This window comes from Clinocottus analis, unplaced genomic scaffold, assembly GCF_023055335.1.
Source record: "Clinocottus analis isolate CAN_PGR_092001 unplaced genomic scaffold, fCliAna1.0.p SCAF_21, whole genome shotgun sequence".
In the NCBI taxonomy this organism is placed as follows: Eukaryota; Metazoa; Chordata; class Actinopteri; order Perciformes; family Cottidae; genus Clinocottus; species Clinocottus analis.
Window position 1 is genome coordinate 5,497,205 of NW_027175943.1, and position 246,830 is coordinate 5,744,034.

The 246,830-nt window shown below is 44.3% G+C and overlaps 18 protein-coding genes across 25 annotated transcripts; 9 read left to right on the forward strand and 9 right to left on the reverse strand.

The window, feature by feature from the left end:
* The first annotated feature begins 10,054 nt into the window (after positions 1–10,054).
* On the forward strand, positions 10,055–51,880 carry LOC137792640 (NACHT and WD repeat domain-containing protein 2). 3 transcript variants are annotated; one of them, XM_068588385.1, is made up of 8 exons: positions 10,055–10,156; positions 11,568–11,736; positions 20,982–21,070; positions 30,341–30,457; positions 39,352–39,555; positions 40,212–40,362; positions 42,103–42,692; positions 45,324–51,880. In XM_068588385.1, exons 2-8 carry the CDS (start codon positions 11,589–11,591, stop codon positions 49,218–49,220), a joined length of 5,196 nt encoding a protein of 1,731 aa, XP_068444486.1. In that variant the 5' UTR covers positions 10,055–10,156; positions 11,568–11,588; the 3' UTR covers positions 49,221–51,880. The 3 variants fall into 3 exon arrangements, with proteins under 3 accessions (XP_068444486.1, XP_068444484.1, XP_068444485.1); XM_068588383.1 differs by lacking the exon at positions 10,055–10,156 and adding an exon at positions 10,444–10,567; XM_068588384.1 differs by lacking the exon at positions 10,055–10,156 and adding an exon at positions 10,684–10,874.
* A 4,611-nt stretch (positions 51,881–56,491) lies between these two features.
* Positions 56,492–72,357, forward strand: zgc:194930 (uncharacterized protein LOC557813 homolog). Its single transcript, XM_068588310.1, has 3 exons — positions 56,492–56,728; positions 65,988–66,040; positions 70,488–72,357. Exons 2-3 carry the CDS (start codon positions 66,009–66,011, stop codon positions 71,281–71,283), a joined length of 828 nt encoding a protein of 275 aa, XP_068444411.1. The 5' UTR covers positions 56,492–56,728; positions 65,988–66,008; the 3' UTR covers positions 71,284–72,357.
* A 5,120-nt stretch (positions 72,358–77,477) lies between these two features.
* Positions 77,478–99,715, reverse strand: rell1 (RELT like 1). Of its 3 annotated transcripts, XR_011078127.1 has the most exons (9): positions 99,569–99,715; positions 92,962–93,153; positions 89,841–89,912; positions 86,526–86,580; positions 82,028–82,282; positions 80,327–80,459; positions 79,227–79,291; positions 79,030–79,134; positions 77,478–78,676 (listed from the first exon to the last, which is right to left on the reverse strand). XR_011078127.1 is itself a non-coding variant. In XM_068588455.1 (7 exons), exons 1-7 carry the CDS (start codon positions 99,591–99,593, stop codon positions 78,641–78,643), a joined length of 768 nt encoding a protein of 255 aa, XP_068444556.1. In that variant the 5' UTR covers positions 99,594–99,715; the 3' UTR covers positions 77,478–78,640. The 3 variants fall into 3 exon arrangements, 1 of the variants encoding a protein (XP_068444556.1); XR_011078126.1 differs by having other exon boundaries at positions 79,030–79,291; XM_068588455.1 differs by lacking the exons at positions 79,030–79,134; positions 79,227–79,291.
* A 6,146-nt stretch (positions 99,716–105,861) lies between these two features.
* Positions 105,862–119,532, forward strand: per1b (period circadian clock 1b). 2 transcript variants are annotated; one of them, XM_068587330.1, is made up of 20 exons: positions 105,862–106,036; positions 110,006–110,766; positions 110,891–111,144; positions 111,368–111,489; positions 111,850–112,051; positions 112,189–112,383; positions 112,773–112,851; positions 112,978–113,084; positions 113,209–113,362; positions 113,453–113,729; positions 113,813–113,921; positions 114,056–114,215; positions 114,302–114,411; positions 114,754–114,900; positions 115,610–115,951; positions 116,079–116,866; positions 116,969–117,155; positions 117,360–117,573; positions 117,707–117,857; positions 117,973–119,532. In XM_068587330.1, the coding sequence occupies exons 2-20, from the start codon at positions 110,357–110,359 to the stop codon at positions 118,228–118,230; spliced, it is 4,266 nt and encodes a 1,421-aa protein (XP_068443431.1). In that variant the 5' UTR covers positions 105,862–106,036; positions 110,006–110,356; the 3' UTR covers positions 118,231–119,532. The 2 variants fall into 2 exon arrangements, with proteins under 2 accessions (XP_068443431.1, XP_068443432.1); XM_068587331.1 differs by lacking the exon at positions 114,754–114,900.
* Positions 119,533–121,187: 1,655 nt separating this feature from the next.
* pcolceb (procollagen C-endopeptidase enhancer b) lies at positions 121,188–126,729 on the forward strand. The gene is made up of 9 exons (XM_068588004.1): positions 121,188–121,273; positions 122,465–122,573; positions 122,737–122,995; positions 123,325–123,449; positions 124,394–124,530; positions 124,666–125,315; positions 125,432–125,512; positions 125,644–125,814; positions 126,400–126,729. Exons 1-9 carry the CDS (start codon positions 121,188–121,190, stop codon positions 126,528–126,530), a joined length of 1,749 nt encoding a protein of 582 aa, XP_068444105.1. The 3' UTR covers positions 126,531–126,729.
* Positions 126,730–127,220: 491 nt separating this feature from the next.
* On the reverse strand, positions 127,221–128,543 carry LOC137792580 (transmembrane protein 272-like). Its single transcript, XM_068588313.1, has 5 exons — positions 128,473–128,543; positions 128,335–128,376; positions 128,039–128,218; positions 127,443–127,486; positions 127,221–127,376 (listed from the first exon to the last, which is right to left on the reverse strand). The coding sequence occupies exons 1-5, from the start codon at positions 128,528–128,530 to the stop codon at positions 127,221–127,223; spliced, it is 480 nt and encodes a 159-aa protein (XP_068444414.1). The 5' UTR covers positions 128,531–128,543.
* A 1,576-nt stretch (positions 128,544–130,119) lies between these two features.
* Positions 130,120–134,180, reverse strand: LOC137792379 (transmembrane protein 272). Its single transcript, XM_068588042.1, has 5 exons — positions 134,094–134,180; positions 132,149–132,234; positions 131,988–132,038; positions 131,662–131,868; positions 130,120–130,896 (listed from the first exon to the last, which is right to left on the reverse strand). Exons 2-5 carry the CDS (start codon positions 132,210–132,212, stop codon positions 130,688–130,690), a joined length of 531 nt encoding a protein of 176 aa, XP_068444143.1. The 5' UTR covers positions 132,213–132,234; positions 134,094–134,180; the 3' UTR covers positions 130,120–130,687.
* A 1,498-nt stretch (positions 134,181–135,678) lies between these two features.
* Positions 135,679–143,950, reverse strand: si:dkey-19b23.12 (calpain 5-like). Of its 2 annotated transcripts, XM_068588249.1 has the most exons (15): positions 143,776–143,950; positions 143,618–143,681; positions 143,174–143,374; positions 141,635–141,823; positions 139,747–139,878; positions 139,442–139,653; positions 139,050–139,242; positions 138,763–138,953; positions 138,312–138,389; positions 137,780–138,215; positions 137,582–137,704; positions 137,279–137,475; positions 136,556–136,674; positions 136,315–136,451; positions 135,679–136,237 (listed from the first exon to the last, which is right to left on the reverse strand). In XM_068588249.1, exons 4-15 carry the CDS (start codon positions 141,797–141,799, stop codon positions 136,061–136,063), a joined length of 2,160 nt encoding a protein of 719 aa, XP_068444350.1. In that variant the 5' UTR covers positions 141,800–141,823; positions 143,174–143,374; positions 143,618–143,681; positions 143,776–143,950; the 3' UTR covers positions 135,679–136,060. The 2 variants fall into 2 exon arrangements, with proteins under 2 accessions (XP_068444350.1, XP_068444351.1); XM_068588250.1 differs by lacking the exons at positions 138,763–138,953; positions 139,050–139,242.
* Positions 143,951–145,056: 1,106 nt separating this feature from the next.
* cnpy4 (canopy FGF signaling regulator 4) lies at positions 145,057–147,888 on the forward strand. Its single transcript, XM_068588067.1, has 6 exons — positions 145,057–145,209; positions 145,297–145,423; positions 146,104–146,200; positions 146,440–146,562; positions 147,061–147,178; positions 147,354–147,888. Exons 1-6 carry the CDS (start codon positions 145,122–145,124, stop codon positions 147,464–147,466), a joined length of 666 nt encoding a protein of 221 aa, XP_068444168.1. The 5' UTR covers positions 145,057–145,121; the 3' UTR covers positions 147,467–147,888.
* A 163-nt stretch (positions 147,889–148,051) lies between these two features.
* LOC137792511 (zona pellucida sperm-binding protein 3-like) lies at positions 148,052–151,032 on the forward strand. Its single transcript, XM_068588241.1, has 8 exons — positions 148,052–148,444; positions 148,619–148,734; positions 149,656–149,759; positions 150,001–150,175; positions 150,353–150,470; positions 150,556–150,638; positions 150,751–150,878; positions 150,986–151,032. The coding sequence occupies exons 1-8, from the start codon at positions 148,052–148,054 to the stop codon at positions 151,030–151,032; spliced, it is 1,164 nt and encodes a 387-aa protein (XP_068444342.1).
* A 5,142-nt stretch (positions 151,033–156,174) lies between these two features.
* ntn5 (netrin 5) lies at positions 156,175–170,814 on the forward strand. The gene is made up of 7 exons (XM_068588240.1): positions 156,175–156,272; positions 162,093–163,534; positions 164,110–164,298; positions 166,270–166,419; positions 168,998–169,048; positions 169,577–169,657; positions 169,792–170,814. The coding sequence occupies exons 2-7, from the start codon at positions 162,103–162,105 to the stop codon at positions 170,361–170,363; spliced, it is 2,475 nt and encodes an 824-aa protein (XP_068444341.1). The 5' UTR covers positions 156,175–156,272; positions 162,093–162,102; the 3' UTR covers positions 170,364–170,814.
* Positions 170,815–175,885: 5,071 nt separating this feature from the next.
* Positions 175,886–185,732, reverse strand: si:dkey-33c9.6 (active breakpoint cluster region-related protein). The gene is made up of 21 exons (XM_068587988.1): positions 185,631–185,732; positions 184,904–185,008; positions 183,114–183,332; positions 182,369–182,476; positions 182,224–182,278; positions 182,097–182,149; positions 181,779–181,916; positions 181,545–181,666; positions 181,309–181,465; positions 181,100–181,219; positions 180,929–181,004; positions 179,988–180,083; positions 179,756–179,830; positions 179,523–179,620; positions 179,094–179,192; positions 178,237–178,400; positions 177,873–178,012; positions 177,185–177,319; positions 176,847–176,952; positions 176,612–176,753; positions 175,886–176,026 (listed from the first exon to the last, which is right to left on the reverse strand). The coding sequence occupies exons 2-21, from the start codon at positions 184,985–184,987 to the stop codon at positions 175,931–175,933; spliced, it is 2,283 nt and encodes a 760-aa protein (XP_068444089.1). The 5' UTR covers positions 184,988–185,008; positions 185,631–185,732; the 3' UTR covers positions 175,886–175,930.
* Positions 185,733–189,676: 3,944 nt separating this feature from the next.
* On the reverse strand, positions 189,677–194,163 carry ponzr1 (plac8 onzin related protein 1). 2 transcript variants are annotated; one of them, XM_068588086.1, is made up of 4 exons: positions 194,032–194,163; positions 192,262–192,372; positions 191,630–191,775; positions 189,677–190,147 (listed from the first exon to the last, which is right to left on the reverse strand). In XM_068588086.1, exons 2-4 carry the CDS (start codon positions 192,368–192,370, stop codon positions 190,004–190,006), a joined length of 399 nt encoding a protein of 132 aa, XP_068444187.1. In that variant the 5' UTR covers positions 192,371–192,372; positions 194,032–194,163; the 3' UTR covers positions 189,677–190,003. The 2 variants fall into 2 exon arrangements, with proteins under 2 accessions (XP_068444187.1, XP_068444188.1); XM_068588087.1 differs by lacking the exon at positions 194,032–194,163 and adding an exon at positions 192,916–193,090.
* A 1,160-nt stretch (positions 194,164–195,323) lies between these two features.
* Positions 195,324–198,572, forward strand: zgc:194312 (uncharacterized protein LOC794943 homolog). Its single transcript, XM_068588090.1, has 2 exons — positions 195,324–196,539; positions 197,695–198,572. The coding sequence occupies exons 1-2, from the start codon at positions 195,590–195,592 to the stop codon at positions 197,828–197,830; spliced, it is 1,086 nt and encodes a 361-aa protein (XP_068444191.1). The 5' UTR covers positions 195,324–195,589; the 3' UTR covers positions 197,831–198,572.
* A 1,057-nt stretch (positions 198,573–199,629) lies between these two features.
* On the reverse strand, positions 199,630–211,077 carry acadvl (acyl-CoA dehydrogenase very long chain). Its single transcript, XM_068587955.1, has 21 exons — positions 210,961–211,077; positions 210,661–210,710; positions 210,460–210,526; positions 209,391–209,462; positions 209,064–209,136; positions 208,884–208,948; positions 208,634–208,768; positions 208,378–208,522; positions 207,915–208,044; positions 207,650–207,775; positions 207,321–207,519; positions 205,987–206,091; positions 205,577–205,663; positions 205,139–205,201; positions 203,749–203,850; positions 203,142–203,239; positions 202,401–202,473; positions 201,981–202,053; positions 201,737–201,809; positions 201,493–201,568; positions 199,630–200,949 (listed from the first exon to the last, which is right to left on the reverse strand). Exons 2-21 carry the CDS (start codon positions 210,702–210,704, stop codon positions 200,812–200,814), a joined length of 1,944 nt encoding a protein of 647 aa, XP_068444056.1. The 5' UTR covers positions 210,705–210,710; positions 210,961–211,077; the 3' UTR covers positions 199,630–200,811.
* Positions 211,078–212,668: 1,591 nt separating this feature from the next.
* dvl2 (dishevelled segment polarity protein 2) lies at positions 212,669–228,294 on the reverse strand. The gene is made up of 15 exons (XM_068588082.1): positions 227,762–228,294; positions 223,680–223,749; positions 221,475–221,629; positions 218,819–218,928; positions 218,502–218,631; positions 218,013–218,103; positions 217,806–217,875; positions 217,494–217,633; positions 216,918–216,994; positions 216,751–216,818; positions 216,524–216,658; positions 215,942–216,073; positions 214,913–215,089; positions 214,311–214,535; positions 212,669–213,449 (listed from the first exon to the last, which is right to left on the reverse strand). Exons 1-15 carry the CDS (start codon positions 227,920–227,922, stop codon positions 212,887–212,889), a joined length of 2,304 nt encoding a protein of 767 aa, XP_068444183.1. The 5' UTR covers positions 227,923–228,294; the 3' UTR covers positions 212,669–212,886.
* Positions 228,295–229,745: 1,451 nt separating this feature from the next.
* Positions 229,746–230,396, reverse strand: si:ch73-335l21.2 (RING finger domain-containing protein). Its single transcript, XM_068588314.1, has one exon. It carries the CDS (start codon positions 230,394–230,396, stop codon positions 229,746–229,748), a length of 651 nt encoding a protein of 216 aa, XP_068444415.1.
* Positions 230,397–234,286: 3,890 nt separating this feature from the next.
* Positions 234,287–235,984, forward strand: si:ch73-335l21.4 (E3 ubiquitin-protein ligase-like). Its single transcript, XM_068588197.1, has 2 exons — positions 234,287–234,840; positions 235,640–235,984. Exons 1-2 carry the CDS (start codon positions 234,363–234,365, stop codon positions 235,696–235,698), a joined length of 537 nt encoding a protein of 178 aa, XP_068444298.1. The 5' UTR covers positions 234,287–234,362; the 3' UTR covers positions 235,699–235,984.
* The last annotated feature ends 10,846 nt before the right edge of the window (positions 235,985–246,830 follow it).

Genomic DNA, 246,830 nt, shown 5'->3' on the forward strand with positions numbered 1-246,830 from the left:
AGTGTGCCGTTAAAAACCCTTAGAGCGCTAAGGGTTCGAGTCCAAATGGCGGGATCGCCGCGCGATTCACAGAACACTGCAGCGGCAAATACATCTGATGAGCAGAACCAGCCGGGATCAGCGGGGACGGACCGGAGATCAGAGCCCGATCCTCTCCGACGTGCTTCGCATGCATTTCTGCCATTTCGCCGAAGCTGTCAAATAGCTGCACACACCGGAGAAGGAAAAGAGAGAGAGAGAGAGAGAAAATCTCTGAGCTTTGCGGGGGTAAAAAAAAAAAAAGGCAGAGAAGAAGAGAACAGGCACACAAAAAAAAAAAAAGATGGGGGAAGTCTTCCCGTCAGTTTTGAGCACGAGCCGAGGTACAGTGGAGGGACACGCACCCGAGAGGCGAGGATGTCTTTGAAGTGCGCCTCCATCAAAGCGCACTCGCGTCCTCTCATTTTTAATCACTCCATATCCCCTCTAGTCATCCTTTCCTTGTGTTTACTGCTTCCTCTCAGTGTGATTGACACGCGCACTGAAGGCGTTGTCTACCTGGGGCAACCAGGAAGCGACACACACCTGAGGTTGACGCTTGGGGTACTGACACTGAAGCCCGGGGCGTTTCCACGCGTGGAGCCGCGGCGTGCGGCACTTTGTGGAGCAAAAAAAAGTCCCCCCAAAAAAAAGGGATGTCTAGCATGTGTTTGAAATGTGCAACTTGCTGCGGACTTTCAATCAGAATCCTGATGACCTCACCATGACCTCACGGCCAGGGTGTGCACCTTGTAAACCTACAGTGGGAGAGTCAAAAGGAAAAGAAAGTTCTGTGTTGGTTCCTGTGAGTTAACTCCTGAAAAAAAACAAGAATAAATGACTAATTGTGCGGTTTCTTTTTTATATTGTTGAATATTTCTGTTTTAGGTTATTATTAAACTTTAATGAAGTTTGTCCACAAGCCCAAAATCGCTGATTTTGCAACAATGCTTTTACACAATTATTATTTTTTCTTCCACATTTAATAGAAAAGACAATTGCTGCTAGTTTGAGGCCTTTTCAGTGACAATTGGTGTTTTTTTTCCCAATGAAGAACGTTATCAACGCACCCGCAAAGACACTAGAGTCAGCTAACAAGTAACCGTGAATGTAAGTAGACCCTATTGCAGGATGTGCACTTAAAAAAAGGGGGAAAGGATTTATGGAAAAGGTTTTCACGAGGAAGGAAATGGTTGAACCTCGAAGAAATATTCAATAACTTTTACTGAGAAAACCTGAATGAACACCAAACTTTTGTTGCTCATTTGGGCGTGTTTGTTGGATGAAAGCAATGTGTTTTGAAGCCAAAAAAAATGAGTTACACATGTTGTATAACCATCATAAATCCTAGATTTATACATTATCTGACTATTGAGTGCGAGAAAATGTAATGTATTAATATTCAGTGTTTGCCAGAGGTGCATTTTGAGTCAGCATGCTTTTAACTACAACACAGCCTGAGAATCAAACACAAATAAAATCTACATATATTCATTCAGAATGTGTCAGTCATTCCTATAAGGAGTATTTGCATGTGTTTCAGCAGGAGAATAATATACACTGTGACTATGATGTTATGATGACCCTTGACACTCATTTGAATTCCTGCAGGTTGCGTTTAATTTAGACGCTTCATCTGTTCGGGCTCTTCAACCAGCGGATCGTGGAGCAGGGATGCGTGCAGACGGGGAGCGAGGGGAATTAAACACACACACACACACACACACCAACGCACACACAACCACGTCTATCACCCCCATATGATTGGCCGTGAGTTGAATTCATATTATCCGGTTGCCTCTTGCAGCCATGTCGTAATTAATGAAGTCGCTCTCTTCCACCATAATCATGTAGTCATGCAAAAGAAATAAGCACTATTGTGCAAACTGGAATAGAACATTGGCTTTAAACATATAAAACAATGATTCAAAGCTATCCACCACTGTTCTCAAGAGTTGATTTATTTCCAACTGCGGCCCATTTTATTTAACCGTAACTCCCAAGTGGAGACTCCGACCCGGAGAAGGAACGAGCACCAACTTTACGGCTTTTGGAGTTGAACTAAAAGGCAGCGGGACTAGAAAGAGACGAACACAAACTGCGGATTCGTTTCAAACCCCGACTGCTGGTTTTCCTCTGTTGATTGGTGAAATGCTACAGCTACCTGTACACGCGTATGAACCACACACACAGAATAATTAAAGTAGGGAGGACGGGGGAGGGGGAGGGGGGGCGGAGGATCCTCTGAAAACGGTCGAATGTTGAAGGCTTCCGTCGACACATCCGTCACGCTAACAGGACAAACGCATGCCGGAGATGCCGCAGAAGTGCATCCCCCAGATGTCTTTGATGTGCGGCGCGTCGCAGTTTAAACGCCTCACTTTCTTTCAGCGACAACGCGTCCAAAGAGTCAGGAGAGACTTTGTTCTTTGGAGCGCAAGCAAATGATGGGCGCTTGAAGTGGAAACCACACTTAATGACACCATTGGATGCCGCGCGCACGCAGAGGAAGTGTCCGCGAGGAGCAGGGCGGGGTGCTCGGGTGGTGATGCGAGCCATTTTTAAAGCCGAACTAAAAATAGGCCGTTAAACCAACAACGGATTAAACTACAGTGTGAAATATGAAAGGGGGTCCCTGTCGCGACAAAGCAGCAGAGAATGAACACGCGCTTGGTTTTACGCCGCAAACAATAAGAAAGTTGACCATTTTGGTGTGACCATGTTGTGTAGATAATCAATAGGAATTTGTGTCGACCAGTACATATTTGATTTGATTTTCAGAATCGTTATAACTGTGATGAGGTCAAAAACATACATGTATTCTAGGTTCAACGTAAATATACGATGCCTACGTTTTTCACGGCGTAATTTCACTAAGTCAACCACAAAAAACAGGCACGTAATCGCCAGAAAAAAAGAGAAAGTTTACTGCGCTCCTGGTCTCTTCTTATTGGTCCAAAAAAAAAAAAAGGCAGGTGGTGTAACGTAGAGTGATCCTTGCTGATTGGCTGGGTGAAGACCATGTGTTTCTTGGATTTTCTGAGCCGCGGGACAGACGTCATATGTGCAGGGTGCACAGGTGACCATACATGGTTACTGGAACCATAAAGGGTTTTAAAGTCAGCTACCAATGTATTGTCTATTGAGCTATATGTCCAGGTCATATTTGGACAGTTTACCTAAAAGTATTGTTGCATTTAAATGCTTCATTCCTGATGCTAAAGTGTTTTTTGATACTTTGAGTCACAGTCAAAAAAAAAAAGGTCAAACGGGAGACAGACTTTTCTTTCTAAAGTCAGACTTCCAGCAGTTGACATGACTAATTATCACCAGACGGAGGGTCATATTTCCTGTCCCGACATCATATTAATCCCACGGGGCAAGAACGGAGAATTAGCAGGCTCCCTATCATCTTTAGATTAATGGGACAAGAGGTTAGAGCCATGCTGCTGCCACAGTTCTGCTCCGCGTGGTCTCCAGTGGACTGAATTAAGCCCGACCGAGGGCTGCAGACTGAACATTATTCCCATAGTTCCTCCTCTCAAGTCCGACAAGCTGTTTTCTCCATCCTGTTTTTGTCAGCAGGATGGCGGGGGGAAACATCAGGGGATCCGTTTCCACGAGATTAATTCTCTGAAACCACGAGGCATGTGACAGCAATGTGCTGAGTGAACATAACAGAAAAGTGGTTAAGATACGGATCCTTCTATATTATGGATGATTTGTCTTTCACCGTTTGAGTTGTCACTTTCCATGTGTCCCTTTTCCCTTTGTGTAATTTAATCCCGGATCCAAATGAGGCGTCTTTAATTCATGCCTCTCGACCCTAAGGCCGCTTTGCAAGGCATTGCTATTGCGTGACTCCATTTTCAGATGCAAAGACATGCAAGTCATCGCCCTTACGGAATATGACATGTGAAAGCAGCCGTATTGCTGCTCCTATTCAGCACACAAGTCATACGACACACAACAAAAGTACTTTCACTTCACCCTTGAGGGCTGCTTAAGGGGATGATGTGACAGGAAGGATGAAATTGCGGACATACATTTCTGTAGGTGGACAACAACGAAGCAAATACCAGATTTTTTTCAAAGCAGGTTAAATAAAGGCCGAGCGGAGAGCTTTATTTTTATGCACTAGCGGCTACGTGGCCGTTACAGCCTTCCCGACACTTGGCAGCCTGACAGTTTAAATTGTGGAGAGAGAAACCGTGACAACGTTATACATTATTTATGTTACATTTCCTGGTAGTCGCCTCGCACACTCGTAGGCAGTGTTTGAGTCGGTTTGCCACTTCCTTGCTAGTTTTGAACAAGAGCAGACACACACACACACACCTGAGCTTCGTCAGACTGGCCTGCGAAGCAGAAGAAGCCTGGCAGCCTGTCCACTCTGGGTAAAATCTCAGTAAAGTTTGATCTAATGAGGAAATGGAGTCGGTAGCTGGCCTCCTCGTCTCCCCCGTCGCTGCCACACTCTCACACAAACAAAACGGCTTCAATCAACTCGCTGGCGCACGAGCGAGAAGAACTACAGAGAACCAGGCCCAATTATTTCTGTCGTCGTGGATCCCGTGCAGTTTAAACTCCGGCGTCAACACTTGCTCCGCTTCACCGCGCAGCAGACAGAGTCTCGACGCCGAAATACGCGTCGCTCCAATGCCAAGTGCTCGGTTCTGTATCTCCACGGCGAGGCCGAGAGCGGTTGTCGAGCGCCAAGGCCGTCTCGGCAGCATTCTTACGTTTCGTCTTGGTGTGCGTCTCTGAATACTGGCACGGTTTACCCTTCCCCATTTACCCGACTGCAAGTCCATGCAGCGTCCTCGGGGATCGCGGTCTTATACTTTGAAAAGGGAGCGTTTCCTTGACATGTGGGCGCCAATTGCAGCGGCTACTGCACAACAGCGTACAATGTTTTAATTGGAAACACAGTATGGGTGTAGAGAGTGTACTGGTGCGGAGTCTTGGGAAAGATCTTTCAGAATAAAGTTGCAGGAAATAAAAACACGTAATGGTATAGTCATTCATTATATAATAGAATATATATGTTTTTGTTCCCCTTGTTGATTCTGCCTCGAGCTAGAGTACATGCACATCTGCCATTGCGTGTAGTCGTACACTTCAGCGACAGTGTCATCCAGATCAGGAGTACTACGACATCAGCATGTGAGTGGAAATAGACATTTAGCGATCAAATCATCCCACTTTTGAGTTGAGAGTTAACTGCAAAACTTGCTCCAGGAAGGTGACTTCAATTGTGTTTTGAACCCAAAAAGCGTCAACTAAAATTTGAAGTGTTGACTTTTACGTCAATTGTCCACAAGGGTTAAAAAAACAACAACATCAAATCGCCCACTTTACTCACTTGTGGGTGTTCTCATTTGTCCACGTCCACCCACACACGTCCGCTCTTGCCACTCGTGTGTATTTGACGCGTGCGCGCGAGCACAACAAGCACACGCGTGCTGACCGCTGTGCTAGCGTGGCTAAGTCTGTATCGCAATCACTTTTCACCCACTTGAGGAAGGAGGGAATACAGGGAACGTAGATTCTAATCAATTACGCGCTAAAGGTCACAGCGGGAGCGCAAGCACAACCGCTAATTGGTGAGCGGTGAAAAGAGCGACGGGTGACGCGGCCGCGTATAGCTGCAGACCTCACCCCGGCCTCGGTTTTGGCACGAAAAGGAAATGCGCAAGCTGCAATGCATTTCACACTCCAAGCGACCAAATATAACTGTGTCTCTTGGCTGATGCTCGTTGTGGTGCCAGATTCACACTCTGAGGGAAGTTAGCGAGAGGAGTAGGAGGAGATTTGCACATGTTGTGTACAAAGTCTCTTTGAATCTGGCTGGAATTCTTGAATTCATATACTTGGCCCATTATCCTGTCAGAGTGACTTCAGGTGAGTGAGCGGCGACAATTTAGTGTCAAGAGTGCGTCCACGGCATACATTGAGGCTAACTTTGTTGATGTTTGTGACCCCGGCCCAGCGCTTGAAAATTGCTTTGGAGGCGACAAAAATAGACAATACAGATTCATATTTTATCAGCGCCGCCTAGTTTGACAGTATGAACCGAATTCTTGAGCTTCGCGAGCAGTGATGGACATCTTCGCTCGAGACTCCTCGGCTCTTATTGGTGGTGTTTCTTCAAGCGCGGGGAAATGTTGCAAATGTCACCACTAAAAGGAAGCACAAAGAAATACCCCAAACATGTCCAATAGGTTGGTTTCCAACCAAACACCTGCACCGCTAACGACGCGTTAGCATTCTGACGTCAGCATTTAGCTCAAAGCACTGCTGAGTGTCAGCTCACGGAGGCTTGTTTTGCAATGGATGAACGCAAAGGTACACCCACAAATAGAATTGTGAAACTATGTTCACACACACACACACACACACACACACACACACACACACATGCAAAGTAAGTGATACCTTCCATACCGTCAGCCGACTGAATCAATATAATGAATTGCATCCCGCGGTAAAACATGCGTACGTGTGTTTACTTGGCGGGCGACTTTGCTGCTGACTTCATTTTGTCGATGACACCTGTTTTTGAAAACCTGGTTTGTGTTTGCGCCGATGCTGGATGGGAGATGTGCCATGTTTTGAGAGAGAGAGAAAGAGAGAGAGAGAGAGATAGAGAGAGGGAAACTGTTGCTGTGGCGCTCCGATTGGAATCCTGTCTTGGCTAATAGCGGGATTATGTTTGAGTCCTCCTAAGCCTGCTCTGCTGGGTTTTTTTTTCAGTTATAGCCGCGGTATCTCCTGGGTTTTGCGATGAGAGAGGAGTTACCGGATGTGTGAAGGTAAACATTGTCTGGAGGAAATGTGGAGGAGGACTATAACGCTCAAAGTGACCGGATCCTTTTTTTCTTCTCACACATCACAATCAAAGCGTTCTCGTTAATCGGTGTGCAGACTTTTCACTCATGAATAAACCCGGTGATTTGCAAGGTGCCAAAGTTAATCTGCTTTGCATAAATAAATTGGTAAGCAGCATCTGTTCCATCTACTAAGCTAAAAATGGAAGTCAGCTAATTATTCATACACTACTGACAAACCAGAACATGGAAATGAAATTAATAAAACGAAAAAAAAGGGCCCTTTTTATTTGAAAGGCAAATAAGATGAGGACGTGAAGCGGTAGTTGGGAGGGATCCGTGGTTGCAGAGGACGGCAGTGATGGTTTCGCCCGTACAAAAGTATCCAGTGCGATATGGAAATGAACGCCGGAGGGAAGGAATGAAGTGGGGTCAGAGTGCACGGTCACACCAGACTCGAGCGACGTCCCCCGAGCGCGATGGGACTCAAGGATGTGCTGAAGAAAGATCAGAAGGATCAGAAATATCTATAATATAAGAGTTTCTTCAAAAGGAATTAGGTTAAAATGATCTGCGATCACCACATGTTGAAGCACATTTGAGATGAAATGATATTTTGAGAAGATTAAATTGACTTTCTTCTTCGTGATGTAACGCCGAGCCTGAAAGGAATCCAGATCATTTCATGAGGAAACTCACTTTGGAATCAGTTCATTGAAGATATTAATTGGTGCAAAACTTAATTGAGTCAGATATAATTCTGTACACCTGATATGGGAGCAGAATATGCTGCATACACGCTGTGGATGTTTGGCTCTCTGTCCACCACTTTGGACTGAAATATCTCAACAACTATTGATTGTCATGATTCCTGGTCCCTTGAGGATGCAACCATAGTCATGGTGGCGATCCAGTGGCTTTTGATGTAGCGCCACCTTCAGCTCAAACTTTCAAGTTGGCCATTCGTTTGGTTTGTGACCTTCAACACAATGACTTCCTAGTCGGCTTCAGCTGAATTTTGTATTTAACGAATCACGTGATTTGGACTGTGCCCAAGTTTCCGATCAACGTTTCCAACCAATGACTTCAAACTCATCCCTTGATCTCTGAGTCGGCTAACTAAACATATCCCGTTGAGGTGATGGTGTGCTACTAATGGGTAGACATTCCCAACGAGCCTCCCCTGACTCCCAGTCCCTGCATTTCCTTTTCCAGCTAGAAACAAAAAACATCCGTCGCCACTTCGAGAAGTCAGTGCCTTTGCATGCATAACATGTGTGCACGTTCGCCAAGTAGAAAAGCCCATGTCTGTCCTTTGTGCCGGCGCGTCTCCCAGGTGACACGTCGCATCTTGTCACCGCGGTGACTCACACACTCGCTTGGAGTGGTCCAAGGTTCGGGGCGGCAGGAAAATGAGCACACGAAGCACGGGCGATATTCCCAACGACTCGCAAACGCTGTCAACATACTCCAACGCGCAAACACACACGCGCTCAGACACTCACCCAAAGGTGTTTACTCACACTTAGGTGCACCAGACTGGGGAGAAAGATGCTAAATGATTTAAGAAGCAGCACGGCCCCCCTGGAACATGCCAGAGCTGATACACTTTTACTGTTTTGAGGCCCCCTCCCTTCCGCTGAACACACACTTTTATTCCGCCTGCCACGTCACATGATGCCAACACTCTGTGAAAAGTGCATCCTTTGGTACGACCGCGGTGCAATAATCCAGCGCAGGTGCACTCATGATTAACTGACTGGGGATTACGAGAGCGGGCGGAACAATCAAGGAAGGAAAGGTCACGACACTGTTGGGAGCGAGGTCTGCTCGCTCCACTTGAGCTTTTCCGCAGTCTTGCATTTTGTTCTGGTGCGAGCGGTGGCCCTGCCGGCTGCCTGAAATGGGTCGGTGAGCCCGCATGCAGAGCCCTAGAATCGTCCTCGATGACCCGCAGCAGCGCATCAGTAAGTCGTCTCGCACCTTTCTTTTTGTCTTACGTATATAAATTTGGCATTTGCAGTCACGGCAATGTTTCCTCCAGGTTAAAATATGCCAGGAATAATCGTATATTTGAATGTTATTGCACATTAAGGTGCACTGTAGCTGCCCACGTGGTTCTGGTTGTAATGTGAAACGGCAGCGAGGGCGGTAGCTTCTTGCAATAGTCGGTGGCCATTTATGGTGTTAATAGATTTGGCACGATGAGAGGAAGTGTTGCTTACTTGCTCCCATTGTTTTCTATCATTAAAGATTGCACTGTTTGTTTGTGTTCATTATTTAAGCTCTGGATATGTTGAAACATGAGATGTGTGGATGCAACAATAAAAGTGAAGAAGTACCTAAAAGTGATGTCACAAAAGGTGTCATGATATTTTATACTCAAAGTCTTGCGTGAAATGCAAACCAAGGGTCTTTTTTTCCCCCTGTCTTTAGGCTCCGAGCATAACTTAAAAGCATTAGTGCAGAGGCTGAAGTTACGGTTCAGGCGACAGACTCACTCTTCATCAGTCAGAGAAATGCTTCCTGCTGCCCGCTCAACGCTGAGGAGGTGGAAGGGGGGGGAATATATGGTTCAGCGTTTCCCCCTCACGAGAACAGCACAGTAATCAATTCCGTTTAGTACAAATCCAATGCACTTAAACTTCCAGCGCGAATAACCAGAGGCTGTAGGTACATTTATCGATAAAGCAATTAATTCAAACTCCTCCCCCCCACCACCACCACCTCCTCTAGCCCCTCCCCTTCCGGAAAGCTGCTTCTCCCCCAACCGCGGTAAAAAATAAAAAAAAAGAAAGAAAGAAAGGGCACTCAGGTAACCAACAGGAACAATAACATTAAGATATCATAACAATGTATCATTTTAGTAACCTCAAGCGGCCATGAGAGGATAATGATTTGGATAATGTTAGTTTGAGTGGAAAATAAACCCCAAAACAAGACAGTGGAGAAAAAAAAGGGTTATTTAACTTTCGTGTGGATAACTTAGCTAAACTTTATTCGAAGGGGGGAGGGGCGACACCGCGACGTCTTTGTACCGGTAACGTTACTTTCCTTTTTTGTAAAGTAACGTGCTGCGACGTCATTTATTGACGACACCACACTGACGCTGACTCCGCGGTCCGGTGCAAAATGTTAACAGGGGGGTGAGCACCAGTCTGTCCGCCACAGAGAAGAGAGACAGGGAGGGAGATACGAGGAGCATCCAGAGCTCCTCCGTCAAGTGCCACCGAAAGAGGTACAGCACGACCGGAATTACCTTCAACGCCTTCAACGTAAAAGGGCAAATTCCGGCGATATAAAGCGAGGTGAGTAGACGGAGTCACGAGCACTGTCATTGTTTTGTGTTCGAAAAAAGAAAAGAAAATTAACGACAAGCATTTGTTGTTGTCGCTGTAAAGCTGTGTGAACATTCATAGCGAGGGGGGTGTAGCAAGCTGTGCGCTGGAAGTTGCGGTTTTATTTTGAAAATGCCAGCCGGCGGTCGCGCTTTGATTTTCTCCGGCTTCACGCGCTTTCTCCGGCTGTCAGACTCAGAGCTCGGTCGGGCTCGTAGAGACAGCAGGATGCCAAGGGGAGCACTCCGACCCACGGCGTCCCTTTCACCGTCTCCCGGCGTCGTCTCTCGGCCACAGAAACTCTAATGGGCGTTTTTATCCTCCCTTTACCGTCCTCGACGCTTGGATATTTTCGGAAGCCGCGAAATGAAGCGAATGAATGTGAGCAACAAGAAGTGTCCTGTTGTTGTGCCTCCTCTCTCTCTCTCTTCCTCTCTCTGTGGATGCTGTGCCTCTGGGTTTTTTTTTTTTTTTTAGTTGTCTATTTTCAGAGGATTCAATGTAGTGTTCTGTAGTGGACTACCCAACTTTCCGCTCGCTTTTTGTTGTCTCTTTTCGAGGTTTTCCCGTCTTTGAAACACAGATTTCAGGATAGACCAACTCCGGGAAAACCAGCGACTTGACATCTGCTCCTGGCGGAATAACCAATCGTTGCGGTTATTCGCCTTGACAAGCATCTCTTTCTGGGGTGGGAATGCGACTGATGCTTGCTCGTGTGTCCGAGTTGTGTGTGTGTGTGTGTGAATGTCGTGTCGTACTGGTTCTCTGTTTGTCCCACAGTGGCATGAATATCCACGAATGCGTCCAAGGACATGTATACAAATTACGCATGCACCGTGACGGTAGGAGGCTGTGCGTAATATCCTCGTACTGTATCTCCGTCACGACAACGCAAGTAGAACCACGTCCAATGTCACGCCTGTGGTTTGGAGAAGAGGCATAGCCACCTAAACTTACTTGTGTGTCGTGTGTGTGTGCGTGTGTGTCATGGGCGTTATGAGTATGGCAAGGTTTTGTCACGAGTAAAATATTCCCCAAAAAAATCCTTGTACATCTCACGTGAGATAACAAATCAAACTGACACTTCTTACAAAGTGCACTAATTAAAGAAAATGACCCTTTTTTTTGGGATCAAATAATGATATGCGTTTTGGTCCCAGAGGCGCATTTGTGCCCCCTGGAATTAAGTCAATGTCAGTAAACGTGTCCAAAGTTAGCAGCAAATTAAAAAGCTATTACATGCAGGGCCCACGCCTTTGCCATAATTAACGCGTCCCGTGTGTGTGTGGATGGATTGTGCGCGTGAAGCATGCACGTCTGGTCTGGCCATGTGCGCCCCTGGCCGCGCTAACGTGCCCTTTTTTTATGTGCGTGTGTGCAGCCACGCTGGAAGTCGCCCACCATGTGGCCGTCGGGAGTGGGGAGCAGGCAGCCCTGCCCGCGGGAGTCGGCGCTGCGCAAGGCGGCCATCAGCGGCAACATCAACGCCCTGCCGTACCACGTCCCCACCGGCCGCAGCGTCCGGGTCTTCATCTGTGCCAACCCCGACGGTAAGTCAGTGCTCCACCCCCCTCACACACACACACACACACACACACACACACACACACACACACACACACACACACACACCACCAGCTCCCCACCACACACACTCTTCTTCAAGCCTGCAGACCCTCACATTCCACAAGACACAGTTGTTGTGTGTTGTGACTCCTTTTTGAAATATGGTAAAAAAAAAAAATAAAAAAAAATAAATGACCCTTTGGGCTTTTTAGGACATGTTTGATTCTTTTATATTTGTATTATTTGAATTAATATTTTTAAGTATAGTGTTTTCGTAGCACACATATCATGAAGTCTTACTTGTTTTGACAGATTTTGAGAAATAATCCCAAAAAACAAATTGCAGCTATTAGGGCAAACAAATACAAAATGAAATAAGTCAAGCAAGTAGAAGGTCAATGCATCAGGATATGAAACATTTTCCAAGCATGTGATCTCGTGAGCCAGTATTGATTTAAGCCCATTTTGATGGGAAAAGCAGGGTTCTCCGATAAAGGTCTGACATACGATCCACTTAACCTTATGGAACAGCTGGAAAATATCTCAAATTAGGTTACGCTTGGCCATGTGACAACCTGGCAAAAAAATAAAATAAATTGGTGCATGATTTATTCCAATATGCCAAACGAAACAACGTATTGCTCGCGACAGAGAGTGCATGGTGTGAGCAGAGTGCAAGACAGTTGGGTTGTGAGGGAGACACCCAGTTGCAGCTCTGTATTTGAATATGCCCTCTGGGCAAGGGGGTAAAAATAGGCTCAGTAAAACTGGAGTAAACAAGGCAAGGGAAGTAGAGTAGGCTATGAGAGGGCATGAGAGCGAGAAGGAGGGCACGCCGGAATCAAAAAGAGAGGTCGCTTTTGTCGATAGATCACCGCCATTTGCTTGCCCTCACCGAGCAAATAATTGTAAACCTCAAAAAAGACTGAATTGACTCCGGGATTGTTGCGCTGTGACGGCGAGACGTCTGCCACCGTTTATCCACCTGTAGCTGACTCAGTCTTTCAGACCTTCCCCGACCGCAGCGCAAATTTAACGCTCCATTCAACGGTGTGGATGGAGAAGAAGAAAAAAAGGACGAGGGGAGGCTATTCCAAGTAGTTCTTTTCACACCGGCGGCACAAACGGAAAGAGACACAACACGGCCGGAGCTGCGAAAAGAGCTAATTTGGATGTGCTGTCTCCAGTGAAGCGAGTTGCTGGTATCCAGTGTCATTTTTTTTGCTTCGGCAAAAGGCGCAGAGCATCGCTGATCCCCCTCGCTTTGATCAAATCACATTTGCATGAAGGTATTCTTTGCATCTATTTGTTTTCTCTTCAGCTCTCAGGCGATTTTACTCCATTGCAGTGTTCCAGTTTGAACCGTAGTCGGTTTCTGAACGCATTGAAATGGCTTCCTAAAAAAAGTTTGTGGCCACCTTCAATGTGCTCATGAAGAAATACCGTTACTCACAACATGTGACCCAGGTCTGCCCTCAGTCCTGCTGCAAAACCACGTTGCTCCCTGTTCACTAGAGGGGGCTGTCCATGCACTTATTTAATAGCATTCACCTTACTGTACATGCAGAATGTGGTCAAATCAGACAGGCGACCAATCACATCGCTCCAATGGCTACCGATCCCGTTCTGATGGTATCCAGTAACAACGTGTGTGTGTGTGTGTGTGTGTGTGTGTGTGTGTGTGTGTGTGTGTGTGTGTGTGTGTGTGTGTGTGTGTGTGCGCAGCTGTGTGGCTCTCAAAGCACACAAATGAAAACGGTTTCAATTTGGCTGCGCCATCGGATTCGCTCCTCTGATCCGCTCTTTACAGAGACCTCCCTTTAAACAATACTTTAGTAAAAGCACATTGTCTTACCCAGAAGAGAGTAGTTTGAGTCATCAGCACCGCATGCAGACGCTATACATTAGGAGGCTCACTCCTCAATGTATTCCAGAGTGTTTGCCAAAAACGTAAGCTAAACAGCTCATTTGAGTGGATTTACATCCTCCTTCCATAACGTTAATGAAACACTCAAGTTCTTGGCTCAGGTGGATGAATCTGTTCGTGTGTGTGTGTGCTTGTGTGTGTGTGGCCACAGTCGATCAATTAAAAACCCAGATATCTGTTCTTGCCAGTAGCCAGACGGCAGCAACAAACCAGAGAAAAGCTTAAAGTGATTTATTTGTGTGTTTGTGTAAGCCTGTGTCCTCTGTCAATAGTGTATGTGTGTGTGTGTGTTTAGTCGTAGAGATCCATATAAGCATATCTGGACTCCATTACCTTGCTGTAGTCACCTCGGGGGCTTTGGTATCGGTTGTGTGCAATAGGCCGCTACATGTATGCAAGCTATCACTTAATAAGCCGTTTAAAGTTGATAAAAGCGCGAGGCCTTAGGGATGCGATGCATAAAATCCATCCGCCCGTCCAAAGCGCCATCATCAAGGCCAAAGCATGTCACCACGGACACCACTAATTACATCCTAAATCACCCCGCAATCATTCCCACTGTTTCAATTTACGCTATTTATCTTTTTCAGTTTGTGTTGTATGGGTTTCCAGCTCAGACGTCCGTAATCCAATGGTCTTTTTTTTTTTTTTTTTACTTTCCGAACATCTCCCTTTCTCTCCGTAATCATCCACTTTTTTGAATTGAGTCTGGTGAAAGAGAACAATGGAGAGAGTGGGAGAGGTGGAAAGGCGGACAGAGGGAGAGAGGACGGGTGGAAAATACTGTGTCAAGGGTGGCTTTTGTTTAATAAATTGCTTTTCAGGGGCTGGTGATTTTATTTTTTGGGGTGAGCACAGTCCCCGTTCTGCGCAATGTGAAGTTTATGACGTGTTTGTTAGCTTTATTTCGTCTCCCCTTGTGTTGTCCTGCACCCCCCCCCCCCCCCCTTTCCCTCTCTTCTCCTGAAGGGAGAGAGAAATTTCACTCTGACTAGTTTGGCAGCAGCTTTTAGTGACCTCTCAGAGTGCTGGGGAACAATCCTGCACCCTCAGGACATCGTTTTGACAATTTCAGCAGTTGCCCTCACACACTCGCCACACTCCCTGGGTGTTTGGACCATTTCGTGGAACATGCTGTAAAAAAATATCTCATCAGGGAATGATTGCAATGGTTGCAAGCTGCCCGCTGGATACACCTGAATAAAATTACACCGCGCTTATCCACTTATAACCAACATAATTAACCTCGAGAAAGCTAGTGTGGTTTATAACTAATGGGGGTTTTATGTGCACACCAAGAGCTCTTCTGGGGAGAGTCTGGAGGCTTAATGCTGATCATCGAGATTGAAAATGAACAAAATCTTCCCAGTAATTTATAATATGTTTCGTTCAATGTCTTCCTGGAGGGTATATTCATTTTTTTTGCTACTTTTAAAGTCTTGCCAAAGTGGGACACTCTTTAGTTTTGCTCATGAACATTTTGCTCCATCGAAGGTGTCATCCAGATCGCCATATGTTTTACTCCTCATTGTGCATATTCAGGGCTTCCAAACTGTAGTTTCCGGAGTTTTTCTTATGTGAAAAGAAAGAATATGTTGATGAATTTCACAAAACTGAGAAGTAACAACTTCCCTTCAAAAAATACAATGAATATTTAACACGTCTCTCACACTTTAATTCTCCTTGGAGTATAATTCTCCTCACTTCTCGAGATCCCGCCATATCAAGGACACTGACAGAAAAGTCTGAGTGCATGCAAAGATTTATCATCCTAAATAACACCATTTTTCAAGATTAAAAATGAATACTGAACTTGGAAAATATAATGTGATGATCTGACTACGAGGTTCCTCGTGAGGTATAAAATAAACGTGATAAACACTTTACCAAAGCTCCTTATGTTACAAAACGCAAACACCATCACAAGCTTATCACCTTCTCCTCAACACTTGATATATTTGCTTCTATTAATTGCTGGAAACAGAGGTGGTATAATGTTGATCGCTGTAAAGCAATATTGCACGTTTAATTGTATTACTGTAAATTTGACACGTGAATTAATATTTAAATAAATATACAGCGTTTCATTCTACTTCATTTGAATCAGCTTCGAACCAACAGAAACCTCAGCCGGATATAAGACCATGTCCGCCGTATTTCTTTCAGACTTCATTTCAAAACACATTTGGCAGGAAACAAACAGACCTGGCAACCCTGCGTTAACCTCGTCGGTCAATGATTTGTCTGAGGTTGTTACAAAATATCTGCATTCATGCCCTGACGTTGGTAAGAACATGTCAGTCCTAACGTCCATCCCCAATTCCATGTCTTCAGCCCGGTTTATGTATCAGCGTAGCATCGCATCATTGTCCAACCACAAGAATAGAACCGGCGAAATATTGGATTTTTGCCAATATCCAATACTTCCATACCCATTTTGTCTAATTCCGATGTACACGGGTATTTATTTCCACTAAACCGCAGAGACAATGAAGTCGCTCCTGTAGAGGAATTAGCATTCTGGTATTGTTATGCCACCGTTATCCTGATGAATGCAGACATGCAAACACAATGTTTCCACGATGTACACACTCACTGTGCAGGATATGAAAACGACTTCCAGCTCATGTAAAACACGGCGTAGTCACTTTGCTGTGACGCGTCCTGAGCAGAAACAGAAATGTTTACAGCAGCACAGCCCCGCGCTCCTCCCTCCCCTCTCCATGTACACTCACTGGCAACAAATGTCAAAAAAATAAAGGATAATACTGAGTGACGTTTAGAGAGAATGAAGAAGACACCAGTCGACATCAGTCCTACTTCCCATCCTCCTGCTTCCACTGGTGTGATTAGCTGCCTGGAGGTAGCGCTGATAGAGGGAGGAGGGGCTGTTTTCTCTCAGCCAGTAGTTAAATAGATGGTTAACGGGGGCCTGCGCTTGTATAGCGCCTTTCTAGTCAACCGACCACTCAAAGTGCTTTAACACCCCATGTCATCCGTCATCCGTTCCAACAATCCACTACGAGCCGAGGCCGGCGCTTGTTGTTGTAGCGGTTAGCAGCGGCGAGCATGCACAGGTGCCACCTGCCGCACTCACACACCGAGGGCTGAGGGTCTTCCCCTAGGACACGTCGGTACGGACTAGAGGGACCCCCCGGGGATCGAACCGCCGATCCTCTGATTGAAGGACGACACCGCTTTGTGTGCGTGTGTTTGTGTGTTTTTGTCGAGGAGCTCAGAGAGCAGAGCAGATGCTTCAGCGAGATAATGAATGACTTTTTTTTTGTACTGATAAAAAAAAAAAGACGCTACGTACTTTATAATTTAGCCCTAGTTGGATCTATAATACCGGGTTTCGGTTCCCGTCTTTACGTAGAAGTCATACAAAAGGAAATATTAAAGTCCGGCTCGTGCCGATCTTTCATTTTCAAACCGTTATCTGTCGATACCGATGATGTGCTGCTATCAATGCGCATCCCCGAGAACAAAATTTGACATAAAATCCGACGCGTTTGATAAAATCGCGGCTGATTGGACCATCTGGGGGTTATGTCAGGAGGCGAGAGATTTTAATCTTAAATCTACAAGATAACGCGAGGTGTCCATGGTTACAGACTCTTGACAATCAGTCATCGCGGCGAGGCTGTAATTGGGCTGTAAAACGTGTAGTGTGTTCCCGGCATGAAGACTGTTCCCAAGGCAACAGCTGCTAGCACAGATGTTACCCAATGAACTTGTTATAGTACATCTCTGTGTTGGGTAGAGTAACACCGGTTCTCCCTGCAACCACTCTATGGTTATTTAATCATGCACAATTTAGGTTACTGGCAGAGAAACAGGGAAGTCCCCATCACTGTTACATCCAGTCATCACCATGATTTACTGTGAAGGGTTTTTTTCCCCCCCCCCCAACATCAAGTGGTAGCACAAAAAGCTCCAGTGGATTTCCCTCCCCATGATTCAGTGGTACTCTGATCCAACGCGAGGGTCTCCCTGTGCTCGGGAAATGCAGGAACATCTGGCCTTTACGGATGGCCGATTTACACAGCAACAATTTGCCTTTAGCGTCTTCCAGGTCATTCGGTATCGATTTGCTCACTGACTGCGCGTTTGCATAATTGCCGTTCAGCCTCGGCTCTGCACACGAGAGAGAGAGAGAGAGTTTGTGCGGCCGCACCGAGCGACACGGACAAGTTTTTCGAGCAACGGCGCTGAATAAACTGAAATATGCAGCGATGAGATGCTGCGCTCGGCAAGACAAGTGAGAGGGAGAATGGCATGAATTTGAACGAAGGCTGCAACAAAAGATGCAAATTGATTCATCTGTTAATAATTGTTCAGTCTATAAAAAGCAACTAAATGCATTGTATAACCATAATATGTGCATATGTGTACACTTGACCTGCACAATAATTGAATATATATGCATCTGATTGGACGATCAGCTGACAACCAGCCGGTTTCGACAAGGGGGCGATCTGAACTAATGACACCACTGATCCATGAAAATATACTCAAGCGACCATCGAATTATGATTGCAAATATCTTGCAAAAGGATGTTGCGGATATCAGTAATGAATATCCAGTCGAGCTAACAGGCTAAACGCTTTATCCAACAGGGACGCCGTTTCTGGAGGCAGACATTTCAGAGTAGCATATTTCTGATTGTGATGAACCCTTTAAGCACCTCAGATACACACACACACACACATGCACACACACACTGTAGCGTGCGTGTCAATGTGGATGACCACCGTGTTACAGCGTCGGTCTATCTGCAGAGACACTTGTCTTGTTGACTTCTCCCTCTCTTTTAATCAGAGATCTCCAAGCTGCCGTGCATACCGAGAGCCTCTGGAGTGTCGTATCTTGAGGAGAGCAGAGTGATTGCTTTGTCAGAGCCTCGTTGATGATGACCGCTATCTAGAGGATTGAAGCACCAGCTGAAGCAATGTCAGCGTTTGGTTTAGCTGTTTGGCTTTGTTGACAATTGCTGCCTCTTTCAACAAAAAAAAAAAAAAGGGGCAAACAATCGCTAGCTTCAGTTTTTCAAATGTGAGGATTTGAGGATTCATTGCACTGGGAATTGGATATATTTGGGATTGGAATGTAGGTTAGATGAAGCAAACCTTATGAAGATGTAAGTCTTATGGCCTGTTTCACTTGAGTCGCCTTTTAAAAGACTAAACGACGATTGGAAAATGAAAAGGATTGACGGCAATCGCCCTTGTGTTGAGTATGAAGGGAAGACGGAAGCGACGTGAACCAACATTTCACTTTGTTTCCATGTTGAAGCTACAGCCTGTGTTCTTCGGAGGAGGGAGGAGGAGGAGAGGAAAGAAAAGGAAGTGTGAAAGACAAAACAAAGAGCTGACAGGATGAATCTGAAAAGGAGAGATAGATCGGCCGGCACTATTGAAATATGCAGATTGGAAAATTGGAGGGAGGGACACACACAGCGAGAAAGAGGGCGAATGCAACATCCAGTCTTTGTTCCTTTGCATGTGGGTGTGCACACAACAGACACACACATACGTCAGGCTGCCATAACTCATCATCGTCCCACAAAAAGAGAGAGGGGTGGGGCGGCGGGGAGGAAAAGAGAGGGGGGCGGGGGGGCGTCTTGCCGTTATCAGAACGACACAAACAAACAACACAGTTTAGTCCGTCAGGTGGAGACACCGACCTTCCTGCGCGTCACGTGCAAATCACATAAACCACGATGTCGCCCTCGTCCCTGTTAGACGTAACGAGTTCACTGCATGTGATGGGAGGAGATGAGCGCTCCACTGATGCCATTCATCCCATTTGCATACTATTACAGCTGTTGAGTTTTGATTTGACATTTGGCTCGTGTGGCCGTGGGCGTATGTGTGTACGGCCAGGCCCTAAAGCCTTCGCTAAAGATAGACGAGGGCGGGGGGGGGGGGGATTCGTCAGACTAAATTTGTGGGCTCTTCTGCTCACGCTGCGTATGACACGGTTAGCGGCGGAGGAGAGCGTTCGCGCGGCGTCCACCATGTGTGTTCGAGGCAGCTTCTTGGTCACACAGGGCTCTCTCGCTCTCTCTCTCTCTGTCGGGCATGTTCTGTTTTTAACTATCCGTCCACACCCTTCAGAAAACGAGAGGGAGGAAGAGACTGGGCCTGTCCAAATACATTACAGTAACCATTTGGAAGACAGTGAAAAAGAGACGACGGGAGGAAAGAAAGTGGGACACAACAAGAAGCCGTGGGCACTCACTCTGCGACTGTCCAATATGATCACTGCCTTTGTAATGCTGCATAATCCCACATTCTTCAACAGTGTGTGCCGGGTCGCTGCTGTCTGCAGCTCTTCCAGTGTTTGTTATGGGTGTAAAAAAAGGTGTTGCATGTTAAAGAAAAAGTATGTACATAAACGCTGCTGACGTTACTAGTGTTGTATTGGAGCTAAATAAAACGATAAATCCATTTTTTGATCGAGCAGAAATTTGAAAAAAGCATGTTTCAGATGTATAATAAAAGGCAGTTAATCTATTCAGTTTTATGTCAACTTCTTTTTTTTTAGCCTTTGTCCCAGCTGTCCAATTAAGATACCTGTTGAATGTCAATCTGGAGTCTTTATTTCTGCTTTCAGCCCCCGACAAAGATGTACAAAGAGATCTGGTCTGAGGATATCTTAGCAATTTTCGCAATTTTCCCAAACACAACTATTTGCTAACATTCAAACAACATCATATTCTGAGCAGAAATATAACCTGTAAAGATTTAGAGTAATGTCGATGGCATCACTTCGGAGCTTTGTTTACATGGTCCTGTGAAATACATCATCTTTATCTGCCAATATTCAGTAAAATATGTGATCAGGACATTGGCATTGTATTGATTTTTCCAGTCATCGATCTCCAATCATGTTAAATTGAACCGACCAATCCGTTTTGTCAAATTGAGGCGAGGAGAACGAAGCTTTTGCTCAGTTACATTATGATGCGTTCAGGCTCGAGCCAGTGAAAATGAGTATTGACTGAAAGTAAATCATCGCGTTATCATAATGTGTCCAAATGTAATCTCGTAAAATGTAGTTTTGGCGATTAACTTGAATAAACAAGAGCCGTTTCAAGATGTTTATCACCGTTAGCTGCGACCCGCCGGCTCGGCCGCTGCCATGTTGAGAGCCGTGTGGAGACAATAGATTTGCTCTGAATTAGGAATTCAGCACCTTTTTAAGAGACTCAGACGAGCTCTGCTTCTCGTCTCCATGTCATGCTTGTTTTTCTTGGTGCTTGTTTGTTAAACATGTCCTATTTCTTTGGTTTCCAGACACAGAGGCGGAGAGGAACGCGCTGAAAGAGCACGTCTACCCCAAACTACGAGACTTCTGCAGGGAGAACTATGGGATTGAATTCCAGGTAACTGACTGCATTTCCCCTTTTTCCACCGAGCTTCATCCTTCGATTTATTTTCTCTAGTTTTTTTCCAATACTGACTGTTAAGTGCCTCCAAATCTACTCCGTGGCTTACAACGGTGCCTGGAGGGGCCCCCCAAAGCAGCATGCCGGGATCCCCGTCCCTTTAAGCGAACAGAAGGCCAGCGAAGATAAGGCTTCCATCAGCGAAGGCTGGCACAAATCTAGCCGTGGATAAGGCGGCATGATGCGAGGGCCTACTTTATGTTGTTGTCAGAGAATTTGCAGCATACCCTCCCCGCGGTGTCCACTGATCGAGATCATTTGCATTGCAAATCAAGCGTCACTGTACACAGAGAGATTGCTATCAGAGGTTTGTTTGTTTAACAAATGCAGGGGAGCCCTCGAGTCAGGGAGAGATTTCTGCCACAGATTGTTCCTCGAAGGATCCGAGGAGATTTCCGTGCGATGAGGGGACCTCGGTGACCCCCCCGAATTGTTTTTGCAAAGCGGAAGTCAGCAGGGCGTCTGCGGCTCATTCTAATTTCATGCCAAGAATGTTTGGATGGTAAACAGCTGAGAGCACAAACCAAATCAAAAAGGTGTTGTAACAAGACTTCATACAATAGTGCTTAGATCCCCTCCCACATATGCACAGGGCTTAGCCACGCTTTGTGGAGTTTGGGGGTCTTTGCGTCGTCAAAAAACACAAATTGTACACAGAACCAGTACCGGTTGTACAGGAAATAGCAGTGTGCAAATATGTACGTGTGTTTGAACACTAGTTCCTAATGGCAGTCAGACTAAATCAGTTTTTGAATATATTAATCTGTAGACCGAGGGGTCTTATAATGGCGGCCTGATTGGAGGACTTGAGATGAGATGAGAGGGAGCAGTGAAGGCTCCTGTGTGATGAGGGTTGTTTTACGTCGAAAGGTTAAATTAAGAAATTCATCAATATTCCCTGGTTGAACGCTCACTGTATGAATCCGGTTTTCACTTGAGTTGGAGGCATTACAGCAGTAGCAACATGACTTCAACAGGAATTGCTTTGTCATGTTACATGTCTTTTTTTTAAGCTTATCCACAATGGTTTGGCGAGGAGACCAGCCAGTCAGTGAATGGGAGGAGTCATTTACCATTCAACGAATCGCCCCAACTGTATAAAGCCAAAAAGGGTCAAACGGCCAAAGACCAGACAGGACGACCTCACGACCAATGCCGACTCTCTCAAATGTCTGCGTGTGGCAGGGAAGTGCCAGATAATGCAAGAGGAGCCAGGCGGAGACGTTTTTGGCTCCGGTATCTGTGGCCACGTGTCTGTCTGGTGATTCATCTCGCTGTGACGAAGCGTGAGCTGAAATGATTATGCAGAGGGCCTGGGAGTTTATACTATGACTCACTTACTCTCCCTCCTCCTTCTCTTCCTCTATCCGACCCCCCCCCCACCCCCCTCCCCCTACTCCTCATCCCCACCCACGCTAAGTGAGAGTTGGCACCTTGGCTAAAACCACAGATCACTTTGGCTTCATAATATTTTATATATTTCCAAGTACGTGCGAGTTAACGTCTCGGTGACGCGTCACGTTACGCGTGAAGTCCCACGTGTCGTTCATGTACGTTGCGTTGTAGCCCGAGTATCATTTTCGCATTCATCTTTTGCTTTGATTTGTAATTTATGTGTGCGATTCCCGCCTCCCCTTTCACACACATACACTTCGCCTCTCACACGCACACACATCCGCTGGCACACACTGACACACATATGCCAAGCTGATAAAAACCCAATTCTCCCCGGTCCCTCATCACTTGGCTCAGTTTCCATCCAGAACGCTCCCTTAAGAGGATGGAGCGGCATCGCAGGGGAAGGAGTGAGGGATGGAAGGGGATGAAGAGGGCGAGGAAATCCAGCCCAGGGGCGGAGGGCCGCGTCCTCATTCAGTCAGCGCACAGCAGCTGGGATCAGGCGAGATCCCCATTTTTAACATTTGTGTTTGCAGACTTTTTTTTTTAAACAACACAGTAAAGCAAAACAGACACGTATAAAATCCGGGCCAGACAGCCCGTCTGTAAGCACACCAGAACACTGCTGGTGTGTGGACGCTGGCTCTAATACGGCTTCTCTCCGACCTTATACTCATCTTTAAGACGTCGATCGCTGGAGTTCACCTGAGCTCAAGTTGGTCATCAATCTCAGAACAGTAGTCTGATATTGGACCCAGCTAAGAGCTCCAGATTATATTTAATAGAACGAGGTATGTTGTATTGGCACTCATCTAGGGAGTAACACCTGAATGGAGACGATAGAGAGAGACGTATGCTGCATTATAATAATTTTAAGAGAAAATTGTGTGATCATGAAATGAATTACTGCTCTGTCGACCACATTTTGCATCGGATCTAATTATTTTCTGGTTTTCTTGGGATTGGTTTGGGTCTCTCGCTTTGAATATTAATTCATTTGTTTACAACCCAGTTTAGGTTTTCACTGTGTATGTATGATACGTACATTGTGTTACGGAACTGGCACCACGGGGAGCAGGACACAAAAGTAGACACAAAGCAAGGTAGTTGGTCTCAAAAACAATGTTTACTGCGACAAACACTCACAGACATCAAAAGACAAACTGGCACAGGACAAGGGAATGACACAGAATAAATACACAAGGGAACTAGACACAGGTGGAAACAATTAGGGCGGGGCTTGCAATCAAACAGGAGGACGGCACAAGAGGAGGAGGGAGGAGTCTGGATCGAGAGACAAGATGATTGACAGACAACAGAAACCGATAGAGCACACAAAACTACCCAGGAGGCTTGGGCGTAACACACTGTTTTAAATACATTTGTTTTTTCGTTATTTGGTGGCTTTGAAGGCTCCGGAGCAACATGAAATATGCATTTTGTGTTTCATAAGTGGTCTGTACCACCTGTACGACATATGACTCTTTTGCTGTTGTTTCGCTGTGCGCTGGAAACCAAACTCGTGTCCAATTTTTCAGATTGGTGAAGTTATTCATCCATTCTCTTGTTTTTTTTTAACTGTGAAGAGAGTTTTCTTCTCGACGTGGCCCGTTGGTTCCTTTCCAAATGTATTGGTGGATGATATCGGCTGACAGCTCATTAAAGCTGGTTTTGGTGACGTGCAGCTAAAAATACATCCAAGTAAAAATGTAAAGTTACATTTTGTCTCGGTCGGACGAGGGCGAGGCAATAAGTTCAAATTTTTGCAACCGAACACCGTCAATCCAACAACCGTTGATTGCCGATATCTCGGGCGAAGTGTGTGCCCAAAAGCTCTCTTTACTTTCCACCTCCATAGAAACAAAACACAACTCACCAAAAAACTTCTAGTTAGTCTTTCCCACTTTATTTCCGCTGACGTGCCGGTTTATGGACTTAATCCCCAGTCCAGTTGTTATTGCTCTGCACACGCTTGACTGTCACTTTCTCATCTAGATTTTAAATCCCAGTTCCCCTTATCTTAACCCATCTTCCACTTCTCCATCAATCATCTTGTTACAGCGCAATCACCTCCGCCCACATGCAGGAGATAAACTGGATCTCGGGGTTTCTGGGAGCATCGCCGTAAATAATGTGGTCGGACCACGGTTGCCAAACTCTCCCTCCGTCACACGCAGGGAGACAAGTGCAATTATAATAAAAGTTTCCCGGCCACGGCTGTGAGATTCTGTTCAACGGCTGCCACTCCGGCGTCTTTTACAAACGGCGAGACGGGAGGAGAAATGAGGGGCGAGGTGACATTTCACCACCATTTTTCGTAGTCCATAATGCTTGAACTTCAAAAAACCGGGAACACGTCTGTCAATTTAACTTCGTCAAAAAAGACACAATGCCCTTAGAATATGTCACCCACTTAAATATGTAATAGCTAATATACTGAATATCCTTTTACCGTCGAGCTGAAGTCCTATTAAAAGGAAACCTCAAGTCGAAGATGCACAGTAAAACTTCAGGAGAAACTGATAAAAGCATGACATATTCAATGCCCTTCCATCACTTTACCTGCTCAATGTGTCTCTCGCTCTTCTTTCAGTCTGCTCCTTTCACTCCTTGGCAGTCGGCCATCGTCTCCATTCACTTTCCACCTCGGAGACGGTTGTTTTTCTCCATTCAGTCTACGAAAAAAAAACACATCAACATGCCAACTGCCTCCACAGCAAAGATAATCAAAAATCAAACATGAAATGCCTCAAAGCCTTCAGTTACACTGTACTAGTAAAAACCCATGGGAGAGCTACTCATTCTTATTACTGTCACTATGATGATTATATTTTCACCCCTGTCAGTTTATCCGTCGTCAGCAGGACCTCTTAGAAAATAGGAGCATATTTATGTGACATTTGATGGACAAAGGCCTGGGTAAAAAAATGGGTTTCAATCAAAAACATGGAGACTTCTTGTCGTGAAACAGATTTCATAATAGTGTTAGTATATTGAGAGATGAGTCATGGTAAAATAGTTCTCATTTATTTCAAGTGGCCTCGAGCAACACACCTACATGTTTTCGCCCACACTTCTGGCCCTCGAGACGTCTTCGCTAAGTTCGACTTGTTTAACCCGGTGGCCACATTTACGGGTCTGCAGTTGCGTCATCGACTGGAAAAATAGTGATTTTACCCCAGTGATATACTGCAGGCGATGGATCAATGAAACCAATAAACTCAGATGAACTGCTTCCCCAGTACAGAACATGTCAGGAGTATGCAAGGTGTGTATAAAAAAAAAAGCCTGTTTCTTCAGTGATTTAAAAATGTCCGTCTTCAATTCACAGTGTTTTTGGTGACTGGAGAACGCTCCGCGATGCTCGATGTCAGGCATCTGTGAGATGAGAATAAGTAATCAAAGCTGTGTTGACACTTTAACTCTACTCATATTACACACTGAATACCATGAATTTTAAGAAACGTCTGGCGGGTTTTCTGACAGCAAAGTATAACGCCTGATTGATCAATATTAGTTGCAGAGGAAGCGGGAACAATTGAATTTAAAGTCTTTTCCTGAACTTTTCGACATTGTAATATCCATGAGGGCCGTTCTCCGAGTCTCCTTGAAGAGGAGCGTTCTTTATGAATGTTTTCAATTTGCAACCCAAAAGAAGCTAAATCATGCATTCCCACATTGGTTCACAGTGCTGTGATTAGTGTGGTTATTGTTTTGTGGAGCTTCCAAGTCGGGTCTGCTCCCATTTAACTCTCAAGCACCTCCATCTGGCGTGGAGATCTCAGCTAACTTTAAGGCCAACACCTCCTGAATCTGGAGCTGTGAGCATTGTTCTACTGTCGTGTTCTCAGCCCTGAAGCAGAAAAGGCATCAAAACCGACCTTTTTGGTGCCGACGTCATGATTACATCACAGTCTTGCACAGTCAGCTGGAGGCAAAACAAAGGAAAGACTGGAGGCAAACACGAATCCCCTCAGAGTAGTGGGCTCAAGTTAATTACACACAGAACATTTTCTCTTGCTGTGTTCTTGGGGGGGCAAAATCGTAGGAGTACAGCTCCAACAGCCCTTTTCAAATAGCAAAACAGGATTCGAGGCTCTGGCGAGCTACAATGTTGGCGACGCGCTTCACAGATGGAAAGAAAATGTTGCTGATAGTTTAGCTTCCCCTTTTGCTCACCTGCTACAGCGTGGAGCTCCCTGCTCACGCAGAAAGCTATACTATGAGAGAGATGGAGAGAAAATGTAAAACAAGCCCCACACTGTTAGCTTTGACGATTAGCATGGTTCCCCTTTAAGAATGCTGGTTTCTAAAGCTCCTTTCCTTGAAAAGGGCACCGTCAGCCGAAGAGTTAGGCATCGTCTGCAGTGAAAAATGCATCTCCCTGAGTAGTTTTATTAAAAAAGGTCTGCTCCCTCCTCCGCTGGTGCCTCATTAAGGCCACCTCAAGTCACGTGATCGCATTACCTCGTGTCTTTGACCGGCTCTTAACCTTAACTTGCTGTGGTCGAGCTGCAATGCCTGAAACACCGCACTGTAATTACCACAGTGTGTCACGGCGTGACAGATTTTCTCGAGGGCTTGCATGTGAAAATTTCCACTCAGCGCTCATCATTGGCAACCTCAATCAACTCCATGAGGTTCATGGAGGGAAACTTGACCTCTTATCAAAAGCAGGCAGACTATTGAAATTTGCAAAGTAAAATATAGCTTTAAAAGATCTAACATTGAAGTCTCAGATCCCCGCTTAACCGCCTTCCTGAGATGTCTGTGTCTGTTTTTATGTTCAAACTCAGTTTTCATATCACTGCAGAAATTGTATTTTTGGCCATGGATTTGCTGCTAAACCTCATATTTTCCTTGAGCACTATAAAGCTGTATTCATCAAACATTCTTAGAGATTTACTACATGTTCTTGATAAAAAAAAAAAATGCCTCTAGTAGAAAGCTTAAGATATATTTATGTTGGCACCGCATCTATTTTTACTGTTGTTGTTGGTTGGTTTTTTTTGCCTGAGTCTTTCTGTTGGTGGTTTGTTTTTTTCCCGCCTGAATTCATGCCCTTTCTTCCTCGGCATCTTGGGCATAATCCCAAAGTCTAATAGTCTAACATTCAATAAATAAAAAAGGTTTCTCCTGCACTTGACCCGCCACGGGCAAATGCCTTCTCCAAGGGCATTAGAAAGCTTCTTAGTCGAAGCTGCTTCGGCTCTTACGCAAGCGCCGCCGCCCCCACTACCATATAGTTTAGCGGAAGAGGGAGAGAAAGAGTGGGGGAGAGGGAACGTAATCAGAGAGAGAGGAGCAGCAAAGACAAAGGAGAAGTTGGCATCCAAGAGAAAGCGAGGAGGAGGGAGGAAACTGTGAAGCAGTTCCAGCCAAAGCCGATCCCACAGGAGTCCTCATCTAACAGTGCTTTGTTTTAAAATCCCGTCTATAACTTCAACTTAATTCATGTGCCCTTGCCCATTTAGGGTGTACCTTCTCCCCTTCATCCCTACATCCATACTCCAGGGAAGTGACGGGGCAAATTGAATCAGTGTGTCCTCCCTGCTCGCGTGCGCGCAGGTAATAGATGTTTTCATTTAGCTTTTAATTACCGCGCGTCCTCCCAATCACCGACTGAAACCCAGCAGAAACCGATCGTAATCGGGGGCGCTCCTCTCATTTTATCCCCCCCCCCCTTCCCCTCCCCCATCCCATACGCTGATTGTCAACACGGGGGCCGATCGCAGTCTCCCACGCGTGTGCGTTGGAAGTAGATTGGTGACACTGATACGCAATGACTGATGTGCCAAGCAATGAGTTTTCCACATCGGCGAGGCATGCTTATCGTGTGTGTGTGTGTGTGTGTGTGTGTGTGTGTGTGTGTGTGTGTGTGTGTGTGTGTGTGAGAGAGTGGGAGAGTTGTTTTCCAAAGTGAAAGCCTTCGGTGCTTCAGATAATAGAAAGGGGCTTGTAACTAGCAGTCCTGTTATAAAGTTTTCATCCCACGTCCATTTATCTCTCTCTTGGTAGGACTGTCAAAACAATTGGTCCGTCTGCAGATAATAATAAATCTCTGTGAAAATCAGTTCATCTTTTTCGTCATTCATTAAGCAAGACATGTCAAATACTGTCTGGTTCTGGCCTCTCGAGTGTGAGAATGTGTCTGTTTTAAACCGTCTGAACGATCTGAATAAACGGAAATAATAAAAAATGTAATATATTTGGTCCTTTTGGAACTTGCATTGGCTTTACAAACTTATTTAAATGTTTCTTTCAAAGTGTTTAGTCGACTAAATGATCATCGAAATCTATCTCAGACCATAAACTGTTCACAATGTTTTCTAAGGTAATGAATTAAGTGAGAAGTAGGGTCATACATGTACATATATTTTTACGACATGATGAGTGCCCCCCTGTTGGTCTGTAGAGAGAATGCATGTATTAAGACACTTTGCTCAGCAGAAACAGAGGTTGCCGCCTGGTTGCAACACAAATCTGAACGTAAATCCAACAAATATTTATTGTTGTGCATTCTAGTATTTGCTTGTTGTCTTCAATTGAAGTTTAATCACCCAATTAAATGTATACATAACTGTGCTTTGAGGCATTACAGGCAAAAAGGTTGGTTGTTACTGGAACAATTGCTAATGAAGATATCTGTTAGTTGCCGCCTGAGGCAGCGAGTTGAAGTCTTCTCTCACGGCAACACAGCTGCTCACAGATGCAGCAACGGAGCAGATGAGCCGAGGTGTAGCTCCGGCGCTCCTGCTGCTCCGCCAATAACCGGAGAGGACAATATCTCCCCCCTCGACTGTCAAGTCCCGCACTCTCAGTTTCAGTGCCATCCGGGGACACAGGGCTGCCAGTCACCGCTGTTCTCTGCCACACTGCGGATGTGTCGGTCATTGTGCCAGGCTAAACTCATTTGAGCCAGCTCGTCTGGTGAGCGGCCGAGCATGAAGGAGCAGGGCCGCTGAATAACTTTGGCTCCACCTCATCCTCATGCTACGTTTCTCGCCGCAAACCCCGCCATCGGGGGAGGCGAACGGGCAGAATCGATAAGAAGGAGAAGAAGAGAAGATTGCACGTTATTTATTTTAAAGCCTAATGCATCTCTTTGTAATCCGCATGTCAGTCGGCCGACTATCGCCCCCCCCCCCCGGGAGGCTTGCGGCAGCGTGGTGTGTTTCCTCACCTTTCTCTGTGTTTTTACAGTTGGAATCGTCTAAGCTGTCAAACCGCGTGACACAATGTGTTGAGGGCCCCCCCCCCCCCCCCTCCGCCGCCTGTGTGTATGTGTGTCACTCCTCCCTGTTGGCCTCAAACGCTCAAAGTGGCATATGCATGCATGTGTGTGTGTGTGTGTGTGTGTGTGTGTGTGTGTGTGTGTGTGTGTGTGTGTGTGTGTGTGTGTGTGTGTGTGTGTGCGTGTGTGTGTGTGTGTGTGTGTGAGTCAGTGAAGAACGAGTAAAGGCATTAGTTCAATGAAGATGGATGTAAACCTACTGACCCCCACTTGCACTTTTGTTTCATTATACTATTGCATCAATATTTCCTCCAATTCCCTTAAAAACGGCGCTTTCTCTGCTTAACTGTTTTTTATTTTTCAGAGTTGAGGATGCTGGTTGGGTCATTTTTAAATGAACCTCGTCTATCATAGAATTTTAAAAAAAAGCAAGAGAAGCTTTTCTATTCAGAAGTGTCGGGGGAAAATTCTGCAAGAAAAAGTGCCAGACTGAATACATTGAATTTGTATGTTTTTTTGTGTGTGCACATATTAGAAAGTATCGTAACTCTTGGCCCATGTTTGTGTGTCGTCAGGTGGTGGACCTGTACTGGGGCGCGGACCCAGAGGAGTGGGACAGTCCAGAACTACAGCGACTCAGGATGAAACTCCTGGAGGAATGTCTGAAGACCTCCTCGGGACCATGTTTTGTTGTAAGTATTGCAGCAGGTACACACAGGTTTCGGTTTTGAAACGGATTTCATTGAACGTGTTTGGGATGTTATCACACGCTGTGCTTCGGTCATCCCTCTCTATCGCACTACACGGCTCTGATGTGGCAGCACAGCTGGATTGTTCCCGGGTCGTCTGCCTTTGAGATCTAATAGCTGTGTGAAACGAGCTTAGAAGAGTGAAATCGACATTTTTCTTGCCGACTTGTCATTTTAGAAGTCGTTGCATGGTCGCATTTGAAGACTGACACTGGGAAAGTCAGCAGCTTTTGAAGCCTCTTTTCTGTTGACAGCGGATAAAGATATGAAGTAGAATCCTGCTTTATCTCGTTTTTATTTTTTATTTTTATGAAAGTTGATTATGCTAACTTCCTCACTTCAGTAAAATCATTTTACCTGATGGATTGCTGATAAAGAAAAGAAAATCGGCTGCGATATTGAAACAACTTCACAAACGACATCCTCTTCGCTGGAGTGCAAACCAGAAGAAAGTGTCTTGTCTTGAGCCGGCACATTGGAAAGCGCCGAAAGTCCATCGCAAAGCTAAAATTACACTTGTATGAATGAGTTATGTGAAGACCTGTGCAAGAGGGGGGAGGAGAGTGGCATGACGCATAATTACGGCTGACATTTGAGAGATCTTTTTCAGATAATTTTAGGCCACGTAAAAAAAAAAAAAGAGGAAAAAAGTCAGACGCATGGAAAGATAAGGACGGAGATAGGAGGGAGGAGAAGGGGAGGAACGACGGGAGGAGGAATTGATGGTGAATTATTCAAATGAAACAGATCAGTTTCCAGAGGTTGGAATTGAGGTGAGAGATCACACGGAGACGTAATGCATGATGGGTAGGACAGGATCCCAGTTCTCCAGAGGACCCAATCTCTTTCCACCAGTCTGGTGTTTTCTTTTTCTTCCTCTTACCCTGCATACACTGCTCCCCCTTCTTCCTCTCTCATTCACAAGTTGTTTCCTCTTTCTCGCTCACTCAAACGTGCACACAAACACACGTTTCACTGCAAAAACACATGCCGTTTAGTGATTCATTCCAGCTTATTTTCCAGGACTTAAAAAACATGTTTTGTTCTGTTTGACATGAAACAAAGTGCATGCAAAGTTGATGTTCATCGCTCCTCTCGAGCAAACCTCAACCTCGGTGCAGCAGAGTCTGTGGACGCTACTAAGTGCAGTTAGCTTTTAATAGCTCCAGAAAAGGCTAATGAGTGGACGTTGAGTTCAGCGTTTTGAAAGCTAGTGTTTTTCCAAGAGATATATCTAAACAGCAGGAACCATAACGCATGTGCCAACAACCCTCAAAATTCAACGCGTCAAAAATAATTCTCAATAAACTCCACATGATAGAGATTTTACCAGAAATTAAACTATTAAACTATTAATTACATCCGCCACATCCGGATCTGCAGAAAAGTAGTGAAGGAGCCAACTTGTGATGTCACAAAACAACAGAGCCAACGCACACGGAGGAAATGTAGGCGCTTACCTCGCCGAAGTGAGGCAGTTAGTCGCAGTGCCACCGAGCGACATCAAACGTAAAACAATACCACATTTGGGCTTAAAATGGAGTCTCCTCTGCGCCCGGAGCCCATTTGAACAAAAAGCTGAGCGTCCGGGGACACCGGTGGCAGCGTGGGCAGCTTTCCCTCCATCTCATCCACCGCACGTCCACGGGGTTTCCCTTCCCAGAGCCGCCTTACTGTTGCAACAAGATTGGAGGATTTCTTACAAATATTACTGCCTGCACTTTGAGAAGTTGGTCGCTGATAATATTGGCAGTCTCTGAGCTTTTCCTTGAGTACTTTTTTGTCCTTGTGGGCTCATTGAAATGTGATGTCACGGTCTCTGAAGCTCCTTGAGACATTGTGTGCGATATTAAGCCCGTACAATGTGAGCTCAATCACGCTAAACTGCACTGAAATTACCGGATCCGAGCTGAAAAGAAGTGACGCACTCTCTGCTTTTGTGCCGCTGGCGCGGTGTTTACCGCGTTGTTGTAGTTGCCGCGCGGATTTCATTCATTCCCCTCGGCCTCGGTCGCCCTCCGTCCCCGCTGCAATTTCACCATCTTAACCCCGGCCGACCCCCGAGCAATACCACACAACACAACCGAGGGGAAGCACACAGAAACTCAGGTACGCACACACACAGCTCTTTGTTCTGTGCCCCTCTGATCTGTCTTTCTTCCTGTCACCCACCCACACACACACACACACACCCACCCACACACACACACACACACACACATAGAAACATACAAAACAGAGCATCTCGACCCGAGGCATGTGCTCTGTCAGAAGATTGAGCACCATTTGGGTTGTGACTCTTGATGGTATAGACTCTTTACTCACCTAAAGAGACACACACACGCACACACACATATCCGTGGTGCGTGTCCTCCGCATCTGGCTGGTTAAATCTTTAATCACATGTTCTACTCGTCCGTCTCGGTGGGAAATGAAGGGGTTTTTATGCAGAGGAAGCCACATTAACTCCACAGAATGAAGCCCCTATTCACACTTGTCGGCGCCAGCTGCCTGCAGTCCCTGCGGACGCGGCGAGGCGGGCCGGCGGGCCCCGCCGTTTCCAGGACCGTGGGAGCGCCGAACGGCAGCCTCGGGTTCTTTGATCGGGGACTTGGATCCCCGTTTATGACAGTTCTGGGTTGTCTGGGCCGTCTCCGGAGAACCATTGTTTATTTTTACGGGGTGGTAGACCGATGTATATAAATATGTGAGGACAGGGAAAGCGTCAGCAGAATTTAGGTTCCTGTTATTCCTGCCAAAAACCGACGGTAGATCTCAAACCGTGCGTACACTGAGAATTGTTCTCTTCGTCGCTTCCTTTTCATTCCTTCTTCCTGCTCTATGTTTCTAACTCAGTGTGTTGACATGCAGCCGCTCACAGTTTCTACTCATCCACCATCATCAGCACCTTGACTCCCAAATGCGGCTGCCCAAGTGTCACCCCCAGCTAACACACACACACACACACACACACACACACACACACACACACACACACACACACACACACACACACACACACAATTTTAGCCACATGGCAGTATGAGGAGACTTCAAAGAGCAGCTGATCTCGGGGTCTCCAGCCTGGAACAACTGTCACAAAGCCCAGGATCAGAGTGTGGGAAAAAAAAAGGGATGAACAGAAAGGGAAGAAAACATTGCACATGTATTGATTATTCGTGTAAAATCCCAACACAGGACGTGGTGTGCGTTTCTATTGCAGAAAGAGACAGATAAAAAGAGTGAAGGGGAGGATGGGAGCTTGAAGTCGGCATTACATTACACAGGAAACAGGATTGGCATGCGTAGTGGAGGTGTGCTCCTTGCTGCCACAGAGGATCTGTGCAACAACTAGAAACCTCGTTATACTCCCTTTTGGCACTCGCGTCTCCCCTCGTTCACCTCTCGCTGAGAATTATTGAGTCACAATTTCAGATGGAAACTTGGATGACGTGGGAAAATTGCGCTTGAGGGAAATTACGACTGTAACGAAAACAAAACCAGAAACTTCTTTTCTTTCAGTGGGCATGTACGAACATCAATATTTAGAGTCGTCTGCGTTCATAAGAAGCAGCTTCGGATACGTCGGCCTTTCTTTATGAGTAGGAATCAATCGCAGCGAGTGTTTTTCAAAGGGCACGGCTGAACACAAGACAGGTGGCAGTGCAGGGTTGTTAGATACACACACACACACACACACACTCGCACACACCTGGGTGAGGGGGGCTTTTCTCTAACCTGTCGATGCAATAAAGCCGGTTTCCATGGTGATCACAGGGGTTGGCATGGTGACGGTGTCATTGACCCGGAGATTAAGCATGACAATGAGGCATGACTGTTTTTTTCTTCTTCTTCTTCTCCTTCTTCTTCTCCTTCTCCTCGTCCTCCTCTTCCTCCTCCTCCTTTTTCCTTTCTGCTCCTCTGCTCTCCAACAGTCTCAAATTCCCTCGTGTAAAAAAAAAAAAAAAAAAATACACTAAAACTTGATGGATGCTTCAAGGACGGGTGTCGGCTCAGCGGCACGCCCGCCGCTCGTCCAGTAGTGTCGGATGTTCACAGCAAATAGGCCGCGCCTCGCATCCAGCGACGATGCAAGAGTATAAAACTGGCTCATTTGAGTGAGGGGATGTTCTCAGCCTGTGTCTTTGTGCAAAGATGGCTCCAATTCAAATGTTGTAGCTCGGCCAGTCTGAAGCTTCGTGAATCCATAAAGCTCATCTGAACAAATAAAACAGAGAAGCTACTTCCAGCTGTTTGAACCCTAGAACGCTAATGCTACAAATAGCAACACTATCACTAACGTTGGGTATATTTTACCGATACATATATATATTTTACCTGATAAAATATACTTCTCATCAAAATATATTAAAAATACAACAAATTAAAGTTCTCATAAAACGATAAACAGGTATCAGCCTGAAAAAGGCTAAAAATTAGGTGAAAAATAGAAATAATGGAACTATGAACTTGTTACTTTTCATCAATACGTCTTGTGAAATGACAGAAACCATCCTCATCTTCATTCTTCAATACTTGTTTGACCTCCCGCGAGCCTCGCAGCCCCACTCCCATTTGTCCCCACTGAAGATGTAAATCTTTTAGAGCACGGAGTTTCAATTATGTAAAAAGCTCCATTATTATCCTCAAACAGCTGGGCGCTGTGGCGCTGGACTAAGACACATTTGCGGATCTTGTATTTACAGCAACAAGACGGAAAACAGTGCCGGTGCTCACCTTAACATGTCGCAAAGTGCAAAGATGCGCCTCAGCGATTTCTAACAGCTTTTTTGGACAACGACATCATCGTTCTATGGTTCAAAGTACATTAATGGTGACATAGCTAAGACTTGGATGGATGGATGGATGGATGGATATATTGTCTTATGCACAGTTAACAGAGTTACTTTGTACAATGAAAAGCTTATTTTGCTAGTTCCTCCTTTCGCACCAAATTACAATAACTTAGAACTTAAGGTAAAAAATGTCATTCAAATTAAGAATTAAGAATACAAAAAAGTGCTATAATGCTAATAGTACAAGACAATATAGAAAATAAGGCACAGAAATATGAGAACAGTATTGCACAATCAGTTTCAATGAGTGTATAAAGTGAACTATGCATTGTTGCAAATATTCAAGTACAGCAGTACTTGTTATGGACTGTTTCATGCAAGTACAAACCGGCATTGATTTATTGTATACTAACTCCCGAAGGAGTATAAATGAGAGCAAAACTACATGATATATCAGTTTGCAGTCTGCGTTTGGCTCACTGCTCCGAGAGGGAGCGTGGGTGTCACTAGAACTTAAATATTTCTCTGTTCGGTTCATCGGTTTCTTTTTTGGAGCCATTTCTGGCTCTGCGCTGCCAGAGCTTACGCGGCAAATATCAGAACAGTCGACTGTGTGGTTCCTTGATTGATCGACCCCGCGAGCGTTTGATTTGTTGATTCATGCTGTAGCTGTGTACAATATCTGAGACGCCTCCCCCAACTGGCTCATCAGATAAAGTGCACTTAGCCAGAGTATAAAACCCCTTCCGCGGATGAAAACCCCGGAGGAGGGAGCGAGGGAGCGAGGCAGAGGAGTGCGGATAAAACCGGAACAGCGTTTGGAGGCCGTCTGCTTCGCTATTGTCACTGTAGCCTCCTGTTTGTTGCACCTGTGGCTGATTAAGTGGAATAAGAACTACTCCAGCGTGGTCCCCTCTCAAAAGGACAGGACACACACACACACACACACACACACACACAGAGTGAAATTCTCGCTTGTCTGCTGCTGTGCTCTAATCCCCCTTTAGATGGCCTCATTCCAGCTCTGCTGTCTGCCGAACACGAAATGTTAAAACCAGCCGGCAAATATTTGGACATCTTTTACAGTTTGGCCTTGGTAAATTGGGCGGATGACAGAAGTGACAGTGGATTACATGGAAAAGTGGAGTGCCGTGTGTGTGTGTGTGTGTGTGTGTGTGTGGTTGTGTGTGTTTGGTCGCAATTGAACACTTTATTTTGTCATTTTGATAGGAAACACCAGTTGGTTTTATCCTGATCTCTCGCTCCACTCATTCGTCCTGCTGTACAACCTGACAGAGACTTTGTCAGCAACTTGGAGGGTGTCTCTCTCGCTCTTTCTCTCTCTCTTTCTCTCTCCCTCACACACACACACACACACACACACACACACACACACAATATGTCTCTCTCTCAGCGTTGCTGTACAGCACAGGGCCTCCGTCCTCTACTGACACATCACTGCAGCACAGTGAGTCATAGAGCATCCAAACAGGTCGGCTGAGGTGACATGCGGGCCAGCACGGGGGGTTCAAGAACCAGTCTCGTCACAGGTCACTCAGTCAAGTCTTGCCTGTATTCATTTATAGTATACTCGCAATAAATACAAGCCTCAAAAGCCGTTTGCGAAACCTCTCCCTAAAACAGGAACTGCATGCAGGCCCATTAGCATGTCTAGCTCACTAGCTTCCTACTAAAAGCAGCAACGTAACCGAAGAGGCTCGACGACAAAAATGGAGCTTTACAAGCCCTCTGGTATATTTCATACGCTGTTATATGTTGGTTTGACTTTTCTGGTGGGAAGAGCTGAAAGGAAACTTGTCTTTGTGTCAAAAGTATGCAGTAAAGTGTGTCCCTTTTTCCTTCTGAGCTAAGTGCTGCACCTGTCACTTGAAAGAGGTTCAGTTTGAATGTAGCTCATGACCGTTCCTGTCAATCACGGCTGAAGATAGCGAGCTGCTGGCCCTAATTATATATTAAGCTCTTTGTTTTGGCAGAAAGAGAACGCCGAGATTTACACACAAGAGGGAATCCCTTTTCTTTCTTCCTCTATTTTGTACGTTCCTGTCTGACAGATAGCTTGGCTCGTGTTCTGCACTTAAATTAGCACTATTTTCATGCTTTGTTGCCTGCACTTGAATACTCCAGTCACGGGTGGAGGGGAAGAGGTGTTATCTATCAGTATCCAGTGTTCTTTGCGAATACTTTCATTTGATTTGATTCAATATTTTCTACCATAATTTCCCGCCTTTCGGTGCAGGATACATACATTTAAAGTGTTGTTCCACTCCATAAGTGGGTCCGCTAAATGTTTATATCACGCAAATGATGGGTTTTGGATACAAAATGCACGAGCCAACCTTGAAAATGACACCTCCTCCTCCAAAACAACCGACACACCGCGCGTGGAAACTGTCTTCCGAATCCCCAAATAGCTGCAAAAAAATGAACCTTTGCTATCAAACGTGTGCAACATGGCCACAAAACTGCATGTAAAATGACTCCGCCTCGGGCATTTGTGGGGTTTTTTGAGAGTGGGCTCTCCTACAAACCGTGCCACATGCCATCCTCCGATTCTGCTTGTTCTCTGCATCTGTTCCCACTGCGAATGCCAAGGGAGCGAGGAGTCCAACATGGAATGGCTTTGAAGCGTCATTGCCCTGAGCGCACCAACGTAGTTTTCCTGCTCATCGGAGCTCACAGTCATTCGGCTTGTCCCTCTCTCTCCCTCTCTCTCTCTCTTCCTCGCTCGGCGTCTTCGCCCCCGAGACTTCGGCTGCATGTGAATTACGACACATGGAGTAAAGATCAGCTGGTCATGGAGCGGAGGATTTCCAGTGGGGTTTTTATTCATGTGTGTGTGTTCGTTTTCACCCTCATTCTTTTCGAACGTGACTGATGGAGCACATCAGGGATCGAGCCAAGAAATCCCCCCCCCCCCCCCCTCCACCTCCCAACCCTCCCGATCATATCCTAAGGTATTGAATCAGCTGACGCTCAGAAGCATGTGCGTAACATGCCAGAGGGGGAAGAATGGAGCCTCATTGGAGCTTACAGCAGATACGCCATGTGGAGTGGGAGATAAAAGTGGGATGAAAAGGCCACTATTTAATTTGATGATGTCTAATCATGCAGCGACTGCATTGAGTGTCGGAGAGCGATATGGAGAGCGATTGTCGGTATTGGCCCCGGTGAATAAGGCAGACGATGACGATGTCGCCGATCGTGACAAAAATAACATTAACTTCGAGCACAAAGGCGCAATTAAATGAAATTTCACGGTCTTTGATTCCCACAAATCTACATTCCTCCCTTTAATTAATGCATTCATTTCCTTTTCATTTGAAACAGCCCCGTCTGTTCTATATATATAAAGAAAATCTGCTCATTCCCTTAATGCTGCTGATTACTGAGCATTAGGAAATTTGGCCGCGGCTGTGTATTTTATGTAACGGCGTGTCATTCAAACATTTGCCGAGCAGCAGCAGAACAAATCAGCTTTTTCTTACTGAAAACAATTAATTATCAGCAGGGATTGGTATTGAACCTCCGTGCTTTAGAGGTAATTCCTAATTCAGGTGGCATTTTCTCTGAACAACCACAGTCTCTATCTCGCTTTAGCATGATGGTTATTTTCAACACTTGAACATGAACTGCTATGTGGGAAGAGGGGTGCGCTACCTTCAGATTTAAATTGCACACATGTGGCTGTGGTTTTAAAGCAATTTCCATCCAAGAGAGAGCTGTCAGTCGTCACCACAGTGCACACAGAGTGGAGGCAGTGACAACCCTGACGTCACAAATTGGCTGGTGGATGTCCAGGACGCACCACAGTTGCGCCTGTGGCTCCGAAATTGCCTTAAATAAGTCCCACAGTGTGCATCACTGACTCTGGTATTCACCCTGCGCCACTGGTCCCCCCCCCCCCCCCACCACCCTCCTAAAAAGAAAAACCCTAAAACAGTGTGCAGGAACATGATTATACACATTTTCTGTCTCCCTCTTCCTCACCTTCCCTCCCTCCTCCTCCTCCTCCTCCTTCAGGGTCTGGTGGGAGAAAAGTACGGCAGCATCCGCGTGCCGGGGGAGGTGGAGTCAGCAGAGTTTGAGATGATCTTGGATGCAGCAGTGGAGGCGGGGCTGGACACACACATCTTGGAAGAGTGGTACTGCAGGGATGAAAACTCTGTGCCACCCGCATACTACCTCAAACCCAAAGCCCAAATGCTCAAGAACTACCAGAACTCTGTGAGTCCGGCAAACACGACACCCACACGGATGTTACTGAATAGAGCTTCTTTGCAGGGTTCATAATGGATTCTTGTCCTTAAGAGCGGTGCTTTGTGAATATAATTATCCTTGAGGCACCAATTGTATATGCAGTTGCAGAAAACAAAAGCAACTTTTGTCTCCGGCAACTCTTGATCCCGTATAAAGACCTGAGCTTTGCTGATGGACAAAAAAAGTTCTGTTCATTTTATACAAAACTGTTTCAAGATTCATAGCGGTAATAGAATATATTGATGAGATTTGTTTGAAAAATAATGATTATGTTGCCTTGAGTTTCACTTTAGTCACACAGAGTGACAGCGTGGCACTTAAACACACTTTAGGATGCTAAAAACATTTAGATATGAAAGATTCATGCGTTGAAAATATCTCTAAATTCACTTTGAGGTATCAGAATCACTCAAAAAAAGCAATCACACAAGTTAAGACTTTCTCAAGCCCACATTACTCATTTTAAATGAGAGCCGCTCACATGAAGCGCAGGACAATATTCCCTTTGTTGCAGTGTTCTTCGGCACAGACCTTTTTAAGAAAACGTGAATAGCCGCATTCCCTCGGTTCATGTCTAAACTGTGAAGTCAGACTGTCCTCTCCCTGCTCTCCGTCCGGCCCAGATGGAGTCAAGCAGCGCAGCCAAGACCAAGAATGACAAGGCCTGGAGGAATGTGTCGGAGGAGATCAAGAGGATCTTCCGAACGGCGGTGCTGCAGCTTCAGGAGAAGGGGACCATGAAGAGCGCTCAGGCCAAGAAATTCCTCTGCTCCGGTTAGTTTCAGGTCGACTTCTTCTTTTCTTTTCTTTTCCATCTTCACACGTATTTTTATGTTGGTACAAGCCTCACTGTCCGATGGGAAGCTCACTTCTCTCTGGTTTGTGAAATTATTTATTTATTTTGATAGAACATGACACAAATGTCAAGCTCTGAATGAAAATTGATGACTTTTATCCAGCCAACCTTTTTTTCATGGTGGGTCGCAGACGCTGCTTTTGTCTATAGTTTTGAAACAATTCAATTTAAACTTTAAAAAATGAAATGGACGAAGCTATTAAATGGTTTATTTGATAAGGGGACAGTGCACATTAATAAAAGAAAATATTTAAATGCACCATAGTTAGACAAGAGGCTTTTTTTCATCCGTCGTTTTATGGGAAATATTTTCATAATTTTCGCACTTTTCTGACATGACAGTTAATCGGTAATCTGATAAATAAGTAGATCACAGATAATGAAAGTGGATAAAACAAGTGAAGGTGATTTACAGTAACTTAAATGTCTTTCAAAACCTTTTAACTAACCACGAGGCAAAACCATATAACTGTAAATAAAGGAAGCCTCCGCTGAGGAAAACAATTATGATTTTGTAAAAGTAGAACACTAATTTCACGGGGTCACAAACCGCTCAACAAAGGTCATACATTTACTGACTGAGGCCGCTGTGTAGATTGTCATCTTGTCACTAAATTGGTAACAAGAGATGAAACGCAATCAGGATCCGTCAGACTCCGCTCAGCAGATGACAGAGATTGATCGACCCGACAAAACACTGCTTTGCGCTGACGAATAAAAAACAGGAAAAAACGTTCTCATCCTTTTTTTATTCGTGTTTTTAATGTTATTACACAATAATCAGCCTCTACCGTTGTGTTGTGTCACAAAAACACAATTTGCCATTCATGAAAATACTAATTATTTCCTAACAAAGGGGCTAATATGAGCACTAAGATTCAGATCAAACATCAAAACAGAGAATCGACAAAGAACACAAAACAGTTTTTCTCAGATTGTCAAACCTCTGCTTGTGTAGAAGCTAAAAACTTTTTATTTTCACACATCACTGTGGTGGACGATCTCAGCAATATGTCCTCCGAGTCTGATGGCAAGTCTCTTGTTCTTCAGGCTCTGATACAGCAGGCCGCAGCAAGTCGCCTTTTTCATGGGGGAAATAAAGAGTAAGCTCATTAAGGAATTGCAAGATTTGTAATTTCACATGAAAAAGGAAGCCCGTCCTTTGTGTCAGGAAACTGCACTTTTTATACGCCGTAATTGGGCTTTAAGCGGTGCTTGAGGAAGTTGTGCCGTCTCTTGGAACTTTCTTTTTTGCACTTTTCTCGCTCCCACCTAATTAGCGAGCCGCCGTGTGAGCGGAACTACGCAAGGAGATGAGAGAAGAATTTGAGTCAGCCGACTTTTTGTTGTTGTTGGGGAGCGCTGCGATCCAGTTCAGTAGTGCTGGTTTCTGTGGTTTGATCAACTTTGTTGCCTCTAAAATAAGACTGAAGAGAAATCTTTCTCATCGGAGGCTAAAGGCTTCCAAGATCTGTTCCGCTTTGCTCCTGAAAGAAATCGAGGTCTTACATCTGTAAGACGTTTATCTTTTAAGTTGTACATAATAATCCAGAGGTGGTCCATGTCGGATATGAAGTCTTCGCAAAACATAATACTGAGTTTTCAAAAGTTACTGCAGTCGAGGAAGACTTCTAAGTGGTATTTTCCTCTCATTTCAGCCTTGGAGGATGAATTGGACTTTGCCCTTGGGAAACAAACTCCGGCCTTTCTCAAGAAATGCGTCTGCTACATCCGCAAGATCGCCAACTTCGACCGCTTCGCCAAAATCCCCGAGATGACCAAATACATGGACATCGTGGTCAGCGCCGATCGCGTCATGCGCAACCAGGAATCCTACGAGCGCCTCCTGAAGGTCCGGGACGAGTTCATCCCCACGATTGTCGCCGCCTCCAACCTCCGTGTCTATTCTTCAGTCACCCACTGCGACATGAAGTTAGGCTACTCCCAAGAAGTGGAGAGCCACTATGTCGAGGGTCTGTGTAAACAGTTCTACGAGGACATGGTGGATATCATTCAGGCCACGGTCCAGCAGAACTTAAGCACGGAGACGGACCCGTTGTACGATGAGATCCTGCAGCACCTGTCGCTGTGCAAAAGCTACGCGGACCTCTACCAGTTCAAGACCGAGTCGTTGGATTACGTACAAGAGTATCTTCTGCCCTCCAAGGGGAGCCGAATGAGCCCTCTGGTGGTGTACGGGGGGCCGTGCACTGGGAAGACACTGCTGCTGTCTGAGGTGGCCAAACAGGTGAGAAGTGATAGACAGAACATTTTAAAATGAGGGTGTTATCTTCCCCCCCCCCCGTCGGGTGATCCCGCGCCTTCTTTCTGTGCACGCTTGTGGCTCGTCTGTCTGTCTGTCTGATCTGAGCATGTGTCCATCTTTGTGCCGGGGAGGATGAGGGGGCGTGCAACTGTTCATCTCCTCTCATCAAACCCCCGCTTGACCATCTGCGCGTCTGCCAAAAGACAGAGCATCGCCATGCACACGCCTATGATTTCCCGTGTGTTGCGACCGTGTGTGTGTGCGCGCGCTCGCCGCACATCCACATACGACTTCCCGGCTTCGCTGAGTTTTTTTGGTGTGCGTGAGCATCTGTACAGACTTCAGCGAAGCGCGCATGTGCGCCTGTGTTTGTGCACACGCACCGTGTTCTCTGTTCAGTTTGTGTGTGCGCCATCTGGCCGCCCGGCTACATTAGGATCACACCGTGGCCAAGAAGATCACACGGCACACACCCACAGATTCACCGCTCGCGCACAACCTTAATGATGAACGTCACATTGATACAGACGTTTATTGTAAGCTCCATTCATATCTTTCAAGTTCAATAAACGTTACAAGGTACAATAAGAGTGACACAACAATGATCAAAGCCTTCCGGCGTTAAAGATTACTACGGGTCGTAAGATTGAAAGTAAAAGCTACCAGGGGTCGTAAGATTGAAAGTAAAAGCAACACACAATGTACAGACACTCTCATAAAGCCGAGCCCAGTGATGGAGGAGGATTAAGTAACAGGACCATGTGTTTAGTTTCTATTTATTTGGGGTTAAACCTCCCCTGAGGGCCTGTCCTAAATTTTTTGTGCCTTGAACTTCTTTGTCCTTTTGAGTTTTCAACACCAGGAAGATCTTTTAAAAGCATCCTTTTACCTTTTGGCAGTCACACTGTTTCCTCAAGTGCAAACGAGTCTTTGTGAACAGAAAAGTGAAAACTGATTCTCAAAATCATCAGAAAAGTTTTCAGAAATGCTCTAAAAGCAAGATATAAATTTAGTCTGTTATTTGTTTCTTACAATTCAAAATAAGTGGGCTGTTTTGACTCGAATAAATACAATTATGTGTGTGATTGTATCACATTATACTACTATTACATATATTACTGCCCACACAGATTAGCTTACTGATTAATCATACAACCTTATTACACTGTGTGACTGGGATACCTAATCTTACATGTGAATCTGCACTGACTAATCCAGTCAAAAGGAAAGAAAAAGACCCACACGTTGTTAAATGTTGATCACACAGCTTTATGATGAGAGTTTAGTTATCTGCTGAAGTTTCTTATCGTCCTGAGTATTCATCACCAGCCCGTTAGTACTTCTAGCAAGTTCAGACAAAAACATGAATAGTTTGAAATCCTATGTGGCCGTGGTGTTTAGAGGAGAGAGGGATGATATTAGGTTTAGGCGAGACTAAAAGAGGTGCCGCGCTGTCCAAACAATTCAAAGTTTGAAGTGGTCGGGGCCGCTGTGCCGCAGCTCTGTGCTTCAGTCCACAGAGCGTAATTCACACTTAACCTGTTTGGTTTGATTATTCTGACACCTGGAGCATTTCTGTTACACACCATCTTCTTCTGCGCCAACCACAGCATATGTGAAGCAGATATGTGGAAACTCAGAAATAAATATACAGTCATCCTTAATTAATCTTTTGCTACGTAATAGTACAGGTGATATTTTGTCCTGTCTTTGTTTCGAGTAGCCAGTTGTAATATAAACATATCGTGTAAAAAATAGCTTTTCAAATCATCATTCGAATCATACTCGGTTGCATTGAAGAGTTGCATTTATTTCACACAATCAAGTTAATTAATCATTAATCATTTTTGTCTGTTTGCAAATGTGTGTTTTAGTTGACGATAACTTTCTATGAACGGTATATATTTATGTAATGTAGCAAGTTATGAAAGTCAGGCGGGCTGACTAATTGACAGACATCTGTACAATATTTATCATAGTAAATAATATATTTACAGATTCTGTGTTGCTCTCTTTTTCCCCGTCTCTCACACATACACACAGCTAAATGTGGAGCAGGCATCACTATTGCCCTAAATGTGTCAAATAACATCTTAATGTCTCCCGAACTCTGAGCTGGGCCATTTAAGGAATTCATGAATGGAATTATAATATCAATGAAGCCTAAAAAAATTGGAGTAGTGATCATTCATAGAATGTTTCTCACGATTAAAGAAATTACAAATTAATGAATTCAATCAATGTAAAAAATACTTTGAGAACATCTGAAGCCATTCAATAGAAACATTACTAGGATTTGCATTTTTCAATGTCTAATAATAGTTAAAAATGGGTAAAATGTATAAAACCTCTCTTCCTTGCTGTGCTAATCAGCCCTGCCTCTGAATGTTAGAATAATAATGACTTAAGTCCCCCTAGCTTCACTTATTCTTGTTATTTGATTATTCGTGTTATTTGACCAAACCTAGCAGAATACAAGTACAGTTTACTCACATTAAATATTATTAAATGTCTGAAAATGGATTTTGTATTCCCAGTTATAGCCTTATGTACCTATTATACATGCTATTCCAAACATATTCAAAAAATAATATCTCAATGCTTTCTTTTCAGGCCTACACATGGCTGCAGAAAGAAATGGGCCCTGAAACCGACCCAGTGGTTATTGTCCGTTTTATTGGCTCCAGCCTGCTCTCCATGGACCTACGCACTCTCCTGCAGAGCATTTGTGAACAGATTGCAATAAACTACCGCTGCCTGATTCACTTTTTGCCTAACAAGATCCAGGAGATGAAAGAGCTTCTGATCAACCTTCTAGGGGAATCTTCATTCCACCGGCCTTTGGTCATTGTCCTGGATGCCCTGGAGCAGCTCTCAGATGCGGACGAAGTTCGCAAGCTGTGGTGGCTCCCCATACATCTGCCTCGGACCGTCCGCATTGTAGTCTCAACGTTGCCCAATAAGCATGGCATCCTGCAGAAGCTTCGACAGCTCATCCATGATGAGGGGTACTATGTGGAATTAATCCAGAGGGACCGCAAGGTCTGCAGCCAAACATTAAAACAGCAGCTGCTGGAGGTGAAGAGAAAGGTCACCTCAGGTCAACAGATCTATGTCAATGAGGCACTTGCCAAGTGTACATTGCCAATGTTTGTCAACCTCATCTACAGAGAAGTAGTTCATTGGAGGTCTCACAAAGATGTGGACGACAGGTCCCTGTGCTCCACAGTGCACGAAAGCATAGAACAGCTCTTTTACTCTGTGGAGAACAAGTTGGGCCAACGATTTGTTTTCCGAGCATTGGGGTACATCACCATGGCGAAAGCAGGGCTAACTGAGGTCGAGCTGGAAGATATTCTGTCCCTTGATAATATAGTTCTTGGTGACGTAATTGTGGCAACCTACCTCAAAAACCCTTTGAGGATCTCTTATGATTTGGTTGCACGGCTCAAAGAGGAGCTGGGGGGTTATCTGGTGGAACGTCAGGTACGTAACGTCACCTTGATGGTCTGGGCCAACAGACACCTGCATCTCATTGCCCAGAAGTTGTATCTTAGCAACGAGGAGGACGTCCATCAAATGCACAGCCTCCTAGCAGAGTACTTCCTCGGGGCATGGGCGGGAGGCAGGAAGAAGATCTTCACTTACGATAACAACCATTTCACTTCCCTGAATATATCTCATCACAAAAACCCCCATCAGCAGCAGTCCCATGAAAAAACATCCTCTGACAAGTACTCCTATGACAGACAGACTCCAGAGCAGCCTTGGGTGTTCCAGTGCAATCTTTTGGAGCCTGACATTTTCTTTGTCAACCATAGGAAGATGACAGAGTTGGTGTACCATCTTACAAGAAGTGGGCGCACTGATGACCTCATGTTTGGTGTTATCATGAACTTCAGCTGGCTGTACACAATGATCAAGATTGGCCAATTTGAAAAGGCTTTAACAGACATTGACCTGGCTTACAGCTACACCCAAGAGAAAGAGCTGAAGTTCCTGGCCACCACTCTCCGTTGCATCAAGGTAAAAGTGCTGAAGAACCCAGCATCACTGTCTGCAGAACTGCAGCAAAGGCTTCTGCCAGTTGTCACCTCCCTCCCCAAGCTCAGACACCTCCTCCTGGAGTGTGACAAAGATGGGCCAAAGTACTGCTCCATTGTGCCTCTCCACTCCTCTATGGACGTCACCTACAGTCCAGAGAGGCTTCCTCTGTGCTCTAGCTACATGCAGATTGTAGAGATCTTGCCCACTCTAGCCCCAAACATAGTCCTCGTAGCCCTCGAAGATGGGTCTGTCAGCACCTGGGACGTAGAGAGTAGACAACTTCAAAGACAGATCGACACAGCCAAATCCGTTGTGCTTGGAATCAGGCTAACCACTGATGAAAAGTATCTGGTGGTTGCCACAACCAAAAACACGTTGCTCATCTATGATAATCACAAGTCCTGCCTTTTATCTGAGGTTGAAATCAAGGGGTCCAAGCAAGGTGGTGTCACTGGTGGGGTGGCCTTCATCAATGGTTTTACTTTGTCTACCCACCATGCTTTGGCTTGGCTCGAGGCCAGTAAAGAAGTCAACGTTATTGACCTACTCTACGGTTGGCCTCTGTACCAGTTTCATTGCTGGTACGAGGTGACTTGTGTCCAGTGCTCTCCAGATGGAATGTACGCCTTCTGTGGCCAGTACCTCAACACTGCAACCATCTTTAATCTGGGAAACGGGGACAAGCTGTCCACTGTGACCTCTGAGTTTTCTGGGGGATTTGTAAAGTCCATTCTAGTTCTGGACACCCTTAACCAAATGGTGATGGTTGACAATGAAGGCAGTTTGTCAGTATGGAACACCAAAGAGATCATCAATCCACGTCTGATGGAGGATTACGATTGTAGAGGGGATGACAGTGAAGTGGTGGGGATTGAGTTATCTGAAGACCAGCGCTCCATTCTCATTTGCAAGGCCAGAAGTATCGAGGTTCTGGACACAAAAGTATGGAAAATGGTGGAGAAGTTCAAAGCCAAACGCACTGAACGCTTTGTGGCTGCTGTTCTCTCCAAGAATGGACAAAGCATTGTGGCCTCCATGGAGAACACCTCCTCCATCTTTGTCTGGAGGAGGGACAGTGGCCAGTGCATGGCTAGCCTGATTGAAATCTCAGGGGCTATCGTCAAACTCATTAAATCAACCCACCACAACCTGCTCCTTTCTGTTGCCAGCAGTGGCGTGCTGTCTGTTTGGGACATTGATATCATCACCGCAATGTCTAATATTGACAAAACAGGCAAGAAGATCCAGACCTTGCAGCTGTCCGGCAGAGAGGACTATGTGTTTACTATGGACGGTTCAGAAGCTGTTCACAAATGGAACTTCAGCACTGGCTTTATTGAGACAGTCTTTAAGCACGAGGGCATAGTGGAGAACTGTGTCCTAACCTCCTCAGGGGATCTCATGGTGACATCAGATGACAAGTCCAGTCAGTACATCTGGCAAACCACTACTGGAGAAAACATCTTTCGCATCAATGGACAGAAAATATCACAGCTGCTAATCACCCACAACGACCAATTTGTGGTGTCCCTCTGCGAGCAAAACGCCTCCAGAGTCTGGAGGCTCGGGACTGGGCACAAAGTGTGCAACATTTTGGTCACCCTCCAGAATGCACTGGTCACCACAGCAAACACTTTCCTTGTGGGAAGCTCCAAAAACAAGCTCCTCGCTGTCAGCCTGTGGTCAGGCAGCGTGTCCAAGAAGTTTGTCTGTGACGATGGCATTACTATTGTCAACTTCAAGCTCATTCCTGACTGCCCCGACTGTGTGGTGTTCATCACATCAACCGAGACCGTCATCATCTGGAGTGTGGCAGATGAGTCCGTTTGCAGACGAGTCCAGCTGCCAACCAATTTCCTCAAAAATCTAGAGGACTTCCAGATCTCGCCCAATGGGAAAGTAGGAATTGTCTCCAAAGGTGATGAGAACATCAACGTCCTGGATCTTCACAGCGGGAAGCTGAGGCTTGTCCATGCTGCTGGTATAATTTGGCGCCAGAAGTTATCAAGAGATGGACGATATCTAGTGTATGTCTGTTTCCGGAACTGTGAAGAAGACGATGACGCTGGTGTTGTGTCCAATCTGATCGTGATGCGCCTTGCTGACGGTAAGAGCATCGGCACATGCTCCCTATACAAGACGCCCACTTTCCTGTCTCTCTCTCAGCGAGCACTAAACATCATCATTGGCTTCGAGGACGGCAGCATCGGCACATACACAGTAGTGGACCGTGTGGATGCTGCCCTCAAGATAAAGATAGCCACCTCCAACAGCCGACAGATTGTCAACAATGCCTCGCAAAAGGTGCGGCCCAAATGCGGCAACCATTCCTTTAAGACCGTTGCCGACTGCGTTTGGAGGGAGTCAACCGAGGTCTTCTCCAGGGACAGCCCCATCAACGTGTCTGACTCCGGTGAGGGTGAGTCGACCACGCCTACGAAAAAGACTGAATTGCTGCAGTGATAGGGGGAGATCAGAGTAGCAGGTGGAGTTAGGACAGGCGGGTGGAGAGAGGTGACAAAGTTTTGAATCTCTGGGGTTGCAGTTGATTCTTGTTTACAGCCACGTGATTCAGCTGCAGATGTCAGCCCTCTGGGTAGTTAATGGGCCGACCGTTTAAACGCTGCACTCAAATTATGTATTACTTACTTCCAACTTATGATACAGTTTCTCTTTGTTTTACACACGAAGACTGTTAGAAATACTGTTTTTGAAAAGAAGAGAAATGTAAATTATGTGAGTATTAGTTTGCCATTATGTGTCCTTTTGCATTTGAAGAACAAAGTTATTATTCAAATGTCTTGGTCAAACATTTTCAAAGCCATTCCAGTGATCTTAGCCACTTTCATTGTACACTATCTTTATTTGCATTGTGCACATTAAGCCATAATGTCAAAGAGTAGATTTATGTTCGTATCAACATCAGTCGGTACTGTAGAAAAAAAAGAACTATGAACATATGTACATATCCCTTTATGGCTGCTGCAATTTGTGCAACTCCTTAAAAATGTTATGTTGTGCTTAATGCAATCAAAGTGAGTGCCTGGAATTTAAATGTTCTTTATGTGCAGATTACAAGATTTATGAAAATGCAGGGAATTTGTAAACACAGTATACACACAGTTACACAATACTTGCATTGATGTTAAATCTAAACAATCAGTGTACTGAAATCCAGTCAACAACACGAGAGATAGATGGCATTGCTCTTCGTAATGATAGTTGTAGAAATTTCTTGGAACAGTTTACGGAAATTTGGTGTGAATTTACCTGCAGTTCCATCAGTCTGTGTGCTGTTTGTTTTACGGGAAACACCACTATTGAGCATACAGTGTAGCATAGCACCATACACATTCACGCCTTAACCAGTGTAATTGCTTTAGGTTTCGTGGAGTTTGTTCAATTGTGTCAGTAGAAAAGGACAGCGTGATTAGCCCAAAGTTTCACTGAAACGACTTGGTCTTGTGAATACATGTAGAGGTTTAGACAATAGATGGAAGCACTTTATCAGTGGTTTGTGAGAAATTGTTAGATTTATTTATATGAAATGTTGTGTAAATTGTTAAAAGTGATCTAGAGTTGTCTTAAAATAGGTACTGGATATGCCTTCAAAAATACACACGGCCATCCTGGTACTTGCGGTCTACGGTTAACTCACTTGAAATGCTACAGTCTCTTTCTATATATATATATATATATATATATATATATATATATATATATATATATATATATATGCTTGGTATCTTACCATCTGACAGCAAAGACAGGACATTTGGAAATATATGGGATCAAATAAAGGCCAATAAGATTTTGTGCTTGTGAAATGATGTTTAGAAATTATTTCAAAACCTTTGGTTGTGTATCAGCTTTTTGTAAGCCTGTGGAAAAAAAAAACTTTGCATGGAAAATTTAAGATTGTGAATGTGTAGGGAAAAAAAGTAGTTAGAGAAATAATTTGAGACTGTCAAATTAAAATAAATAGGTATATAGTAATAATACATAGTAATATAATTAATACAAGCAAAATAACACAACCAACATTTACAATTTATATTTTATATTTTCTGCTTACAATCTGTACCCAGGTCACACACACAAAGTGTTCAATTTGAGTCTTATTATTTTTGCACAAATTTGATTTCAACATGATTATTATTTCTGCAAATAAAAATGTTTTCCTTACATATTCACAGTGGTTACAAGGGTGATATATCTCTCTTAATCGTTTTGACCCTTATGTGAGCCCATAGAAATGTGACTGTGGTGACATCATGACAGGCTGAAATAAAAGCTGTTCAGACAATCTGCTGACAAAGAGTTCATCTATGAAGTGATTTTGCTTTGAAGCATGTCTGTAATAACCCAAAACGCATTTTTGAGCTCCGATGAGACCAAACATCGGCCAGGCATGATTTAAAACCACACACTTACACTTTGACATATACTTTTTAAGGGCTATTCCATCTTATTGTATGTTTACTAGTTCTGAACAGTTGATAATGGCCCTTGGATAATTTCAAACCGGGTAGCAGCATCAAGCTTTAACATTTGATTTCCCTACAACTTAAAGAGTTTTTAAACAAATTAAAAAAAAAAGATATTATGTAATTGCCAAAGTCCCGATTAAAGTTTGTTTAATTTCTTTTGACTGTCTCATTTGTTTTTTGAGGCTTGTACTGTAATGATATTGTTAACAAATTGTTTCAGTGTTCAACTGTGATTATGTTTATGATAGAGACAATGTGCTATCTTTGCTAAAAAAAAAAGTTTAAAAATATATTGGAATGCCAGTTTAAGAGTATATTTGAATGTGTCCATATGGAAGCCAGTTAACGGTATTATTGTATGTTAAGTAACTTGAATGACTTTTAATAACTTACATGTTTGCAACTCATAGTTGACATACTGGTATAATGAATGTTTCTATTGTATTCTTTGTATTGTCAGGACTGACTTACCTGTTTAGAGATTTATATTTTCATAAATGTTGTACTTACATTTTGTTACAGAGTTGTTTAACTGGGATTCAAACAGAAAAGAAACTTATGTCTGAAGCAATATGAAACTAGTGTGTATGCATCGTTTGTATGAAACATTTAATGTAATAAAATGGTTCACTTTTTGCCTCCACTCCACCGCCTCAGGCTTTTCACTGTAATAAGGGACTGCGACGAGACGCTGCCATTATGTCTCTGCTTTTAGACACAAAAGCATTTTTACCGCTCTTGAGTTCAAAGAAGACAAAGAAGGATGAGAACAGACTCTGCTCTAATTGGCTGTAATTAGCCCAGTCCTGATGTACAGGTATAGCTCGACGTTAAGTTGCAGAGCATGCTGGGGGACGATGGGGCCGGGGGGGGGAGTTGTTTCCCCAGAATCAGAAAACACTGACAGTGCTGACAGCCTCACACACACACACACACACACACACACACAACAGATCTGTAAAGTGATTTGATAGGCCAGTAATTGCTCTTCTGCGCTTGATGCCGCATGCCAGACAGGCATGGTGAATATTTCTCCAACACTGGCTGACATTGTCATTATAATTAGGCGATGCATGTGCACTGCACCTGTACAGTGCCCTGTGCCAAACACACACACACACACACACGCACGCGCACACACACGCACGCAAACACACCAACTTGCAAGGCAAACACATCCAGGATCAAGCTGTGATTGGCCAATAAAATCCTGTTGCTTTGGGCTACCATTTTAATTTCCCAGTGGTGTCACTCTCAGCCAATCTGTGTGTGCGCGCAAGTGTGTTGGTGTATGTCCTGTCTCCACGGCAACGTCAGGGCCGTAGCGGTGACGGGGCTTGGTCACGCCTCTCATTGTAATGATGGTGAGCTCATGTCTGTTGGCTATTGGGGCTGCTTCCAGTCCTTATGACAACAAGGGCTCGACTATCGCTAGCACATTCCACCTGCAGCGCCGCGCAGGCATATAATTACACCACTTGTTTGTTGAACAGGAGGTCTCCACAGGTCATAGTGTGTGTGTGCGCGCGCGCGCGTGTGTGTGTGTGTCTGTGAGTGAGTGTGTCTGTGCGTGTCCTTCAGTGGTACAGTATGACATTGCCTCGTATTTACTCAGTCCTATTATAGCCTCTTCGTTGCCAGCTGCATTTACTCCATAAGCCATGCAGGGCCTTCCTTTTGTCATCCTGGCATTATTTTGATTGTAGTGTATTTTAATGTATTTTCAGCATTGGGGAAGCCGGTGAGTCACCCATATTTCTCCCCCCCCCCCCCCCCCACTCTCTGGCAGGCCAGATAAAACTGCCTCAACGTCACACTTTTCTACCTTAAAGGCAGCTGAAATTGAAGTCGAAGCCAAAAGCTCCAGAAATGACTCAAAATCCTCTGGTTGTTGGAGTACGAGCGGAGTGTGTTTGACAAACTGGAAGCCTTTCACTAAAAATGGGATGTTTGCACACGGGGGGGGGGGGACACACTCAAAGACAAAGCTTACATTTGAGAAAAGTACCATTCCTCGTGTGTGAGGTGAGTTACAACAAATCCAATCCCGGAGGAGCAACCGTCGCTCGTTTCCTCTCTTTTTACCTTGTATTCTTTCCCCACATTTCTCCCGTTGCCTCGACACTAGACCCCCGTTTGGAAAGATAACTCCCAACAAGCCGTGACCTCATTCTTCTGGATCATGCTGGGAGGAGAGACGCCCATATGCAAAGGCTTCCTTCCTCTATTTTGATTTCAGGTGAACAGCAGGAGCTGCTTGAAGAGATCATGGCGTCCACTCTTTTTCACGTGAACGCTCAAGACGGAGGAGGAAATTCACAAACGTTGTGAGGGCAACAGATAATGGAGACTAAAAGCTTGAGCGCAAAGGTTCAATCCACTGTGTTGTTCTTTGCTGATCAGACTTAAGTTTTTGTTGGAATGAATCATTCCAGCAAAGTGTTTTTCTTTCTCTTTAGACTTCAGACAGTGAGACTATTTTAAAAAGGCACAAGTCGAGGGATGACTCAGCACACGGCAAAGTCCATTTGTGTTTCTGCCGACTCACACGTCACTGAGCCAGACTATAAAGACATCCAGCAGTGTTTGACCACCAAGGAAAGTTAGCGCCTTCAAGTCGACGGATCCTTAAAATGACAAAGATGAAGAGTCATTAAGGATCAGTCTGAGGTCATTTTAAACCCGGGATAAATATTACAATTACTTGCTGTTCTTTTAGTTTGAAAAAAAAAAAATCGAAACAACAAAGTTAACCTTTCTCTCAAGCCCTTTCGTTGTTATTGTAATGATTGTTTAGCCACATCAAAGTGTGTCCTTCAAAAACTGTGAAACAAAGCCGTCTATTTAGGAGCTCTTCGGCTGTGATCATCAGCAGATGGAGGAACACTTTCAGCCAACGGAGACAAAATTCCACGACCACGTCAATTTACTTCATTCGCTTTCGTACCAACAGTTAGTATATTGATACCGCTCTCATGCACGGAGAACTTGAAGCTGCAGGGAACAGTTAGCATAGCTTAGCATAACAAACTGAAAGCGGCCAGGCTAGCGGTTTCCGACTGGAGGGCGCTCACGATATCAAATCTGCACTGCAAGGTTTTTATGGCCAAAAGTGTTCATGAAAACAATGTTATCACAGTTTCTTAATGCATGACAATCACGCTGCGAGGCAAATTCATCTTTTTACTTTGTTTATTGTGCGTTTTTGGAGAAAGGTTCTGTGTCCATAACTGTAAAATGATTTAAGAGGCACCAGATTATACTTCCACAATCATATGTGTATTGTTAACATGTCGATATGTATCAGCATTGTATCGGCAGTAGCGTTATGTCGTGACACCTCTGGTCCAAATGGGTTTTAAAATCTGACTTTTTAAGCTTGACTCGTCAAATCTCTTTGTTTTGTAAAAAAAAGAAAGAAAGAAAAACGTGGTTTTCGGGTCCAAATTCAACAGACAAATGAAAGACTGTCTCTTCTTATCTTCTTCGGCAACAAAGCGAGTAAGTGTATTTCCTAAAATATTCAACCATGCAATTAGTTTGTGTTATTTTTGTATTATTAGAACTTTTGCCAGCTCTCTTTCCTCTGTTTTATTCTTTCACGTGTCTAAAAGGAGGAAGCGGCGGAGTGAAAAAACTCTTTGAATAATGTCTAGAAGAGCTCCATTTTGCATCTGACGTGTCACATTGTTGTCATGTTTTGTGTCTCCACCAGAATGTTAGCCGCCATCCTGTCAAGCGCAGCCTGAGCGGGAAAACGTCTCTGTTGTTTTTCCAATGACATTCAGAGTATTTTCTTTTTCCAAAAAGCATCTGTTTGAAAAAAAAACAACAGTTTCATACCCTCAGACTGTTATCATGGAAAAGTGTTTATACATTAATAAAAAAAACAAGGTGACACACACGAACACACACATGCTCACATTTACACTTTCAGTCACATATTGAGATTAGTTTGCAATTCATTTATGTGGTTTCCAATGGAAAGCAGGATCCAAAACAAGATATCTCTTTAACCCATATCCTGCATCTGTTATCATTAGTGACATCGTCATGAGGCAGCACCAAATACAACCTGATGTCTGTGCATCTGTCAACACTCAAACCGGTTTTCCAGTTTTGTGTCATCCTCAGGGAAGCAATTGTGTATGAAGTCATAAACAATGTTTTGTAGTGATAATAATGCATTGTTCAGGAACCCTTTTAGTGGATAAATCAGCTTTAAAGTTGAGTTGCATTACATTATAGCATAGTGGTTCATAGAGTGGAGTTATTTCCTTCAAAGTGCCAGTCTCAGAGACTTTTCTTTTCTCTTTTTCTTTTCTTTTCTGGCCTGAAGCCACGTTGTGTTAGGAGGTAACCAGTGTTAAGGGGTGATTCCACTCTAATCGCATCCAAGTCATATGATCAACTGTGAAGAGGTTGGTCAGGTTAAGCTGAGTCAAGCTGGTTTTAATTTGACACGTCAGGACAGGAAGTCAAATATATTAAAAGCTCACGGAGTATTTCGCTTGTGTAAATATCCATGTGGGTAAATTATGACCCCTCAGATGATTGTGAGCATAAATTTAGACAGACTTTTATCATATAAAGTCAATTAAAGCTGTGCTGCTGGTTTAGAAACCTTATTTTTTATAAAATCTTCATTAGGTTGATACTTCGTCATCTTTACAGAGTTGTTCCCGACCCCTCTTCTCAGGTTATTGGACTTGTGTGTATGTGATTTATCAGTCAAACTAAAGTTAAACTTTTTTATACTACCGTTTCAAAATGACTGAAAATGTGATTATTTTTTTTTTATAAATGCTACACATGTTTATCAGATTCAAAAGAAATTGAACTTTTCTTGAATTTATTGTGTATTCATCTTTTTTTGTTTCTTGTTAAGCAGCTGATAAAGTTGGTTTATTCCAATTGCATCCATACATACTAATATATTAGTTTATTACATTCTGTTATAATAACCTACATTTGCAAGGTAACTAGTTATTCAAGTTATACATGTAGTGGAGTTAAAAACTTAAATAATATCTTCTAAAACATAGCAAATGTATTCTGAAAATGGAAATACTCCAGCACCTGCAGAGTGTAACGAGCTATACTCGCTACACATTGTGAATAAAGTGAGCTACTTGTCAGTTTTACTTTGAAACGTCCGACCGGAAGCGGTTGCCGCCCAGCGCGTGCGGCTTGACCCCCGCGTCCCAGTCTCGACTCACCATTGCACGCTGTTCAAACAGGAGACATGGGACCGAGGAGTCACCGAGGGGGGGAAGCTCTTCCCCACAACAACTCAACCCGAAGCGAGGGAGTCACCTCGAGCTGAAGATGTTTCTCGGAGCTTCTACTTTGTCTCCTTGTGTTTTTAATGTCTGCTCAGTGTCGAACCGGAAGCGAGACTTGAAGTTAAATGACAGCTGAAGTTGTCGGTGCATTTCTGATACCTGGGGCAGAGTGCCACACCTTCGCTTAGCGCAACAGGTAAGAAACGACAGTTTATATCTCCCTGGCTTGTTGACATGAAACGTGATGCTCTTAATTCACTTTAAAGTCTGTCACACGCACACAAATTAGTTGGTGCTTTTATGAAATGTTTTGTTTTTTTTAAACACAGCTTCGACTGTTCACAGCAACAGGTGGATGAGTAGTGATGTCATCCATATGCTGCTTGAAAAAGACCATATTTTACTCATAAAGGTCGTTATTATGAGGACTTGAAGTGGGTTTGAGATGCCACGGTACACAAACACACACACAGTGTTGTCGGTATTCCATCAGCAGCCTGATATGGCTACCTGTAGGTAACAATGGAGATGTGTCTGTACACCTGTTGTACACCTGTTGTACACCTGTTGCACTTAAAGGCATATAAAAAACACTTCAGTATATACTTTTGTGTAGTTAGGCATGTGATGTGTGGAAGTAACAACTCCCAGAAATGAACCACCATGTGCAAGTTATTCATTCTGATGGATTTCTTTATAGATCAAATATATTGAATTTACAAGAAAATAAACTTGAAACAATTCCTCACATTCATGACGCTGGTCGCAGCAAATGTTTGTCGTTCACGATGGGGAGAAAAAAAAAACACTTAAACAAATAAGCCATCTGCAGGATAGTTGTGTGCGGATCCTCTGGCGTGCGACGCGCACGTCTGCGTGAAAACAAGCGGGTGAAACTTTCCGTCCCACTGCCCACGCTGTGCAGGTGAAGTTAATGAGTGAACGGAGGCTGTGACAGGGGACATTTGTTCTTTGTCGGGATGGAGTGGAGAGGCGGAGGAGTGCGTGGTCTCCAATCAGTTCACCAGGGCTCCTGCACACGGCCTCGGGCTTTGTTTGCACAGCCAACAACGGAGCCCCGCTGCACTCTGGGTCACGCAAACAGGCGTGCAAACCTGACGCCGGACCCCGAACCGGTCCCGTCTGCGGTTCACCCCGCACGACACTCTTAAGTATACCTCTGCGATACATCAAGTGGCTCTTAAAATGGGCTTCTCACCTGAGTTTTTAAGCTCCAGACAAATTGGAGTTACAACTTCCTGACAATTGATTTATGCATTTTGCTCCGATCCATTTGCAGGCCTTTTCTTTTTCTTTTTTTTTCGTGGCGAACGTCACCCGTGTGACAACCTGTTAGACAAAACAAGTCATTAAAAGCGCACGCAAATCATATTTGCCCAAGGTCTAGTTTGCTCGGCTCGCTGCAGGATGACTCGACTGGAAACAGGATGTAAACACCGGGATAGAGCTCTGTGCTGGTTTTGTGGGAATAATCCAAAGCACACAGTAAAAAGAGAGAAAAAAATAACGTTAATATTGCATCCTGTATTGAGTCAAGACGCACGCCGTGTTTCGTCTTTTTAAAGCAAGTCTATCGATTCAAAGTGATTCACATAAAAGCATCAAAACAACACAGAAGAAAACCAGATTGAAAAACAATGAGGAACATTCATTAAAACATTAAAAAAAAGCAACAAAAAAATAGAATAAAAGTTGCAGTTTAAGAAATAAAATGCAGTAGTGAGAAGCAGAAATTGATCCAAAAAATCCCTGAAACTGGTTCAATTAAAGGCAACAGCGAACAGAAAAGTCTTCAATCTTATAGTACCTTTTAAATATTACAAATATCAAACCTGGACGAGACATCATAATTGCTTGAATGTTAAAAAATCAACTTGTAGATGTTTCCTACATCGCTGTCATTATTTAAAAGGTTGGCTGTTTGTCAGTTCAGGTCTGTTTGCAGTGTGAGCGAGGAGGAGGAGGGAGGGGGGGTATTGATAAGTGTGGGCTGCTGGGTAAGAGAGAGAAGGGATTGGACTTGTTTTCATCAAACTGCTGCCCAAGGCCATCCGACGAGTGTGTCTGGACCAGTAATGTTACACACCACAGACACATGAACCTCATGACATCATCATCTGCAATCAGGAGGTATTTTGACATTTCAGGCCAAATATTGGCCCGGCTGATCAATACCGTGTCACTCGACTGACGTCCCGAAACGTTCCTCGACTCGTTTGAATAAAAGAAATAAAACTAGTGGATGTGTGGACACATGAAACTTGACATCCAAAACGAAGGTTATAAAAAAAAACAGAAAAAAAGCTGTAGATCGATCGTTAACGACTTCATATAGATCGGTCACAGCTCAAGGTCAGCTCAAGGTCAGCTCAAGGTCAGCCCGTCATGCGCTCGTCTCCAACACGCGAACCAAGAGTCCGATCCTGAGTTGATTTCAATACGTTTCCTCACGGTTTGCAGTCAGAGTTTCTGTGCGCGAGCCGCTATCGTAAAAAGTTGCGCAACAACGTCACTGGCACGACGAGCTCTTTCCCGGGAAGCGTTATCGGGTGCGGGAGGTTATCTCGTCTACTGTACATGCAGCTCATTAAAAGCGGGATAAAGCAGCGGGTGAGACAGTGGCTTTTTTTTTTCTTTCTTTCTTTTTTTTGTCATCGCACATACTTTGAAACGGTGTATTGACATTTCAGCTGCATTTTAAAAGCCTTCGGAGCCGATAAGAGGCCTAAATTGACCAGCTTATCGAATGCTGCAGTTCTCTTTCAGCGGGAAAAAAAAAAATCTCCCACGGATGAGATAAGAGCCCGTTTGCAGCTCGCTCAGATGGAATTTGGTCGTTTGGGTTTATTTGTCGCACCGGGAGGAAAGGAAAGGTGAATCAGGAAAACAAGGCTACGTGCTGAGAATACATGAGGAACTATAACATTTGTAATTCAGATGAGATTAATTATTAATCCATGCGTCGCAGTAAACAAATATCTCATGAACCAACCAAGTAAAAGCATTTTAAGTATTGTTGGAGGCAGAAGCACCAGTCTGTTGGAAGGTGGTCATCATACAGATTGTTATTAATATAGAAAAAACACAATCAGGGCTTTAGAGGCAGATATTGATTATTGATTTGCTGTCATCAGAATTGACTCAGATAGTCAATTACTGTATTTAAACATTTTGTCATTTTCAAAGTTAGACTCACAGCTTCAAAATGTTTTAGTTTTTTTCTTTTCCTCCGTGCGACTGCTTTTTAAAACATGTCACTGTGGCTGCAACATAACATTGCTCTCATTATCTGTCAATATGTTGATTGTGGTTTTGATCAATCAATTTGGTTAATACCATGCCAAACTGTTTGTTTGGCAGTTTGCTATTTAGCAATAGCAAACTGCTATTTTTGCATAACACGTCTTTTTTTTTGTAATATGTTAAAATCATGAGCTGCCAGAAGTATTTCCCTCCTCTTGGCTTCCTCAGAAGAGTCCAGACTCACACTTAATTCATCCCGAGACCCGTCACGCTGTAAACTGGATGAGAATTGTGCTAAAATGCTGCGTTCAGGTACACGACTTGTTGCAGGTCACCTGCGTTTTGGCAGGAAACAGAAATAAACTCGAAAGCCTTGAAGCAGTCTGTGGCTAGACAACTGTATTGATTGAACACACGTGTTCTGTCCAACGAGCACGAGACGAACGCCGCGTAGCGTCCACAACCTCTGAGTCGTGACACGCTACCTTACCGTGGATTTTCTACCTGAGCCTTCAGTCGGAGTCTCGATCAGCTGTTTGGCGCGCGCCCGAGGATGGGCAATACGAAGTCGCGATCAAAATAACGTTTGGGGGCGTGGCCCCCCCCCCCCAAAGTTCCACTTTTTGAAAGTTACCACCATTTCTTCTTCCTCCAGCCGGTGACGAAACACACCGAAGATAAAGGACAATACACACAAAAACAACAACAGACAGTCAGGTGGATGTCAGACCGGTTAGCCCACTTTTCCATCGCCTCACCCCTCCCATGTCACCCACATGAACACGATCTCCCTTCTCACTGTCCACACACACACACACACACACACACACACACACACCGGCTCAGTGTGTCAGCATGTACATGAGGGCTTTAATGTAACACACAGCTTACAGAGGCAGGAGACAGCTATCAGGTGACCGAGCGATGTAATACCAGCGGGCTCATGTTTGCGAAAGACTCGTCTTCTTTGTTGAAAAGTGCAGCCGAAATATTCATATCGGCGCCTCGGGCCACAACTCCTCTCCAAAAGGGATCGGTTAGCGAGCGGCTAACGGTGCTTTAGCTCGGCCGTTGTCTCCGCGCCCCGTGGGCTTGTCACGGTTCCACAGCGTCGGTACGTGCAGTGTTGAGGCCAGCAGCTGAAGCCCGCAGTTACACAGACGTGGTTGTGGATGGATTTCAGTCGTCCGAGGGCACAACAAAAACAGCTGGTGTCAGATATGCGACACTGAAGATGTGGTTTGAGAAGCCGGAGATGAAGAAGCTCTTTAAGTGTATATTTTCTCCACATCTAAGAGTTTTTTTCTCTGTCTTGCAGTGCAGTATTTAGTTTATTGGGTTTTTTTTCCATTCATGTTCACTCGTAAAGGTGTGTGCTTTTCCCTCTCAAGGCATTTCCATATGACCCTCCGTATGTGGACTGGCATGCAATACGAAAACATACAGTTCAACATGACACTACTTCAATACAATACAGTATTAGTATGTTTCCCACACCAATATGACTGAATGCAGGTATGAAATACTATGAATGTGTGACATGCCCCACATTGTGAAACCAATATATATCCATCCATATATCCTATATATATATATATATATATATATATATATATATATATATATATATATATATATATATATATATATATATATATATATATATTAATGTAAACATGACTCCTCCCCCACACAATAACAGCTGCTTTCAAACAAAACTCTTCACAGGTAACATCAATTTCAACTGGACTCCATCCAGAGGAAGGATTATTTTAAGCCTTATCTTTCCGGATGAGATTCTTCACCTGCAGCCATCGTTAAAAAAAAAAAAAGAAGTCCCTGGCTGCCGGTGCCACTGGGTATCCCCGGGACTCCAATCCAGTCCACTTTTAGGGGACACTCTACAGCAATCTCGCTTTTTATTGCACCTGTTCCTCCAAGACGAAATGTTTCAATTTACTCTGGAGGAAAAAAATGGGAGCCCGGCCAACCTGCCAGGGCTGAAATATCTCTCCCCTTCAGTGATCGTCCTCCGATCTTTCCTCTCATAAAAAAACAGGAGCAATATATAATGTATTGAACGGCACAGGGAGCAGATAATGCGCTGTTATTGCCGGCCAACAATGGCCAATATCTGAGTGATTGATAGTCATTTGATGCACAGATTGAATCCTTGATCTCATCATGACTTTGGAAAGTCTCCAGGAAGAACCACACGAGTGGTCATTTGGATGTTCTGGCTGCCGGAGGGTTACCGGAGAGCATTGTGGGAAAAGAAAATGACTGACGTTGTGGGAGCGTGTTGCTTTTTTTTTTGGTCCTGTGTGACAACACGCTGAATGGGTTTAGATCATGACTGTTGCTCGGGCACAGACATCTTGGGCTTTATGAAATAGTTATAGGCAGTTTATACGAAGCCATTTATGGCCTATTTAGGGAAATAATCATGAAATTAATCGTTAAAAGTTCATTTGTACAGACATTTCTCAGGTGAAGTCTCAGATTGGGCAGAACCAGTTGCGTTCAGGTTGAAGGGTTTTTAAAAAGGTACGTGGCGAGTTCCTATAATCCTTAATACCAAAGATTAGCCTTAAAACACACCACACTGGTCTTTCTGTGTGTCTCCAGCTATTTACTCTGCAAACACAGCGTGGCGACGGCGACAGCTGCGAGCAGACGACCTGGAACCGGAGCGTCGACCTGTTAGTCACGTCGAAGTTTTGTCATTGACTTTTAATGCTAATGCGACTTAGTGACTAGCTAGTTACTCATGGGCCCCTTGTTGCCCCCCCCCCCCCCCCCCCTCGGAGGGTCGTTGAGCTACGATTAGCGCCGCAGGACGAGTGGCTGCTTCTGCCGACCTGCAGCAGAACGTTTGGCCCGAGGCCGGTCAGCGGCAGCACAGAGAGGCAACCCACAGACCGGATATTTGCATTGCAAATGTGCAACTCAACTCCACGCAGATGCAAAACCTGCTTTTTCCGTCCCGGCCGGCCGGCCTGTTCGTCAGCCCGTCTGACGGCGTGTGTCCTCACTTTTCAAGTCAACCCGTCCAGTTGCAAGTTGGACTTCTGAAAAGTTGGTTTTGAACAAGACATGGTCCACTATTCACAAATTGATTGCCAAGTTCAACCTTGTTTTCGAGGCGTTCAGCCTGAACAAAGCGTGTTGTATTCACATGATTTGACACATGAGAGGGAAAGTCATGAGTTTGACTGCAGGGGGGGAATATTCATAGAAAGATCATCTTGGGGCATCTATCGTTGGTTTATCTCTTAATATGTATTTTTAGTGGTCTTGACAGTGTAATAAATACACATTTATTCATGTTATGAGGCAGGTATGGCCAAAATAGCTCCAAAATCTCACTTTGCTCGGAGAAATAACACAAATACAAATCAATTATCTGCAGTTTTTAGGGAAATTCATGATTGTAAGTGGCAGATGTTAGTGCTTCTGTTTCGTCTTTTTTTTTCTCCTCGGTTTGTATTCTAAAATATTCAGCCTCCCTACCTGCAGCCAACGAAATAACAATTGGACAGCAACCACACATGCAGCATATACAGGCAGGCAGGAGGATGTGTTTTTATTTGTGTCTCTACCTTTCATGTGGCCGCATTTGATCATTTTATGAAGAAATATGTGACGCGAGTCATTCAACATGAAGCAAGTTGTTGCTTCATTTAATTGCTCGGCTCCCCGTCGCAACACATAATCCATGAGGCCGTCGCTGCGTTTGTCTGGGACGAAGTAAACTTATTCGCACTCGTAATTAATTCAAAAACAATTGAGCCGAAAGTAGTTATGTCACACGGTTAAGGACCATTTACTTCAACAAATAGATATGCAGTCGTACTCGGCAGGGCTCCGGGATGAAAATCCAAAGCATTAAAAACAACCCCGAGAGAATAGAGAGCAGAAAGCAGCAGAGGCATATCACCGAGATATGGGATATACATAATGCACAAGGCGGGAAATGCCGCCGCTCAACAAGAAACCAGAAGAGGAAGAGGAGGAGGAGGACGAGGAGGAGGGCGACATCAGCGCGAGCGATCAGAGGATTGAGAGCTGGAGCCTGTCAGCGGACCATTGGCCTGCTTGAATGTGACTAGCAATAGTAAAAGTCAGCAGATAGTGACCGCTTCCGGGGGGCTAATACGACGCTCCGTTAATGTTATGGCTCCCGGCGCCCCGATGGGAAATTACCTCCTCTCGTTGCCTGGAAGACGAGGGACACTTCAGCGGGGCGGGTGCTCGCCAGTGCAGCGGAGTGTAAAACAGGCTCCTCTATTTAAAGCTCTGAATTGCACTCGCCACAGTACACCCCCCCCCCCCCACCCCCCACCCCCACCCTCACACCTCCACCCTTGTCTTTTCTTTTTTTTTTTGCTGTGAATGTGTTGGCGGTCCCGGTGAAAGCGCAGCTCGGTTACAGTCGAGTTCACCTCAAATCACGAGAGATAGCGCCGGTGAAGGAGAGCGAGGGAACGGAGGACACTCAAAGACGAAAGGGGGGTCGCGCCCTCGACTTTGTTCTGGGACTCCGCTGCGTCACAGCCACCTCCGGCTACCGACGTTCTCGGGCCTGTCCCCGGTGTCGCTGGTCATATCATGTGCCGCAGCGGGCCCTTCCGTATATATTTTTCGCTGTGTCCCAACATGGAGTGGTGTGCATCGTGTGCATTTCTTGGTCTCGCGTGCATTTTTTATACCAGTCCCCCCCCGACCCCTCAAGACCTCTCAGCTCGTTCCCATGCAGGACTAAAGCCGGTTACGTCATCGTCGCCCCGGCCTTACTGAGGGCTAATGGATACAAATGCAGGAGATTACGAATGATTACAGGCGCTACGGCACGGTCCCTTTGGCTGGAGATGATTAATACTTTTCCTATTGTCAACAAATCCCACAAAAGCATCGCCCGATGCATCTTCATCAGATATGCAGACGTCACCGAGCTGGAGGCGGAGCATTCAGGGAGAAAGATGGCTCGGTCTCTGTTCTTTAAACCCGGAGAGGAAAATCAGAGATTCGATAGGGGTTGGGTTTTTTTTTTTTTTGCACGTCTCAGGTGCTTTTAAATTCAAATTCCCGCATCATCCTGCGAATCTTGCAAGAATGAAATGCCATTTGAAGATGAAATTGCACACGGTTCTATTAAAACATCTCGTTTGTTTAGTGTGCGGGTAACAAGGAGCAGCCACGTAATACCAGGAAGTGACCATTTCTTGGTCCAGAGTTAAACCATGACCCTGCGTGCCGATGAGTCGTTGTTCCTGATTTGCAAACGCTGCCTTGCCTTTTTTGTCATCAATGACCCAAAGTTCACGGTCTTCCTCGTCAGACTTATCCGTTTCACGAAATCTACTCTCCTCTCGGCGTTTTGCACCCGAAACGTATCGCCCTCGTCCCGCTCTCTTCACAGACCCAACTGAAAGGTAAAGCGAAGGCCTGCGGGGTCAGAGAGTTGAGGTTAAGAATAGAAAGCGCTTTGTCTCGTGGGCACACATCCTTGCTTTTTATTCCACAAAGAGATACGGTGTCCTCTATCTTTGTCGCGCTCTCTTTCTCCTTCCCCCTCGCAGACGAACCCATTCAAGACTCCGTGATTAATTATTTACCCGGGCAATGAAATGCCAAAGCCGAGAGAAACACACCAGCAGGAGAGAAAAGGTCACTCCCGTCCTGCGCGGAGATACACGCCCTAACGATACACACACAGACACACACACACACACACAACAGTGATGGATGACAATAACATCTTTATCGCTGCTGCAGGCAGACAGAGTTTTCATCCCGGTGTCCAAATGCCGTCAAGACCAAGGGCAAAAGCAAAAAGTTGACTGATGAGGAGAAGTCTTTGAGCGAGAGCGCGCGTTTAAAAAACACTCCCGTGTCAGAGGTGGTGAACTGTTCGATCAATAGCCGTCTCGGACTCCGTCAAAAAGTGTGTATGTGCGTGTGTGTGTGTGTGTGTGATTGTGACAGTGGCTGTGGCGCTGATCGTAACCTTTTACTTGATGAGCTTGACTCTGACATTGATGGGGAAATGACACCCGCTAAAAACAGTGCGTGTGTGTGTGTGTGTGTGTGTGTGCGTGGATTTGCCGCTCTTGATTTTGCCCGTGCGGTTCGGTGGAAGGGTGTCGGCGTGGTTGAAGTTTAATGTCTTTGTTAATGTTCCTCCACAGCTCCACGACACAGCTGGCCAAATGGGGTGCCAATGCTGCAGGATGATAAAGAGGTGAGTCATTACCTCTCCTTGTTCAGGGTTTTTTTTGTTGTTTTTTTTTCCGGGATCCTTCTCGTGAATACTGACCGTACGGTTCTGCACTGTTCTTTGTTTGTCTTGTGTTTTTTTTTCCCCTTCAGACGTGACGTTCAATAGGATTTCTTTTGTGGCGCTCACAATATTTAAATCCCATGAATGAAGTTACACTTAAAGATTCAACAGTGAGTCGATTTCATTGAACTCTGTCACTCTGGATGATGCACAGACCCGACTGTCAACAGTTCTTATTGATTTTTTTTTTCTTCTGAAGATATATTTTGGGGCTAATACGTCCTTCGCGGCCCTGAACCACGGCGTGGATCGTTAAATGCATGCCGTTTGCTGCGCGAAACAGCTCCTCGGCTCTTTTTCTCGAAGGTCAATTTTGGGATTTTGTAGAAAGGTAATCATTTCTGCGACGTCATCATTTCAGGCGACGTGGTCCACCTCCCACTTTAAGACATGGCAGGAAACCCCTTACATGAGAGAAAAGCCTTAAATGTCGACTCAAGAAGAAGGAAACACACGTCCATACTTTTTTTTTTCTTGGTTTTTTAATCTTGGGCCATCCGATAGTTCAAATAATAATTGGTCCAATCCTTTTGGTTTATGGCGAAATACCTGAAAAAACTAAAGATGCACCAATCTGACTTTTTCAGTCCCGATACCGATCTAGAGTACTGATCCTACATCAGTTTTTAATGGATACGCTGTATTCCTGGGCTCAATCTTTTATGTGTGACGCAACATCGTGCCTAACCTAAACAACGCTAAATTGTTATCAATTATCAAAAGTAACAAATCACGCACCGTGAAGCAAACCCCACACTGACTCCTTCGGCACGACGATCCTGAAGGTGCCCGATGACGTCGGCCTCGCTATATTTCGCGGCGCTACTTCCGCCATTGAACCGTCGGCGTCGCCGACGTTGCGCTGCTGCTTTTACGTTAGCATGCTGACGTCAGCACTTAGCCACCGTTCAGCTTAATCCACTCATATTTCAGGCGCTACTCCATCGTTCGCTGCTCCGGGGGGGGGAGCGCGGCGCGCTAACGGCCCCTCGCTGTAGACTCGAGCGTCTCCTCGGCCTCGTAGTGATTTCTTGTCTCGTTTCATGCAGATGCTGAGCGCTCCGTTTCGAATACGTATGTACCCGCCGCCTCTCGTGGTGCTCTTTGTGCAAACCGGGAGTCAATATGCCGATAGCCATCACCCTGGGTTACTGTATTCCCCCTGCAGGGCTGTCTATTCATTCGGGGCTACGAGACGTCGTAGCCAGGGCTCGACGTCTTTGTGCTCCTTGAGGTGAACGAGCGGACGAGATTTTGATTGCAGATTAATGAAAGGGCGCGCTGTAATGCGCATACCGGAGTCGTAATCCCCCCGTAATTCCCATGTCAGAGACATGTGAATGCATACGACACACACACACACACACACACACACACACACACATACCTCCCTAATTGTCTGCAGTGTCACATTTCTGGGTTAGTCGTGTTTGGGGTTTGGCCTGCAGGTTACTGGGTCAGCACAGCGGCCGACGACGCTCACACCTTCCACACAACTTCAGGCTCGTGTGTGTTTATTTTGAAAACTGGTAAATATATGTAGTGATATTTACAAGGGCCGCTGATCGGACGTTCATTTTAGCATTCTCGGAAATCTGCTTTCTAGGATTATTTAACAAACAAAAAAAATCTGTGAAATCACAAAAACAGTGACATTTCAGGGTTTGGTTTGCTTCAAATGATGGATTTTGAATCCTTCTCGGTGCAAAACTATTCTTAATATTGAAATTTGGAGCCCGGCGCTGCGGAGCTGCTGCTTTTCTCCAGCTCGGACTGATTTGAATCGGGTCTGACATCACTCAACACGCATTTCGGCTGCTTTTTTGTCTGTCTGTTTTGTGTCCATCCACTTCACCATATTAAAAACAAAAACAACTGGAAATGACAGAAACAAGTTGGAGTCTGTTCTTTGAGAATAGCTCGGGGGGGGGAAGAAAGCGCGACCTCCTGGCGTTGATAAAAATACAGTTTCATGTTCTCTCTTTTGTCCAGCTTTTCAAAATCAGTGGTCTTATTTTTCAGTGGTCTTATTTTTGTAAAACACCATGTGTGTGTGTGTGTGTGTGTGTGTGTGTGTGTGTGTGTGTGTGTGTGTGTGTGTGTGTGTGTGTGTCTGGCTCTTCAGAAAGTGAACCTCAAATTTCACCTTGGCACAGCGGCAGCGCTGCCCAGGAGCGAGAGAAATGAAAAACATTCATTTTCTCAGCTTTCCACTGTGAAGGGAGACGGAGAGAAGGATGCAGGGTGAGAGAGAGGTGCTTAAGTTGAAGGGTGTGCGTGTGCGTGTGCGTGTGTGTGTGTGTGTGTGTGTATATATAGCTGGAGACTATAAATGTGTAGGCGGTGGATGTTTCTGTGCCCGCTCGCCAGAGGTGGAGGGAAAACTCTTATTGAATAAATCAATTTATCTGAAAGTTTTAAATCTCTGGACTACTTGTTAAGTTCATGAATACCAGAACAGTGTGAAGTAAGAGCCAAAAGGGTAAAGGAGTAAAGAAGAGCGAACTTCAGACAGAAGGAGGCGGCGGCGGCGGCGGTGGCGGCGGCGGCGGCGGTGGCGGCGGCGGCGGCGGCGGCGGCGGCGGCGGCGGCGGCGGCGGCGTGTGAGGCGTTAGATGGAAAAAGCTCGAGGGACGGCGCTCAAATCAAGGAGAAGTCAAGTGCAAAAGGGATCGTAGATTAGTGAGCGGCAACTACATTACAGTGACGCTCAAAGAGAGACGAGGAGGAGGTGTGTGTGTGTGTGTGTGTGTGTGTGTGTGTGTGTGTGTGGAGGGCAGCTGGTGAAGTGGGAGATGGAGAGAGAGCTCTGCTGGGGACTCGGAGGGCGGAGGGGAAAAACAAATGAAACGACGCTGCGATGGGCGAGAAAAGCATGAGGCTCTCGCAGCAGGTGATGTCTGACAACCTGTTACACTATCCACAAAACACAGCCCACATGCCAACACTCCTAAAAGCTGTTGAGACGTGTGTGTGTGTGTGTGTGTGTGTGAGAGAGATCTGGTGCTTTTATCTTTGTGAAGCAAATCCTCCAAAATGGAGTCTCTGGCGGTCATTACATGGCTACGAGGGGCTATTTAAGGTGTCGGGGCTTAAATGAGCATTCATTAGTCTCAGACCTTTATCGACCTCGACCACCCGACGGGGGAACGGGACGACATCGACAGATCTCTGGCGGTGTGTAATTCACACAACAGAGGACTCAGCCGAGGAGTGAGCCCATCTAACGCTCCGAATAACACATCTGATTGCGGGTTTTTGTGCCGGTGGCGGGTCAAAAAGCCCCTTTTTGCTCTCAGCGTCTGTCACTCGTCCCGAGGAGCGGAACTGTGCGGCATGCAGGGTGTTCATTAGTTTGAAAAGTAACAAAAGGAAATGTGAATTTATTTGTGTTCGTTAGGATTCGTTGTTTTTTTTCGTACTCGGGCGCGGCACACAATCAGCTGCCCGTTTGGTTTTTGTCGGTTTTCACCACGAGAAGGCCTCGTTACGGGGACGTATGGCGATGAGCGGCGGCTCACAGCAGGAAACCGCTTCTTTCGCGAGGACGCACAAATCAGGAATGATCCAGTATCATTAGCTTCCTCACAAGAAACTAGCGTTATTATTATTATTATTATTATTATTATTATGCTGAATAATAGTCTCCTTTGTTAAGAAGTTCATTGTAGAAAATAAGAGTCGGCTGGATCAGAAGATTAATACCTCATTTGTTAATACACACACATGGACTATGCTTCAACAAAACTTTAAGTCGACCTCATTAACAGTTCATTGAAGATTACCTCATTGATCATAACAGCCGTCGCTTTTACGCCATTGTTGTATTTTTTATAGGTGCAGCCACTTATTCTCCTTTTATGACAGCCTCCGCCGTTGAAAATGAGGATTCTTCCTCTTTTACGAGCTTTTAAAACGAAATGAATGGCGCCTTTTGTGACAAGTGTGAAGCCGGGAGACGACGCGGCGAGCGCCGCGGGCAGAGTGGGAGCGAGAGTCGGCCTCCTCGTCTCCCCGTCGTCGCAACAGCCGCCTCAGGTAACATATCTGACACCCAGCGCCGCGGTCACGGCCAGATGCAGTCTGTGCAAACGCCCGGCGCTCGCCTGCCTCCGACGAAACGTCGGCATTCAGAACGCGGCGTCGACCGCGCCGCGAAGTGTCCTTGTTGCCGTCGGTGTGTACGGTATGCGAGGGAGCTCTTTATTGATCGTCATGGGAGCGCGTGACCGCCGGAGGACAGACACCGATCCAGGGAATCGGACAGACTTCCCTGGAAGTCCAAAAAAAAAAAAACCCCAAAAATATTGCAAAGTCATCTCAACCCTCTGCGTCTGTCTCTCCGCAGCTACATCTACGAGCCCTCTGAGGCGGCGGACGTGAGGAAGAGCGACTCGGCGGTCAGCTCGCTCTACCAGCCGCACCACCTCCCCGGCGGCGACCCGCTCGGCGGCCTCGGCAAGCAGAAGCAGGGCTTCAGCAACCTGGGCTACAGCCGGTCCAACGACAGCACGCTGAAGCTGGAGGTGGACAACAACCACGTCAACCAACGAATGCACGCCGCGCCGCCGCCGCCGCTCGCCAAGGAGCGGGACAGGCAGGGCGGCGCCCCGCTCGCGGACGGCGCCCTGTACATCATCCAGCCGGAGGCCATGGCGCCCAGGTGGCTGATGCAGGACAAAAGGCCCAGCCTGGTGCCGGTTTACCCCGAAACGCAGCAGTACGAGAACCAGAGGAGCTACGGCGAGCGCGGCGGCGGCGGCGGCACGCCGAACGAGTGGGACCGCCGCACCATCAACGAGTGCGGGATCGGCGGCGGGAGCCTGTCGGCGGACGAGATCGACGAGGGCGTGGGAGGGACGCCGGAGTACCCGTGCGACACGGGGGACGAGGGCAGCGTCCTGTCGGTGGAGATCCACACCAGCACCACCAGCCTGTCGTCGGCCGACACCAGGGACGAGCGCCGACTCCCGAAGGCCCCGTTTTCCCGCGCGGGGAGCGGCGGCGTCTCGGTGCCGAAGAGCGAGGGCGGCGCGGCGAGGAAGGGGGAGGAGGGGGAGGAGGCGCAGAGCGTCACCGAGTCGATGGTGGCGGAGGCCCTCGCCGCCTTGGAGGCCGCCACCGCCGGGGAGGACAGCGAGTGACGGACAACTGGCAGACTACGTGAGCTTTGCAGAAAGTTCGACGTGATTTTTGTCACACAAAAAACAAAAAAAAACTGCTGGAAGACACGGAAAGATTTATTTTTGAACTTCAAAATCTTGGATATTTTTTTTATTGCGCTCACTCTGACAGAAGACGACGTCAGCCGCTTGAAGGGGGCAACTTTTTCCCAATGCCACGAATGGGAGAAAAAAAAAAGTTGCGCCGACTGTGAATATCAGCAACATCAGCCGGTTGTGCGTCGAGCGTGTCTAACAGCACTCCACGGTCCTAATCAGCCTGCTTTGCCATGTCCTCACTGCCCGTGTACGGGCGTTTTAAATAGATGTTTTTTATCACGTTTGCCTCATTTTGGAGCGTCGTTACGCTCGTAGAGCGTCGGGTCATATCTCCTTTGGGAACTCAGTCCTTGCCATAGCTCGTTGTCTCTTCACCAAAAGGTCATCGCGTAATCTTCTTCTCTTTTTTCTTTTTTTTTTATACACGTGTTCTTGTCTCTATTGTGTCTGTTGTTATTTATAATATCGTCACCGGCGATAGAAGGAACCCGGACGTTTGATCGGAGCAGAAAAAGGCGGGAAGGGTTAGCGCGCGGCCCTTATTTATACCTTAACGTGTCGTGGGAATAAAACTAAATGAATATCGTATCTACTTTGACATTTTGAAAAACATATATAGTTTACACACACACACACCACCATCGTCAGGCTCATGAACACTGACGACGGCCGCCTGTACATTTCACTGACATCTTTGTTTCTCGTCCACAGCTGAACTTTGAGCTAAACGAGACCAGTTGAGGTGACATCGTGGGGGGGTCAAACCACAAAGGGGGTCGTGCGGTAGTTCAGGCGTAGTTTCCAGTGCGGCCCATGACATTAGTTCAGCCCGCAGCTTGCCCACGTGCCTTACACCGAACTAATCGAGGCTCGCCGGTGCAAGGGGAGTGTGCGTGAAGTGTGCGTGAATGCTAAATAAACCGCGACGCTCGACGAAGTTCTGAACGGGTTTGACTGCGACGCCCCTTTTCTCTCGTCATCGTTTGCCTGCCAAATCATTTCCAGATATTATATTTGTCATGTCAAATAAAGGAATGTACTTTTCAAAGGTGTGCGCTGTGAGGTGCTTTGTGTGCATGGTGTGCATTTACTTTCATTTGTCACGTCGGCTAACGTTCGCCGCGGAGGAAGACGCGCGACTTTGAAAGCCGGGGTGGGTGATGCGTTTCCTTTTGTGGTCAAAAACATTGAATTTGTTTGATGAGGCCCGGCCTAAGAGCTCTGCTGGGTTGATTTTGCGGCGTGAATAATATTGCTGGGGGCTTTCGACACAGTGTGCAGACTTGTGTCAGCGTGCTCCGGGGTCAACACTGCAGATCTGGAGGTCACGCTTCGCCAAAGTCGGTTATCTGCTATGCTGCCGGTGTGTCCTTCCATCGGATTTCGGGTCAATTGTTTGCTCTTGCTTCAAACCCAGAAGTGATTGTCCCACACGAGACACATTATTTTAATGCCTTTCGTGTAAATCTTCGAAGCGAATGGGTCGTCTCAGAGACTCTGCACCTTTTTAATTCATGTTGACGAGTTCTTCCCTCCCTCCCTCTTCATAATCGCTGAGGGACTTTGTTGTTTCTACCTCGGGGGGGGGCCCTCGGCTAATGAACACCTCGGGGCCCTGTGTCTGAACCGGGAACCTTGGAAACATCCACAGCAGCTACGACCCGAAAGCAAAAGAAAATCCTGATCTTCTGACTGACTTTGGGCCGCCGCAGCAGGAGAGGCCGTTAGTGCGTCTGTCTCCTTGTCAGGAGGTGGAACGGGAGCCCTGACGATACCCAAATTAGCCCTTTCTTTGGACATGTATCTATTCATCTCACCCACTCCTTTCTATCTTCATCCCTTCGCTCGTAATTGCTCGCCATGGGTCTCACAATTACAGTGTGCTCGTTTCCTGCCCTGAAACTTGTCCCTCTCTGCAGTCGGGGTTTGTTTTTCGGCGCGCCAAGGTCGAGTGACTTTCACAAGGACGTTTTAATCCATTGATTTCTAAAGAAATGCATGTGTTTTGACCAGATTGTGGCCAAATTTCGCTCCACTGGTTTTCATTAAATCGTCGTTAGTTTCAAACTCGAGAGATTTTCACGTCACGCACGGCCCGATATCTCTCAAAGCCATCGACCGCCGGCCTCCAGGCCCCACGGAGGCCCGTGCGCGTGCGAGTACATTCGAAACTCAGCTGAACATTTGATCCAAAATGACTCGTGGGAGCAGCGGCGTTGCTGCATCGTCAGCAGTCAAATCACAAGCTGGAGAACAAACAAGCTCATTCTTCGGGCTCTGACTTCTTCCTGCGGACGAGCGAGTGCATCTCCAACGGCGCAAACACTTTACTCTGAAGTTACCAAACCCGAGAGAATGAAATCACGCGATCGGCGACATTAGTTTCTGGTGAAAGAAACTCTTTCCCGGCTACGATTTCTCCTCCATGAGCTTCTGGATGCACACCCTACGTTAAGAAATAAGTCCCGCCTGCAACAAAGAGTGGGTGGGTGCTCGAGTCAGATTGTCTCAGGAAAATAACAAACATTTCCAAATATCCAGCGAGCGGGAAGACAACAGGATCTGCTGTGGAGTTCTGGTTTAATCAAACCGGTGACTCATCTCTTCATCAATGTTTCAGTGTGAAACAACAGAGCCGAGCTTGGCTTGTGCGTCACCAGATTACTTTGATCCTTCAGAGATACTCCGAAAAGGTAGATTATATATATATATATATATATATATATATATATATATATATATATATATATATATATATATATATATATATATATATATATATGATATAGATACATAACCGCTCGGGATGTATTTTTGGCACTTTAGGAGAAAGGTGTGAAGATTGAAAATATATGTGGAATAAGCATTAGGTCACATTAAACCACATGACCATGATAGTTTGTGGCTCCTTCAAAATAAGAGTCCCTATTTTAGGAAAGTTACTTCTAACACAACTTTGGTAAAGGTAGAAACCTTCTATCTTTACAATCATCACTGATTCAGGGTAAGATATGCCGGCTCGTGTTGTCAAAATGATTGAGATTCAGGATTTATCTGAAGGGCAGTGAGAGAGTAAAACGGTCTCGATGTCGCGAGATGGAGGCCGACAATCGTATAAAGACTATTTCATTCCACCAAAAACTAGGAAAGGATTCTAACAAAACACACACACACAGTCGCACGCACTCACGCCTGATCGGAAACCAGGCATACAGGGGCAGGAAGTGCCGAGACACAGACGACAAACTACAAAATAAAACAGGAAGGCGACACCGTGACGCTCGACAAGTCATACGACAAACACCAAAATGAAAAAAAGTGTCTCTGAATCGCAGGTTTTTCCAGATATTGAACGTCAAAACTAATCTTTGGTTCTGCAGGCCGTCATCAGAGCAAACGTTTGACAAAGCTCGAGGCTTTTAATGACGTCGAGCAGCGCGCACCTGTACCCGGGGCTCGCAAGTGCACAAGGGAAATGTTGTTCACGCTCACAGTTCCCAAAGGCATGAAACTAAAAATACATAAATACAGACAGCAGTGAAAAATTGTAACAACGGAAATAAATAACAGCGGAAAGTCATCTGCAGTGTGTGTGTGTGATATATCCGTGGAGCTTCCTTTGTATTAAAGTGCTTCGTTGGTTTTCTAAATATTGAATTGTGTGATATTTCACTCATTGTCGCTGTGGGATCTCAGATTTCCTTCTTTTTTTTTTAGCGGGATAACGAGTTGCATCAATGGTTTTTGGTCTTTTCGTGGGAATTCTTCAACATCAAATATTACCTGACATCCCCTTTTAGACACTTAAACTAATTTGAAAGCATGAAAATCACACCAGAAAGAAGAAAAAGGAGAGATTTGTGTGAATGCACCGTGACATCCCTGTATCAAAGCAGGAAATGGAGTCCACCTTTCCATCTGGTTTTCCTTTCTTTAAGTTGTACCTCTCGGTATCCTTCACTGCCGCTGTCACCCCGGTGACTCGCAGTAATCAATTCACCTCCAGATAACGCCACAAAAGTAGTTTGGCAGCGAGCTAAATTGTGCTTCAACCTGCAGTGCGTCGAATGTAAATGGAGGCAAATAAAGAGCACTTGTGTGTCAGATTTCTTGGTGTTGTCTTTATTAGGTCCATTAGGCAGCCGACTGGAGAGTCCCCGAGGTGTGTGCGCCTGCCATGTTTGTTTTTCTCAAGGCTTTGTTGGAGTTAATGATGTCACCATTAATTGTGACACACACACACACACACACACACACACACACGAGTCCTTGTCTCAGAGGGATTGTAAGACTGTATTTAAAGAAGAAATATCCACCTAAAACAGGATTATTCTACGGATTCTTGCTGCCCCGAAAACCTATTAATCAGTGTCAACGTTAAATAGTGTCTTTCAACATTTACATGTCTGAGAACGAGTTCAAAATAAACCACCGTGTTTGTGAATTAGCGCTGGAAAGGTGCTCACTCTGGTTAAATATTAGACCTGGGTACTCAACTAGATTCAGTGATGAATGCTGAAATAACAAAGCTTAAAGCCGGGGGAGACGGTATACTTTTGACGTCCCCAGGGTAAGAATTATCCAACTCAAGTGGTCTGAGAGAAATCTAGACTTCTGCACCTGGACTTTGACCAATCACAGGTCATTTCAGAGAGAGGGCCGCTTCACCAACGTCCACACGCCTTCGGGTGTATAGCAGCGACTTCAGTGAGTATATTGAATTGAGCAAAGGTGAGTTCCATTGTTACGAGTTCAACTTTTCATTCATGACGGCCTGAAAGTCCTCGTCGTGCTTTCAGTCGTCTTTAACTCTGGTTGGGAGATACTACGTGCGCCCAGTCTGCGCCGTCGTGTGTGAAAGCAGACGCTGTGCGAGGTAAAACGGGCAGTCGGCCGTTTCATGAGGTCACCGCGTTCACTCATGCGGTTCAAAAGGTGTTAAACATTGACTAGACTTCCACCCCTCATGCTACCAAATATTTCCCTGGAAAAAAAAAACATTCCCCACCTGAGCCAGAGCTCCATCCTCTTGGCTGATATCCAGGGACAAAGATAAGACGCGGGGCACTTAGCCTCGGCATTGGGAACCCCGTCGCCCGGAGGCCTGAATAATTCAGTGCCCGAGATAAATTTACTGCTTATGAAGTCACGCTAAAAGAGACGGAAGGGGGCTTTAATATTATCCACACGGCTTCTATATGCATACCTTGTATCCTTGTGGGATTTCTCCAGGCTCTAATGTAGTGTGAGAAACTTTTCATAACAGCGGTGACGCCTTCACCCACAGCGAGCTAAAGTAAACACACACGCATGCAACCGGAGTCAATATTTGCGCGAGTTTCTCGCGCCGCTTATTCATGTCCTGCACTGTCAACCGCATCTGCCTGACAGGTTTAACACCCCGAGCTATCCTGTGTTTATGAAAGGCAGGTTTGCTTTGAGCCTAAAGCCTTAAGGGTGGTGGGTGACGTCGCCTTGTGTGCTTCAGGGTTGTTGGGTTGTTTTTTTTTTCTTCACCGCATGTTAATGTTTCTTCCTCCCGGTCAACACTTTGAGAGTCAATCCTCCCTCCAGCGCTGTCAAGTGACACCAGCGGCCGTATGTCGCACAGAAAACTCATCTCATCAGGTTATTTTGCTGGTCAGAGGCGTTAATAATTTAGTGGAGAACCAGAAATTAACAGATTTTCATCCGTTTTTTTCCTGGTTTAAAAGGTCAGAAACATGCGGATGAGTGAACCTGATAAGAAGCAGGAAGGTCAAGAGGAGACAAAAGGAGTCAAGGAGTGTTAATGCTCAAAACCACCCTCTCCGTCTCCATCTCATCTCCATTAACTGGAACGAATATGATAGAGAGCCCGAGGTCGTCGGACTACCTGGTGGAGATGAATAAGACAAATCATCTTTTCATTACGCCGCAGAAGAGGAGAGGAGCGAGGAGGGTGAAGATATGAGAGGATGAGAAAGAATAGAGTATGAAGACGGATGGTTCACTCACATGAGGAGAGAGAAGAAGAGGCCACAATGATTCAATTACAACAATAAAGTTAATTTTTTATGGTTTGACAGGTTCGTCATCTTTATTTCTTTTATTATACAACGATAAAAACACAGCAAACTGTCCAAAAATATGAATAATAGGTATTTATTTGGTTTTAAAAAAGAAATTAGGCACAATTAAATGATATTCACATATATAAAGATGAGGAAAAAAAACATGGCTAAAAGGATATGTCTTGATGAAGAAACAGGGAAATGATATATTTGGATAATTAGCTTATGAGGGTTTTCTCCAGGGGTTTAGTATCACACTTCCATAAAGAACCGACATTAAACTCTTTAAAAAATAAAAAAAAAGGGGGTGATTATTAAAATCAAAGGCTGAGATATAATTTACATCTACTTTTTGGTCATCCATTTCCCGTAGTTCATCTTTCCATAAGACATTCTCTGCCGAAACAAAGCTAAAAGAAGAGCGCATGTTGCAGTTCACCAGCGCTAATGTTGCTCAATGTCTGCTGGGCGTTTTAATAAGGCGAATGTTTGCTAACACGTTAGCCGAAAACAACTTTACGAGCCGCTTAAAAAAACCAAACATGAATGCGGTTTGAAGACACACGATGAATCACAGATAGAAAATCTGCTACCTGGCCTTGGATGCAGGTTTAAGGTGCCACTAGAAGCCATGTTTTAATATTATAACTAATTATTTGTTCCACCTAGAACACCGCACTCTGAAGGGAACCGCCAAAGGCACTCTGTTGTTTTGCTCTCGTCACGTCCGCTGACGCTCTGATCTAATTCCTGGTTTTGTGACTGCTATGAAAACCAATGCGTGTCTCCGGGGTGTGTAGTGTGAATCCCCGGTTTACCTCCGCATATAAAAAAAACATATGTACACACATCATCGGCATATCGAGTAACAAGACCGTCGTCCGTCGGGGGAAAGCCCCAGCTTCGGGCTTCCTTGGACGTTACCCGCCGCCGCCGTGCCTAAACGCCACACGAGCAAGGCACTATTGTAAAACTATTTTAAGAAAAAAAAAAAAAAAAAAAAAAATGGGAGTGTGTCGCACATTCCTCATCACTGCTTGTAAAAGAAGCGGCTGGTGTGACTGGATGTCACTCTCGTCCTCGTCTGCAGCAGCGCCTTCGACTCCCCGCTGGAGCAGTAATGTGGAGGGACGGCTCCCTGGACCACCGCGCTCCTCCAGCGCCGATGTTTCAATGTTCCCGTTTGGTCCAGATGTTGTCTTCTCTCCTCTGGATCCGTCGGACTGCTACCGCTTCCCTTTGTCCGAGTCGTCCTTCCGTTCCTGGAGATGGAAAATAGTCTCGATTTAATGCAGAAATGAACGAGCGATGATCTTCAGATTGGGTGTTGTTCTCCCGTCAGGTTTGTTGACTTCTTTTGGGCTGAAGGGGTTTTTTTTCTTTCCTTTCTCCAACAGTCAATATGAGAGAGGAAAAGTCAATATGGGAGCTTATAGGATGGAATTAAACAAACACTGATGTTAATGCGTGTTTGTTTAAAGCTGGGCCATCGATTGAAATATGAACATAAAGCATATTTGGCTCCAGCAAAGGCTGCTGAGTCCAAACGGACTCCAACCCGCTCATATCATTTCAGACACTGTAGCAAACTATCTTAAACACAGACGGATTTCACCTGCACACATCAGTAGAAGATCTCACACGCCAACGACATCATCATCATCGCCATGTTGAACGTGTCTAACACGTCACACGCGCTTCTGTTTCTCCTTCTGTTGAGCTTTAGTCAAAGTGTCATGAATTCATATTTTTGAAACAACCTCAAGAAAATGTCTTAATATGGTTTGAGAAAAAAAATTGCGTCTTTTGTACCTTCAGCCAACTGCAGATATCCTTCTCAGTTTTGTTTCAGAATAAAGACCGTGGCATTGAAATGCCTTCATTTTGAAGCAAAGCAAACAAGCAGAAATCTATTAAACACAAAGATCTGATTAATAAGGATGATATCAGTCACATCCGATCGGTGCAATCCAACAAATCGTAATCCGTGAGAAACCAAAATATTGATCATCTTGCAGATGATGAGAGTGAAACGGTGCACGAACAGAACACGTTGTCGTCACGCGAGCGTCTAGAATCATTGAATTAGCAACGGGAGCCGTCTCCGGCTGCTCCGCTGCCGAGTGTTGAACGAGTCTCGAACCCGAAAAAAGGGAACCGGGGAGGACATTTCGTGTTGCACAGCAGCGTCGACGGGAAGAAGCAAGCCGGTGAGCAGTGAATGAAACTCGGAGGGGAGACGTGCGGAGGCTGTTTACGATCACCTGGAGCGTTGCAATTTCATCACCAGAGTTCCTGTGACGCAAACAGAAAGCAGCCGGCTGGAGGCTAATTATTGCTGCGGTCGGATATTTCAGTGTGTAAATATTTCAACACGTCTTTAGCTATAATCACATCCGCTTTACGTGATCTAACACGCAGCTGAATCTCCTGCATCACCGCCACCAATGTGACGTCTGTTTGTCACTCAATAGACTGTAAATGTAGAATTTTACCATTCATTCATAATTTAAGACATTTTTCGGGAAAATAAAAAACTTTTTTTTTTTTATTTACGGCTACAAATTTGCTGCTTTTCTTTCTTTTAGGTGATAATAAAGTGAACATCGTATTGTATTCTGAGGTTTAGAGCGTCGGTCGAGAGAAGATTCAACTATTCTCTGACATTTAGAGAAGATAGCTGTGAGCTACAACATGTACAACAATGCAAAGCGTGTGATATTAATTATCAATGTCGAAACATTGCCTTGTTAACAATCAGTCGACCGACGCATAAAAAGGCAGAGCGGCACCGGGAGCTGTGAGCATGCAGAGACGACTACTTTTGCATACATGATTAACATACATCTATACACAGGGCGTGTGTATGCGGTGACGCAGCACACGTGTGACGAGGTTTCCAGCGTACAGACCTCCTGGGACTTGAACGTCGTCTGGCTCTTGGGCTCCGTCGCTGTCGGAGACGCGGGAGCGCTCCTATTGGAGTCCGTTATAGGCAGCGACCGCCTCTCCCGGGTCGGCTTGTCACACTTTGTCACCCGGAACCTGAAGAGGTGACGTGGAATAAAACATTTAAAAACAACAACAACAACAACAACAAAAAAAAAGATTTTGGATGTTTTTCTGCACTCTGGCGAAAGTCTCGCACACGACAGAGTCGGCTCATTAAAACAAATCGCTGATTATGTGGGAACAACCGGTTGAAATGTGCAGCGTATACCACTTTGTAAATAGTACATTTACACCATAAGAAATATAAATAACCTGTCGAAAGAAGTCCTTTATTGAATAAACTCAGCGGGCGTCTGCCTCTGTCTCTCCTCACTGATAATACAAACAAACTTTACACCTCTCTTGTCCACACACCCACTCAAAAGGCACCTGTGCACACACACGCACACACACACACACACACACACACACACATACACACTCTCCAAAGCTTTAATTAAATCAGCAAATGAATATTCGCATCCAGGTCGTGCTGACCCTCTGCGTCCGCAGCCATTCATCTGGGCGTGCAAATGAAAAAGCAGCCTCTCTGCATCCCAATGAGCTCGGAGCAGGACATTATGGATGAGGGGAGCGCTCGCTGCCCCGGTGGGGACGGACGAGGCTGAGCGCGTTCACCGCCGGACTGAGAAATGCTCTCTTTGCTCGAAAAAAAACATCCTGAACACAGTTTTATAATGCGAGCGTACTGCCAGGGTGTTTCTGGCTTGAAACCCCTTTTTTTTTTTTCAAACACTGGAGATCAATGGGAAAAGGGTCCAAGGCCATCTTTAATACAAACAAATGACCCTGAGTTATTGTGCACAGAAGCAAACAAGCATGTTTTCTTGAATGTGCAATCCGTAAGGTCTTTTTCATCAAATCCAAACCTCATTTTGTCATGCTATTAATAGCATGCATCAATTTGGCCAGCAGCAGACATTCAATACCACTCTGTAATTGTCGCTCTCTATAGCGGCTTTCATCGTTTGTGGCGGAGTCCGCCGTTCCCATTTTATATTTCCAAAGATTGAGCTCTCCCACAGCCATCTAATGAAGAAAGCATTGCATGATGGGAGCAGCAGCAACTATTTGTGTTGGCAATAAGGCTACAGGACCGACTGAGGTGGTTCAACAAGAACCGTACGCCCACCGACGGTGAGATGTGGATTCACTTTTAGCAACCGGACACACAGAGCCGTTCTCGGTTTATTGAGGACCGCTCATGTGGTGTGTTTTTAAAAACCGGGCCTGTTGCCATGGAGCGGCGGGTTAACCACTGACAGGCTGAAACCCTGCAGCGTCTATTTTCCCAGGCTTCACCCGGACTGTTCACATGCGCATTTTCCAGATCACTGGCCTGGTGTCAGAGTGCACGGCAATCTCAGTCGGTTTAATTAAATCGTGGATTATTTGGGGGTTAATGTTTGATTAGTAGTGAGCAAACTAATTGCAAACTGTTTAAATGCATATCTGCTCATCAAAACACCTCATTTGGTATGATGCTGAGAACATTTTGGAGGTAACAAATTAATCGGAAAGCAGCAATGAAAACTATTTTTACTTCCTGCCTCCGAGACACACACACACACACACACACACACACACGCGCAAACACACACCTGCCCACAGCCAGCACCGTGACCTCTCCGCTGCGGCGATGGTCCGGCTTGCGGGTGGACAGCCTCCTCATCAGCGGCCATTTCTTGTGGCTGCAGCGGTTGCAGATGTTCTTCTGCTCGCTGAAACCGGCGATGGTGTGCAGGTGGCTGCAGGTGTGCTTGGCAGCACCCGGGGGTGCCCCCGGGGATATGGGAGTAATCGGACGGCTGCCTGGAGAGGTGGGGGTGACTGGAGAGGTGGGGGTGAGCGGAGGTCTGAAGACGAGGAAACCAGACGTTAGTGTCGGAGGTTTGGTGGACATTTTGTTTCTGTCGCGTTGCAGTTATTTAATAAATGATACATTACAGTAGTAGAGATAGCTGCTGATGACGACGGCCAAGTATTACTATGTAAATGTAAATCAGCCCCTGAACAATAATTATGCAATAAAGAGAGGAAATTACCCAAGAAATATTTTATAGGTCACCCGAATGTTTCAGCACCGTGCAACATCTCCAGATTAAATACAACAAGAAGCAGCAAAGGTTGTTTTTTTTTTTTTTTTTTTAAGATCAGCTCTCGCAAACATGTGGCTTCTGAGAAGGGGAGACCTTTCGCAGGCTAACAACTGACCTACATTCCTAAAAAAATAAATAAAAAAAAAACATTTTAATTTCATGGAGATGAATTCAAGCTGGTTGGATTCTGCAGGGCTTCGCCGCCGCTGCACAAATGACACATTAATATCTCATCTCGCAGCTTCAAACTAGCACTGGCGAGCTCTTTGGGAACGATCACCACGGAGGATGATGATTGCGTGTTAAAAAGCAATTATTGGAGGCACCAGGTGGAGTGTTGGTCAACTGATCAGCAGAGAATTAGCTGTTCAAAGAAGGCGAACCGATCCAACACACACACACACACACACACACACACACTGCTTCTCCACTTGCATGCGGTGTTTATCTTAGCGCTGCGCTAACAGGCGCTAATTGTCTGCTTTTTTTTTTTTTTGCCTCCTGAGAGGAACTGCGTGTGCATATTTCATGACCCTGGAGAGCAGCTCTTCGCATTGTTTACACACACAAAAGGCAGAACAAACAGCGTTTCTGCTCCATGACACACTCGTGGCGTCCAGTCGAACGATGCACACGCGCGTCGAGGGACGGCGAGCACAATGGAGGCGCGTCAATCTTTGATCGGTGTCCAGGAAAAAAAAAAAAAAAAAAAAGGGCCACGGTGAATGTGGACGGCCGACTGTGACACCCGAACGCGATTATTGAACGCTACTGAGAAAAAAAGTGGGTGTCGATGTCCTGCTAGAACAGCCTCCACTCTTTTAGGCATCTGCTCTCATTCAGCCGCAAGAGCAGTAGGCCAAAATCCAGACTGGCTTCAGCACTGTGGGAGGAAGTCAGGCCCCCTGATTCGTTTGAATGAGGTCACCCGCAGAGGGGGTTACAACACAGATGGATCCAGAAAAGACACCCGCCAGATCTTAATATAAAATGTGGACTACGCGTGCAAAAATGTCCTTATTTGTGAGAGTTTTACTCAACGATCATCCCTGCAAACACCACCTGAAGGCTGCTGAACCTTTAGAGAGCTCCAATAGGAGAGCAGGAGAGCAGGCGTCACTTTTTGACACCTGGAATTATAATGAACTACATTTAATTCCTGGTCCGTCCCGTTGAAACTCAGGGTCTCGTTCTCGAGTCTCTGCAAAAGGTTCTTGGAAGTTCCCGCAGTGGAACGGCCATGTCCGCACCACTAGTATACACAAGAGGATGTGTGTACACAGGGCGTGGCCGTACAGTTTAAACCGGTGGTTCTCGGATTTAAATGGGATTATAAACAGCATAGGAAAGAAAGCAGAATAATTCATGTTTATGCAATGTTTCCCTAATCTTAGCGTTATTTTCCCCCTTGAATAACTCAATAATATTCGTCATTTCAGGCCATTTACAAAAGTTTTCTAACAGAACAACGTGGGGATGTGTCTTCTTGCTAAATAAAAATGGGGGGGGCGAAGATTGGGAAGCACCAGCAGACATCACTTTGCTTTTCACAAGCCAGAAATATGTATGATGCTCATGTCCAGGTTGCTGATGAGCAGAGGTATGAACCGCGATTTTGATCCACAGGAGGGGGATGAAAAAAATGAAAAAAAGAAAAAGGGCGAGGTAAAAGGAAAGAGGAGATGATGTGAATCGAGAGCGTCTTGTGGAAAGTGGGCGGAGGGACGGTGAAGGAGGCCGGAGTACTGATGGGGAGAGAGCAGCGCGGAGGCGAAGGGGAAGTTAAGTACCAAATGTGGAGAGGCTGATAGCGAGGTCTGGCCGCGCTACAGTCACTCTCCTTCTTGCAGCCTTCTTTCCTCCCTCGCTGTGTCCGTCCGTCCGTCCCTTAAGTGTCCCATAAATTACCCCCGCCGATACCCCTCTTCCCCTCTTCCCCTCTATTCCACCATCTCTAAGTGATCCGCTGGCAGGCTGCCCAACCTGTCTGAGGGAAAGAGAGAGAGATACGAAGAGTAACACCAAGAGAAAAGGGGAGTACTACAGAGGGGAGATTTCTAGCAACAACAAAAAAGTGCCGGGAAACGAGAGGAAAGATGTGGGAAAAAAGAGGCTTGTGGAGTTAGAGAGAAGAGGCGAAACACATGAAAGTGACGCCCGGAGGGGCGGTGGGGGGGGATGTGTTGCAATTGCAGATTTCTGCTGATTTTTTCCAGGAGTCCCAATGTGACAGAGCAGAACACAGTTTCTTCTGAACAAAGGAGAACATCTCTCCTCTTGTTATCTCTCTCCTTTCCTCCGAGAACAATATGTAGCACGATGAGAAAGATGATGCAGGAAGGAGAGGAAAGGAGGAGGGGAGGGAGAGAATACCCCACGAACTTGATTTAACCACACTCCTCTTCTGTCACAGGCTTCTCCTCCTCCTCCAATCTGTCCATCAGCCCCCAACCCTCCCTCCCCCTTATCTCAGCGGCAAAGCAAAGTGAAGACGTCTAAATCGCCGCTCGTACCATCAGCTCCTGTTCTTATGATGCGGGGGTCGTCTCGGAGTGGCGAGCAGCCGGCGTTCGATTTGAGACGTGAATGTCACAATGGGAATGAAATCCATTTCGAGGTCAGCGGGTTTTTGGCGGGATTTAAAAAATGATCCGGGTCGTCCGATTCAGGCTCGGGATGCAACTATCAATTGAAACTACGCTCTTGACCCCCTGAGCTTAGCCGTGGTCGCGCCGCCTGACGAGCTTTCCGCTCTCGCATTGGCACACATTGACGTTGGGTCCTTGGTTTCAGAGGCGGACATGAATAGCTTCTAGATTCGAGACAATGATCGATCGTTAATAGTTTGAAAGTGTCTGAAATGGCGTCTTTTAATCCGCTGTGCTACTGGCCGGCTAATTATTGTTGTTATCCAAGAATTGTTTGAATCATAAACTCCACAAAAAGGGATTTCATTATGCACTCGTCAGCACAGGAAACTGTGCTTTAAGTCTAAAGAGGCTAAAGCTAACAGGTTTCAAGACAGCGGCATCTCCACCAGTCGATGATCCGTGTATAAGCCGTGGAAATAAAGAAGCAGCAGTGTTCCTGTGTTTGTCACTGTGTATATTAATAAGGAAACATGTAAGACCAGTCTGTCTGTGCTGCCGGCCTGCTGTGCTCCTTTCCAACAGCCTTCTACTTTTAACATAACATGTACCACCTAAACAAACAAAGCATAAACTGGAATTAGCTTAGTTACTAATGTAGTTAGTGTACTAATGTGAGCCAGTTAGCTAATGAACAAACGCACAGTTTAATGGTTTCCGACCACTTTTGCGCTTGTATTTTTGGTTTCGGAAAGGCTTATGGAAAAGACGACCCCAGCCGCTTTGTATGCAGAGCATCGCTCTCGCGAAAGCTCTGTGCGCGTCACGTCAACGTGTGACGAATGTGCCAGCTTGACAAGGCCTGTTTTTACAGTGATACAAAAACAGGGAAAAGCCTCAAGTTGTTACACATGAGGAGCTGGAACCGGCACACGTTGGTGAGATGTTTGCATGATAAATCAACCAATTGTTTCAGCGCTAATGTAAGCCGTGTACGTAAAAGCCTCAAGTACAAAGACGCCGGAAGCTTCTTTGCCCAATGCTCTCTTTTTCAAGCGGAGTCACACTCGCTGTGTTATATACAAGGGGGGAACACATGCCAACAACTGTGCTCAATACGCTTTGATAACCCCTCAATATAGCGATGTGGGACACAGCGGCATTTTGGGAAGAGTCCCCAGCTGCTCGCCCTCAATCAAAGCTTGCCAATCTGGAAAAGTATCAGAAGAAAAAAAGGTGGCCTGATTGCCTCGTGTGTTCATTTCCTGCTCCGGCTACTCTGGTTACACTTTCAGCCGCGACACAAACGGGCTTCCGAGGAGGCCGATGGTGCCACCTGGTGGTGGAGATCAGTCGACGCAGCCGGGAGGGGGGAGAAAAAAAACAAAACAAAAAAAGGAGAGGACACTCACCCGTCTGAGTCGATGCTGGTTTCATGAACCATGGCTTTCAGAGCGTCCGAGTTTGCTGGAAAGAAAGAGAGAGAGAGACAAAATGACACACTTGTACAGATGGAAGAGAGGAACGGAGGGAGAGAGGGAGGGGGCGGTGAGATAAAAGTAGTCCAGGGAATTAGCGAGGAGAACGCTCCAGTGACTTCAAAAGCAGAACGCTTATTGAAAGATGGCAACACCAGATTAACTCCTTAACGCAATTAAATGGCACACGGCGGGCGCTCACCGAGCACAATTACTGAGCACGACAACCTCAGGAGATAAGGAAAAGAACTTCATCGAAGCAAACAAACTCCAAAGCACGACTCTTGAAAAGGTGCAATTCATGTATAATAATTATATATAATAATTAACCTTCGGCCAAATGAATTACTCAACTATAACACTGTTACACTGTTTGTTTGGCTACATTGATGCAGTACTGTTATGTTTGCTTTCATAGTTAATTTAATAATATTATTATAGTTGTATTTTATAGAGGTGCATTTTTTTTAATATTGTATGGTTAACCTGTATAAATGCTGCTGTAGCAAAAAGAAATATTAATAAAGTATCCATCTATCTATCTATTATAGTCGGGAATTTGTCCCCAGGAAATACAGCGGTTTGGCTTCTCTTTTTTTTATAGCTTTTTTTTAGCTGCACACGAGCAACAACCCAGAGACAACAGCTCAGATATAGATTTACATAATTTGCTCCCAGAGACAGATTTCCCTAAGGCCTGGCTCTGGCGCATTCACTGACTTCCCCATGAACTGGTGGAGGAATGTGTGCATACATCTGGAAAAAGAGGCCGATGTACTGAGCGGCACAGAGACTCAGATTGTGGAGGTCTGGTGTTATGATTTCATCTAAAAAAAAAAAGGCACGTGGTCGTCTGACTCAGGCCGCTGTCCCCCCCGTCACCCTCGCACCATCCAGCCCCACGGGAGCATTTACAACAACGTCCTTGGTCGCTGCTTGACTTCTTTTCTTTTTTTTTTCCATCCAAAAGTATTTTTAACTTGCAACCGCTTCGGTCATTGTATTTGTGCAAGGCTCCCCTCTGAGTCACCACATGAACCACTGGGTTTCCGATTTGAGCCGTTAAAAGCCTTAAAAACAAATTTTCTATAACCAAAGATGACTTCCATGGACACACCCTTTTTTTATTTTCTGCAAAGGTATCATATATTGTTGGTTATTTCACATGACAGATGTGTTTTTGTCCTTGCTTTTCTCACATAGATGTTGCCAATGCGACTACAACACAACTTTCGTCGTAATGGGGGTTAACTGTCGCCTTTAAAAACACAATGCAGTGTGTTTTAAAAGACAAAATATTGAACTATAAAGTGTATTACAAGAGAATAGAAAAGTGAAGAGGGTACTGTATCCTCCAGGTGGGTTTTATTTTGAAGTTTATAGTGTATTGATGCTACGTGGACAACCAAAGAGAACAAGTATCTGCGAGGCTCTTATTTTGAAGTTATCTGTAGATGGCAGTCTTTGCTCAGCCATAAAGACTACGACTGTTCCCCACAGTGACTTCTCAGTGCTTGTGTTTATTTATACACTGCTGCTGGAAAAGTACCTCCTATGTTCCAGACAAAAATACCTGCGAGTAGATCGCCAGAGTGTCCAGTAAGGAAACGTCCAAACATCATTCAGCAGACATTTTTTCGTCTTACAATACGTAGCAGGAATCCTGAGCCGCGTCACGTCTCCAAAGTGACATTGTGAGGATGAGTCACAGTTCACGCATCCACAACTCTACAAACATTGTTTCGCCGAAAGCCGCGATGAGTCAGCTCAAAGCTTCCCTCTTGACGGTGGACAGAAACAACAGAGGACAATGGTGGCCAGACACCAGAACAGGACAGTGTGTCAAACAGTACGTTAGTCATTTGGAAGAGATATGAAGGAGGCTTTAGACGGCACTGTGGGAATCTGCTTCAGGGATCAATACGCACAGACAAGCTGAATCTGTTTGGTTCTTGTTTTTAGGAACATTTTAAGCAAACAATATAACTTCTGCTTTTCTAATCTGTTCAGTGAACTGATCCCTATGATGACTTTTCCAAATAAATCAATAAAAAGGGTAAACTCAAGCCGCAGGAATTCTTGACACTTTACTTTAACCCTTATTCATGATCAGTATATAACAATTAAATATAGAATACATAACAATAATCATGTTACGACACAGGGCCAGTCATATATTATCATATTTATGTTATTACAGTGTAGAAGAGTTTGTTATTGTGCAGTTTTTCTTGGCAAGTATAATCGCTCCCATGTCATATTTTATATTATTACAACTGTGTTATATCATATTGTCGTTCATTATACCAAGAAAAGCGAAACTTTTGGCAGCTAAGTGAAACTAGTTGAAACAATATTTTGCTCTTTAACCATAAAAATCCACAACCAGTGCGAGGTCTCCTTCCATCCAGACTCAAACTTCTCCCCTACTTGAGACTATTGTGTCCTCCATTATATTTAACACTTCACCCAACATGGACAGTAAATGAATTGCTGTTGTGCGATGAGAAAATGTCGTCAGTAAAACTGTAATGAAATATAATCTGACACCAGACTCAGTGCCAGTGACCTTTACCAAGTAAAACAGCGGTCTCTTTATTTCACTTGAAATTGCAAAGCACCCTTTCTACGTTTTAAAGCAAAGTTAGCTTGATTTCGACAGGACGTCACTGCCGCAGTCGTTTTTTGTGAGCACCGAAAGGAAATAGTGTAATTTAATCCGTCAGGAAAGGCCCGTGTGATCACACTATTCAAGCTGACACAATACATCGATCCTTATCTGTCCGGTTGCCACTTACAAACTCAGCCGAACAAAGGAGTGCAATTACTTGGTTAACGGAGAGTGCTTTGACTCTTAATGAATTCGACTTCATGCTCCGGCACGGGGAAATTATTTCAATTTACAGGAATAAAGCAATCTTTTAACTGCTGAGACGCTCCTGGCGCACACTGTGTTGTGTTAAATGTCCTCACACGTTTCACTTGGAATTCCTCTCCAGCCGCAAGATTGTCAACTGCCACGAAGATCCTCATTTTACACTGGAGTCCCACATCTCCAAACACACACTACTGCCACCGCTACACACACACACACACACACACACACGTCCTTCCTGAATAGTGTGCCGCAATGTCCTCGCCAAAATGTTATTGGAGCGCTTCTGCGATAGCGACTTTTCATGGAAGAGGTAGAAAACAGATGAAACGGAAAGAGAAGTACAATGTTTGTCGAGTGCGCTGGACCCATACCTTGATTTTTCATGATGCAGTGGACAATCTGCCCAACGGTGTCATTGTTTTCACTGAGGCTGTCATTCATTTCTGGAAAGAAGAAGCAGAAAAACACACACACACAATTAGAAATATCTGAAGTATTACATGTGTGATCGGTATTCAAAGTTATTATTTCCTCAAAGTGTTAAAAGCAGGACACAAACATTTAGGCAGGACAGTCAAATAAACTAGCTGAGAAGCGTGTGTGTAAAAAAAGAGAGGCAAACACTCCTCGGGCATGACCTAGGGGTACTTTTTTACATCATAAATGCTGAACATGACACCCATAAATCATACTTCAAGAGCACTTATTAATGTTACAACTTGAGGGTACTCCCATAGGTCTCACAGTTTAACCGGGTGCAATTAAGTATTTCGATTGGAAAGCCACACATAGACTAACGGCGCACTTTGTGTGCCTATTGCCTGAGGGACAAACTTGGCAATATATTGATTAACATCAATATTGTGCAAGCAATAAACACATTGTAACATATCTATCATACCAACAGGTGATATTTGTTAACACTGATCAACTCTGTCCTCATGACCTTATGCACATATCCCAGTGAACGCAATCAAGAACAGATTTCCTTCTGACTGGCCTCATCACAAACCCTGCACTCAGTGCACGTGCACGCACACGCACACGCACACACACACACTTCCTCGAGCTTCCTGTTGACTGCTTCCTGAGTGCCCTCCTCTCCTCCCCCTCATGTTCTGATAAACATAAAACTCTCGCAGCAATTTATGAGTCTTCCAGTGTGCCATGAATGATTTAAAACCACCGGCCCGATGTAAAAGGGAGCTGCTCGCAAGTCGTAGGTCACTGTGTGTGTGTGGTTGGGTGGAGAGAGAGAGACACAGAGAGACAGAGAGACAACCTGTTCAGTGTGCAACAAGAGGAGACTGACGATCGAGACTGACTGAGTGAGAACACACAAGCAGTGGGGGTTTCCCCTCCGAGTCTTTTGTTTCGACGCACAAGAGAGAAAAGGGTTGGGCCCGTCGCAGAAAGACAGACAGCAGGGGCTGCTGCCGGCAGGGAGCTCACATTTACGCCTTCCTCTTACTAAACCGACTCCACTGAACAAGTTTGATCGTATTTAACTCGATTCAAATGGAGCGGTTCGGGGCTTTTGGCCAACATGGGAAACAGCGGAGAAGCGCTATGCCAGGACGAGACCGGCGCAAGAGGTCCGTTGTATGTTTATAGACCAGCGAGAAAAGCAGTCGTATCTTGGCAGCGTGGCGTAAACCTTTCACTCTTTCCGGAACATTTCTCATGCCTGTGATATTCCCCAGAGCAATCCAGGAATGCCGGAGGTTTCACGTCCGCACACGACAACTACAAGAGGGAAAGGCAGTCAGTCTCCCTCTCTCTCATACAGTACCAGCTAAAAATAAATAAACAATCATGTGACGCAAGTACGTCTAAGTTCACAACGTCAGCTAACGTCCTCCAAGAGGCCGTCAAACTCACTGACGCGTACGCAACGCTAGCAATCGAGCATTCTCATTACGAGCAAAGGGAAATTAAACTGGCCCTGTGTCGAGAACTCCCTGCAACACACCCCGAGTTGAGTCAGAACACGAGTGGAGTGAATGCCAAACTTCTTCCTGGTTTCTATTGGCCTCCACTCCTTAAAAAAAATTTTTAAAAAAAAAGGAGAAAAAAAGACAGACGCAATCGGGGCTCGTGGCTGTAATAAGGCTGTTGATTAACATTATTAGCTATTAGCATAGCAGCCGCTATGCACTGGCGTCACGCGCCGGTTACGGCTGATGACGCCTGACGGGGGCCGTTGCCGAAGCGCAGCATCCGTCCGGTTCCCTCTCGAGTGAGCTTCGTCGCCGTTATATGTGAGCCGCCGAGAGGCAATCACAATATATATCACTGTAGAAACGCCGTAAAGAGGATTTGTGAGCCTACGATCATACGAGTCTATTCTCATCACGATCCGTCGGCACCTTCAGTACCTGGCAAACACCAAAGTCATTAGACTCAGGAATGTGGCGGGAGCCTGCGAGGACTGCGGGGCAGGTGGGAGCATCGAGAGATCTTACTGCATGACCTTGAAATTGTCACATGACAGGAAAATGAAAAACCTCAAGCGGTCCGATGACTAATTTGAAAATGTACTTTGCATGCACTTCTCCATCGACTGACTGCAGAGGTTATTTGCACAACATTGAAAAGCAGTTCATGTTAAACTTTTTTTTTTTTTGTTCATCGACCGCATTTGTGAAGCAAAGAGGGAGACGAGGTGAAAAGGGTTTTTAATCCTTCAAGGTTTTTATCAAATTAAAGACCATTTGTTGACTCAACTATGGTTGACTTTTTTTTTTGCAATAGCGCTCATTGTTCGTGGCAGCTGCCGCTATTTTTGCACAAGGAAAGGAACGAGGCAGCAATGCGATGGGCTGTGAATGGGTTGTGATTGTGTGTGTGTGTGTGTGTGTGTGTGTGTGTGTGTGTGTGTGTGTGTGTGTGTGTGTGTGTGTGTGTGTGTGTGTGTGTGTGTGTGTGTGTGTGTGTATGGCTGTTTAGATGCATAAAAACGACTCAAAAACATTAAGAAATGCCTCAAAAAACAGCTTTGGGTGCGAGCGAGTGACGCAATGTTGAGTAGAATGGCTTTTATTGTGAGGAAGCCTCGTGAAAACGCAATGTTCCTATTGGTCATCATTAAGAGTAAAGCATGGATCGTTCCTCAGAAAAGAGCTTCTTTTTTTTTTTTGACAGCAGATCAATTTTAAATATTGCCGAAGTAACAAGGCGGAGCGGCCGCAATTAGCGGCACACTTTACAATTTATAGCTTCTTTTTCTATCAAACTATCCTTCCCTTACCGCCTCGCTAATCTCTCCTCTGTCTACTCAGATTAATGAGAGTCTGTTTGAGCAATATTTTTGGGTGTGTACTGAATATAGATGATGATGGATGCCCTCGAACAATGACCACGCAGATGCAATAAACACATCAAGCTAATCGTAACGGCGTCTCAGACAACGACACATCGGTCTTGCAATGACTGCACGTTTTATGAAGAGTTTTCCCACCTCCCTCCTCCCTTTCATTCAGATTCCCTTACCTTCGCCCAGCTCAAGATCCTTTTCTTCCTCCTCAAACTCGTCATGGGCCCCAGTGGTGCACCGGTAGCCCTTCCTCTTCAACACGTGGCAGATCACCACCCCCAACAGGCCCAGAAGGAAGAAAACAGGCACCAGGATGAAAGCTATGTAGTCTGGCGGGTGTGTCCCTCCTGCAGCTGTAGTGTGACCATCTGGAGGAAGACGAGGGGCGAAGGGGAGCAAGAACGAGAGAGAACATTATTCCAAGTATTGTCGCAACAGGTCACAGTCATTACAACGCCCTTGGTGGCCACCTGGTACCCACACAGCGAGTCCGAGGGTACATTCGGGGGCCGAGCAGCTGAGGGGATTTAAATGCCATCAGCTCGGACGTGACAGAGATTTCCTGTCCCCTTCCAGGATCACCGCAGTCTGCCCTCTTAACTGCTCGCCCCCCCACTCCTCATTTCATGCAAGAGGCCGAGAGTAAAAAGGCAAAACCCAAATCTACATAACGCTCAATTGACATTGAGCAGGGTTGGTCATATCTTAGTGTTATTATAGTAACTGATTGCAGCAACAAACAAAAAAAAAGAAGCATCAACCATGAACTGCACCACTAAAGCTCAAGCTCCCCACTCCCATCCGCCCACCCACCTACACACCGGACTTTAGAGCCATCAGGGTGCCATAACTCTGGGAGATCAACAAACTTTACAGTTAACTTAAAGACACAGCTATTGGGCTGAGACCAACAATTGACTAATCCCGCCGATTAATTTACTCGACTGGCCAGTTTCTTCTATAACATCTGACAAGGAGATAAAACGGCAAATCACATCGTCGCAGAGTCATAAGTAACTAACTATATATATATATTATGTTCTAAATTGAGGACATAATGTCTTGACAGGGTTCAGGTCAGTGACCTGCAGTCAGCTGGAGGCGAAAGCTCCCCTGGCTCCTGCTGTTGGCGGACCACGTGAGGTGCAATGCACCACAGACAAGAGGGCTTTTGTCTGGTTTCCTGTTTCCATCCGTGTGTGTGTGTGTGTGTGTGTGTGTGTCCGTCTCTCTCTCTCTCTCTCTCTCTCTCTCACACACACACACACACACACACACGCACGGACAGTCAGACACTTTAGAGGTCAAAAGTTAGAACAGAATTTCAAATCATATCAGTGTCAAATCACATGTTCGTGCCATTTTTTTTTTTTCCAAACACGCCACAACATTGTGCCCATGGCCGTGTGTATCTACCTACCTAACTATGCGCCTCCTGATGAATACAGAGGCATTTGTGAGCTTTCCCCATTGTGGCAGTTCTGTGATGCATCAGACTGAACACACAGATAAAGACCATTGTCTGCTCACTGACCACCCTGTGACCGACTGGTGTGTGTGTGTGTGTGTCCATGTGCTTATGGACTAGTAGTTTGTTCTGGCACGCTCCCATGCCTCTCCAAATGACTCACAGGCCAATTTGAGAATTGTATCAAAAGCATTGAAATAAAAAATGGGGGCAAATGGGTTGAATGGAGTCCTTGAGGAGGATTTAGACTTAAGTCATCAAAATCTCCGAGCAAACACAGCTGGTGCCATGACGAGCGTCAAAAAATAGAAATATCTTGAGCACATGTGCACATCACAGGTGAGGATTCATATATAGAATGATGGTAATCATACACCACTTTCGGGCTTTGTTAAGCTTCGATTGGGTGGTTTGGTCGGGCTATAAATAGAGCTGGGTGCAGAACCTCGATGATTTGGGTACAGGGCACACAAAACGAGAACCGAAAAGTTGAATGCAGATAAAAGGCCTGAACAAAAGGGTCATTTTCATTATTGATTCAGCTGCTCATTGTTTCTTCAATTAATCATTGAGCCGATAAAAATGGGAGAAAACCAAACCTCCCAAGGTGACGGTGCTAAACATACAATGATTCAATATACACCTGTCCACACTACCACCTTTCCATTTGGAAACGCATATATCTTTTGTTACGTTTACACTGAGCGGCCACTGAGCACAGAAAACGTGACCCTTTTTCCAGAAGAGCCCAAACAAAAGCCTTGATTATAGATTATGTTATTGTAGCGATTAGCAAGCGGTGGTATCGGGCCTGCTGAGCGGACGTTGAAAGTCACAGTTTGCAGCTTTTGAGGAGGACGATGGACAGAAAACGGCAGACTTTGCTTTTTCTTCTTCATGCTTATTTTGTTCTGCACAACTATTGTGAAGTCCACACAGAAACTGTAAAGGAACAAAAGCATCAACTGCTCGCCAGTCTCCTTTAATTCGTAAGTAATCATTCTCAAATAAATTTGATATGTGCGTGTGCATGTGTGAGAGTGAAAAAGAGGAAACCTGTTTATTGTGCAACAAGAGGAGAGAAAAAAGTCCTTGTATGCGTTTATTTTGACTTTGATGAAAATATGAGAAGTGACTGAGTACAAGAACGTGTTTCATGACAACGTGATGTGGAAGTGACAAACAAGGTTGCCAGATCCAATGAGTCTCTGGATTTTGCGATCTATCAAACTGCCCCTTACTACGGGGAAAACATCAAATCCAACACTTGCATCACAAGAAAAGTGAAGCTCAAAAAGACAAGCGGTTACCTGACAAAGTCACTGACACAATCACTGACGAGAGGAATTCTCCTTTCAGTCTCCAGAAGCAGCAAAAGTATCTCTGTCTACGAGGTCAAAGCCTTCAATTGAAACATCCTCTGGCTGAATAGCAAAACATTGCTGTTCCTCCAGCTTCATTTCCTGGGGTTTCATGAGGATTTACTCCGCGAGAAGTTCCATCTGCCTAAAAGGTTATCGACGTCTCTGCTGCGAGCGCTCCTTTCACAACACGATGTAAAATCAATCACTGCAAAAACACACAAAAAGGAGAATGATTTGCGATTGGATTCTTGGCCTTTTCTTTCCCTTTCGGCACCTCTTCTCTCTTGGACATCAGACGCACTAATGGGGAACTATTTTAGCGATAAATAAAGACAAAGTCAATTTGAACACTGCGAGTGTGTACCGTGATGTTTTAATCTTGAACTTTTATACTTAGCTCTTGCCGGCGTCCATGCTTTTGTGAGCTTTCCCTATTGTGGCAGTTCCGTGATGCATCAGACTGAACACACAGATAAAGACCATTGTCTGCTCACTGACCACCCTGTGACCCACTAGTGTGTGTGTGTGTGTGTCCATGTGCTTATGGACTAGTACGCTCCCATGCCTCTCCAAATGACTCTGAAGTAATCGCAGGCCAATTTGAGAATTGTATCAAAAGCATTGAAATAAAAAATGGGGGCAAATGGGTTGAATGGAGTCCTTGAGGAGGATTTAGAAAAATCTCTGAGCAAACACAGCTGGTGGTATGACGAAAGCCAAAAATAGAAAAATCGGGAACACATGTGTGGATCCATATATAGAATTCTGATAATCATACGCCACTTTTGGGCTTTGGTAAGCTTTGATTGGATAGTTTTGTCGGGATATAAAAAGAGTTGGGTGCAGAACCTCAATGATTTGGGTACAGGTCAATACGTGTCCCCCATCATCTACAGTAGTCGTGGATGATGACCACACAACACTGCCAAAGGTCATCTCAGAAAAGAGGATGTCAATGTTCCTCACTGCTGAGATAAGCACCCCATGACACCAAGATGCACATTGTGTGCCAGCTGAAATGATATTTCCTGTTTTATTGTAGGCCATTTCCAATTTTTATGAGTCACTTCTTGGCAAATGTTACATAAAATAATGAGAAATCCGAGAATCTGGATTGGCTGAGAGGCGTTTACCCTTCTCCAGTCAGTAATGTGATCCTCAACTGCCAGATGTAACTGCATTATTATCCTCCATTTACTCATCTTGGGAAGGAGCGAGAAAGGAAATGGAAACTGTTGCATGTCTCCTCATTGATCACTGTTTGTTCGACTTGGTAATAACCTCTCCTTCCCGTTTTACAACGTATCTACGTCGAACTTTGGGGACAACGGCCACTAAGACTACTCTGGAGATTTTCTGCTTCAATCCATATTTGTAGGCGTTAAACTTTTAAAAAACAACAATTTCATTGCGGTCAAAAACGTGTTGCTCTCCCGCTTGCCACACAATAAAGGGAGGCACGCATCTGCATCTAACAGTCATGAACTAATTAATGCAACCACACAATAACATGCATTGCTTTTTTGTTTTGGTTGATAACGTCATAAAATATGATGACAGACATTTAAAGCGTCATTTGAAAACCTATAATATGAATACATTTACAGGAAAAGACTGCGCAGCTGTATAAAATGGCTGCCAATCATGTTTGACTGTTATAAATTGACATGCAGCAAAAGGTTTTCAGTTCACCATCATTTGTGGGCTTCAGCTCCGCACTAAATACGAGTTAAAAGGTCTGTAGTTCACACATTTCAGGAAATCATGTACAGCTAGGAAAGCAAATGTCAGACTCTTGGACTTCAACCAACCGCTGCTTATTTTAAGATTACATGCTCAAGCTAAGTGAGCAGAACATTTTTAATTCGAAGAATGACATGGTTACTGCATCCTTTTTAATGATTAAAGTAACACAGTAATTACCAAAAACAAACAAAAGCAGAGGATCTTTTTTTTTTTATTATGGCAACTTGAAAGATGCGTCTCCCCCAGAGGGCTTCAAACTGCTTCATTTATACGCGCACTGAATCTTAAAGGCAATATAAAACACAATGCTGCCAGTAGGCTCTGAAGAAGCAGAAGGCATTTTTCTTACAGTTAGTGTTAGCGAAACAAAACCTTGCACAGGTCTTACTCTTGTGTGCGGACAATTATCACTAGTATAATGTTCTTTGTATTATTCTTCAAAGGATTTTCACAGGCCTGAAGTCATGAAAGGATCGAGAACTTTAAGATAAATGCTTTTTTTAAATTATATTTTTTGCATCCCTTTATAATAATATTGTGACCCTTTTTTTCCCGGACCTTGTGGGGGGGTCCCGGACCATCGACCTACACTATAATAACTTCTACATCCTGGAAAAATGAGCATCAGCCTCAACTGGGAGTGCGTTCAGGAAGCGGTGAAGACAGCTGAATCAATCAAAGACGTACAGTATGCTTGTACTGTGTACACACACACACACAAACACACACACACACACACACACACACACACACACACACGTACTATTAATACTAAGCCAACGTACTGGATGACTTGGTCTAACTCAATTAGCGAGAAGGTTCAGGCTTGGCCGTTTGCAGGCCGAAGACTCCTGTAGACTCTCCATGGAAAATTGAAACCGACCCAGAATTTTGACGGTTATGAAGAAAACCAAAAGCGTGACATGGAACTTCAAGAGAATTCTGGCTTGAGTCTGTGGGTCGAGACAGGCGTACAGTACTCTTCTCTGAGCAGTATTTCAAAAATACCCACAGACTCAAAACAGCCTGTGTATCGTAAACATCAATAATTGCTTGAGAGACATTTATTCTGACAAGACGATAAAAGATTAAAGAAGACGATATCCCGACATCTAAATTGCCAACATATATACACTTAACTGTTACAGTCAGTAAAACCTCCCTCTCGTGAATTCCTTATCTTGAATGCGTCTTTAAAAAGGCAGTCATTAAGAAATGAAAAAAGCGCCTGGTTGTGTTATACTCGTGGGATTGTGGTGCACTTCTTGTGTTGCAAATGTTGCCGATTGCATTCTCGCTTCACAGGCCGCCAAAGTGGTGGTCGCTTGTGAAGATCATCTGGCTTGACAAAACATGCAAGCATCACAGCTTGTAAGTATTATACATGTGTGTTTGCCAATGCAATAATCCAAAATCCAGTGGGAACCAGCGTGATGCTCAAGTTAATGTGGTTTGAAAGGCAATTAAGGTCATTTACGTGTCTGTTCATCCTTTAAATGGTGTCATGAGATTTTCGAGTTACCTCTGACATGATTAGTACAGAAAAATAACTGTTATAAGGGGAGGAAAAGCTCTGGAGTCAGATGAAATAAAGTCTGCAGCAAACAACTCTTGGATAATTGATGAGTCTAAAATCTTGCCTAAGGAGTAATTAGCTTATAATATAAATCCATAAGTGCGTTTTAACCCCAGCAACACTTGCTTGTGACTTTCGACCTATGTTGGGACAGTAACAAAACATAATCAATTCACAATAAGTCTCCATAATTAGAGACACCATATAAAACATACCGAATAAACACCTTTTATAGTGTGTCTGCTGTTAAACACTGACTTTACATAGGCATTTAAAGGCAGTTTGTCAATATATTTTTTATTAACGTTCATATATCTTATTGTAAATGCTCAATATGCATTTCTTGTGCCGTCTCATGCATGACGTCTTGAAGTTGTGGCTGTCACGCAGTCTCTACAGTCTGTCAAAAACGTCTGCTGTCTTTGCGTTCGTGCTTCACGCCAGTGTTGTAGTTCATGAACGTTGGCATCAATACCCAAATACTTCATAACCTGAAGCCATTTTTTTTTTTTTAAATTGGACCAAACTTTTCTGAAGGAGGACGTGAGAGGGGAGATTTACGACTGTGCGGCGCTGCTTGACGTTACGACGTTTACGACGGGTGGAAAAAAAAAGCTTTTGGAACTCACGCGCATCGGAGGTTGAGTTCGCCATCGACCGACAGGAGCTCACCGGCGGGCCGCTGGGGATGTCTTGAACAGGCGGCTGTTGAACGCCGTGGTCGCCGGTAACTGTGGTCAAACTCAGCCAGAGGCGGGACTTCTTACGAACGTCAACGTATTTCCTGATTCACAGAGAGCGGATACGCCCTTATCTTAAAGCGGTACTCCTCAAAAAAAGTCCCCTGAATTTCAGACGATACCTGATACAGAGGAGAGAGTTCACCTGTTACTACTTCCATTTAAGTTGTTTTTTTCCATTGTATGCTACTTTATACTATACATTTATTTGATACCTTTAGTAATCAGATTCATATTAATAATACAAAATCTCACCCAACAAGTAAATGATGATGTGTCATGATGAAGACACGACTTTATTGACCCCTTGGGGAAATTCAGAAGCTACTATAATTTGTTTTTAATAGTCCTACTTGCAGTCACAATGAAGCAAAGTAATAATACCGGAATACTTTTGGTACTTTAGAATAGTTTGAAGTTAATACTTTGAACTATAACTCAAATAAAAGTACCAATATAGTATAGAAATCCAAGTAAAATCTATATTCATTTATGAAAGTAAAAGATACGCGTACTTCCTCTGCTACTTGGTTTTAGTAATTAATGGGTGTTTCCTGACTTGAAGAATCCTCTGTGTCAGAACAACAACAACATAATACTATATCTTGTACCTGTTGTTTTGCCTCCACTGTGACTAGACAAAACCAAGACTGAAGCTGGGGCGTGTGTGTTTTTATTGAAAATTAACGACCATTCAACAACTTGTTGTTAACAGGACAATAATATAGGCATGATCCATCATTTCAGACACAATAAAAGTGTGGAGAAAAAAAGCGATGTAAAGGTAAAAACTACGTGCATCCAGTGTTTTGAAGGAGTTTGCTTATCCTAAACCAGTCTATTGTGTATGGAGTTAATTTTGATAATTTTAGTTTATTTTATTTAACAGAAGGAAAATTTACAAAACATGAAAGGAAATTATCAAACAAAGATGAAGAATCGAGTACAATCAACAATAGTAGAAATTATGCTGCAAAAACATCAGACACAAACAGTACACTAGTTACATTATGTTGAAAATCAAAAATATTTCTAAGAATAAAACAAGCAACAAACAAATAAACAAAATAAGGAGAAACATCAGGTTAACAGACAAGGAGCACAAAAGACAAACGGCAGTTTCACTTAGGATATCTCCAAAAAAAACATTTAAATCCACAATTTGGGGCAAAGAATTGGGGGAAAAAAACACAACAACAGTCATACATAATTGACAGTCGAATAATATATATATATATATATATATATATATATATATATATATATATATATATATATATATATTCCCCTTTGTCACCAGCGTTAACACGTGTGGAGTCTCAGGAAGAAGAAGCTGGTGTCCCGAAGGCTTCACCCTCCCTCCCTCACTCCAGCTGCAACTGAGGACAAAGATGCCATCTTTTGCCACAGAAAAGAAAAGGAATAATTTCACTGTCTATTACATCTCAGTTATTTTTAAACCAATTTAGAATAGTGTAAAATGTCAGTCTGGAAATAATTACACGAAAAACAAGTCAGAGAGGTGGTACGCTGTGTTTTGAATTTACACCACAAAGTTCGTCGACCTGCAGGTGGCAGCAGTCGACACGCTTCAGGCACACCTGCCCCAGCGACGCACACGTTGCCTTGCAGACGCTGAGCACCAACAGCACCTGTGGGTGTGAATACACAGCCGCATTGTCCACGTGTTGACTGTGTGCAGTAGTTGTAGTAAACCTCCCCATCAAGATGTATTCAAATCTGTGGCTATATTTGAATTTACATTGTCCATTTGTTCTGCAGATGCCATGAAGGAGGAGGATCACGTGCACCTGGGCCTGGTGGCTGGTGGCTCAGCGAGCCAGTGTCTGCAGGAGCACCTCAAAGGAGAAGCGCCACATCTGCTCGTTCTACACACGGCGCTAAAAGCTAAAGCCCGCTTCTTACACCTGTTCCCCGCTGCCAGGAGAGCCAGCTGGAGTATCGGTGGGCGTGTGGTGATGAGGAGTCGGCACAGCAGGCGCCCCTCTTGACCCTGCCAAAACGAGTCATACACCCATCGCTGTGGTACAGTCAAGTGCCAGGCTGAGCAGTTTTACCTCCTTCTGTCTTCTTCTGTAAATCTGTGATCTGGCCCTTTTCCCTCCATGTCTTCCTCCTCTACCTCTGTCCTGTCCACAGTGTGTGATCCTCCAGCTCCTGTACTTTGAATGTAAATAGCTAAGGTGCCAGAGTGCATTAAAAAAAGAAGCATTAAATAGACTAATGGAGCTTGTTTATTTCAAAACTAAACTGCCTCGGGAGGATCCCTGAATACCTTTAAATCATATTACACTCCTGCGTACTAGACTTGGTACAACTAGATTGTTTATTAACTGGCCCCTGGCCTCTTGTTAATTTTTACTAAAGTGTCCCGCATGCAAAGCCATTTAAGTATTCTTTTAAATCAAAAGAATTACAACATTGCACATTGACCTTCTTTCTCATATGTCTGTTTCGCAAAGGACTATGGGTCAGAGTAGCTAAAAAAGCATGTATTTAACCATCATCTGTAAGCGCTTATCCTATTCAGGGTCGCCAATCCCAGCTGGCATTAAGTGAAGTCGGGACACACGCTGGACGGGTCACAAGACTGACACTTGGGGTGTTCAAGTAACCGAAGCCACATGTCTTTGGACTGTGAGAGGAAGCCGGGAGAACCCGGTGGAACTCGGCGAGAACCCACGCTGTCATGGGGAGAACATGCAAATTCCACACACATGAGCTGGCCAGCCCTGGATTAACCTCCTCCCTATTGCTGTGAGGATATATTACATTTTATACTGGCATACTAGATTGTAGAGCACAGCCAGATGAAGAAGAGGAAGTGGGATTGAATGAGATAAACACAACAATATGGAAGCCCAAAACCAATGTAAGCAGGCTTCAACATTGAACCCACAAGGGAAGAGAAAGTTACTGCAGGATTTATGTTTTATGGAGGTGTTGGGAGTTTTATGTTGTGATTTTAAGAAAGGCAATTTATCAATATAAAGTGCAGTAGATTTCACATTATGCCATACATTAGACCAGTGACCGGCCTTTGACCCTGACGGGAACTTACCATCTGTTTTGGTAACTATAAGTTGATCTAGATTCATCCATTGAAAGTGTACAGAATTACAGCAAAAATCAATTCAAAAATCTCTGTATCTGCTCACAATTACAATTATTCTTTGGGCACGCACGCGCACTCGGTGCACTAACAGGAAGTAGTTCATTTCAAGACGGTTTTGCCCTTCTTTCCACAACAGAGCCCTGTCACTCACTGCTTAGTGGAGCTAATGACGCACAGCTGCAATCACTTCACTATAATTAGCAGATGATCTGAGGCAATGCCGGAGTAAGCGTGAGCCCTTTGAAAGACCACACAAATTAAACTACTTTTAAACCCAGTAATGACGATTAGGAACAACCTGGACATCATTTTCATCTGCTATTGTAATTTAAAGTAAAGTTTTTAATTAATTGCAGTTTTTCAGCTGTGACTGCGTCACACTGGTTCAGTCCTTGCATGTATTCACTCATGTGACATTAATCTGGCGCAATGCTGCCCTCTCCTGGACACATTCAAGCTTACGTTTGGATCTGCTGATCAGCTTCACTCGTGCATGTGCACATTTCATCATGTAAATGCACTGTTCAATGTGCCCAACATACAAATAGACTGTAAGAAAAATGGTTGATTTACATCTCATTGTTTGGACATGAAATGTTCTTAAGTATATCAACCTTTAACAATGTGCTAGTTAATATTAATAACTAGCATATTGATATGAAAAACATATTAAATACAGAAAAATGTTTACCTCTATGCATGTCAGGTTTTGATTAAATCATACAGATGTCAAATACAAATACACATGTATAAGGGTTTTTACCAATGACATGATATACATTTAATATTGCACGTTGCTTGTGGCATGTAAAAAAGCCTCTGCATGTTTAATCACGTACATTTAAAATGGCAAACATGTGTGCAGTAAACTGGTTTGACGGTTTGCAAAAAGACAAGAAGCACCTGCCAGTAGCTGGTGCCAAACGTCAGACTATTGGCCAGATGGCTCTGTGCGGCTCAACCAATAAAATGCTGTAAATCCAAATTTATATCCAACCACATTTTAAAGCACCTGCAATGTGAATGTGTCTGAAAGATTCAGGCAGCAGAAGGGCAGAAAAGCAGCCAAGCCTGATTTAAAACAGTTGTAAATGTTTTGCCACTCCATTTGATTCCATGTCCATACACAAATACTCATCAGTGAAGGTTTAATAGAAGTAATTCTGCAGATTTATGCTGCTGAGTTACTGAATCGCACTACAGTTTCCAGCAAACAAGTTTAGACCAGCCAAGTGCTGGTAAACACCAAATGACCGAGAGTCCAAGTAAACCAGTGACTTCTGAAGAATGTGGCACATTTCGACACAGTCAATAATAATTTAAAAGTGGGGCCCAAATGGTTGCACTGTGACGGACCTTATGTTGGCTTACGTTTGTTTTTGACACCTTTAGTCAAAATATAATCAACGAATAAATCATGCTGTATCTTCATAGATTAAGCGACGCAGAAGTACATGGCATAATTATCTTCACCATGCAACATTGGTGGTGCATACATATCTGTGCATCAATAATTATAGACCAATAATAACATAGATTGTTTTGAAATGGACCATTTTGCAGTTTTACTGTTTGTACAATGCATTTTGAATGCTTGAAATTTAGCATATTAACACAGTAGTATTGCCACTATTACTAAAATAAACTGACAGAACACCAAACAAAGTTTACTGCCACCTATTGAAGACATGCAATAAATGTACTTTACACATTGTTCATTGTATTATAATTATCACCAAATAGTGAGTGTCAAGAACACAAGCTTGTGCTGATATATTAATTCTTTCCTTATTTCCTTATAGAGAGATTTTTGTAATAGATTTTAGATGTGTTTTGTTGTAGTACAACAAACACTATGTGCATAATGACACAGTCAATGTGTTCCTATTAAATACTACACTGTAATTGTTGTGATGGATATTAACACAGACACAGGGGCATGTGTCCTACATCTGCACTGTTTACAGCTTCTCACCAACCACACCGCCAGCCTCGTGCTTTCGGAGAGGGCAAGCGGTCCAACTGACGTCACCATCTGAGAGCACGTTGGATTGTGCATGTTGAGGCTTTGCCGCAGCCGTAGGTACAAAGCAAATGCGCAGCAGAAATAGCCCCCGTGTGTCCACTGGTAAAGACAAGATGAGGCAGATGTTTTTTTTCTACTTGACTTTATCTTTGAATAATTGTAGACTATGACTGGTTTCAAATGCAGTTGGCAATTTAAAAAAACAAAGATTTTAACTCAAGATCCAACCAGCTTTTTTTCCTGAAGCTTTCATACTGCACCTCACAGTCTAGTTCAGATCAGAGTTAGAAAATCTTGAGATTGATATTACGGACATTGAATATTGATAATAGTTTGAATAAACAAATATTTCTGCATCTCACTAATGCATTTCATTTCATAAACTGCACTGCAACTTGTATTCTATTTTTTGCTTTTTGACTTTTTTAAAAATGTTTTAATGATCTCGTTCTTAATTGTTTTAAAATATAGTTTTCTTCTGCATTATGCTTTGATGCTTTTAATGGTTTAATGTGAAGCACTTTGAATCGCCTTGTTGTTAAAATGTGCTATACAAATAAACGTGCCTTGCCTAATGTGTGTTTGATTCACTGAGAAAAAAACTACCAATAGGACCTTGAATGTATTTTACATTGTCATCAAATGCATGGTCAAGAATTACCTTTCATGACAATAATAAACAAAAACACTGCTACTGAAACTGTAGCATCTGCTGAGTGAGGACTCCATCAAAATTAGTTTGTTTACCTCTCAACACAAAATCTTGTTGCGATGCCATTAACCTTATTACGGCTCACCAAGTAGGCCACATCAAGCGTGAGCTTAGGCTACGCCCTCTCATGTATGTTAAGTGGGAAACTCAGGACCAGACACACTGCAACGTGATTTGAAAAGCCCCGTGCGGCTAGCCGTGCCCTTCAGCCAATCAGAGCGCGTCGGGGCGGGCTGAAGGCGGGGCCAATGCCTCCCGCTGTCCAATGACGGGGTAGATTCAACTTTACTTGCCCGACCAGGCACGTGTGCCCCTGCGTGTAAACTAGTGTTGGGGGGGCGAGGAAAAAAATCTTAGAGCAAATGCAGATCGACAAGCAAAGGTAGACGTCGCAACCAGGATTTGTACTTATTCATTTTGACTTCCGAGAACCTCACGGTGGAATATCAAAGCTGTATGCTGTCGTGTTTCAGCATAACTAAGGTAAGCTGGTCTTGTTTTGGCTTGTAACGTAAAACAGGAGCGCCTGTCGCGGTTGCTTTGTCGCTAAAATGCTAGCTGTCACGTCGGGCGCTAAGTGCACACAAACAGCAGGAATCGTTGTATTTGACTGCTCCATATGTCATCGTTCTGCTTTCAATCCGTTGGGACGTATTACAATTAACAGTGAAATCGGCTGCTTTGTGTCCGTGTATTCTCCTCTAAAGCACAGTACTGCTCTAGTTTAACCCTTCGGGTGCTGCTATATGTGGACGTGCACCGTCACGATAAAAAGTCAATTTGTCAACACCTATTTTTCATATGTGTCGTTAAATGACTTGTCGCTATTAGTTTCTGCGGATAGTACATGCATGTTGCCATTTCAACATAGTATCAGGAGGTGAAACGGGGCCGCGAAAAACAGACCACCTTGCACATATTCCATCCTGCATGCTATTTGCATATATTGCACCCTATTTAGTGCCTGGGTGCGCAAAGCAGGTGCACATGAAGACCCCAAAGGTTTACAAAAGGGCATGCCAGGCAGCGTTGTAAATGAAGTTGAGGGGTTGTGGGTGGACACCATAAAGATGTCCTTTTCAGTTTTATGCATAAACAAAAACAACTTCCCAGTTTTGCCACAAGTAACTGACTGGTCTATTGATACGGGACAAGTAAACAGCTTATAATTTTCAATCACTGTGACACGATTGATCACCAGCAGTACCTCGTCTGCGTAAAGCAGAAGAACACTGTGTTGTTTGTACCTTCACTAAACGAAATGGCCTTATAATGGGGGAAAACAAAGAGCCTAAGGCTGAAAAGGGACAGCGAGGGAAAGATATTGGGAGAAAAGGGTTTGGTGGCCGAGGGAGGGAGTGTGTGTGTGGTTGTGTGCGTCCTCAATATTGTCAGACAACATTGAAACACAAGGCCACCAATCTTATCACAGGCAGCCGTGTGGCTCTTGAACATGCCAGGGAAGGAAGGGGTGCTTCCTGTTATTCTTGTTAATGAGCGTTGTCTTTTGATTACTCACAGATCTGGTGGTGGCTGTTAATCTTTCTCTCATTTAAGTTTCAACACACATATTTTGTCGTCTATATTTACAGCTTTGTGAAGGATTTCTCAACAGTTATGACAAATGTGGAGTTTTGCTGGAAGTCTAATAATTCTTTCTTCCTCTAACTTGTCACCTTGGGTAGAAAATCTGAATTCTGTTGTTTATGTCAGATACTTGATATGTAGGTGAGGGACTTACAGCTGAATCTTTCCTGAGTTTCTTAATCCAAAACGATCAACAATTGCCATCTATTTCCCAGCAAATACCTTATGGTTGACCGAATGAACTACTAAACTTGTTTGATACAGTGACACAAAGAACTTTGGCGAATGAAACTCCACCCACTGCAGAGATTGTACCACGTTTTACAACACGCCTCTCCTTCAACAAGAGAGTAAGTGTTGAGAGTGATAGCATTTACTGACACAAAGTGAGGCTTAAATGCTTATTCTTATTTTAAAATGGCAGTTCTCTTGATTATTTTAACGGTATGGTAGGCACTATGCATATTAAGTGAAACAAGATCAAAGAAAATCCAACATTGACATATTTGACACCAACAAAAAACATATAAGATCTGTCATCCCTGTTCTTATATTTTATTTTATTTTGTGTGTTTATTCCAGTTGTAGGGCGCTACTCTGACAACAAATTTCCCCTTGGTGATTAATAAAGTATATATCTATCTATTTTCCAGTATACGTACGTACGTACGTACATTTGATCATAATTAGTTCATAGCTCAGCGTTTAGCAATGTGGTTTTACTACTTTAAGAAAGCATGAGGCACAACTCATGGATAGCCCGTGTCTCACAAATGTGCGTTGCCAATTTATTGCTCGTTTATCGGCTCGCCCAATCCGCGCCGCCTGCTTGCATATTCAGTAGCCAACTCGAGGCTCAGCCTCTGCAGGGTGCGCTTCTCTCATTGGTCCAGCCAGCCGACCAATCAGCAGCAAGCAGGGCTCGCGGAAAGCACGGCCGCGGACACGTGCCATGTGTTGTCGACAGAAAGGGAAAAAAGCAAAGCGGACGGAGCGCCGCAGGAGCGTAATTATGTGCAATTATGATACAGCCGATGACATTAAATGAAACTGTAGTATGTATCTCTTGATGTGATCGAGGGGTATTGAATGTCACGACGATGCAGCGGAAAGGGGCGGGTTCTCTCAGGCAGGCACACATGTTCAAGCACGGACGCTACGCCACGCCCCCCTGAAGCCTCCCTCTGTATGGCAGCAGGAAGCCAGTGCTCTTTGTATTAATAGGGAAAATGTATTTGTTTGAGACGTTTTCTGTAAATATGATGGATGCAATTACAGTACAATATACAAGGCATGATACCAGTTCAGGAACGTTTAACTGCAATTAATCTGGTAGTTATTTTCTCTACTTATTTTTGGTCCATAGTGAAACATACTATTTTCTAATCTACTAAGTGGTTAATTGAATAATCATTAACGGTGTCAGATCGTAAAACTAACATGCACCTTATTAATTAAGGATTTAACTAAGTATCAAAAGACTCAATACCTGAAGTTGTCCCATAATCACTTCATTAATTCATGCATGTCCGCCCCAATTCCCCATTTATTGTATCATACATTATCTAAATCCATGTTGTAATTGTTAGTCATGTTATTCAAATACCCTGGCATTGGATAACATTGATTATCACGTGTAGTTGCAAACATTGCAACGAGAACGCCTCTTTCTCTTCACTGTGAGACTGTCTGTCTGAAGCTTGACAGATACAGATACATTTTTTACATCAGATCATGCTTAATTCTCACCACCATCATAGTGAGCAGCTTGTGAATCACTGGCAATACAGTGATGCCTGTTGTTTTGCTAACCAGCTCAAGTGAATTATATTTTATTTTATTTTTTATATATATATATATATATATATATATATATATATATATATATATATATATATATATATATATATATATATATATATATATATATTATAACATGGTGTTTTCTTCATCTGCATCATCCATCTGACCGAACAGCATGCTAATTACCATTTCATGGTTGATTAAGAAAGGCAGCTTAGGTGCATTGAGGCGGCATCACATGAGTTAGTTGAACTCAAAACCTGCAGTTGTTCAACACTTCGCATTCCAAGTAGTTAAGCTTTTTGGAGTTACATTTGTCATTAGCTGTGCGTACTTGTGATCCTCTTGGCAGATCTAATGAGCAATCTCCTGCTGGGGGTGGCCGCTGTGAACCCGTCCCTTCATGCGTATTGGGGCTGGTGCGTCAGGACAGGTGTATTATGTCTGACCTACGCATGCAGGATTTAAAGGATTATGTCTACCTTGCTCAAGGAATAAATAGCGGTAGACTTTTACTTGCGTAGGTAGTGGCCTGGTATATGCTTTTTTGGAAATGACGTGTAATCCCTAATTTGTAACAACCCTCTGACGGAGAGCTTTGTTTCCAATCCAAGTTCAATTTGTTTTGACTGTCCTCTGGGTAAAAGTGGAGTAAACTATGACGACTAACAAATGCCCCGTGTCATTTCAGCATGAGGGCGTGTACACCTCTTCTATATCAAGATGCCTACGCACTTGCTGCATGCAAATAGGAGATTATTGTCATTCCGTACCCAAGATGGGGTGATTAATTAATCCAGATAATCTGGGTAAAAGTCTAACAGCTCGGTGCGACTACAACAACTGTAAACATTACTAACAAACTTTTCGTCTGCGCCACAAGGCCGGCAAGGATTTTCATGGCCATATTTTAAGCTTCCTTAGAGGCCAACGTGAAAAACTGATAAGCGTTCTTTTTTTGTCTTTTCTTATCTGTAGTCCATAGGAGATACTTATAAGACCATGACAAATGTTTTGTAATCCCGCAGCTAATGTTTTTCATTGCCTTTTTTGTCTTCTCAGGTGGCCTTTAGCACCTAGAGCATCACATCTCTGAAGAGGCGAGAAGACCAGATACAGAGTGTTACAGATACAGAGAGAAACAGTGAATATTTTATTTTTTGCTCCCACCAAGAGCTGTTTTTCTCACTCTCCCTCACAATCTCTCATCCCATCTGTTGGAGCGCTTGTGCCAAGGCGGTTTCACAAGAAGAAATTCATCTCTTGTCTTTCCGTGACACCATTTTGCAATTTAATTGCCGTCTCTTTAGAACGGCAGCCTTCGCTTTTTGAATGACTTTCTCTTCAAGTTAATCCTGTTTTCATCTTGGCTGACACCTTAATAAAGCTGGTACAGTCTCATCCTACTCAAGTATGAGTTACGATGACTCTAAATCAATGCCCAGCAGCAGCAATCGGGGGCGAGTGGCAAGGGCCGATGAGAAAGACAACGACCAGGAAGCAGAAGAGTTAATCTCTCTGAAAACCAACAGCGGTCAGCCCGGTGCCAATGTTACCGCTCAGGAGCAGGAAAGTGGAAATGGAGGCAGCTCCATCGGCGGCTCATCTCCTAGTGTGGGCTCAGGGTCCAGAGGTCGACTGGGTCACAACTCCGACGATATGGATGGACTCTCCAGCGGGAACGACTCTGGGGAGAGGGAAAGTGAAGGCGGGATGGAGAGAGACAACCGGTCGCACGGGCGCCAGTCCGTACGCAGCTCCCACAACTCGTCAAATGGCAAGGACTCTGGCATGATGCTGGAAACTACAGAGAGCAGCAAGAGGTAAGAGAAAAAGCATCCATATTTTCAGTCAAACAAGCATAGCAACTGTCCTCATCCTCACCTGCTAACACACGCTATGAGTGTAAAATGGTCATTCACCGTTCGACCGTCCCTTCTTTTCCAGCTCCAACTCCCAGAGTCTCTCACCGCCCAGCAGCTCCCTGGCCTACAGCCTGCTGTCAACCAGCTCGGAGCACGACCCCCCCTCCACCTCTGGCTGCAGCAGCAACCAGTCGGCGAGGGTCCAGACCCAGAAAGATCTGATGAAGGCCATCAAGGAGCTGAAGCTCCGCCTGCCAACGGAGCGCAAGGGCAAGGGCCACACCAGCACCCTGAATGCGCTCAAATACGCACTCCAGTGTGTCAAACAAGTCCGAGGTGAGTGGGTGTTTTCGTTTGTATCTTCTGAAACATGGCAGTGACAAATCTGACAATTTACGCTTCTCCGGCTAGGCATTAATTTTAAGCCCATGCATATTTCTTAAATAACTCTCCAGGCTTTAGTGCTTAAATTTGTCTCAATGCCTTGTGTTCACTGCGATATGTAATTGTCTCTTTATCTGTTTACACTCCCTGACTGATGTATGTTTACCATTTCCAGCCAACAAGGAGTACTATCATCAGTGGAGTGTAGAGGAGTGTCATGACTGCAGCCTGGACTTGTCTGCCTTCACAATTGAGGAGCTTGACAACATCACTTCAGAATACACCCTCAAAAACACAGTAGGTTTATACAGTTCTTACTGCTTCATAAAACAAATTAAAATGTTTTGGTGTTCAGTATTTTACTACTGTGGTTAGTGAGCGACGGACATTATCTTTTTATTACTCTAAGATAATAAATGTATCTGAAAGGAACGGTTTGCTCATTTGGCCTCAAATGACAAAGATTTCAGAGACACTCACCTCGCAGGTCAATAAGTGCTCTGTTATCTATCTGCAAGCTATACAATAAACTGTGATTTAACAACAAAATGTTGATCCATTAGATCAAGAAATAACTTAATTAGTCAAGTTTTACAAATAAAAACCACAGCACACTTGTTCTTGGTGAGTAAAAAAACTCTTTTTTTTCTTTTTCAGGACACTTTCTCCATGGGTGTGTCATTCTTGTCAGGAAAGGTTGTGTACGTATCACCCCAAGGCTCATCTCTGCTGCGCTGTAAGCCAGAGCGTCTCCAAGGGGCCATGTTTTCTGAGCTTCTGGCCCCGCAGGACGTCAGCACTTTCTATAGCGGCACGGCACCCTGCCGCCTCCCGAACTGGGCCTCCTGCATCGGGTCTGGTGAGTTGAGGCCAAGTGAAATTGGGAAAGGGTTAGAAAAAGGGAGATGGTATAGAAGAAATATCGAGAGCAAGGGATTTCTGACAGGAAATCGTGTTCTGCGTCTGACTCTTTTCTCCAACTCTCCTTCCTCTCAGCTTCTCCTCCAGCCGAATGCACGCAGGAGAAATCCATGTTCTGTCGAATCAGCGCCGACCAGGCGCATGGCAGCGAGATGCGCTACTACCCCTTCCGCCTCACGCCCTACCAGCTCACCATCAGAGACTCCGATGATGCCGAGCCACAGCCCTGCTGCTTGCTCATCGCAGAGAGGGTCCACTCTGGATACGAAGGTATTTACTACATCTGTTTGTACATGAGCGCAAGAGCTTTCTGGGCTAAAACACAACCAGTTATGTTTCTTATTGCAACTCAATAGAACGAAGACACAAGTAAAACGCTCAGGCACGGGAGCAAGAGCCTGAAAAGAGAGAGAATGTTATGTCAGAGTAACCCAGGCATCACAGCTACAGCAGACCTCTGATAACTGAGTTTCAGCTTCGCTGACACATTTGAGTATAAAGATAAGATCGATATGAATTATATCATAGATGTCCAAATGATTGAACAGATTTAAGAATTGCAAATGCACCTTTTACCATATGTACAGCCCATTTGAACTCATTAGTCTGTCCTCAAAATGGTCTTTTCATCAGTTGTATTCCTGTCCTCTGCCCCTCAGCTCCTCGTATCCCTGCAGACAAGAGGATCTTCACCACCAGTCACACTCCCAGCTGCCTCTTCCAGGAAGTTGATGAGAGGTCAGTTTTTTTTCAACTCTCTATGGTCATTTCCAGTTTGCTGCGCTAGGACAGTAAAATAAGAAATAAAAACATACTATTCCTGTCCGACATATATGTGTAAATATATATCTGTTGTGTTTGCAGGGCAGTGCCGTTGTTGGGCTACCTGCCTCAGGACTTGGTGGGAACCCCGGTCCTCCTCTACATCCACCCAGAAGACAGGCCCCTAATGGTGGCTATACATGAGAAGAGTGAGTATATCTAGCGCTGACATTTGAACAAACTGTAACTGCTGCTCACATGTCATATACTGACAAATGGGGCTTTTACTGTGTTGATTTCGATATGTTCTCACATGTCTGCACTGTTCTTCAGTCTTTCAGTTTGCTGGGCAGCCGGTCGACTACACAGCCTTGAGGATGTGTGCCCGCAATGGAGAATATCTGACCATCGACACCAGCTGGTCTTCCTTTGTCAATCCCTGGAGCCGGAAGGTGGCGTTCATCGTGGGGCGCCACAAAGTCAGAACGTAAGACAGGAAATATAGTGATTGCAACCTTTCCAGAGATTTATAATATTGTATTAAGTGGTGCTCTAACGCTACAATCTCCATCTCCAGGAGCCCTCTGAATGAAGACGTGTTCACGACACCGCTGGGCTGCGAGACTCGGACCACCACGCCCGACGTCGTCCAGCTGAGCGAGAAGATCCACCGACTCCTGGTGCAGCCGGTGCACAGCGGCAGCTCTCGGGGCTACAGCTCACTCGGGTCCAGCGGCTCGCGAGGCTCTCGGCGTTCGCACCAACAGCACCTCGGGGCCTCCGGCGCCTCATCCAGCGACAGCAACGGCCCCGTCATGGACAAAGTTGCTGCCGCGGTCGGTTTACACAAACCTGTGAGTCTGAGCAACCGGTGGTTTTTAAGTCTAGTGTATGTAATATTAACATAATAACGAGTTTGATGCTTTCATCTTTCCAGATGACTTTCCAGCAGATCTGTAAAGACGTCCACATGGTCAAGACTAGTGGACAACAGGTTTTCATCGAGTCCCGTAACCGCCCTCCGCCCAGGAAAATCCCAAGCGCAGGTAAAATAAAAGAACAGTTGCATGTATAGTAAAGTTTCTTAACTGGTAATGTCAAAAAGACTTCACTGAGCAAGATGAGAGCTGTGCATCTACATAATTAGTTAATTTCCTGTTCCTCTCTTGTCATCATCCAGGCACAACAAGCATCGGAGCCCTCACCAGTGACCCGATCAGAAGTTTGATAGCTGACATTGCAAAACCAGCCAAAGCTTTGGCCCCTGCTCCGCTTATACCGAAGGAGCCTTCTACTGGCTACTCGTACCAGCAGATCAACTGTCTGGACAGCATCATAAGGTGGGTGTGCAAGCCTGAAGCTATTCTATTTCCACATTTTGAGGGTTATTACTTCACTCATCCATCAATTCTCTGACTCTATGCAGGTACTTGGACAGCTGTAACATTCCTACCACTGTAAAAAGGAAGTGTGGCTCCTACACTGCCTCCTCCACGTCTGACGAGGACAAACAGCAGGAGGCCAGCAACAGCACAGGTAGTTATTTGATCATTAACTAGAGTTGGTTTGGTTCTTTTTGTCGGTAATTAGTTTGGTGTTTCTCGGAAGTTTGCATTACAAATATCTTATGCATTTATTTAAGTTTCCTTTGTTTTTGGTCAGTGTGTATTTACCAACAAAAATACTGATAGAAAAATCTTATTCTTGTTGTTGAATATGGATATATAAACATTTATTTTTTTAATGCTGCATCCTTAATTTGTGCCATGACCACTTTAACCAGACTACCAATAAGCATGCTTGTTCATGTGTCTTGTGTGTTTGTCCGGACGATGCGCAATCATTGACAGAAACTTGTTGGGCTTGTTTTCTCTGCAGGTGGTTCAGTTAACCTCGTAAGTGAACCACCTCCTCTGCCTCCCCTGACCATGGCCGCAAAGGCAGAGAGTGTAGCCTCAGTCACGTCGCAGTGTAGCTTCAGCAGCACCATCGTGCATGTGGGAGACAAGAAGCCTCCTGAGTCAGGTGGGAATCCTCAACACTCACACTCTCTGAACTCTCAGGTTGTTTCTATGAAATGACGAGACACGAGGTTGTTGCATGTCTTCAATTGAATTTAAAGGAGTTCAATATTATGTTTTGATCTTTTGGAGCCCTACGTGTCTGTGTTGACCAGTAACATACTCTGATACAGTTTTATTATTTCTCCTTCCTTGCTTGTTTGTTTTTGCAAATAAACTGACCAAAAAGTGTTTTTTTTTTATTACTTTCAAAGTCTTAAGAGTTATCTTGCAGAACCCTGTAGCCGCATGATAAAACTGCACATTGCAGGTAATCTGATTTACGCCTTCTGTTTCTCATCTTGGCTCATCCTGGAAATCTTCTCTTTCTGCGTGTCGCCTCTTTTGCCGTCTTCTTTTATCGCTTTGCCCTCACGTGTTGTACAGTGTCCATTGTCTTTTTATTTGTCCTTTTATTAAAGTGAGACGATGTAACTTTTGTGTTTTTTTTTTAAATAGAAACATGTAATGTAACAGTAGCGCTGTCTATGCACTGTCTATCTACCTCTGTTTATTATCCGCTAGATAGTGGCCATGATTGTATTGAAAAGAGTGCTTTTTTTGTAATTAACTTTTCGTTTGTCAGAAGAAGAACGTGCCATTTCGTCATTCAACAGTCACACAGTCTCACTTCACTGCTATAACAGACCTCTACGCTTTTTCATCAATCACAGACATCATCATGGAGGAGGCTCCTTCAACTCTAACTCTTGCTCCTCCTACAACTCCACCAACTCCTCCCACAGCAACACCTGCCGCCAACACGGCGATCGCCTCCGCCCCTTCCCCTCCCCCTCGAGCCGCTCAGCCAGAGAGGGACAGCCGGAGAAGTGGAAGTGTGGCAAGAGGCGGGGGCCGTATGGGTCTCACAAAGGAGGTGCTATCCACCCACACCCAGCAGGAGGAGCAGACATTCCTGGACCGCTTTAAGGACCTCAGCAAGCTGCGTGTTTTCGATCAGGCGGCATCTTTGGCGCTGCACTGTCAGAACCCAGCTGCCAACCCTCTGTCACGAGGTAGAGGCCCACGCACCCCACCCACTGTTATGTATACATTCACACGTTGCATGTTGATACACGTTACCAGTGGATTGTTAAAATAGCAGACACTTTGCTTAATTCAGCATCTCGTTCTCTTTCCCAGGAGCACGTTGTTCTCGGGATTACCCCGCTGCAGGAAGCAGCACCAGTCACAGACGTGGTCGTGGCGGTAAGAGGCTCAAGCACCAGGAGTCATCTGACCAGCACAGCTCTCTGCGGCTAAGCGGGAGCCCGCTTGACCCCAGGACCAGCACTGCTCCCATGCCCCTCAACATCCCCATCGGACCCCCAACAAACTCATCCTCCTGGCTGTCCGTGGGCTCTCAGGCCAGCATTCCAGCCGCCCCTTTTGCTCCTGGTATGCTTCCCATCTACCCCGTTTACCCACCGCTCGCCCAGCCCATCGCCGTCCCAGATCCATCGCGTTTCCCCGCGACCCAGCTGGTGCCTCCCATGGTGGCCCTCGTTCTTCCCAACTACATTTTCCCCCAGATGGCCGCGCCCATCTCTCAGCCGGGCCCCGTCCCCGGACACTTCTTCAATCCCAACTTCACGTACCCCGCCGCCGCCCAAGCGGCGATCCCCGCGGGGCTTTCAACCCCCTTACCGATTCCGGCCACCTGTGCCCCGGCGTCTCGTAGCAGCACCCCGCCGTCCTACAGCCAGACGCCTGCGTACCGCGAGGGCGCAGAGTCTCCCCTCTTCCAGTCCAGATGCTCGTCACCCCTCAACCTCTTGCAGCTGGAGGAATCACCAAGCAACCGCTTAGAGGTCACCACGGCCCTGGTGGCAGCACAGCAAGCCACGCTTTCTGTGCAGGGCGGTGCGACCGGGGGACCGCGCTCAGCCAATCAGAGGAGCACTGATGATGCCTCCAAGGAGAACGAGAACGTAAGGACACAGACTTTCTGGACAGGATGTTAACCTTTGAAAACCATTATATATGTCATTTATAATGTGTCTTAAAAAAACAATTTTTTGCCCCTCCATTAGGGTGAAGCTAATGAGTCCAACAACGATGCCATGTCCACGTCCAGCGACCTGCTAGATATGTTGCTGCAGGAAGACGCCCGCTCAGGCACCGGCTCAGCGGCCTCTGGTTCAGGGTCGTCGGGCACGAGGTCCTCTGGTTCAGGCTCCGGCTCAAACGGCTGCAGCTCCTTTGGCACCAGCGGCATGAGTAAGTAGTCCCTTTTTTAGTTTCAAGGAGTTATGGGTCCCCCCCGGCAATTTTCCGGGAGAGAGATCTTATGTATCTTCTCGTATTTCAAAACATTTCCTTGATAGAAAATGAAACATAATGGCGTTATTATTCTTATGTTTTTTTCCCCCCTTTGCTGTATTCTAAAATTAATTCTCAATTTTTACGTCCTCGTCCCTTCAGGCAGCAGCCAGGGCAGCCACACCAGCAAGTACTTTGGCAGCATCGACTCATCAGAGAACGATCATTCCCGCAAACGGGCAGCAGGGGGCAGCAGTAGCGCTGGCGGAGACGGCGGCGAGGAGCAGTTCATCAAGTGTGTCCTGCAGGACCCCATCTGGCTGCTGATGGCCAACACCGACGACAAGGTCATGATGACCTATCAGCTGCCCGTCAGGTACGACACTGGGCAGAAATGTGACTGCACAACACAACAGCCTATTTATTTAGTTCACTTTCAGGCTTGCTGGAACTTTACAGACTCAATGTCAGACTTTCAGTGACCCTTTCCCCCTTTGCCCGCACAACAGAGACATGGAGACTGTGCTGCGAGAAGACCGCGAGGCCTTGAGGAACATGCAGAAACTCCAGCCACGCTTCAGCGAGGACCAGAAGAGGGAGCTGAGTCAGGTGCACCCCTGGATCCGCACAGGACGCCTGCCCCGCGCCATCAACATCTCTGTAAGTACACTCAAGCTTTGACTGGTTAAGAGTATGAATGATTATTTAGATGCATCAAGTAACAACACATGGAGCTGAAAAGAAACTCATTTGTTTTGTTTCTGGTTTCTTTCAGGGCTGTACAGGCTGCAAGTCTACGCCCACTGCGCCTGCCACCGCGTCGTTCGATGCGGAGATCCACGAGATGGAGCTGTGCAGCGTGCTGAAAGCTCAGGAGGAGGGCGCCGGCGAGGGCAAGACAAATCTGTCTGAGACGGCCATGGAGGAAGCGCACGCAGAGGATGAAGAGGAGAAAGGAGCACAAGACATGCCGGCAGAGGAGCCGCAAGTGACCTCAGAAGATGTGAAAGAAAAGTCTGACATGATTCACTAAGCAGATGGCCAAAGATAAAGAACTCTATCACGACGTTTCTACGCTGATACGCAGAAAATGTGCACCTTCCGGCACTTCCTGTCCCCAAAACATTTTTACACGAGGTGTAAAGTGGTCGAAATGGGATTTGCTGCGAGCGAACGGTGCATTATTGATCGAGACAACTTCAATGTGTCGTTTGACAAGTCAGACAGGACTTCTTCAGGAAGTCTGACTTTGATGGCCGCACACCAGGCATGTTGTATAGTCATACAACTATACATCTTAAGCCCTGGGAACACTTCACTTTCCTCGTTCTTGTACCTCTCGGCATATGTGTTGAAGTTGTCAGATAATCAGCGTGGTCTAAGGGGAATGTGTTCGATAAAAGATGGATGTGCTTCACCACAGTGTCCTCATCACGTTTCCCCACCTGTTTAGGGTTTGACTCGCAAGAATAAGAAGGGAGATTATCTGGGGCATCTCGTTGTTGAATGTTTTCCAGGTTGTCTGGGATCCTTCTCCCAGTCACATCCTGTTTCTCTCAAAGACTACTTTCTGTTCCTTTTTTTTTCATCTCTTTTATGTACAAATGTGTGCCCTAATTATAGAAGAAGCGACTCACCTGATAGACAAAATGTACAGTGGAAACCAGGTTATTTTGTAAACGATGTGTATATTTTTCTACTTTCCTCCCCCTCAAATAGAGAGAGGATGTCAGCCCAAAAGAGTGTCGACTGTAAAAAAAGAAGAAAAAAAAAAGTGACATTCCAGAAGTGAGATTGTGTCTGCAATGAAAGAAGAAAACAAAACCAAGAAAGAAGCATTTCTGCCTTTTTTTTGAAACGGAGACGTTGCTGGTCGTGACCCTTGGACCCTCGGCACCGCGGAGCAGCGTGGCGACCGCCAGGAGATTAGTGTGGACTTGAGAGGTTTCTTCCTCGGCCGGGCATTAGTTTGTGCACTGGTGTGGTCTCCCCACAGTGTGACGTGACCAATGATTATCTCTCTCACACACACACAGACAGTATTTACCAAACTGCCAGCACCCTAAGGAGCTCTTGTGTTGCCAGTGTTTGCTCATGTTGGCGAGTGGATTTGAAAAAGGAGGAGAAAGTCGCTCTCTAAGAAGTCTGGAGAGTGTTTGTTTACTACCTTTCTTTCCCTCTGACCCTTCTACTCTCTCTCTTCCTCTCTGTGGCACTGCTCTGGTCATGTGATATCCTTTGCTTTATGGCGTCCGTGGTGTCTGCAACAGTTTCTAAATATTTTTGTGAAATTCTTTGTACAACAAAAATGACAAATAAAATGACATGAAAAGCATTGATGTGTGAATTCAGATTATTTTATTTCCCGCTCCTGCAGTTGGCTTTATGATTACATCTCTTTGCAATCTATTTTAGCCTTTTGGGTGTTTTGCGTTCTCGCCGTTGGCCTCGAGACTCAGAAGTGTCCCGAATGAACTGGAAGCAGCTGCTTCTCTTACCCAACCACAGTCTCCTTCTATTCAGCTGTGGTTTCCACCCAGAGTGGTCACCACAAGCCTAAAAAAAGACCAAAGGCGGGCCCTCGCTCAGACGAACGCAAAGCTGACCTCAATGCACAGCGTCCTTAAAACAATGACGACGATGATCATAATGCATGTGGGTCATTTTTGAATTTTGTGAGAGAGGCAGCTGATGTCAAAGTTTTATTTAAAGTCACATTACGAGTATTGAACCCAACTCTTTTCTCCAATAATGATGGTACTCTCCCTGCCAAAACCAAATACATTTTGCTGTAGAAGTGCACATATTTCCAGTCTTTCATATTTACTTTACTCACAAATAGGAGTTGTGTTGCACTCTCTGTATTTAAACTTCACTTTTAACCACCTACTTTCTTTCCACCGCCGTGAAATCCGTGGAAAGGAATTTTAATCCACGTAGTAATCTTCACTTGCAGTGTAAATTGTGCGTAACTGCCCGAAAAACTAGTCTGCAGCCATGATTGCAGTTCTGTGAGGCAAATGCTTTTAGGCGCTGCTCGAAGCTAAACGCTAACGCTAGCTAACATGCTCCCAATGACAAACCACTAATGTTCAGCAGCACAAAACACGAAGCACAACATGAGGCCTAGATTAGTGTTTGGTTTGTGTCTGCAGAAGTGTGAAGAGGACAAAGAACATAACTACAACACTTAGTTCACAGGGAGAAAGAAAAAACAGACGAGTGCAGCATTCAAGCTATAACACATTAGCATGCTATTGCAAACCTTTAAAACATGATGTGAAAGTCATTTACACTCATATCACCAACATATAAACCTTATATAAAATATTGAATGACTGACACGTGACATAAATAATAATGTCCTCTCATCCATGCACATATATAACATATAATATAAAATATTGAGATGAATTTGACCCGCTGTGGTGGCTCAAGAGGAAAACTCAGGGAATCCCTAAAATCCTGAGGGTTCATCCTCTGAGGACCGTGAATGTCTGCGCAACCAAACAACTGCAAACTTGCTGCGAGTGCATTCCATAGGTCATTACACACACACACACACACACACACACACACACGCAACAGTAGTACTCTGTTACTCTGTCCATGAGCAAATACACCTGCAGAAACACACACATTTTGTACTCCATTGCCCTACCTGTTCAACAACAACACAGAGCTGGAACACAACAAGCACACTGTACTTTGAACTGTGTACATTGCTTTTGGCCGTGAGTCAGCGTAGTTAATGTTCTCCCTGTTAACCTCTATCAAACAGCCCTTCTGTCCTCTCATTTTCACATTAATTTGCCTTTTTCCTTTCTTCTCCTTCCCTCAATAACACACCTTCTCCTCGCCCATCATGTCCACTTCCCTCCTCGCCCCTCCCCCTTTTGATACTTGCCTCTCTCCACGCCTCCACTCCGGCGTCTCCCTCCTTCCTCGTCTTCTCCTCTCCCGTCTTTTCCTAACACCAAGGACAGCAGGATGGAGGACAGGGTGTGGACTGTGTGCCTTCTTGTCATCCTGACACTGGGATGGACTGAAGCTCAGAGCCAGAGCAACTTCTCCAGGTCAGTGGCAGATTTTAGATATATCACGGGCATGTGTGCCAACTCCATGGCTATCAATGTCCCTCTTGTGCATTTGTTTTCCTGCTTGTGCACATGTGGCATGTCGTTTTCAGGCCCACATCTGTCGAGATTAAACACTATGTGTGATTTTTTTTCTTCTTCTCCCTCTCCTGGTTGCAGTATTATGATTATAGAAAGTGCAGTCGAAATAGAAGGTTGCAGGGTTCAGAAGATGTGGTTGGCGTCCCGTAAACACGCAAATTGACAGCATGCTGCGACAGATGCAGTGATTTGACTGGCCGAATGTGTAAAATCAGACTTTCATCTTCTAAACGCGGAGTTTTGGGCTCAGGAAATGTTGAATTTCATTTTTGGAAATGCTCGTCGAGCCTGTTATTTACACTGCTGTTGCTACGCTTGCACACACATATGGGGAGTAAATTGAACATGAGGGACAAACAAATGCCTGTGGGCTGTCCAGCTCCAGAGGGTCAGAAGGGAGGGACGCCACTGTTTATTTATTTTTGGCCAAATGTGGCCTTACAGTATCCCAAGACACACAACGTGGGCCTAAAGATTATGATAGAAAAAGAAAAAGTGACTGTTAACCAGTCGGTGTCCACAGCAATGTATAAACGATGATTCATTTTTGGCCTCTTTTTTTTTCCCAAGAAACAAGCACAAAACAACAAAAATTGAGCCACGGAGCCAAAGTTTGATGATCAAACGCGGCAGACTCTGCAGAGGAGACGGGCTGACAACAGCAGCCAACGACTAAATTAATGAGTCTGCTGCAAAATTAAAAGTCGCGGCTCGCCCTGCTTTGATCTGCGTTTTCACCAAACCTCCCGTGTTGAAAGTAAAGACCTGTTACGTCGACCGACGACTTTCTTGTGGGGCCGGTCGGCGTGTGGAGAGAGCTCACGTTACACATACGGTGCGTTGACGGTCTCCCTGGCTTGGTTTCACCAACGTTTTGGTCAAAACACAAATCAGGGGAGTTCATTGGGAACCTCCCAAGTCAGAGCACAGAGACAGACTGTGCCACTGTGGTTTTCAGCATGTGTGTAGTAGTGTGTGTGTGTGTGTGCGTTCTGCCTCAATACTCTTAGTAAAGCCGTGTTTTCTCCCAGTGCAGCGCGTGAAATATTAAATGTAGTCGATGGCGGTTGTGTGATTCTGATTTTTTAGGCCCGTCTTCCAATGCGGAGGCCACCTGGTCACAGACTCCGGCATCGTGGCCAGTGAAGGATTCCCCAGTCCCTACAAACCCAACAGCAAATGCACCTGGTACATCACTGTGAGTCACATTTTAGGAATCACTACACCGTGAAGCCAAAGGGAACGTGCGCCAACGTGGCTGCTGTCATTATCGACAGATTACGCATCGAACAGAAAAGACAATTCATTCATCTTTCGTCTGGCAGTCTTTCCTCAAAGCGTTCACCTGTCGCCCCCTACAGGTCCCAGAGGGTCACGTGGTGATGCTGTCTTTCCGCCTCTTCGACATGGAGGCCGACCCCACCTGCCGCTACGACTACCTGGACGTCTACAACGGTCACACCCGCTTGGTGCAGAAGATGGGTCGGTTCTGCGGGACGTTCCGGCCCGGCGCCGTCATCGCCACCTCCAACACCATGATGCTGGAGATGGTGTCAGACGAGGGCACCGGAGGACGAGGCTTCCTCGCCGCCTTCAGCGCAGGGAAACCCCACATGGAAGGTGGGGGGGCAAGTCATCTCACAAACACAGAAAGATCCACAAAGAACTAGATGAACTACGGGGTGAAATTCAGTGATTTTCTGGTGATCGAAGGCAGTATTCATGTTTGTTCATGCTCAGAAAGAGCGACACAAGCATCTCTGGAGTAATAAATCGCAAAAGAATCAGCCAGGTTTATGAAAACAATTCAGGTTACTAGCAAAAAAGAATCACAAATGACATAATTGAGCTAAAAATCAGTTTACAGATGCACCCGCAGCATAAATGCTTGAATACAGTATGAAAGGACAATCTGGGGATTTAGTATTTATTCTTTTTTATTCCCATAGAGCACCAGTTCTGTGGAGGACGTCTGACTAAAGCGCAGGGCTCTGTGAAGACGCCCAACTGGCCCAACTCTAATTACCCAGCAGGCATCAGCTGCTCCTGGCACATCTCTGTAGAACCAAACAATGTAAGCCTATTGTTCTGCACTTTGTGTTTCTCACCAGTTGTGGATAAAACGTTCACTTTAAAAGGGGGACATTTCAGAATGTCACAAATGAATCGAATTAATTTAAATCAGTTAATTTAGGTTTTTTTTAAATTGTACCAGCAAAAAGAAGACAATCAAATTGTATAAATTGTCCTGCAGTGATACTCTGACATTAGTGTGCTTTAGATGGCAGGATATTTTGGTGAGTAATGTGATGCGAGAATCAGCGCTAATGTTTGCACGCTAGGCTAAGTAGCTAGGCTAGTTCGCCTCTACTTTCCTCGTTGAATACAAACTCAACAGCACGACAACGGTTTCTCACCAATGCTGAATGTTGTAATTTAGATGATGGGTTCAAATGTTGAATGTTTGAAAGGGACAGAACATCGGGTAAATAGAAAAGAGGGTAGAAGGGTTTTTCTCCTCATTAGACAAGCAGAAAAATATCAAAACAGTGTCATTATATTTGAGATTGACTTAAAGCTAAGGTGTGTTACATAAGGCTAGTGGATGCAGGAGGAGAGGAGAAATGAAAATAGCAGTTAAGGGGCCCGTCACAAGGAAATGTTAAACCTCCGGTTCCTGATGTGGCGTAGGTGTGTGTGTGAGTGTGTGACAGCTTCCCTGTGACGAAGTTCAAATGAAAGGCTTCATTGAGTTGCCTGAAGGTGTGCTCTCGTGAGCCAAAAGATTGAAAGTAAGGAAAGAGGGAAGGAAGCGAGCGCGAGGGAGAGAGTAAATGCCCTTCTGTCTTTCAGAAGCCTGGCCCTTCTCCTCCACCAGCACCACCACCTACTGTACTGTGTGTCTGTACTGTGGTGGACTCATGAAAGCTCGTCGGGAATATACCGGCTCACATAATTCATTCCCAGTCATGAATGTCATAGTTTGTACTGGCGTGTTTCGTGTGTTCTCTTCCCCAGGTGATCGAGGTGAAGTTTGTGAAGCTGGACTTGGAGCCCGACACGTACTGTCGCTACGACTATGTGGCCTTGTTTAACGGGGGAGAGAGGGATAACTCACGGAGGATTGGGAAATTCTGCGGAGACAGGTCACCGGGGTGAGATTGCTGATCAGAAATGGGGAACGAAAAGGGCATTTTCAAAGACGTAGGCTTGCAGCTGCGTTCTGCCCTTTGCTAATCCTCCCCCTGTCCTTTTTTTCTTCCTCTCTGATTTCGTCATCCCTTGCACAGAACAATAGTGACAAACGGGAACGAGCTCCTTGTCCAGTTCGTCTCCGACCTCAGCGTGACCTCAGATGGCTTCATGGCCCACTACAACAGCGTGCCCCGCGGCTCTCGGGCGGCCACGACCGGAGGAGACTTCATCTACGGACCTCAGACGACCTCAATTCCACAAAGAGCAGTCGTGAAGCCAAGCAGACCGGCCAAACCGACCCCCAAACCCAGGCCTGGTCCGAAACCCACCACGAAACCGGCCAAAAAACCACTGGTGAAGATACCACTGAAACCTCCACCACGCAAACCAATCGTCAAGCCCACGGCTAAACCCAAAACGGCGAAACCCAAACCAGCTAAACCAGCTAAACCCACACCCAAAGCACCTGTTAAAAAACCCTCACGTAAACCTGGATTTACACCTAAAACTAAACCTACACCTAAACCTAAGATTATTAAGACACTCAAACCAAGCATCAAAGCTAAACCCACACGTAAGCCGGCACTGAAGACCAAACCCACCTTCAGACCTGGCGTCAAACCAGTGAAGCCAACTTCTAAGAGCGGAGTTAAACCAACAGCCAAACCGAAGATGAAGCCTAAAGTCACACTTAAGCCTGGAGTAAGCAAGACGGTCACAAAGAAGCCTTTTGTGAGCAAAAAACGTGAGTGGAAGTAACTGATTTTTAAGGTAACAATCTGCACTTTGCTTTAATGTGTGTACACGAGCAGCAGTTCAATGTGCTTAGCCCGTGTTTCTTGCCGTGTGCGTTTTCTTTAGCCTTACCGCTGAACCCGCTGTGTACAAAAGCCTGTAAGAGGACGGGAACGCTCCAGTCCAGCTTCTGCCCTCAGGACTTTGGTGAGTCACGTCGGCTACCCCCTGGTCTTCAGAACACGTCTGTGACTTCATGAATTCTTCACAATATTTGGTGCATCATTCGTAAGAAATACCATGTAAACCCTGTTCTTATAGTCCTCTCTCTCTTTCAGTGATTACGGGTAAGATTACGTCTTTGACCCCCGGTCCGAGGGGCTCAGCGACAGTTGAGGTTTCCCTAATCAAGGCCTATAAGGCGGGAAGACTGAACATCACCAAGTTAGGGCCCATCATGTCGGTCACACTGAACTCCACCTGCAAGAGATGCCCCGGGCTAATCAAAGGTACAATTTACAGCCTTTGTCTGTCTCTGGATATTACACACACACACACACACACACACACACACAGACAAACATTTGTACTGACTGAAATTAAATGTGTCCAACTGTGAAATACTTGATAGTTCACACGAATACCTGACTTCATGAATGCAATAGCTTACAATTTTAGTCATAACACTAAATGTTCAGATCAGAAATCAACCAATTACCAATTCCTGAAAATAATATATATGTTATATAATATATAATCTGTAGTATTATAAAAGGCAAGAATAAAATAAAATGGTGCTATATAAAATAGCAGCAGTACATCATTTTGGCTAATGCACTATGAAAAAGCACATTGTATGCAGACGATGTGATTCTTTATTTCACCAATATATCCCAGTCATTAAAAGCAGAACTAGAAGAATATAGTCAAGTATTTCATTACAAATTGATTTGGGACTTTGTTTGATTCCTCTATGAAGTAATCATTGCCATGCATAACTATTACATAAAGAGTATATTATTTCAGTCATGTCCATTCATTTAATCCATGACCCAGTATTTGACAAATTCGGACAACTTATTTTTCTTGTTCAGGCCGGAACTACGTGTTGATGGGAAAAGTCGACGCTCAGGGCAAAGGCCTGCTGAGCCCCTCCAGCTTCAGTCTTCTCTACAAGCCCGTCCACGCCAAAGCACTGGCCAACCTCCTGCGCAAGCCGTGCTGACGTTTAAGCCCCGCCCACCAACGCATGATGGACAAGCCGGACTATCTCTCTAAAAAACATGTACCTTAACAAAAAGAGTGAAACTATTATAAGTAATATCCAAGCCTAATTTCTTTTTTTTATACAATGCAATGCAATATTTTGTATGTAAATTATAACATTTCTGTGATAAAAGATTCAGGAGCAGGTGAGCAGGCGGGTATGGGGATCATAGGTGAAATGCTTTACTGTACTATTTGCAGATATTCAACTTAGGTGATGTGCATACATTTGGCACAAAGTTGCCGCATGGACAACTGCAATCGGATTAAGAAAAAGGGCAAATTGCTCTTACTTTATGGGCATGTTTGTGCTGTAATATCATTCGTGCGATATCCTTTGTGATTCTAACCTCTATATGGAGCACATCGTGGTTGCAAGTGATGTGCAATTAATGTTGTTGTTCACCTGTGATAGAGGCAGTGGATTGGACGTCATGCGGAAAGGAACACACGTTAAAGTGTAACCAGAATTCAGGCATTTCACATCGTTTGCGAACACAAAGTTTACAAAGTTATGAATTTTCGAGTAAACGTGACATATTAAGTGTTATACTGTGTTACCTACAATATTTCTGGGATGACAAAAGGCATTTCAAATAAACCCAGTGATGCTGCTGCTTAAGGGGATTTTGCGCACGATGACTTTCTATCATGTTTCCTGTCCATCTAACAGGAAGTATGTGCAGCAGTATGTGCAGCAGCTAATGAACATGGTGAAGCCCAGCAGGATGTAGGCCAGGTTGGTGCTCCAGAAAGCAAACATGTAGAGTGTCTTGTTGCAGTAGCTATCCATGCTGGATCCTGTCTTGTTGTAGTGGGGATCCATGCTGGATTCTGTCTTGTTGTAGTGGGGATCCGTGCTGGATCCTGCCTTGTTGTAGTTGGGTTCATAGATGGAGTAAATCCACACATTTCCTAGAGGAAAAAAAGCCAAAGAGAATCATTTCTTTCTACAGAAGTAAAAACATGCTCTGTCGTGTGGAGGCCACCTGGTTCACACTTCTTTCAGCTCTACTTTGGTCTCCACCAATTTTAGAGAGGAATACCTCGAACCTAAGCTAAATGCCCCACTATGTTCAGAAGCTAGTCGGCGGCCTTTTCGTTTGGCAGCAGGCAGGTAGCCTTTTGAGCTTTTTTGAAAATCTAAAGTTGCTTTCATTCATTTTTCAGTCACTCCTCAACACTTCATTATTTCTTTAGAAATTTGTATCATCTATCATGTCAGTGGACACTTCACAAACATTTTAGGCTAAAACACACACATTTATAGCAAATAGTTACACAGGTCGATCTTGCGGAAAAGATCACAAATCAATGAAAAAGAGCTATAAAAAAAAGCGAAAAAGCTGCAAGCAACACCTTTTCACATCATCGAGTCATTTGACTGATAGCGGAGTTTTAAACCAACCGTGTTAGTGCATTGATTGTGCGTTTACTAGACGGTACCACTCCATTCTTTCAGCTTACCAGCGATGAACCAGCAGAAGACGAAGAAATACACGAAGCAGATCCAGATCTTGCTGTAAATCTCGGGGCGGTCACAGCAGGGCAGGACGAAGACGGTCATCAGCAGGCAGACGACTCCCAAGACCAGCAGATAGATGGGGATGTAGGGCTGCCTCGGGCACTCATTTAGGTACACCGCGCCTGTATCACACAGGGCGTATCCCTTCACTGGCCTCGTCTACTTCATTGTATCGGCAGTTATCGCAATCCACCAAAAAAAAAAACATCCCTTCAAAATTTGCTTTCGATTCACTTACCTATTACGAGGTGTATGATGCTCGTAATAACCTGGCTACATTCTGAGGGAAGACAGGGCGGGATGGTTTATGCATGTGATGAAGTTAATCCAATAAGAAACACAAGGGTGCATGACTTCTACACACTTCCATTCTCACCTAATGTTGCTGCTGGAGGTTTCGTCGGTCGGAAGATGCGTCCGTCACTCCCTGACATTGTGTGTTGTGATAAAGCTAAGCGGCAGAGGGTCAAAGGGAAGACACACACATGAGCTGTGCTGTGCAACAGTCTGTATGCCCAAAGCTGTGAGGAAATTCAATCTATAGTGGTGGAATATATTTACTATGCTATACTAAACTATACTAGCCTAACAAACTCACTGTAACCTACTTTCCAAACAATAAATGGCAAGATTTATGATGCTGCAATTATTTTATCAGCAAGAAAAGTAACAGCAAGAATACAGTGGTTGGCATACAATCTAGTATAAAGACAAAAAAAAATAATTCCCCAGCTAAATATCAATGAAACACATCTATCAAAACTAGTATTTATGTTGATAAAACAATAAGGCAGGCCAATCAATCATGGAAACAGTGATACATTAATCAGTTATGTCGTTTCATACCTCTCCGTGAGGGCGAGTATCTCCTCGGTGTCTCTCCTCCCTGACGGCCAGACTGCTGTGACCTCTGAAGGTTAGAGGCGGTTCACTTGAGGTGTGGAAGACAGGAAGTTGCCCGTCTCAACTTCCTGCTTTAGCCTCTCTTTTTTTCTTGATGCCTGTAATCGGTTCCCGTTTGGTCCGTTAATTAGTAGCGAAAGTCATGCAGTAAACTCCAGTGCATCAGCATTAATCTTTTGATCATGTGACGCTTCACAAATCGGTCCTTTTGTTTTTGGTCTTGTCCAACAACCTAAATCTTTTTGGGGAAGGTATCTTAACAGACTTTTCAGCTTTCCATTTTTTTTTTATGTCTCCTTTAGCCATAAAAGTACAAATATAAAAGGGATTTGACTTGAATAACTTTCATCATAACTTTTTGAGTCAGAACCCACCATGGAGGTATGAGATATGAAGAAAATATATCACGTCATTCCTCTATGTCTCTTGGAAAATGATCCAAATATATAGTTTTTGTGTGAATCCAGACCTGATTGTCAAGGTGCAAATCAGTGCAAAGTAAACGACACCAAAAATAAAAAAAACACAGAAGGGCTCAGGTTTGTGCTCCATAATTGACAAATTAGAATAATCATATTTTTGGCAAGTATTGTATGAGCTGGTGACATCTGGATAAAGAAGTCCATTTGCACTCATCATACCGAGTAGAATAACCTGCTCATCAGCAGCTTTGAGAAGTTTTTTTCTTGTATTGGCATTTCCTTCTTCATGGTTCCCATAATTTCAAGCTAATAGACAATACATTAATACAACATAATGATTACTCCGTTGGATTGTTTGGTGGAAACAGCCATAAAAAAAAGCTACTTTCATTTTATGAAGAAACAACTTCTCCTTATTTCTCTCCATCTTAGTAAGCTCAGTGATCCTCGTCAGATGAAGCACGTCTTGTGGTTGAACAGCCTGAGGTCAGACATCACAGCTCAGGTTTCCTTAAAATACAGTTTCCATATTACACATGTCCAAGTTTCTTTCTCTTTTAATAGACTTTTCAGGTTACAAAATGCAATGTATCTCTGATTGCGTCACGTTAAATATACAGTATGTAATCTTAATTGTGTTATATACTTTGATTATATATATATATATATATATATATATATATAGTGATACAGTTGGATCAGTTGTGATTCAATGTTAAATGAAGGAGGCAAAAAAGAGAAGCATAACAAAATAATGGTTCCCCCTGTAAACGTACCACTGCATCAGGCGTCATAAAGTATCTTAAATTGGCTTCCGCTCCATTAGAAATCATTGACTATTAAAGTCCATGATGGGATAGATGTAGCATATAATGGTACACAGATTAGAAAGGAAAAATGAACTCACTTCGAACAGACATTTTCTCATATTATCCTGTATTAAGTTTAAGCCTGATTCTTGGATGAACAAGTCAACAATACATGTCTTGTATCTTAACTGGATGCGAGCGAGGGTTCCTCCAGACAGACTGCAGTGCAGTAGAAAAAGGCACTGCATCGATAAAAACCTCCAGACTTATTGGTGATCAGTATGAATCTCCAGCATATTGGAGATAAGTGTGTATCACAACGAGGCTGCCGCGACGAGAAGTGCCACCACGAGACATGGCAGGCGTCAAGATGAAACATATTAGTCCTGTGTCGCAATAAATCAACCATTGACGGCCTCGTCGGACGCTCCCCGTCTCCTCGTCGGCTCGTCGGTCTCTAGACGTCGTCGTCTGCGTCGGCTCGGCCGCACAGGTAAAAGCAGAAGAGGACGCAGCAGCCGCCGAACAGGAACAGACCCAGGATGATGTAGATCAAGGTGGTGGTCCAGAAGGCAAACAGGTAGAGGCTCCGGTCGCAGTAAGGATCCAAACTTGTTGCGTTCTTGATGTAGTTGGGCTTGTATATAGAGTATATCCACACATTACCTAGGCAGGAAAGAGAAGAGGATAAATATGCTGCTTCTATTCAATCCCATTCACATACATTATTACCCTGTATGTTAATATATAGGATACATGAGGATGACAGTCCTCTACGCCCAAATATGTTTATTTTATTGCAGATGTTTGAGCCAACTTTGAGCTTATTCAAGACAATTGTGTTGCGCAGTGTCAATACTTTTGGGGCTTCATTTGAAGAGATGAAAGTAGAGGGATGACATGACCTGAGGGAAGAATAAATAGCTCATGGCGCCACACAGTGCCACGTATTCATGAGGAGATCCGGGTGAAATTCAGCCCATAAAATCTTTCAAGAGTTGCATCATAAACGTTTTTTTCTTAAGATGTGCTTTTTTGAGAACTGAAGGACTGTGTCTCCTTTCAGCATCCTCATTTACAAGATATGGTTTTAATTCCCTTTACATGTACGCTTGCCCTGTCGATCCTCAAAAGGCAGGGGGATCTCTCGAAGGCGTAGATGGACATCTAGTGGCCAACACGTGGTACTACAACCGGTGCACTTAAATGAGTTGAATTGCAGCCTGGAGAGCCTCCAAATTGGAGGACATGGAAGTTATAAAGCCTGCTAAAACAAAGACAAAAACAAAATGGAGGCAAAGAGAAACAACCGGAAACAATCAGGCACAAGTATTTCTCCTGGCTCTGGGAAAACGTCAGATAGTCTGGATGTCACACCGTCTTTGGGTCACGCTCTCCTCCCCGCGAGCTCGTCGGTCGGTTTAAACTCACCGGCTATAAACCAGCAGAAGAGGAAGCAGGACGTCAACGAGTTCCAGGTCGCGCAGACCCGACTGAGCGGGGTTGAGGCGCCGTCTTCGGGCGTTTCGGCGCAGGGCAGGCAGGCGAGCGCCGACAGCGTCAGTCCGAAGACTCCCGCCACGATCAAATAGATGGGGATGTAGCGCTGCCGCGGACAGTCGTCCAGATGCACCGCACCTGAAGGACACGTGGTCGACGGCCGGAGATTAGTTGCCTTTTCATTTACTGCTGATCAATTCAGACTTTTGAAACAAAAACCAGAACTAAATGTCAGTGCACGTGACTCGCTGACTCACCCATGACAATCTGAGCAATGGGTATGACACATAATGCCAACTTTGAACACACTGCAGGAAGAAGGAAAACATTAAGATGAAGGTGTGGACACTTCCTTTATGTAGATAATGAAAACTAAATGAAACTACAACAGGAACGTGCGAGATTCAGTTGCTCTCACCGAGAATCGGGGTTGGGGGTTTCGGACGGCTGCGGATGTGTCGAATGAGGCGAGTGTTCGACATTATCAGTAGCGGGGTCGCTCACCTGCAGAGGAAGATAAAGAGATGAGATGGAGACTTCTGGACGCTGAAACCTGACATTTCATTCAAAGGGATCGTTATCAGCCAGAAGACAAGAAGAAGACAAAGGTTTTAAGAATGTTAACATAAGGTGACAAGATTATTCTTTCATTCTTTTTTTTTTTACTTTCCATCCTGATCTGACAATGTTACAGGAGCGCTTTTAATGAATTAGTCCCAAGTTGACGCAGTCAAAGACTCCTTTTTGGATTACACTCCATTTCCCATAATGAACTGGGAAGCGTCTCTCATTCGAGCCCTGCCGCCTGTTGAAAGCCCGCTCCTTTCAAACGCCACACCAAAATATGTAACCCTCAAGTCACCCCGGATAACCCCGATGACATCACTATGACATCATCAGGGTTATTTTTATTCATGTTTACGACTGCTCCCTTCCAGAGTCACATGAGACTCGTGATGTGTTTTCACAGAGTCGTACGCCTCACGATGAGTAAACTGAATTAGATGTGTAATAAAACATGGAGTTTCACTTTAAACCTTTACGGAAATTACTCAAAGAAGTGAGCGAGATATGATTGTATTTCTGTTCAGCTCATGTTTAAGACATTGTGAGTTTTTAAGGACACCTCACACGTACTCGTGGCTGCTCATGAGAGTGATCGCCTCATGGGTCAGTTCATTTACCCACAACTCAATTTACTTTTCATGCAACTTTTAATTATGAGTGTCCACCACTGGCTACACAAGATGTAGTGACGTGAATCTTTTAGGCTTTAGATAAAAAAATTACCTTAAACTTTGTGTCTCCAATTAATCTCTCTGACTGGTCAGCTACGCATTTATTATATAAACTCTATAACAAGAGTATTGACACGGTTCCAAGATTATAATGCTGTTTACACCAGATTCATACCCATGTGTTGTGTTACTTAGAAATATGTGTTACAGTTTCAGAATGATGAAGACGCTGTAGACGCTTAGAGTGTAATTATTTGTTTTTTTCAACTCGAGCCAAGAGGTTCCTGTTAATCCAAGTCATGTGACTTCTTCTTAAAGAACTATAAAAGCTTCCTTCAACTCCTGTGAAGATTAGATTATTAGTTTCATTTCAAATACACGTTGGAAAAAGAAAAACCCTTATCAGCTGCAGTCATTTCTGCAAACCACATCCTGTCAGGAAGTACGACAGTTCCTCCAGATCAGGGTCTTTTGTTGGCCTTAATTTGGATTGTGAGGGTGAGATGCAATGAGTTCCTCAAAAAAGTTTCTTGTCCTCTGGGAAGGTTCCTGCTTATCTTTATTTACCCAAATGATGAACACATGTTTAAGGCATTCTATAGTCTCAAAATATTAGACAAACAGTGCATAAAGCTGCTGTAAATGGGGATAAATCTCTCTGAGAGAGCCTTGCATTTGTATAACGTCAGTCTCTGCACACAGTTACGTTCACACATGACTTGCGTGCCAAAAGAACAAGAGGTCTGACTGCATTCCCACCAAAGCCAGTTCGACCAATAGTCACCACGAGACAGTTGTGTGGACGCACTGCCACACAAAAACACACAACAGACGGGACTTTAGTATCAGAATTACGACTCAAACTCTTTTTTAAAAAAAGCACATGCATAAAACTTTTGGTTCACGCGAGACAGAAAGCTGTCAAACCTGAAAAAAAGAAAAAAGAAAACGCCTTTTAACGTGAAATGTCCTCCACCCCGCACGGTTGAAGCACCGACAGCAAGTCCACTTGTGTGAGTCTGAGAGCGTTAAAAAGGCGAAAGTAACCGCGAAAAAAAGAGTGTGAGCAGCTGTGTAATGCGCGGGTAAGTCACGGTTTGTTGCTTTTAATCCTCCGACACTTACCTGTGACTGAGTTTCTTCACCTTCCTTCCCTCCGCTGGTGTGACAGCCGGACCGCGCCTCGTGAGATGCCAAGCCTCCACCTCTCGGGAGCGCGCGAGCCCGGAGCGCGCGGTCACGCGCTCAGCTCACGCGCTCTCACGCATAATGAGCTAAACAGTGTCGACTATTTTATTCGGTGGTCGTCGACAAAGACATATTAGATGAGGCTAAATAAAAGAAAAGGTTCTCGTCAGGCAGCAGACAGTTAATGGTATTTTTATGATATGTTATTGTTGAAGAGCAGGTAAAGCTCAGCCATCACAGTTCGTATTGTGAGAGTTAAACCCTAATAAATCACTTTCGCAATTCATTAGAGGTTTTATGTGTAAAACTTGAACTGAAAAGTCATTCAAAGCTGTCAGATAAATGTGGTGGAGAAACAAGGAGCTACAATATCCCCCTGTGAAATGTAGAGGATGTATAAAGTAAAGTGCACAAAATGTGTACTGAAGTATTGTTGTAAACACACTAATATACTTTCCAAAAACAGATATTTCGTTACAAACATCTGTCGACCACATGTAAGTTGTATTCTTTGTTATTATTTTTTTTAAGTGCATGTTTAAAGCAGTGATTCCTAAACTGAGGGCAAGAAAATTAAAGAAGACAGCATGAAAACACATACATGTCTGTTGTGCTTATTTAAGCTTATTTACACATCACGGCTATTCCCTGTGGTGAGTTGTCACACATGAACAATTACACGTGGAAGGTTGGGAACTACCAACGAAGCCAATAGATTTAAATTGGAAAAACAACAGGCCTCGAGTTGTCAGGGGCTGTTGGTGACAGGGACTTCTGGGAATGAAGAAAAGGCCGTGCATCGAATGCAGGTCGAATAGATGAATAAAACTAAGGTGTCACAGAGTATTTGGACAAAAGTACAAAACATGAGGACTCCTAAACACACATGCTGTACATCCGTTAACAACATAGAGCAGGTCGTGGTACTTTAAGCATACTTTCAAACGCGGCACTCAAACATAACTCCGGTAATCAAATACTGGCAAATGACAACAGATAGAGTTGAAAGGAGCTCTTTATCTTCACAGTTTGCATTCACAAAGGTGTGGTCACAGACAGAAGCTGATTGTTTTCAGCCGCAGTAATGTTGCAGTTTTATCTCCATATAACCAAAAAGTTCGAACGTATTTAAATATATATGTTGTCAATGTTGTATTTTTTGTCTTTGTGAGTCGATGTCATGAAATGAATAACTCAAAATATCTTAAGATGCAACATGTCTGTTGATTCTTTGGCTTTACCCAATGATAAGTAAACATAACAGTTGCATTGTCATGTATTTTAAGACACTTTAATAGTGCATGTTGTTTAATTGTGAAGAAATAAGAAGCCATGAGGTCAGCAAAATGTAATGAAGAGACGTGCAGGTATGCAAACCTGTTTTTTTTTTATCTGTGTTGAAGCAAATCTTCCGGCTGAATGCAAAAGTGAAATTGTTCCTTTAAATAGGTCAAATGTCATCTGTAACACGTCATACTTATTATGAATCACATTTATCCACATTAAAAATGACAAAACGTGCCCAATGTTGATTATTTAATCATTAGAAAATGTTTTCATAGCACAAACGCAACTGTGACATTTACGTTCAAGCACGTTAAGAAGATAAAATGTGTAACGACAGCAACAGCACGAAAACACATGACAAAAAACAACAGCAATAATCTCAAACATTTCCGCACTCAAACTTAATTTGGCAGCAGTTTCAAACTTCCTTTTGATAAACTGCTGAAGTCCTGAAGGATGCCCGCTTTCCCGTCTGACCAGCAGACCCCCATCAAACGCAGTAAATAGTGAAATACACAACACATATAAAAGCTCAGCGTCAACGCACCACAGCACCTTTGACTTTATCCCTAAAGGGTTTTTCATTAGTTCGTCCAACGACCAGACGACGCCGTTAGTCACAAGTCCGTGAGGCAGGCGCTGGACGACGTCTCGACGTAGACGCACCCTCGGCACCCTGAACGCGATTGGCCGCCTCGCAGATCCATCACGTGACTCCGACTCCTGTCAGACTCCGCCGTCTGGAGGCGAGCCTCGCCGAGCACGCGGTCCCACAGACGACCTCTGCTCCACAGCTGCACACAAGACAGGATTGACCTTGTGTGCGCGTGCGCGCGCGCGTGTGTGTTTGTGTGTCTTGTGAGTGTCAAACCTCAATAGAGATGGGTGTGTCGGGGTATCGCCTGTAGAACACAGCTCTGAGGTTGAACTCAGGGTTTCCCTCGGCCTCGAAAACGTGCGACCTGATGCTGTCGTTCTCACACTGCACTACGGCGTAAACATCTGGAGCTGTGGATCACAACACACGGCAGGAGGGGGGGGGGAGGGTGACTCAAAGCCCGCGAGCACAAACATGGCGCCCTCCCTCGATCTGGAGATGTGGTGTTGTGCACCTGTCTGTTTGGGAGAGCTGAGTCCTGAAGCCCTGCGGAGGTGGACTGTGGTCACCAGCGTGTGTTGAGGTAGAAAACACTGGAAGATGGAGGGAGACGGCAAATCCTCCCTCAATTCCCTACACGCACAAACGTATGAGGCAAAAGGAGGATGAGCATGAGGGGAGAAGAGGAACAAAAGGAAGTGAAATCTGAGAGCAAGAAACGTCCTGTGAAGGAAATTAACGCCAAAATGGTCATGTTTTGAGTTTTTCTGTGTCGTGATTGATTTTTTTATTGTCATTATTATTTGTTTCCACTTTATACACTCGTGCAAGAAGGTATACATATTGAAATAAATGCACTTTGCACACTTACATAACACCATCATGATTTCATCTTTAATAAAATGAATGTTTCAATTGTTGGTTGTTTCAAACATTTGGGATTAAATCGTTTGTAAAAGCACATGAAGCCGTTTTCATTTGTCAAAGTAGAAAAACAGTTGTGTTTGGAATACAAAATAAAAAATTTACCTTATGATGACGAAGCAATTTTCTGTTTTAAAGAGGTTCCTATAGCAGTTTACGTGTAACTTATTGTTTGATGATAGAACGCAGGAAAAAAACTTCCAAAAAGGATGTATTTTCTCTTTTAAAATATGCATATCATCACTAAATAGCACTATTTGCCATTATCAAACATGCACACACACACACACACACACACACATCTGTGACAGACCTGAGTCTGACACGGGCGTGGCAGAAGAGGCGTAGCAGGAAGCGTCCCGTGACGCCCGGCAGGAAGGTGGTGGGCAGCACGACGTAGCGCCCCGGGGCCAGGGCCCCCCTCAGCGTCACGCTGCGGGAGTCCATGTAGACGGAGCTGGCCGCCTGCTCCACCACACACTGCACCCGGCTGCAGCGGTTCGCCTCCACCTGTGCCGCGACGAGGCCACGCGAGGCGGAGGGAATCATTATCTCTGTGAGAGTTCAAAAAAAAAAAAAGCTCTTCGTCCACACTGTGGCCCCGTGAAGTGCTCACCTTCAGCACCTCGAAGCCGATTGGCAGGTTTTCTCCTCCTCCGTCCTTCCTCCGTATCCTCCGGTCCTCCTGCTGCAGACAGATCAGCACCTCCTGCTCTTTGCCGCTCACATCAAACATGAACTAGAGAAGAAGAAAAAAACATGCGAATACATTCATGCAGTCATCACGAACTCAACATTTCCACTTCAGTTTTACCTGAGGATTGTGCAGGAAAGTGTCTCTGTGGTTGATGCATCCTCCACATCGACTCCTCTTATCCATCTGGGCCTCCCATCCGCCCGGCTCTCCACCATCATCCTCATCCTTCTTTTTCACCTTTCTCACAGCCTTATCTCGCTTATACTTTCCTCCTTCCCCTCCCTTCTTCTGCTGACTCTCCCCGAGTCTGGCCTCCTTCCGGTTACCCCGCTGCTCGGTCACTCCGGGTCTGGTGTTGATCTTCCCCGGGCTCGGCGCGTGGTTGCCGTGCACGTCGGCGGTCGGGGGCGCTCCCGCGGCGACGGGAGCCTGAGCCCACTCGCCGTAGCGGCGCACTTCCATCCAGTGGGAGCGCGGCCACAGCAGAGACCTCTCCACCAGCCGGCACACCACCACGTCGGTGAAGTAGTGGCAGAAATCCTCGAAATCCATCCTGACGGGAACAGGAGAGGAGATACATTCATTTCATTTGACAGTCATTCTACCTTTGTTCGCGATCCAGACAAATAACGAAGCATGAAAAATCTACCAGAACTCCCCCACGTCTCGGACAATCAGGCCCGTCTTCTCCCTCTCCGCTCGACTCATCTGCTGCCACTGCTGCGACCTGCAGGGGGCGAGCGAGGACAGCGATGCCGAAGGCAGCGGGAAATAAAAGCAGAGAAAAGCTGCAAGGTTCATCACACTGGAAATGACATGTGAAAAGTACAAGTAGCTTTTCAACTTCTGGGAAAACCTTTTATAGGCCCACTTTGGCCATTTTGAGACTTTCTCAGACTTTCCTCAACGTAAATGGCAGATGTCTCTTGTAAAGCAATTCCAACACTATTGTAAAATGTCAGAAAGTGTCATTATGAAATGCTGTAAAAGCAGACCGACACTGTAAAACTCTCCCACCGCTCCAGCAAAGTGTGCGATGAACTCGGCAGCAGTCGGACATGTGGCGGTTGAAGCCGGTGCGGAGTTCAGAGCACCCTCACCCCTGACTCCAGGCGCCCGTCCAGTGCGTGGTCCCCCACGGGTTCCTCATGCGCACCATGAAGAGTCGGGACGTCCAACCCGCCGCCGCCGTCTCGCCCATCCTCACCTTCCTCACCGCCGTGACCCCGTAGGCGTGCCCTCGCACCAGGCCGCAGTCCATCACCGACTCCACCGCCTCCCCCTCTGCCGGCTGAGAGATAATCCACATACGTAACACATCTCGAGTCGCCGCGTCCCTGACATATCGTGCATCTCTTTCGTTTTTGAAGATGTAGAGGCTCTCTACCCGTATGGAGCAGGTGATGAGGGCTTTGCGCTCATGAGCCTTCGCTAGCGTCTGGAAGAAGGCCCTCCTCTGATCGCTGTGCAGGACGAGGGCCGCCCGGTCCAGGCTGAGGGGCTCCGAAACCCCGCCAGTGAAGTCGATTAGCGCCTCCGTCGTGTTCCCTCCCTCCAGGGCCTCGTAGCAACCATTTAGCCTGGAGAGTAACCAGATAGATTGACTGAATGATTCATAACTTTGCCGCTCTTCTCCCGTTCCCATCTCGCACAACAGCTGGGTGTGGTTGCGCTTCCGTGGTCGATGTGGCTCGTGGGGCTGCTGGGGCTTCAGTAGAGGACTGAGACTACACTGAGTCCTGAAGAAAGAGGAGGAACCGGCGGCTCTGGAGTCCTTACTTGGCGTAGGCCTTTTCCAACAGGGCGCTCCAAAACTCTCGCGGCGTGGCCGAGCGGCAGAAGAGCAGCACTCCGTCGGCGCTGACCGGCAGACGGTCGTCCACAACGACGTCCGTCCAGCGGCCGAGTCTCCAGAAGCGGAAGTGGAAGATGCCGGCGTACAGGTCCAGATGCTTTGGATTCCACTCCTGGTCCACGTGGTGCGGGATCACCTGGGGAGAGGGGAGGGGACGAGACGGAGCCGTGAAGGAAGGTGAAAGAGGAAGAAGGACGCAAGAGAGAAGAGGACGACACAAAGACTCAACCTTCTTCCACAGGGACGGCTCGGACGATAAGCAGGAGATGGCAGCCACCATCCAGCAGTTACCCAGACTGCCTTGGTGCAAGTCACGAGTGCTGATGCCGTCAACAAACAGACGGGGGTCCTTACATATCTCCTGTGGGGTGTTTAGAAGAAGGAGACCTCAAGCTTTAATCGGCTTATATTTTAAAAATCAAACAGGCATTAGGATTCATTTGAAGTCAACTGACAAATGGAAGGGTGACATTGTGTCTCCCTTTAGCTCAATTTTGCTTTTAAAACACGTTTATGGGTAGTAAACGCGACGGTTCGTTCGCTGTAGTCGCTTACTTGTGTTATTTGGTGCTGTAGAGTGTAAGATGGGTTTTAAACGCTGCCGTTTAACCTCACTCAAATGAGGTAAAGTTGCATTTCAGAAAGCCACAAAACTAAAGACACCGACATGCTCCGTATATCTGAGGGGAACTGCAGAGCCTGGTGATCATTCTGTGTGTTTTAATCCTTTCTCATGGCACATTTGATCCATCGTGGACATGTAAATATTGATGATATAGCAGCTTTGACCAAACTCTTGGTTCATGATCGCGGCGGTCAGCGCGAGTGTTTCTGGAGGCCTGTGGGTGTCAGAGCGCTGCCGAGGAGCCAGATCCTGTGTGTGTGTGGAACTGTTGATCTCAGTTTGGACAGAGTCAGGTGACAGTAGAGGTGCTGCTGGAAACAAATACACACTCGGCGGTCCGAACCCCATTACATGTAACATAAGATATGGACCTTCCTTGGGATGATATCCACTTCATTACACGTATGAGGTCATCTAGATTGGGAAGTTAATGGGAAGTTATGAGTGAGTCCATGCTGTGTGTGTGCGTGTGTGTGTCAGCAGAAGGAGGCGACAGATGTCACCCTATCATCCGACTCCCTGTTGATACACGCTTAAAATACCTGAGTGTAGCATTAGGAACACAATACCATTAACCCGTTCTCGTCTGCCGTGAATTAACACATTTATCACCAGCGTGGTTTCACATTCAGAGCCCCGGAGGTTTGGCCTGAATGAACTTCATGAACTTCTGAGACAAATACACGAGCAAATACAGGATGTGAGCTAAATTAGGATCAATTCAAAGCATCTGCAGGTCTTGAAAAGTCTTTTAAAGCGTTGCATTTCTATAAACAAACCAAAAGGTTCTTCGCAGGTTTATTTTTAGTATACTTGCAAATCTTTCTGTAACTTATTATTTTGAATCAGTTCATCCAGCGGTTAGTTTTCTGACTCTTATCTGTGTCTTTATTTTATATACATTAATGTGATATAAAATGTATATTTAAAACCAATTTAAAAGACAAAGGACTGAGAGTTTGTGACACACATGCTTGTTTTAACTCATTTTGTAGTCTCCATCACACGACTAATGCTTCATCCATTTCCTAACAAGGTGCACTATTGCGTTTGGGCTTTTGTTTTTTTGCCCATTGACACTGGACAATAAATAATTTAACCTTGGCTTTGCCCTCTAATTTCATTGCCTCCATTAAAAGCCGCTTTGCTTGCTGTAGCAACAATGAACACATGTACTTATTTATACATGCATATCACTGGGTTATTTAAATTGGTACTGCCTTTTATAAACTCAGCCGTACACACACACACACACACACACACCAATAGTGTCTCACTGTCTGACGCCTCTCCCATAATAGAAAGTACTTTAATTAACCCTAATCTGATGGAAACATGGCATGCTGATCCGGCCACTCGATTTAGATGAGGGAGGAGATGGGATATTTTTGTAAAATAGCTCGACTTGTTGTTGTGTCAACTGGCTTGAACTACGACCGCCGTGGCACATGCAGATGTGTCAAAGCGACGATCCAGATACTAGTCCCCTCACCCTCGGCCTCTTCCAGGTCAGGCCCGGCGGCGGCTCCCTCTTGTAGAAGAGGGACTGTGCGGTGGCGGGGAACAGCGGGTCCTTGAAGAGCGCGCCGCGCCGCAAGCAGGACCGCCTCAGCTCGTGGAAGCTTTGACCCTGGAAGTGGTGCACTCGTTCGGGCATCGTGGCCGGAGAGGAGAGGAGAGGCTTGGAGAGAAGACGAGAGACGGTGGAGGGATGATTAGTTTATGAGAAATGGACGCGAAGCCGCACAGAGTGACACTGTCTGCATATTCAGAGAACATCTTGTATGAATTTCAAATTTCAAACAGAAGTAAACTGTATATATATATATATATATATATATATATATATATATATATATATATATATATATATATATATATATATATATATATATATACATAGTGCTAATATGCTGGTGAGTAATATGCTTTATGGCTGAATGATAATATCACAACCATAACGCTCAGCAACATAGATATAGATATAAGTATATAGCCAGGGAAGCTGGAGGTCCTGCAGGGTCAGAGTGTGTGTGTGTGTGTGTGTGTGTGTGTGTGTGTGTGTGTGTGTGTGAGTGTGTGTGTGTGTGTGTGTGTGTGTGTGTGTGTGTGAGTAAGGTAATGCTGCCGTTTCAGTCATCAGTGATATGAACTGCTGGGGTCCCTGAGTCAGCAGAGCATGAAGCGTGTGTGTCCCAAAGAGTATGCCAGGTGTGTGTCTGTCCGTGTGTGTGTGTGTGTGTGTGTGTGTTGACGGTGGGGTCAACTCAGGGTCTCGCTGTGCAGGAGCTTGGGTTTGCAGATACCTCACAGGTCAGTGTCGTTAATTATCAGCAAGGTTTTGCTTTTCTTGTATCATATTTATGCAGAGAGACGCACGTACACGAGGAAAACACCTGAAGGGAACGTTCATGATGCATGAGCGATGAAAGAAACAAATTCATCACAGTCAAGTCACATATATTAATTAATATGTTATTTCCATTTTCGGTTTTCATTTTCTGTGTGATGGTTTGTTTATTTTCGCCGTGCTGCATTAAAGAATGAACTGAACGTGTAAATAGTTTTTACAAACACCCGGACAGCAGCTTCATAGTCTGTGTAAGAAGAGAAGACTCATTGTTTCACACAAAGCTCCATTATCAGAAGCTTCTGTCCACTTAACGCTAAATTGTTTATTAATGAATGATGCGAGTTAACAATTATAAATTGATGGCACTGTTCATTCACAACATTATTTTAAACATAAGTTTATAATACAAGTTTGATGTCACACAATATTGATGTACACATCCTCTGTACAATATACTATTAACATATAGAGACAGCTATATTATCGTCTGTGTATTAAAAGGGCTTTCATCACTTTGAGTGACAGACTGTCCGTCCTGTGGTTTGCTTCAGCTTAAACTTTGATTATTATTGACCTTTTATGAGTCATCATTTCTCGCATTAGACTGTGCCGTGTCACTGGTTGTATATTAGCGAGGTGCATATCATTTGTATAATATAAACTGCAGGTAAATATTACCTGAAAGTCAGAGTCAAAGTGTGTCCACTTGCGTTCCTGAGATGAAACCGAGCTCCTGGACCATGTCCTCCTTCGGTCACTGAGGGAATCCTTATTTGTCAGATGCGATCAAACGAGCTAATGCTGGGCCGAATCACCAGCACGCACCGTCTCATTCTGCTTGTTCTTCTTTGTCCCAGAGTCCGCTGTTCACAGCTGAGTCTGATTCAGAAAAGAAACGAAATCAGAAGAAGAAAGAAATGTGTTCATAATCATACTACAGAAATAAAATGACTCCATGAATGATGCTGCAGGGTAAAAGTAAAGCTTGATGTGAGCGCTGCAAGTTGCCTGACACCATCTGTTGTGTGTCTGCGTGTGTGTGTGTCCGTGTGTGTGTGTGTGTGTGTGTATGTGTAACAGCCTCTGAGTGTGTCTGTCCATGTGCAAGCAGCCTTAACTTACAGCGCAGGATGACACTGCAGTAACTTTATCCTCCTCCACACAGACAACAGACAGACCGTCACCTCTATGAGTGAAATATCACAATTATAGCCAGTAAAATACTGCAGTTACTCTTCAGTGTGTGTGTGTGTGTGTGTGTGTGTGTGTGTGTCACTCACGTCTGGTCGGTGACTGGGCTTTTTCTTTTCCCTCCCTCGTATCTCACAGCTTTTCTTTTCTCTCCTCTTATTAACATGGTCCACACTTCTCCTCTCTCGCTCTCCTTATCTTTTTTCTTCTCCTCCTCTCCTCCTTCCTCCTCTCCTCTCTTCTCCTGCACAGACTCCAGGGGTATCTGTTGCTGTCGAGTGTGTTTCCCCTGACACCTGAGAGACCAAGAGGCACGCGCCTTCTATTTTAACCACCTCGCTGCCAGATATCGAGCTAATTATCCTCCATTTCTGTGTGGTCGACTGCAACCCGGGGCTGATGAACGAGAAATCCTGTTTCGGCTGAATGCCTGAAGGAACAAAAGAAGCCGTGGATCCAATTCATCTTGATTGTAAAGCAGTAACATGTAATTGAAGGCAAATAGCACAATTAGTATAAAAACCTTAAAAATACATGTGTATTATTTTCCAGTGAGACTCTACTTTTAATGTTTCAAAATGATTTATTTTGCTGATGAATGAGGTTTTAATTTTTTTGGTATGTTCCATCTCAGGCGCTTCTACCTGTGAGGTGTCTGTTATCCTGAAATATTATACTTTTGCATACCCTAATTTATATTTAAATACTGCAGCTTCTTTTCCATCTTTGTGTAATAGGAAACACATGTTAGATAACATTAATACATGAATGTATTTACATCAACCTACTATCTATGTTCAGTAATGTATAGCCACATGTTTATTCTTATTAGGTAGAAACAATCAAATACATGTAATATTATAATGTTAATAACATAGAATAGGTTGCCAAGTACATTATATTGTTTTATATATAGTATCATTATATTCATTTCTAGAACAATACTAGATATGTACAAAACAATACGTATTCTACATGATGGCATATAGTGTTCATATTGTATATTATTAATATATTCGTTCATACTTGGCCATAAATCAAATTATTTATACGAGTTCTTCACAAATACCCCAACAAATATCTATGAACCCAGTAAATGTGTGTAAAATTACTCAAAACACAAAAGCAGTCATGATAAGTTACGCAAATGGGCCTAAAAGCTAACTAAAAAAATAAAATTGGAATAAATATGTGTCAACTAAAAAAGTAATATCAATGAAATAAGTGCAGGTTGGAGGTAAAAGTGCAACATAACAAAATAAATAGGCTTTATTTTTCTTCTTCTATCGACAACCTTCCCTGATTCTCCACCACCCGCCATCGACTAGTCGTGTCTGTTGCGCATGCGCGGTGCCAAGTTTCCAGAAAATGCCGATGTGGCCGCCGAGATATTCCACATTAGTTTCTCCTGAAAACTTAACAACAAACTGTTGCAATGCAACTCTCCATGCTGCTTTTACTGTGCGCCTGCTGGCCTGTTACCGCAGAAGAAGAAGACGAGAGACTGCCGAATAAATGCGAAGGTTTGGACGAAGAAGTGACGCCATGCCAGCTGACTTTCTAACTTTACATTGAAATAATTCAACGTGGGCTTTCTTCTGTCTTGTCAGTGTGCAAGTTTCTGACGGTGGAGCTGCAGGATGCGCTGGAGAAGAGCAGCCGCTCCAAAGAAGTCCTGGAGGTCGGAGAGGTGCTGGGCACAGGCAAGAGACGGAGAAAGATCCAGTACAACACCTCGTGAGTTGAAGCTGTGCGAAACACTTCAATAGGAAGTCAATGCTGCTTTGCTTAAAGTGCCAGAAAGCCTGACACTCAGCATGCAATCCTGCATATTAGACTATGTTATGAACCCCCTGCGGCTATAACACCGTTACACTGTTGTTTATTTGTTTACATCTGTGCACTATTTGTTAGTTAATTTAATACAGAATCAGTAACTTCTTTGAAATCACTTCTTAAATCCATTTTATAGAATTGCTTTTAAGTTATGTTGCCTTTTATGTCCTTTAATGCAGTTCTTTTGTTCCCCTGTTTTTGTTTGTTTATTTGTGTTCTATTGCATTTGCCCTTTTTGGTTATTTGTTTGTTTTTATGAATGGTCCTTTTTTGTTTACTGGTGTTGGTGGTATGCTATGACTATGCTTTGATTTTAAAGGTGATATATATATATATATATATATATATATATATATATATATATATATATATTAGTTGTTATTGTATTATAATTATTCTATTCTAATGTTTTTTACACACACATATATATATATATATATATATATATATATATATATATATATATATATATATATATATATAGTCCATTTCTATATTTAACATTGCTATACTTGTATGTAATGAAACAATGTCCACTTGTGGCATTAATAAAGTGATTTATCTCTGTCTTCTGATCCCAGAGAGACCCGGCTGACTGAGGCGGTGGACGACATCTGTGAGCGCATCCTTCAGTATAATGTTCATGCCGAGAGGCCTGGCAGCCTCCGATATGCCAAGGTGACTGACACCTGTCTGCTTTTTAAAATTACACACGTTGTCATGGCTCTGGTTCCATCTTGGAGTAAAACTTAACGCTCACAGGTGTCGCGTTTAACGTGCATGCAATGTAGTGTGTTCCACTCTAAAAGACAAATCTACCCCCAATACCGTTTGTGCTCTTGTCATTGGCAAATATTTGCATCGATTTGTGTATCAAACTGCCCTCCAGCTGGTGTGTGGTTGTGTGTGTCTGACAGGGTACCAGTCAGACCATGGCGACTCTGAAGAACCTGGTCCACAAGGGAGTTAAAGTGGATCTGGGTCTGCCGTTTGAGCTGTGGGACGAGCCCTCTGTCGAGGTGTCAGACATGAAAAAACAGGTGTGTGTGTGTGTGTGTGTGTGTGTGTGTGTGTGTGTGTGTGTGTGTGTGTGGCTGTTAATGTTGAAACACAATCAAACCTATCATTGTTTGAATTAAAAAATGTATTTTACAACCTTCAGTGTAACACAAATTAATCATTTATTTCAAGTAAAATCCCCAAAGAGTCAAAAACAGACGAATGCATTTTTTTTACTTGTTCAGTAATTGTAGAAAACTGAACAACAGCTCTACCGAAGAAACAAAATAAAAAATATATAATAATAATATTTTTAAAAATTAAAAAATTAAAAGCTGTATTAACCAGAATCAGCTATATTGGCCGTGTGTGTGTGTGTGTGTGTGTGTGTGTGTGTATAAACATGGAATTTGACTCTGGTTACGCTTTGCTCTCTTCGTAGAAACTAAGCATCAACATTGAACTAATGTGTACAATATAAATATATATATTAAATAACATACCTACTATTTGGCCAACTTAAACGTGTGTGTGTTCAGTGCGAGACGATGCTGGAGCAGTACGAGGACGTCGTGGAGGACTGGTACTTCCATCATCAGGACCAGAGGCTGGAGAACTTCCTCTGTCAGAACCACGTCCTCAAAGCATTAGAGCAAGGTAGGTCGAATAAAACCTACCAGTTTGTGTGTTATCAATACATTTAAAACTACTTTCTGTGAGACGAGTGATATGTAGACATGAGCTCGCGGCACATCAAAGGTAAACTCGGGTCAGAACATAAACTGTGGAGCTCAAACCTCTGATTTGTTTCGTCTTTCCATCGCTCCCTCAGAGTGTATGAAGGAGGCGTGGAAAGGAGACATGGGGACCAAAAAACTGGACAAGGAGCCAGAAAGTGACGGCGCAGGAGAGGCGAGGACGACGCATGACGCTGGGGAGCTATGAGGACAATGTTTCCACACAAAAGAGGGGAAAAGCAGACGGCAACAGAATGACCTCAATTTTGGCTGCAAACTGCGAAGAAAATATGTATTGTGACACTATTGTAGCATTTACAGTCAACCTACATGTGTATTATCATGCTGGTGCCAAATCTTGGTTCTAGAGTTTCTGTTTTTAAACTACATTTCCTCTGTTATGCTTTTATACGAACGATTGCACCTTTTTTAAACACTTTACGGATCAAGTTTGAAGCCTTTTCCATTAACATTTGCGTCCCTTACAGTATTATATTACATGTACACGCAGTTACAATCTCTCCTTATGCAAACGATATGGTACATGTAAACATGTTTACTACAAATTACAGCCTTTTAAAATGCAATATGTACAGTTTTTCAGTGTGAATAAAATGCTTGTTTTTCTGAATAACACTAAACAACACGAAAGCACATTTTTGACTGTGTGGTCGTTGACGCTGCAGGTGTCTAATCAGCGATGATGAGTTTCAGGTGTGTTCCTCCTGTCTCGTGTTGACAGGCACACGAGGACACTCAACCAGGAAGAAGTGTTTGACACACCGACACCACAATGCCTCTCACTCCTCTCGACTTTACACTTCCTCTCTACATTCTGTCCAGATTGGTGACGATTCAGTGCCACACTTACCAGACCAAACCTCTTTTTCTGTCTTTCTCCGACCTGGCCGCCCTCGACGCGGCCTCTTCGCGCGAGACAAACAAAGCTCGCGTCGGGGACCCTGTCGTCGCTCACAAGGTCAAGACATTTGCGGTGAAATGTCACGAGGACGCCGTGGAGATTGTGATGAAAGCGTATCTGTTTGACCCGGGTCTGCCCGTGCAGCCCACGCAATTGAGGCTCGGACCTTTCAGCCCTGTGCAAGATCACTGCACGGCCAAGATGTCTCCAACGGGGGATTACGTCATCAGAGCGCCTCTGGCTGAGTGTGGGAGCAAAGTGACGGTTGGTGAGCCTCCTAATAATCTAAATGCACTGTGGAGTTCAACAAATTCACAAGTAAAAAGAGCCAGAAAACCCCCACTTTCCTCTTGAGTCGTGAATGCAGCGAAACCCCAGCTGGATTGTTGCGCCATTGCTGCCATCTAGTGGTTTAATATTGATGGTGCTTTTGTGTAGTTCACCCAGAGTGCTGTGCTGTACAACAACCTCCTGCTGTACTCGCCCCCTCCATCTCCTGGAGGCATGTTGCAAGCAGAAGGAGCTGCTATTCCAGTCCAGTGTGAATATGGAAGGTGCGTTTACACACTGTGTACACACATTGTGTAGTTTGTAGACTAGCAAGCACACCATTCAAACCAAAGGGATGAAGTCTTTATTTAAAGGGAGAAATGCAGATAAGAGGCGGAGGGGCGTATGTTATGATGCCCCTGAATAATATCCCTCCTCAATGCAATGTCATTATAAGCACCGGTGGACAAAACAGACTCAACTCATTTCTATTTTCATATAAAACTGAGTGATGCAAACTGTCAACACACCATACTTGTCAAATAAAAGGTGGCCACACTTTTCCTTAAGCTTTAAAATGGCAATAAGTTAAAGTCATTCATTTGCCATCATTTCTACGATCAATTACTAGTTTCTGGGATAGATATGGAAGGAGTCCATGTTGAAGTCTGTGATGGAATATTTTTTTCTTGGAAAAGAGGAATAAAGTCTCAAGAATCAAAGTTGTCTTTAGTCTATTTTTATTTCTGGCAAAAAAAAAGAAAAGAAACATGTGACGGCTACATCAGGGAGTCTGCAGCAAGATTTCTTCGACACATAAAAAGTTGCCACTATATTTATGCATATGAGAAGTAACGCCCTCTTTTAGAGGAACACAGCAGCGCTGAACTAGTCTAAACCAGATATGGTTTCTGCTTACTAGGCATTTCTCTCACAATACAATCAACTCTTACGTTAGCTTTGCAAAAGATACAACATGCTTCTCCCGGCACATTGTGATACGTTGTTACCTCAGCTAGCTGGGAAAGCCATCATCTCAAGACAGGGGCCCATTGTCTTCTCTTGGCCTGTGAGCTTTCACATCACTCCAGCTGACATCAGCTTAGTACTTTTCATTGGACGCAAACAATTTCTCGATGTAACTTCTAAAACTTGTAACATACGCAATGCTATGTTTTAGCATTACAAGTCCCTCTACCTTGCAGGAGGTACACGGTGAGCAGCCAGGTCCTGAAACCAACCTGGAGTCCCCAGATCTCAGTCCAGTCTTCACATCTGGACCTGGACTTCCACCTCCGGCTCATGACAAGTGGGTTGGTTTCAGTCTGGTCGATAAACAATCTCCTAACTAAATCATAAACCTATTTTAAGAATGTGAAAGAAACGTCCACAAACAGGGCAATGGAGGAATGAGCTCACAATAAAGCAACACATTAAAAAAAGTGAAATCTGTTAAAAGAGGTGGATTTTTTATGCAGTAATAGGCAAATAAGTTATATTTCTGTGTCTGGACCATTAAGCGCACATATTTTTTTTTTTTCTTTCCTCAGATGACTGGGGCAGCGAGAGAAAGTCATCCGTTTACTTCCTGGGTGACGTGGTCAACATCGAGGCGTCTGTAGATCATCACCACCTTCCTCTGCGTCTGTATGCAGACAGCTGTGTGGCTACGCTGACCTCCGATGTGAATTCTGTCCCCCGGTATCCCTTCATAGACCACCACGGGTGAGTCCTTTACGTCGTTTAATGTCTGCAGAGGTTCCTGCAATTAATTTCCTTTTGAACGGGATTGGGTGGTCCACATTGCATGCATAAATGTGTCCAGTTCCTGTATCCTATTCTTATGAAAAATTAGCCCAAATTACTCGTTGAATCTGATAAGGACGCGCGTGCTCTCTGCAGATGTTTTACAGACTCGCAGCTGAACGGCTCGAGATCGCGTTTCCTGCCCAGAGTACAGGACGGACTCCTCCACATTCAGCTTGAACCTTTCCTCTTCCACCAGGACCACAGGCACACTGTCAGACCCAGCCTCACTTGTTTGAGTGTCTAATAATCTGCAGTTTGAAGACCAATGCCTCAGTGTGTCATTCTATCTCCTGTAGATACATTTAACATGTTACCTGGAAGCAGAGCCCAGTTCCAACAAGCAGGCAGTGAAGAAGGCCTGTTCGTTTAGGAGGGGGAGGTCTGGTCCACTACACCTGTTCTCGCCGTCCGCTGTTCAAAAACAATGCTGAACTTATTCCCAAAAAGAAGTAATGTAAAAAAAAGTATAATCAAGTGTGTTTGTCTGTCAGGTGGAGGTCAGCGGATGGGGAGGACCGTGTTTGTAAGAGCTGCAGAGGAGTTGAGACAAATCGCTCCAGTGATGCCAAGTCCAACCACAAGAGGGCGCTGAGGAGCACAGCAAAGCCCCGACAAACTGGTATTACATCTAGTACGTACTACTCTGCAGTAGTATTGAGTACTCCGTATATAAAATAGATTGAGTCATGAATTTATTCAATTAAGTCAGATTTTCTGTCCTTGCAGAGCTTCACCAAACCAACGCGGGTCCAATTATATTTCTGCCTTTTTAAAAACTCACTACAGTTGGAAAACACAAACATCTGTATTGAAATGTTGAGTTAAATAAACACGTTTAAGTACCTGTGAAATATGAGGAAAAAGTTATTTTCTCCATACTAGAGTCTGGGTTCCTGGAACAACTTGAACATTTACAATGTAGTGTTTAATAAAGTGTTGCTGGACAAGTTTATGTCTTTTAACTAGTGTAATGAAACTCAGATGGATGTAGGAATATTTGCACAATTAACAACAATCGCTGAATAAATAGTTTCCAGGTGTAAAGACAACAGACGATCAATAAAACAAAGACTGCTGTTTTCAGGCATTCATTTTCGGGTTATGTATTTTCTCTTTTTCCATCGATTTGGAGCTTTAACCGGTAATCGTGTGACACGACAGTCACCCATATTCGATCGTGCAGACCGATAATCACGCCACTGTTTGGACACATGTCGGCTGATTAACGTCTGCCGTCCGGTTGCTTTCATCATGGCAGCTTTCATCTTTTTAATTGTAACCGATTCTCGTGAAGTCAGACGAGCGAAGGCCTGAAATGTGCACCCATTAATTAAGTTGTTTTTTTTTGTTTCCTATCCAACATGACACAACTTTAAATATCAACATCTATCAACGCCACTCATGCATAGCATGCTTGACTTGTTTCAACAACTAAGCGCATGTTATACTGAACACAGAGTGCTGAATTCAAAGTGATTTTTAACAGTTTCATCTCTTTTAGTTGGACGAGCGGCATGGCCTCCAGTAAGTTTCTTTTTTTAACCGTAAAACAAAAGATGTGCACTTGTATCTATTTGTTAAAGGCTGATAATGACCCAAGACATCACATTATGTAAAGAGAGGTTTCTTTTGACTGTTAAAGGTCCACGTTCTGCATTTCAGACCCATCAGCGACCAGGATGCTCCACAATGACACGTGCTTGTTGGAATTTCTAGCTTGCTTCACTCTGATCTTTTCTCTTGACCTTTTGATCCTTAAAACGCTGTTAAATGCATTTTATTGGTGAGGTTTCCTTCTCCATCCAACACCTGCCGTGGCACAATGAGGGACACTTGGGGGGAAAAACACAAACATTTGGATTCATGGCAACCAGGATAATGTGCCTCTCAGCTCATTTTGCCAACCGGTGATGCAGAGCCAAAGCTTTCAGTCACGATTTCCTTATTACAGACATCTGTCTTGTTGCATTGAAGCCAGACCGTCTTAGTTACCGTCAAGAAAGCCGCTCTGTCCATGGAGCGCCGCCGCAGGTTCAGGACGGTTTGTGTCAAACGTCCGTCCATCATGTGCTTCCTCTCCAGACGGCGGCGCACATGGAGAAGGTCAGAGGGGCGGGAACACGATCTACTTGAAGATGTACTTCGATGACGGAGGGCGACCCCCTGAAAGGGACACGCGAGACGCATCGCCACGTTAATGGAGGATCTTCTTTCGGCCTCCATATCCCAAAAGTAAAGCACGCGGAGCATTTTCTATAATTTATTTACTGTAATTGTTAAATGTTTTTTAGAAGATGAGGCTCGGAGCAAACGTCAGCTTTTTTTTTTGTGATCTGATTTTTAAGAGGGAAATGAGCAAAATGACAATTTAAAATAAAACATTCATTTAAAGTAGATATAATAGTTTTTTAAATAATACAAAATAAACGCAAAATAGATCTCCACCTAATACATTGAGGGATGCATTCAACTAAGTTTAAACTATAAAGTTCCATAAATTATTGCCTCGAGGAAATTAAAGATGACTCAATGTAGTTATATGTTTTACCTCATTAACAGAAAATTAATTATAAATAAAAGAAACAAATGTTAAATTAAAGCTTATGTTCCTCCAGTATTGAGCGTTATCATTTTTGGCTTGTTTGCAGATGCAGCCATTGTCTTCATTAATATTTCCTTTGCTCTGAATTGAAAATTAGGGACCCTCTTTAAAAGATTAATCATATTTTGCTAGTACATTTATAGAATAATGTGTAATATATCCCTAACTGCACCTCAGAGTTTTATTAAACCAGATGAGATCATTCTTGCTCTCTGGTTTTTGTCTGTACCTTCATGATAAAACTTTCATTTATACAGTTAATTCTCCTTCAAAACAGGCCTATTTCCTTTCATCAGCAGCCCTGTTATGACTTTCAATGCGTGTTACCAAAACATGCATTTCAGATGCAGTGTTTCCATGGTGTGTCATTGCTCCAGTAATTACAAAATAAATATTCTTCCTGCGCGCATCATCGCATTCATATCCGATCATCAAAACCGCAGCACAATGCCATATTGTTTCACTCTCAACATCGAAGCGCATTAATCCATCAAACAGACGCCCCGTGTTGGGAAATCTGCTCCGATTCTGTCAAAGAGGCTTAAAGTTGACTTTCATAATTACACCTCGGTGGTATTTTTGTTTATTATGATATGACTCTCAGCACACGCGTTGCTGCAGGGTGCAAACGTTGGCACAGTGAGGCACCTGTCAGAGACCACCTGGAGCGCCTGTTTAAAACCTGCTAAATGTTTTCTCGTCTCATTCTTAGCAATCATTTCTGTTATTTTGTGTTGTTTAAATCATTCTCTAAATGGTCCCAATTGACTCCCGACCTCAGCGCTCCGAAATCTCCTGTGCATTTGTGTGTTTACGCTGCCAGAATGCAATATCCACGCATAAACGTGCTGCTACACCCCTCAATTTCCTTTATTGCGCTTGTCCTGCGTCCAAGGATAGCATTTCTTAACTGCACTGTAACTACTAGACACACACACACACACACGGCAAACACACACACACGGCACACCTGGGGAAACATTCCTCGAGGGAAGTCATCAATCAGTTTTATGGCTTTCTCTGGGAAAGTTTCCTCCTCTCCAATCAAGCGTCTTCCCTCCCTTTACCCCTCCTCCTCGATTCCCTTTCTTATATTTCCATCTGTATCAGTTTTGGTTCACATCTGAGAACGATCCAGCGCAGCCAATTAACTTCAACCATTTTTCTTATTCCACCGAGGGATAATTGGAGCACACTGGAGAGTGAGATCTTCGCCTGGACGATACGCAAGATAAGACGATTACAACTGGCGTCCCTCTGTGTACTTAATTCGCCCGCCTGTGGTGATAAACCTGAAGGTGGAAGATCTCTACAAGGTAAAAACAATTGTCTTCAAATTCTATCGGGGGGACGAGGAGGCGGGTGAGGGGGTTAAAGAGGGAAAAAACTGCCTTGAAAGTTTTAAAATAAAGCCACTTGTCTCTAAATAAGATCAACCTGTTTCAGTTTCCCCTCAAGTGTGTTGACGTTGGTGCACGTGTTTGGTTTTCTACGACGCTTGTCACGACAAATTCAGTAAAATTGGTTAATCTTCAGGTAAACGATGGTAGGAAGTGTGCCATCGAGTGACTTTAACCGGTTGTAAGTGATGGAAGAAGTATTCATTCATACTTAAAGGCCTGAAAAATGCCTTCGTACTCACTCCTAACCATCTATTTGCAAGATGTTATGACAGCTTGGAGACTTTTTTTTATATTTGTGTATTTGTTGGAATAAGCTTGTGTGTGTGTGTGTGTGTGTGTGTGTGTGTGTGTGTGTGTGTGTGTGTGTGTGTTCATGCACCTTTTAGGATTTAATGACATGAAATATGTTTTGTGAAATTGATAACAGTTGTTGCGTTGCTCTCCACATTCCTGATTACGTAGTTGTTAAATGCTCAATAAATTGTACAAGTGAGTTTTTTTTCCCTCCAAACTTTAACTCTCTTTGACTTTCTCTTATTTAGTCAAATATTGTGACGTTGTCGTGAAATACTACCAAAGTAACTCGTAAAAAAAGTTATCCAGAAGTATTATCAAAATGTATATAAGTAAAAATAATGCAAAGCGGTCCCTTTCAGAGTGATTCTTATTCGTATTATTAGTATTATTATTACTGATATTTATATAAAAGCAAAAGTTTAATGTCAGCTGGCTGAGGGTAACTTTATTTTGTTGGGTTGTTTAACTTATAATTTATAACTTGTGCATCAATTACCAAGCTGCATGGTGGTAAAAGTACATGTAAAACACAACATGAAAATACTCTATTGCAAAGAAAACTCTGGCATTGTTACTGAAGTACCAAAGTAAAATTACTCAATTCAGAAAAATGGCCCCTGTAATGTATTTGTTTACACAAGTGAAATGTTTTCAATCATAAAACACAAAGTAAATAAAATAAATATCCTTTCTTCCATCCTTTTAAATTAAAATGTAGATAAATAATTGCCTGTGCGAGTTAAACTAGACTGAAAGAGGCCTGGGTTCATACACAAGAGCGTGAAGCACCCGAGTGCTCCCTTGTCTAAATTGCATCGCCTTTTCCTTCACTTGCGTCCTTTCCTCGCCTCTGGATCCACTTCAAGTCCAACGAAGCAGCGCCAGAGGCTTTCAGATCCCCAATGTTACCTGATGGTCCGTAACATTCCCGCGTGTGACACACAAGCTTGTGCGTTTGCTATCTTTTAAAGTCGTCGAGTCTGTGCGTCACACAAAAAAAAATGCCCAGAGGGAACTTCTTCAAATTTGGCACAAGCGTCCACTTGGACTCGAGTTATGGCCAAGAAACGTGCTCTGTGAGGTTACAGTGACCTTTGACTACCAAATTATATATGCTATGACAAAAACACACACACACGTGATGCAGTGAGTGCATGTGCAAGGCGTGGTGTCGTGTATTGAGTAGGCCGCTCTGACAGTAACTCCAAGGACACTTTTTTCCCCCCACAATATATTTAAATGAACGAAACAAACTCAACATTCCAGTTAAAAAAAAACACGACACAAAACATGTTAAACCTTGAAATCCACACACAAATAAGCCAATTACTTTAACACAACAATAGCGGGCTTGTGTGAGTTTGATAAATAATGTTCCTCGTAAATTAGTTTGGCAGAAGTGCGCTGCGCGTAAAGCCGGATGTGAGCGGCTCCTCCTGAGGTGGGAGTTCTTGGCTCACTTCGCGCTATGGAGAGACGCACCTCCCAGCTGATCCCGTTCATCTATCTCCCCTCCTCCTCCCACTCCTCCTCCTTCTCTTCCTCCTCTTCCTCCTCCTCCAGTGTGTTGCCCCCTCTCGGTGGTGCTTGTCTTCTGCTCCTCTGGACGCGTCTGGATGTCCGGACACTTGCTGCTGCTGCTGCTGCTGCTGCTGCGCTTCTCTCAATGATCCGGAGGCGCGAGGAGAAGCGAAGCACCGGGACGCACATGGTGAGCTGATTTATTTCTTCCTCTCTCGGAGGCTTTATTGGCTCTGCACTCTGAGGCGTTTTGGGAAGTTTGATGTGACGTTGAAGTCGCGCGTAAAGAGAAGAAATGAGCGGCGGCATTTGGTTTTGTCGCTGAGGTCAAATACAAGTTTATGTGTCCACAAAAAGTTCAACGAAAAGCATCAACCACACGCAGCGTTGGTGTTCTGAAGACATAATCATTCATAATTAGAAATGATTGTATGTTTTACTAAGTAGCCTGATAATGTCGCTCACCTCGTCTTTAGTAATGCAGCCGATATGCGCGCATTTTATTTAATTGATGTATTTGTTATTGTATGTTTTTTTAAATTTATAAATATTTGTTTTAATTACGTTTGTTCCTCTATATTTTATTTTGGCACATAAACATGTGAGAACACGGGCCAAAGGAGCAGCTTTTCTGAAGTTGCATTAATGATTAAATGATTTCCATGTAACTCCACGCAATCCAAGTTGACCTTTTAACTTTAAAGTTGCATCATCTCCTTATTAAACCTTGATTTTAATAATTATTACAGCCTGTTGCCGGCGGGATGATCCCACTTTTACTTTGATATCATTGTGAGCAACTTGAATCATAGCTTGTTGTTGCGGTTGCAATAAAACATAACATATGAACAAAAACCACAATAACCGAATGGTTGGACTGGATTTAAAACACAAACAGGACCAATTCATAATTCAAACATCTGAATTACGTTGTTTGATCCACCTGGGATAACCCAACGCTGCTCATATTATTGTTCCTCTGTGAGATAAAAACTAATTGACTGCCGCCAATTTGTGCTTAACAAGAGCAATTAGTTGCTCCGAATGGAGGCAATTAGGCTCCGGGCTCCTCTGTGAGCTGCTGCCAAAGTGATCAGCCTAAATATGATCAACATTATTGTTTAATGAACCGTGAGCGGCTGAATCATTATTCTCGGGTCCATTAAATAAAACGCCCGCAAAGTGCGCGTGACTGCGGGCTATTTTCCTTTTCACGTCTGGAGTTGATTAGTTTTCCTAAAATCCCTTTGCAGCACTTGTATCCCAGAGAAAATATACCGTGTTTGCTTGAATAGATATTTAGGGATGATTACTCATGTTTTATTTATTTGTATGCATACATATGCACTATTACAGTCAGGGCCTTTAGTGTGCCTGTGAGATTTATTTAATATCACCTGATGTTTATTTGCCTTTTCTAATCATTTCAATAATAAATTAGCCAACAAAAATCATGCCTGTTTTTTTTTTTTTAATTTTATGAGTTATTTGTTGCAGCTCTGGAGCACTTTTTGTGTTTTCTTTTCCTCTCTTGTTTAAGCCCCTGTGGCACATTTTGTGGATTCAATTGCCACTATCGCCACAGGCCTCGCTCTTTTTCACCTCCATCGTGCCCCGAGCCCGTCGTTGGCGGCGTGAAACGCAACACGAAATCACAGTGATTTCATTTCCATCTGTCTTTCAATATCAACATGTGAAGCTCGGCGCTGCCGGAGAGCGTCTTGCCAACTTATAAGAGGCTGTAAAGCGGGGAGAGAGAGGGGGGGAGAGGGGGGGGGGCAGGAAACTCACTTTTAAATATCAAGTGGGTGACATGTGTTTTTAAATTCCCAAAAAATGAAGCAGAGCTTTATGGGTCAACGCCGAGGCCGAGACACCTTCCTCACTGGATTGGCAGTGTTGGACGGCGGTGCAGACGTGAAGGACAGAGGCTTTCAGCTAAAGACACAAGCCCTGATAATCCATTTTGTGCTGTCCGTTGCTTTCACCTCCCCGGGCTGCCCCACTAAAATTAGATTATTACACCTAAAGCAGAACTCGTGGAATCCGCTCCGTGTGGAATAACACACAGATGGGCTTCCACTGTGCAGGCAGGAATGCGGTTTGAGAATACAGAGCGCATACGTAGCCTTCCTCTTCTCACCCAGTGTTGTATTTCTGACCGACTGAGGACAATTGCAAATTAACAAAGGTGTCAGCGTGGGGGACATGCACCGACAGGTGCCTCGGTTCAGCTTCAAACACGTCGGCTATAAGAGAGAGAGAGAGAGCGCGAGCTTATATAATTGATCGTATTTATTTAAAGGCTCTGTGTCTTGGAGCTGCAATGTAGAACCCTGGGAAACTTTCCCAGCGACTGTGGTGTCAAACTGGGCCCGTGTTTATTTGTACAATCCACCGTTTAGTCTTTTTTTAAAAGTCATCACCAAGTAGCAAAGCAAATTTAGCATATTTTTTGCCTCCGTGTTGCTGGCCCGGGCCGCTTGCCCATGACGAGGAATGTTAAAACGTGTGAGACAAATCCAGCTCATCTGCTCACCATGAGCAGCTCCAGAGCCGGGCTGGCCCGCATGTTTCAAGAGTGTGAACAGGCCAAAGAGAGTTAACAGGTAGCGAGGGGAGAATACCACACGCACCAGAGGTTTCTTCACTTTGGCTTCAAAGCTTTGAGTCCTCGTATCCTGCTAAATCTCAGTAAATGAGTCGGTTGCAGCAGAGCAAAGCTCCAAAATGTGAATTTACTTTTCAATACCCATGTTGCTACTCCATATCTTGCTCATTCTTTCTTATGTTCCTTGTCCTTTTCCTCTTAGATTATCTCCCTTAAAGTCATTACAAAGGCAGCAGATGATATAGTTCATAACTGAGAATATAGGAACAGTTTTAATTTAATAAAAAAAACACATAGAAGTACGAGACAGCGGGGCAACAAGCGCAGACATTTAAAGATCTCCTTCACGCTTCCTCTCGCGTCTTCGCATCATTATTCCAGATGGAATCACATTTCCGTCTGATCAATGTGGGTTTCGGAGCGGGGATATGTTTCTAAGGGAGGTGCTGGTGCTATAACTATGTTACAGTTGTGCTTAACATTTTAAGCACCCCTAAATTTACAAGTGCCCCCCACCCCCATCGTTTGAAATGCTCTCGCACCGCCAGTACCTCGGATAACTCCACAATACTATTTATACTCGTCAATGGGCTCAATCACTGAAGGTTTGATGTCACTTTGAAGAAAAGTAAGACAGTAAGGTGTAAACCGCCAACAGGGAGGTGAATATGTATCATCAGCATTTATGCATGCTAAAAAAAAAATCTTGTCACTTCAGCTTTTCCCGATCCATAAAAGAATGCATTTGTTCCTCTTCCTGACATCCAGACACATGTCAGCGTGATGAAGAGTAGGAGTCGAAATGGCATCAGGAAATGGCGACTGCAGAGCGCGAGCGTCGCTCCGCTCTGATCGACCATGCTGTAAACATGCCCCCAGGTTGTCAGCAAGTATTTTTCCAGCCCCTTGCCAGCCGAGCATAGCTGCTTCTAAAGATCACCCGCCGGAGACGTTGATCTCATCTTACCACTATTTGGCTGAATAAGCTTCTTTTTTTTTTTTTTTTTTTTTTGAAAGACGGCGATTGCTGCCAAGTCACTTCAAAACGTTTCGAGGCGTATTTGTTTTCTTTTAGGGTTATGTTTAATAAGTTCGAACTCAATATGAGGTTTACTGGTGGGGAGAGGGGAAAAGGGGGCGATGGCCTCTCTCACACACGTGCTATTTGCAGTCGGTATGCATTAACAAAAGAACGGGTGTGAAACACTCGTGAACGGTGCTTTACGAGGAATGTCGCTCGTCTTCAACATGCTCCTCCGGCACCCCGGCTGTGTGAATTTATGGAAAGCAGCAGTGAGAAAAAAAAAAGGAAAAAGGTTGAAACCATATCCGGTGGGTTACGGTGGCGGTGCCAGACAGATGATCTGGTTTCGGGGGAAGAGGGAGTCTGGATTTGGCCTAGAGGGGCGCATTAAAGAACCTCAGGGGCCTCTCGCTTCAGATGAACGTCCATTTATCAAAGTGGTTGTAATGGGCCGATGTTTAATTAGTCATGTAACGTGACAAAGACAAGAGCAAGTGCGTGTCATGGGAATGTTAAACAACCGCCTCCTTTATCCTTTGTGTGTTTCACTCGTCCCGACCCTGAACCCCAAACCGCCTACGCTCACTGCAGTCCTCATCCAGAGCCAATCCTTCCCTGAATCCTCTCCTAACTTTTACCCTGCTCATAATCCCTTTGACACCACCTTCCCTCTTTCTTCAGCCGGTGCCTCGGCACCAAATGAGACCAATGACCTCATCGTCCGATCGACTTATCCTCAAGTCCTGAACTTTTTTATCAGTGCGTTCAGGTTCCCGTGGGACTCGTCCCGACTCGTCAGGAATGACCAGCCGAGGCATTCTGGACTCCAGGAATGTGGCCCGGTGGCATCGCGGGGTCACAGCCAGACCGCTCATTAGCCCTCTTAGCTCGTAGCGTTTCCTGTCGCGACGCCGCAAAACAAAACACGGTCGTCTGATACGCCTGATCTTGGCTTTTGTCCTCAACCGGGTTCGGTTGATCCACTTTGGAGCAGGTCTTTTCTTTTTTTTTTTTTTTTTGTTTTCGGCGGTCCAGGAGGCGGCAGAGTCAGTGCCACGGCCTCCTCGCGGGCCCCTCGGAGCTGTGTGGTCCCCCGAGGGGAGCCTCATGTTTCGGCGCTTGGCTAATTGAGCGGGATGACGAGGCCGGAGAGGCGTTCAGCCCCGTCCGCTCCTACGGGTTTGGTTTATGCAGCCCTGCTGACTTCGCTGTCAGTGTCAAACGCTTGTTAGGGCGCCATCAATCTCGCAGCAGTTAAGAATATTCCCGGACCAGAATGAAGGGGGCAGGTGATAGATGTGCAGGGAGACGGAAGAGCAGAGGGGGGAAAGCCGTTTGAAAATGTGGAAGGAAGGTGGTTATTGAGGGGGGGAAAATTACAAGGAAAGAAGCGAGAATGACATAAAAGTCAAAAGTGGCAGGTGTTGAACTTTCTTAGCATGAAACAAATTAAGGAAGTGCTTGTTGGGAATGTGCTTGGAGGCTTCATGTGAGCGGGAAAACAATAAATCTCTGCTTCCAGAGAGAAAGCGCACGCATTGTTCGTTTTGTCCACATGCCAAAATTAACGCTCTCGGGTATCGAATCCTGACAGATGGATAAATTACACTCATCAGCAGTCGTAAGAGACGGGAAGGGATTTGTTCTCGCAGCGGGCGTACACAAGTCCGTGTTTGTCTTCAATAACCACGGAAGTATCCATGTATAGGGGCTCAAGCCGAACACACATTTCGATCTATAAATCATTTCCCATACCATCCTCAGGATTAATCTCCAACAGCTTCCCTCCCCTCATTTCTTTCTGTCTTTTTTTTTTGTCTTCTTCTCAAACCTTCTTTTCTGCTCGGTAACGCTCCACACGGCTCATACTCAGGCCCCTCGCTCGCCTGCAGCACTGACCGCCGGTAAAGTGATTTGAAAAGGAGAGCCATAAACGTGATGGATGTGGTCCAGCTCGGGGTTTAGCGCCAGCTGTCGGGCATGTTTTTCGTCATCGCGGCGCGGCCTTCTCCACCCGCGCTCATCCACTCGTCTCGGGCTCGAGAGGAGTTTAAACACCGATGTGTTCTGAAAGGCTGTCGAGGTCACGGGTTCAAACCGGTGGCCGACGCTATACCGCGAAGATCGGGGATTACATTTTTATGGGATGAGATCTTTACTGGCATCTGCTGAGAGCCAATAAGGTGCAGTTGATGCGATGCGGCGAGCTGGCATTGTGTGTTTCCAATAAAGGCACAGGTGGTCTATCTTATATTTCCTTCTTTGGCTTCGAGCGCAAGTTGTATAAATCAATCAGTTCATATTTTCTTTTGTTTTATGATCCAGCGCCCATGGTTTTCTCTTAAAAATCATCTTTTTTTTTTTTGCTCCCACAGGCTCGATAACATGATGTTCCGGCCCTTTTCCCCTCCCCCCTCCACCTCTCTCTTCCCCGTCTTCCTTCTGCTCCTCCCTTTCCTCCCTCCGTCCCCCGTCTCGTCTTCCCTTTCTCACACCCCTCTGAGCTGGACTTCCCCTCACGACCCCTGCTACTACCTCGACGGCCGCCCGCGACACTGCCTATCGGAGTTCATCAACGCCGCATACGGCGTCCCGGCCAACGCCAGCCGTTCGCTGCAGGGGTCCGAGCATGACAGCAACATCACCACCTTGACGGACCTCCACAACCCGCACAACCTCACCTGCTGGATGGCCCGCGGAGGTCCCGACTCCGGAGAATGGGCCCTCACGCTTCCTCTGGGTCGACGCTTCGAGATCACCTACATAAGTTTGCAGTTTTGCCAACATGGGGAGCCGTCGGACCCCATCTCCATCTCCATACTCAAGTCCATGGACCACGGGCGCACCTGGAGGCCGATGCAGCACTACTCCAGCGACTGCCCGGGGAACTTCGGGCTGCCAGCCCAGACGGTGGCCCAGACGAGGCAGCAAGAGACGGAGCCCCTCTGCTCCGACCCTCGCCCCCTGCAGAAGCAGAGGGGCGGCAGGGTGCTGGCCTTCTCCACCCTCGACGGGCGGCCGTCCTCTCCCGATTTCGACCACAGCCACACCCTTCAGGACTGGGTGACGGCCACGGACATCCGGGTGGTCTTCCACCAGGTGTCCAAGGGCAACTCGGATAAGAGAGAGGAAGCGCGACGGCGCGACGGTGCAGAAGACGACCGAGGGACCGGGCTTCTGAGGTGGAGATCAGGCTCCAAGGGGCACGCCGGTGATCAGGTGGACAGGTTGAATACAGATAATACACTGGCATTTTTTGAGAGGGAGACACAGAAAAACAAAGGGGAGAAAGTGGACAAACATGGGAGGAGGGGTCACTATAAAAGCTCAGGTCAGGACGAAGATGGACACAATGTGACGAGCAAAGAAGGGGGTGACAGTTTGAGCGCAGACACGCACACTTCTTCAAAGAAAGGCGGGAAAGCCAGAGGGCAAGGACGCAAGAAGGAAAACAATCCTTGGCTGCCTTGTCCCAATGGTGGTTGTGTTTGGACGGTTGAGGGGCGGAGCCGGAACAGCAAGGGGCGGGAGCTGAGGAAGAGGAGGAACAATAATCTCAACGCCAGACAAAGCTCCAGGAACCTGCAGGCGGCCCCGCCCTCCGCTGCCCGAGCCCCTCTGGCCCTGTCGGACCTGCAAGTTGGCGGCAGGTGTAAATGTAACGGGCACGCCTCCAGGTGTCGCCGGGACGACGCGGGCCGGGCGGTGTGCGCGTGCGAGCATCACACGGCGGGGCAAGACTGTGACGTGTGTGAGGATTTCTACTGCGACAGGCCCTGGCATCGGGCCACGCCCACGCACCCGAACCCCTGTGTTGGTGAGTCCTGCAGCCTTTTGCTGAGTGAAGTTAGATCCTGTTACACATGCTCATACATACGTTTTGTACTTCCCTAGTGCTGGAGAGAAAAAAAAACAAACCCAAATTTCCCATAGTGCAACTAGATAGCTAAACATTTGTGTCTTTAAAACGCCACACTGACATTTTCTTAAGCAGGCTTTCTGTTATAAATTTGCCTCCAAGTCCAGGTCGACGTGACATCATCAGGGTAATATACTCCTCCAGAGAAGGAGTTATATATCTGTTTACACAGGCTGAGTAGTACTCCTTATGTGTGCATGTGACTTTAAATAACAATAGTTTGTAGTAACTCACGGGTGTGCCATTGTAAGTTGTTGAACAAACTTCTTCAAATATAAGCTCCATGTAGCGATAATAACGGACAAGCTAATTCAATGTGTCTGTGTGTAGCTGGCGGTGTCACCATGCACTTACATGAGCATTGCTCTTTGTTTCCCAACCACTGAACACTGAACCACACTGACACACCAGATGTGACATCTTGTGAAGAGCATTTCCTCGACCGCTGTTCATTATTTCCCTCCCTCGTCCAGCCTGCGAGTGTAACGGCCACTCAAACAAGTGCCGCTTCAGCATGGAGGTGTTTCAGCAGTCGGGCCGGCGGAGCGGAGGTGTGTGCCAGAAGTGTCGCCACCACACGGCCGGACGCCACTGCCAGTACTGCCAGAACGGATACACCCGCGACCACAGCAAGCTGTTAAACCACCGCAAGGCCTGCCAACGTTAGTCCTGACTTGATCGTGTGTGTCAACTGTTTGCATGTTCTGGACAGAGTTAATGGGACGAAAGGAAGTGCATTCTTGTGTGTGTGCGTCTGTGTGTGTGTGTGTGTGTGTGTGTGTGTGTGTGTGTGTGCACATGCATGCATGAATAACTTAAATAACCATCTGTGCATTCTTGGAGGATGAAAAGCAAATCAAAGTGTGAGAGACGGTGTTTGTGTCTGAATGCGTGGGTGTGTGTCTGTGTGTGTGCAGCTTCGCCTCCGTCTGAGTGTACAGAAGTGTTTATGGGCTGGTTGCATTGTGAGAGCGGACAAGTATTCCTGTTAGCGATATGCACACAAAAACACTCTCGAAACCCCACCGTTCGGCCACCTGTATCTCCATCGTTACCGCCGGATGGTATTTGCCGTGACCCCCCCCACCCCCCGACCTTTGACTGGTCACATGTCCTAAGTGACTGTGACACTCTGGTATGCTCATGTGGAAGCTTGACCGCGGGCCTAATATATCCAAAGTTAATGGGCTCTCTTTGAGCTTGACACATGTGCAGGGATGAAAAAGAACATGAGCTATGATTGAATACACTCATATTCTATCACTTTCTACGTATGAAACAATAGCAAACGGAAAATTCATGACCTCCACCACACAGTCTGACATCTCAGCATTCATTTATTGATGATATATATATATATATATATATATATATATATATATATATATATATATATATATATATATATATATATATATATATATATGCTAGTCACTCTTCAGAGCCCAATTACTCATTTGCTCCAGTCAGGTTGTTTGGACTTATTGTAAGGATTTGTGTAAATATAACTAGAGTGCTAACAGAGCTGCTGAAGTGTGTGTGTCTCTCGCTCTCTCTCTTTCTCTCTCTCTCTCTCTCTCTCTCTCTCTCTCTCCGTCTTCTCTCATCGGGTCTTATCCCGTGATAGTTGTGGTAAATTAAAAGCTTTGCAATGTAAGCCATGGCAGAGCCAGGCACTAACCATTATACAGCATCAAAAACAGACAATATTAAAGGACAACAGATACATACATTTAGATTTGGGACCGGTATCTGATGGGCTAAAAGTTACCTTAAAGTTCTATCCCTGTCAAATTTCATATTTTACAAATAACCAACCCAAATCACCGCCATCATGTGACTTTCAGTTCATAGCTCTACAGAGATATGTGTCTTTGTTTACCCGTCAAAAACGCTGCAAAATAGCCTTTGAGGTGTTAGAGGTCTTCCCTCAGAGGACATTCCCTCAGGACAGATGCTGTCAAGCAGGATTAAACCCGGGTCTCATCCCTGATGGATGGTCTCCTTAATCCTGTTTGCTGTCCTCTTTGCAGCAGTTTGACTTTGACACAAGTTTTTATATCTTTAACTTGCTTTCCTGTTGTCACGTATCAGTCAGGATGACACCTGCTTGTTTCCATATCATATCATGTGATATAGCTCAACAGTACAACCACAGTTAAAAACCTTCACTGGGTATCTCAAGACTTCCACGACTGAAAGGGAACCTCCTAACTTGGCATTTTAATGTCCTTAAACTCATCGTTATGGCCCTCATCAGTGTCGTTTTCAGCCGGCTGTTTTAAGCATTAACCACTGCACACTACCTGCAGCCAAATAAAGTCAGCAATTAGTTCATGAACACATTATAGCTAAAATATATTTCCCTCAGGAGCTGGTGGAGCCCAAAACAGAGATACAAGGAAGACAGATATTGGATAAACAGGTGTCAGCCGCAGAGAGACAAGACTGAAAATACATGTTGAGGTTTGCTGATGTGTAATTCCGCATCTGTTTGCTAACAAATCTGCACTAACTTCATGTGATGATAATGTGTGTGCGAGATTTTCACTTTGTTTTTGCTGCACAATTGTTGCTGCTTTTACCTCCAGGCTTCAGACAAGTAAGACATTGCTGTCTCCTCTCTTTTGAAGCGTGTCAGTGCCATCCCCTGGGCGCAGTGGGCCGCTGGTGTAACCAGACATCGGGTCAGTGTCTGTGTCGGGACGGGGTGACCGGCCTCCGGTGCAACCGCTGCGCCCCGCGATACAAACAGGGCAAGTCCCCTCTGCGGCCCTGCATACGTAAGTCCACTACCGGTGTGAACGTGTTGAGAATCAGGCGATTTAGTTTGAAACAGCAGAAGTTTGATCAGTTAAATGAGGAAGTAACCTCAATGCTGCCTTCTGATTGATTGATAGATAGATAGATAGATAGATAGATAGATAGATAGATAGATAGATAGATAGATAGATAGATAGATAGATAGATAGATAGATAGATAGATAGATAGATAGATGGATAGATAGATAGATACTTTATTCATACGTAAGGAAAAATTTGTTTGTGGCAACAGCAATCAAAGTTACGTAGAAACGCACAAAGATTTATGAAAAAATACTCAACATATACAACAAAACAAGTGCAAAAATGCTAAGTATGTAAAGTGTATATAAGTATATACAGTGACTAGCTAAACAAGTTATCATCTCTTGATGATGACCAGTCTTTTCCTGAAATATACTTAACTTTAGACTTAACTTTCCCATGAAGGAACCGATCAGACCCGTATCACAATGTGTGTCTCAGATCAGGTGAAGACTTGGATTAAAACTCTTAATTTATCTACAAAAGCAAAGTCCTCTCTGCTTTCTGCTCGAATATATACCACAGACGTTCAATAGTTTGTTGTCAGTCATGACAAAGTGACCTCTTTATGTTCTCCTTCAACTTAATTTGCTGCTGGCCTAACTGGATTAAACCTCCTATCAAGCTCCGTAAGCCTTTATCAAGTAGCAGCTCAATATAAAAGAGGCCGCCGCTGTCCGGACTAATTTGGCCCAATCCCCCCGCGTGTTCCCTTCTCATCATCCCTAGAGACGGTTTCCATAGCAGCGTTAACACGAGCCGGCCCGTACGGGGAAACCTCATCTCCGGCTGATGTGGGATCAGCGTCAGATCAAGTGGATCGTTGCTACTCGTATCTCTGCGCCGAACCTCAACCACGAGCGCTAATCCACGTGCGCTTCCACGGCTAATCGCGCGAGTGTCGACAACTCCACGCGCGCTGGCGCTGCTGCGTGAGCCCCAATCAGGTGACATAGGGAGCCAGCAGCTAGCTTCACACCTGTTGTGCAGCTCAAAGCACACACACACACACACACACACACACACACACACACACACACACACACACACCATCCCAGGGCCCAGACTCATAACTCTCCCAGAGAAAGGAGTGTGTGAAAGAAAACCTTGTTTGTTTTTACTGCCAGAGCATCTCGGGGCTATGTATAGCGTCTCTTCGCCCCCACCACCACCTCTCGCACGTCGCCTCTCATCAGGCAGGCCGAAAGGCACGCGGCCGCCAAGGCTAAACTTAACGCTAGCTCACGCTGGACCTTTTTGTCCACACCTTGAACCGCTCAGGAAGCTCGCAGAAGGTGCCCTAAATCTACGAAGGCAAAATGCAGTCAGTTCATTTGCTCTTGATTAAGAGAAACTATGACCAACCACATATAAAGCAGAAGAGCTGAATAAAGGCAGAGCTAGCTGGTGAGCTAGTCATGGTTCACATTCGCTGAAGCTAAAATATAATTAACTGTTTACTTGTAAATAAAAAAAGATATACTTTATAATAAAGCACCTCCTTCAATTGAATCAATAGCACCGCTTTTATCATTTAGTTGGTCACTGTACAAACTTCTATTTCACTTTATATATGTTTCATACACTTCATAAACACTATACTTTGCATTTTAGCACATTCTTCGTTTTCTTAAATTTAATACATTCTGCTATTGGATCATTTGGAAAAGAAAGCTGATTTAACACATTGTTACTGTATTTGTTCAAAAGATTATTTAAAGTCACTTTCAGTATTATTTATCATCATGTCATGTTGTCCTCGTGTACTTATTCTTTGATCGGATATTTTTTAGTTGAAGTCATAAATTATTATTTTTGTTTCCCATGCTAGACATTTCTTTCATTCTATTTATATTTGAAAACGCTTTGTTGAAACAATCCTCCCAGCTGGTCAAAATGTTTTATCTCACTTACGAGTAAGAAAACTGAGGTAATATCAAACCGCTCTCAGGGGTGAACTGCATTCATACTGCATGTACGTACAAGCACACAGCACCCTCCTGTCTTTTAGGGTGTAGGGTGTCACTGGCCCAGTTGTGTCAGAGACGACGGGACATGGACGGAGTGTGAACTTAAATATCGCAACGCTGTCACACAAACACACTTTTACAAGCGGCCCGGATAATATATATATACAGGCCACACACACACCTACACACACACACACACACAGATGTTTAATGTTCAAGACAAAACCATACAAGAAGTGACGGTTTGACCTTATTAAATTACCAAAAGTAAAGATTGCATCTGTTTGTGTTAAAGTGCGCGCCAGAAAGTGTGTTTCTCCCCCATAAAAAGGACCACACACACACACACACGCACGCACACACACAAGTTTTTGACACTTGCTTATCTTCTTCACAGACATGCCCCGCTCACCGAGAGGCGTTCAAGCTCCGCGTACATAACAAGCGCTCGGTTCGCGGCGGCCTGCGGGCTCAGGCGGGTTTGCTGAAGCTGCTCTGTGTTTCTGCTCCTGTCACCTGCCTGAAACTCTGTTTACGTTTGCAGGAATTCAAGAGGTTGCTCCGACCCCAGTCTACCAACCTCAGTACAGCATAGGTGAGCAGATTTACGGGGAGTTTATCTGCTTGTGTTTTGTGTTTTTATTCTGGCGGCCTGTTTTTCTTTTAGGCCAATTTATGCTCTTTATCTGCAGTGTGTCACTTCTGACCAGTTTAAAAACATGAAATACATTAAATCAAAGCTCTTAACAGGCAAACTGTCCCTTTTCACGCATCCGACATTATGCTTTTGCCATGATAACGTAACGATTCACTTTCTAAACCATCCCTTTGACCCCGTCGAAGTCACCTCATGTTCAACAAACACATGTTCCACCAATCAAAACCAAACATCTCTCGCTCTTGGCCGGCGGCTGAGCACTCCCTCCTAGTGGCGGCTGGAGGAATGTCCCACCTGCTGCAGTCGAGGTCATCTGTTAGTCACAGGATACTGTGATGACAAATAGAAGCAGCCATATTGTAATTAGGGGAAAAGACATGTGCTGATATGCTTGCTATGAAACGATAGCCTCTCATTTGATGCATACTCCCCCCCTCTCTCTCTCTCGTTCTCTCTCTCTTCCAGCGGAGGAGTGCGTTTCATACTGCCAGCCTTCTCAGGTTAAAGTCAGGATGAACTTGGAGACATATTGTCTCAAGGACTTCGGTTGGTGCCAAGTTTTCTTATCTATTGCAACGTCAAACTGTATTTCTTCATTTCATTTTTCCCTCTGAAATAAAACACAAAAAAAAGTATAATGATACAAAAATGTCTTTCTTCTCCGCCTTTTTTTTTTTTAGTGCTGAAGGTGCAGGTGAAGGGGATGGAGCGTTCAGGTCCCTGGTGGCAGTTCTCCATCTCAGTCCAAACGGTTTTCCGCACGGGGTCCACCTCTCGCGTTCGCAGGGGCGCCCAGTCTCTGTGGGTCCCGGACCGCGACCTGGGCTGCGGCTGCCCCGCCCTCCACGTGGGCCGGACCTTCCTCCTGATCGGCGCCGAGGAGGGGGAGCGGGGCTGGAGCCCCGAGGAGAGCCGCCTGGTGGCGGACCGCTCCACGCTGGCCCTCCAGTGGCGGGAACACTGGAGCCCCAAACTGAGGGGCTTCCGCGGGCAGGACAAGAGGGGCCGCTGCCCGCCGACACACCAGCGCCACCATCACAGGGAGCTCACGAAGCCCGGCTACATCCCGCCTCACCTGCTGACGGAGACAGAGCCGCTCGGTGCGGACACGCACTCCGTGAAGGCCGAGGACGCGCAAACCACAGCGGTGCCGCACACACACTCCCACACAGACGCAGAGACGAAACCCACAGAGGCGACGCCCTCGCCACAGACACACACTCTGGTGTGCTCCACTCAGGCGGCTGGCTGAAGAACACGACGCACACCAAAAAAAGACATTTTACAGGTTGTTTTTTTTTTTTCCTGGGAGCTTCAGAAGAAACAAGCTTGACTCCAAACACACACACACACACACACACACACACACACACACACACACACCCCTGTTGAATGGCGTTCAAATGCGTATCTTAAAATGTGAAGAAACATAAAAGTTTCCTCGTGTGAAACTCCACCAACACAAAAGTGCTATGTGAAATATATATATATTTTAATATTGTCTCCAAAAGAACATTTATAAAATGAAAGTCTGACTGAAATGCCACGCAGTATTTTAGTCCTATAAAGATTTGTTTTTATATTTAATCATATTTATACTTGATCACTTTATGTAGCACACATAAAAACAAGTGGGAACTAAATAATGAATTCATAAATAAATAACTAAAGATACAGAATGTGCATTAAAGCGTATTCAGAAATGTGATGTTTCCTTTTTTTTAATAAAAGAAAGAAAGAAAATGAAAGGAGACCTGCACATCATTGCTACATTATTTGGGGAAACTGACACTATCTGACAGCTGACACAGAGACCAAACATTTTCCAACCGTATCCTCAGAGAGACGGGAGCCCAGATATGGATCTAAAAAGCATCGGTCCGACCTGTCGTCATGACTTCTGTTTCAATCGGAGTAGATATGGCGTCATATTGCCCGGGGGGGAACCGGGGGTATATTAAGACAGATGGAAGAGCTCCTATTAGTTGAGCAGCCATGTTGTTTTGGTAGCGGCCGGGTCAGCGATTGGCTGCGCCATCGTGTTGAAGCCTGCGATTGAAAATAAAAAGAGAAAAATAGATTTGCTGACTGATGGACGCGCGGTGGAACTGAACATCCAGTACGCTGAGGGTCCGTGGGGGGTTTACACTCATGAGGTCCAAATATCTTCACAAACCTCTCCCAGCTCAGCCCACACGGCTCCTGGAGAAACTATACTCCAAATATAAGTGTTATCTTTGTTCATATGCAGTTCTGTTTCCTCAGGGCGCTCAAATCAGCTTCAAGTTTGCGAGTAAAGACGATCATCAGGGAAATCCTACAATATGGAGCGTCTTCTTTGGAGCTTTTTTAGCGTCTTTCATGTTTATGGTTCACTCCAAACGGTCTCATCATTGTTTTTTAAACAAGCAGACAGCGAAACAGATCTGATGAACTCACTGTGACGCGACAGCAGACACACACACACAGTTAGCGAGGCAACATAGTGGAGTTTAGCTGCTGATATAAGAGACAGATATTTAGTTGGTTAGTTAGTTGGTGGAGACCAAAACGGAGTTAAAAGAGTGAATCTTAGCCAGAATCATGACTCCAAATACATTTTAATGTCTTTCCTCAACGGTTTACCAGAACAACTTAAAAGGTGAATATGTCAGTGTTACCTACTTTTTAAAAATTGCCATCAAGACCCAAACAGGCGTTATCTACAAATCTATAAATAAAGAGGGAATTTGTGTGAAAATGAATGTTTTTTTGAGATCAAATACATAAATTTACGTCAAGGCTATTTTTTGCCGCTCATTAGTAAAACAGAGCATTTCATATTTGATTCAATGTTATAAGTCGGCCAACAATTCCAACATGGAGTCTCCCTCATGTGGCTCAAAGATGCACTGCAGAGAGAAATATTAAAAGATTATGGAAGAAATCTCCTGCGACGAAACGTCTTTGTGAGCGACTGCGATAAAGTGAATGTGGCATTTGAGGGACACATAAGTATAATGTTTCCTCAAGGTAAGGTTAGCATTAGCACTAGCGGAGATAAAGAAAACATCATGTGAGGAAACCTGAAATGGCAGTAGAAGAAATGGTGAAAGATCAACAAACTAAACTCAAAATGGTTCATTTGAAAGATGTATGTATTGAATATTTTATTCACAAACCAACACGGATCCCCTCACTTATGAATAGATCTATTAGAAATAGACTCCCATGAATACATGTACAGACTATACCACGCAAACATGAATAAAGTGTATTCAATAGACTCTGTCGCCCTCTCGTAAGCAGCCGATTGAGCCAACGCTGTGGCCTGTTCTTCATAAGGGGGCGGGTGCTTTTTCCTCCAATCTCTCGAACGTCAGTGGTTGAAACCAAACCAGTTATTAATTCTTCCACCAAGATGTACACGTGCGCAGTGTAGCCTCTGTTGGCATCAGCTTCCACTATGTGTATTTAGTGAGTTGCCCGACGCCGTCTGTGTATTATGTGCAGTTGGCCGACGCTTTCGGCGATGTCCGTGCACACTGTACGGATGCTAAACTCAAACCTGGTGTCCTTGAATTGTCATATTACTTCGATAAAAGGCTCGCACAAGTGTCCCTGCAGCGAGTAGTAGACGTTTGAAGCTCTTGCACGACAGCTAACAGGGCCTCCGAACCTTTCAGGCGAGGTACTTTACATTTCTTCATCTGAGACAAAGCAATTTAAGACGCACAAGAAAATAAAAGTATGACAACCGCAGCGACACAGCAGCTCCAACAGTGAGCGTTTACAGTAAGTACAGAGCGCAGGGTCACATCCCCACATGTATAATAATAATACAGTGTGTGTGTGAGTGTATAGAGGAGGGGGAGGGACAGAGAAAGTGTGTCAGTGCATGTGAAATCATGTCTTGGAGGCCTCCCTGTGTGTGTGTGTGTGTGTGTGTGTGTGTGTGTGTGTGTGTGTGTGTGTGTGTGTGTGTGTGTGTGTGTGTGTGTGTGTGTAGGGAAGCACCTGCTGCGTTGCTGCAGGAAGCACCTGTCAGCGGCCGTCTCCTCGTGCAGCCTCTGTCGACATGAGGGTTTGATCCCGAAACTCCCCGAACGCACACACTTACACAGACACTAACAGACAACTTAAGCCCGCGGCTCGTTCTGCTGCAGCGGGGGAGCGCATCACCTTTAAACCGACAACACACACACACACACACACACACACACGTCTCTACAGGCGCCCAGGACGAGGGAAGGCCCGGCGGTTTGGTGGCGCTCGGGGTGTCTGGCAGTGGAGGACGCAGTGTGTGTTTGTGAGTGTGTGGTATTATGTTTACAACCTGCTGAGGGTACGCTTTTACGAGAGGTGACTCCTCCCGCACTGCCGCCAGAGCCAAAGTTCAACTAGACCTCTTGCAATCAGACTCTCTTATTTTTATCCTCTCACTTCCTTTTTTTTTTTTACACACACACACACGCCTAATTTCAACTTACTCCTAAAGTTTGTTCATTTCTTCCTCAGAGACGAGAGCTCAAGTCTCAGTACAGCAGGTTTCAGAGTCACACGGTTTTCAGGACACACACACACACACACACAGACACACACACACACACACACAGGGCTTCTGTTAACCTGAGAGGCAGAGGGTCAATCCCTGTGATCCGCAGCCTGCATGCCTTCCATACAGACACGCCGCCGACACGGCAACCTGACTCCCAGCTAGATTAGGACTAATCAAGCATGGCACAGCTATGGCAGCAACACTGTGACACACACACACACACACATACACAGACGCATATATACACTGTACTACAAACATGTGCACACCAGCAGTACTTGCTGTTTTACATTCTCCACAAATTATTGCCCAAAGTCAGAAAGGCTTTTTTTTTCGAAGCAAAATCTCTGACACGTTTTTTTCTCTTTTCACTCATGTTTGTGTTTCTCTTCATTTCCTAAAAAAAAAGAGAAAACGTACAACTTGCAGAGTTAAAAAAACACGTGACATCGACGTTAGTCAGTAAGATCCAAAATAATTTGAGCCTGTGGATCTTAATGAAGGTCGTGATGCTCTTAAGATAAAAACAAGTCAAAAGTCTGTATTAACTGTGAATAAAATAGATGCTTAACAATGCGTTCACAGGATAATACCTGTTTGATCAACATGTAAAGAAGCTCGTATGAGAAGGAGAACATTGTCGCTTTCCATTTGTGGCAGTTAAAGAATGTGAGCTTTATGAACAACAACGTCACGGTCAATAAATGAAGAGTTTCATGCTAATTTGTGTTTATCTTCCAAACTGATGAATACAAACTACTCCCCCCACCTTGATGGCGAAGGCTTCCCTCACTTCTTCCCTCACAAAACTGCATGTGTGTGTGTGTGTGTGTGTGTGACTGTATGGAACAAGCGCTGTCACAAACGTTCCCACCGCCTCCAGGTGTCCGCCAGTCGTCTGGTCCGGTCTTTGGTCACGACCGTCTGGGACGTCTCAGGCCTTCTGCTCGGCTTTGTAGTCTGCAGCCTGAACCTCCGCCTGTCTTTGTAGTCGCCGAGCGGAGCTTTATTCTGGCAGCCCGCGTGTTCGAGGGGACGGGGTGATTTATGGCGCAGAGGGCAGCGCGGGTGAGCCTCCATTTTCTCTCAGTTGGTTTCTGGATGTTGTTATGGCGTCCACTCGGAGTCTATTAGTGCTGCGGAGTTGGAGTCGGGGTCCAGGATTAGCGATCAAAAGAGTGGGGGGAGGGGGGGGGGGGGGGGGGGGGGCAAGAGTTTAGGGGGGTAACACTAGCCCGGCCTGCCCAGGTGGTGCGGCTGAAAAGAGACTCCCCATCTGGGGTGTGGATGGGTCGAACATGGGCCGCATGTGTGTGTTGGCTCCCAACATGGTGTGTGTGTGTGTGTGTGTGTGTGACTGACTTTTATGAGGCATACACTTCGTGGTGAACTCCGTCTAGTTGGATTTGAACCGTAACCGATTGGTTTTCGGGCTCGGGGAGGCGACCCCCTGACCCGCTTTTACAACATCTGCAACCCGGACTTCTCCTCAACCACATGTTAACTTCACGTTCCTCCCTGTGCCACCCAGTTCATAAAAACCATGGGGGCTCTTTGAGATATATATATATCTATATATATATATATATATATATATATCTATATATATATATATATATATATCTATATATATATATCTATATATATATATATATATATATATATATATATATATATATATATATATATATATATATATCTATATATATATATATATATCTATATATATATATATATATATATATATATATCTATATATCTATATATATATATATATATATCTATATATATATATATATATATATATATATATATATATATATATCTATATCTATATATATATATATCTATATATATATATATATATATATATATATAGATAGATAGATAGATATATTTTAATACTGCCTTCTAGGATGTCCAGTGCAGTCTACTGGTCAGGTGTACTGGTGTCCAGATTTCAGTTTCATTCTTTTATTCTGAATAATGACGCATTTAATGAACATCGCGGGACTTTTAATCTCAACTTTTAAGCTGAGACGGACAAGAAGTCAACAAAGAGTTCACACAAATCTACGTTATCGCATGTTCAAGAGTCACTGGGTTTTAAACTGTGTTAAATTCTACACTAAATCAAATCTTTGAATGAATTAAAATGTTATCTGACAAAAAAAACCTACAAAATCACAGTATTTTTCTATCAATAAATACTTTTATTGTCTCGAAGTTGGGTCGTTTTTCTTTACATTACAGGGTTTCTGCTGCGTGACGCGGTGGCGGTCTCACATGTGGGTGGTCTCATCTTCCGTGTCGTGCGGCCGAGACGTCTGCGCTTCGGGGAGGTTGTTGCACTGCAGGTAGCAAAGAACCACTTGGACCTGAAACACACACACGCAGACGTCTGCTGAGTATCATCTGACCTCTACGCTGCGGATGAGCTTCTCCGGAAAGACTTTTCAATCCCTCGCTTTGACGAAAGAAAAACACAAGTTGAAGGGTTTCGTTTGAAAAAAAAAAAGAGGTTATTATCAGAAAATAGTTCATCTAGATTGTCTACCTTTGATGATCTTTATTCATGTACATTTAGAGAGTTTAGCAACCTGAAGGAGTTTATAATTAGAGACTAATTGTTAGATATTTATGAAACAAACTAGTATGTTTTTTTTATTGTATATATCTAATTTATAATACTTTTTGATCAACAAAAAAGGGTTGTGTATTTTCTTACAAAAGTTGTTTCCTTCCAGTGTGCAAAAGGCTTCCAAATGGCCTTTAAATGTGCAAGTGTAAAACAAACATCATGTTTGAACACAATAAAATTGAAACAACCAAAATTGGATTTGTTTTAAATAAAGAAAAAAAAGAAGTGCATGCTCACAAATGCAACTGTTTGGAAAGCAAAGACCGTATTGTTTGTTCTAATGTAAAGCCAGCCATCGGTCTTCCTCTCTGTTCATTCCCACCTGCACCACCACCTCCTGGGCGATGTCCATGGTGGGGCCGTCGTGCCCGAGTCCAACCACCGGGAGGCGTAAGAGGCTCGGCCCGAACACCGTGGCCAAGTTCATTGGAGACATCTTGTTGACGCCCTGCTTCTCTGAGACTCTGGAGAAAAATGACATGATAATAACCAAATGAAGGAAATATGAGGTTCAATGCAGGCAGCAAAGTATGTAGAAGTTCAGTGGGACGACAGACCGTTGGAGGTGGTGCAGCAGGTACAGGAAGGTGTGGCGGTTGGGCTCAGGACAGGACTGCAGCAGAGACAACATGGCCGCCAGCCGGCCGTTCATGTCCTGGATTTCTACAGGAGAGAAACACACAGTTCACTTGGCGGGGAAAAAAAAAGAAGGGGAGAGTTGTTTAACCTAAATTAAAAAAAAAGACATGAATGTGATGTTTGAGGTGATTGACAGGAAGCAGAGATGTGTGGAATATATGTTTCAATGAATTATCTGTCTATAAATGACAACAAATGGCCTCTGGACATAACGAACGCTTACAATGGAGGACATGTTTTCCGGTGCGTGTCTTACCCAGCGCCTGGGCCAGGCTGCGGAGGATCTTGGTGGGTACGAGGGGCTCGGGCAGCTCTCTGAAGTACAGTTTGAGAACGCCGGAGACGACGTTCACCTCAGCACTTCTCAGGCGAGTCACGGCTTCGCGCAGATCTGAGCGGGGAAGAACCACGAGGGTGATGGTGGACATCAAGACACACTTCCTTTCTAATCAGCACAAGAAAGAAAACGCCTTGTCATAGTTCTGTGAAGCAGCAGCCGGGGAAACGAGAAACTCTGCACGCACAACGAACACGAGGCTGTCAAAAATGGTGGCCATCTTTCAGCGGGAGCAGAATGTTATGATGCTACATGTGGCAACAATCGCTCTACGGATGGAAACATTGGTCATCCCGCCGCCTTAATCCAGAAGGAATTACATCTCAGCGACTGTTGGATGCCATGAAATTTAGTTCAGACATTTATTCATGGTCCCCAGAAGATGAATCCTAATGACTTTGATGATCCGCTGGCTTTTCCCGTAGAGCCACAACGAGCTTAACACTTCTGATGCTGAGTCGAGAGCGGTTAAATTTGAAGATGAAACTCTGATCCTTCATCCGGCGCCGTCACAAGTTCAACATTTCTGTTCGCTCGATACTTTGGTTTATGTCAAAATACCCGAAAAATATGCCGACGGGAAGCTTGCGCAGTGTTTCTCTCTTACTGCTGTTGAACGCGGCCTTCAGCGAGCCGATGTCGTTGGTGCTTCCTGAAACCCGGTAGATGCCCACCTCGTCCATGCCTCTCCTCTCCACCTCCTCCACACAGCAGCGCACCACATGTGGGACGAGCACTCCCTCCTGTCTGACAGAGGTATGAAGGTCAAATGTTTTTATTATTGTGTATATATATATATATAAATAGATTTATAGATTCCACTCTTGCCACACTTCTGCTTCCCGTTGGCGCGCTCTCACACGCGACAAACCGTCTCACTTCTTAAAAGCTGTGGCACAATTCAGGAGGGGAAATAAAACTCGAGAGTGAACGGCGGCTTTCGGTTTTCCAGCCGTCGGGCAGGGACTTACTGAGCCAGCGTCTCGAGGGGGACGCAGAAGACGGGTTTCTGTGGAGCTGCGGCACTCGGCGGGTCGAGCGGGTGGGGGCAGTACTTCAGGGAGAGAGTCACCTCCACCTGGCCGAGGTGGAGAGTCTGTCTCCTCCATCGCCTGGTCAGGGTTTTAGCGTCCAACTGATGAGATAAAATATTTAAAAAAACAGACAAGAGTGTTGAGAACAACAACACAATGATTTGTATTATGATTTTTTTTGTTTGTGTAAATAATTATCCAGGTGTTTCCGCCCCTTCTGACCTCTCCTTTGCAGTTAATACGCACACACCACAAGCTTAGATTGATGAATTATCATGGAGCCCGAGCAGCTAAAACAATCCAGGACACAACTAATTTACGCCAAACCCCCGCTGTACATTTTTATATCTTTAAAGCAGCATTAGCACACGTTTCGGCTAATTGCTAGCAGCAGAAACAGCTAAAAACACAACATGGACACGTAGCGGGACACACACACGTACGTCCAGCAGCAAGGGGGCAACATTGGTGTCTCTCCATTTTTTATTCCATGTTTTATTGCGTTCACTAGCTCGTCGCTAACTGTATGCGTTAGCTGTTTGGTGTGTCGCAGGCGGCATGAAGTCAGTTCATCAGGGGTTAGTGTTTTGTTGCTGAAAATAACTTGAAACATCCATCAGTGGTGGAAGTGAACCCCAAAAAAGAAAAGTGCATCACTGCAGCTTCGATAACGGTAGATTTCATTTACATTTCTCGTTCTGGGCTTCGTGTGTTTGATGCCTGGCTTTAAAAGCAACAAAAAAAAAAACCTCTTCAGAATGATCATGAAACTGAAGCTCAGTTGGTCTTCATACCGTGACAGACGCTTTCCCCAGGACGGCGTCTTGCCGTCCTGACTGGCTCACACACAGCAGCCTCAGCTCCCGGGCCCCGTCCACCTGGAAGCTCAGCTCCTGCTCGACACAAGAAACGGCCGGCGTTAACGGCGGCCACGACGGCGGCGTCCTGACGCTACAACAGGAGCGCTCACATCTTGTTTAAAGCCTTTTGATCCTGGCTACCAGATTTTTTACTGCCACTGATCATGTTTAAAGCGCAGCGCGGTCCGGTCACAGTGCCGACGTTTTAATCCTCCTGAAGCCTCACATCACGTCGGACGCTGTCTAGACACGACGAAGCCGTGGACTCCGGCTGACAAGTCATCTGCCTTTCATATCAGTTTCGCTGGTAGTTCACCTTCAGGGAGAATTTGCATTCAATCATTTCCTGAAAGAATAACTGACCTGGTCCCAGCGCGGGTTGAGGCTGTGCACGGAGGAGTGCGTTTGAGCCTGTTTATCGTAAAACTCGTAGCCGTCCACCTCCACACACACATACACGGCTGAAAAAAAAAAAAAGGAAAAGAGAAGTGAGCACCAATTCATTCATATCAACCGTTATCTTAATTTCTATTATTATGCTTTGTTGGACTGAGTCGTTATTTAGCGTCATAAAAAAAATCACATATTGAACATACAGGCCGGCTGCTGCAGGCCGCAGGCGGAGTGGACGGCCACACTCAGAGTCCCACACAAAGACTTCTCGTCCTCAACTGGTGAGAGACAAAGACATCCTGAGGCTCACTGGATTTAATCGTCCTGAACGAAAGTGAAACTGAGCATTGTGTATTGTGTTTCAGATACAGGATGTGACTCTGTGGTGAGGACAAGAGGAAAAAGAGGCGGTCGAGAGCGAGGTGGTGGTTGTACCGGCGTGTGTGCTGTGAAGTGGCGGCTGCTGGGTCATCCTGAGTTTCACACACGCGCCGGTGAGGGTGAGCAGGTCTGGAGGGACAGTTTCGATGTCTGAGAGACAACGCAGGACACAAACGGCACCAGTGAGCAACAAAAAAACACTTGTGTTGTCAAAAATAGACTTGTTAGTCATGACAGTGCTTCTATTTCCTTTTGACAATGAACAGACTAAAATCTAGTTGAGGCAGTCGGCGTAGCAGAAGGTTCCACTTTCATTGTTCCTTTCTTTTAAGGCAATTATATGTTCAGCTTGTTCTAGCTATCCTTTCAATGTAAATTATGACAAAGAAAAACATTTTGATTGTGTATATTTACCATAATTGTGTATCCCCTTTAATAATCCTATCCTAATATTCAAGATTCAAGATGTTTTTACTGTCATATGCACAGATAACAGACAGTTATTCTATACAATGGAAAGCTTATTTTTGCTCGGTCCTCCTCACAAAGAATTACAATAAACTTAAGGTGAAAAAATTAAAATAAATAAGATATATTATATATTTCTAATATTGAGGTGCCTCTGCAACACGCTTTTGGAGCTCAGGTTCACATTTTAGAAGAGATTACTGCAGCTTTACTGAAGTTAAATCCATCAAATCAAACACGTACCCATCAATGAACGCAAACACTTGAGTTGTTGTGTCTCAATGTTGTTGTTGTATTGTGAGTTTGTACTGTCTTCTCTTGTTTCCTTTTTTATTAAAAGTGTTCATTTCTTAACAGACAATTGTCTGGATCCTTCATTTCTCCTCAGTGTGTGAAGGGAAGACTCATATCGGAAGTGATGCATATGTGACCTCAGAGGAAAATGTTTGGGTCCACAATAATCTCGCACTTTAAGGACATCTAGTTTTGCTCTTGGCCACCAGATGGGTCCAAAGCTGTGAACTTACTGTCTTTGGTGAGCTTGTCGATGTCTTCTCTCCATTCTTCAAGCTCCGACAGGGAGGAGAGGACGAGGGTGTGACTCTGCAGTGAGGCCAAGCAGATGGTTTTCATTTGAGTCGTTCTTTATCGACAGTGGCAGCGTGTGTATACGTGTGTGTGTGTGTGTGTGTGTGTACCTTGCCACTGGGGCTGTGCAGCTCCAGTGTGTACACAGGAGAGTGTGTGAACAGCGTCAGCTCCATTTGCTCCAGTTTCTTCCTGCTACGAGCCGCCAAACTCACGCCCCTGGACCCGTTCTTTACGTAAAAAAAACAACAACACATTTTTCACATTTCGCTCGTCTGTATAAGAAAACACTCTCTCTGCTTTTGTCACACAAACATACTGCGTGTTGCCGGAGCTGCTGCCGGAGGAGGTGCATCTTGGTTCTCATGGCGTGCAAGCGAAGCTGTGCGTCTGGCGGGCGTTCCTGGTCCGCAACCCAGCGAAGCTTGAGACCGGCGAGAGGCAGATACCAGCAGAACCTGTACTGCTCCGGCTTCCTGGAAGGACACATGCGGTGTTTTCGCTGCTGCGCCGCTTTGAAATGCAGACCCTGCGGCTCTCCCTCGCTGCACTCACCCTTTGGTTGCGTGTTTGTTTCTTGTGCACAGCAGGAGGTCGGTGTAAAGGAAGAGGTGACGCAGGCCGCGCTCCCCGTCGCTCACATCCACCACGAAGCCGTCGCGCATCAGCTGGCGCCTCTGAGTGACACACAAACGCAGCATGTTCTGGTGTGTGTGTGTGTGTGATGCACAGGCAGCTCTTTCCATGTATACATCTTTGGTTTTGTGTTTTTTCTCTCGCGCGCCTCACCATGCCGCGGCTGAGCGTGACCTCTCGTTTGCATTGGGAACTCTCGTTGATGCCAGACAGGAAGCTGCGGGACAACCTCAGAACTTCGTGTAAGACGCTGTGATCCGTGTGCTCCTCTGGCGTCGTCTTCAGGAGATCCTACGAGATCACACACAGGTCGCTGAGACACAAGTCCCTCTACATCATGGGGCTGCGCTCCAATCACAGTCCACGAGAGGTCAATTTGTCATCAAATTGTTGATGCGAATGCAAAATAAAGATGATGAGAGAATAACAGGAGAAGCTATAGGAGGTTCAATAACTGATTAGTTATCTCACGTGCAGCACTAGTGTGGTCTTGGTTACTCTGTCCAAAGGCTTGTACAGGAGAGCTGCGAAAACGAAGACAACAATCAGACGCCGTCAGCCAACAAGTGCATCAAAAAGGAAAATTAAGATGATGTACCTTCGAATGTGTATTTGGTCCGAGTTTTGTTTGAGCCGTTACTCGGCATCATGCTCTGGAGGGATAAAGGGAGACCGGTTGGGTTAACCTTGTACGCGGCTCGTTACGCTCGGCGTTCCCTCTGGATGTGAAGGGTCAGTGGTACCTGAGCCAGGGTCCGGAAGAGAGGGTCCGAGAGTGTGCACTGGTGAACAACTTCAAGGGCTTCCTCGTAGTTTCTGATGAAGCCGCCGTACAGCCCGATCTGGTTCACCTGTAACGGCAGAAAAGCGGATGGATGGATGGAGGAGGAGAGGTGGGGGGGAGGGGGTATAGGGAACAGCATCCAAACGATGTCTGCCATGTAACAATTTCAACATCTATTAAAACAAATGCAATATATAAACCTGGGTTACCTGTGGTTTTTTCTTGTGTCACATAAAGGAAGTAAAGCGTGCACTTTATGGTGCAATCTTGTGTTGGAGAACAGTAAATGAAGCCTGAACTGGTTCATTTTCGTCACAGAGCTGCAAATAGGCACGTATGCCCGAGGGGGGGGGAGTGTCAAATAAGAGTAAACCTCAGTAAATCTTTTTCACAGCAGAAATGGTGACACACTGTTGTAACTTATGGCGTTGTTAATTGCTGGAACCAAACATGTGAATGTCATTAGTTCCACTTGTGCTTTTTCCCTGTTGAGACACGTCAAAAATGTCTGCTGTGAAAAGAGCTTACGAATATGATTCATTTGGGAAATAAACACGAGTGCTCTGCAACATGAGCAAGATTCATGTTCGCAAGAGTTTTCCAGAAAGGGACAGGGTAACAAAAACAAACCTGTGATGTTCCAAACACTTCAATATCCCTTCTCCTTGTTTGTCCACGTCTAGACAAACTACTAGAGAACTTACCATTTTCAGGAACAGGTCTCCCACCACCAGATCCAGGCCCGTGGAGTTCATGTCTCCGTCCTTCCCAGGACCGGGCTCAGTCAGCCGGGCCTTCAGGCCAGAATAGAAGCTGTGGTGCAGGTCTCGGATCTCAGGCACCTGGTAGAAAACAGTCTGGACCTGTCGGCTGGACAGGACTGGCTGGGAGGTCCCGGCTGAGGCGCGCAGGGCCTTCATGGGCTGCAGGGGAAAAGAAGTTTGAAGAACTTGAGCCGCACAAGCAGAGGAGGCTAAAGGCCAATTCACGTCGGCGAGAACAACCGAGGGTGTCGAAGATTAGAGAAAGAAGTGAGAATGTGTGAACAGACTGTTCACAACCCCCAGAGCTCAACCCGCTGCTGAATAACAGCAAGCATGGACAAACAATACGCACCCACACTGCTGAGCGGCGACAGTACAACAACAAGACATGGACTTTCTGAATCATTTCTCCTCTTGTGTGCGAGTGTGAAATGAATCAGTGTTTAAGAATGCAGAAACGGGAGGTTTCTGTTGTTGTAGATGGCCGAGAGAAAAGAGAAAGAAGACTCTTTATTGCACCGGCACGTCCTGCCTTGACTCTTGTGCTGCTCTTCAGATAGGATAAGGTCAAATAATCCTTTATTAGTCCCTCAGTGGGGAAATTACGGGATTACAGCAGCATTGCTCACAAGTACATGAAGATAAAAATCAAGTAATATAAATGAACAGTAGAACGGTAATAAAACTAAATTAAAAATGAACAGTGAGAAGAATATTAAATATACAGATGGAATAAAAAAAATGTGTATAAAAGTACTTAAAGGTATTGGATATTGCATGGATTAGGTGTATTGTAGGTATTTAAAGAATTTCTCCTTGGAGATTAATAAAGTACTTTTCATTCATTTCATTCTTTTCATTCATTATTGCACCAAATCTTTGTTCTCATAATTACTCCTTAATATCAAGGAGTAGTTTATGCTTATTCACGCTCTTGCAGAAGTTAATGAGATGATTGATACATCTCTCATATCTGTTCAGTTAATATGAAGCTACAGCAAGCGGTCATTTAGCTTAGCTTAGCTTAGTGTAAAGACTTGAAAATGTGCTAAGAATTTGGGAAAACAGCTAGCCTGGTGTGTAACAACCTCAAATGTAAAATGTCCGCCCCCCTAAAGCTCACTGTTTGTTTATTCTTAAGCTAGCATTAGCGGTATTCATTGATATTTATTGGTGACCTTGAGAGGTGCATGTAAGTGGATTTTATTAGCTTTGGACGTAGACAGGCTAGTTGTTTCCTCACTGTTTAGCCTTTATGCTAAGCTTAGCTAACCTGGTGCTAGCTGCATCAATCTGAGAAGAACAAGGGGAAACCTCGTCTATGATGGAGAACAAACCGTGTTTGGTCGAACAAGGAAGCTGAACAACAAAGACATTAAATGTTCTGCATAACCAAAAAGCACGCGACCGCTGCTCGTACTTAGATACAGTAAACGCAAACACACACAAACACACACAAACACACAGACCTCCTTTAGAAGTAGCGAAATAGCGTTACAAGTCTCAGATGCTGATCCTACAATAGGCCACGTGATTTAAAAGAGGGTTTAATTTACATGTGGCGACAACGGAGCACCAAAGAGGAAGTTTAACCAGCATAACAATGATATCAACGGGAGGTTTCCCTCCATTTTGCAATATGGAATAAATAGCCCGGAGAACAACGAGAGTTGAAGTTCTCGTGCTAAAATGAGGAAACTTGTTTTTCCTTTTCGTTGTGTGTGTGTTACCGTCAGCAGAGTCTCCAGCTCTCTGAGATAAACCTCCTCACTCTCCAGGATGCCCTTCAGGAGCACCAGCCTCCTCGCCAACATTTCCTTCGGGCTGCATAATGTCTGCAATCACAGGCATCCAGAAGCATTAACACAGCAAAGTCAGTCCCAAAAAGCAGGGTCCATTCAGGCCGTGGCGCTGCAGATGCTGCAATAGAGATTAACAGTCGAGACTCTAGACGATGTATTTTTCTGTGAAGAAACTTTTTGGCAAACAAAAAGGATTTTGCTCATGCACATAGCGTATAATATTTCCCACATACAACATTAAACTTCTGTATTTTGCCACCCTTGTCAAATGTGCACCGTTGGTGGAATACAGAAGGGTTACTTTTCAACATACTGGGGTCAGAAAAAAACAAGGAAGTCAAGTAAATGTCAACAGAACACAAGGGTTTCATTTTTGTATTCACTATTGTTTCCTGTCTTTTCTGATAGAATAAAGGTCCAGAATAAGATCAACATTGGAGTATCTATGAATGCATGTTTGTGTTTTTATGTGTTCTCAGTTGGATTCTTCAAAATTCACTCAAGTGTAGGCCCATGAACAACTGGAGGACCGGCTTGTAGCTTCTTATAAGAGTGCATCATATAGTTTCCCTCTATGTTCTACAGCCGGTATGCTTGTCATAAAAGTACAAGCACATCTGTAAACCTCTGTAAAAGTAAAGGAATGCAAACTCACAGGGGTGTCTGGCAAGTCTAGGCTCTCAGGGAGGAGAGGAGAGAGCAAACAGGACACCGCCTCCTCCTGGAACACGTCCTCCTCCAGGACTTCAGGCTCTGCTTCAACGACAATTGACACACAAACACACACAATGCGTAGCATTTAGCAGCAGCAGCAGCAGCAGCAGCAGCAGTAGTAGTAGTAGTAGTATGTGTTTCAGTATCTGCTTCCCCTTCAATATGAATATTCCTAAATGCAACAAAAAGTTAGCTCATCCTTGTAGATTAGGAAATATCACCACTTTAGAAAAGATCACGATGCATTTTCCACAAACAAAATGAATTAAAAAAAATGTTGTTTTTTTCCTCAGTTTTTTCCCCTCGAGAAGAGAACTTATAATGCTTTGACGATGAACCCCTTTTTCCACACACGACACACACGGCGTCTCCGTCACTCACCTGCGACGCGCCGTGACTCCAGGTAGCGCACAGCCTCCTGGTACACGTCCATGGGGACTCCGGCGTCCTGCTGTCGCGATGCCGGCTGAGCTCTGAGCACGAGAGCACGCCCAAGAACAAAAACTTCCTCTTTCTCCGACGAGCGCTCAAAAGGGGGGAAATTACAGCTTCCGTCCTCTGCCGGAGAAATGTCGATCGTGAGAACTGAACTGGCACCTGCCGTTTAAACCAGCGCCGCAGTTGCACTTCACTTCCTGTAAGCGAGCCGATGTCAGCATACTGGTGGTCGCAGAGTATTTGCTGTCAAATCTTCACAACATCCATAATTCCTCCATCGGTCATTTCAGTTACGGTTGTTGTTGTTTTTTTCGACTTTAACTCGTTGCTATATTAGTATACCATGTGTTTTATTCTGGCCTGCAGCCTGCAAGCATACATGACATATATAGTCTAACAGTAGAGTAACAATCAGTCTCAGTGATACAACTGGACAGGATCTACTGGATGTGAACAGTTAATGCAATTCACACAAAGAGAAGTGACTATAAGAAGTATAGAATTGCACGTAAGCCCAAAATAAAATCACCCAGTTATTTAAACAGAGATGCTTACTTGGGAAAGATAAATAGTATGTGGTGATATATTCCTGCATGAGTGTCCATGAAACATGAATGAGTTTCACGGTTTGGAGCCAAGAGCCTCTTTTTAAAGCCCAACGCTGCCCTCTGCAGGAACACAGACGTGAACACGGCTCCTCTTGTGCTTTAGTCTCATTAGTTGTTGACACAGTTAACACCATTTTCCTCTCTTGCTTTTTATTCTCTCAGGACTCGCGTGACAAATGCAGCAGCGGCCCTCAGGTGCTCATTAGTTTACTGTTTAAAGACAGAGCAGCTGCTGGCTGTGTGTGTGGGGTCATGACGCCACATCTCTTTTTTTTTTTAAGAGCAAAATGTTTTGAGTTCAGCCACGACCAATACATCATATGTCATCATTTCCTAAGAATAAAATCAAAGGGCTTGGAGCTGAGAACCACATAGACGAACTAACCCCTTGTTGTTTTTGTTTATTTGTTGGCATTGAAAAAAAATGAGTTCAAATATTGGCATCACAATTCTTAAAGTAATACTTTGCAGATATCCTTTGAGTTGAAATCACCGGCTGAACGGTCTTCTTTAGGTCTTTCCATGAAGTTGAGATTTATTAAAATGATGTTTTTAAGACAAATAAATAATCTGCATTTTGTGTCGACGTCAATTAAAATTCAAAATACTTAGTGTTGCTTGTGTTGACTGAAAATGCATCACGAAACATGGGTTGCTTTGATCATATTTGTGTCTGCTTTGTATTTAAAGATGAGTCTTTGGTTGTAGTTTTCATGGAGGTGGATGATGTTATAAACCTTGAACAGCATGTTTTAGCCACAAGGGGGCAGTAGAAACAAACACAACGCTGACGTCACCTTTTTAAGTGGATTTGTTGTTTACAAATAGTCTTCCTTATTTACACATCCAGCAGAGCGGGAGCAACATCAATATTTATTCATAGGTTTATGGATTTAAGTCTGTGAGTGACTGTTTTTGAAAACGGGAGAAACTTTAACTCAATTAAAAAACAACGTTTGCCTCTCTGTGTTTTCCAAAAAGGGAGTGTTTTTTTCCAAGGTAGAATGTTTCCAATCTCATATCTACTTGGACTCTCTTTATTAGGTCATGACACACTTTTTTATTACCAGTGTGCTGTAATTCAACAGATTCTTAACCCTATTTCTTTTCTTCTCTTTTTTTTTTTTTTTATATAGAAGAATCCAACGGATGTTTCCAAATAAGGACCAACAATCTGGGATGATCAGGCAACCGGAAATGCTTTGCCAGGAAGTGGTTTTAGTCCTGTTGATTGTAGGAACAGACACAACTCCCCTTTGAGTGGGAGTGTTCCCTCAGTTTTAGCTGCAACTTAGCGTTTAAACATGAGAAGCCTAACCGGGGATGAATATTGAATAAAAATGTCACAAACAATGAAAGACTGTACTAATTTTCCATGAGGATCAAAGAGGTGGATTTTCCATTAACGCTGATAAACAAGATACAGTAATACAGGAATGTATAAAGTCATAAAGAAGTTATTCATTAAAATTGTAAATTGCTCTGATTTGTCATTGTCACACTGTGCACATAAACATTGCAACCAGCCGTTGCCGCAGTGGGAAATGCAAAAAAAACTTGAACTTCGGCCCCAGTATACAAAAGGAGAACGTATCAATGCACACCCTGAAATGTTTTTCAAGGTGTGTATTCATGTATTCTCCACACACACACACACACACACATTCAGCCTTTTATTAGAGGGCGAGGAACCAGATTCATTTGTGGACGTTGTTGTTCAAAGTCAAGCTGGAAGAGACGCCCGCTTCTTTGCTTTTGGAGCAATATGAACGGCATCCTGATGTGAAGACACTTAAAGGCGCTCAACACACACAGGCCAGTCGACATTACTTTACTGTAACAATGCAAATAGTAGCTACTGCCCTATTAATGCTCCTGAACTTCAAATGTAGTAATGATAATAATATACAACTATGGAATTAAGCTATAAAAAAAACAAACAAATGGTTTGGACTTTTTGCGTAATGTTGTACTTTACAAAAAGAGACTTCTTTCACTTTGAGATGGATAAATCACTGCGAAGGTCTGTTACATTGCGAAACATTGAGAACCCACAACGTCCCGTTTGTTAGCTTCAACCTGAGTTCTCTTCTCATCACACGCCCTCGATGACAAATCACCTCGTGGAGTCCAGAAGCAAAGACTGTCGAGACTTGATCATCGCATATATCATCTATGAATAAGAAACAATTATCTTGTATTCTTATATCTTCATATCTTATCTGACTCTCCTGAATGAAATATAGTATTCTGTGTGTTTTAAAGTGTCTTTGTCTGCCTGACGGCAGGATTAGTGGAGCTCAATACCTTTACCTTTTAGTATGTTTGGGACTAAGTTATTGCATTATATAATAATCATGTAACAGCTGTGGATCATCACACCTCATTAGCAGCAATCTAAAGATTAATGTGCAGCAAATTAAATCAATGATCAATATATTTCTGGTGTCATTCCACTTCTGAAAGATGTGTTCGGTCATCAGATTTTGGATATTTTGAACAGAATCCTAACACTAACCCTATTTTCTTAATAAAGGATCCTAAAGGAGTCTCTATGTATGGATTAACAGACTACAACATGAATCTGAGATGGGACGGCTCACAGGCAACACAAAGTGTTTCCTTTTGTCCAAAGAGAAAATATAATGTTCCCTTTTCCCTTTATTTCCTTCCCTCAGTCACAACTGGAACTCTCCTTTGTGTTCATAAACATAAAAACTAAATCAGGGATGATCCCATAAACATCACTGATGAACCAATAAACGTGTGTACATTTCATGGCTACCCATCCATTTGTTGCTCAGAAAACTGAACCTGTTTTTGTCCTGATTTTGTGCGGTTAAAAGTAAATTAGTTTAAATATAGTAAGTTTTGCAGTGTAGGTTAGTTTCTTCGTTGTCTGTCGTGTGGTGCTAAAGCAGGTGTCAACACAAGACTCAACAACTTTTGACCATTTTTATAAACTTTCACAAGGTGAGAAAAGTGAGAAACAGCAAAACGTTTGTGATCAAGACTTCAATTCAATAAACTTGAGAGTTTTAGCTGCTTGATAGAATTCATAGAATGAGATTTAGTTAACCTTTAAGAGGCTCTAAGAGTGAATCGCTGGCTTTGAATAACAACATTAAGCCTGCATGCAAATCTATCAAAAATTGGCACATCACCACTCAACTAGTTGGAGGACATCAAATGCTCCTGTGCTCACGCGTACTGCTTTGTATCGGCATAAGAGCCTGAAAACATGTGTGGTGCCCTCCACAGGTGTGTGCTATCCATTGACGACCTGTGTGGTGACCACTGTGCTGTGTGTGTTTCCCTGCTGGTTGGCCCTGATCCTCCCCTCGCGATGCATCTGGCACCAGACACACGGGTAACACCAGTAGATCTTGCAGCAGTCGTCACAGCAAGAGCCCTGCAGGAGGAAGACGAGGAAGGAGAGACAGAGAGAGAGAGAGAGAGAGAGAGAGAGAGAGGGATAAATCCAAATGTTGGTAAAATGAAAGACATATTAGTCTCAAAACTATGATGTTCAGAGACTTATTTACAAAGAATATTTACAGAGCCACTGTTCCAACAGACAGATATGAAGCCACATGAGCATTAACACATCATCTTTGTGTCAAACTGGTAAATTATGTCTCCTTTTAGCTCCACCCTGGTTTCCAATCCCTGAGAAGAATATATTTTCTCTTTTTCTGCTAAAAACCTTTTTGCTGAAAACATAAACATGATTGATGAGCAGTGAATAACGAACCAGAAGGTTGTCTTGCTTTTGACTTCAATTAGTCGAAATACATTTGACGCTCAACTCGATATGAAAGCTACAGAAATTTAAAAATAAAAGTATCTGCATATTTTCTGCCCAACATATAATTAGTAATTTTCGACTAAAATAATTCATTTTCAGTCAAACTTTGTGAAATGTGTTGTATCGAACCAAATTGTGTGACGCATTCAGGAGTCGTGACACCAATAGCCCTGTTTGCTGAGAGGGAAGGCTTCATTTTAAAATATAACATAATATCAATACAACTGCTAATTTGAAGCACAAACAATCTCTCATAATGGCTGCAATTTCAGAGTGCAACAGGGCGAGACTATGAACTGTGAGTCGATGTTTGATAGATGTTTGGATCAAACCATGACTACTTCATTATTTGCATAGCGTTACCAGGGTTTGAATACACACAACGTCCTCACAACGTCCACCACCGCATTTCAGTGGTTTTGTGTTATTGTTGTACAGATGGCCTCTGACTGAGGCAAACAGAGTTTTCATGGTTTTGCATAAAGCAGCTCACGTGAACGCAGCCTTGGAAAATGGAGAATGAGCGCCGCGGTATTTAGTTTGCGAATGACGCCACAATTGTAGATGCCACCAAATCCTCCACACTGCCTCTTATGATTTTGTAGTATTTGGGGAGAGGAAATTGAGGAAGTGTTGCCTGTCACAGCTGCACACAGCTGCACCAGAGGTAACCACCTTGTGGTGGTTACCCCTGGTTACAATTCCTGTACAGGAACTTCCCCACTTTCAGTGACATGCTGCACTCTTACTACTGATATTAAACTACCCCACTCTTTACCTTTCTGTTTCTTGAATTAAAACTCTTCAATCTTTCCATGGAAAAAACGGAATTCACCTCCACGGTCAAAGGCAGATTTTCCAAAATCACAAACACCTAAATTATCAAAATGTTCACTCACATGTAGGGCTACCTATCAGTGGTTGGCTGACAGCCCTGGATGGCTACAAGAGAGTGAAACTGACCCTTCGCTAAGCCCCGCCCCCTGCTGTTAGTCCTTAATTATTTTCATGCATCACAGTCGACACTTTAAGCGTGCACCCACTCCCTGAATGTGTAGCCCCCCATCCTCCCTGAACCGGCCTTACAGGGATGTTGTGGCGCTCTCTAAAGGAGGAGCGGAGTAGGCAGGACACCACACAGCAGAAGTCCAGCAATGGCATGGCGCAGCACCAGCCGTGGTCACCGGCTGTCTGACACTGCAAGCAGGGGAAGCAAAAAAGACCGCAGCAGCCTTGAGGAGAGATAAGAATAAAAGGAACATAAGAGTTCTGACTTTTGTGTTATGCTATAGCTCACGCTTGTTTTGGGTGTCCTCTTAGATCACCAGTGTGCTGAATATTGTGGTGAAATCGTTTTACTTTTACAGCTGGAAGTTTGCTCATATTACATAAACAGGTTAGGTTGCTGCTCTCTCCTACCCCTCCCCATTGTCCTCTTACTGACCTCTCCCTCCCGTTTTCCCTTCATTCAAACCATTGATGATTTATACAAATAATAAGACAGCTGTGTTGTGTTAGAATTGTGATAATTCACATACATTTCCTCTTAGGAAGTTGTTTTGACTGGATCACTGACCAACGGTGTACGGTCTTTACAATGTCATCGCATTTCACACTCTGCCCCTAACTAGTTTTTATTGGAAAAGTTAAGTGCATACAGTCAGCTGACAACAGCATGTGATAAATTGGTGAGCACCATCATTGTTGGCATGACTTACAGCTGCCCATGTCACTGCAGCAATCGCAGAGGCCAGTGCTCCAAGACCCAGGGCTTTGGCCGCTGCTCATCACGGTCACCACCTGGGTCGGCTGCTGATGAACGGCCATGTCTGGAGGATACATAACAAAAAGGGAGAAAGAAAGGACGAAGGTGTGTTTATTGGTTCATGTCAGCGACAACAAAGACCTAGTATTGTTCACACACAACTAGCTATATCTATATGTCTGACCATGTCTTTTTGAGCAATCATTTCAATAGAAAAAACATTAAACGGGCTGTGCTGGTGGTAAAGCTACCACTGTGACTTCCCTGCATTTCAAGCTGTGCAGCCTGGGAAAGGTTGCAGCCCCTGTGCACTCATTCCACTATCAGTGATCCAAGTTAGTTTTGAAAAAGTTATATGGACGTAAACACAAAATGCTTATGTCAAAAAGTACGTTTACAGTCCTAACATCGACCCCGACCAAAACCTTTTCGAATGAACTGGAAAGCCGATGGGAAATATATAGTATTTCTGCCTCAAAGTGCTGACGTGACTTAATATGCTTGATATTTTCCTTGTTAGACATAGGTTAATGATTGATTATCTATCCATAAGCAATCTCTTTATTATTTCGTAATATATGGATCAATAGCGATAACAAATACATACAGCTAGAAGATGTTATCTTTATTGCCAAGGTGTAGTTCAGGTGTCCTTAAAATGTCTTAGTTCGTCAACAAGGAAGTGACTTGTATCTGATACCACAATCAATCAATGCAGTTAAGATAGCAGTCTGCTTTACACGTGCTTTAAGCTAGCACGGTTTGTGTAGCATTAACCTAGCTTAATGGTCATTTCTAGCTGATATTAGCTTTGTCAAGTGCGGCACTAAAGTTAGTTTGAAGTTTTAAAAACTACTTTTAAACGCTAAATGTCCTCGTGTACTTTATTTTCTGAATCATAGCGGTAATTTAAGCGTTGCGAAGTTCCTCTTTCTTTCATTCAGTCACAAATGAATCGAGGGCAGAATTTCAGAAAGTTTAAAACTAGCTAGAAATAAATAAAGACAATCATGCTGACTGTCTCCATGTGCTGACTATTTTGGACAATGCCACATGTAAGGTTCATCATTATAAATCCTTTTTTTTGAGTTTTTAATTTCCTCCAAAAAGAAACCTAATGAGATCTGTATCGCGTAGTTAGCTAACGTTACGTGAACTGGGATCAATAAGATAACCAAGCTATTCATTTGCTGTTTAGCTAACACTAATTAACTGTAATGTTTCGTTCCTTCAAGTTCAGCGTAAATTATTCACGATAACAACGCAGGGAAAGATGTGAAGTTGCCCATTGCTCGATTGAAATTGCAACATAAATGTAGCAGTCAAATCAAATATGGTGTTTTATACAAAACCATCAAATAGCACAGTCCAAACCTCACTTACAGTAATACATATAGTGTAGATTAGTTAGTTGCGTTAACCGACACCTCGTTTCCCCTTTTTTTTAAGGAACAGAAAGTAACGGGTGTCGTCCGTTAAGCGCTATTCAGATGAGTCATACACGGTCATAGCACCTTGTTCCTTATAAGCTCATGTACAAGGTCTTCAGATCCTCATTTGCCACTACAAATACGTTATATTACAATAAAATAAACCAAAGTCGCTGGCTGACATAAATTATACCTCCCATTCCACTATTACAACCTCACTACTGCCTGAGCATCAGTCAAAGACTGATAATTGTTCTATTTACGCACAAATAAAGATTTTTTTTTTTCTTGACCTGTTTTGATCCGGTTCCGTGAGCTGTGGAGATCTCGAAGGAGCGCGTGAGTGTGTGCGTGAAGTCCTGCGCGAGCTCTGGTGCTGGAGTTATGTTTCGTTTGCCAGTAATCCCTACCTCCTCCACTCCCACTCACAGGTGGAGCACGAATAAAATAATAATAGTTTAAAAAAAAAAAAAAAAAAATAGAAGTAAAGATACAGATTACTAATCTCTGTTGAACGAACAGGCAGGAGTTTGCATCTGAGGCGTTGGGGGAGATTATGTAAGCGCTTGAGGATGCAAACGAAGAATTTGCATGAGGACCAGAAACATCGCGTAGCAGACTGGCTTTGCTAAAGTACCCAACAGACCATTTAGTGCACGATCTTATTGTGTTTACAAGTGATGTTGACAATCAAACAGTTACATTTGGTAGATGCAATTTAAGTTACTTCACATTAAAAAAAAAAGGATTTAGGAATGGCTGCCATTTGATAAGTAGGATTTATATCGTCTCACTGGATCAAAGAATAAGACAAGGAAGAGGCAGTGGGTCATCTTGACATAGGAAATCATAACAATCCATCATGTGGATATTAAACCTCTCATCATTTGTTATTAACTTTTAACTTATAACTCTACTGCATAGTCATAACTCATAGTGCAACATCTAACTGGACTATCCATATGTATTAGTCGACTGGTGATGTATTATGATCAGTATAGGTGGATTATACAAAATGATAACATATTTAATCCTGCCTCTGCAATAACTCTTGTGGCTAAAAGATTTATATTCTTTCTTCTTTTTTTTTTTTGCATAGTCTTTTCAAACAGAATGATAAATGACTTAAACAAATGTGAAGCCGAGGGCATGCCTTTCTGTACACCACCTGCAGGTCTGTGGTTTGTCGAGAGGCAAAAGCAATATGTGAGTGACACGGAGGACTCAGCGCGTCCTGCTAGCGACCCTGTGAGGCTGCGGGGATCATTACACAGGAAAGGTGGGAGAAAAGTGAGAGACGAGAGCTACTCAAACATGGTTTGGTCGGACAATGGCGCCAGCTGAAAGGCCACGACATGGATACCAAACAGGTTCAGGCTCAGGGGTCCAAAAGGGTCCGGCTCCAGGAGTTGGATCCCCATTGGAAATCCCATACAGATGGTTTTAATTAATTTGCCTCCACAGGATGGTGCCGGTGTGCAAGACAACTCGACGATACTCTGAGCTGTTCTGCTCACACCATCAGGGGGCAGCACATATTTATACATAGCATACATCAGCTGTCTGTGGGTTAGTCTCTCTATCTGTGTGTGTGTGTGTGTGTGTGTGTGTGTGTGTGTGTGTGTGTGTGTGTGTGTGTGTGTGTGTGTGTGTGTGTGTGTGTGTGTATGTGTGTGTGTGAGAGGTAGTATTGAGTCAGTCTTCAGTGAGGCAGCAGTGGGAGAGGATCATGCGGCGGACAAACTCTGTTTCCCTACGACTCCCCTGGCTACTATCACCACCACCCCATCATCATCATCATCATCATCATCATCATCATCGTCGTCATCATCCGAGCCCAGTTGTGGAATAATGTCAGCGGACAACAGCACTGGATCAACGCAGGTGAGCGACTACACCTGCGTGCGCTTCTACGTGTCCACCGCGTCCTTCTCGGTGCTGCTCTTCTTCAACCTCATCATCAACTGGACCATACTGCGCGTGGAGCGGCTCCGGAGTCACGCGCGCTTCGTGCTGGTGTTCCACCTCCTGGTGTCCGCCCTGGTCCACCTGGGCATGAGCAGCGTCTTCCACTACCAGATCCACGTGGGCGCGCGGCCGGCGCGCTCCGCGTGCCTCGCCATGATCGCCGTTTTGATCAGCAGCGCCTCCAACATCCTGCTGACGCTCACGGTGATGGCTTTGGACCGCTACTTCGCAGTGTGCCACCCGATGCGCTACACCACCGCGTGCACCTCGGGCCGCTGGCCCTGGCTGCTGGGTGCGCTCACCTGGCTCGTGGCTTTGGTGATTCCCCTCAGTCTGCTCCTGCACCCGGACTCCGGGGCCCCGGAGACCGGCTATCACGGGGTGTGTGGCCGGGATCAGCTGAGGAAAGGCCGGCTGCAGAAGGTGCTGTTCATCGGTCTGTGCACGCTGCTCATACTGTACAGCTACGTGAGGATACTGGTGGAGGGCCGGCGGTTGGGGGTGGTGAATCGACGCAACCGGGCAGGGTGCAGGACGATCGCGCTGCACGGGAGCCAGCTGGCGGTTTACATCCTCCCCAACTTTGTGAACTTCGTGCTGACGGTGTTGATCGACCGGAGGCTCATCCAGCCAGAGACCAAAGAGCTGTCGGCCGTGGTTATCTTTGCTTTCTTTAGCTTGGCGCAGTGCGTTGCGCCAGTTGTTTACGGTTTGCGTAAAGAGGAACTTCTGGAGCAGTTGAGTCACAGGTTCCCCTGCTGCTCCCGATACTTGAAGAGCTTCCTCGGCTGGACTGTGCGCGCCAACTGGCCCCACACTCAACACATAACACGGTACGTGCGGCATCCATTAGAATGAGTCTTTACCTGAAACTAGGGTACCATCTTCTCTTTGGGCAAAGTGGGCATCTTTTGGGTTGCCAGGCTCTGTGCGAAATCACCCCTGCTGATAAATGATAAATCACTGATAAATGCTCATGAGTGTGAATCTCACTTTCTAGTTAGTCAACCCAAAATGAGTTACCTGGTTTAGAGTTATGAATGGAACAATAGTTAATTGTTTATGAACCATTGACTTGTCAGACAATTGTATCAAAGTGGGGTGAATGCTCCTTTGCATATTAATGAGGACGTTTGTATTATAGGGAAACATACTGTGTGTGGAAACAATGATCTATTAACTTAAATTTCCCCTTCCGCAGTTAACACTGTCACGTGAAGTGATATGAAATGACTGAACACAAATGTGGGGAATCCCTAAAATCCTAAATGAATATTTTTCTCTCTGTCTTGCACAATAAGCAATAACCGAAAGAAAAAAGATGATATGAGTGAATCTATCAGAGCCCACTTAACCTACACTGTTTTATAAACCTGGGTGTCTGTTGACTACACACACACACACACACACACACACACACACACACACACGCACTCATTCTTATGTTAAAATGCTGTTTGCACAGCTCTACATTTCGGGATATATTCTCTGTGGCACCTGTAATTGTAGCTGCTTCATAATGTGCAGACGTTACCAAACAAAGTAAATATGCACAGGCTGTTTCCTAAAATATCATAATGAATAGACAAAACAGGAAAGCCAGTAATGCTGCTGCATAACCTGCTTTGGAGATGTGATATGTTTCATCTGTGTTCATCTGAACTAAGACACTTTTCAACACTGAACATACAAAATACAATACACAAGTTAAGTCCAGACGCTAAATAAGTGTAAATTCAACGAGAAGAAAAAAGAAAACTCTTTGAAGAAGGGTGATTAATAACACGATAAGGTCACCTGATTGAAAGAACCTTGTGAAAGTTATTTGTTAAATATCACTTTGACTGCTGTTGGGCATCTGTTGCATGATATGAGGATGAAGCCAGTAATATGTTTCCATCGAAAGTGTTTTCACCACAACACCACAAAAGGGGCACATGAGCTCGTGTAATAATGCAGTTTTTTTTCTCACTCTCTTTTCCCCTTAGAGAGAGATCACTGACAGCACAGACCATCGTCTCCCTGCAGGTCTCGCAGGTCCCAGAGGAGGAAACGAGGCCGATGTCGCTCAGCAGTTCCTCACATGACTTAGACTCATTCCAAGGCGGTACGGACAATGCCTGATGGGAGGATGAGTTTCAGGATCCTGACCACAGATAAGTGGCTCAGCTCAAAGGAACCATCGGACACCACGTTCCCGGCATGGTCCTTCCTAACCGGAGAAGGCTTCGGGACCTGATGTTGCATCGTTGCCACGCCGCAAGACGTCAGCGCGTTGCTCATATTTCTGACCTTTCATCAGAGCAGCGCACATGCTGATTCCCAGTGGAGCTGCTCAGGGGCTAACAGCAGAAGATGGTTCCACCAGGAGAGGGTGGCTTTCTTATTGTACGTTTTCCTGGCTGGTCCAAGGAGTCAAGCGTCAGGTGGTCAGGTCTCTGACCTCAAGGCCACAAGGAGCCCTCCATCCTTTTGGATTGAAATGACTGGGGTGGAGGATGTATACCTCGACATATCGTCCGGTGCATGTTGTTTCCACGTGTTCTTAACCTCGTGGATATTCAAAAAATGGGAGTTCAAAGGCCACTCGAATATTTCCAGCCGCACCCTTAAAAATCAAGAGAGAGGCGGTGAAGCACGCTGGGCTTCCTCTCATTGGCTGAGAATTAGATGAGAAGACGGATCTGTGTGTGGGGACGGATGGACAACAAGGTTGTTGTTTCGAGTATCAATAAGAGCAAAATCAAAATGATCAATACCCAAACGAACGGATGTATCTTGTGGACGACAACGTTCTGGGCGCATGAACGCACAGCGGTCATCTGGTTCATTTTAGAAGAAAAAATAAATACGTTTGTTTTGACCATCAAAGGCGTTTTTCACATTTGAACTTGTGATTGAGTAATAAACAGAATAGTAAGACAAAATGCAAAATGTTTGGCGAATTCTTTGGTTGTAATTACATCTTTTCAGAGGTAAATGAATCAGGAGACACGACACATACCATCAGCTCTAAATAATAATAATATCTCGACCGAGAGAACCGAGTTAACATCTCCAAAATCTGTTGTACCTCCTGCATCCAGTGACGTCATTTGACTTGACGGCGATGGAGTTGGATGCGAGGAAGAACTACAGGCTATTTCCGCTCGCAGTCCCATAGATGTCTTCGCTTGTATCGCAAACTACGATTCCCCGCAGCGCAAAATGGCTTCCCAATGGTACGGACCACTGACCTTCATGTCTTCATGTCTACATTTGTGTTTGTGTGTCTGCGCGTGTTGCTAAACGGTTGCTGCTGACATCAACAGTTTGATTTTAGTCAGACGGGGTAACATGCCGGGGGAAGTTCTCAAGGCTGTAACCGCAGGGCACATGAGGCGCCCGCACAGCTCTCATCTTCATCTTCTCGTCTCGCACACAGCAGCAACGCTTATTAAGTCAGGTTGCATGAAGGAACAGGAGGGGGGGTTCCCGTTTTCATCTCGAGAAGCGGCACAGTCGCACCAGCAGCGATCTGGTGGCAAAGCATTTACTGGCTCTCCTCAAAGTGAGAATACTCTGGAAGAGAGAAGTGAAAGCAACGGGGCAAGTTGTTGTGTTTACAACTGAAACAGGAAGTGGTGTTTGGAAGGAAGGGGAGTAGAAATTCATTAGCAGGTCTTTTTCTCCGTTTTTGCTGAGCTTCGATGATTTATTGTTTTTAGAGGTTACTAAAAAACTTGAATGAGGAGTTTCTAGAAATGCAATCTGTGTCGTTTGGCCTGTTGAAGCCATATTCACGGTTCTGGGGACATATTGAAGAATCTTTAGAGGCAACAGTTGTATTGCGACTATATTTAAGCAGAAGTCTCACACACGGTCGGTGTAATGACAGCAGAAATAAATAAATCTTTCACTGAAGCAAGCAAGGACCAAAAAAATACACGGGTTAATAGATGCTTTATTTAGTTGCAACGGGTATGTGTTATTCAAAGTAGATCTGCACAAACGGTTGAGAGATCATTAGATATGAGACGCTTATTCAAGCACATGTTCAGTCTAAAGATCACAGACTTAAAAGTGTCACTGTACGAGTTATAAAAATGAAAGAATGTGCAGATCTAGTTTAAGCTTCAGGATTGATTTGACACAGCAGATTAGAACACCCGCAAGTGCATTTAGTGTACAATAAATTATTTCCGTGAAGTAACAGATGTGGACTTATGATGCCCGACACCTTTAGCAAAGAAAAACTTCACGTAAATGTGATGCCGTTTTGGAACAAGCAGCGCTGAGCTGCATCGTCTCTGTGAAACTTAAGTTCCAACAGGATCAGCGTCTGCACACCGGTTTCTAAGGTAGAAAGGTTTTTTGCCTCCGACATTAACGTTTCTGTTACGAGCACTGAGTGAGCTTAGCTTAGCTCACACGCAGAAAGGCATTCAAGTACATAAAAACCACACCACTATATACATTTGATCAAATCAGATACATGTAATGCAGAAACTGAAAACTTTAAAAAGACACCTGCGTTCCTAAACTAAAAATGCCAAAAACAAGATTAGTCCTGTTAACTGGCCTCCTTTGCTCAAAGTTGCCTTGGCGTATTATTTTTTGCCGTCGACAAACAAAAATGACACCAATACCTTATATTTTAATGGATTAAATGTGATCTTTAAATCCGCTACAGTCATGAAGGCCGGGATAAAAAAGTAGACGCTGCATGTAAAAAGCTCCACGCACACACGGGAGACATTCAATCAGCTGTTTCGCACACAGTCACTGTAACGTTTGTGAATTACAATTTTGTTTTCCTTTCAGATGTATTTATTTCAAGTAATTCTTATTCGCCATACATTTATTTAAAAAAAAAAAAGGTCAAATTCTAGAAGTCTTGAGTCGGCTTTAAATAAATTAGTGACAAAAAAAAAATGAACCTGTTCATAAAAGACACTGAAATTGAATAAGATAAGATGTGAATGCACCAACGCTGACGCGAGGACGGCGGTGTGCGACGGAGCGATTATGGCGCCGGCAACGTCTGAGAGAAACTTGGCAGACAGGACAGGGACCTCGGCTGGAGGTACCGACGAGTGGAGAGGAAACAGGCAGAAGTGCTGCCTCTAGAAGCCCAGAGGGTGAGGAGACACCACGCCGCCGTTCTCCACCAAGGCCGCAGAGATGGCCCGCATGTTCTTGAAGAGCTGATTGGACTGACCGGAGCGCAGCAACTTGATGTCTCCCATGATCCTTTCATGCGCCTGAGGGGGGACGAAGGGAGCGTTAGAAAACTCATCTCCAACATCGATGATCGGAATTTACCAGCTGCGTCTGAAAATAATCGAGAGCGAGAGCTTTTGCCGGCAGAGATTTGTGTGTGGAACGAAATCTTCCCTCTAAAAAACAAGTGAGTTGTGTTGAATGAATATTCATGAAACAATATTTGAGAAATCACGAAGAAGTATTTTTAAAGCCGACTTTGTCAAATGAGTCCAGCAGAACGTTTAGGATTATGTTACACAGGTTTGAGTAATAATGAATTAATTATGCAATGAATTTGTTCAAATTTTGGGGGAAGTGTTCGCTGCACACTGACGGACGCCGTGTGGTAATCTGTCACTCCCGGATTATGACTAATTTCAGTTAAAACAATCATGGGCATATGTCAATTTTCTTTTTGAATCTCTAACTATATAACTATTGAGCTTTTTAAAAAATAAAATACTACAGTCACGTTAACTAAAAGAACCCCCCTCACACAGACATTTGTGTTCACGTTTCTGGCGTTGACGTCCGGCTCTTACCTCCACACACCAGGTCTCACACAGCATCTTCTCATGCTGAGCTGAGGCGCTGCCCTGACTCAGGGAGCGTGAAGCCCTGCAAGAGAGGGGAAATAAAACACACACACTGAAAAGGTGAGACCGCATTTCTCGGTGGAATAAAAGTCGATCAGAGAGAAGGTGAGTGGGAGTGTGAAAGAGTGAAATGAGGAAACAGAGTTCTTGCTAAAAGAAAAACAAAACACACACAACACTGTTTGCATACCTGGACAGGACCACCACCATGGCGTAGAGGTCGATGGCACCGTCTGCGACTCTCTTCAGGACAAATTGTTCATCTGCAAGAAGATAAGTCACGTTAAAGAACCAAGATTTATTTTCTAGGAGAAGCATTCCCAACTTCTGAAACGACACAAATGCTAAACATGTACCAGTTGGGGATTTTTATTTTCTTCTACTCAACACCCACAGGGTTTTCTGTCTCCTTTACACACACGCTACACACTCACCAATGATCTTCTTTCCGTGTTTGATCAGCAGCTCCTCGGTGACTGCTCCAAACTGCTCGATGGCCTGAACGGTCTAGAAATAAAATAAGACGATGAATCAATAATCAAAACGGCACAAAAGCAGAAAAGTCCCAAAAGATATCATTAGTGAATTGAAGTCTTCATTTAATGCATACACTGCAAAAATTTCAATCTAAGTAAGATGAAATATCTTAAATCAAGGCATTATACGCTTGCTTTTTGATTGACAAGATATTTCTTCTTATCAGGCAGTTTTTTCCTGTTCTGTTGGCAGATAATTTGTCTTATTTCAAGTAATAGTTCCCTCATTTTATTACTTTTTTTTTCTTGTTTTTGGAAGCTGAATTTTTGCAGTGTACAGTTGAAATGATTTCCCACATGAGAACGGTTTTAACGCACCAGTTCTCCGCTCTGTGCCAGCTCAGGATGTACGGTTCCCTGCAGCGTCAGACCTGAGCTCAAACCCGCCTTTCTACAAACACAGAAAGAACATGTTGGACAAACAATAGTTTGCATAAGGATGACACAACATTTCAGTTATTATGAAGCCAGAATAAACAGTTTCCCCTCCAGAAATAAGACTTGGGCATTGTGCAAAAACATTTATACAGAGTTACTTATTTATTTTTAGTGGTGCGTTTATTCTATGTATTCATTTTTTTTAGGATACATATTTTTTCACATTCCAATTCAAAAGAATGTTTTTTTTTTAATGTAAAGTTAACTGCAACAATTATAACAATGTAGGATAAATTAGCTGCATCGATAATAAGATGAGCGTTTCGTCTGCACAGTAACGGCAGGAAGTTTTCAAATCATTAAAAGTGAAGAATACGTGTAATGTATATTGTGTGTGTGTGTTATGTGTCACAAGCAACACTCTAATAAAAAATGAAATCCAAATTTCACATCACAGGTCCTTGAAGGCAGGCATCAAATACAAACGAACAAAACCTTGAAATGTGATATTTTCACTCAGTCTGGATATCTATTAATCAGCTAACGAGCAGTTTCTGACACTTCAACACAATGAGCTTCATCATGTATTGAGGAAGTCTCCGTGTCCCTCAATCTGTACTTCAGCACTTCCTGTCCCTTAAACACCCCGAGTCAGGGTGTGAAGTGAGTGAGAGACCCAACCTTTTGGCTCTCTTGGTGATTTCTCCAGCGAGGAACCCGGCGTTGCCGATCGGGTTCTTCATGGCCTTCTGCAAGCCCTTCAACTGGTTCCCAGCGTTCTGGGGGGACAGGCAGGATTCATCAATGTCGATTGCTTAAGAGTGCCTGGAAAAAACTTCAATTCTCAAGGAGCTTGTTTGGACATTAACAACGCGGGGGTGTTGACTGCTCTACTCTTCTGCCAAAAGATGTTTCATTTTACTTGAGGATCAAAGAGTCCACATCTTTCCCCGTTGTTCCGACTATAGCACTCATGAGAGATAATATCAAAGGATTTTTATGAACACATGCCGTCTTATTAAATATATTAAAGCCGTCTAAAACCATCCGCGGCTCTGTTTTACTTTGAGGCGATAAAGAGATCGACGAGTCCCCGAGTGCTCAAGAAACAGGCGAAACACAGATCTTTGGTGTAAAGCCAGTAAAAGGAAGTTGACAAGACGTGACAAGAAGTCAGCAGCGTACAGAAATCACTTCCTCTCGAGACATGTCTGTACTTTTCCACACAGACATCATCAGATTACAAAGTCTGAGAACGACATTAACGACAATAGATGTTGGATTTTACCTGGAAGCCATTGAGGGCCACAAAGAGCCTCAGGATGTCGTTGGTGCCCTCAAAGATTCGGAAAATTCTCAGATCCCTCATCACTCGCTCCACCCCAGAGTCCTGAGGGGAAAGGGATTCAGAAAGATGACGACCTTCAACTTGTTCTCCACAGTCAAAAGTGTCTTCTTTTTTTTAAAATTAAATTCTACCCAGAAAAAAAGAAGCGGTCACATCATTTGCAATGTGGGAGGCATGAGCTGCGTTATTTACCAGAACTCGCAGACATTTTAATCTCCGATTTTCACACAAGTTAAATTTAGGTAGCGAAAACAGCAGCTGCAAACTGGAACAGAGGCAGTCTATATTTATTCCTGCGTTTTTAATGCTGCGTGTGCAAGTTGCTGTTCATATTTGTAGGACACAGACAATGTATTTTGTACAGAAGAGCAGAAATGTACAAAAATGTATCAGGCACACATCTGAGTTAAATTTCTTTTTAAATGAAACCTTGAGATTAAATCAGCAGAACTAATCTAGACTCGTGCTGATGTTCCTCCCGCTCTTTCTTCTTTATTATCGAGCAGGATGTGGGGGAGTTGTCCATCCTGTTCTGTTGTTGAAATGTTGCATCATCATATAAGTGAAATTCAGAAAACTAAACATTTCTAATTCTGCTCAAATCTTTTGTTGACATTGGAGGATTTCTTTAGGTTGTAAATTATACTTTTGAAATGCTTTTGAATTGTAAAGGTTATTTTGTCCACCCAATGCAAATGCTTAAGTGCAAAGATTGACAGCTCTGCAGTCGTTGCATTGAAATGCTGTTTTTCCCCCACTGTATTGAGAGTCTGGTCAAAGCAACATCCTTGTTGATACCTCATCTTACTCCCCCATATTGTCAGCCAGCTTATACCGGTCTATTCTTATGAACTTCCTAGTTGTTTTGTTTTTTTACCTAAAGAAAACCATAGATGTGGTAGAAGTGTTTTCTTAGCGTGAGCCTGCGCATGCAGAAACCACACTGGCAACTTCTGCCTGAACAACACACATAAATGTGTCGAGGTTGTCTCAAGTTCATACCACTTGCATTGCTGGCTTATCATGTCACAACTGATGAGTTGATTTAAATAACATTGTGCTTATTTATGCAGGGCGAAGGTAGAAATTGTGTTTTGCAGTCATGTAGTGAGCAGTGTTAAACACCACAACTCATGCCTAAAGACCAAAGTCCTCAAGTAGTTTCTGGCTTTTCTATATCCAAAAGAAGCAGCTTCTTATGGTACTTAAATATCTGTTTGACAGGCTATTAAATGCTAAAACTAACTGATAAAACCACTAGGATGTGTATTTGTCCCATGCAGCTTCTCTGTGCAGCGTGCATGGAACAGGATGTGGACTGAGCACTCACCTTCATGTAACCCATGCCACCCATAACCTGGATGCACTCGTCAGTCACGGTCCATGCCGCCTCCTGTGACAGTTCAAACAAACAAAAAAAACACACACACAGATGTTATTTGAGCTTTCGCTGCCACAAAAACACAATCGCATATCATCTTTATTCAGGAAACAAGCGACGCAACAGATTCCTCCATCTACCACCCGGAGTCTTCAGTCTTTCACAGAAAGAGGAACATCAGACATATTTTAAAAAGAAGTTGCCCAGAGAGCTAATGGGCGTAAGAAGTGAACAATCACAAGAGATAAAAAGTAGAAGCAAGAGAGTGCTTCATTTTCTTACAGCTGGTGTCAGAGACAATTATGCAATTTCAGTATGGCAGACAGGCATTATGGGAACGATGAGCCCTTTATGTCTTTATGTTTGATCAATGGAAGGAAACCTTACGGAGGCAAAGATCTTGCTGATGGCAGCTTCTATCTGGAACTCAGTTGCTCCGCTGTCCATGTTGCCGCTGATCATGTAGGCCATTGACTGCAGAAAGACACAGAAGTAGGATGTCGACATGGAACAAGTGTTAAGCACAAATACACGATAGTGCAAAGTGCAAAAGTGGTTAAATGTGTTGAGAATTTGTCCTCCAAAACAGCTTTTGAGCATTTCCTTTTTCTATTATAAAAAGGGTTTGTTTGGTACAATAATTAACAGAGGAGGTGCGTATTTATTCTGCCGTTTGAAAGTAAAAAGAGGAACAATCTCTTGATGATGAAACGCTGCTTTAGTCAAAATCAGCATCAGACATGTTCGTGAAAAAACATCGGTGATGGATGTTAATTCACTGCTTTGCATTGACAGACCTCAGTGACGTATTGCAGCATGGTCATGCGAGCCATCTTCTCCTGGATGGCGCCATAGTTGTGGATCTTGCTCCCAAACTGGGTTCTGTTGGCTGCATGATCCACCTGATGAGGCAAGAGGAAAATGGTGATCGGTAACCACAGACAGATGGGTCGAGTATGGATCCTGGATGCTTCCTCATACTACCAGACAGTACAGTGTATTTTGGGAGCAAAATGTTGTTGCCGTCTAGTTTGTGTGCATAAAGAGGACGTTTTGAAAGCCGTGACCAGCGAGCAAGCTTGTGGCGAGCCGCAAAACTTGTGTCACCAAAGAAGCAGCTCAGCGTGAACACACAGTTGCTCTGGCTGCAAAGTCTAGCCACAAGGTCTGAAGAGAAGGTTATGTAGCGAGTTAAAAACAAAAGAAGAGTTGTTGCATGTAAATATATATTGCATTTCTCTAAAAGTTCACTTTTTTGCAATTTTCCACCATTTTAACTGCATTGTTCTCTCTATTCTATGGGACTGTACTAAAGCACAAATAGCTAAATAAAGTCACTTTCATCACCAGTAGCTTCCTGGATGCGTCTTTTCATAATTTGGATAAAACAGCCTCATAGTCTACAGCTTGTATATTAATACAAGCTTTTTCAATTTAGAATGAAGGAGCTATACGTTGTACAGGTTGACACGTGTCTCAGCACATGCCTGCTGTGTCACACATTAAACTACCGCTTGTGTAACAAGCTGAATATTATGAGTTTACAAAGGTCACATTTAGGATTAGAGATTGGTATTTTTTTAACAATTCTGCTTATTGGTTCAGTTAGTTAACATTATCGGTTCTTTGAATGTATTGTGACAAAAAAGACAAGAAAAAAAAACTACATTGATTTTATATTCTTGGTTCTACACAAATAGTCTATTTTTTTTAATACATTTGTAGCTACACGATCAGTTAAGTGATAAGCTTTTTCTTATTAAGAGTATTCTTGATGGCAAACTGCATGGCATCACTAACAAGGGTATTTAGGATAGTACTTCATTATGTTCATTTTAGAAAAACCTTATTTGATGAAGCTACTAACATTACAAAATACATATTTGGTGATAGTCAGTTAAGTTACCATGTGAATGTTTGAGAAAAACAACAGAGGTGACCAGAGCACGTTTGAATCTTCAGCTCATGTAACCTCAGCAGGAAATTGCTTCGCAGAAACGAAAAAGGGAAATTTCCTACAAACCCACAACAGAGAAACTGCACGATCGAAAGAGGGGGTGTAACGCGGACAACACAGTCACAAAGGAATGCAACAGAATATCTCGTCCTCTTGCCGTCACAGTTTACTCACGGCTTTGTTGATGACTCCCTTCATGGTGCCGGAGAGGGCGGCCGCCATGCCGAAACGCCCGTTATTTAGGATGTTCATGGCCACCTTGAAGCCTTCACCCAACTCGCCCAGCAAGCAGTCAGCTGGCACTCTAACATTATCGAAATAGACCTCGGCTGTGTTGGACGCCTTGATGCCCATTTTCTTCTCGGGAGGGCCACTGTGGTAAAGAGGATGGTGGGAAAAAAAGAATACAAATGAAGAAATATACATAAGCCCAAAAAGTAACATCGGGGCCGTGTCACAGTGCTTAGCGATAAACAAACAAACAATCTAAAGAAAGAGCTCACTGTGTCACTCCTCCAAAGCTCTTCTCCACGACGAAGGCCGAGATCTTGTCCTTCATCTCCCCAGTCTTGGGATCCTTCATGGGTGTCTTGGCGAACACCGTGAAGATCTCAGCCAGACCTCCATTGCTGGCGAGAAGAAAAAAAAGCAGGCGTCCGATTAGGAAAGAGAAGCAACTTTGAGCCATTACTTGCATTGCTTGATAAATTGTACACAGACGCCTCCTTGTGGTGAAAATAATTCAGATGATGGATGCTGTGTCCTCACCTGATCCAGATCTTGCTTCCACTGAGAGTGAAGTACTCTCCGCAGGGAGACTGAAGAGCTGTGGACCTGATGGAGGCGGCATCAGAGCCACTGGCTGGTTCGGTGAGGCAGAAGGCTGCGATATTCTCACCTGGAGGGACACACACAGACAACGGAAACAGTAAAGCAGCTCTACAGTATTCCTTCACCAGATTATGTTCCTTCTCAATACATTGAATGAAATATGTATTGCATCTCCTCTCTCTATGACAGGCAGCTTTCGTAGCCGCCGCCCAATGTGGCCGTGAGGACACTTTTGATATCCAACACGTCGTACAAACAACTTCTTTTCGAGCATGACACAAACTTTACACATTGTTGGTTGGAGAAGGAGAATATAACAAGCATGATTCATTGTTATATATAGAGCTACGATTAATAGTTAATAATATAAGTCAATATGCTGATATCGTGAAATTCTTACCCGTGGCGAGCTTTGGCAGGTACTTTTCCTTCTGTGCTGGATTCCCGAAGAGCAGAATGCCCTTGAAGCCGATGGACTGGTGGGCGCCCAGAGTGATGCCGACGCCAAGGTCATAGCCGCCAACAATCTCAACCAGCCTGGCGTACTGCAACATTGAGCTCATCACATTAGACTCGTTACACTAGCCTGTCTACTAGACACAATTAATCACTATAAAATGTGGTCGATAACCACGAATGCAATCACGCAGACGCACCTGCGTGTTTGTGAGGCCGAGGCCGCCCAGGTCAGCCGGCACCTGCAGGCCGAAGGCACCCATCTCCTTCAGGCCCTCCATGGTGTGATCTTCTACCTTCTCCAAGGCATCGTTCTTGGCAGCATCGTTCACGTCCTGCCCACAGGAAGCAGAAAACAGAAGGGTGAGGGCCGAGGGTAAAGGTGTGAAGTTGTGAGCATGAGGTCATGCAAATTCACCCAAGAGATAAAAGGATATTATTGGAAATTACTTGAAAAAATTTGTCGACAGGCCCCACAAGCTCTCGGAGAAACTGCTCCTGCTCCGCATTCATGACTGCAGCAGACACAAAAGTTATTTTACTTGTACCTTTTTTCATTTTGACAGGGATTTTTAATAAAAACACTGGCATCGTTTCAAAAGGATGTGAACATAATCTCCTCAAATTTACCTGAGGGGTAGGGGAACACCTGGGCAGTCGCGATCTGCCCCTTGAAAATGTTGACAGCATATGATTTGGATTCCTGTGGAAAGTTAAGTCATTATTAAACATTTTGATGATTCCTTTTGGCACTATGGATCTGTTGATACATCCATGAGTGCTTGCTCTAAACTATACAAGGTACAATAAACAAACTTTATAGTGCTACAAGAGGTCAAACAACTCCACATGGTCCCCTTAACTCTCAAGGTGGGTTCAAAATATTGATACAGGAAACATGTATTAAACAAACAAATCAAACAATTACATAATCATAGTAACTAAGCATTAACATACAGTAGCAACTGTCGTCTTATCCACTTTAGTGTCAGTGGCACTGCCGACTGCTGACGACTTCTCCAGCACCGCCTGAAGAGAAAGAGCAAAACCGATTGAATCAGAATCAGCTTCAATGGCCATGTAAGTTTGCACATACATGGAATTTGACGCCGGTTTCACTTCGCTCTTTGTGCGTACAATAAACAAGATAAATATAAAAAAGACAAAAAAAGAAATTGAGGACAACAGTAGTCCGAAAAGTGCAGATGGAGGTGTCTGATTCATTGTTTATCGGAGTGACGGCAAGTGGAAAGAAGCTGTTCCTGTGTCTGGTGGTTTTAGAGAACAGGTTTAGAGAACAAGACACAAAATGTATGCAAATGCCAGTATTTATTGGCCAATACTTAAAAGTAATTTAAAATATTTGCATTTTATTTGTTTACAAATTTGTGATAGTCTTGTTCTTATTTAAATAACTTTCCATCTTGACTGTCAGATGACTGAATAACAGTATAATTATAATGTTGCTCATGTATAATGTTGACCAGGCGTTGTTGCCAAGCTGATAAGCTTATAAAACAAATCCTTATTTTGATTGACACTTTAGATACACTTCAGCCGAGTGTTATACTTTAATTTTGATATAGGTGTGATGCTGTAAGCCGAGTTAATTAATATAGAATTTGGGATTTATGTTTTATGACGGCCCCTTACCTGTAACCCCCTTACTTAAGAAGCGTATTAGTATAATATTAATAGCTTCTGAAGCTCGTATAACCTTGAAGATCAAGATAAGAGTTTATTAATATGTGACTGTGCAGGCCTGAACCCAGTCAGGACATCAGCAGTGTCACCCACATCCGTGGTGTCACCTTTATGACTGAGCCACGTGACCAATGAACTTTCCCCCACTTCCAGCGGGAGGGGATGCCAACGTTATGTCACCCACCGCTTTAAACCAAACAAAAACAATAGAGCGACGAATACAACGCAGAAACGAATACAATATGGGAGGGAAAGATGGATTTAAATCGTAACAACTTTCATAATGTTGCGTTTAGGCCTGTGGAGCTGTAACGTTACGTACCTCCGCAGCTTGGCTGGCGTAGAGACGGTTTTGTACAGCAACGACGGCCCCGGCATGCCGCTGACCTCTGAAGTCCAAACAACACAAAATATATATATATAAGTGAATTTAACTTGTGTTTTCTTCTCCAAGCAAAGAAAGCGATTGTTCCAGAGACTGTGTGTGTGTTCAATATTAGCGTCAAACGGTGGCGTTACATACCCGGACAGCACGGGAGGAATCCTGAGGATGGACCGAAGCAGCATCGTTTTCTTCCATGAACACAAACACACAACACGTTTATAAACAAACGGAGCAGCAAACAGAAACAAGAAAGATTAGCTAGCTGATTCGTTTCAGAGCTGCGAGGAGGTAATGTAAAGCGAGCTAACAGTTAGGTAAACGTTACGTCACGACGTTGGTTTGAGTTGCAACTTGTCCAGTTTTGATTAAAAGCACATTAAACAAGTTATAACAATGTTAACTGTGCTACTGGATATCAAGTAAATTGATATAACTCACGGTTAAACGTTGTATGTAGACACGTCAGTTGAGTCCTTACAGTAGCCCACTGCTCCTCCAAATGACCCAACAAGGAAGCTTGCCGGATGTTGTCGCGGTGCTTCATGGGATATGTATTTTTTTTTAGATACATAACGTCTGTTTGCGTATGCTCAGTTTGAAAAAATAAAAATGAAAAAAGTGTGTTTGGATGAACTTTTACGTGTTTGTGTCATCTTGACATTACACACTGGAAAACGGTCAGTCAGTCATTGATACACTGACCTTGGAAGCCGTACTTAAATGTCAGTGAAGTGGATCTAAAATAACTAATTAATCTACTGTTGTCTACTTTACTACGATACGTTAAGAACTTAATTGATCCCACAGCAGGGAATCTGTTCATGCAATTTTACGGAATGTCTAACAATAATAAATATAATAAAATTGGAGCAGATGACGACAAAGACAAATCTGAAAGCAACACCACAAATCACCCCATGTCGACGTATCGATTGAATGCACGCTGCAAAAGTGTTAAGTCAGGGAGTTTCAACCCAAAAAGGCAATTGCCAGCATAGGTACAACATAGTTATTTGAAATGTAATGATATTCAAACCTGCAACAATTATAACGTGCAGTATTTTTCCAGTAGATACTAGTCTAAAACATTTAGTTAGTAGATTCAGTGGTTTTCTGTCAGCAAAAGTTGCTCCTTAAGTCTCATGTTCACATTTGAAAACACCTTTTAAAATAATGAAGTCAGGACAGCATGTAAGTATCAAATTTATTCTCAAGTACACAAACGAAAGGTGACGATATGAAATCAAACAATGTGACACTGTCAATGTCACTTTTTTTCTTTAAATGTTGAATCTTCATTTAGCACCTTAATAGTTCGGTTATACATGATTTATATAGTCACTCATACAAAAAACGAAATGGGTGAATAATGCAAGTCAGTTACATAAAAATAAGCATGGGGCATTTGGATCACAGTTACTTAAGATATACACTGTATGTAATCAAAAAGTACCACTTTCAGCATTTTGTCTGCACGTATTAGTACCGTTAAGCCTTTACAGTCCCATACCGACAACTCCTCACAATTAGAGTTACTGACGACTAGGCCTAGACAGTGATTACTAAACACAAGTTCACCTGACATTTTTGGACCTATTTTCTTTTTTCACATTAGAGCTTGCCGTTGTGTATTGTTGCATTTACATTATGAGAAGTAGATATATACAGAGAAGACCATTGTCAAACAATGATGGAACAAAAGGAGTTGTTTTATGTACCTGGAGTGTGAAAATGTCTCTAAAAATGCAAAGAGTAAGGCACTCAATATACTCCTGTGTTGCCAAACCAATCTGGCACAATGAACCAGATTTGTTTACAGGATTGTATCCTTTTCAAGTACGCAGTGTACCTGGCACCCTCTAGTGTTAAACTGTGGTCCGTGTGCTTCCTGGATGGACAGCTCTGACATTCGTAGCTGGTTTGGGAAGGTGGTTCCCTTCCTAAAATCTAGTATTTTGGTTTTGAGGATGTTAAAAGCCAGGGTGCTGAGCAGCTCTGATGGGCGATCGAAATCTAGTACTGAAAGTTTGCTTTTTGAGGAAAAACTAGCTCACCGCTGAGATAAGAAAGTATAACAGGTCTTTCTGGATTTGCGGATTTGAACTGTTATGTAGTGAATTTTAATAAGAGAAAATGTGTTGACAAATTGTCAGACCACATCACACATTAGTTGTTTATTTATTTTCATCTCTTTTGTTCCTTTCTTAGTCAGTGTTAAACCCTGTTCTCACCAAATTTGTAACAAGTGCCCTCAACCCAATGGGCACTTGTGAGCTCAAAAAGCGACCGCCAGATCCTCGTTAAAAACAAGTGGGAACCGAACACTAACTTCACATGAATGGCCGCTCCACCAAGACAGAGAAACTACATGACATCCACGAAGAACTCGCTGGGGTTTCCCATGGCCAGGTGGAACGACTGGCGAGATGCAGTCAGCTCTGGGGGCACGGCGCCCAGGTCACGAGTGGGCGGGGCGCCAGGGGGCCCCCCTGGGGTGGAGGAGGGCAGCGGGCCTAGAGTCGGGTGCATGGGGCCTGTGATCATCTGCTGCGCGTGGGGATGAGCGTGAGCGGCTGCCATGGCCGGGTGTGGGTGCTGGGGTACCATCATCACCATCATGGGGTTGTAAGGAAGGATCCCGGGCGGGTAGGGAGACATGTGGGGCGGTTGGGGAATGCGGTGATGATGGGAGCGCTGGGAGGAGGCGTGGCTGTGCTCGCTGGGAGCGGCTGAACCGTGGCCGCGCCTCAGGCTGCTGCGGGTGGAGTACTCAGATTCGCTGCCGCTGCCGGAGCGCGAGTCGGCCCCGCCACCTTCTCCACCCGCGCCTGAGGGGGATTTCTCCCCTCCACCCACAGTGCTGCCCGGGCCTTTAGTGCTGCGACGTCGATCGCCCTCGCTTCTCGTCGACCCACTGCTTCGGCTCCCTGGGGCGGGGAGGAAAGATAAGATGCAAACGGATTTGAGCAAAAAAAACTTCACTGTCCTTTTTTAGACCGTTTATCCTTTTTTCTAGATTGTTGCATTTGTTTTACTTTAAAAGACTCTTAACTGTGTTATAATGGCATAAAAGCAAATACTATACAGTAGATCTTTTGCATTAACGTCCAGCTTTTGTCAGTGGACTTAAATCTCAAAAAGCGGTTTTCCATTGACATTTTAAACTGTGCTCGTTCAAAATGAAGCCTGGAACTGAGCCTCGCTCATATGTGGCTTCATGCGTCATACTTATAGATACCGTTGGTATTTTAACAACCACCGAGTTCCAGTTCCAGCTGGTGGAACAGAGGCTGGCCAGCACATGACGTCATGACTGGAGTTCTCTACTGCATTTGCACAAAGTGGGGCGGCTCACAAGCGGCCAAGCCATTATTCTTTCGGTCTGTAATATGGATCCTAAAACAATGGATCCTATGATTATCATATTTAAATAGTGTATTTTATTCATAACCCTGATGTCATTGTCACAAGATACAGACTTTGTTAAATAACCTGATATATATATGTCATAAGAAAAGGTAAACTTGTAAATGTCTTTGCTCACAGCTGCATTACCAAACAGACAAACAAAACAATAAACAATAATAAATTAATAGCACTACATTGACACTGTAGTTACTGTCCTAGAATGTCATAAACTGTAAATAGCACATTTGATAAATCAATCCAAAAATAAATAGCAGTGATTTTAAAATATTCATAATTTAAGAAGTAGTTAGTGGGATGAAGCTTAATAACCAGTGTGTTGGTTTAATGTCCCCAGACGTGTGATCTTTGTCCGTGCTCACCTTCACTGTGCTGGCTGCCGGTGCTGCCGGGCGCGTAGCTATAGCTGGTGAGCTCGTGGTACGGAGGGGGCTGGCTGGAGAAGGCATGTGTCGGGTAGGGCTGATAGGGGAAGGTGTGCATCATGGGCCAGGGGGAGGCCCCGGGGAGAGGCAGCGGGGCCAGTGTGTCCTGGTCCGAGGCCCCACTGGAGCCATCGTTGTCATTCAGGGAAAGGTTGGCCATGTCTACGGCGGGAGATAAGAGGAGATGAACAATAGGGACGGGAACATTCCTCTTCCACGCTAATGTTTATAAGTTGTATGCATTAGAAACCGGGAAGTCAGACTGCACCCAAGGACAGACATGCTATGGCAACTAAACGTGTAATAACTGCTGCGGTTTGTGGACACTTTGTGGGGTTTTTCTGCGCTTGTTAAGACATGCTTTCTGGAGGTTCTAAGTTTAGGGATGGCAGCACATTAAAGAAACTCTTCCATAACCGAAAATGTTCACGTGATTCCAGCGTGTCTACAAAAGGCATGTGTGCAAACGTGATTAAGTGCAACATTCTCTCAGACTGATCCGAGTCGGTCTTTGATGCGGATGTTCCCCAGTTACTCACAGTTCTCACAGTCGCTTAAATCTCCGAAGACGTAGTAACATTGTTCGGAGAAGGTGATCTTGTTGACGGTGTGTCGGATGAAGCCGGCCTTCAGCAGGTTGCTGGCGTACTTCCTGGCTTCACGGCGGTCCTGGAACCCCTCGATGTGATGGAAGAGCCACTCCACTACGTCCGAGCCTGGTGGTGGATGCAAGACAGGGAAGATAAGGCGGAGTTTAATTCCTCCCGAAGGAAATATGTGACAAAGATTCACTGTATACTTCACAAGAAATAAGTAAAATGAATGTATACTATCTATACATTCAAAGTATAACAAAATCAACTCAAAAAAAATAAAATAGATAAACACGAATAATAAAAAGGATGACTGTTATACAGTATATAGATAAATACAATAATACGGAGTTAACTGAGTATTTTCATTATAAAGTTTTGGTGCAAATCAGAGAGGAGTGTAAAAACATAAGACAAATGCATTTTAATTAGCTAAACCAGCGTTATCCAACTGCAACCAATATCTGTTTACTTTATTGTTCCCAGAACAGGAGTTCAACTAAATACTTTCAGGGGGAATGTAGCAGCATTACCATTTTAAAAGACACTACAAACAACCGCTTCAAAACATGTCCATTAAACACCTTCCTCTGACGTTCTCAAAACAAAGAGTTATTTTGTTCTTCCCCTGTAGTTATGGAAAACCAAATCTTTTGATTTCCTGGCTTTTGAGAATTAGTGAATAGCGTTGGTGGCCTAAAATCTGGAGTATTAGTGCAGCTCAGCAATTAAATGACCTGCATGTTGAAATCAGAAATTGAAAAACAAAAATGTAATTTCAAGAAGCACAACATGGACAAACAGAGTTTATGTAATCACTCCTTGTGATTCAGTTGCAGGTGATTCCAATTTGAAACTTTAGGGGTTTTCCCTTGTACAAGTCACATGGCTTTAATTCTGAGAACATAATACCCGCCCTGTAAAGTTCTGTGAGGCACATAACGTCCATGTAACTAATGCACTGAATAGTCTTACCGAGGAAAGCGTTGGGGATGGTGATTTTAAGCCACATGCGGTCCCTGACCTCCAGACCAGACTCTGGTGAGGCCATGGCCTTGGCAACAGATGCCATGTCAGAGTGCAGTGATAAGTTGAAGTCATCAAAACCTGGAAAAGAGACAGAAAAGCATTTTAGGGAAGCGAAAGAGGAAATGTAGACACGCGAGGGTAAATGAAAGATTACCAAAGAGGTGAAATCTGGGTCAAAACAAGAAGGCTTTGAGGTGGAGATCAAAAGCAGGAAAGCAGCAGACATCATTCATCACATCACATAACAACAGCTACAAAGGCAGAAAGACAGATGGGAAAGATAATTCCTACGTCAATGTCGCCAGAGGAGAAACACGGAAGGAGACTGAAAGAGCAAAAAGACGCTTTACAACAACGACATTATTCAGACCCTAAATATAAACGTCGACAAAGAAACTGGGTTTAAAAGTGGAAGATGTGGTTTTACGAGTTTTGGGTGGATATAAAAGAACTGAGAATAAAGAGGAGAGGCGGGTTACAGCACACACAAAGGCAGACGATTAGTGAGAGACCGGAAGAAGCGCTCACGTTCGGTCTCGGTGACGGAGGAGGAGGAGGTGATGGTGCTGAGGGAGGAGCTGCCCGGGAAGGGCGGGTAGACCCCGGTCATGGCAACAGAGTGGCTCACCCACGCTGCCGGGTCAATGGGTCGGATTGGTTCATCTGCACATGTGGAGGAGAGAATAGGAAACCGTTACTGACGGCAGAGCACTTCCAGACAGGGGAATACCTGGCTACAGCGGCTCTGTACTCACTGCGAGGCAGAGTGAAGTAGCCCTGAGGAGACGGGTCCCAGCACTTTGCCACGGTCAGGATGATGGGCCTGGAAAACACCAAAAGTTTTTAGCACCAGTTACCCGCTTGTGTACGGACACAACTTGAAAGACCTCGTGTTAAAAGTTAGAGAAAAACAGCAACTCACCCTGGCTTGTGTACAATCTCCCTCAGCACTCGCACTGCATCGTCGTTACTCATATTCTCAAAGTTGATGTCGTTCACCTTTTAGAGAAAAAGACAAAACATTTGAGTCTGACAGATAATCACAGCCAATTAGTTGATTGACAACAATAAGAGGCAGATAATTTGATAATCAATAAGTCATTGAAGTCATCCCCTTTATTATTCTTCACCATCGTTAACATTTAGAGAGAGACAGCGAGAGAGAAATTTCCCTTTGGCGAAAGGTCTCGCCCTCAGAGTGGCCTTCTTGGGTTTTTTTTAATATTCATTGTCATTTTAGAGACCACAGGAGTAAACAATTAAATCAAGAAACTAATCTGCAGATTAATCCATGGTGAAAATAAACCTTCCCTGCAATCATAAACGTAAGCATTTCATGCATCTTAAAAACACAAAAAGAGTAAATAACAACTAAACAAACATGGTTTCAAAGCTGGAAATGATCCCGAAATGGGACATAAAAACTGAAAGCTACATCAAAATTCAGAAAATTCCTCACATTTCGATGATTCAGGCTGAACCCAGTATGCTTCCTCACCTGCAGCAGCATGTCACCAGGTTCAATGCGTCCGTCTGCAGCCACAGCTCCTCCCTTCATGATGGAGCCAATGTAGATGCCTCCATCGCCCCTTTCATTGCTCTGGCCCACGATGCTGATGCCCAGGAAATTGTACTTCTCTGTATCGTTGAGAAATCACAATAAAGTTAACACTACGCATGTATTTGTACCCCCCAAAAAAGCGCAGTCTAGTATTTTACTTGCAACTCAACGCTGTAGTTCTTATTCAAAAGTTTAACATTCCTCAAACTCTGACGGTCAAAGACTAGAACGGGTAAGGAGTTTACAGACCCATGTTGAGAGTCACAGTGATGATGTTCAAGGACATTGTGGAGTCTGTCACGCTGCTGAAGGAGGAAGCCTGGAGTGGAAAAACACAAAATTAACATCATATTTGCTTGCATACAAAAAAAACATTTCAATACCTCTTTAAACTCTTGATTCATGATCGCAAGAGCAGTTAAGAGAAGAAGAAAACAGTCAGTAGATGGTACAAACCCTCTCCAAACGTGGGGGGCGCTGTTTCCTGCGTCTGCGGTGGCGTTTCAGAAGCCGAGAGGCTGTGCTCTGCTCCGTCGCACTGCTGAACCTACAGGTCAAAGAGTCAACAAAAGGTGACGAGTTAAAAATAAACATGCTTAAACCTTTAGGACAAACAGACATAATGGGAAAGAAGCTAATGAGGGAATCTAAAGTGGAAATGGTATTTCCCTCTCTCGTCTAAATGTGGACAAAAATTGCTTCCTCTCGATTTCAAGAGACAAATCTAAAACAGTCAAAAAGAATAATAATCGAAAAAGGCAGCCAGAGCTTTCACATCAAAGCCCATGTACATCGGAGCAACATTTCCACAAGACTAGAAACACTGATCATTTTCATGACAGCGCATAACGAGCATGATCTCAGCCGAGCAGATCGTCTCCCCTTTCTGACAAACGACTAAAACTCTGTTCCAGTCAACGCTGCTCTCCTCCGTCGATCTCTCACCTGCTCATGGTGTCGTCGTCCTCAGAGTCGCAGAAGCTGGTAGTTTCCAGCTCGCTGCTCATCACCGTGCTGGAGCTCTCGTATCCCGCCAGGTGACGCTCCAGTCGGGTCTGGCCGTTCATGCGAGGCCCTGGGAGGAGGGAAGATGTTTGTCAGCGTTTGTCTTTTTTTTTTCCTTCAGGGACTACAAACATTCCTCACTTCTTGACATTGCTGATAAGATCGCGTATTCATTGTTTGGGTGTTGGTAGCATGCCAAATCGTGATCGTAAAAAGAGCATTTTTTTAAATTGGTGCCGTGACCTGCGGTGTCTTACCGTGTGGCTCCATGCCCTCTCTGTGCCGAGGCCTCTCCCTCCGGAAGGAAACTACAGACTCGGTTTCAGTCTGGTCGTCCAGGGTCTCCACACTGCCAGTCGCGTTGGGGCTATAAAAGACGAGGCAGCAGCACAGTGAGAAATAGAGCAGGAGGGAACGTCAAATGTTTGAATGTACTAAAATTACCACTCCTTTTCCAGATGGGGGATTCATATAATAACCAATAAACATGTTATAGGACTTAAAAAATACCTGTCATATTAGCATTGGACTCCTATAACATTCTCATGGACAGTTTAGAGAAGAAAAAAGAAAAAAAGGATCTAAAAAAAATCAATGTAATTCTTTTTATTCCACATTAAACTTCAGGTGGACTTTAAAAGCATTCAAACGATTCATTGATGCCAGAGTTTGACAAAATGAATCATGAACTCTAGATTGAGATTATTCGTCAGCTCAACAACCTTGTTTCAGCTTTTGTGAACTGTAAACTGTAATGAATACATTTAGCAGGTTGTGATCACATAATTGAAAAATAACTTTGTTCATTCAAAGAGGGTCAATTAAAAGGTTTATGCTGCAGACGCACAAACACACACAGCCACATGTAAACACATAGGATTAAATGCAACAGGATACATTACAGAATGGTAAAAAGTATACACAGTAGACAACGTGATCCACATCAACTTGTCACTTCTATGTAGTTCTTGAGATGAGATAATAAAATATGAGATCAAACCAAGATGCATCAAGAAACTATTTAAAACTGAAGCTTTAAACCGTTCTGAAATCTACACGGACCAGATCCGGTGACCTATCGGCCCGTCGGGTATGAGCACGGTTTCATTTGGCAAAGAAGAACATCCAGTGCTTACTGTAAGAACAGGAAGTCATCATGTTGCGCTTAACGGCCCGGCACACTGCACTTACCAAGTCTGTGTATCACACACACGTTAGTGTTTGGTTTAGCTAGTAATTATTGTGTTGCTTTGTTGGCAGAACGTCTACCACCACATCGTGGAGCACAAAGGAACAAAGTCTTCACCGTGTCATCCGTGACATTTATGGAGTTGTGTGTGTGATTTATTGTCAAACAAACTAAACTAAAGTTTCAAGTCCTTGACACTTTATAGCCTCCTTCACTTTACTTGGACTACTTGCATCTTACTAGATAAGATAAAACTGATTTTACTGTTATTCACTTTAGAATTGTTTAAATATATTTACACAACATGTTTGTATATTTACACTACTTTTATTGAAATTCATCTTCTTGCACTTCATGTTTGTTATTGCACTTATTTGTTCATTCTTTTTGTTTTGTAGCAAGATTTTTTCTTCCTTCATGTACGAAACTGCACACAAGTGTATTTTATCTCTTGTTTGTTGATGAGAGGAACGGCTATCCAGCCATCCAAAGCCAGATTTTATAATGTTTGCAGTCTGTTCTGTCCCCAAATAGTAAATTATAAATACAAAAAAGGTTTACAGGTAATGGTGTAGCCCAAACAATAATGGATTTTTAAATTGCTGATACTGATAATAATAATATGAAAGAAACAATTTCTTTATTTTCTTTTTTAAGATACCTACATAACTCAACAGTAAATCAGCGTATAGACAAACTGTATTGCCAACACAGTTTTTAAATTGTTTTGTATCATCTTGAACCTAGATTCATACTCGGCAGACTTCAGTACCATTAGCACACCGACAAAGATGCTGCTTACATAGGAAGACAGAGCAAGCCTTGTGGTTTATGATGAAAGCAAGAAAAAGAAAAAAAAAGACCTTCCAATTTGAATGACGTTTCATTTTCCAGTATGAGCAACGGTGTGCTTCCAGATTTAAAACACAGCATGGAAAGAAACCGACGCGGTGAAGTATCCACCGGCTGCAAACCACACATTTGATAGAGTTAAAAAGAAATGGCTTAATTTGAAATTGGATTTAAAATCTGTCAGGCGACCCTCCTACAGCCACGGGAGACAAACAGGACGAGGTCCAAACACCAGAAATAAATGAGAGAGCTGCAGCCGTGATGAACTCCATCTGACCCTTAATCCAAACTTAAAGAGCCCCAGACGACATCCTTCTCGCAGAACTAAGAGTGATGGTAAGATCCTATTATAATTACAATACTTAATTTGTTTTGGACACCATGAGCTCCATTCATATTACAGTAATAGTTTCTTCTCATTTTAGGAGGTTAACATGGATGCTGAAGGACAAGATAAAAAAAGGAAAATGTGTTGCGCAGTGAAACAATAATCTAAATACTCAACATTAAGATGTTAAAGAAACAAAAGAAATTCTCAGTGAATGCCAAAACAAACATAATTAAGCCTGCGTGTATGTTTGATGTACTAAAAACTTCCCCAGAGCACATCACGTTAATAACAAGGGTGGCCACAGCTGAGATCAGGTTCAAATGAGCTGGAGTATATTCTTGCTATTCTTGTAGCAACGTGATACTGGGAGTGTACGAGATATTCAGGAAAAGATACGGTATCTACATTACAGTTGTGGGAGAAGCTCAAGTGTATATTTAAGTATGGGAGTTTTTGAGAAGGTTCTTGGCCTTGTGATGCCCCTCTTTTAGGTAAATACACGGTGCCATATACGTTTCAAATGAGTGTGCGCTTTGCTTACTGGAAGGAGGGCGGTCTGGAATCCCCGATGCCCCCGGTCCTCTCTGCAGGTGGGGGTGGGAGGGGCGGAGGAGGGGGCGAAGGCTGGGTAGCCGTTTCCACAGGAGGAACCACTGCCACCGGAGGCTCTGCTGTCGGAGTGTCTGAAGATACCAACTGGAAGAAAAGGACAAGAGACGATGAAGAGACAAAAACTAAAAGAATCCAATCTGAAAGAAAAAAGGCAGAGACGAGATGTGGGGCGGAGAGAAATAAAACTAAGAGAGGGCAGGGGGAAGAGAGGGTGAGAAAACGAGAGGACTGAAAGGAGGAGCAGGGAGGAAAAGCGGGTAAGATGTCAATTACTTTGACACACAAACACTGTACTCTTTTCAGATGGATGTCTCAAGGGCATACTGAAACGCTATCCTACACTTAACCTGTCTCTCCTCATTTATACAACAAAAGTGCCTACAAGCGCGCAGACACACACAGAGGTAACACACAGCGACAATTAGGATGAATACCGTACAGCATCCAGTTACATGAACCATGAAAACACACGGAGGAAGGGGACGAGATGTAGTATATATAACTATAATAAAGGAATAGTATTTTAATGCTGTGAATTATACAGGATCTGTGCATTTTAACAGAGCATTTGGAAATGCCTGCGCACACATTGCTAAATGCACAGCGTTCGGGACATTTGCTGCACTTAAACAAGCCTTGCATTCCCCGTCAAAATAACTCAACCCAATGGAGTCTTTCGGGCTGTACAGACCGAGTCCCTCCCTGCTCTCCCCCTCCCCTCTATTGGCTATGCGACTATGAAACACTCGTCTTCTGGGATCCCTTCATCCATCTTGGCCTGCAGATCAGATATCAGTCCCTCTGGTCTCTGAGCTTTGTTCCCCCTCTTTTAATGCCTCTCCTCCTTCTTATGCACTTAACAGATGCTTCAGCCTCAAACCTGCTTATCTGGGCCCAGTACCGATGTTTTGTCTCTATTCAAATGTGACTCTCGGGGTGGGGTACGACGAGAAATGGAAAGATCTGCTGTACTGAATACGGTAACACGCTGCGCTGCTGGCAGAAACATTTGGGATTTGTTCAGAAAAGTTGAAGCTATTTTGGCTCCATGTGCTGCCTGGTCAAAGAATCATTGTTAAGTGTAGGTTAGTTAGATTATGTCACGTTTCTGCAGACATGGTAACTCTCAAATGGCTTAAACAGCAACAGCCATGTAGTCCTGATGTACATCCAGCATACAATGTGTCAAAAAAAAAGTCTTTAGGAGGTATTTAACTTTTTGGGGGAATCTTAAGTTAAGACGTATCACGTTTGGTTGTCTGCAGAAATGCAATCTCTAAAGTAATGGGATGGAAATACTTGAGGATAACTTCGGGAGCGGAAATGGATGCAACCAACAACAATGGATGAATCTAAGGACAATGTTAGAGTAAAACATGTAAACCCCACTTAGGTCTTGTCCCATTTACATTTTTGTTATGTTTTTCGTGTCTTTTGTAAAATATCTTTCAATGATATCAATAAAAAGTGAGAAATTACATCACGGAATTATACTAGCATCAAGATAAATTAGAACAAAGTAAATATTTTAACAATGGTGTAATGGATTTAATCACAATAAAAGGAGGGCCCAGACAATAAGTTACATGGAAGCAACGGTTCAACATTTTAATAGTCTGGTGTAACTACGAGGACATGCTGTTGGCTACAGTGACTCAGACTGTGGCTTAAACTCCAAGAAGATTTCTCTCTCGTGGATGTTGTTTCCTCTTGTTTAATCTGGCTGGACGGTTTGTTTCAGCTACTCTTTTCACTTGATCAACGCCAATTTTCATACCAAACACTCCTTAACGAGGAAGAAGTTTATGATGTTGCAATACGATACATAATTACTCAACGTCATTGGCTACAATTTGAAATTAATTCCTTCGTTTTATTGCCTTTCTTTAGACAAGATAATTAGTCCGAGGGGGGTCCGGAGGAATGCAGGAAAAGGAAACGTGGTTTCTGAAAACAGCCTCAAGCTGCGGAGGTAGGCTGACTTAAGATTAAAGTCAGGTTTTGACATTTTTGCAGAAGCCTCTGTGGGAAATTATTGAAATTAAGTCATTTACAGATTTAGAGCAATGGCCACCCGTGAAATCTGGATACACGTACGCCGATTTATATATGCAACAGGTTTATCGTTTCTTACCCACGAAACCACTCTTCCGTTGAAACATGGCAACTTGGCACTGTCATCGGAAATCTCTTCCTTCACCACCCTGAAAAACAAAGACACACAGTGAGGCTCAGGAGGTACACATTGTTCCACCGCCATAACATTACAGCATGTGCCGTCTGAATGGTACACTGGGATGCAGGAATGAGGGCTGAGCACAACTCACAGGTTTTAGTCTGCTCATAAAGACAAAAAGTGAAACAGCAGGGATATTAAATAGTTTACATTACTGGCACATTACATAGAATAGAGCAGGCTATGACAACAGAGTGGCTGAACTAAATCAAATGCCGGGCTCAATTCTAAAATGTAACTAAGATGTTTTGACAAGTGGTTCTTGTTCGCTTGCCATATTCCTTTCACGTGTGTGGCCAGGTGTTTTATGGATCAGCCTGTGGCTAACGCAACCGACTGAAGAGGCTCCAGTTGAGCAATACTGACGCCAATGTAAAGATCAGCTTTAGGCCTGGCTTAACTGACCATTTTAAAAGGCCACCAGTCAGTCACTCGCATTCAATTTGCATCATAAAAACTAAATCCACTTGTGTTGAAAGTATAATTGTATCACGGGGATTTCACTGTAGTCTGAATCTAAAAGCAAAACACCCGACAACAATGAAGCTATGAATTAGCAGAGGAGATGTAAGAAAATAAACACTGTTAATTTGCTTCCACCGTCATGTGACGGATGGAATTTCTTCCGTCACAGCAAGGAGCTAAAACACACAAACACACACACACACGCGCACACTCACTGCTTTTGTGCGTGCTCCACAAATTACACAGGCCCGGTCAACTAAATATGCTTTGCAAATCAGATACACACAACAACAACATCTCAGGGTGTCCACATGGCTAAAGCTCCTGAGAAGAAACACATCCGTCTGGCTATTCTCTGTAGTCGTCCTCCATGTTTGTCAGAAAGACAAACATTTGGCCTCAGCTGTGTAATTTCCCCCCACCCACCCCAGCGGCCTGTCACTATGTTATTACAGTAGTTTACCAGGACAGGGGCTGGGAACCAGTGCTACAGAGGGGGGACACATGACTGCTCCAACTCCTTCAAAAGTTTTCCCTTTTCCAGCTTCATCTGCCAGTGTGCGAGACTTGGTCAGGCTCCACTGGGCTTTCGTAAGCAGCTGTTGCGAGCTGGTTTTGTGGGCGAGTGTTAGCATACGGTCAGATTGTTGTGGGCACTGGTGGTGAACTGTTATACAGAGATTTTGCATTTGAGCACCGTGTGTGGCTACCGAATGTTAGTTAACAAACTTGTGTTTTAAATTGTTTTTATTCATACGTCTCCCCCTCATGTTGCGAGAAACTGCATTTAGCCAACAGATGAACAGATGCAACATTCTTCTCCCGAGAGTGTAATTGTCTTCATTCCTCGGCCATCCAAACAAACAAAGTGACCAGTTGAGAATCATTTCACACACACTCTAGGAATCCTTGAATAATGAACAAACGACCCAGAAATATGCAGAAACCTGTTGGATTTAATACATAAGTTCCTCCCACGCACTTTTCCTTTTTCCCCCAGTTCCTTCACAGCGTCGTCTTTCTAACAATTAATCCTATTTATACAGCTCCCACATCCCCCTTTCCAGCAGACATACACAGAAGAATATCTAATAACCCTGAGTGAACACAAATCTCACTTTTTCAACCCTTTCCTCTCCCCGTGGAAACCCCTGACACCCAGCAAATGGCCTCCGTCCAGCCCCAGGTTCCCAGCACCGGTCCTGGCCTGCTCTGCTCCATGGATCTCCCCCACTGCCACACACACACACAGCTCAGCTCGACAGCTGGCCTCATACCAGGCGCAAATGAAAACACACACTATTACACACTCCTCTCCTGGGTCTAGGAGAAGGGGGGAGAGCAGGAAACGTCCCTGCTTTGATTGGACAGCTGACTCAGAGCTATGTTTGAATGTTTTTTCATCTGAATTGGAGATATTCAAATGAGAGGGTGTGATGCCAGGCTGTGGACTTTAAGTTAAGAAGTGAGAATTTGTCATCCTGACTCTCTTTGAAAGACTCTCCTTGCTTTGCAGAGTGAGTTCGGAGTGGGTGGGAGTTTTAAGAAGAGGAGATTTCGCCAATGGAAAAACACAAACCACGTCTAAACGTGTTCTGTCCAGTTACAAAGGGCCTAGCTCCTTATTAGATAGCTAACCGATATCACATTGCTCTACCGATATTACTTAGTCAGTTTTATGCGCGAACACAGACAAACGTCTATCAGGTAAGCCTATCCAAACCAAACAAGACTAATGAGACACTCCCATTATAAATCAAATGTTTCTAATATTCACTTTTAGTTATACGGTCATTTGAGGTTGTGGTTTGTGGTGTTGTTGAACTCTATTGCATCACGGAGACACAAGAAGAGTCTATCCATGGAAACATTGTTTGTCAAATGATTATGAAATGAAATGTACATCCTTCAAAATTTCTTGACATTTCTCTGGCCGAACAGCAAATCAAGGAAATAGATTAATCAGGCATGAAAATATTCACAAGTTGCAGCCCTAAAGAATATATGTATGTGCAATCAGTGGACTCAATTTAATTAATTTACACAAGAGTTTACTTGATAACGCGCCATATCTTCTTCAGGGATACAAATAAATATTTCCACTATGTGCCAGCTACTATTTTTATAAAATGGGGAAAAACTGAATCCACAAACTGTCAGACTTATGAGAGAAGCCAAACACAAATATCCCAGAGCCCAAAGTCATGTAAGAACATTGCTTACATACTGAGACCGAGTATCAATTACCGTGAAACCAAATAATAAAAAAGCAAGCAGCATTTGAGAAACTGCATTTTCACATGATAAATAATTGAAATGATTAAGATAGCTATCAACACATGTTTGTGGTTGTACGGAATGATTACACAACTAATCATTTCAACAGCCAAACTCCAGATGTTGAGTATCTTTATAGGGCACACTCGCTCAATGCAGATTTTCTTAAAAAGAACATCTTTAAAAGTCAGTAACTGGTGTTGTTGTTATTATTTATTCTGACGATCTGCCTCTGAAGGGGAGCTATAGCCTGCCAGCTCTGTCGAGGCCTAATGAAAAGCTGTCTCCTCCATTTCATCTTGATGTTTGCAGCTGATATTGTAGCTTTCTTGGCACAGCCTCTGATGGTGCCATCCAAAGAGGAAAAGAGGCAAATAGCCCGGCCTTAAAACTCATCCAAGACTAAAATGCATTTAACAGAAGCCCTAAGGGTCTCACTGGGTGAATAAACCACAAACATGCATTCTTCTGCAGAAAAATGCACAGCAGCTAAACAGAAGAAAAGGGGAAAGAAACACACACAAAAAAAGATTAATTGATTGGAGGAGAGGAGACAGCTCTTTCTGGAGGAGTGGATTGGGAGAAAGGGGAGAGGAAGGGAGGAAGCCAGGGAATGAAAGGATGGCTGGCAGGCCATGGTGTTAAAGAGGGGAGACAAAACCCTGGCTTCAGTCCCGAGTGAAAGAAAAGGCAAGGATTTCACAAGATGATGGACTGAAGGAGGGAGGGAGGGATGAGGATTAGGGCAAAGAAAAGCAGCAGGGACGGGGAATGCCTCCCCCTTTGTAATGATGATGTTTTCTGAGAAACGTCCCAGCCTGCAAAAACCCTTATTATTTATAGAAACACTTGGATATTCATCACTGGTCGTGCTCATTTTTGCACGTTCTGATTAGGGATGTGATGTGCATTCATTCAAGTGTTATCCCTCCTCCATGAGTTATTCCTTTTGGGACAAATACACGGCAGCCGGTCTCAAGATAGGATTGCACGACTTTTCTTAAAAAAAAAAAAAAGGCATGCATTTTTATTAGTATTTATACGTTTATTTGAATTTAGCCGAGCATTTCATGTGCGAAATCAATGCCCCTCCACTAAAAAAAAGGCACTTTATAGTATTATTTTCCAACTTTTCCACAACATTCAAGTAACTTTTTAGCAGCTTGTATCCCTCCTCATGTTGCATGCAACCCACAAAGCTCTTCAAAACAAGGAGAGACAAAACCACAGCAGCTCACCCGAAATCCTGGTCCATAGACTTGAAGAAGAATTTGTAGTTCGGCTTGTTCAAGACCTGTTTAAAATCCAGCAGAGTTATATTTTCGGCAGCGATGGGTATCTTCACCAAATACGGCGTCTCCTCTTCGTCGATGTGATAAATTATTTTGGTTTCCGCCATCTCCGCGGGTCGCTTTTCCTCCTCCCCAAAGAAAAGCTGGAAGTCCCCCCACAAGGAAACGCACCGTGAGGGAGCGTTAACTTTTCTCGTCGGGCAGTTGGCCCGCGGCTGGAGCTAGCTGCTCGGTGGCTAACGAGACGGCAGAGGTGAAACGATGATGGCCACTGAGATTTTTCGGTCCGAGCCACAGAGGACGTAACCGCGCTGAAACGCTGCTCGCTGGCCGACTTTAAACGAGTAAACACGGCTCGCTCCCCCGCATTGTCACCGAGGGGCCCGAAACACGACGGACACGCCACATTCACACGACCTAGTTAACTACCAACAACTTTTTTTTCTTTCCCCCAACAAAAACATACAGGGGAGGGGGTCTAAAAACTTTTCACCACTTTTTGCGAGCCAACGCGGCGTGTGACGTAATCACGTAACCCCCCCGCCCCCTCTTTTTTTTACGTACTCTTCCAACCGACGCTTGTTTCACCGAGAGATAATTAGCGGAGGTGGGAAAAGTATGAGATATTTAGATATATTAGATTACTAGATATTATATATGCTATGGTGTGTAAAAATACTAGTGTAAAAAATACTACTACTATAATAATACTTATAAAGAAAAGTCCTGCATTCCAAATATACAAAAGTACTTGCTATGCTTGCTATGCTGAATGGTCTATTTCACAATATATTATATAGCTAAATGATTGTTATTAATACATTAATGTGGACATCATTTATTAGGTTAAGTTATGTTTTGCTTTGATAATCTAAATTTGCAAAGTAACTATTTACTTAAGCTTAAAAATGAATGTCATGGAGTAAAATGTACAATATTTGCCTCCCAAAATGTATGATAGTAGAAGGTTAAAGTATCATGAAATATGAATATTAAAATACAGTATGATAACCTACTTTTTTTTTTACTTTAGAGTACTTGAGCGAGTTACTTATCACCACTGGAAATGAGAATAAACAATGTGATCTTAGTCATCTATAATCAAAAGTATGTCCACAGCTTTTTATTACATATAATATAGCTACCTAGTTTTTATACTGTACATTAAACGCTTTTGTTACCCAGACATTTCATGTTGTGTGTTGAAACATTTGTAACTTTCAGATAAATACAATGGAGTCAAAAGTACAAGTAGTCTTGGTTCAGGGCCTTGTATCAACATTAAATCAAATATTTTTATTTCTGTAAATTACTACGAACAAGCGCTTAAGGGACCCATCAATTTTGAAAGGGTCCCCCTAAAGAAAAAGCAGACTTTCTGTATCACATACGGTTGAAACTTATAACAGAATATATGTCAGATTGACATTTACACCACAACGGAACAAAAGAGACACATCAATATATGATGAAACAAATACACACTATTAATTACCAATGCCAATATTTGGTGATTTTCAAAATGTTAGCACCCAGCACAGTATAAATGTGTTATTTAAAGTAGTTTAATTCAATGTATGCATTGGCAAGACATTCTTTCACTGCATAATAACAAGCAGAGAGAATACAACTTCATGAAACCTGAGAGAAGACAATATTTAATCTTTTATTTACAGTTACCAGAAAAACCACTAGAGGGAACTCTTCATCAATCTATCATTAATAAAAGAGCATCGCATGTGCAGTACAGTGACTCAGGATTGTGGTGGTATTATATAAATAAAAGTATAATTTGAATAAATATATAGTGAATATCATTGAAAAAACTATGTGTTTTATATTCTCTAAAATGTCACACATCAACCGCTACACTGTGATCAACAACTAGATCTGCTCTAAAAAAAAAAACCGAGAAAAACCCTGTTTCTTTTTAAAGGTTCCTCTTCAAGAAATGCGGGCCGAACACCACCACGACCACGCAGGTGATCACAAACAGCACCCAGAAGGTGACGGCCAGCAGCTGCACGCAGAACAGCGTCTTCTTGCTCTGGTGTAAGACCTCCTCGTCGCCCACCAGGCCTGGCGCCGCGCTGTACAGCCTCTCCGGGTGCATCTGCTGCACCCGCAGGCTGACGGTGGGCAGGATGATGAAGCGGGCGTCTCTGCTGTCGCCCTCCAGAGAGAGCACCACTCTCTGGGTGACGGTGGCCAGGCGCGCTGCCACGGTCGCAGGCAGGCGGAAGGCCGTGGGGGGCAGCCTGGCCAGGATGCGGGAGTTGCAGGGCAAGGAGAGGGCATCTCCGGTCTCCAGAGGGGTGAGGTGGCGGCAGAGGGGGCAGGGGATGGCCGGTGTGCTGCCGGGGTCGAGGGGCTCGCAGGGACACAGCTGGATCCTTTGGAGGCACTCGGTGCAGAAAACATGGAGGCAGTCCAGCAGCCGGGGGCATTTGTTGTACTGGTTGTAGTCCTGGTAGCAGATGGGACACTCCACATCCATGGGCTCCCCAGGGGTGGTGCTGAGGCTGGGCGCCGCAGCAGCTGGGTCCCCTTGCTGGGGAGCTGGGACAACACCCCCCGTCATGGTGAGGAGGGAGGGTGAGAGGAGTGCAGTTGGGTGATCGGTGATGGCAAGATGCAACTTGTGGAGCAATCTTCAGAAGATGGGAAAATCTGTGAAGAGAAAATAACCTTAACTAAGACTAATAGATCCCCGGGGGCTTATGTGGCTTTTTAAATGCCAGGATCGGCTCTCCCTGGGATGGCGCTTTGTTTCTGCGAGGTTTTATGAACAGATTCCACAGCCCATGAGTCATAGCAGTCAGTCGTTTAAACACATAAGCCATCCGCCGTCTAATTATTCTCTCTCCACCTCCTCACGATTACCCCGAGTCTGTGAGTGCTGGCCTGCACGTTCAGATCATGTCATTAAAAAAACAAGCAGTAAAAGGAAGTAATAAGTCACTCTAATGTTATACATGCATGCGTGTGTGTGTGTGTGTGTGTGTGTGTGTGTGTGTGTGTGTGTGTGTGTGTGTGTGTGTGTGTGTGTGTGTGTGTGTGTGTGTGTGTGTGTGTGTGTACTTTTCTCCACTAACACTCGTTTATGTTATTTTTTTAAAAGGGCTACTTCCTGGATTTTTGTGAGCATGATTTAGTCCGGAAAAAAAAGTTATACATTCAAGAAAATAACCCAGATGATGTCATTTATCTTGGCTTAGACTTAGAGAATGTTTGAAGTAAGCTTGTGGTACAAACTGACAGCATGGAGTTTGAAAGATGTGTACTCGGCATGGAGAGCCATGTATAATGTATGACCCCAAAGATCTTGGTAGCTTTGTCTTTACCCGAGATTAAAAGTATGAATCTCGGCTTCGTGGTGTGTCAAATTTGAACGTTCTTTTCTAAATGTGTTTCTTGTAAGTCAGCTTCATGGAAGTGTAATAAAGTGGCTCTTTTACACTAAGGAACATTTGAAATGAGAACATTGAATAATTGTAAACTGCTGAGCCAGGTAGACAAAACGCTTGCCTCCAAAGATAAAAATGATTGATACTTCCGCCAGTTAGCTTAGCATAATGAAACGAAAGTTAGCCAGGCTCAGTTTGAAGGTAACAAAATCCGTCTACCACGTCTAAACCTCTCTACTTGTTTTTATTCTTCCGTTTTATACACATTAGGCCTGTTTCCCCTTGTTTTGCTGCTCGCTTTGAATGAAACAGCTTTACTTTACTGACACGTTTTCTTTTTCTGTTACTTACATGGAACAACAACCCAAGATCTCATTGGGGGATTGTTGCTTAGCAGATGGGTTCTCCTTTGAATTGGTCCATGGCAGCACTTATAGCCTACTAAAGTCTACTAAAGAATCAGGGCAAACATACGAGTTCAAATATAATTTACACCAACAATAAGCGTTTCACTTTCCTCCAAAAATCACAACATATGTAATGACAACCTGTTGTGAAAGGGTATTGATTAAACCAGCCCAGAGTGCTGTCTCTGTATAAATAAATGAGCTCTCTTGTATCTAGGCCAACAAGTTCACTGAGATTAGATTGAGAAACGGGCAGCGATCCATCTTCACACCTATAGAAGCAGATAAGAGAGCCACTTACCCACCACCGCACACCCCTTTGATCAGTGCACACTTTGCTTTGATGCTCGCCCCCGGCCCCTCTCGCCGAACATACTTCTCCTCATGTTAGTACAGATCTCATCTTGGCAGGACGTCTTGCTCCCATCTTCTGTGTGCACATTAATCCCTCAAATTTCTATCTTATTATCCCGTAGCTACGTGGCTGAGGCTTACTGGCAACCCTGCTGTTTTTGCTCCGTCTAACTTGATTTCACTCGTCCTCCTCTCTCTCCGTCGGGTCTCCCGTGAGGCATCTCTGTGGTTTGCTCAGCAGTAATTAAACCCTTGGTGATGTGAAGGTAACCAGGACACACAAGACAGAAAATGACAGATTCGGAGTCTCCTAACTCGACTCTGCTTGCATATTATGTTGTTATGCTTCCACACAGTCAGCATGTGGGATATTTAAAATAGATGTGTGAATTAGGGCGCAACTAGTATCATCCTTATGTTTATAACTTGAAAGTCAGTTGTTGAAGTTAATACCTTAAAAATAACATTTATTTTCCATATTTAAAAAGCATTGAACAGTCTAGTTGGAGGCAATTACTGAAAACGAGGGTAAATAAGTTGCAGGGACACAATGTGTGCATGACCAGAGCATAGTGGGGAATGATTGACAGGTCGAGGTGATAACCTGAATGATTTCCAGTTTGGCTGCCTTTCTTTAAAGCCCACTCAGCTAATTCCAACATCACACCGTCAGTCTGCCTAAACAAAAACACAGCTATGAAATGGACTTTCACAAGTTTCAAAACTGATAAATGGGACAATATAAATGTGCTTATCTTGAGTTCCTCTGAGGGTACTTTAAGCCTGATGCACTGTGGTGAGGTGAAGACTTTGTGGCAGATCTTTAGGCTTTCAGCCAGAAGAATAGAGCAGACACACGATGTACCGAGAATTTAATGTTATACCACCACTAACTCATTTATTATGTTTCAACATTTTTTTAATTTTACTGAATGGTTAACATTTAGGAGTTTTCGCAAAACACCAAAAAACAATAGAGATTTTTCTGAAGTTTTCCTTTTGTTGGGAAAACAAACCTGAAATAGGCGGAAAACAGGAATAGTGTTCATCCTGTTTATGAAGAAAACCCTCCTTTTAACATTTGACAGTAAATAATGGTCAACAAAATCCACAGTCTTTGTTCTGTAAACTCTAAAATTCAGCACAGGCTAAAATCATAGTTTGTCTTTTTATACTATATTCCTGTTGTCTCTGTAAACAAAAACCCGGTCTGTGAAAGCACAAACAATTCATTTTACCTGATTTGTCACTCATTCTGTTGTTAGCCTCAGATTAAGTATGAAATGCTGTTTTGCTTTGACCAGTGACTTCATTTTGTTCCCCATTGTTCACTTACAATAGAATCACTTTACAGACACCATAGAGGGCCGGACCAATTACAAGCTCACAAGGTGATCCATATCGAAGTCTACATTCCTGAGCTGGCCCACCATCACGTTCAGACTGAAAGTAACATGCCGACATTCTTGTTTTCGGGATGACAAACACAATTAATAATACAGTCTCAATTGTGCATTTAATTTAGTAGCCTAAATAAATTAACTTTGGCTCAGAGCCAAACCAGACTTTTACTTTGAAATGTTCATCATCAACAATCATGTTAATGGGTGTAACTTTGTTTAGTATAACTATAGTATAACTTCATCAAGGTGTCTTTATAACTGGAGACATTGACATTAGAGCACTCAGTTTTCGGGAAAAGTTTCCTTTTGTCTCCAAAAAAAAAATCACTTTTACAGTAAATTCAAAGCTGGGGGGGGGGTCAAAAAGCAGGAAGTACTACAACAAATAAATTGATAACAAAACACTGGAACACACATCCACACAGAGAGGAAAAGAGAGGGAGTGAGCTTTTGATAATTGGCCAGGATTTCAGCGGATATAACCATAAAAGGAGTTCATGCTGGAAGAACTGATAAGAAATGACTTGTTTGGGGATTACCATTGAGGGGAAGAGCTGACGTCACCACACACACACACACACACACACACACACACACACACACACACACACACACACACACACACACACACACACACACACACCTCTTCTGAAAAAAGAAAATTAGGGGAATCTAAAAGTTTACTAAAGTTAATGACATCAGATAAAGCTCGAGAGTCACTATTGTGTCTATATATATATTGGTGTGTGTTTTTATTTGTGTAGTGATGGGTGTTGGTTTAGTTTCTATGCATCACTAGTACCATATTTAGAGCGTGATGACTCATCCACTACGGTTTCTCCCGTCCTCCTCCCACACACACACACACACACACACACACACCCTGAGTTATAAACTCCGGACTGCTCACCTCTTGACTCATTGAGACTCAGACTCTTTAACTCGCCAAGACACAGACCGGGGACCAGACAGCAGGATGTATTCAGAGCACGAGTGCGGAATTTGTTACCGGACCTACAACGCAGGTCGGCGGTGTCCCAGAGAGCTCCACTGTAAACACAGTTTCTGTGAGAGCTGCCTGCTGGCCCTGTCGCGAGCCCTGGGAGCCGACGAGGCGCGTCGTCTGGGGGCCGACCGGCTCATCGTCTGCCCGCTGTGCCGACACACCACGTCCCTCTCCGGGGAAGGGGGGAGGCTGAGAGCCGAGCTGAGGGTGGACGAGTGCGTCCTGGAGCGGCTTCTCGTCTCGGGAGTCCTCGAGCAAGAGGAGGAGGAAGAGGAAGAGGAGGACCCAGACAGTCACGTCCAAGGCGGCTGTGACGCGGCGCCTCCAGAGACCCCAGCCGAGGAGAGCGACTCCTCCACGGGCTCCAGAGGCGGGAGGCTCAGGCGGTCATGTCGGAAAGTTTGGCGGTGTATTAGTGGGAAGGGCTCACCGCGGAGGGCCGGAGAAAGTAAGTCAGCCGCTGTTTGTGGTTCCGAGATGTTGTTGTTTGTCGGGTAAACACAGTTAATGTGAGAGAACATTTGGGAGTTCTTAAAATGAACAGTCTGTGAATGGGGTTTGGTGGGAGCAGCAAGTGGCTTTACTAGCTTACAGTAGCAACGCTACAATGTAAAATACTCCTGCGTAAAAGTACACAATTCGACTAAGACCAGCAAAATGTAGCAAGTATCAAAAGTAAAAGTAGACTAAGTTACTACTCCAGTTTGTTTGTGCTATTTACCCTACACTATACTACCAACGTATTATTAATATACAATATGTTTACGGGACTTGAGTTGCTCTCCTGTTTTTTTTGTGTGGGGCAATTAACAACTTTGTCGTTGCTTTTAGTGTTTTATGACGTCACCTAATCCAAACGGGTCTAATCAGCAGCACCTGTCAGGTTATGGGACCTATAATTCAGAGGGATAACAATAGCTCGTATTTCATCAATGTGTTTAGTTTGTAAACTCAAAGTAGCTATAGCAGTTAAATAAACACAAATAACCACATGTTCCCCCGAAATGAAGTGGGTTGTGTAACAGCAGACTCTTGATAGTATACTTTTGTTTTTAATGAAAACTATTAAGTTGACTGAAGAGGCTTAGTGGTTGTAGCTAGCTTGTTTGTAAACTGTGCCAATTTTTTTTTTAAAGCGTACCACTAGCCGTTATACGCGTCCAACTAGCCGAAAAAGTTATATTTAAGAAATAAACGGTGGATAAATGTAGATATGTTTTCTAATGTGTCCTGTTTTCCTTTTACAGTCTGTGTGACAAGTGAGGACTTGAGGAGCTACGCCATGATGGCCAGCTACATGTTCTAAAGACTCCACAACTTCAGATACCTGGACTAATGTGATACTATATTTATTTGTCAATGGTTCTCCTTCGCAACATTGTCTTGTGATGATTATGATGGTGATGAACCCATGCTGGTGGGACCCATACAGCATTTATTTAAGTTAGTGTTTCCACTCTCTAATTGCACCTTTTTAAATAATGACCACTATGTAGCTGTTTCACTCAAATGAGAGAAAAATGGACAACTTGTGAATTGCCAATGCACTGTATATATTTATTTTTATTATGAATGTATTTAATTTGAAAATATTGTTGCATATTTAAAAATAAAGGAGTTATGTTTGTAATTCAATTGTAAGGTTGTTGTTTTTTAATGGAAAATTTGTGTGAGTGTGTGTTCATTATAAAGACTCAAAACAATGATCTAGCTTTGGTGTGTTCAAGAGAGCGATCCACTTTGGGAGAAAGTGGCAGAACTGGTGCAGCGACACGGAAAAATACATTTTAAAATAAAAACATTGCAAGAAATCTCTATAAACCTAAGATGACTTTAGAAAGTAAAATCCCCAGTGGAGACAAATGTTTCAATTTGTTCAAAAAGTAAAAGATAAATACACAACACGGTCAAATAAAGTAAATACATGCTGAAGTATTTTACATGGAATGGGCCAAAAATGGGAAAGTATCCTTCCCAGACGTATGTGAAAGTGGGTTATTGAGGCCAGGTGAACAGCATTGCTCCCAATCAGCCTCACGAGCAGCAGCACAGCGTCAAAGCTCAACGTAAATCACCTGTTTGACAAGGAAAACGGTTGACAACACCAAACGGGACACAGAAACCCTGAGGAAAAGCTGTCCATCATGTCAGGAACTTATACTCTCTATTCAAGGTAAATGTGAAGTTATCGTAACATTAAAATAAAAAAGGGTTAGTGATTATTTTTGATTGACAGCATTATAATCTTCATTAAATCACAACAATTTTCCTGTGGGAGTTTTTTCCTTTTCCTTTTCTTTTCTCCTGCAGACTCTTGTTTGTTTTTGCGCTGGTCTGTGCAGCTGTCATGCCGTTCGTCATGTGTTCAGATGCTGCAAGAGGTGAGCAACACAAGCAGTATAATAGTGACCTAATACCTAAAAGTTACAGATTATTTGATGAGGTACTAATCTTTCTCTCTGCAATTTCACAACAATGTTGAGAGACAAGGTTTTTATTTGTATGTAGAGATTCAGAGTAACGTATGAAAACATATTTGTGATATTAATGTATGTTGATTTCATGTTATATTTAACTAAAATGAGTGTGTTGCAGAAATGATTATGCCTGTAAAACAGCCTTTTGAAAGAATAACTCGTTATTTCATTGTCCTCATTCAGTTAGTCCCATAACAACCCAAGTGGACAACGGCGTGAGGCACACTGTCCTGAGTCGACCGTATACTCCACAGCATCAACACCGCCCCCTCTTTACTGGCCTGCCATCCCCTCAAACTGCAGCTAACAGGGAAACTGAGACGCGTGGGAATTACAGAAAAACATCGTCAATCATTTATCGTCATTCAAAGCCGCCACGGTTGACTAAAAGTAGCTTTCGTTCCAATAACAACAGTCCAAATAACGGACCGGCCCGGGCAGGAACAACTAGTGCAACCCATGGCAGCAGCTCGCACCCTCTCTCTTATGATTCATACCCAGTTACCATTAAAAAATCATCTAACAAAGAGGATGCCAGTCCCTTTCATCAGAGCCCTTCAGAAGTTTGCGACTGCAAGGAAGCGCAGAAATCCTACATCAAAGAAAGAGTTCCCAGAAATGACTCCCCTCCTTTTTTGTCTCAGACTGGTAGATATTGGAGTACTTCACTTCCCACTCCAAGAAGGCTTTATAGTGGCTATAAAGAGCCAAATGAGCTCACTTCGGCTGGGGCGCGGAGTACATCTAGTGGGAGTCAATCAAGCACATTTGTCGACCTCGCAAGTCAAACTGCCACTCATGCGCCATCAATCAGCAGCAGCTCTGTTAGTAAAAGCGTCCCGAGCCGAGGAAAGCCGACGCCATCCGTCACCGATTTCCTCCCGGGGTTGCACTCTGTGTCTGGCAGCGACACACCAAGACACAAGAAGATCCAGTCATATCTGTTCAAGGACTCCCAAACTGCTTCTGGTGGCCACGAGAGGGCTCAGACGGCCCCTGACGAGGGACCCGGTGCTTCGCCCTCAACGTCGCATAAGCGAAGGGCCCTCGACGTCACAAGCAGGTTTCCTTCAAATGGTAAACAATCGCGAAGAAAAGACCAAAGCGAGGAAGTACAACATCTCTCTGATGATGCCAATGCACCGCATCATAGTACTAATGTGACCAATTATGATGCTCAGACAGATGGTTTCACTAAGTATCAACCTGCAGCTGAAATCTCGGCTCCAGCGGAAGACGCCATCGTAGGGAGTTTTGTCCTCGTACCTCGCGCAGATGTCCCGGGTAACTCTGCTGACGGCAGCAGTAAATCTGTAGTCGGTAGCTTCAGTAATGGAACCACAGAAGGGTCCACGCATGCTCCCACACCTGGACCAGCCATACAAAACCCCTACGGCTTGAGACGATTTCATTATTCTAAATGGAAAGCTATGAAGAAGCCGCCTATTCTCTCCTCCGGCGGCTCTGATGAAAGGACCAACTCTAGAGGATTCAGCTATAAAATCACGAATATGAACCCTCCTTTGTCGCCAAAGTATAGCTTCGGCCAGAGAAAAACATCTGCTACAGTGGCGAAACCCCAGGAGTCCCCTCCAGACCACTCTTCACCTTCTCCTGGCACACATCAGGGTTTAGCCTCAGCGTTTGAGGAAGCCCAGCCGGGGCCTGCAAGTGACGCCGCTGTGGAGAGCAACCCAGATCACAGGCGGCTCAGAACCAACAGGAGAATAGACGGACTCAAAGCGTTTGGCACTCGGTCGCCCGAGGGAGACAAAACTTTAGCCGGCGAGCCAGACGGGGCTGCCAGAGTCCAGCAGGGTTTAAAACTTCCCAGCTCACAGATCTGGGAACCAAAAAGCAGCCACATAAACCCAACGAGCCGGACTGAGCCGAGCAGTGAAGACCATCACCTTTTAAGAATCCTCTCCGCTTATCTCGAATCAGCAGCGGAACTCGACGTTGAGTCCAGACTGAAATCTGAGCCCAAAACGCCCGACCGGACCAACCCTTCTGCACAGGAGGCGCACGTGCCCCACAGTATCACCAGCAGCATCGTGAGAGGCAAACGTGTGAGAGGAAGAGCAAAGAAGCCCAACAAATCCACTCCCTCCCACAACACTAGAAATGATCCCATATTCAGGCGGCCGGCCAGACTTCGAACTATCAACGCTGACATCGCTGCAAATGCAAATGTCTCTGCCGCAACCCGGGAAAGAGGACGAGCGCGTTCCGGGAACGTGAACTCTAAGGAGGCTGTGCGTAGTGGAGACGACACCGGCAGAGCTCCCGGAGTTGACAATGACATGAAGACATCGCAGTTGTTCCTGGATGATGATGAAGACGGCGAAAGTTGGGATTTCGGTGCGTCTGAGGTTTTGTCAACCGCTACCACAAAGAGTCAGCGCCACGGTGACGATGTGCCGGAGATGGAGGATCGACGAGTATCACCCGGGACCGTCTCGGTCACATCCATCAGTTCAACCCACGCGGAGACATGAGAGAGGCCCGTTTTGAATTATCATGTGTGCAACAATCACAATAAAAGATCAAAAATGACTGAATTCAATTTCTTTTCCAATAAATCTTATTGTTTCGTCCGCAATTTTATATTTATCAACGTGAAAATATGTGAATAAATCAGTGTTAGTCTTGGTTTACCTCGTTTACAGGGACAGTTTAACATTTTATGACGTTTTCCTGTAGTGTCTTATGGTTTTAGTTAATTTACTGATTATTCAATCAGGAGAATTTAACTGTAAATGGCAACTCGTGTCTGGTTTAATATTATGATCAAAGTCAATATGTCGAGTTTTTGCACAGTTTGTTGACGACACCTTTGACTTTAGGAAATGACGGGCCTTTTCCAATAGTTTCATCAAATGGGTTTCGCTGTTTCATTCATAGTAAACACTCATGGCATGACAAGATACTGGGAATTCTTCAATATTATGTTCCATAAATCATGACTGCTAACGCAGCATTTTTTTTTATTAAAACCTAAATATATCTTCTCTCTGGAAGAAAGCGTAAAAGTGGTAAAACGAGGTCAAATGTGGTTTTCTGAGCATGATTTGCATAACGTAATGTCAAGTACGCGGACGGGAAGCGGAAGAAGGTCATACTTGAGGCTTTTTATAAATGGATTGTATTCCCATTCCTTGTGTCCTCATTCCCAGGCAGGCAGTGGCTATTCAGTGTGCTGACACAGATTTTCCACGTCCTCTTTCTAGCTTACAAGGAGTGTTTCAGCATGCTGGTCTAACACACTGTGAGCTGGAAACAACCTGGTGGTCCTCCTCTGTTTGAAGGTCTTTTAGTGACTTTGCCAATCAATAAAAATAGTTGTTCTCCTAAGATAGGCCACAGATTACTATATCGAAAAAAAAAAAAGCTACTGGGGCTTTAAGGGAAGACGACGCCGGGGTTAAATAAAAAGGTTCAGTTCAGTTTATTTTGTATAGCCCAAAATTACTAATTTGCTTGGGAGGGCTTTCCAATCCGTACAAACACGACATCCCTGTCCTCACATTGCATCCGCCTTCAGGAGAGCAACAGAGGACAGAAGCAGTAGATGTCATGTGTACAGAACGAGCAACACAACAGGTTGACGCGAGTCCCGACACGGAGACCAGGGGCAACCATCACGCCGCCCTGTTTGTCTGGTCGGAGTAAAAAAAGAAGAAGAAGGGAACGTGTCTGAGGTCTGGTCACATGACGAGCAAACCACATTCCCTGAACCATCCACCTCATACTGTCGAGTATGAATCCATGAACATGATCACAGTATGCCGATGAAACACAGCGGCAGTATCTGGAAACACAGATCTGGCTCCGAAGTCGTCGTCGTCGTCGTCGTCTCATTCAAGCGCACGACATTCAAGGAAACTCAGTGGGAGATCAACTCCCACTGCCGTCCGTGTGGTAAAGTCAAGCACAACAGCTGCTTTCAAAATAATTCATCCAGCCTACAGGGCCTAACAGGTGGCTTCAAAAGCCTGTTATTAAGAGGCAAAACTGATCAACAGAAGTGTTTTTTTTAAAAAAAACGCCAGCTTTAAAACATTCCTTCCAGTTGTTGCAGCTTTAGGATCGCAGAGGCCTTTTGTGAAGGCGATGATAAAACACGTCTTAGGATCATACTTTTATTTTGATTTACAGTATATAACATTGCATATGCTTCAAATAAAATACAAAAGAATCTGCACGTTTTAAATGTGCAATACAATTCACTTAATGAGTAAAAGTACTTTCAGTCTCCAGAGCTTGTGAGGTTCATCTAGAATTTGGCAAACATCCTCTTTTGAAATGTCAAGCTCTTGCGAGATGTTACTTTATTCGAAGTGCAGAGATCCGTTCGGGGTTTTTGCGTGATAAACAGGAAGTGGCATTGCAGTCCATGTTTTATGTACTTGTAAGCCTCTCAGAGTTTGAGGCCAAGCTAATTAACGGTTTGTGCTTTTCAGACATTCCCTGTATGGAAGAAGCAAAGGGGGTGTGATACTTTACCGCCACCAGATGGTGGCGCTTTGGGGCCTTCAGAACACACAACCCCAGTGCTGATAAGGCAATAATTAACTTACATTTAAGTTTGACCTGAGGACAGCGAGATAAATCCCTTTACTTTGAATGAATCGGTGTCTTGATTCAATAAACATGGCGGGACACATTTAAGTGCTTTAAACCGAGTATCTGTTGAAGACAGACACAAGAGGCAACATCCAGGATCTGCTCGACGACGAAGAAGATGACGAGGATGGAGGACCACGGGAACAGATGGAGAGCAACGAGAGTCCATCATTGGAGGCCAGATTCAACACAACAATGCAAAGGTTGTGTAGTCCAAAAGCACCAACAGGGCACACAGGAAGCAGCTCACACAACCAGGGGACGGACTCTCCAGGCGGGATGAGACATATTCTAAAAGATTTAACGTGTTTTATTCGTCACATAGAACACAGTATGCTCATGTAAACTGTGTACAATATTTATCATGTTTATCTCCTGAAGTTGAATGAAATAAACGGACAGCAAACTTTCTTTAAAAACTACTGAGTCAGCGAAGCGTTATGATGTTCATATTGGGTTATACATAAAAACTTTAATGGTTGATACTTTTATACAGTACTATTGGGTTATTCATCCATAATAATCTTTATTTTGACTCAAATATGTTTGCTGCTTTTAACCAAAAAGCACTATTTAGCTTGAATTGATCTTATTATTAAAAATATGAATCAAAAGAAGAGAGATCAATTTTCTTGTTCTTGGCAAGAAATAGAACAAATGTATTCAGGGATTCGTTTGGTGCAATATTTCAAGACCTTATTTAAAATAATTCATGCAAAAATATATTTGCACTGTTAAAAACTAATATAAAAAAATGTATAGAAACTGCTGGGTTCATTTTTTTTTTTGTGAAGTAGGATGAAAATAAAAAAAAAAAGTTAATATTAAAAAATATTGCGCTTTCTTGTCGGACCCGAGACCCCTGCAGCCAGGGCAGATATAACATGTGCCACTAGATGGCGCTACTCATCCATATTATTGCCCCCACGTGGCATCAAGTACCTGGTGTAGTTCTCATGCTGAGTCTTTTTGGGCTGTTCTTAGAATTAAAAAGACTTAAAGGAGGATCAGATCAATTGCAGAGTTACTGTTATGGATTTTGGTCTTTCTCAGCTTAACAGCAAGCTAACAATTAAGAACAAAATGGATGTTTGTGCTTCTAATCAATCAGCCGCCCGAGCCTCCGGTATAAAGGGCATTGGGTCCACGCGAGGCTCACGTCACAGATCTTAACGGGTCCATTCACGGCTACCTGACCCTTCACCTTTTCCCCAGCCGGCACCACCTAAAAACCCGTCCTACGCTTGAACTCAATCTACGAGTTCAAAGGGGCCCCAAAGGGAGGGTGGGAGTGTCCGAGGGATCTGTCAGTCAAAGTTAAACACATTGTACATTGGATTAACGCCCCCCCCCCCCCTCACCCTCACTACCAATACCCGTGGAAAGCGGGACCGTCCACTTTCCCATAGGGCTGAGAGGTATTAAGGTGATAAGATGTTATGCTGTCGAGGTGTTGGCCTGCCGGCTCCTTCAAAGTTCCCCTGTTCCTGTGTGCTGCCTTTTGTTCACACACTCTCTACCGTTCAGAGTGTGTGTGCTGGCGTACAATATTCCCTGTGTGTGTGTGTGTGTGTGTGTGTGTGAGAGAGTGTCTTTATCACAGACAGTGTGTGTATGTGTGTCCTCCCCTCCTCCTCCTCCTCCCCTTCTTCCTACTGTGAGGGGAATTCTGTACCATGTGTCTGCGGTTTTCAGGGAGCTTTCAAGGAAGAAAAAAAACACAGTACAGAGGCCTCACAGTGCCCCCCCCCCCCCCCCCCAACACCTCACCTCCCCCTCCCGTTCTCATTTTCCCTCACTCCATGTGGCACTTTTTTTTTTTTTTTTTTGTAGTTTAAACCTCACTTCTTTTTTTTTTCCTCTCTCTCAGGCGAGCTGCGGAGTGACAGAGCTAATTTTGCATGCGGCTTGTAATGGAGACACATCCCTAATCACGGCAAACATTCTGTGATGAGGCGAGAGAGAGAGAGAGAGGGTGAGAGAGGGTGAGCGTCGGTTGCTGGTGGGGGAGAGAAAGGAAGGGGAGGGAGGGGAAAGACAGAGAAAGGCTTTTTGTTTGGCTAAGTACACTATGTGAAAGAGGGGGCGGTGAGGAAACAGAGCTGGAAATACATTAGAAAATGGTTGCAACGGCTTTGGTATTCGTGGCTCAAATTACCTCACATGCCATGCAGCGGATGGACCCAAGCATCAGTTCCTCTTGGTCCAACCATGACCATGGCGCGCGTGTGTGTGTGTGTGTGTGAAAACTAACTTTATTGAGTCTGCAGTGATTAACTTTGCCCTAAAACCCCGACGAACGGACTGCAGAGGGGGAAAGAAGAGGGAAAGTTCGGAGGATTAGCAGAGGCAGTTTGCAGAACACTGACTATAATCCAGGGCTTCTTTGGCTCAGTCAACATACAGTCGGTTTACCCAAAGCTAAAACACGACTACTTGGGTTGTTTATTATGGCAACGTGAAGGGGCGAAACGAAAGAAGAAAAAAATACCAAATCTGGCTCCTCGCACACCTTAAAGTCTGCAGAAACACTTTCTGTATCGTCACTCCCGTCCAACCTCGGCTGTATGTCTGAAAACAGTTTGACGGATGGAGAGGAAGCAATTGAGGAGCGTGGAGCAGCGCCGGCATTGCCATTCCCACATCTGCTATGGGAGCGAAAGCTATTTCCGCGTCTCACATCCAGCCAGTTTCCTGCGTTCTGCGCCGCGGAGGAAGTCATAAAGACAGGAAGACTTCCTGTATTGTTGCCAGCACGGAGCAGAACGGACTGTTCATGCTTCGTAAGGCCGGGGAGCAAAGGTGTAAACGGCGTAAAAAAAAAAAAAGAAAGAAAGAAAGAAAGAAAAGAAAGCACTCTCAGTCCCATCAAAGAGGCCAAGTCCTCCATCTGCCTTTTTACACCAGTTGTTTTTACTGGCCTCAGCAGACGTGTAAAGGATCCCCCCCCGTAAAATAAAATAAACCATGATGACAAACACAAGCGTTGTCTGTGTCCTCGATACAATCTCACGTCACTGCATCTCATTGTACATTCATTTACTTTGTGCTATTATTTGACCTGGTCATGGGGACACTGCCACAGGTCAAGGAGGGGGGCGGGAGTGTTCAAATAAATCATTCATAACCCTAAGGAGGGGTTGTCGTCTCCTATTAAAATTCGGCGTGATGCATGAGGATCTCGGTGGCCTCTGCTAAGCAGCATCCTGGGAGAAATGTGTGTGACCTTGAGTCGTGAGCGGGTCACCGGAGCGCTTCTCACCTCTCACATCGTTCAGTTTGAAGGGTTTATAGCGGCGCGACGCCGGACACGGGCCCCTACAAGTATTCCTGTGTCTCGCCTTGCGGTGTACAAACAAGTGAGGTTATTGAGTCCATGTCTGCCCGCCGTGTGCGCCGACGGCTGCGCGCAGACACAGTAACGCACACTCGCGACCAGGAGATGAAACGCCCGCCCACTCAGACGCGACCGCTCCCACCTGTTGGCCTCCGTCCAGCGCACCTCACTGCGACTGAACTCTGTGTCCTCTCCCCCTGGCCCCCAGCCAGTATTCACACCGCCCTCCTCCTCTTCCTCCTCCTCCTCCTCCTCCTTCTTCTCCGCCTCCCTCTTTCACTCCGTCTTCTTGACCGGAGATGAGGCGCAGGCATTGTCGCCAAGACAACCCGATGGCAGCTGCGCCCATTCGCCCGCCCCCATTCTCATCCTCGCTTCGGAGAGCGGGGATGGGAATTGAGGTTGTTTGACTTCTCACGTCGACCGAAAGCTGCTCCACTGCATCGCGAGGGGAAAGAAAGAAAAAAAAAAAAAAAAAGGAGTGGACGTGAGCAGCTCAGTCATTCAGAAAAAAAACAACTTGATTTTCTTGAGAAAAACCTGAGGGTTAAAAGTCAGACACTAATCAGCGTGTGCAGGAAAAGGGAAAGGTCTCTTTTTAACAGCTCACTGTGTTGAGGATGCAAGTGAGTGGAGGTTTCAGTATTGCTTCTGGCGAGGGTGTGTGTGTGGGCTTCTTCTTCTCTCATACAGGTGCTGCCAAGCTTTTTGTTGTCCACGCTAACCTTATTTTCTCCCAACAAGGTAAGCGAGAGGATCTGCAGGTGCAGAAGTGATCTCTGCTCGTGCGTGTTCTCATTTGTATTAATTCCTACGGTGCCTCTGTTTGGGTTGAGTTACTCGGCCATCTGTTTCATGAGGATGATACAAGACTGCGTCCATGTTAACAAGGAGCGAAAGAACGCACAGATTCACCGCGCCTAAAAAAAAACACACACACACACAAAAAAACCCCTGCAGATTTAATTAAACAAGAGCGCCGAGTGAGAAGGGGTGGTGTCAAATTAAAGACATGAGAGAGGGAGCTCACCCGGCAAACGCCACATTTGGTCAAATTACCAGTAAGACGAGTGATTAACTCCGCTGGCAGCCCGCCAACTTGGGACTGCAAAAGATCTGATCAATGGGAGTGGTGAATGGGACTAACGCAGCTAAAGGGGTTGTGTGGATAACAATCAGGCTGTTTTCTTTTTCCACATTACAGTGTGACATCTGCCGCGGTCGAAAGGCCCGTGTGTTTGTGTGTGTGTGTGAGTCAAAGACGGCGAGTGAGCGAGCCCGCCCGTGCCGTGGCCTTTCGTGCAGATGTTCACACTGGCCCCAGGCCCGTAAATCGTAGCGTCTTCCGGCCTCCTTAAAATCAGTAGCGCTGTTGTTTTTCTGCCTCAAACCTGCTACTTTCTAACAATCATCCCCCGTTACGTCGCTCAAAAGGAAGCCAGTCACAGAAACAAAAGAAAACCACAAGTCTTTTTGTTGTTTGATTTTTCTTCTTTTTTTTTTTTTTTTCAAAAGCAACAGAAGTAAAACTGTCTACATCAATGGCAAAACTCACAATGTCCCCACTCAGTACCATCCCTCTGGAGATAAAACTATTTCGAACAGCAGCAGCAGCAGCAGCACTTTCCTGCACATTTCATGAACATCTCGCTAACCGACGCCACGCATGAAGTCATACAGCCACTTAACCTATTGAACCCTGTTCGTCTGAGCGCTCCCGTAGGAACTTCACTCCGTGATATGCGGCTGTGACCGTCACAGACTTCACCAATGGCCGTCGAAGGAAACATCTCCAGAATGCAGGTAGTTTGACAAAATAAAAACAAAAACCTTCATTCAAAAGTTCATGAGATGCTCAGAGATCAACGTGGGCTCTCAATGGCAGGATGATATTGTCCACTTGTGAGGACTGAAAGCCTGGTTGTTGTTTTTTTTGCACTCTCTCCCTAAACTAAAAGTACCCTCGAGCATTTGGCGGAAAACTGCCGAGTTTCAATA

Bases quoted from the DNA above. Each gene is read 5' to 3' on its own strand.
- LOC137792640 (XM_068588383.1), top strand. The intron at 11,737-20,981 runs GTAAGTCAGTGC...TTTGGTTTCCAG, and splicing joins CATCTGTGCCAACCCCGACG to ACACAGAGGCGGAGAGGAAC. The intron at 21,071-30,340 runs GTAACTGACTGC...GTGTGTCGTCAG, and splicing joins ACTATGGGATTGAATTCCAG to GTGGTGGACCTGTACTGGGG.
- zgc:194930 (XM_068588310.1), top strand. From the start codon at position 66,009: ATGGGGTGCCAATGCTGCAGGATGATAAAGAG. The intron at 66,041-70,487 runs GTGAGTCATTAC...GTCTCTCCGCAG, and splicing joins TGCTGCAGGATGATAAAGAG to CTACATCTACGAGCCCTCTG.
- rell1 (XM_068588455.1), bottom strand. From the start codon at position 99,593: ATGGCGAACTCAACCTCCGATGCGC. The intron at 86,581-89,840 runs GTATGGGTCCAG...CTTTCTTTCCAG, and splicing joins CTGCATCATGAAAAATCAAG to CAAACTCGGACGCTCTGAAA. The intron at 78,677-80,326 runs GTCTGTACGCTG...TTCCATCTCCAG, and splicing joins CGACGTTCAAGTCCCAGGAG to GAACGGAAGGACGACTCGGA.
- per1b (XM_068587330.1), top strand. From the start codon at position 110,357: ATGAGTTACGATGACTCTAAATCAATGCCCAGCAGCAGCAATCGGGGG. The intron at 110,767-110,890 runs GTAAGAGAAAAA...CTTCTTTTCCAG, and splicing joins ACTACAGAGAGCAGCAAGAG to CTCCAACTCCCAGAGTCTCT. The intron at 113,085-113,208 runs GTGAGTATATCT...ACTGTTCTTCAG, and splicing joins GGTGGCTATACATGAGAAGA to TCTTTCAGTTTGCTGGGCAG.
- pcolceb (XM_068588004.1), top strand. From the start codon at position 121,188: ATGGAGGACAGGGTGTGGACTGTGTGCCTTCTTGTCATCCTGACACTG. The intron at 123,450-124,393 runs GTAAGCCTATTG...TCTCTTCCCCAG, and splicing joins TCTCTGTAGAACCAAACAAT to GTGATCGAGGTGAAGTTTGT. The intron at 125,513-125,643 runs GTGAGTCACGTC...TCTCTCTTTCAG, and splicing joins CTTCTGCCCTCAGGACTTTG to TGATTACGGGTAAGATTACG.
- LOC137792580 (XM_068588313.1), bottom strand. From the start codon at position 128,530: ATGTCAGGGAGTGACGGACGCATCTTCCGACCGACGAAACCTCCAGCA. The intron at 128,219-128,334 runs GTAAGTGAATCG...TGTGTGATACAG, and splicing joins CATCATACACCTCGTAATAG to GCGCGGTGTACCTAAATGAG. The intron at 127,487-128,038 runs GTAAGCTGAAAG...TTTTTCCTCTAG, and splicing joins CTTCTGCTGGTTCATCGCTG to GAAATGTGTGGATTTACTCC.
- LOC137792379 (XM_068588042.1), bottom strand. From the start codon at position 132,212: ATGTCGAACACTCGCCTCATTCGACACATCCGCAGCCGTCCGAAACCC. The intron at 131,869-131,987 runs GTGAGTCAGCGA...CGTGTCCTTCAG, and splicing joins CATTGCTCAGATTGTCATGG to GTGCGGTGCATCTGGACGAC. The intron at 130,897-131,661 runs GTGAGTTTAAAC...TTTCCTGCCTAG, and splicing joins CTTCTGCTGGTTTATAGCCG to GTAATGTGTGGATATACTCT.
- si:dkey-19b23.12 (XM_068588249.1), bottom strand. From the start codon at position 141,799: ATGCCCGAACGAGTGCACCACTTCCAGGGTCAAAGCTTCCACGAGCTG. The intron at 137,705-137,779 runs GTAAAACTGAAG...CTTCTTCTCTAG, and splicing joins CTTTCCTGCACAATCCTCAG to TTCATGTTTGATGTGAGCGG. The intron at 136,238-136,314 runs GTTTGACACTCA...TCTTGTGTGCAG, and splicing joins ACACACCCATCTCTATTGAG to CTGTGGAGCAGAGGTCGTCT.
- cnpy4 (XM_068588067.1), top strand. From the start codon at position 145,122: ATGCAACTCTCCATGCTGCTTTTACTGTGCGCCTGCTGGCCTGTTACC. The intron at 145,424-146,103 runs GTGAGTTGAAGC...TTCTGATCCCAG, and splicing joins AAGATCCAGTACAACACCTC to AGAGACCCGGCTGACTGAGG. The intron at 146,563-147,060 runs GTGTGTGTGTGT...GTGTGTGTTCAG, and splicing joins TGTCAGACATGAAAAAACAG to TGCGAGACGATGCTGGAGCA.
- LOC137792511 (XM_068588241.1), top strand. From the start codon at position 148,052: ATGCCTCTCACTCCTCTCGACTTTACACTTCCTCTCTACATTCTGTCC. The intron at 148,735-149,655 runs GTGCGTTTACAC...TCTACCTTGCAG, and splicing joins GTCCAGTGTGAATATGGAAG to GAGGTACACGGTGAGCAGCC. The intron at 149,760-150,000 runs GTGGGTTGGTTT...TTCTTTCCTCAG, and splicing joins CCACCTCCGGCTCATGACAA to ATGACTGGGGCAGCGAGAGA.
- ntn5 (XM_068588240.1), top strand. From the start codon at position 162,103: ATGATGTTCCGGCCCTTTTCCCCTCCCCCCTCCACCTCTCTCTTCCCC. The intron at 166,420-168,997 runs GTAAGTCCACTA...TTACGTTTGCAG, and splicing joins CCCTCTGCGGCCCTGCATAC to GAATTCAAGAGGTTGCTCCG. The intron at 169,049-169,576 runs GTGAGCAGATTT...TCTCTCTTCCAG, and splicing joins CCAACCTCAGTACAGCATAG to CGGAGGAGTGCGTTTCATAC.
- si:dkey-33c9.6 (XM_068587988.1), bottom strand. From the start codon at position 184,987: ATGTTGGCGAGGAGGCTGGTGCTCCTGAAGGGCATCCTGGAGAGTGAG. The intron at 181,917-182,096 runs GTGAGATAACTA...GTGATCTCGTAG, and splicing joins AGACCACACTAGTGCTGCAC to GATCTCCTGAAGACGACGCC. The intron at 181,466-181,544 runs GTGAGTGCAGCG...GTGTCCTTCCAG, and splicing joins AACAAACACGCAACCAAAGG to GAAGCCGGAGCAGTACAGGT.
- ponzr1 (XM_068588086.1), bottom strand. From the start codon at position 192,370: ATGGCCGTTCATCAGCAGCCGACCCAGGTGGTGACCGTGATGAGCAGC. The intron at 191,776-192,261 runs GTAAGTCATGCC...TCTCTCCTCAAG, and splicing joins CTGCAGTGACATGGGCAGCT to GCTGCTGCGGTCTTTTTTGC. The intron at 190,148-191,629 runs GTAAGGCCGGTT...TTCCTCCTGCAG, and splicing joins GAGAGCGCCACAACATCCCT to GGCTCTTGCTGTGACGACTG.
- zgc:194312 (XM_068588090.1), top strand. From the start codon at position 195,590: ATGTCAGCGGACAACAGCACTGGATCAACGCAGGTGAGCGACTACACC. The intron at 196,540-197,694 runs GTACGTGCGGCA...TTTTCCCCTTAG, and splicing joins CACACTCAACACATAACACG to AGAGAGATCACTGACAGCAC.
- acadvl (XM_068587955.1), bottom strand. From the start codon at position 210,704: ATGCTGCTTCGGTCCATCCTCAGGATTCCTCCCGTGCTGTCCGG. The intron at 208,949-209,063 runs GTAAATTTGAGG...TGTCTGCTGCAG, and splicing joins GGTGTTCCCCTACCCCTCAG to TCATGAATGCGGAGCAGGAG. The intron at 205,664-205,986 runs GTCTGTCAATGC...GTCTTTCTGCAG, and splicing joins TGCTGCAATACGTCACTGAG to TCAATGGCCTACATGATCAG.
- dvl2 (XM_068588082.1), bottom strand. From the start codon at position 227,922: ATGGCGGAAACCAAAATAATTTATCACATCGACGAAGAGGAGACGCCG. The intron at 216,819-216,917 runs GTGAGTTGCTGT...GGTGTTTTCCAG, and splicing joins GAGATTGTACACAAGCCAGG to GCCCATCATCCTGACCGTGG. The intron at 216,659-216,750 runs GTGAGTACAGAG...CCACATGTGCAG, and splicing joins CTACTTCACTCTGCCTCGCA to ATGAACCAATCCGACCCATT.
- si:ch73-335l21.2 (XM_068588314.1), bottom strand. From the start codon at position 230,396: ATGACGGGGGGTGTTGTCCCAGCTCCCCAGCAAGGGGACCCAGCTGCT.
- si:ch73-335l21.4 (XM_068588197.1), top strand. From the start codon at position 234,363: ATGTATTCAGAGCACGAGTGCGGAATTTGTTACCGGACCTACAACGCA. The intron at 234,841-235,639 runs GTAAGTCAGCCG...TTCCTTTTACAG, and splicing joins ACCGCGGAGGGCCGGAGAAA to TCTGTGTGACAAGTGAGGAC.